The sequence below is a fragment of the Castor canadensis genome, chromosome 7, assembly GCF_047511655.1.
Source record: "Castor canadensis chromosome 7, mCasCan1.hap1v2, whole genome shotgun sequence".
Taxonomy (NCBI): domain Eukaryota; kingdom Metazoa; phylum Chordata; class Mammalia; order Rodentia; family Castoridae; genus Castor; species Castor canadensis.
This window is the reverse complement of record NC_133392.1, coordinates 130,657,517-130,916,349: the sequence shown is the minus strand read 5'-3', so window position 1 is coordinate 130,916,349 and position 258,833 is coordinate 130,657,517. Positions and strand designations below refer to the sequence as shown.

General features: G+C 40.9%; 6 protein-coding genes and 5 pseudogenes across 22 annotated transcripts; 10 read left to right on the top strand and 1 right to left on the bottom strand.

The window, feature by feature from the left end:
• Positions 1-10,518: 10,518 nt before the first annotated feature.
• Positions 10,519-11,686, top strand: LOC109703152 (adenylyl cyclase-associated protein 1 pseudogene; annotated as a pseudogene).
• Positions 11,687-21,979: 10,293 nt separating this feature from the next.
• Rimkla (ribosomal modification protein rimK like family member A) lies at positions 21,980-54,451 on the top strand. The gene is made up of 5 exons (XM_074080427.1): positions 21,980-22,248; positions 37,659-37,889; positions 41,739-41,825; positions 45,747-45,950; positions 48,366-54,451. The coding sequence occupies exons 1-5, from the start codon at positions 22,086-22,088 to the stop codon at positions 48,821-48,823; spliced, it is 1,143 nt and encodes a 380-aa protein (XP_073936528.1). The 5' UTR covers positions 21,980-22,085; the 3' UTR covers positions 48,824-54,451.
• Positions 54,452-54,767: 316 nt separating this feature from the next.
• On the bottom strand, positions 54,768-90,611 carry Zmynd12 (zinc finger MYND-type containing 12). 3 transcript variants are annotated; one of them, XM_074080426.1, is made up of 9 exons: positions 90,412-90,611; positions 79,674-79,815; positions 78,051-78,222; positions 69,936-70,105; positions 67,864-67,983; positions 67,479-67,601; positions 66,169-66,280; positions 64,404-64,546; positions 54,768-62,828 (listed from the first exon to the last, which is right to left on the bottom strand). In XM_074080426.1, the coding sequence occupies exons 2-9, from the start codon at positions 79,734-79,736 to the stop codon at positions 62,706-62,708; spliced, it is 1,026 nt and encodes a 341-aa protein (XP_073936527.1). In that variant the 5' UTR covers positions 79,737-79,815; positions 90,412-90,611; the 3' UTR covers positions 54,768-62,705. The 3 variants fall into 3 exon arrangements, with proteins under 3 accessions (XP_073936527.1, XP_073936526.1, XP_020026608.1); XM_074080425.1 differs by lacking the exon at positions 90,412-90,611 and adding an exon at positions 90,059-90,329 and having other exon boundaries at positions 54,769-62,828; XM_020171019.2 differs by lacking the exons at positions 67,864-67,983; positions 90,412-90,611 and adding an exon at positions 90,059-90,324 and having other exon boundaries at positions 54,770-62,828.
• Positions 88,035-93,756, top strand: Ppcs (phosphopantothenoylcysteine synthetase). Of its 5 annotated transcripts, none has more exons than XM_074080429.1 (3): positions 88,035-88,498; positions 91,375-91,478; positions 93,124-93,756. In XM_074080429.1, the coding sequence occupies exons 1-3, from the start codon at positions 88,432-88,434 to the stop codon at positions 93,445-93,447; spliced, it is 495 nt and encodes a 164-aa protein (XP_073936530.1). In that variant the 5' UTR covers positions 88,035-88,431; the 3' UTR covers positions 93,448-93,756. The 5 variants fall into 5 exon arrangements, with proteins under 5 accessions (XP_073936530.1, XP_073936531.1, XP_020026623.2 ...); XM_074080430.1 differs by lacking the exon at positions 88,035-88,498 and adding an exon at positions 89,445-89,640; XM_020171034.2 differs by lacking the exon at positions 88,035-88,498 and adding an exon at positions 90,655-90,763.
• A 710-nt stretch (positions 93,757-94,466) lies between these two features.
• Positions 94,467-215,223, top strand: Ccdc30 (coiled-coil domain containing 30). 2 transcript variants are annotated; one of them, XM_074080423.1, is made up of 17 exons: positions 94,467-97,090; positions 111,510-111,703; positions 115,349-115,438; positions 116,975-117,128; positions 125,600-125,671; positions 129,742-129,857; positions 131,709-131,807; positions 168,127-168,306; positions 175,894-176,103; positions 180,738-180,892; positions 182,629-182,752; positions 197,702-197,814; positions 201,836-201,977; positions 203,519-203,655; positions 204,577-204,691; positions 214,470-214,534; positions 214,877-215,223. In XM_074080423.1, exons 1-17 carry the CDS (start codon positions 97,045-97,047, stop codon positions 215,007-215,009), a joined length of 2,145 nt encoding a protein of 714 aa, XP_073936524.1. In that variant the 5' UTR covers positions 94,467-97,044; the 3' UTR covers positions 215,010-215,223. The 2 variants fall into 2 exon arrangements, with proteins under 2 accessions (XP_073936524.1, XP_073936525.1); XM_074080424.1 differs by lacking the exon at positions 214,470-214,534.
• On the top strand, positions 119,749-119,927 carry LOC141425072 (U1 spliceosomal RNA; annotated as a pseudogene).
• Positions 134,125-134,993, top strand: LOC109691203 (prohibitin 1 pseudogene; annotated as a pseudogene).
• Positions 165,258-167,042, top strand: LOC141424683 (large ribosomal subunit protein uL1-like; annotated as a pseudogene).
• Positions 209,930-213,459, top strand: LOC109691196 (large ribosomal subunit protein uL23-like; annotated as a pseudogene).
• A 2,763-nt stretch (positions 215,224-217,986) lies between the features above and the next one.
• On the top strand, positions 217,987-240,062 carry Ppih (peptidylprolyl isomerase H). 10 transcript variants are annotated; one of them, XM_074080417.1, is made up of 11 exons: positions 217,988-218,143; positions 218,438-218,502; positions 218,797-218,820; positions 219,082-219,126; positions 221,414-221,456; positions 224,978-225,070; positions 227,212-227,299; positions 227,530-227,667; positions 228,041-228,081; positions 229,240-229,329; positions 239,871-240,062. In XM_074080417.1, exons 1-10 carry the CDS (start codon positions 218,078-218,080, stop codon positions 229,306-229,308), a joined length of 672 nt encoding a protein of 223 aa, XP_073936518.1. In that variant the 5' UTR covers positions 217,988-218,077; the 3' UTR covers positions 229,309-229,329; positions 239,871-240,062. The 10 variants fall into 10 exon arrangements, 7 of the variants coding, with proteins under 7 accessions (XP_073936520.1, XP_073936518.1, XP_073936517.1 ...); XM_074080416.1 differs by lacking the exon at positions 239,871-240,062 and adding an exon at positions 235,809-235,969; XM_074080418.1 differs by lacking the exon at positions 239,871-240,062 and adding an exon at positions 235,281-235,587.
• A 692-nt stretch (positions 240,063-240,754) lies between these two features.
• Positions 240,755-258,213, top strand: Ybx1 (Y-box binding protein 1). The gene is made up of 8 exons (XM_020171026.2): positions 240,755-241,075; positions 241,714-241,777; positions 250,888-250,921; positions 253,357-253,446; positions 253,780-254,082; positions 254,473-254,555; positions 257,003-257,268; positions 257,830-258,213. Exons 1-7 carry the CDS (start codon positions 240,910-240,912, stop codon positions 257,235-257,237), a joined length of 975 nt encoding a protein of 324 aa, XP_020026615.1. The 5' UTR covers positions 240,755-240,909; the 3' UTR covers positions 257,238-257,268; positions 257,830-258,213.
• The last annotated feature ends 620 nt before the right edge of the window (positions 258,214-258,833 follow it).

Here is a 258,833-nt window from a genome sequence, read left to right as displayed (position 1 = left end):
AAATAATGGCAAACTGAATCCAACAATATATCAGAAAGATCATTCACCATGACCAAGTCACCTTCATCCCAGGGATACAGGGATGGTTCAACATACGAAAATCAATAAATGTAATACAGCACATTCATAGAAGTAAAGACAAAAACCACTTGATCATCTCAATAGAGGCAGAAAAAGCCTTTGATAAGATTCAACACCATTTCATGATAAATGCTCTAAGAAAATTAGGAATAAAAGGAATGTACCTCAACATTGTAAAGGATATATAGGACAAACCTATAATCAACATCACAATTAATGGGGAAAAACTGAAACCATTTCCCCTAAAGTCAGTAACAAGACAAGGATGCCCACTCTCCCCACTCCTATTCAACATAGTCCTGGAATTCCTAGCCAGAGCAATAAGGAAAGAAGAAGAAATAAAAGGAATACAAATAGGCAAAGAAATAGCTAAAATATCCCTATTTGCAGACAACATGATCCTATATCTCAAAGACCAAAAAAACTCCACCCCAAAACCCCTAGATATCATAAACACCATAAACAGCAAGATACAAAATCAACTTACAAAAATCAGCAGCTTTTCTATCCACCAACAATGAACAAATTGCAAAAGAACATAGGAAAACAATTCCATTCACAATAGCCTCAAAAAAATCAAATACCTAAGAATAAATTTAACAAAGTTTATTAAAAACTTGTAAATGAACTCTACAAGGAGAACTACAAACCACTGAAGAAAGAGATCTAAGAAGACTGAAGGTAGAAAGATCTCCCACACTCATGGATTGGCAAAATCAACATAGTAAAAATGGCTATCCTACCAAAAGCAATCTACATGTTCAACACAATTACCATCAAAATCCCAATGACATTCATCACAGAGATTAAAAAAATCTACCTAAAGTTCATATGGAAATACAAAAGACCGTGAATAGCCAAGGCAATACTGAACAAAAAAAGCAATGCTGGAGGTATCACAATACCCGACTTCAAAGTATACTGCAGAGCCATTGCAATAAAAACAGCATGGTACTGGCACAAAAACAGATATAAAAATCAGTGGAGCAGAACAGAGGACCCAGATATGAAGCCACACAGCTATGCCCACCTTATTTTTGACAAAGGCGCCAAAAACATCCAATGGAAAAAAGACAGCTTCTTCAACAAATGTTGCTGGGAAAAGTAGTTATCTGCCTGCAGAAAACTGAAACTAGATCCATGCCTGTCACCCTGTACTAGTATCAACTCAAAGTGGATTAAGAACCTTAATATCAGACCCTAATCCTTGCAGTTAGTACAGGAAAGAGCAGGAAATACTCTGGAAGCAGTAAGTATAGGCCAAGACTTCCTCAGTAGAACTCCAGCAGCCCAGCAACTAAGAGGAAGGATGGACAAATAGGCCTACATGAAATTAAAAAGTTTCTGCATTACAAAAGAAATGGCCTCTAAATTGAAGAGACCTCCCACAGAATAGAAGAAAATGTTTGCTAGCTATACCTATGACAGAGAACAAATAACCAGAATATACAGGGAGCTCAAAAAATTAAACTCCCCCAAAATTAATGAACCAATAAAGAAGTGAGCAACTGAACTAAACAAAACTTTTTCAAAGGAAAAATCCAAATGGCCAAAAAACACATGAAAAAATGCTCACCATCCCTGGCCATAAAGGAAATGCAAATCAAAACCACACTGAGATTCCACCTCACTCCTGTTAGAACAGTTATCATCAAGAACACCACCAACAAAAAATTAGGCAAGGATGTGGGCATAAAGGAACTCTCACACACTGCTGGTGGAAATGTAAACTAGTACAACCATTTTGGAAAACAATATGGAGGCTTCTTAAAAGAACCAAACATAGATCTGCCATATGATCCAGCAATACCACTCCTAGGGATACACCAGAAGGAATGCAACTCAAGTTATTACAAAGGCACCTGCACACCCATGTTTATTGCAGCACTATTCATGACAGCCAAGCTATGGAAATAGCCAAGATGCCCCACTACCAATGAATAGATTAAGAAAATGTGGCATTATAGACAATGGAATTTTATTCGGCCACAAAGAAGAATGAAATTTTGTCATTCTCAAGTAAATGGATGGAACTGGAGAACATGATCTTAAGCAAAGTTAGCAAGGCTCAGAAGGCCAAAAATTGCATGTTCTCCCTCCTATGCAGATTGTAGACCTAAAACATATTATTGGACATGGGTCACACACTAAGGGGAGAATGTGCACTGGAGGAATAGCAAAAGGGAAGGAAACTTAAAACTTCAATGTGGTTGAAGTGCTCACTGTAGAGGAGCAAATGTAGTAATCTTAAACTGGCAGAGGCCACTATGGGAAGGGGACTTGGAAGTAGTGAAGAGGTCTCATAGAGATGAACCAATGTGGGTTGTAATACACACATGCATGGAAACAACACTAGGAATCTCTTTTTATCTCAAGCTAGCAAAAACTCTATGTCTTTCTTATTATCTCTTATGTTTTCTCTTCACAAAATCAGAGAACAAGAAGGCAGAAGAGGTTCTGCCCAGAAGCGGGGAGGGGTAGGAACAATGTACACACATGTGAGTAAATGTAAAAATGATAAAATAAAATAAAAACCACAGTGAGGCCAGAGGACAGACTTCTTTTCTTCTGCTCCCTCTCTTCTCAGTTTCCTCAATGTCTCCAAAGCTTGAAGAATGGCCACCATTCTTTTGGTGTCTGCTTGTTTTTTCCTTGCTGCAGATAAGACACAAACAGAAGCATGTTTGCGTTCCTGTTCCCACTTCTCCTCCACCTCTCGCATGCACTAGACCCTCCAGTGGTCAATCTCTTATTTGCTTTCCCCCTTTTCCCTCCCACCTGAGTTCGGGGGAAGGGGACAGGTTGTTAAGGGCGATGGTGTCACCTCTCCCATTTGTCAGCAGGTAAGGTTACAATGGAAGTCTCCTGGGACCCTTGATCCTAACTGCACCTCCCTTATTTCAGCTAACTCCCTAGCCTGTTCTCTCAACATCCTCCTCATATACTTTGTCATCTCTAGCTTACTTGTAATACCTAATAAAATGTAAATTCTATATATAAATAGTTATTATACTGTACTGCTTAGGGATAACGACAAAAAGTCTATTCATGTTCAGTCCAGATGCAATTATTTTTTTCTGAATATTTTCCATGGAGTTTGTTTGGATCCATGGATGCAGAGGCATCAGATACAAAGTGCTAACTGTGTATCCCTGAGAATAAGGGAGTTGTGAAGTGTGCAAATGGTATTCGATTACCTCCTTTGAAACTCCTACAAGGCTGTCTGCTGACAACTTTGTTATCTAATAGCTAATTCCTTAGGGTTTCTGATTGAAACCCATCTGAAACCCTTTATATTTGCTAAACACTACTTGGATTTGAGAAACGTTCTTTTACTGTCCTAATAAATTAAATTTGACAAAATTTTATTTAAGATTTTGAAATATGTTGATACATAAAATTGACTTATACATGTCCTTTCTTAGAGAGACTTGTACACTATGACTCAGATATATAAAAGAGAATAACATTTGCTACTTTCTGCATCTACTCCTATCTTAGACTCAAGTCTTTATTCCTGCTGGTAGCAGGGAGGAATTATTTAATTGTGTTTACATTTCTATGAATTTAAATTGAATTTAGTCAGTGCAAAATTCACACTTTCTGCGGGCTATTTTCCCTCCTCATAAGAATAGGAACAGAATGCTGTTTAGTGGCCTTCTCTGAGAAGTCCCTTGTCCTACTGTTGATATACATCTTATCATTTGGGTAGAGGCCTAACTATGTTGCACAGGCTGACCTTGAACCCCCAGGCTTAAGCCATTCTCTGACTTCAGTCTCCTGAGTAGCTAGGACTACAGATGTCCAGCACTGCACCCAGCTTAGAGTATCATTCTGATGCTTATCCCTGAGATTCATCATTCTTGCTTTCTTTATTCTCTTCATGGAACCCAAGGCTTCCTCCAGCCAGGTGGTTCCTCTCAGTGTCTATCTGTTTGCTGAAGGATCAAAGGAACTCTTGACTGCTTTCTCCTCAACATTGTGTAGTGGTAGGATTCTGGGAGGCTGCATTTAGACCTCACCTCAGCATTGGTACCACACCCATACTGAACTTGGTATCAAACCAAATGCAGAATTGTTCCAAGGAATCTACAGCTCCCTGCCCCCAAACAGGAAGTGAACACCAGCCATGTTTTAGCATTTCCTGAAATCTGTTGATTTCCTACTCTTCCTACTCTTCCATCTCACATGCATCCTTCTCATCCCACATATCAGAAAAATATGCTAATTTTCCTCCATGTTTCTCAGGAACTTCCTCTACCAATGCCTTTTTTCCTAACTGGCATTTTCCCTTTTCTATTTTGAGTCAGTAATATTGCTGACAAGAGAATGTCAGGGATATAATCCAAATTATGGAGGTATTTTCTAAAAACACTTGAACTAGCTTACCTAATACTGGACCCAAGTCTGACTGTTCACTACACAGTAGGCCAATTAAGTTGAGAGACAAGTTGTTGAGTCAAGGAAGGTGACTTCATTTGAAAAGCAAGGTAGAGTGCTGGGCATGGTGGGACACACCTATAATCCTAGCTGCTTGGGAAGCAGAGGTAGGAGGATCACAGTTCAAAGCTGGCCCTAGGCAAAAAATGCAAGATCCTATCTGAAAAAATAGCTAACGTAAAAAGGGATTGAGAGCATGGCTCAAGTGATAGAGCACTTGCCTAGCAAGTGCAAAGCCCTGAGTTTTAAAAAAATAAAAAATCCAATGTATGAGAGAGGAGAGAGAGAGAGAGAGAGAGAAAGAGAGAGAACAGAAAGGAAGGAAGGAAGGAAAGAAAGAAAGGAAGAAAGAAAGACAAAAGATCAGAAGGCAGGGGACTTGGTCTATCTCATTGGGAAGCTGATTTAGGAGTAGTTAATGTGGCCAATTGGTGGATGTTCCCAGACTGGTGGGTGCTTTCTCACAGGGCAGGCCAGATGATGCACATCTGATCCTAATCATCTAGTCATGAGATGCTTTTCAGTTTTGCAAATCTCAAAAACAAGCATCATTACTTCCATTCTTGTCATTGATGACCTTGCGCATGTGCAGTCCCTGACATATTACACAATAGAAAGGCCAGAAGAGTTAGCTGCCCCGGCCACATTGCTGATTGCCAAACTCAGGGCAAAGGTAGAAAACATACTTCACCTGTCATCATGGAAGACAAGGGTCAGGTGAGATCAAACAGGGAGTCAGGATGAGATCTGATCTCAATGGTTGGTTTTACACTTACATTCAAATCTTTGTCTTTTACTAAGACAAGGACCAAATCACACATAATATTCTTCCATTATACTGATGAGAAAGTGCACTGCCTATAAATACTCCAAGTATTTTAATCAGCCTCCTGAAACCTAGGCCATTAACATTACACATAATAGTCATGGCCCAGATGCCTTGCGTATTTCTAATTCTTCCAACAACCAAGTGGAGTACAACACTCCATTGCCACTTTACAGAAAAATAAATTGATGCACAGAAATTGACTGTATTCAGATACAGGCTAAGTCACTGTAAAAAAGGAGTTACCAAAACACAGTGATTTACTGTGTCACAGTGACTGAACAGGTGCAGTCTTACTTCTCTCACACAAAAATACAATAGAGGCAGTTAGAAGATCCACCTTACAGTTTTCCAGAGTCACAGAACCTTTTGTCTGGTTACTCCACCATCAACCACTGTGTGGTCCTTGTGTATATGTAGCTGACTTTACCACCACAAATCTGTGCCCCAGCTTGTAGGAAGGGAGAAATGGGAGGATGAAGGATAGGCCGTTCTTTTTAGAGAAAATTGTACACAAATGTTTCAGATCACCTCCTATTGTCCAGAGGACCACAACTAACTGCAAGGAAGGCTAAAAAATGTAATCTCTATCTCCATGGCCAAGGTACGATAGTACTGAATAGGTGTAGTAGTGAGTCTATTACTAGAAGAAGAATATCTTGGAGACAGAGGTGTGGGGGGATCATTTAGGTATCTCTGACACCAAATCCAGTGTATGTCCTCCTCCCTAATTCTGAGCCGTGTCCTAGACAAAAACCTACAGTTGGCATTTCTTTAGTAGACAGAAGTGGTCAATTAGATGTAAGCAAAATTTACTGGGTAAGGCTTCCTATAGAGCTTTAGTTGCTCTTATCTCTTCATCTTTCTTGCTGCTTGGACAACAGATGAGGTGGCTAGGGCTTCAAAAGCTGTACCAAATCATCAACAACAGAGAGTATAAAGGCCATGTACTAAAGATGGAGGAGCACACAGAAAGGGAAAACCAGGAAGCTTAATGATCAAGGAGTCAACACACCCACTCTTGAAGTGCCTAATGCCACACTTCTTAATTTTGAGGGTTTCTAAGCCTCTTTCATATTTAAGTTGCTTTAGTTATCATCTTCTGCAACAAATGCAGTTCCTAACTAATTCAAATATTTCACTTCAGTGATTTATTCAGTCATACAACTAGTAAGAGGTTCATAATCAGATTTACGTAGCTCCGAACCCAAATTCTTTTATCTCCAGGAGTAAATTTGTCTTTCTAGTACAATAAAGAAAGAGCAGTTGGTTCTTCTATATTTGGCTTTTATGTCTAGAGTTAGACTGATGGAATATTTTGGCTAACAAAATATTTCTCTAAGAGCTATATGCAGCATAAAATTACAGAAACACACTGTGAACCATTGGCCTAAGCATGATTTATTTCCTGTCTCTGACTTTTTTATTAATATGAATTGGCTTCTTTATTTTGTTTGTTATCACCTAATGTGCTAGCAGATAGCAGTGGGAGGTACCAATATCAAGGACAATTAATGGGGAATGTTTTTGAAATTTAGAACCTCTGTTTATCAAGTTTAACTTTTTTTCAATCTGAAAAGAATCCACAATTATTTAACTTTAAGTCTAATACATTGGATCCACTTCATGGCACATCTAGCTTATGCATCTCTGCTCGGATCTATCTGTTTGACTGTCTGATGAGATCTTATTCTATCCAAATGATAAAGACTCAGAAGACAGGATTAGGCTTTGAGAGCCATATGAACCAGTAAGCCAGGATAAAGAATTTAACCTTTCAACTTGAGAGATCATTTGGTTAGAGTCAGAATTCAATCACATCAACTATGTAATCTACATGTTCTATATTGCTACTGAGGAAAATATCACTATGATAAGTGAGGAAATTTGTGATACTTTTTTTTTTTTTGCAAAATATTGAAAAGCAGCAAGTTTTATAGCAGGGTTTATTTTCTTGTTTGTTCTTTTGAAGACAGGGTCTTGCCTTGTAGCTCAGGTGGGCCCCAACCTCACTATGTCTCACTATGCAGCCCAGGCTGGCCTTTTTCCAAATGAGTGTGACTCACCTTCTGCTTGCTTTTCAACAAGGGTTTAGTTCAGTAGGTATAGTTCACTTGGCAGACCAGTTTGAAAGTCAGTTATTCAAAGTGGTCTTACTACCATTGTTTAAATTGTCTTTTCTTTACGATTTTCTGTCTCCTTTCATCTGAGCTGTCAGATCTAAACTCCTGTGGTTAGGGCCGCCTACCACAGTGTCCTCGCACCATCTCTAGATCAGGGGCTTCTAAACTTCTTTGATGTATTCACCACCTCAGGACACATCCCTTCCACACCTTCCTCTTGTCTGATTTTGACTAGAACCGTATCCCACCCAATTTTATTGAAGCTAACACAGAGGAGAACAAAAGAATGTCTCTGGCTGGCGGACTATGAAGCATGCTTACTTCTTCAATTTTGTGCCCCTCTGTGGAAAACAAAGCCAAAGGGAAGCAGAATGAGAGATATGAATTGAGAAAAGTGCACACAAATTTGACCTCACTGAGTCACCTTTCCAGAGCACACATCAGGTGACAACAGTGGCCATATAATCTTCTATTCCTGTAGGAAGAAATCCACCCTGGAATGAACTGGGACTTGGATATTATTGGAGAATTCCATCTTCCTATTGCGCCCCCTTTGTTCAGCTTGTTTGTTAAGGAGCCTTCTAGGAAAATAAATCATATCCACAATTCACGTATAAGTTTGTCCAAGGAGCTTGGGTAAGTAGGCAGAAGGAGAGCTGAGAAGAAAAATTACACAGCAGGATGCAAGATTCCTATAAGAACAGTCATCACAAAGGAAAGGGTGTGGTGTGACCAGCCAGACTCAGCATCACAGGCTGGAGGGATTGGTTAACCTGATGGTTCTGGGACTTAAACCTGTCTAGATCAGGCTTCTCTCCATGGATATCTCTCACATGTTCTGGGAAGGAGGGAGAGGGACAGGTGTAGGTTGCAGGTAATACTAAAAGACCTGCCTTTGGTACATCTGAGAGCCATCACAACCCAATGGTGTAATTAAAGGTGACCATGGGTTACACAGACATAGTAAGGGTTAGTACCACTATTAAATGGTCCTCATAGTTTTTCTTAGCTCTTGTATTCTACCTTGATGAAAAATGTGCCAATCTCAGAAAGATGCAACCTACTATGTTCTATAATTTATAGCTGTAAATTTGTGACAGTTGTATTACTTTTTTGCTCTTACATATTGGGAGGGCATATGAAACTCTTGTACTTGGATAATGGGATAGTGCAATGGTCTGAATGTTTGTGTCCCTCTAACTTCATATGCTGAAACTTAATACCAATGTGACAGTATTAGGAAGTGGGGCTTTGTGAGATGATTAGGCCACGGGGACAAGGCCCTCATAAATGGGATTAGTGCTCCTATTAAAAAAGGCCCCAGATTGCTGCCCTGCTGCTTCCATCTTATGAGGACATGCAAGAAAGCCCCATCTATGAACCAGGAAATAGGCTCTCGTTAGATACTGGTTATGCCAATACCTTGATCTTCAACTTTCCAGCCTTCAGAATGGTGAGAAATAAATTTGTATAGTCCACTCAGTTTGTGGGATTTGTTATGGCAGCCTGAACAAAGTAAGTAAGATAGGTGGGGCTGAGGGCGTAGCTCAGTAGGTTAGTGTTTACCTAGCATGCATGAGGCCCTGGGTGTTTAATTCTCAGTACTGGGTGGGGGGCAGGGAGCACAAACTAAAACAGGTGGAGTGGGCTTATACCACTGTAATCCCAGCACTCCAAAAGTTGAGGCAGGTGAATCTCAAGTTTGAGGCCAGCCTGGGCTACATAGCAAGACCCTGCCTTAAAAACTCAAAAGCTCAAAAAAAAAAAAAAAAAAAAAAAAAAAAAAAAGAGGGAGGGAGAGAGAGAGAGAGAGAGAGAGAGAGAGAAAGAATGGTGATGGGACCATCTTCCCTGCCATCTAGAGAAAGATTATTTCTACAGAAGAAAATGAGATCAATGAGGATTCAAAGGGGAGGGGAGGGAGGAAGGAGTGAGAAAGACCAATTTGGAAAATGCCTTTGTCCTAGACCTAGTGTGACTGAGTTCCCCTCCCAGCCTACCAACGACTTTGAGCTGGCACATTCTTTTTCTCTTGTATTAGTTTAAATTGGATTTCTGTCATTTGTAAATAAATGACTTCTAAGTAATACAGACAAGGAGGAGTTCTGGGCACTTGTACTACCCAGATGGACTTTTTTTTGGTACTGGGGGTTTGAACTCAGGGACTTGCGCTTCAGGCACTCTATCACTTTAGCCACCATCCACCTACCGCAACTCTTAATGCGAACTTCTGGAGTTGAGAATCTTCAATTCATTACAAACTGCCAATACATCTTCAGTTCACCAAGAATGCTAGAGCTACCTGCCTCTTAGTTCCTTGGATATTGCCAAGGTCTTTCAATGATTTTTTTTTTTTTTTTTGTGATCTGACTTTTTAAGGTCAAATCTTCTTTGGACCATAGTTTTGCTATGCAAAAGAACAGATTATGCAGCTTTCCAAATCATCCATCTGACCCAGGAATTCTGTCCCACTGAACTAAAGTTATACCAAAAGAGATAGCCCTTAGTCTCCCCGGTGAGGATGAACTCAAAGCAGGTAGAACATTATGACTGACATGCAAGATCTGGTAGAAAGGTTGGAGAGGGCAGCGGGCTGCCTGCAGGCAGAATCCCATACCTCTGAAATGCGGGTATGGAGGTAGTCCTTCGAAAGGAACAGCTCTTCACTCACTGCTTGCCAGTCCTGTGGCAGAGAACTAGATCCATAAAGAGATTAGAGGAGATGTGCAGAAATATGCAGAGATGTCTATACAGGTCTGGAGCTGGAGCGGACTCTCCTGGTTGCATGCTATCAGTGCTAGCAGTCAGTAAGCTTTCTGATTTGTTGGCAACCTTCTGGGAGCAGATCCAAGAAGTGACAAACTTTTGGGATCAATCACCTGTTAGTTATCAGTGAGAGCAACCAGCTCCTAGGCTGGGTGGCTTTGTTGAGCACCACAGCTTCGAGGGGAGGGAAGAGATGGACTGAAAGAGGGAAGGAGATATGGTTGGAGAGGCACTGAGTCACTGACTACTTCTTTCTCTTCAGCCTCCCAAACCTGTCCTGAAATGATTGATGCTACCCTGTTATACATAAACCAAGTCTTCAAGAAGTGCAAACACATGAACCATATCAAAGCTTACTTTAATATATGGACAAAGTTGTAGGCTTACCCCAAGGAGTTCGTATCATCAGTCAGGCCTGGAGCAAAATGGGGTATTTGGCAAAAGAACTGAGTGGGTTACCATCTGGACTTTTTATGGACTGGGTTCTCCCTAACTCCACCAGATTCACCTCTTCCCAAGTCCCTACCCATTCAGGCTATGATGACTTTGCTTCTCACTCAGCACTGTTTGCACAGATTAATGGGAGTCGGGGGGAGCATCACATAGTCCTGAAACATGTTATTTGATGACATGAAGATTCACAAGAACTCAGCCCTGAAGGCTCAGAGGGGTCCAGTTTGCTGTGGTTCCAAACCATTCTCTTCACCTAAACACCAAACCGGCCCATCCTCTAAGCCAGCCACAAAGAAGGAGCCAGCTCTACTTGAACTGGAGGGCAAGAAGTGAGAATAGGGCATTAGAAATACCTAGACTGGGGGAAGAGGGTGTGGGGACAAATGAGTGCAGGGTTCTGGCTCACGGTATGAGAACAAAGGTTTGGGATAACCTGTTATTTTTGCCAAGAATCCTGTGGTATCTCCCTCTCTTTCTCTTTATTTATTTTTTTTTAGCATAAATGTAGAAAGGTTTATTAAGTGAAAGAATGGAAGTTCCTGAGGGAAGGGAGGGGTCCCGAGTGGGTTACCTCTGTGGTATCTCTTTAAAAGAATAATCAGGAGAAAGTTGCCAACCTGGTGATTGACAACACAGAGCTGAAACAGGTGGCTTACATATACAAGTGTGTTGACATGACACTGAAAATCAAAGACAAAGTTAACTCCATTACAGTAGATAACTGTAAGAACTTCACCTGGTATTCAGTGCTATGGTAGGCACTTGGAAATAATCAATAATAGAGACGTAAAAATTCAGGTAATGGGTAAAAGGGACAACTATTTCCATTAACAAAACATAGCTGCCATGTTTGCCTGAGCCAAGAATTCCTTGGATTGTGAGATAGCGCCAAATCTTCTGAAGAAATGTCCTCATTCCTATAGAAGGTGATAACTTTGATGAGTTCCCAGTCCCTGGGAAGTTCAAGTTGATTACCACATTGATGGAAATTGCTTGATAAGCGAAGTGCTAGTGGGTTCTTTGCTTCTCCCTTCATACCATGGGATAAATCTCTATCAAGATGGTTCTTTTCTAGATTTCCTCTACCTTTCTGCTCTTTTCTTTTTTTTTTCAGATCATGTAAAGTTTATTGCAGGAATTAGAAAAATCTACTAGTGTGTTTCACAGCATTGACAGATTCGAGGAAAAAAACACAGACACTGTTTAGGGTTCAGGAAAACTATTTGATGAAATCCCACTCTCTTTTTGGTAACTCACAGTGAACAAAGATTAGAAGGGAGCCCTCCTTAGCCAAGGAAAACGTATCTGCCTTAAACCTAGACCAACATTGCCTTCTCCCTCTCAGGGAATAGCAACTCCAACCTCTCACTTGCTCAGACTAAAATTTGGGATCATCTTGGACTACCTTCTTCTTCACTTGCCTCACTTCTACCTTCAAAATATATCTGGAATCCAACACATTTCCCCAATGGCACAGGCATCCCTGGTGCAAGCCACTAGCACCTACTCTACTTTTCTGCTCTTAAACTGCTTCTGTGCTCTGAGAAGCCCAGCTCCTGCCTCAGGCTGAGATTTGGGGTGGGCCAGCAGGTCAGTTGATCTTCTGCAGGAAAGTGCAGCTTCTCCACGTCAGTGCAGCCACACCACCAGCCCATTCTTAAGGGACTGCAGACCTGGACTGGGGTGTTTCAGCTTTCAGCTTTTTTGGGAGGGGTAATTATTCCACTGACAAACAGTCCTTTGGGACAAATAACTGTCCCATGAGTTAATATCAGAATATGCGCACTGATTAATCTTTCTCTAACAATGAACATGGAAGTAGAAGCTGGTATGATTCCAGGTGGTTCTTCTAACCAGACTAATTTTTCACTACTGACAAGTGAGGTGAGGGTTGCATTGGACCAAACGCTGAGGCTTGGCCACCTAGTGTTCAAAGCAAACGTGTTTCCTAAAGCATTCCATCGCTCTGCATTCCATCCTTGGTCCCAGCGGCAGTAGCAGTGCCCTGGGTCTTGAGCCCTTTCTTTCTCTGGACTCCCTGCCCAGCACCTTCCTACAGAGGTGTCTTTATAAAAGAAAAAGGAAAAACAAAGATGCCACTCCAAGGCATTCCTCCTCTTCTGCCCGTCATCCATCGTCTCAGCAGCCCCCGCCGGTCACACCCAACAGCTTAGGGCCTTGGTCCAGGCATCCGAACAGAGGACTAAAACTGCCACTGCAGGCTGGTTTAGGTCTTGAGTTATGTGAGAATCCTGCACAGCATTGCTAATGTAAATTCAGTTCTCCCCTCTAGGATACACTTACCAAAATACGCAACTTGTTTTCTGGTGGGAAGAGAGACTGTCCTGTGACTTCTGCCCATTTCCTGAGGCCTGTGGAAATAAACCTTCATGGACTTAAAGTTACACAGAAAATAGAATAAAGTTAATAGAAGAAGAAGAAGAAATTAATTCCTAAGATCTTCCTAGTAAATGCTTTTGTAAAATAGAAAGTGTTAAGATGATTCTACAGGCTCTCTCATGCCCTGCTGGTATGACAGGGCATGTGGGAGTATAATCTTGAATAAAAGGATGAGGGAAATCCTAACATCTCCATTACATATAGCATCTTAAAGACTCGAGGAAGAGAAGTCAAAACAGTGCCAGGATTATGACTTCTCTTATAGAGTTTCTGATACCTTCTTTTATTTATTAACTGTATAACTTTGAAATTATGTATATAGCACTGATATAATCTAAAAAATTACCATTCACCCAGTAAAGAATTACTAGGTACCCATTACTGTAATAATAATTGCTTGCAGTTATTAACTACTTATAAGAATTCAGAAATAGAGCCCTTTCTTCTCCCTTAGAGTGGGGTGGATTTTAGCGAAGGCAACATGGAAGAAATTGTATTTGAGCTGAGTCTTGAAGAATGGGTAGGAATCAAATATTCAGAGGCTTTTCAGAGGAAGAAAACAGTCTGGATGATCTAAAGTCATGGATTTTTTTTTTTTTGCCAATAAATATGTTCAATAGTCATTGTATGCCAGGCCCTGTGTGTGTGGTCCCGGTAGTAGGAAGATTAATTTGATCTCCTAGGCTTCTGTTACGATAGCACCCTAAATTCCTACATATTCTGTCATTGGTTTGTAGCATCTGTCATCTTCTGTGGTCATATTTCTTTGTGGCCAGCTTTTCTTCTTTGAATCTATGTATGTGTGATACTTCTTTACTCCTCAAATACACTACTTTCCATTTGTGCTCACGCATTTTAACCTGTTGGTGACCACTTCTCTAATTTACTGAGGCCAACTGAATTTGGATCATCTATATAATTGGCAAATCTACCTACTTGGGGTCATTTGTAACACTTATGAGGACTTATCATTCCTCTGCACAGACCCACATCTCAATACTCTTCTGTGCCAATATATAATGAAGGTTGGAAGTGAAAGAAATACAGTCCTAGAGTCTCAAGTTTACAAAACCTAGTATAGTTGGCCTCCATATTGGTGGGTTCTAGATCCGTGAATTCAACCAATTTGACACTGACAATATTTGGGAAAATTTTTTTGTTTGTACTACATATGTGCAGACTTTCTTTTTTTTATATAATTATTCCTGAACAATATAGAATAACAACTATTTATATAACATTTACATTGTATTAGATATTATAAGTAATCTAGTGATGACTTAAAATTTACCAGAGGAACTGATCATGGTGGTACATGCTTATAATCCCAGCTACTCAGGAAGCAGAAATTGGTAGGATTGAGGTCCAAGACCAGCCCAGGCAGAAAATTAGCGAGACCCCTATCTCAACAAAACAAGCTAGTCATAGTGGTATATGCCTATAATCCAAGCTATGCAGGAGGTATAAGTAGGATTGAGGTCCAAGGCCACCCTGGAAAAAAAATGTGAGACCCCATCTGAAAAATAACTAAAGCAAAAAGGATTGGAGGTATGACTCAAATGGTAGAGAGCTTGCGTAGCATGCTCAAGACCCTGAGTTTAAACCCCAGTACCACAAAAATATACAAGAGAAGGTACATAGGCTATATTTACATATAACATAGTTTATATGTAAATACTACACCACTTTGTTTATTTGGTTTTGGCAGTACTGGGTTTGAACTCAGAACCTCACACTTGCTAGGCAGGCACATTACCACTTGAACTACTCCACCAGTCCTTTTGTGCATTGGTATTTTGGAGAGAGAGTCTCAAATTTTTTTGCACAGCCTGGCTTCAAATCATAACCCTCCTGATCTCTACCTCCCTAGTAGCTAGGATTATAGGCATGAGCCACTGGTGCCTGGCTACAACACTATTTTATACAATGTACTTGAGCATTTGTAGATCTTGGAGGATCTAGGAACCAATCTTCTATAGATACTGAGGGATGACTGTGTATCTGTATTGCCCACAGTTTGTTATCAACATATCTGAGTACCTACCACATGTAGAAGCAGTGTGCATGATGCACTGGCCCCATCCATGAGAGGGCTGGTCCAGGAGGGGAAGCAAATGACAATGCACATACATTTGGTAGGCAGAGGGCTTTTCCATTCATTTTCACAAGAGAGGACAAAAGCGAGAACGTGGTAGCATAAGGGCTCTTCTGCCCAACATGCACAGATGTCAGTACTATGGCACTGGGTTTTCACAAAAAGGAAAACTTTATTGTGAGACCAACCTGTACAAAGGCCAGGAGCTGAAAAATAAATAATTAAATAAATAAATATTCAAACCTACCTTCCAGTTTTGGGTAAGTTTACATATTGGAAAGGAGAGGTAAGAAACTGCATGTAGACTGGATGGCAAGAGCAGGAGACTAAGGATTCTTTTGCTAGGTTGCTTGCTTCCTTTGCAGGAGGTTATGTTCTGAACAGAGGATTTTGAACTCTGGATGAGCTCACTTCTTCCGCACATATCTATTCTTGAGACGTTGGTTTCAACCCTTGCTTGAGTTGATTTTGGAGGCTTCCCCCCCAAAAAAACAATGTAAGAACCTTGTTATTTAAGGAATTTATGTCTGGGTGTGTTCCAATAAGAAGGAATTCTCTCCTTCTCTGCCCTGTTCCCTTACTATATTCAGAAGGGAAAGAGAGGGTTTTTAAAATCTTGTGTGTGTGTGTGTGTGTGTGTGTGTGTAACAGAGGGGGTTGAACTGACCAAAGTAAAGCATATTCACAGCTGGATACATTGACTTTGGAATTAATAATGAAAGACAAGACTGTAAAACAGGTACAGTGTGTGGGGGGGACTTTTGAGAAGGGGGGTGAATGGAGGAGGTGAAGATGAAAGAATAAGGTTGATGGGCTTCAAATACATAAAGGAAATAGAACCATGAAACCTCTTGAAATTGCTTTAAGTGGGATGGGGAGGGGGTGGTGGGGTTGGAGGAGGTGGAAGGGGCGACCTAACCAATGTATAATGTAAGGCTATTCAGAATCCTTCCCTGTACAATGAATGTATGCTAATAAAAATGAAAAAATATTTTTATATGTGTGTGTGTACGTTTACAATGCTGGGGATCAAACTCTGGGCATTTTGCATGCTTGGCAACACTCTACTATTAAGCTACACCCCTGGAGAGGAAATTGTTAATCTGATTGGTCAGAGTCCAAGTTAAAAAACAAAACAAAACCACACAACTCTTTTTCTGTACTCACACAACACTTCTAACACCCGGCAGTTATCCAATTCACTGTGAAAGTTAACAGGGTATCCCACAATTCAATCCTGACACTATCAACTTGGAATTAGCAACAGACCCAGAAACAAAGGGCTCATCCCCAAGGCTGTCCCCACTTCAGATGCTAATCACAAGTCTGGGCCTCCTGTGCTTCTGACTCACTCACTGGCTATAAATTGAGGATTCCCACAACCCTGTTCTCAGGTTTGGTAATTTTCTAGTATTAATAGCAGAATTTAGGGAAACACTTTACTTAAGTTTCCTGTTTTATTTAAAGGATTCAATTCAAGAACAACCAAGAGAAATTGATGCATAGGCACAGGGTGAGGGGCATGGACCTTTCACACCCTATCCAGGTATACCACTCTCCCAGCACTCTGATGTATTTACCAACCAGAACTCTGGGAACAATATCCATGAGGGATGTTATGGAGGATTCATTAAGTAGGTATGATTAGCTACATCGTTGGCCAATGGTGATCGCTCAACCTTCTTCTTCTCCCTAGAGATGGGGGATAAGGCTGAAAGTTCTGATCCTCTAACTCCACATAAATTCATGTGTAGTTGAGCTTGAGTTATGAGTAACAAAAGATATTCCTTTCACCTCTGTCACTTCTCAGCTCTTTCACAGGCTGGGGACAGAGATCAAGCAATACTTAACTTCTTGATTTCCTATACTTTGAGAGGAGCCAAAGATGCTCCTATCACTTAGGAAATTACTAGGGGTTTGGGATATGTATCAAGGAACTGGGGACAAACACTAAAATACGTACTTCTTGTTTTATCACAGTATCATACCAGAACATGAACAAATCCACATTTTACTAGTGGTTGGGTCACTATGTTAAAAGGTCATTTCCTTGCAAATTAAAACCACGCTAAGATTCCACCTCACCCCTGTTAGAATAGCCATCATCAGCAACACCACCACCAACAGGTGTTGGCGAGGATGCGGGGAAAAAGGAACCCTCTTACACGTTGGTGGGAATGTAGACTAGTACAACCACTCTGGAAAAAAATTTGGAGGCTACTTAAAAAGCTAGACATTGATCTACCATTTGATCCAGTAATACCACTCTTGGGGATATACCCAAAAGACTGTTACTCCAGAGGCACCTGCACATCCATGTTTATTGCGGCACTATTCACAATAGCCAAGTTATGGAAACAGCCAAGATGCCCCAGCACTGACGAATGGATTAAGAAAATGTGGTATCTATACACAATGGAATTCTATGCAGCCATGAAGAAGAACGAAATGTTATCATTCACTGGTAAATGGATGGAATTGGAGAACATCATTCTGAGTGAGGTTAGCCTGGCCCAAAAGACCAAAAATCGTATGTTCTCCCTCATATGTGGACATTACATCAAGGGCAAACACAACAAGGGGATTGGACTATGAGCACATGATAAAAGCAAGAGCACACAAGGGAGGGGTGAGGATAGGTAAGACACCTAAAAAACTAGCTAGCATTTGTTGCCCTCAACGCAGAGAAACTAAAGCAGATACCTTAAAGCAACTGAGGCCAATAGGAAAAGGGGACCAGGAACTAGAGAAAAGGTTAGTTCAAGAAGAATTAACCTAGAAGGTAACACCCACGCACAGGAAATCAATGTGAGTCAATGCCCTGTATAGCTATCCTTATCTCAACCAGCAAAAACCCCTGTTCCTTCCTATTATTGCTTATACTCTCTCTACAACAAAATTAGAAATAAGGGCAAAATAGTTTCTGCTGGGTATTCGGGGGGAGAGGGAGGGGGCGGACTGGGTGGTAAGGGAGGGGGTGGGGGCAGGGGGGAGAAATGACCCAAGCCTTGTATGCACATATGAATAATAAAAGAAAAAGGAAAAAAAAAAAGGTCATTTCCTGCTGTGTAGGTTCAGCCCAGTCTCCATCCAACACTAACTTAGATGCGTAAAGCAGGACTGCTCAAGCCGGGTGTGTTGCTCGCTTGTAGTCTCAGCTACTCAGGAGATGAGGTGGGAGGGTCCCATTGAGCCATCGCAGCACAGCAAAGCCTGCATCTCAGAAACAAACAAACAAATAAAAAACCTGTCTGCTTTGCAAAGCTGATCATCTCCTCCCTTTCTGCAGGCATGTCTAAACATATTGGTCCTGAAATTTGCAGTGTGTGCTGGGTGGGGGGCAGCATTAGAAAGCTTCCCAGCAGTCTCAAATCTAACTCAGTCTTTGGCAGAACTCTGCTCTACAGGTTATTGGGTGCTAGCTCAGCTTTGAATAAAATGACCTTCTGTTTTCCATTCTAATTTCTTTCTTGTGTATAGTTCCCTTGGGAATCCTCAGAAGAGGAGCGGTGATTAGCAGAACAGGATTTGCCTAGTTTGAGTCTTGATTGTAGCAAACTGTATTGTTGGTCACAATTTCTCACCGATTTTTACTGCCGCCCTCAGCAAAGGATTATACCTCCCCACCCCACTGACAGTGGACTTGCCTGGACTAGGAAAGTGAGCAGATCTAACACGTGTAAGTTCCAGGCCAAAGGGCTGAGAGCCTGCATGTGGCCCATCACACTACTTTTCTTCTGCCATGATAGGTTAACATTGTTCCAGCCCAGATTGCTCTCTCAGCCTGGGTTCTTGTGGAAAGGCAACCTAGAGGACAGCCAAGCTGGACTGCTTTTGAGAATTAAGCTACCTTAAGGTCACTTGTTATACTAGCTGAACATAGCTTGTACTGATTGATACACTTACCATATTGCTATTGGTATTGAACACCACTGTTTGCCCTTCCATCGTCTATTCTCCCTTCATTCCTCCCAAGACAACCACAGTTTTGCCCAGGCATTTACTCACTTCTTCAAAGCCATGGACTTAGGGAGGAAAGTCTGAGACCCAGTCACAGGGGTGAGTCATAATTAATTTAAGCGATTTATGATAGTTCCTTATTTTTTGCTAGCATGAAGCTGACATCCTTTGAAGAAGCAACATCTATTTTAAAGATTCTGCAGGCTGTTTGATCTCAGCAGAGTAGAACATCATGATGATAGAGAGGTGGAATATTATAGGTTGAGAGCCAAAATTATCTTGGACTATCTTAGACCCTTTAGAAAAATAGCCATTTACCTTTAACCTCTGTATCTGACCTAAAATTCTTGTGACACTATTAGGTAAACCTGTAGGAAAGTATTTTTAAGTTTAGCAGCTTTCTAGCCTCCACTAACTCTAAAGCTAAATGGGCTATCACAGTTGAAACCTATAGATTTCTCTACCTACATGGTGCTCCACCAGAGTATTTGCTAAATGCATTGGTTTATGACCTTCTTTGTTATGTGGCTGTAAAGTTCACGTCATGTATGAATCTGTGTTCCTGGGCCATGGTCCCTCCTATTTGGCTCAAAATAAGCAACTTTTCTTTTTTTCCTTTAAAGTGGAATTGTTATTTTATGTTGACACTAGTGACAGGTTTAGATGTGGGAATAAAAAACTGTGGGAAGTCTGATCAAAGGCTTCTGGGAAAGATTTTCCTTGCTGATAAAAACAGACTCTGGGAAGAAAGTCTATTTGTGCTGAATATTGTGTGTGTATATGTGTCAACTGGCACTGTGGCAGCCATTTCGTATTATGAGGGGCACTATCCTACTCAGGATGTCAAAGCATTACATTGTTTTCTGAGCCCAATAAGGTCCTGTGGGTGATTCTGTAAAAGGCCTATAGGAACAGGGCTAAACAAAATGTATATCAGAGACCTTCAAGGAAATGGCCAACAAAGAAGAAAGTGTCTCTAGTGTCCAAATGGATCTGTGGACAGAAAGTAGTTTTGGAAGTTACAGTCATGCATAAGGCACTAGAACATTCAGTGGTGGCTCATGCCTATAATACTTGCTACTTGGGAGGTGGAGATCAGGAGGATCATGGTTCCAGGCCAGCATGGGTAAAAAGTTCAAGAGACTCCCTTCCCATCTCAACCAATAAAAGCTGAGTGTGGTGGCCACAACCTATCATCTCAGCTATGGGAAAAGCATAAATAATAGGATTGAGATCCAGTACAGCCTGGGCAAAAAGTGAGACCCCTTACCCAAAAATAACTAAAACAAAAAGGGTTGGGGATATGGCTTAAGTGGTAGCCTGTCTAGCCCTGAGTTCAACACCCAACACCAACACCACCAAAAAAAAAAAAAAAAAACCAAGTACTGGGGCAGATAGTTTGGATTTACTGACAATTGTTTGAAAAAGAATATTTGAAGGCTCAAGAAGGTGGTTCACACTTGTAATCCCAGCTATGTGGGAGGTGGAGACTGGAGGATTGCTGTTTGAGGCCAGCCTGGACAAAAAGTTAGCAAGACCCTACGAAAAATAACTAAGTCAAAAAGGGCCGGGGACATGGCTCAAGGGGTAGAACACCTGCCTAGCAAGTGTGAGACCCTGACTTCAAATCTCAGAACCACCAAAAAAATTTTTTTTTGAAATTCTATGTGTGCAGAACTTTCCCAAAGGACATTAGTGGGCAAATGCATGCACTTGCATTCTATTTTCAGTGAAGCCTGCCCCTTCCCTGAGATGTCCTAACCCATTTATAGTTCGCACTGCTGGGCCTACCTGAAACTACTTCTGCTTCCCTAAGCCAAAAAATACATGTTTTAATGAGCTGGAAGGGCGAATGCAATCTTCAGCCCCACAGTTATTTAAAAAGGAATAGCTGGCTTTAAATACTGTTGTTTGCAGGCAGAATTTGCAAATGGTTAGGACCAAGGGGATGTTCAAAGATGACTGTTGTATGGCCTAGGAGAAGTGAGACGGGGAGTGAGAGAGAGGGAGACAAGCTAGTGATCCTTTTAACTAGACAAGGGGGTCTCAGTCAGTGGGTTTTTAATGACATGGAGGTTACAAAGGCCAGAGCTGATGCAAACTAGGAGGGGGTGTCCAGTAAAGGGAAATCTGAGACCCTGAGAAATGCACCTTCAAATGATCTAAACGAGAGGTTGCTAAAACTCAGCTTCCCTTCACCCCCCTACCCCCCCTAGCTTGAGGGTAGGTAGAGTCCAATTGGGGGCCTAGCTGTGTGACCTTCGCTAGGCCCGGAGTCTCCTTTGGGAAATCCCTAAGGCCTTGCCTGGGTCTTTGCATCTGTGATCTGCGGCCCCAAGCCCCGTGCAGTAGGGACCGCTTTGGGGCGCTTCTTCTGCTCTTTGCGCACGGCTAGTCCATCAGCTCAGACGCCCTCTCCGCTCCATTGGGCCGCCGCCCCGGCCCCTCCCGCTCGGGCCGCCCCACCCGGGCCAGCAGCGCCCCGCCCACGGTGGGGGGGGAGGTCCAGCAGCGTCCCGCCCACGGTGTGGGGGGGAGGTCCGGCACGGGCCAGGGATGCCCTTCCTCCATCTCACCATCCCGGCCCGCCGCTCCCGGGGTCACCCGGCTGCGATTCCTGCCCCGATCCCCGCCCGGATCTTCTGTCCAGGTCGCCGCAGGCCCTCAGCCCCTCCCGGGCGCCGCCCGCCCGGGCAGCCTCTGCAGCTGGCCGCGCGGCCGGCCCGCGCCCACCGCCGCGCGCTGATTGGCTGGCCGGCCGGCGGCGGCGCTGAGTGGCGGCGCAGATCCGCTGGGTCAGGGCTGCAGAGACGCCTGGCGCACTGGCGGGAGCGGAGCCGCGGCGCGCTCGCCCGGGACGCCGGACGCCGGTCCTGCCCAGCGAGCCGCCCCGGGGTGCCGAAGGCTACGCGCTGCGCCGGGCGCCGCCGCCCTGGCCGCCATGTGCTCCCAGATCTGGTTCCTGACCGACCGACGCATCCGCGAGGACTACCCGCAGGTGCAGATCCTGCGCGCCCTCCGGCAGCGCTGCTCCGAGCAGGACGTGCGCTTCCGGGCGGTGTTCATGGACCAGATCGCCGTCACCGTCATCGGCGGTCACCTAGGTGAGCCAGGCCGGCCCTGGGAGGGCGGGGAGGCGCTCCGGGATGCCCCCAGGGCGGGTCGGGTGGGCGCACTGTCTCCGGCCTCCCCCAGATAAGTCTCCTTCACCCACCTCTCCGCCCAGCTTGGGTCCCAGCAGCCAGTCCCTCTTTCCCTGCGAAATCCCTTGGTGTTGGAGAAAGCCCCTCACCTGGATAACCTCTTTCAACCTCCACCATCAGCCCTGAGGCCGAGATTGGATAACGCGATTTAATTTACTTAGGGGACTTTGTTTGGTGAGGGACCCAAATTTACCTGAAGCCGCCCCGGGGGTGGGGGGGTGGGGGTCAGAGGAGAATTAAACTGCAAATCCCAAATTTGCAAATTCTACTTGCATGGATAACCTGTCAGTTTAGACTCTGAGATTTAAAAAACCAAAGCTAAATTTGAAAAATTGCTATTTATGACGGATGTTTTGGAAACTTTTCCAGCAGTATGTGTGTATGCATCGCTGATGCTCTGCATAGAATATCGTTCCCAAACTGGGAACCTATCTATAAACGGGGAGGGGGGGAATCTGAGAAAGACTGGTGTCATCTCTGGAGTGTAAAATGGAAGAGGAGACCTTTGCTGGATTTTCTTTAAAAGCGTTGATCTCTGATTCCAGAAAAGCCAAGATTTCAGGTACACACCATTCTGACCTTACTGATCACTCCACTGCTGTGTCCAAAAGACTTTTTTGGGTAAGACATGGTAAGACAGCTCTGACCCTGACCTCAAAAGTTTAAGTATGTTTTCAGATATTCTCAATTATCCTTAACACAAGCCCTCTCTGTTTTTTAGGAACCCATGACTTAGGAACCTCCCACTCACTGGCTTGCTGTTTGAGTGTCTCCAGCAGTCCATTGGAGGTATCCAGCCAGTTCAGGGAGTCCAGAACTGGAGGGGGTTTGGTCCCAGTTCAGGGTGCTTCTTGGGATATTATGGATGTTATTTCAGCTGTTTGTTACTTTGCGTCTATCTAAATCTTCCGTATTGTAAACATCAGATTGTATATCCTGTGGGAGAAATATATTGCAAACATTAGTTGCCTTACATGTAAAGTGGTGTCTTTCAAATGTAAGGGGTACACTCTGTCTATCCTTGATTTGCTAAAACTTTCACAATTAATCAATGTAGAGTTAGATTCCTGAACAGAGACTCTGTGGACCTGAGTTTTTATTGTAGCGTTTCTGTTAGCAAGTATTTTGGCTTCGCTTTGAGCAAGTCACTTCATCTTTGAATCTCAAGTTTCTCACTTATGAAACTTAAGAGTAGAGGTTCCCCCAGCTTGGAAATTCCGTGTTTCAGCACCATATTTACATAGGATAATCTGTTATATTTTGCTGATTTAGATTAAGTTATTAATATGTGGATTTTCCACCCCCAGGATGTTTGCTTATTTATTGATTTTATTTCATTTGATAGCTTGTAAAGATGTCTTCATTTTGAAACACAGTAACCAGAATTTCCATCATGTTTGTTTTACAGACCCATCATGAATTCTGAGTAGTATGAGGAGGAAAATACTCTGTATCTAAAACAGAATCAGTCCTAGAAAAAAAGAGAAAATTAAGTTCTAGTATTGCAGAAAACATTTAAACACTTTTGTTTCATGTCTTCAAATTGAATGGAATTCAAGTGTGACAATATTTCAATCTATTCACAAACAAGCAGTTACTTCTTTTAAACTATAAGAAAATCTATACAGCTATTTGCCTGACAGAGAAATTGAAGTTGTGTTTTTTTATGCAGTTTTAATTTTTTGTTAATTCAAAGGTAGCCAGTCACAAACCATAGCACATAAAACAAACCTGTTAGATCCTCATTTTTGCAGTCCAAAGCAGCCAGAGATTTATTTGTTATGGGGATAGATGAATTAAAGCACAAGAAAATGAGTTCCATGAGAAGCATGACTTTGTACAGTGTTGTAAGAGTGGTTAGAAAGAACAATGTTTTAGACATAGTAGGCACTCAGTAAAATTTCTTTTTGCTTATTTGTGTGTGTGTGTGTGTGTGTGTGTGTGTGTGTGGTGGAACTGGGGTTTGAACTGAGGACATCATGCTTTCTAGTCAAGTGCTCTACCACTTGAGCCACACCTCTAGCCCTTGTAAATATTTTTGAATGAATAATGATAAGAAGTCTATTTCCTAGTTTTTTCTATAGTCAAACTATTGAAAACTCTTAGCAATTTGCTCAGCCAAAATAGTCCTCTGAAAAAGTTTCCAAACTTCACTAGCTTTGAAATATAGAAATGTAGAATTACAATGATATGGATGCTGTTTTCCATTTGAGAATGGTGGATTATGGGCACTGGGAAGGACTTTGGGATCATCCATACTAGCTTGTTTATTTTATGAAGAAGAACCTGAGGCTGAAATTGGTGAACTGACTTCCTCAATGGCATCTAGCTAGTTAACTGCAAGAGCACAGTTCAAAAACCTGATGTCATAATTCCCAGCCCACTGGTATGGAATAAGTATGTTTTAGGACATATGCAGTCTACGGTATCTTTCTCAGTAAATGTGGAATTGAATTGCATCGACTTAACTTGAGTTTAGACAGTGACTTTGCAAGGTAATTTTTATAGTTTAGGAAATTAAGTTACCACCTTTACAAAGCCTTTGTGTCTTCCCTCCTTCCATTGCCTCTTTAGATCAGCGTAGGACTATGCTGAAGGAGCGGGTTTAGGTTAGGTGTGGGCAGCCAATGCCTCAGTCAGTTGCTTGAATTCGTTCCTGAGCCTTCCTCTTTGGAGGCTAGGGGGAACCCAAATCAAGGGAGTACAATTTCAGAGTATATCTGGATTTAGGGTTCAAATGAGACATTGAATCCATTTTTAATTTTAAAAATGAAATTACTTTAAACATGTCTACACATATAAACTGAAATGGCTTTGTGATTATTATTTTTTCATCCAGCAATCTACACTTATTCAACATGGATTTGGATGGGGAGGCTGTTGGCGAAAGCAAAATGATCTTCAGATGACAGAAACACTCCTAGAGAAAACATCCTCCCTTTATTTTGCTGGGTTTGACATGATGAAAATCATGTCTATCTCCATTTCCTTGTAGAAACTGCAAATTATTCATTCATTCATTCATTCAACAAATATTAACTATTCTCAACCCTAGGGACAAGTGGTGAATGTGACTCAAATGCACATCATAATAATATTAATAATAAGAGTCACAGTAACATATATATGGTGTTTTGTGCCAGTCATAGGGCAAGATTTTTTTTATATATCAACCATCATAAACACCAGTAAGGGTCGCTGGACACATAGAACTGGCTGGGAGTTAGAACCAGGACTCAGTAACTGTAGTCTATGCACTGCCCTGTCTTCTGCTCTGTCTCATTCGTCAGCCTACGCTGACTTCACCATGGTACTTTTTGATTCTTGGCTTTACATTAAAAATCGCTCTATCTGAGATTTCCTTCTGGTTCCTTCCAGTGGTGGATTTTTATTCATTCCTCAAAGCTAGCACAAGTCATTCATCTCTATAAAGTCTTTCTTGAGCTCCTTACCCTGTCCCCACATAGTCAGTCTCATCCATCTTCTGTCGTAGCACTAATTCTGTTTTATTGAAATTTACCTACTTCCAGGGCTTATACCCCTTCTCTCTCAAATAACTGGGGATTCCTTACCTGTGTAGGCTCCGAACTGTTACATAGTGGACCTTCAGTTAATGTTTGTTAAGTGACTGAGTGAAGTACCTTAAAGGCTAATTCAAAGTTTGGGAGACTTTCATTGTCATTAGCATCTGTGTTTGAGAGATCCTGGTAGGCTGTGTAAATGTTATGAGAAGCTGTTACATGAGGACAGGTTCACCAGTGAGAATTACCTTCTTTGACCACTCACAGGTCTGAATCATGTACAGTCACAAACTCAGAGGCAGATACCAAGACAGATAAAATGAGTCTGACCTGGGAGATGAGGTTGTGTTAGTTTTCTCTTAAGAGCAGAATGATTCAGCATTCCTACTCTTACTTTCAGAGCTAAAACAACCTTGGTGGCCATATGGCAATTCTTGTTTCTCTCTCTCTCTCTCTCTCTCTCTCTCTTTCTCTCTCTCTCTCTCTGTGTGTGTGTGTGTGTGTGTGTGTGTGTGTGTGTATTTGTAGAGCCCAGGGCTTTGGAGGATTGAACCCAGGGCCTTGTATATGCCAGGCAAGTGTTCTACCACTGAGCTATATCCCCAGTCCCATATGGCAATTTCTAGGTCAGGCTCTTTTTTTGCTGAGTATTAGAGATTGAACCCAGCTCCCCATACATGCTAAACAAACACCACCACTGAGCAACATCCATGGTCCTTAGTTTTTTTATTTTTAATTTTAAGTCAGGTTCTCATTAAATTGCCCAGGTGTGTGTTAAACTCAAGATCCTCCTGCCTAACCTCACCCCACTAGCTGGGATTATATGTGTGTACCACCATACCCAGTCTGAGAGTTTAACCTTTAGCCTCAATTTCTGCTAAAGACCTGTCTGTGCCTGATCCCTTGTAATCCCAATGACACTACTGTTCAGCACTGTGGAAAGGAAAGTCAGCGGGGTGGAAGCATCTATCATATCATATCCCCAAAGCAATGTGAGTTCTACATGGATGTGCATCTGTAGGCTGACCTCAAGGACTGAGGATGGGCTGAATGTTTAGGTTGTGTTTCTGTCAGTAGTTTTGAGAGATATTCTAGGACAATAACTTGGCGTCCTTTGTGGATCTGAAAGTCCTACTCATAGACTTCCGAACCACCTGTTGCTGCCACCCTATTATTAGGTTTGCCTGGTGAAAGGGAGTACAACCATCACTCAGCGATGTTGTGGTGGGTGTCATCTTCACCCATCCTTGGCACTCCTCTCACTAGCAGGGAGTCCATCAACATGCAGGTGCATCACTGCTGGCCTCTCCTCATTCCAGCTACTTCCTTTTCCCACTTCCCACTTCCCTGAGAGGATTTGCCAGTCATCTTTAAGAGTGTCTTTGAGACAAGCAGGTTTGTGTATTTTCTCCAGGTATGTTCCATTGCAAAGGAAAGCACATGAAGGAGCCAGGGGATTAGAGCATTCTGGCCAGTGTGGTGGTTTAGTCACCTGGTACACCTAAGCAATGGGTACAAGGACTTGAGGACTATGTAAGAAGTGCTTATGACCCTCGACTATGGATTTTAAATGGGACAAGAAAAGAAGGGAGTGAGGGACAGTGAGCACATGGGGGTAGGTTCCCAGTGGGGCCAAGGCATGGTTGAAGTTGCGAATTGTAATTTATGCACAAAGTCTAGAATGTAACGAAGTGGTGACTGAGGTGGGGGGTGACTGAGGTGGGGGTGACTGAGGTGGGGGGTGACTGAGGTGGGGGTGACTGAGGTGGGGGTGACTGAGGTGGAGGTGACTGAGGTGGGGGGTGACTGAGGTGGGGGTGACTGAGGTGGGGTGACTGAGGTGGGGGTGACTGAGGTGGGGTGACTGAGGTGGGGGTGACTGAGGTGAGGTGACTGAAGTAGGGGTGACTGAGGACTGAGGTGGGGTGACTGAGGTGGGGTGACTGAGGTGGGGGTGACTGAGGACTGAGGTGGGGTGACTGAGGTGGGGTGACTGAGATGGGGGTGACTGAGGTTGGGTGACTGAGGTGGGGTGACTGAGGTGGGGTGACTGAGGTGGGGGTGACTGAGGACTGAGGTGGGGGTAACTGAGGAGGGGTGACTGAGGTGGGGGTTACTGAGGTGGGGTGACTCAGGTGGGGTGACTCAGGTGGGGGTGACTGAGGACTGAGGTGGGGTGACTGAGGACTGAGGTGGGGTGACTGAGATGGGGGTGACTGAGGTTGGGTGACTGAGGTGGGGTGACTGAGGTGGGGGTGACTGAGGACTGAGGTGGGGTGACTGAGGTGGGGTGACTGAGGTGGGGGTGACTGAGGACTGAGGTGGGGGTGACTGAGGTGGGGATGACTGAGGTGGAGGTGACTGAGGTGGGGTGACTGAGGTGGAGGTGACTGAGGTGGGTGACAGGTGGGGTGACTGAGGTGGGTGACTGAGGTGGGGGTGACTGAGGACTGAGGTGGGGTGACTGAGGTGGGGTGACTGAGGTGGGGTGACTGAGGTGGGTGACTGAGGTGGGGGTGACTGAGGTGGGGGTGACTGAGGACTGAGGTGGGGTGACTGAGGTGGGGTGACTGAGGTGGGGGTGACTGAGGTGGGGTGACTGAGGACTGAGGTGGGGGTGACTGAGGTGGGGTGACTGAAGTGGGGTGACTGAGGACTGAGGTGGGGGTGTCTGAGGTGGGGGTGACTGAGGTGGGGTGACTGAGGTGGGGGTGACTGAGGACTGAGGTGGGGTGACTGAGGTGGGGGTGACTGAGGTGGGGTGACTGAGGTGGGGGTGACTGAGATGGGGGTGACTGAGGTGGGGTGACTGAGGTGGGGGTGACTGAGGACTGAGGTGGGGTGACTGAGGTGGGGGTGACTGAGGTGGGGTGACTGAGGAGGGGTGACTGAGGTGGGGTGACTGAGGTGGGGGTGACTGAGGTGGGGTGACTGAGGAGTGGTGACTGAGGTGGGGTGACTGAGGTGGGGTGACTGAGGTGGGGGTGACTGAGGACTGAGGTGGGGTGACTGAGGTGGGGGTGACTGAGGACTGAGGTGGGGTGACTGAGGTGGGGTGACTGAAGTGGGGTGACTGAGGTGGGGGTGACTGAGGAGGGGTGACTGAGGTGGGGGTGACTGAGGACTGAGGTGGGGTGACTGAGGACTGAGGTGGGGTGACTGAGGACTGAGGAGGGGTGACTGAGGTGGGGATGACTGAGGTGGGGGTGACTGAGGTGGGGTGACTGAGGTGGGGGTGACTGAGGACTGAGGTGGGGTGACTGAGGTGGGGGTGACTGAGGTGGGGTGACTGAGGTGGAGGTGACTGAGGTGGGGGTGACTGAGGTGGGGGTGACTGAGGACTGAGGTGGGGTGACTGAGGACTGAGGTGGGGGTGACTGAGGTGGGGTGACTGAGGTGGGGTGACTGAGGACTGAGGAGGGGTGACTGAGGTGGGGATGACTGAGGTGGGGGTGACTGAGGTGGGGTGACTGAGGTGGGGTGACTGAGGTGGGGGTGACTGAGGTGGGGTGACTGAGGTGGGGTGACTGAGGACTGACGTGGGGGTGACTGAGGTGGGGTGACTGAGGTGGAGGTGACTGAGGTGGGGTGACTGAGGTGGGGGTGACTGAGGTGGGGTGACTGAGGTGGGGTGACTGAGGACTGAGGTGGGGGTGACTGAGGTGGGGTGACTGAGGTGGGGGTGACTGAGGACTGAGGTGGGGTGACTGAGGACTGAGGTGGGGGTGACTGAGGTGGGGTGACTGAGGACTGAGGTGGGGGTGACTGAGGTGGGGGTGACTGAGGACTGAGGTGGGGGTGACTGAGGTGGGGTGACTGAGGTGGGGGTGACTGAGGTGGGGTGACTGAGGTGGGGTGACTGAGGACTGAGGTGGGGGTGACTGAGGTGGGGTGACTGAGGTGGGGGTGACTGAGGACTGAGGTGGGGTGACTGAGGTGGGCGTGACTGAGGTGGGGTGACTGAGGTGGGGTGACTGAGGTGGGGGTGACTGAGGAGGATCACTTCCTTGGAGGAAAGGAGCTGAGAAAAACTGAGAGGCCGGGACTGGGCATTGGAAAGGTCCTTCACAGAACAGCAAAATCTCTAATGTTAATTAGAGCTTCAGGGACAGTGGGAAATGATCCTGGGTCTCTTGATGACTTCTGTAAGGGGTGATATGTTGTATAGTCTGATGAGAGTCAACATGAGTGATTTAGACAGTGTCTGGAAGCCAAAATGAGGATCAAGGAGGACATCTCTCCTTTGTCTAGGTCTGGTAATCTGGAGTGAAAAGGAGAGGGCCCCCCACAACTTTGAAGGGCCATTTGGGAAGCAGTGGGACTCAAAAAAGAAGGGAAGACTCACTGAAAAGGTTCCTAAAGGAATTTACTACCCATTGATTCGCTTTGAGAGGGCACAGTGAAGATGAGGAGGGCGAGAGGCATGGCTCAAGGTATAGAGTGCTGGCCTAGCAAGCACAAGGACCTAAATACTGCAAAAAGAAGAAGGAGAAGAAGAGGAAGAGGAGGAGAAGGGAAGGGGATTAGAAAAGGCAGGTTGGGATAGGAAAGACTGGAGGAAGATGAATTTTCCACACATGACATTCCTTGATCCATTTGTCTGTGCAGGTGGAGATGTCCAGTAGTGAATATGGACCTTAGGAGACAGGTAGAAGAAGGAGAGCTTGGAATCACTGGAATATAGATAGTAATTAAAGCCTTGGACGTGGGTGAAGTCATCTAGCAGGAATACAGAACAAGAAAATAAAATCAAGTGATGGAAGAATCCTCGACAGTGAAGAAGTCAGAGGGGGAGGAGAAAAAGGGGAGGATGGAAATATAATAAAGGGGGCAAACTTATTCAAAGTGTACTGTGTGTATGCATGGAATCATCACAATAAAAATCCCTCATTAAAAAAAAAAGAGGCAATATCAGAACTGGGCATGGTGGTACATACCTGTAATCCCAGCTACTCAGGAGGCAGAGGAAAAAGGATTGAGAGTTGAAGGCTGGCCTTGGCAAAATTAGTGAGAGACATTATCTCAAAAACAAAATATGAACAAAAGGGCTAGGGTTGTGGCTTAAGAGGTAGAGTACTTGCCTAGCACGCAGGAGGCTCTGGACTTAATCCCCATACCACAGTGGGACGTGGGGAAACAATGTCAGAGCCATATAGGGTCTGAAGACCAGGAAAATGGCACGCCTTGGCATTGAATAGGGATAAAGGACTTGAAACTTCCTTCATGGTTGCTAGGAAGGTGGTGGGGTGGAGGTGGTGGGAGTTATGGGGGAAGTGAGGCAGGAAAGTTAGTATTCTGGGACCCTTCTATTTATAGAAGAGCAAATGCACCCAGAGGTACTTTTGTGTCTTGCCAAGCTAAGTGACAGAGTTCAGTCAGGGCTCTGGCTAGATGCCGGGACTTGATCTACTTTTCTGTAATTTATCTCTTTCGTTCTGCCCTGAGATTCCTGAACTCGGTGCTTGGCACACTCTTGCCATGGATTTGTTTTCTGAGGTAGACGGTCTACGTTTATCAGTTTTGCACTGTTCTTCAGAGCGCCTGAGCTCTGGGAGGCAACATCTGCATCTTTCCTTGATTCTCCCCCCAGGCAGAGACGATCATTGACTGCTCTCCTCTCCCTTGTCATCATGTACTCTGACATATCGGCCCCTTAGATCACCTGGCACATGGCGCTTGTTCAGTCGCCTCCTCTCCCTGCCCCCGGACAACAGGACTGATAACTCATCTTAATACTCAGATATTAAGAGCACAGGGCACTAATGGTACCAATAACAGTTGTGTGTTGTCTTCTTAAATTCCAGGGCTATCATTTGTTTCACTCACATCCTTTGGCCCTGTCCTTAATAAAGAGTCTGTTCCTTAGCTGTCAGTGGCCCTCCTTGTGTCTCTTTGGCCTTTACCATTTCAGTGCACTGGGCCCCACTTAGAAACCCCTGCACCTGCCCCTCTGGTGCATATCTTTGGTCTCCGGAGCCCTTTATGCCCACATATGCATAGCAACCAGGAGGGCTGGGAATGAAAGCCAGGCCTCTAGACAGCCCTCAATCAAAGCTGGAGTTGGTGTGTAAAAATTCTGCATCACCAGCTCCCTCCCCACTCAGGCGGATAAATGAGGGCTCCCCATCTGCTCTGATCCTCAGCAGGACTCGGCTCCAGAGGTGGTAACTTATTTGATAACACATTCCCTTCCCTGCTCCCTACCAATGTTTCCTGAAATTGTCACCCAAATAGGTAATGTGCACTTAAATGGATTGCTTCCGGGGAAACCCATACTAACACTGGGATTGGCCCAAAGTAGGTACAGAGTAAATATCTGCATGTATACATGAAGCAATAGATGTGTTGAGTGAATTAATGAATGGGTATTTAAGTCATTTCTCTGTCCCTGTGCATCGGGAGACCTATGCTTCTGATGGGCAGAGACCTCCTGGTTCATCTCTTATCTTCCTGCTCGTAGTGTGTCTTATTCACACTCATTCCATACAGGTAAATATCAGTTGTTGGCAAAAGAAAAGTGGCCACATGAATAACTGGGGGTTTTAGTGAAGTGGAGGTGAGATTTCTTCAGGCATAGTCACAAAAACTTTAAAAGAGAAGGAACAGGGCTGGTGGTGGGACTCAAGCCGGTAAGTGCCTATCTAGCAAGCAGGAAACCCTGAATTCAAGCCCCAGTACGGCCTCCCAGCCCCCAAAAAAGAGGAAAGAACAGAGGCAACAGCCTCTCCTCGGGAATAAAAATAACTCCCTCATGAGAAATGCTGGGGATAGAGCAGAAAGAAATGGGAAAGTGAGAGAGTGACACAGGCCAGGTCATGTTTGGATGACACAGCTTCCTCACAACACAAGTGTTGCATGGGTCACCCACCTTATTTATATTGTTGATTCCTTTCTGGCACCTCCCAGAGCTTCACTGCCAGCCATGATTCTGCTAAAATATAATGGTCCTAAAAGACACTGTGAGTGAGGTCCTTGTTTGTTGCATTGGCCTTCTGCTTCCCTCTTTTTGGTGCTTACTTCATTCATAAAGGTTTTCTCTAGCATCCTAGAAACCAGTTTAGTGCTGCAGCTTTCTTTCGTGAACCAAGGATGTGTGTGCACACGCAAATGCGTGATATGCGTGCACAGGTTGGAAGGGTGGTGACCCATTATGCATTTGTTTTATGTAAATGCAAAGACATTTACAGTCAAATGTATTCCAAGGGCCTGTATCATAAGATGCCTCTGAATGAGATAATATATGTGAAAGTTCTTAGCAACATAACAGATGCTCCATAAAAATGCTGGCCGGGTTCAAATTTGAATTACAGTACCTTTTATTATCCATTCTATCGTTATGAATGGCAGGGAATGGTTTTTAAATTCTGCAGCTCTACTTTGGAAAAATGATTTGCTTGTTTCACACTGAAATTATTTCTCCTTATTATAAAGTATATTTCTCTGCATACATGCAAAGGCTGATTTTGTAGAATTTAGTTTATCCCAATATATGGGTTATAAAACACAGACTCAGTTCTTTGGGAAAGGTTTTCTTAGTTTTCTCTCTTGGCTTTTCTCTTCTCTTTTGTTTTGAGACAGGGCTTCACTGTGTAGTTTAAGCTGGACTTGAATTCGTGATCCACCTGTCTTAGTCTCCTGAGTGCTGGGATTCATAGGTGTGTGTCACCATACCTGGCATTTCTATCTTGTTTTAAATACACTAACATATTTCCACTGTAAGTAGAAAGTTTAGAAAGAACTCAAAACACAATTACTCATGAAAGTAGATTGTTGGTTTTAGAAGTAAGGTGCAAAAGATATTGTTTTGATTTGAAGAGTTGATTTGGACTAGGTTGGTCATTGTACTAACTAGCTTGGGGATCTGATCTTTCTGTCTTTACCATCTTACTGAGCTGTTTGTGGACAGAGTAATCATCTTAGGTTTCTTGTTTATTTATTTATTTGTGGCACTTGGGTTTGAACTCAGGGCTTTGCATTTGCTAGGCAGGTACTCTACCACTTGAGCCACCCTTCCAGAGTAGTTTTGCTCTGGTTCTTTTGGAGATAGGGTCTTGCTTTTTGCCCGGATCCTCCCTATCTCAGCGTCCCAAGTAGCTAGGATTACAGGCGTGAACCACCAGTGCCCTGCTTATTTGTTTTTAAAGTAGTTTGTAGCTAACCTTAGAAAATCTCATGCCCAATCTAGGAGTCTAAGGGACCACAGATACCCCAGAAGCAGCTCAGCTCCTCCCACCCTTGTAAGTTAAAGCAAAAGCTCTTGCTATTTGAGGTCAAAACCTGCTTACTGCTGAGGCTCTACTTTGATTCACTGCAGCCAAGCAAAGCCCTGTTCCCCCCCCCCCCCATCCTGCAACCAGCTTCTCGTTCTCTTGCCTCACAGGCTGCAGGTAACTGTGGGGGAGTGTTAAAGGTCCTGGGAAAGGTGGCATGGTAAGTGAGCTCCATCCTGCATTAAGCGGTCCGTTTCCGGGAGGAGATACTGATGACAGAGGGAGCAGAGATTGCTCAAGTGGTTCAAGGTCTCAGACTTCAGGCAGGTTTACCCAGAGCCAATCATAAATCCAAGTTGTCCTTGATCACATGTAGCTGCTGCTTCCAGTGAAGCCACCATGAGGGGCAGTCTCTTGTCTACAAGAAGTCACATTGCAGAAATGTGATGGTGAAGGCCAAGGGGAGTGAGCAGGGGACAAGTAGAGCTGCCCAGAGCAAGAATGTCAGAACTATGTCAAAGGACAAAGATGATATAATTTCTTAGTGTCCATGGGGAATCGCTCAGGACCCTCCTCCCTATGCCAAAACCCAAGGATGCTCAAATCTCTTAAATGAAACAATGCAGTATTTGAATGTAACCTTTGTACATCCCCTTGTATATTTCAAGTCATCTCCAGATTTTTTACAGTTCCCAGTACAATGTCAGTGCTATGTAAATAGGTGGGTTTTGGGGCTTGGTGGTCATGCTGAGATTTGAGCCTAGGGCCTTATATGCTTGGCAAATGCTCTGTCACTGAGCTGTCCCCTCTTAATGCCATAAATAGTTGTTAAACTGCATTGTTTAGGGAATAATGCCAAAAAAATGTTTGTTCATGTTCAGTACAGATGCAAATTAATTCTTTCCAAATACTTTCTATCTCTAGTTGGTTGGTCCGTGGATGTGGAAGCCGTGGATATGGAGGGCTGGTATAATTAACCCTAAACTGTCAGGTCCCTCAGAAGAGGACTGGGTAGCAGCACAGACTCAGAGCCAGCCCTATCTTATTGCTTGGCAGAGCCTTTTTGGCTCCACTTTAACCCATTCCATTCTTCATTTATTAAAGCCTTCAGTTGGAATGAGCCAGGCACAAAGATTTACCTTTGGAGAAGAGAGATGAAGTCCTGGTAAGACTTCCTAGGTGTATGTGAATCTGCTTGTTGAGGCTGAGCTGTCTCTGTGCACTTGTGGTTGGTATTTTCAGAAAGGGACTGAATTCTTTTCTTCCCATGTAGCAGTGTGCTTGTCTGTGGTCTCATGTTGGGATTTGAAAGCTAGATGTTACTGCTGCTTCTTGCTTCTCTAGGTCACTTTTCTGTTGCAAAGCTGTTTTTCTCATCAGGTGGTAAAAATTTCCATGAATTGTCCAACCTTGCTTAATAGAATGTCTGTGTAATGATAACGCCAGTGCCTTGCCTATCTAGAGCATTTTATGGTTTCAAAGCATTTTTTGCATATATTATCTCACTGTGTAGTGCTGTCCTGGGTGTTCTGTATTTACCTACCATTTTCATCAACTTGGCTACTTTTCTTTATTTTCTTCTATCAATTTTGAGGCTACTACAACCCCCTTCTGCTTTCATATTATTCTCCTGGAGGGCTGTAAGTGGCAAAGGAATTTTTAGAGACCAGGAAAAGTGTGTATAAGTGATACTGTTTCCTGAAGGTAGAGTTAGGATACCTGGATGCTTATAAATTACATTCCACTTCCTTGGGTTTACACTACCAGCAGGTGTGCTGAAAACAATTTATCTTAATAATGGCACCTATGCACCTCTACCTTTTTTTCTTGTTGTTGTTGAAACATCTCTCAGAATGGGGGAAGTGTGTAAGTTAGATCCATATAGTCGTTTTGTTTTGTTTTGTTTTTATTTTTGTGCTTAGAGCTTTTTTCATTTTCTTCTTTCTCAGCTTAGAGTTTTGGTGTTGATATTACGCATCCTGATGGAGAAATTGTAACTTCCTTAGCACCTTTTGTTTTCTCAGAATTACATGGCTGTGCAAAATATCCTTCATGAAATACAAAATGTATTAAGTTAGAGCCTATAACGGGGCTCTGTAAATTTAAGGTTTAATTTAAATTTAAAGGTTTTCTTTAGAGAATTTTGGAAACTTCTTTAAGGTTTGTTGAGACAGACTAAAGAATTCCTTGAACTCACTTCCCATTGTCCTATGTATCCCATGTCCTGTCTCCCATCATTCCATCCCACAGATGCCTACGTGACTACTTAGAGTCAGACAAACCATAGGCTGGCAGGGCTGAGAGGCTCCCTAGGCCTTGCATTCCCTGTGTACCATCTTTTAGTGACCAGTGAGCTTTGGCCTATCCCATGCTAAGGGAGTGAAAGGATATCCCTTTTATGGAGCCCACATCTATTTCCCTGCAGCTTCTGTTCAATTCAACAGACATTGAGTGCCTACCATGCACTGGGCACTATTCCAGGGGGGCTGGATTTAGCAGATCTTGCACAGACAAAAGAATGCTGTTATGGCTAGCCCTACCTCTTGGAGTCATTGAAGGCAAGCCAAATAATTCTGTACAGAAGTCTTTCAGTAACTAGAGTCTTCATGACAAGATAATATTCCCAATTAACCCAGTGTAAGACAGCTGCAGGTTTTTTTGCTGTATGAGTCACTATGTCTTTTGATTAATACTACTTAATATCAGATATTAAGTTCAACATTTGAACTTAATATTGAATTGATTTTTGTAGACTGTGTTTTAAGTTTGTTTTTGTAATAAGGTAATATGTACTTGGAGAAATTCTGGAAAATACAGATAAATATAAAAAAGTAAAGAAGAACTTACTTATAATCTCATTACCCATTGGTAAAATGATGTGTGTTTCCTTGCAGCCTTTTCCAGCTTGCATCTGTTACATAGCTGAGATCATAATGCATTATTTGTAATTTGGAATCCTGGTTTTTTCCACTTAACATTGACATCGGTACACTTGATATATAACAGTATTCATAAAGATCACTTACTGGGTGTAATGGTGCATGCCTGCAATCCAAGCACTTGGAATTCTAAGGTAGGAGGACCATAGTGGTCCTACATAGCGAGAGCCTGTTTTAAAAAAAAAAAAAAAAATCATTTCAATGGGTGCAGTTCCAGTCAGTAGACTTTCTCAATTTTAAGTCATGAAGAGTGGTAGGGGTTTCCCCAGTGGGCTGCACTGTGGCCTTTTCATGAAGTCTTCAGACCCCTAAGCCACTGCACTTGGAGTAGTACTAGCTCCATATGGATGGAAGGTGCTGGACTTCTGTCTCCTGTGATTCTTCTCTCATGATTCTGGATATGCTGCCTTCTTTTTTCTTTCTGCTCATTCCTTTGTGCTTCCTCATAATCCCGCTCTGCCCATTTGTTTCGAGAGCAGGCTGACCATAGAGCTTTCTTGTGACACACACCAGGATGTCCCAGTGGCTGTTTCTAAGGCTCTGTTCCTGCCAGGTGCAGTCTTGAGGAATCTCTTGAGAGCAGTTCTTCAGGGGGACTGAATGCTGGCAAGCACAGAACTCACTTGGGTCTTTGATTGCAGGCCTGCAGCTGAACCAGAAGGCCCTCACCACCTTCCCAGATGTGGTGGTTGTGCGAGTGTCTACACCCTCTGTGCAGTCAGACAGCGACATCACCGTCCTGAGGCACCTGGAGAAGCTTGGCTGCCGCTTAGTCAACCGCCCACAGAGCATCTTAAACTGCATCAACAAATTCTGGACATTTCAAGAGCTGGCTGGACATGGGGTCCCCATGCCAGATACCTTCTCCTATGGTGAGTCTCCTGGAAATACAGTTGGACCTTCTTCATCAAAGCCACCTGTATCTCTGTGTTTTCTCTCCCCAGAAACTTTCTAGAATCTCTTACTGCTTTTCAGTGTGAATCTGTTCATCTTAGGTGACTGTGACTGAACAGCTTGAATCTTTATCCTGGCCGTTTCTCTGCCATTTGCTTCTTTCTGTAAGTCATTCCCTAAACATGTATCTTTATGCACTCTGTGAATCCACCACACCTTCCCTGGGCTATGGTAGGAACCAAGGCATTCCCAGTTCATTAGAGGCAGAAAACAACAGGCAACTTCAGTGCTGTGTAGTCAGAGTTGGTGGCCCTGGGTGGTACAGAATACATAGGAGAGCTCCTAATGCAATGTGGAAGACGTGGAGGAATGCTTCCTGAAGAGATAACATCAGCTAAGCTGAAATGATCCTGCTATAAGCAGACAGCAGAATATAGACAGAATATAAGAGAGGGCATGATCTAGTGGTGGTATAACTGGTAGTTTGTACATTAGGAGAGAAAGTTGAGATGTAAGATTGGAAAGATAACAAGGTACCATACACAGCATGTGAAGGAGCTAAAGTTAACCCAAGACTAACAGGAAGTTATCAAAGGGCTATAATCAGGGAGGTGGCTGACCCAAGTCATGGTGCAAATCACTTTGGCTACCAGTAGAGAGGGAATTGGGTGGGACAAGGCAGAGACAAGATAGACAGTGGCAGGCTTTTAAAATGATGATCTAAACTAATAGCAAGAATGAAGACAAGTGGGCAGATTCGGGAATTCTGAAGGAAATAGAAATGAAAATATGATTATCAACTGGAGTGGGGAAGACGGAGACACCCAGATGTTAATGAAGCATTCACTAAGACTATAAACAAGGGAGGGAGAAACAGACTGGTGGTTAGGAGTGAGGGGTTATGAAGGGGAAATGATTTCAGTTTGAGACTTGTTCCATTAGAGATGCCTATGGTATATGCAAGTGAGAACACTCGGTCACTGGTAGATAAATGGATCTGGAGCTCCTGAAGGAAGTGCAGGCTAGGGAGTAGAATTTGGAACTCTTTATTATATCAAGTAAAGTCACAGGAATGGATGAGATTACTTGTGAGAATATGTAGAGAGCTAAATGGTATATTTAAAGGGGAGGACGTGGTACATTTTATGTTTTACATATTTTGCCACAATAGAAAGTAAAATTATAAAAAAGGGAATCTTTTAAGCAATAGGCAAAGAAAGAGGAACATACAAAGAAAGTTAAGTAGGAACAACTTGAGAGGTGAGAGGAGAAAAAAGAAAGGTCACAGAAACCAATGGAAAGAGTATTCCAAGATGGAAAGTGTTGGAGGATTCCTAGAAGCCAACCAATGTAAGCACTGAGCCAGATATGTGGATTTAGCAACAGGGAGCTCAATGAAGACAGCTTCAGTCTAGTGATGGGGAGAAAAGCCAAATTGTCAGGAGTGAGGAATGGAAGGGGAGATGAAGAAATGGAAATGGACTTCTGTAGTTCTTTGAAGTAGCCTGATAGGGGTGTGGAGAGTTACAGCTAAGGGATGATGCAAGGCCCAGGAACAGCCACTACATTTTTTAAGATGGGAGAGAACTAAGCATGTGTCAAATGTTGGTGAAATTAGAACAGGGCGGTTGAAGATGCAGGAGAAAAGGAATACTTCAATGGTATAAGATCCCTGAGGAAGTGACAGGGAAGGAGTCCAAGGCACAGGGAAGGGATGGCTTTGGATTGGAGGATTCCTGTCTCACTCACTGCACTACTAGCAATGGAAAACAAAGGAAGAAGTAGTATGTCAGTGGGGTTTTAGGAAGTCAGAAGGGAACTCTCTTCTTACAAAACTCCCCTTTCCTGAAGATGCCCCCGGTCCCCTCCATTGCCTCCTCATTTTCTAGTAAATCATTAGTATTTTTGTGACTAAAGCAGGTCTTGATAGTACTCTAATTTTTTTTTTGCAAAAATTGATGAATGGTGATATCACCTGTGATAGGCAGAACAATAACTTCCCAAAGATGCCCCTTCTCTAATCACCGAAACCTGTAAGTATGTTAGGTTGCATAGCAAAAGAGAATTAAAATTGCAGATGGGACCAGGCTCAGTGGTTCATACCTATAATCCCTAACTCAGGAGGCTGAGGCAGAAAGATCATGTGTTCAAGGACTATATAATAAGACCCTGCCTCAAACAACAAAAAGAAACAAATGAAAAAAGGTTGCAGGTAGAGTTAAATTTGCTAATCAGATGACCTTAAAATAGGGAGATTATTCTAGATTAATCAGGTGGACCCAAGGAAATAAACATTATTAAAAGTAGACAAGGAAGGCAGAAAATAGCATCCGAGCGAAATGTACTTATGGAAGAAGTAGGGAGCAATGAAATCGATTGTTGTTGTTGGCTTTGGAGATGGAATAGGGCCACAAGCCAAGGAATGTGTGCAGCCTCTCGATACTGGAGCAGGAAACAGATTCTCCTCCATGACTGCAGCCTGCTAGCACCTTGACTGCAGCCTGCTAGCACCTTGACTTTAGCCTAGGGAAACCCATTTTGGACTTGTAACTGTAGAACTGTAAAACAATAGATTTGTGTTGTTTAAACTGCCCTGTTGTTGGTAACTTGTTACAGCAACAACTAATGTACCTATAAAACACATCTATCCGGCACAGTTTTGAGAGGTAAGAAATAAACCAAAAAGGACCTCTCATCAACCCTAATATTTGTCACAAATCCCAGTAAACATGAAGCCTTCACTTCATGGATGGGAAAACCCTTCATCTAGAGTGAGTTTTCCCTGTGCAGGAAAAAAATCATCTCCGAAGTCATTTTGTTCTGTAGGAGCCCTTAGGGAGAAGTAGGAAGAGAGGATCCTGCCTATGCTGACAGCAGTGAGAAGTATTGACATCCAAATAGCAAGGAAGGTCACAACCATTAAAAACCAGGTCTAAGAACCAGTAAGTGTGCCAGTTGGAATCAACTAAGTGAAGACAAATGTCTTATGGTCAGTTGTTAATGTTCACGACATTCACCCTAAGTTATCGAGAAAAGGTTATACTCAATATAGTACGTATACAAGGAAGCCTGTGAGACAATCTAAAAAGATTTTCATGCACATTATTATTCATGTTTTAAACATTAAGGCTTACAGGGTATAGTGGGGCCAGATCAGGCTCTAGAGTCACGCCTTCACTTTGGAGGAACTTCTTGCCATTATAGGTTCAAGGTCCCCATTTCCTTGCTGGCTATCAACAGGGGCCAATGTCAGGTCCTACAAGCCCTCCTCTGTTGTCTGCCACTTGACTTTCTCCACAGCATGCCAGCTCACACCCTTAAAACCAGCAGAAGAGTCTACGATGCTTCATCATCTTTTAAGGGCTCACCTCATGAGGTCAGGCCCACCAAGGATCATCTCCCTTTTGATGAAGTCAGTGGATTATTAACATAATCACAGGAATGATATTACATCATTTTCACTGGTCTTTCCCACACTCAAAGAGGGGGGTCTACAAGGAGTGTTCACTGGGAGGTGGGTGGGAATCTTGGGGCTGTCTTAGAATTCTGCCTCCCACAGTCACTGTGAAGAGAGAGCTGCCTATACTATGATGGTTGTGAGGATTACATAATCCTTGATGCTTGATAATTGGTGGTTTCCTTACCTCTGCTCCCACCTTGTCCATTACAGGTACATGGTGCATGTCTGCTGGATCAAATGGGTTTGAATTAACTGAGTCAGAGACACATGAGGCCTTTTGGAAATTCTAGAGGGGGTAGTGCTGGGCTGACCACTGCCCCACCATCAGCCTTACTCACCTTCATTGACTCTCACCTTTTCTTGGCAGGTGGGCATGAAGACTTTTCAAAAATGATTGATGAAGCTGAGCCCCTGGGCTACCCAGTCGTGGTGAAGAGCACACGAGGCCACCGGGGTCAGTGCTACTCCAGGGCTTCCTGGGTAATTTGTTACCAAGGGCTGCAGCTGTGCAACACCAGGCACTCACCAAACACATGGGAGCACTGCTTGAGAACCTTGCAGTGTGTTTCCTCTGTCCCCTCTGCTTGAGCCCCTCTGTCCTTGCCTTTGTCAGGCCCTGTCATCTCTCCCTGGACTGCTGCAATAGACTGCTGCCTTGACTGATTAGTTTCTTATGTCCACTGCCAGCGCATGTTCTGTTCAGTAACTTCTCTGAAACATAGATCTGTGCTCGCATCTCCCTTGCTGAACAGCCCTCCCCAGTCCCCTGTGAGACAAAGCCCCTATTCCTCATCACGGCACTACGGCCCTGTGCAGACAGCCTCAACCTTCCTTTGCAGCCTCCTCTGGCCGTGCGAACCTCCAAGACCCATTCCATCTGCCTGTCATCCATCAAATAGACCATGCATTTTCCTCTCCATAATTGTCCACTCTTTTCACTTTCCTGGGAGAGCCATCTCCCTGTGTCTCCTACCCCCGGTGAACTTTTGCTTATCTTTTAAGATCAGCTCCATGGATTGTCATTTCTTTTCTATCCACACCCCTGGTCTCCCTCTCTCCCAGACAAAATCCACTGCTCCTCCCTTTTTTGTTTCCATAGCAGTTGCACATGCTTTCAGCATAGTGCTAAGCTTTCTGGTAGTTTTAGGTTTAAGTGCCTCCATTATCCTGGGAGCTGCTCGGGGTGGAGACCAGGTGTTGAGCCTTTGTCTCTGTAAGGCCTACTCAGGTGCTCTGTGCATGGAAGACTCAGGGGGGGACACAGCAGGAGAAAGCAGTCCCCCACAGGATGTAAGCAGGCACCTCATTAGGAAACCAGATGGCATAGCATAGCTCAGGGAATATGGAGCCGGGGACACAGCCTAACCAGATACGTGGTGATGGTTACTGTGCGGCAGGGACTGTGGCATAAACATGAAGTAGACACAACCCCTGCTCTCAAGGAGCTCCCATGCATAGATGTAGAGAAAGTCGCAATGTGGGGTGATGACTGACATAGCAGACATGCCCAGGGGCCCTTCTGAACCTAAAGGAGGAAGGGACCCACTCAGTCCTCTCCTTTCTTTAAGTCTGGGCTCTCATTTCTATTCAAATCATTGATACTTACGTCTGTCTTTGTGCCAGATCACATTGTCTTGATTACTGTTATCTTTGTAATAAGTTTTGAAAGTGAGAAGTACGAGTTTCCTAATTTTGCCTTTCTTTTTCAAGATTGTTTTGACTATTTGGGATCCTTTATATTTCTATGTGAATGTCAGGATTAATTTGTCAATTTCTGCCAAAAAGGAAGGTGGGATTTTGATAGAGATTGCATTAAGTCTATAGATTGATTTGTGTTTATGTGTGTTACTAGGGTTTGAACTCAGGCCTTGCACTTCCAGTCTTTTTTGCTTTAGATTATTTTTCATATAGGGTCTTGAGTTTTTGCCCATGGCTGACCTCAGACCATGATCCTCTTACCTATGTTCCTGTGTAGCTGGGATTGCAGTCATGAGGCACCTTGCCCAGCTATAGATCAATTTTGATGAACATGGGATATCCTCCATTAATTTAGATCTTTAACTTCTTTCAACAATGTTAGTTAAATTTATTCCTGAATAGCTTAATCCTTTTGATACAATGGATATAAGTGAAACTGTATTCTTAATTTTATTTTCAAATTATTTGTTAGTGTAACACACAGCAGGGAAAATGGATAGAGAGTAAACATAGTTGTAACAGTTAAGTTAGACTCTAGTGTACTTTGATATCTACAGAGGATTGATTCTGGAATTTCCCCCAGGAGACCAAAGTCCACAGATGCTCAAGTTCCTTATATAAAATAGCATAGTATTTGCAAATAACCCATGCACATTCTCTGTAGACTTTAAATCATCTCTAGATTACATATAAAATCATATAATGTAACTGTTGTGTAAATAACTGTTGCACTTTATTGCTTCGGGAATAATGATAAGCAATAATGTACATATTCAGGACAGATGCAATTACTTTTTGCAAATATTTTTGATCTGCAATTGGTTGAATCCTCAGAGGGGGAACCCTCAGCTAGAGAGGGCCAACTGTTGATGGAAATAAATCTACAGAAGGCAGTGAGCTCACAGGCTGTGCCCAGGAAGAATTTGCTGATCTTGTGGGCGCTTTTTTTCCCTTACCAATAATACAGGAATAACAATCCTTGTCATAATGGCTTTCTAGGGCAGCATGAAGGGAAAATGAAATAATAAAAGAAAACGTGCTTGGCACATGATAGATAAGCTACACCTTATATAAAAGGGCATAGTATTTGCAAATAACCTGTATCCACCCTCTGTATACTTTAACTCATCTCTAGGTTACTTATATATAGTGTAACTGTTAGTACCTTTCCTTTTTTATTTTTCTTTTTCCTCCTGGCCTTAAAACTAGTTCCTTTTATTAACTACAGAGTAAGTCCCAAATGAAGGTCTCTGTGACAGGAACCCATCCCTAGCCCTCATCTCTGCTGAAAATCCTACCTGCTGTCCAGAGAACCCCAGTGCCTGTAACTGAATCCCAGCCAGCTGTTGTCAGCTGCCAGAACTAACTGCTTACACCTCTACTTGCTGATGGAGACTTGGAGCCATTTTGACACTGCATTGTGTCCCCTGGCTGAGGCCTCTCCTATTTCCTCTTGTGCCCACCTGCTGCAGCAGCTCCAACGGACAACTGACTGCCCACTTAACTGCATCCCCTCCCATCACCCACCATTTGCACATCTTCTTTTGCCCCTGCTTCTCCGGTTCTGTTGGGCTCCAGTCGTTTCATGAACAACTGAACAGTATTTCTGACGTGTTTTGGAAATTATTTTTCAGTCTTCTGTGCTCTTTTTGTGAAGATTCCAGAGGACTTCCTCTTCCTTCATGATGGTTCCATGAAACTTGGGAAAACCATTTCTTTGTTCTGTTGCTGCTGAAAAGAATGCTTATAGCAGATTTGCAGTGCAGACTTACTAGGAACCCCTGCTCAGTTCTGCTAACTCATATGCAAATGAAAAGCAGATGCTGAATAATTACAAAAGCAGAGGTGATTAAAGCAGAAAATAAAGAATTTAGAATCAAGAAGGAATGCTTTCCCAGAGAGCAACAGAAATAGGGGCCATTCCCTTTAGAATTAGACAAGTTTAGACAAAGAATAAATTTCTTCTGCTTGGAAGGAAGAGGACTGCCTGTCAGCAGCTCCCTCTTTTGAGCTCCCAGTGTTTCACGGAGCTCTTTTCATGCATATTATGCTGTGCTGTGGTTGCTTTTGTGGATTACTCCCCACCCACACTTGGGATTGCTCTAAACTTATGTTCAATTAGTTATGTTCTGTAAACATTGACGGACATCTGCCCTGTGTATCCATCCCAGTGTGAGGTTTGAAGGGTTAAAAATAACAAGCTAGATGTGGACCCTGCCTAATGGGTGTCCTTGGTGTGACAGGAGGTGCTAATTAACTGCTTTTGAAGGGAATCCATTAGATCTTGAGGGTTTTGTTTTGGCCCCTTTTCTGTTTCTGGGATACATTACTATTTTGTTTTGGAAAAAGAACCAGGAGTGGTGGTATACATTGTAATCCCAGCACCGGGGAGGCTAAGCCAGCCTGGGCTCCATAGCCAGACCCTCAAAAAAAATGAACAGAAAGGAAAGGGGAAGAGAAGGAAAAGAGTGGTGGTAGGAAGAGGGTCAATAGTATTAAAACTTGAGGAAAGTCAAGAGAAAATAAGGTCCAATGGCCATTTGACAAAAAGGAAGGGTCTCATCAGAGAAGTAGGAGGGGCCAAAGCGAGGCAAGAGAAGGGGAGGCTGGATGGCAGGCACAGGGGCCTAATAGGCTTCTCTAACTCCTCCCTCGCTCTTCACCTTTCTTCTTAAAGGAAAAGCTGTTTTTCTGGCAAGAGATAAGCATCACCTGTCAGACATCTGCCATCTGGTCCGCCATGACGTGCCCTACCTGTTTCAGAAGTACGTAAAGGAGTCACATGGAAAAGACATCCGAGTGGTGGTGGTAGGGGGCCAGGTGATAGGCTCCATGCTTCGCTGCTCCACAGATGGACGGATGCAGAGCAACTGCTCTCTTGGTAAGACGTGAGACAGCAGGGTGTGGCTGTTGTTCATGCAAAGCCACCAGGATGCTTCACTGGGCTGTTCAAACCTACCGATCCCTGCTACCTTCTCAAGACTCTGCTAGGCTCCAGGATCTCCCAGAGAATGAGCAATGAGCCCCTTCTTCTGGCAGCAAGTGGTGTAGAAGGGGGGCATTAGTTTAAGTGCTGGGTCAGAGGGCAGGCCAGGGGGGCTCAAGACACTGAGGTTTGAACCCTTTCCTGTAGGTGTTTGGACTCAGCAGTCAGGGTTGAGCAATGGAGTGACATGACCAGCACTGGAGAAAAATGCCCAGGTGGGGAGAAATGAATTTGGGCTGTCATAGCAGGTCAGGCTGGGGAACACTGAGGGTCCAAACCAGAGCCCCATAGCAGGAGAAACATCAAATTCACTTTTACGTCTTCATTGAAATTTTTGTTTTCCATTCACATATGCTGTTAGAAAGCTGCAGGCTGTATTTTGGTTGAATGCATAACCCACCCCCTTTAACCTATTGATAAACTTGTTTTCTGTGGCAGAGATATTCCAGGAGGGATGTAAATTCTTGTTTCCATCACAGAAAGCTATTGTCAACCTCTTTGAATGGATTTGTACATTGATAATTTGAAAAGAAAAATACCTACAGTGATCAATTTCTAACTCACTAGGTGTGAATGCCAAGGCCAGTGACTGATAAAGAGGCTCAGACACTGGTTCTGTCCTGCTTGTTAGTCCCTCGAGTCCTGTGGGCTCGAAACTGCAGTGGACTGGAGAGTACAGTGGTGATGAAGGAGCCCTCACCCTGAGGTCGTGCAGCCCACACCCAGGAAAGATGACGCAGATCAGTGAAGGTGCTGCGGCCATGTGGTGTGGTAGGCAGTGCTACATTTGGCTTGACACCATACTCGGTACCTTAGTGTACACTTTCCTGGTTGCCACATGCAGTGCCATGATTGAATCTTGGGACTTGTCATTTTTTCCTTTTTAGCTACCCTACAGTCATTCTTTAGCTAGCAAACACATGGTTTTATAATGTATCCATGTTGCTTTTTTTTTTTTCTTGCTGTGCTGGGGTTTGAACTCAAGGATCTTTTTTTTTCTTTTTCTTTTTTTGTGGTACTGTGGCTTGAACTCAAGGCCTACACCTCCAGCCACTCCACTTGCCCTTTTTTGTGATGGGTTTTTGCAAGATAGGATCTCACGAACTATTTGCCGGGGCTGGCTTCAAACTACGATCCTCCTGATCTCTGCCTCCTGAGTAGCTCGGATTACCGGCGTGAGCCACTGGCGCTTGGCTCAAAGCTCATTCTTGCTAGGCAAGAGCACTTTACCAACTTGAGCCACATTGCTAGCTCTTCCCCACCCCCTTATTTTGCTTTAGTTATTTCTCAGGTAAGGTTTCACATTTTTGTCAGGAGCCAGCATCAGCCTAAGAACCTCCTACTTACGCCTCCCTGTAGCTGAGATTACAAGCACATGCCATCATTGCCTGGCTTATTGATTGAGATGGAGTCTCATTAACTTTTTACCTGGAATGGTCTCAAATCATGATCCTCCTGATCCTGAGTAGCTGGGACACAGGTATGAGCCACTGCACCCAGCAATGTTGCTTGTCTTTCAAGCTGTTTAAGACTGCTTTATAGCTTTTTCTTTATGCAGCGTCATAGGTACAGAAAGGACAGTGTTATGGTAAAGACAGTAGTTACTGAATCTAAGAATACAAGTCTCAACTCTTTTTCAGGGAGACTAAATGAAGACAATGAAATCCGAGGTCCTGGCTTTTTAACAAATGAGAACAATTAGGTTCTTTCTGTCCTTGGTACTGGATTTTGCCTCACAGTTCTCTCCATCTTTCTCTTCTTAAAAATCAATGTTAATTTTATTTTTTCTAACCATAAAGGGAATACAACTCTTAATGTAGAAAACTTAGGAAATACAGCCGAGTCAATGAAAAAAAGATATTTATCCTTGTCATCACCATTTAGTGACAACCACTATTAACATTTCAGTGTCATTCTTTCCAGTCTTTTTTTCTGATAAACACCTTTTTGCATAGTTATGGTCATAATGCACCATCTTTAATCCTTCAGTGTTTTCCTTTGGGATCATAAAATTATAAGCATTATTAGTCATGGTTGTAAAATATGCTGCTTTCTAATGTGAGATATTTCAATTTTTAATTTCTTTTATTCAAGTATTTATTGAATGTCTACTATGTACTAGGGATTATAAGAGTCTAGGTAAGACTAGTTTCCCAAAAGGTTTACTAGTTTCCATCCAGACCTATTTTGAGTAATGACAACTTCTGTTTTGCCACCCTTTATCAGCAGTCCCATCTCTTCCTTGAAGGATCATTTGACTTTTCCATGAGTGTCTGTTGTCACCTTGACATCACTGTGCTTTCTCCCCAGGTGGTGTGGGTGTCAAGTGCCCATTGACAGAACAAGGCAAGCAGCTGGCCATTCAGGTGTCGAACATCCTGGGCATGGACTTCTGCGGCATTGATCTTCTCATTATGGATGATGGCTCCTTTGTGGTGTGTGAGGCAAATGCCAATGTCGGCTTCCTGGCCTTCGACCAGGCGTGCAACTTAGATGTGGGGGCGATCATTGCAGACTATACCATGTCCTTACTGCCAAATAGGCAGACTGGGAAGATGGCCGTCCTCCCAGGACTGTCGAGTCCCAGGGAGAAGAATGAGCCAGATGGCTGTGCATCAGCTCAGGGAGTTGCAGAGAGTGTCTACACCATCAACAACGGGTCTACCTCTAGTGAGAGTGAACCTGAACTGGGAGAGGTCCGGGATTCCTCAGCAAACACAATGGGGGTTCCATCCCCCCATGCTACCCGAGCCTGGCTACAACATTAACAACAGGATTGCTTCAGAATTAAAACTTAAGTGAATTCCTGCTTTTTGGCAGCATTTAAACCAAATCCTACTGCTTCCCTAGTAGTTTCAAGTGAATAAAATCTGGACTAATGTGATTTCATTTGCACAGAAACTAGAAATCCCATCTGGACACTCAGCATTCTTTCTAACGATGATTTAAGCAAATGGCCTAGCTTTGTGGTTTTTACAAAGACTAATATAAAAACACTCACTGAGAACAACATCCCGACTGATCGATTTGAGACCTATGTCTGCTGCAAGCACTTGGATATAATGGTAGACTTTAAGGCACTGACTCTGTGGGGGCTGCTTCAGGCTCTTAGCAGTAGTAAACATGAACTTGGAATGACTCCTGGAAATATTGCACTCAAAACTAACCACAAGATGGAAGCATGTGCAGATGGAAGAATGTGACTACAGTGGTGTGTTCTTCACTCAGCATGTGTGTGATGCTCAGAAAACACCCAGTTTAAACACTTCTAAAGGATCAGTCTCTGCACCCCTTTACCATCATCATGACCCTTTTCTCCGACACTCAGGATACAGTGTTCTAGGGAGCTTCCTCATTAGTATTCAGTGGAAGTGAACATTCTTTGACCTCACTGGTTGGCCTATGTCCTGATTTGTAACTTGAGCTTTCTACAAGTTGCTTTGCCACTCCAAATTTATACACCCTGCTTCACCTAATGCCAGTTCTAGCAGCTTCTTGCACCTTTGCTGCCTTTGGCCTCAGCTAGAAATGCACTTCAATAGCTATTGGCCATACTTTGTTTCTTAAGTGTGCACTAGAATCTTAACACCACAGGTGTGCTTTTCAATGGACTCTGTTCACCTGTCGTCCCAAAGCCAGTGGGTTTGTACCATAAAAAGTTACTGGAAGCTAATCATTCTTCCCCTCCACCGCTAAAACTTCATGTCCTGCTGAGCTGGAGGAGGTTTTCTCAAATGAATTGGCATTGGGCCTGTTGGGTAAGATAGAGCTGTTGGAAACACACTCTAGTCTCCTGGACATTCTGCTCTTATCCAGGCTCCAGAAACCTGTCTTTACCCATTTTTCCAAACTGGGGGACTCAGGTATCAGGAATTACTCATTGCACATTTTGGGGACGTCTAATGTAGACATGACACCAAGTGCTTTTCATTTTAACTCTTGGGCAGTAGATAAGATCCTCCCCTTGGGAGAAATCATGGAGATGGAGTTCCCTGTGTCTGCTTATATGAAGTGTAATTGAGAATGAGCAATGACCAAATGTACTAGAACATACGCCCTCAAGAGTCACCATGCTTGGGAGAGCTCACTCTTGAGCTATGTTGCATGTGCCAAGAACACTTTCCTCTTTGGGGTTATCATTGAAGCCATGAAAGAGGCCTCACAACTGTATAGTCAGACCATTTTTTGGTTTTTTGTTTGTTTGTTTGTTTTGTCTCCCCTAACCCCTGCCACCTGCCAGGTGTCAAGTTCCACCACCCATTTTATTTATCAAACTTATTTCCTCCTCATCTTCCTCTTCTTCCTTTCTTCCTCCCTCCCTTCCCCCTCCTCCTCCTCCTGCCCCTTCTTTTCTGTCTCTCTGTCTCTCTCTCTCTCTTCCTCTCTCTCCCTGTCTCTCAACATGGTCTCACTATGTAGCCCAAGCTGGCCTCAAACTCACAATCCTCCTGCCTCAGCCTCCCTGGAATTACAGGCATGTATCACCACACCTGGCTTATCAGATTTATTTTTCTGATGCTCTTTAGCAGTTAAAACACACACACACACACACACACACACACACCACCACCCCCCCGCCCCCGGAAAAATAGATCTTCCCTTAACAGACAAATATTTACCAACTCAGAGGAAACTTACAAGTTGATAGTTTCCCAAGAAGGTTCTAGAAATGTTCTGAGTAAAGTCAGCTTCACTAGAATAAACATGCATTTTCTACAGGTAACTACTTTGAAGGCAACACCATGTACTTGGGTGCATAATTCCTGTACTTATTCTGCTGTAAATGTAAAATTTGTATAAAGTCTAACTATTACCTATTTTCACAACACATCTAATTAGAAATTGGCTCTTAAAATATTGTAGTTAAAACAGATCTCACCAAGTAGCAGTTGTACAATTGAAAGATATTTGGTGCCATGTACTGGAGGTGTCACACTACACAGTTGTAGTTTAAATGCAGTCCCACCTAGGGTGCATGCTGCTGAACTGTAACCCAGGTGATATATCTTGTACAGTTGAAAAATGATAATACTTCAACCCTTATATAAGACATACCTTATCTTCACTACTCAGGGTGACTTTAGGAGGAGGAGAATTTGGGGGTTTTCTTACTGGAATTGATATAATGCTTTCTGTGTAAATATCTGAACCCTGTGTTGACCTCCTGGAAGCTGCATTCACTCATTCCCACTGTTCAGCATAAGCCTCATCTTCCAACTTGATCTTAAAGATGCTATCAGGGCCCTGTCCCTAGCAGAGCTGCTATAGTGGCTCCAAATTCTTTTGCCAAAGGAGGTCCATTTTCCAGCTGGTAGTGACATCTGTGGTTATTGGTATCACTGCCAGGAACTAACCCTGTCTGGAAGCAGAGAAAACTGGATCCTAGCCTCCCTCCAGGATCCCCCATATCATGGCTATCCATGGGCTTTGAGCCTCAGCTAGGTGGCCGAGCCATACTTGCCACAGCTGCCCACACCTGCAGGAAAGAACATGGGGTATGGAGCCAGAGATTAACAGTTGGCAATGTGAACTCTGTGCCTCCATTTTTCCATTCTTCAGAGAGGAGATAGATCTATTCCGTTTACCTCTTGGGGGCATTTTTGAGTAAAGCAAGTTAATAATGGGGTTGTGCGTTATGTGGAAGGTGAGAACAGACACCTTCCACTTCTGATTTTATAAGTTTCTCATCTTTATAAGTTAAGAGAGGAAGAGACCATGGATTCTTAGCCATGAATTCGTGACAGCAAACTAAACAATGATAGGGCCCTGAAAAAGGAATTCAGCTTCCCAGAGGCCTTCATTCTAGCCAGGGAAACTCACAACCTGAAAGGAGTAAGAGCCTTCTGCATGTATTATATATAACCTGAAACCCCTGACTCTTGTATACCAACTAACAAAGTCTTCCTTATGTAACATAGATTCAGTGTCTGTATATGGTCTTCCTGTTATCTGGTAGTAGCATCTTGAAACTGGTCAAAACTTGAATGCTAATAGCTCAGTCACTCTGAATATATACAATTCTGCACTTGGGAAAAATGTCTTCATGCTATCTTGTCTGATTGGGCATGGGGTGGACAGAATGGGGATTGGGGCTTTAGGGCTTTAGGGCTTTAGGATCTGAGAAACAATGTAAGTGGGTCATAAGCCATTGCTGTCACAACTGCAGGCTCATTGCTCTCAGCTAAGGAGAGCAGAGCAAGGAAGAAAGAGAAGGGGAAAGGTCTGGAATAGTTTTGTGGAATATAAAATTAGGGTCACTTGGAACTCCAGTGGGAAGGAGGGAAAAAAATGACTCATCTGTAGGTTATTTTAATGAAAGAATCATAAACATATTGGTTAGTTAGATGCCTTTGGAGCTCTTCTATGTAAAGATACTAAGATGTTTAGACTCCTGTCTACCCTGGAGAAGAAGGGAGATGTACTGCATCACTTCTTTAAGACCTGAGGATGGTGGCAAGAACGCTCTGAATGTAAATCCTGGGAAGGTGGAAGCTGCTAATTTGGGAGGGAGGGAGAGAAGGGGTCCAGGACTATCCAGGTAACAGCTGACTCTCTTAAGAGTCAGAGCCCAGGGTCATAGCTTACAGAGGAGAGTGGATCCAACACCAGTCAATCAAGTCACTTAAGCTGCATATTGCCCTTTGCACCTGGAGATGAGGCCTCTGTTTTTTGGTGTCTGTGCAGATGTTCTGGGAGGGGCCCTGACAACAGCTGTTTGTCACTGTCCCTGAGGATAATGGCCTTAAATCTGGGGCTGTGGCCTAATAGAAAACCTGGTGCTGCTTTTGGCTGCCTCTGAGACTCAAGATCAGTACAAACCATTGCTTTAAAATCTTTTTTTACCTGGAAGACCATCCTCAGGAATGTATTGTTTTCATCATTTCCTAAAACTAGATTATGTCTCGATTCCAAATTTATGGCTTGACTCTGCAGCCCTCCCTCCTACACTTTCTACAGCTGAGTATGAAATTTCTTCCTTTACGTCTTCTAATTTCCTCCTTCAGATGCAGTTCCTGTGGCAACATGGAGCACTACCCCAAGCACTGGGCTGGTATCCTACCGCTGTTGGGTAACCTCACTCTGTGAATTTCATATTCTCTGGGGCTCCAAGGCAACAGTAGGAAAGGCACCCTAGAAGGGTCAGATTGGACACCAAGGAATAGCAACACTTGGGGACCAGTCAAGTCTCATTTTGTAAATGAGGGAGAAATCTGAGTTCCAGAGGCCACAGTCACTTAGTGAGGCTGGACCCAGCAAACTGTAGTGGCTTTGTTCCTCCATGTATCTAGCACTTGCTGTTACCCAGGGACTCCCCTGTGCCTTTTTGATGAGTTTCTGTTCTCATCAACATGGTGTTGGTGTGCCAGCTGTCAAGGATCTAGGTTGAGAGCCCCAAAGACATACAAGATTTCCAGAGTGCAAGCTGTCTCCTGGCCTACACTCTTTTTAGACTAGCCAGGACCTTTAAGCTCTACCCCATACTCAATGAGGGCCTTGATGGCCAAGAGTTTGAAGGTCCTGAACTTCTGACATCAGGTACCTATCAGACACTCACCACTTACAGTCAGCAATGAGAGCCAAATTTTCTCCCACTTTCTGTTCCATAGCGTGTCTCCCTGGCAATTAGACACTAGGCACAGATTCTAACTGGCACAAATGACAGCTGAGGATCCCCATTCCCTTGAGATCCAGTCAGATCTGATAACTGTTGGCTTCCTCTCTGAGCCCCTAATTTTGTGATTTCTGAGATGTGTTTTTGCAGCTGTTGCTGACTTCCACATTTCAAGCAACAGTATTTGATACCTGCACGGTGTGAGCTAAAACAAAAAGCTCAGTTCTCTCCTCCATTTCCACACCCGGCAAAACTCAAATGGGCCTGAGTGTGTAAGCACACATATTTCAGTGGTCTGGGACTGAATGGCAGACACCAAAGCAATACAGACTTGGCACCACACTCACAGAAGGTTCTTTCATACACTACAGAGGAATTGCCCCCACTTTCCTGCCACGTGTCCTGTCTCCCCTCTTGGGACAAGCCAAATCCACTTATGATTTATATCCTCATGTATAGTCATTCTTTTTCTTTCTTCATCTTTTTTGTTTTGTTTTGGCAGTCTTGCTATGTAGCTCAGGCTGGCTGTGAACTGGCCATACTTTTAACTCCACCTTCCAAATGCTGAGATTACAGTTAGCACCACTATGCTGGATTTAGCCATTCTTCTTCCTACTATGAGTCCTGCTAACACTGGTGCCTTCATGGTTCTACCTTTTACCATGAGTGGCTTACAAAAGGATTTTCGGAAGCAAAGACCACTCCCTCCTCAAGGGAAACTCAAATGCCACCTCTGAAGGTGATCCATTTTCATTCCATTCACATCACACAACTGTGTGCACCATTAGCTGTGTGGGCGGGGTGGGGGGGAGCTGTCAGGGACAGAGGAGGGGGACGCCTGCGGAAGACGTGGACTAATGTAAATGACACCAGTTTGAGTCAGATCCAGTTCAAATCCTGACTCAGATAACCTAAAGCTATGTACTCTAGGGACAGTCCATGTCATCTCACTAAATCCTAGTTTTGTTACCTATAAATGTGATCAATAAACACAATCTTGAGTGTGAAGCCCTTAACCACATGCCTAGCTTTAATCAAATTCCTTTGCTCTTGCTCTTGGCCCCCCCCACCACCACACACACACTGCCCTGCACCCCGTGTCCTCTCCCTTCCCTCAAGGTGAGCAATCAGAAGCAGCACCTTCCTGTGATTGTGGCTGGGAGCCAAGGGATAAAGCTAGCAGACAGCCAGTTTATGGATAGGAAAAAGATGCTGGGGGTGGGGCTGGCAGCTGCCCAAGCAAGCTGTGACTCAGGCTTAATGACTGGAAGGTTCCATCCATCCTTGAGATTCGGTGATGCTGTAGTGCAAGATACAGGAGATGTATCTAGCTTAGAAAAATCCTGCAGGAAAGGCTGCTTGGGTCAACTGTAAGACTGGAAAGCTGATGAGCAGCCTGACCTTGGATGATTTAGCACCTGGGTTTTTTTGGGTTTTTTGTTGTTGTTTTGGGTTTTTTTTTTTTTTTTTTTTTTTTTTTGCTTTTCCTATATTGGGTTTGCTGGCTTTGCATCAAATGGAAGGAGGAGGTGCCAAAGACTGGAATTAAACCTGTCAAGTGGAGGGGCGGGGGAAGTGCAAAAGGCCTGTACTGGGAACTCTGATAGTCCAACAGCACCATCTGGACTTGGCAAGGATGGCAGCCATGAGATCAGATGGAACCAGCCAGTGCAGCTACAATTCTGCTGTCCTTGGCCTGTTCTGAGTGGGACTCCCAGAATCTCCTATTTGGAAGACACACTGATGTCCTATAATGGGAGAGCTGGAGACCCATAATCCCTCTGCAGAGCTAATAAGATTTTTGTGAAGGCAGGATTAAGATAGGTGCCTGGTTTGTTCAGTCTCATCTGGAGGTTTCCAGAGCTCCAATGATGGGCTGGAGCTATATCAGCCCAAAAGAGTAGATTGTTTGATTTTCAGGAATGCTGGAAAATTAAACACAGCTTTTGACTGTCTCTGAGACTCAAGATCAATATGGATTAATGCTTTAAAATGTTTTGACCTAGAAGACCTGAGCTAGTCATTAAATACAGCCACTATTAAAGATTAAATTTTATACACTTACAACTAAAGTGTATTTAAAACATAGGTACTAAATGCTTCCAAAGACATCCTTTCCTCATTCTTTTACTAGTATTAATATTCTTGAGGTTATTGGCCTCTCTTGCATTTGTATGATGGGAATACTGCGTAAGCTGTACCACTGTGTATCTCTTCACAACTCTACCTGCAATGACATCACACTGGTAGCTTGGAATCGGCCACCATGGAAGTACTTACACCACAGAGATGGGCAAACACCACAGCTTAACTTTGTTCCATCTTAGAGTTGGTTGCTAAACATTTATCAACACACCAGTACCACTGGGTGACTGAGAAAAGAAATTGATACAAACACTGAAACATCTTAGTCCAGGAAGGCAGGATATGTGATTTTTCTCAGAAGCTAGTGTCCTGGTAGAATGTGAACAACTGATTTGAAGTCAAAGAAATGCACTTGAAAACCCTGTTTCTCTGCTTGCATTGTCTGACTTCTGGGTTGATCACATGTGAAAAATGTGTGTCCTGTACTCAGAAACTTATGGAGTGATTGGTGAGGTTGGATCTCACCTGGGGGAGAAACTTCAGCTAAGTTTCCTCCAGGAATGTCCCCTGCAGAGTTTCCTGCCTAATTGGCAAAATGAAAATGAACTCTAAAGAATAGATCTTAACTAGGCACCAAAATCGCTCATTTCCAATGTTAACGCTTCCAACAGAGAAATCATTCATAAATGATTGTTTTGCTATTTTTGCTTTTTATTAAAATTATTACTGTGGAACAATGCTTTGTTTGCCTTTGTTCCCAAAACTGTGCCTTTTGGTTGTTCTTTTTAAAGACTCACATGCTGAATCTCTATTTTATTATTTTCATATCATAAAATGAGGGAAACGCTTCATGGAAACTTCATCCTATTCACTTGCACACCAGCTGCATTCTGGAAAACCATAATTTTCCTTTCAAATACAGAGTGCTGTCTGAAGTGTAATATTGCCAGCTCTCAACTGTCAAGATGATGGAGGGAAATTCTACTGCAGATGGTATGAGCTTGTCAGGGGCCTGCTCAGTTTACGCTCCCAGCTGACACTTGAATTAAGATGCAAATGGCAAGTGAGAGCTGAAAGTGGTTGAAAATGGCTGTGCGGTGCACTTGGGGTCTCAGGGGACTGAGAGACTCTACGCCAACCCAAAGAACTGACAGGTCGGCAGGGGCCATGAGGCCTATACTTGCCTGACATTTCAAGAAGCTTCTTCGGAGAAGCAGTGCTAAGAACTTTGGGATAAGACCCTTAAATTAGGACTGTCCCCTAGCTTGTGAGAGTCAGGAAGCTCAACCTGAGGCAAGAGAGTCAGGCGACAATAGCTGCAGCTGAGGAGGATTTAGGGTCTGGTACCAAATCACACCATCCATCCCAAACACTGGGATGTGACCTCCATTTCTTTTTTTCTTCTCTCGTGAAAATATTCAAACTACACAAAAGTAGAGAAAATGGTCTAGTAAATGCCCTAAATTCTAAAATTACCAAAGTTTTTTTTTCTATTTTTACTTCATCTGCCCATTGTTTTTCCTTAAGAATTTGATAGTAAATCACACACATCATCTTTTCTCCCTTCTATACTTCAGCATGCCTTTTTTTTTTTCAAAAGAAAAAAAAAAAGACAATTCTTTATGCCAATACAGAGACTGGCACACAGACCAGTGAATGTTTGGCGGGGCAGGAGGTACTAGGAAAGAACATGATTGCTACCTCACCACCTTGACCATGGCTCTGGCAGAAACCATGCAGAGGGGCACCAGTAGAGAGACCTTTAGGCTGGTTACAGACATCTCCCCAAGTTGGTGGATCTTGGGATTTCCTCTCCTCAGGACCAAATCTATGAAACCTCCTTCTGTTCCCAGGGTACTGTGGCCTTTCTCCAGGGCTCACCTAGCTTCCTGCTGCTGGCTCCCACCTGTCTGTACTCACTGCTTTTCCACTGGCTTCTGCTTTCACTGCAGAGGTTTCCCAAGCCAGGGACAAGGCGTCTCCCGATTGCCACTCCTCCACCAGCCTTAGGTCTGTGTGCCCTCAGTGACTCACAGCTTTTAGACCTCCAAGGGCCTTCACATTTTCATTAGAAAATTTTGGCTGAGGGCTGGAAGTGTGGCTCAAGTGGTGGAGAATCTGCCTAGCAAGCATGAGGCCCTGAGTTCAAACTCCAGTACCACACATAAAAAGAAAAAAAGAGAAAATTTTGACAAATTCTACTGAAACAAGTAAGAGAACAATTGAGTAGCAGCATTTGTGTCCCATCTAAAGCCACTCCTCTGACCAGAGACACGGCAAGTAGCTGCACTGCCTGCTTAGGGATTGATTTCCTCTTGCTATAAAGAACATTATTATTAAGATGACAGAACTGGTGAAATCTGAATGTGCTCTGTATTGTATCACCTGATAGTATCATTTCAATGTTAATTTCCTGATGTGGGATGATTATACTGATGAGACAAGATAGGTCCTTGTTTTTGGTTTTTTTTTTTAATATACATTAAACATTAAGAGCTAAAAAGACATCATATTGGCAACTTATTTTCAAATGCTCATAAAAAAATGGATATTTATAAAGAGAAAGGCAAAAAGCAGATGTGGTAAAATGTTTTATGGTCTTTGAGCAGTCTGTATAAGCCTGAAATTACGCTGGCCTCCTCAACTGTGTTGGCCTCTGCTCCATGATATGCTCAGTTTCCTTGGGCATTCTGTTCAGCTCTCTTTTCTTATCTATATTTCATTCCTATATGGTCTCCTATACCATGGTATTAATGACCACCCACACGATACTCTCAGATATCTCTCTGGAACATTGGATTTCTTTTCTTAACTGGATTGTATATCCAATTGCCTACCTTTCATCTCTCAAATGCTTCCTAAGTATCTCAAACTCACTAGCCCCAGAAGAACTGATGTTCTTATCTCTTCCACACACATCTACCCTCTTCCAAGGCTTTCTTTCTCACTTGAGTGCACAATGTTAATCACTTGCTCAAACCAGAAAAACAAAACAATAAAACTCTAGCAGCCACTTTTGTCTGTTATCTTCCTCAACCCTTATATCCAATTTTGTTTCTTGTGATAAAACTTAACCTTCAAACTAAAAACTGTCTTTTTTCCTTGAAAACTGTTTCTTTATTAGCTGTGTTCATTAAGATCTTCTGGGATCTACAATCCTGACAAAAGTTTACAAGCAAAGGACAGTTTACTCTATGTGATTCCAGCTTCCTTCTCTGCCTTGTTCTTATGGCTTTAAAACTTGGTACTGCTTATTTATTTATTAGCTATAGAAGCTGTGTCTTTGTATATGCATATGTATGAAATAAAATACCTATCTTCATCAGGTTGCCATTGACCTTGATGGATATTTAGAGACATACTTTTCCTGTCTAGTGAAATGTTTGCACAGTTCTGTAACTCAAATAATACTTTACCATCTTTTTTGAAAAATTTACTTTGTCAAATGTTGTTTTGTGTGACCTTCTGTGCTTGAGAGAGTCATTGTGAATGCAGAGATGCTTCATGTGTTGGCAGTGTAAATGATTTGATCAGGCTGTTTGGGGACACCCTGTCAGCTCTACCCTTGCAAATTTTGCTGAAGATACTTAAGAAAGATGTGCTTTTCTGGTGGAAAGATGAGGTACTTAATGAGGGAGCTTCAGTCACTAGAACTCTGGGTTCTCTTCAACCCACTTACACTCTTTGGGGTAGCAAAACACACTTCACAAAGCTCTTAGGAATTGAGGCTATTTCCTGCATCAATATATCATCTATGAAAATCAAATATATTTTCATTGATGAGTCAAAAATAAGGAAAAGAAAAACATTTTTATAAAAGAAAGAAAATTTAAGAATGTCCCATCAGCAGGCCTCATTATAGGAAATACTGGAAGATTTATCAGTAATGTAAATCTAGATGAAAAGTATAAGAAACAAAAAGAAATATGAAGACTTTATAAAATAATTATTATGACTTATGAATTTAAGGTATATTTAAAATAAATAACAGTAATAATATGTAAGTTGAGAGGAGGTCAACAGAATTAAGATGTTCTAAGACTGTATTTTGCAAGATGGATGTTTCCTGAATAATTTTAGGCAAGTCAGAAATGAGTGCCCATATTTCTGGGGTAATCACTAAAAGAACAGAAACAGGATATAACCAATGAACTAACAGAGGGTGAAGGGAAATGCAATGAGCCATTCAAGCAGCAAATGCGCAGCACCCTGATGGCTCCATGTTGTTCTGCAGCTTCTTCAGGGCCAGGCTTTTCAGAACCACTCTGTGCCAGTTGTCATGTGTGCACCCAGGACGGCTATGAGCTGTTCTCCAGCCACTTAAAGTACACATATCCATTCCCATGGCCAACATTAGTGAGGCCTTCTATACTAACAGTGTAGCTGGAGGACTGTGAAGCCCTGAACGTGTCCTGTAAGTGTGGCAACAGACTGGCTCACAAGCTCCTTAACGATGGCCCCAAGTGGGAGTGGTTCTGATTCTGATCACTTAGAAACTTATTGAAGTTCATCCCTAAAGGTAAAAGAGCTTCTACCTCTCAGGGGCACTTCGTGAGCAGCCCACTCTCTTCCCAGATGTGCACCATGGCCATGGTCTGACCACCCCACCCTGGTTTTGGAACCACAGACATTCAGACAGGGTGGGGGTAGCTGAAACATCAGGAAGGCTCCCAAGGTCTGGCTTCTACACAGAAGCACTTATTTGTGATAGATCACACTCTTCTGCCAGGACAGCCCAGGGGTAGGAGTACACCCACCAGGTGAGCCTCCTTTGGCTCACATGAGTCTCCAAGAGGCTCTGGGCTTCACTTGTCTTTGAATGATGTTGCACCCCCATCTTCTCTTCTCTTTGTCCCTCAGCCCCCTCCCTGGCTATCTGGACCCACTCCATGGGGCCCAATTCCAAGGATGTGATAGGAGACAGAATGCAAACTGGGGCTGCCATGCCAAAAAGAAAAAAAAACTTAACAAAAAAGCTGGGCATGGTGGCATAGACCTGTCATCCCAGCTATGCAGTAGGTATAATAAGTAGGAGGATCATGAATCAGACCCACCCAGGCAAAAACACGAGACCCAACCTGAAAAATAACTAAAGAAAAAAGGGCTGGGGGCATGGCTCAAGTTGTGGAGCACCTGCCTAGCAAGCACAATACCTTGAGTTCAAACCCTAGTACTGCTAACCAAAAAATGTGGGATCAACTAACAGTGTTTTGAGGGAAAATTTATAACCTTAAAATGCATGTGTTAGAAAAGAAGAAAAACTGAAAGGTAAAATTATTAGACATGTGAAAAAGCAGACAATTATGGCCTATAACCAAGAAGAAAAATCAGTCAATAGAAACAACATGTTTAAAAAACTTAATTTAAACAGTAACTCCGTAATATACTCAAGCAGAAGAATCAATGAATAAGAATTCAGGGTTTGAGAGAACAGAGAACAGAAAAGGGAAGGAGTAAAAAGGACCAATGGATATGGTAAAAGAGAAAAAGAGCTATACTTTAATTACATAGATTTTTAACGATGTTTTCAGAATGGAGAAGTTCTAAATAACAGTAATAAAAATAGTCGATTCTCCTCTTACCCCTCCAATTTTCATTAAGAGTTACTTTGAAAGAGGTGGCTTATACTTGAGGTTAGGGAGTGAGAATCAAGATGAGGGAGCTGTGTCTCTAAAAAGAAGGAACAGCTACATATGCAGACTGGAGAGTGAGGATTAGATTGAAGCTGAAAATTGGATCAAGAGATGAATGGAAAACAATTTTCCTCCGGGATTTCATAGCCATCTTGGAGAAGTGTAAGAATGCTTTAAGGTATGAAATGGAAGTTCCAACTGATTTTACCTGAAAGGGTAGGGTGACCCATCTGACATTATTAAATGTTTCTGAGTGAATTAATTTACAATGAGGAACATAAATTCTTTGACAGGCTCTTGACCTGCATGTCTTCTCCCTGGATGTAGATCTACCCAGAAAGAAAAGCACTGCCTTGGCAAGTCTAGAGAGGAGATGAGGGAGAAAAAAATGATGAGCTAAATGTCCAAAGTCATCAAGATGGCACAAGTTGGTACAGGTGTGGCCACATCTGGGCCATTTTACAACAATAATCAATGAGACTTTTGGGGGTAGGAGGTGAGGGGCTAAGGTCACAAGCTACTAAGTGAGAGAGCTGGGATTTAAACTCAGGCACGGCTGAGTGCAGGGCCTGGACTCTGCACTCTGCATCTAAGGGGGCCTTTCAGAGTGCCTGTCCACTAGACAATATAGATGGCTCATGTCTGCTTCAAATTATCCAGACACCACCCTTAAATGGAGTCTCAGCCAATGCATATAGGGGCTTCCTTGACATATACAGACCTTGTGTCTGATTCTTGTCTGAATTTTGCTATTTGCTTTCTGTATGTTTAGTGTCTTTTTTATTCCTCTAGCCCTCCTTTACTGCCTTCTTTTGCTTTAAGTAGATATTTTCTAGCATACCATTTTAATCCCTTTGTTATTTTCTTAGTGATTGCTCTAGGAATTATAATGCACATTTTATTGCAGTCTACTTCAAATTAATGCTAACTTAATTCCAGTAGACTAGAGAAACTTTACTCCATTTATACTCCATTCCTTATTTGCTCACCTGACAAAGTCCTATGAAACATGAACAACTGGCAGACTTCTGGGAAATACAACAAGCTACAGTTTAATAACAAATTCCATATTACTGATATGACTACATGTTACTCAAAGCCATACAAAATCATGATAAACCATGTGAAAGGTCATGATAAAAGTTTTACTGATTTCTATGCCTAAAGCTCTATACACTATTCCCTCACATACACTAATAAAAATCACAGCTATATTCACAGTCCTAGGGGCAAAGAGTGGAAATGTCACCAACCCAGAGTACCTCAGAGCAGCTGTAAGAGGTATGATGTATTAGGCCCTGACACAGAGCTCATAGGTCACTAGGTAACAGGAAGATCTTCTTCAGTTGAGATGAGAGATAGTAACTCTTCAATACCAGTTTGCTCTTGGACATCTAGCTGTTCTCTGGCTAGATTGAGGGCTCTTGTGGCATATTCCTTTGCCTGAAATAGAATTGCAGTGACAAATGGGAGTTATTACAGGAAAACACAATATTGGGAAGTTCCATTTGTGCTTAACTCCAGAAACATGGGAGAGAACTCATCATCACACATCAGCCACTGAGCTCCTATTACTAAACCAGGATTAGGAGCACTAACTCCTGTCTGGGATGGGAACAGGAAAATATTTCCACTGAATTTTCAAATTTACATTGGACAATATCTCTTGTCTACAGACAAGTAGAAAAGTAAAAAGGGCCCAGTGTACACACACTGGCCCCTTACTGCTAGCCTCTAGCCTCACGTGTGCTGGGTGGAGCAGGGGCACCAGAAAAACCCACCTGACTCCAGGTAAAAAGAGGTACACCTTCTTAGCAAAGTGAGATCTCTGTAGGGTCTTAAACATGGCCCTATAGATCAAGGTACAGAGTCATAAAAGTGATAAGTGCTATGAGTAAATTAGCATCCTGGGATAGTCCTGGGGGGCATATGGCCCAGAGTTTTGATTTGGCCAAAGGTTCCACAGGACATCTTGGGACAGTCTCTGACTTTCTATTCCTTCCTCTCTTTCTTCCTTCCTTCCTTCAGAAAAATATATATTGAACTAGGCGCCGGTGACTCGTGCCTGTAATCTTAACTGTTTGGGAGGCTGATATTGGGAGGATCACAGTTAGAGGCCAGCATAGGAAAATAGTTTGTGAGATGCCATCTCCAAAATAACCAGAGGAAAATGGACTGGAGGTGTGGCTCAAGCAATAGAGCACCTGCTTTGTAAGCGCAAAACCCTGAGTTCAAACCCCAGTCCCATCAAAAAACAAAAACATATATGTGTGTGTATACATATGTGTGCAGATGCACACACACAAACATATATGCATACATATTAAATGGCTACTATATTCCAGGTACTGTGACTACAGGTAGAAAATCCTCTCCTCGTGGAACTTCCAATATAGTAGAGTAAAAAACAACAAACAAGTAAAATATGATAATATCTTCAACAGTGATACATGCTAAGGAACAAAATAAAGCAAGAAACAGAGATTGGAAGCATCAGAAGTGGGAGTGGGGCTTTGCAATTTTAGACCTTCTCTCTGCCTATTTCCTTATCTATAAGGCTGTGAGAATTAAATATGACAGTTATGTAAAGTGCATAAGCCAGTGACTGACAAAAAATAAATACTGAGAAACTGTTACATTTTTAACCATTTCATGGCAGCTTATTACTGCTCGAATCCCTGCAGCAATGGGAATTCTGCTCAGTTACATAGGGAACTATGCTCTTTACTACATATGTAAAGACCAGCTGGAGACATCCTGCCATGTGGACTTCCCAAAACTGCCCTGGATGCAGTTCCCCTCTGTAACCCTAGGAAGTCTCCCTTGAGGAAAGACAATCCAGGTTTCCAGGATTGTACAGGTATATAGGCTGGACTTAACGAATGAGAAATGTCATGACATATGAACTATTTTAGAGTGAGGGCTTACTCTGAGGGCAACAGCTAGTGGGATTGGGTAAAACACAGCTGAATAAAAAACCAGATCACTTCTACGCCCATTTCGGATGGGAAAACTTGCCTTTGAAGAATTCATCAGGTGGTAGAGCATGACCAAGGTTTTCAGAACAAAGATAGTTTTTTGGGGAGCTCTGGCAGAAGTAGATTCTCTAATGTTCAAGACCGAAGTCAGGATCCGAATGGCTTCTGCTTCCTGAGCTTCATCTGCATTGGAAGGGGAGGAAAGAAACAATCCCTGGGCAGTTGCACCTGCCCTTATCACTGCCGTCAGCTGGTAGGGCACCTGCTGGGTTGCAGCATTCTCACAGGATCTCTGATGGGAACAACACACATCTCAGCAAGTTCTTCACAGCAGGAGATGGGACAGCTGCAGGCAGCTCTCCAGCTCTGCTTTAAAAATTACTCTTCCACAAGTTGCAAAGTCGCTAAGGATTCTCTCTTTCAGACCCTGAACTCGAGAACTCTTGGGCTCCTAAATACAGAGAGTTTGTCACCGCTAGATGCTGGATCAATTCATTTTCCACTTGGCTGCAGCAGCTTACTTCCTCTCCCCAAGTGCAAAGGTGCTTAAACAGCAGTCTTTTGGCTTCCTCACATGAATCTGTTTACTATTTTCTCAGTGGCTTTCATTCCTACACTATTTTACCATTTGAGCAGTTACTGAGGGGCAGGTACTTAAAAGCACAGTTAGGCTAGGTGTGGTGACTCATGACTATGATCCTAGCTACTTGGGAGGCAGAAATCTCGGCCAGCCCAGGCAAAATATTTGCAAGACCCCATGTCAACCAATGCCTGGATGCAGTGGTTCATACCTGTCACCCCAGCTACATGGGGAAGCACAAATAAGAGGATAATGGAACAGGCCAACCCAGGCATAAAACTAGACCCTATTTCAAAAATAACCAGTGCAAAAAAGGCCTAGTGGAGTGGCTCAAATGGTAGAGCGCCTGCCTAGCAAGTGCTGAGTTCAATCCCCAATATAACAAAAAAAAAGCACATATTTAAGTAATAAGCTTTAAAAAAAAACACATATACCATAATGTTAAGGTTGGCTATTTTTGAATATCTATGATTTCCAAGGTTTCTGCTATAACATGAATTACTTTTTAAAAATTTTTTTCTGAATCACTTTTATAATGACAGAAAACTCAATAAAGTTACTAATTTTTAAAAATTCTTTCCTCCAAAAAATTACCCTTCTTCAACACCACCCACCTGTCTCCACTTCTTCATTCTGGGACTCATCTTGTAATATAATCTGTGCTTGTAGAAATGTGCTTTTGTTATTGCACGCAGGTTCTGTATCACCATCTGTACTGGAAGTCTCTTTAGAGCAGAAACTAGATCCCATCTCTATGATCTCAGAGGCATGACCCTGTATAGAATGCTACTCCACACTCAGCCCTTTGCTGAGCCTAGGGATGGAGATGAATAGAATTTGGCTCTGTCATTGAAGAGCTCACTGTTCCGTAAAGGAGGAAAATAAGGCATCAGAACTAGTGGCAACTTCTATGCAAGAATCTTTTTTGTCTTACATGCCCTAGAGGGATAACACACAAGAAATGCATGCTCTGCAGAAACCACAGGGATTCTGACAGGGTCTTTTTTCCTCCAAATCTGCTCCTTATTAGCCCACTGGGGCTATCTGTGATGATAGGGAATTGAATTCTTCCTATCACTGGTAAAATCTCTCCCAATCTGCAAAATGGGGAAGGAGGCACTGATATTCCCATGATGAAAACAGCTGCTCTCCCTGTTAAAGGCAAGGCTAGTAGATTGGGTAGATGAAGTTACTGCTATGCTTTCAAGGGAGAACTGCCACTTACCCAAGCCAGTGTCATTTACAAAGTGTCTGCCCAGTAAATCTATTTGTTGGATGCGATCCTTTGAGAGGACTTGATAGTGATTGTCCAAATATTTATGCCAGATCTCTGAGACCTGTTTGGAAAGGAGACGGCAATCAGACGTGCAGGCCAGACCTCAGCTGTTGGACAGGCCAGGTGGGAGTGCGGCACATGTGGCCAGGAGTCCTGAGTCTGGAGGTCCCTCTCTTACTGCATCTGGGGATAGAGAGGTAGCCCTAAAAGCCCAAACAGGCCTGGCCAAAATGCATATACCAAGGGATGGGCTGCAAAGGGAATGTGGCAAGCTCATTGGGGGCAGCCCTGGAAGGTCTAATATCAATGGCTACCATTCATGGGGTATGCTCTTACTATTCCCATTTTACGTGTAAATAAACTGAGGCTCAGAGAAGTTGTGATCACACTTGGCTTTTAGGAAGAGCTGTTAAATAGCATAGCCAAGATTTAAACCCAGGTCTGACTCCAAAACTCATTGCTTTTCAGCTCCACCAAAATGCCCCTTTCTAAGTCTAAAATATGAAGCAACAATCATGCCATGAGGGCTTACACACGCACAGAGATGGATGCTGGCTAAACGAGGTGTCACTAAATGAATGTAACTGACACTTTAAGCCTTGGAAACAGTTTAAAAATATATACACATAGAGACAGAATCTTTAAGTTCTGTTTTAAATGTACTTGATCCCTTCACAGGGCATTGATAAGTATTCCTCGAAAAGCCCTCCTTCATAGTTGCATACCACAATGCGCCACATTAGCTAGCTCCCCTGGGTGTGACATAGCCTGTCACAAGCTCTGGCTTTTACTGATTTGTCAGTAATTGTTAATCACCCTGTGGATGCTAAGGATTAGTCTATTTTGGTAGTAAAGACATAGAAAGAAAAGCCAGGCACAAATGGCTCACACCTGTAATCCTAGCAACTCAGGAAGCAGAGATCAGGAGGATCAAGGTCTGAAGCCAGCCCGGGAAAATAGTTTGTGATACCCTTTCTTGAAACTACCCAACATAAAAAAGGGCTGGTGGAGTGATTCAAGTGGCAGAACACCTGCCTAGCAAGTGTGAGGCCCTGAGTTCAAACCCCAGTACTACAAAAAACAAAAGAAATAAGAAAGAAAAGTGGAGCAATACCATGAATCAGGCTATGTAAGCTTGGCCAAGTCACTTCACCTGTCTGAGCATCTCCCTATGTTATGTTTCTCATGAATAACCTGGCTCCAAATATAGGATACCAGGTTTATGTGTCAAGGCTCAGTTACCATGTTACCTAGCTTACCTTAGTGTATAGTGTGTCTGCTAAGTCCAACTTGTTAAGGTCATAGAAGATATTAGCCAGGTGGAAGTATCCTCCTGAAGTCCTGATGTCCTCTGTTCCAAATGCACAACTGGCAAAATAAATCTATTGCAGGAGGAAGAAGGAGAGTGAATGCTTGAGTTCCCTTTGCAAACCATATATCTATAAAGGACTGTATTCAGAATAACGGAAAGAATAGCCCAATGTAAGCACACTGAACTAAGGATCTCAATAGACATTTCTCCATTAGAAAATGCAAAATGAAATCATAATGGTTTCATTTCACTTCATACCCCATAAGGTGGCTATCATCAAAAAGACAGAAAATTGCAAGTGTTGGCAAGAATAAGGAGAAACTGAAACTCACACATATTGCTGGAGGGAAGGTAAAATGAGGCAGCCTCCATTGGAACAGCTTGGAATAGCAGTTCCTCAAAAAGGTAATTAAAGAGGAACTATATGACCCAGCAAGTCCTCTTCTAGGTACCTACCCAAGAGAAATGTGAACAAGTGTACACACAAAGACTTAAATACAATTGTTTGTTGCAGCATTATTCACAATAGCCAAATAGCTAATAAGTGAAAGGCCGATCAGCGATGAACAGATAAACAAGCTATGGTTTATGGAATACTACTCAGAAATGAAAGAACTGTTGATGTATGCAACAACATGGATGGATCCCAAACCAGGTATGCAAGGTGAAAGAAGTCAGATGCAATTTCTACATGTGACTCTGTTTATATAAAATGTCCAGAAAGATAAATCTACAGAGACAGAAAGTAGTTGCCTGGAGCTGAGAATAGGAAATGACTGAAAATGGCTATAAGGAATCTTTGGGGTGAAGAAAATATTCCAAAACTTGATTATTCTAATGTTTATAAAACTCTACTGTAAATGTACTAAAAGTCATTGAATTATATGCTTAAAATGGGTGATTTGATGGTTTATATGAGTAAGGTTATAACTTAAAGAAAAAAAGGCCAGGCATGTAGCATACACCTGTAATCCCAACACTGGGTCATGAGGACTGCAAGTTCAAGGACAGCCTGGGCTACAGAGACCTTGTCTCAAAAAAAAAAAAAAAGAAAGAAAGAAAAGAAAGCTAGGTTTAGGCATATGCACTTGATCTAATTTCAAACTGTGTCGTTCAACTCAAGGCAGAATGTGCCCTTCTTAATTTGTTGGAGGACATAAAGACAGAGAAGAAACACGAATAAGGAATTGTACCAGTCAGGGTCCAGGCGGAAACAGATGGCAGCTTCAAGAGATTACCCGAATACAGCTTAATGAAATGAGATGGGGAATGGTTAAGGAACCAACAAGGCTACTGAAGCAGCAGGGACAGCCACCAACAAGAAACCATTACTGTCCCTATACCTTGAAAAGCAAGGGGGAGAACCAGGGAAAGAGGGTCGAGCCAGAACTAGCACTTCAGAAGACAGCCACTTGACAGGAGTGTGACCAGAGAGGAACGAACACTGACTGTCCCTGACAGAGGTGGGGTGGGGTAAAAAGGCAATAGACAGAATAAATACCCCAACCTCTCTCTCCTCCAACATTTGATTCCCTTGCCACGCCTCCCCTTCAAACCCAACCAAAGCCAGACAGCAATAGTCCAGATTGTGTAGTTCATGGAGGTCAGCCTCCCAGGGCAGAGAGTAGGGCAGAGAATGGATTGGGGCATGGGAACACGGGGAATAACCAGCATAAGAATGAATTTATGGGCACTGTGCAGTGGCAGGCAACTAGAGGGAGTGTTGCATGGAAAGGCTAAAAAAGGAGCCAACATATATGGAGACTGAAGTATGACCCAACTAAACCCAGATTTCAGGCTCAGGAACTCTTCTATCTTAAAATATTTTCCAATACAGAAATTCTAATAGAAACCTCAGTTTTGGAAGAACAGCTCAGTTATCATACTCATGATCCTATCTAACATTTGTACAGACCTTTATAGTTTATAAGTGCTTTCTTATAGATCTAGCTCATTTAAATTTAATAACCACACTCTGAAGTAGAAATGTCAATGTTATTTTTAAAAATAGCCAAAGTACTGTACGGACATATATTATTCTATTATTAATCTTTGCAATGATCCAACATGGCAGAGACTATTTTATGATTTCTGTCTTACAGTGATGAATGAGGTTAAATAATTTGTCCCAGACTATGTGGCTAGAAGCTGGGGCTAGAAGCAAAGCCCTTCTCTTAACCAGTCTGCTTTTCTATCTCCCTTATTATCCTCAGAGCAACTGGGGTCTGTGGAAGATGTGACCTGGCCAAGGTTGCATAGCTAGGAAGTGGAAGGCTTGAACTCAGGTAGTAAGATGTGTTCCTGCTAATACCATGTAACAGAAAGTTTTACAGAAATGCTCAGTTAGTAGAAAATAAAAAAGTAAACAGAGCTGTTCTCAGGAATGATAATTCAGCTTGTTTACATCATTGGCTAGGTGATAACGGGCTTCCTCATAGTTCTTCTTGGCTATATAAAGAAGTCCCAGGTTCCGATGCAGTAAAGAATGAGTGGCGTTACTACACTCAGTTGACTTGAGGACTGTGCACTGGGCTTGCGATAGGTATTCTTCAGCCTGAATGATCCGGCCCAGACCTGCCCAAAAGCAGTGAAGAAGGTTTTAATTTATATTCTAGCCAAATAACACCTGATGAAATATGAGTTAATCACACATTCATTCATTTACTCATTGACCCAATTATTAATTAATTAATTTTGCAGTACTAGAATTTGAACTCAGGGCCTCAGAGCCTTGTGCTTTCTAGGCAGGTGTTCTACTACTTAAGTCATACCTCTGGCCCTTTTTGCTTTAGCTATTTTTCAGATAAGGTCTCAAGTTTTTGTTCAGGGCTGGACTTGGGCCACAATCTTCCAATCTTCCTACCTATGTCTTCAGAGTAGCTGGCAACACAGGCATGCACCTGGTTTATTTATTGAAATGGTGGGTCTCACTAACATTTTGTCCTGGCTGGCTCCTCAGTCTCTGCTCCCTGAGGAGCTGGTATTATAGACATGAGCCACTGTACCTGATCTTTAATGACTCAAATATTTATTGATACACAAAAACCTGTACATGAATGTTCATAGCAGCCTATTTGTAATAGCCTAAAGCAGAAACAACCTAAATGCCCATTAACTGATGAATGGACAAGCAAAATGTTGTATGTCCATTCCATGAGTCATAAAAAGAATGCTACAACATGGATAAGCCTTGAAAATATTATACCAAGTGAAAGAAGCTAAGATACCAAAGGTCACATATTGTGATTTCACTCACGAAATGTCCAGGATAGGCAAATCCACAGACACAGAAAGTAGAATAGTGGTGGCAAGAGACCTGAGAAGGGTGGGTAGGAATGCATTAATAGGGAGCAACTGTTCACATTTATAGAGTTTCTTTTACAAGTGATGAAAGTATTCTGGAATTAGAGAGTGATAATGGTCACAAAATCTTGTGACTATACTAAAACCACTTTAAAAGGGTGAATTTCATGGCATATGAATTTTACCTCAATTTTTAAAATCTATATACAAATGTAATACATTTTATGTAACAGGCCTTGCATTGAGTGATAAGGATTCAAAGGTGAGTGAAAATCATCACCTTGAAAAACTCATGGACGAGGTTGCGTGTGCAACATGAAAACATGTATTTGTAATCTGGTGTGAGTGTGGAGAAGAGGAAGTGTGCAATTCTATGAATGAGGTGAAGAGGGACACTGGAGGGGCAAGAAGCATGTCAGCTGGGTCTGAGCTGGCTTTTGAGGAGGCATGGAGTTTTCTGTCTGGAAAGGCATCCCAGGAAGAGCATGTGCAACCTCATGGAGACATGAGGTGGTGTGCTATGTGTGGAAAACTAAAAGTCTGTGAGGCTGGAACACAGTGTGAGAGACAAGAGTGGCGGGAAATGAGGCTACGTGATGGAGGTGCAGATCACTGAGGGTGTAGGAAGTCATACTAAAGAATTGGCTGTGTGTGGGCAAAAATGAGAGGATTTTCAGAAAGAGAGAATTAGATTTAAATTTAGAAAGATCCTCTGGAAAGAATGTAGGGGAGGGACAAGAAAGAGAGAAAGAAAAGTAGAAGACTTACTACACTTCTGAAATAGGCAAGGACTGAAAAGAGCCTGAACCAAATCAGTAAATGGAGATGGAATAGATACGAGAGACATCAAGGGAGTGGAATGAACAACACACCATTGCTAAGTGATGTAGGAGGTAAGAAAAAACAAATTTGCTTTTATTTCTAATATTCAGATACTCCTGACACTTAAAATTTGTTTAGCTGTAAAGATGTGTAGTGGCTTCCTGGCTACCTGCTTGTCTCCTAGGGAAGTTGTCAGAGCTGAATGAAAGACCTAGCATACTCTAGGAGTGCATGATTTTGTGTGTTGGATGCTGCAGCAGAGATGGCACTGACATATAGTCAGGAGGTCAGGACACACACCCCTCATAGATCAACTTTCTACTCTTCTTTGTCCTGCCTCTCAGGCTCCTATTTAAATATTCTTTTATGCTAGTTGTAAACCTACATCACTGAATTAAAGGAGAAGATATGAAGAGGAAGCAATCTACAAGCCAAAAAGTAACTTTGTCCTGATGACAACAGTGGTGGAAAATGAGTAGGGTGGCTTCTCCTTGCTGTGTTACAGAAGATGCCAGTTCTAGCTGATTAAAATTTCAAAGTTTTACTTAAAAAGAGAAAGAAAAAAGAAAGACAGAAAAAGAAAAAAAGGAAAGTAAAGGCAAAATATCTTGGTTTTCCACCCCAATCTGAAGGAACAGCCAAGAACAGAAAGAAGCATGTGCACAAGGAATGTGATTTATTTAGGCTTTCAGAAAGGTTAGCAAGAGTATAAATCAATGACTTGGCATTGTGGTAAAACCTTCCACATAACAGCACTTTCCAGCTTTCAAAGCACTTTCATTTCATTCAGCATGAACTCATTTAATCCCCATACAATCCTGTGAAGAGCACTCAGATTCAAGTGCTCATGCTCACACAGCACAGTCTATGTGTCACACTGTGAGAGTATATTTTGAGCACCTTCTCCGCACTGAGTACTGTGCCAGGTGTGAAGACCTGGTGATGAGTATGAATGGGCACAGAACCACTTCTCCCTAAGCTTACTGTCTAGTGAAGGAGAAACAGATGTTAAATAATCATATCAATGAATATATGACAGCTCAGAAAAAAGGAGGAGGTGTCTAAGTAAGTTATTAAAAAGATAGCCTACCCAGTCTGGGGGATTGGGGAAGGCTTCCAGACAAAAGGGTAGAAACCCTTGAGCTAGACCCAAGGGACAACTGGAAGCTAAGTAGGTGAAGGGGAAGGAAGGAGAAATGGAGGAAGTGAGTACAAAAGAGCCTTCCAGAACCAGGAAACATTCCCATGCCTCTGAGGAATTGAGAGAAGGCCAATGTAAATGGAAGAGAGAGAGAGGGAGACAGAGGGAGGGAGGGAAAGGGGAAGGGAAGGAGAGAGAGGAAGAGAATGTTAAAGAGACAGAATATGAGAGAGAATGAGAGACCTGAAGTGAAGAATTCATGGAAGGCTAAAAAAAAGCAGGACTTCTAGATTACTTTAAGAATTTATTGAATCACATTTTTGTGTGGAGACCAGATTGATAAGAGGTCACAGAAGGCATGGGGAGACCAGTTATTGAGCAGCAGATCAAATGAAAGATGAGATTTGGGCCAGGTTGACGTTTCCAAAATCTCACAGCTGGTCCCTGTAAGAGGTATTCAGAGCTCGGGCTGTATTTCCTTGTCTAATACTCTTCCTACCAGTATGGAGGAAGGACAATCCAAAATGGAGTGTCAGACCCGAGTGGTGTGAGGAGAGCATTCCTGCAGGTAAACAGCCTGATGTGGGGAGTGAAAGTCCAGGCAAGTGAGGAGGGGATCCACGCAAAAGAGGCAGCCCAGAATGAGGAGTCACAGCCCACAGGGGAAAGAATAAGGTCTGAGAAGGAGAGTTATTTCATACAGGGAATTGATAAAATATACAAATATATTAATGAAAATGGAAGCCAGCATTCTCACTGTCAGAGAAGGGAACTACATATGTAGAATGGGATAAAATTAGATTGAAACCTGTGGTGTTGTACTGGATTTGGATGCACTGGCATAGACTCCCGTCAGATACACATTAATATATATATATAGAGAGAGAGAGACACACACACAGAAATAAATATAGAAGTAATGTATATGTATACCCACATTCATTATTATATTTATACATGTTCCTTAACTCTGCCTGCCTGAGAAGGCTGGGAGCAGTAATACCTCAATACCAATGAGTAAGTCTAGTATGCAGTGCTTAGCTTCCAAATTTACTTTTCCATGGGAGGAAATCAGAGCCCCTTGGAGATATGTTTCAGAAAACAGGAAAATGATCAAAGAAAAGAACAAGGAGATGCAGCTTCAGTGGGAGCTATCATTGGCCAAATCAGGGGCCATTTGAGCATTCAATTAATAATAAGAATGGATTAAAACCCACTGAATAAAACAGGAAACCAAGAGTCTGTACTGATATAAATAAATGAATGAATACATTGAAAATTTGACAAGGAATGGGAGATTTCTATGGTTTCAAAGTACTATCTCATAAAATTAAAACTAAAATTATAATTATTAACTGCAAAGCAAGAAAGATACATGACAGAGAAGACTGGCAAACACCACCTTAATAAAGTAATTAAGATGAGCATTGGGGACACTTGTTCTTCTTTACAGACTGAAGTGCTGCCTGATTCTAGAACTGCAAATAAAGACAATTAAGATCTTTAAACTAAGCTGGGTGCTGGTGGCTTACAGCTGTAATCCTAGTTACTCAGAAGTCAGAGATCAGGAGGATCGAGGTTCAAAGCCAGTCCCGGGCAAATAGTTCACGATATCCTATCTCGAAAAAAACCATCACAAGGTCCAATCCCCTTGTTGTGTTTGCCCTTGATCTAATGTCCACATATGAGGGAGAACATACGATTTTTGGTCTTTTAGGCCAGGCTAACCTCACTCAGAATGATGTTCTCCAATTCCATCCATTTACCAGCGAATGATAACATTTCATTCTTTTTCATGGCTGCATAAAACTCCATTGTGTATAGATACCACATTTCCTTAATCCATTCGTCAGTGGTGGGGCATCTTGGCTGTTTCCATAACTTGGCTATTGTGAATAGTGCCGCAATAAACATGGGTGTGCAGATGCCTCTGGAGTAACTTGTGTCACAGTCTTTTGGGTACATCCCCAAGAGTGGTATTGCTGAATCAAACGGTAGATCAATATTTAGCTTTTTAAGTAGCCTCCAAATTTTTTTCCAGAGTGGTTGTACTAGTTTACATTCCCACCAACAGTGTAAGAGGGTTCCTTACCCCCCCCCATCCTCGCCAACACCTGTTGTTAGTGGTGTTGCTAATGATGGCTATTCTAACAGGGGTGAGGTGGAATCTTAGTGTGGTTTTAATTTGCATTTCCTTTATTGCTAGAGATGGTGAGCATTTTTTCATGTGTTTTTTGGCCATCAGAATTTCTTCTTTTGAGAAAGTTCTGTTTAGTTCACTTGCCCATTTCTTTATTGGTTCATTAGTTTTGGGAGAATTTAGTTTTTTAAGTTCCCTATATATTTTAGTTATCAGTCCTTTGTCTGATGTGTAGCTGTAAGACACCTAAAAAATTAGCTAGCATTTGTTGCCCTTAACACAGAGAAACTAAAGCAGATACTTTAAAAGCAACTGAGACCAATAGGAAAAGGGGACCAGGAACTAGAGAAAAGGTTAGATCAAAAAGAATTAACCTAGAAGGTAACACACATGCACAGGAAATTAATGTGAGTCAACTCCCTGTATAGCTATCCTTATCTCAACCAGCAAAAACCCTTGTTCCTTCCTATTATTGCTTATACTCTCTCTTCAACAAAATTAGAGATAAGGGCAAAATAGTTTCTGCCGGGTATTGAGGGGATGGGGAGGAGAGGGAGGGGGCGGAGTGGGTGGTAAGGGAGGGGGTGGGGGCAGGGGGGAGAAATGACCCAAGCCTTGTATGCACATATGAATAATAAAACAATAAAAAAATCACAAAAAAGGGTTGGCTGAGTGGCTTAAGTGGTAAGAACACCTGCCTAGCAAGAGGGAGGCCTTGAGTTCAAAACCCAGTGCCACAAAAAAAAAAAAAAAGATATTTAAATTGCTGTGACTGTGTCATTTGACAAGTGATCAGGCCTGGAGGGGTGGTACATGCTTATAATCCTAATGTAGGAGGAAGCAGCAGAACTTAAAAGCCAAGGCCAGCCTGGGCTATATAGTTGAGACCCAGTCTAAAAAAGGAAAGGGAAGGAAGGAAGGCAATTAAATGGTTTAAGAGGTGTGGGATGACCACAGAATAATCTAATGTAAATTAGTCTTAAATTTTGCAGGTCTAGTATTAAGTTATCTATTGCTGTTCAAAATTTTAATGACTTAAAACAACCACCATTTTATTATAGTAGTACCCTCTTATCTTCAGGGGACACAATTCCAAGATCCCCAATGGATGTCTGAAACTGTGAACACTACTAAATCCTATATATGCTATATCTTGCCTATACATACATGCCTATGATAGTTTATAAATCAGGCACAGCAAGAGATTAACAATAATAACTAATAATAAAGTGGACAATTATAACAATATACTGTAATAATAGTTATTTCAAACTTATAAATTACTTATTTCTGGGATTCTCTTTTGGAATTTCTGATTGCTGTTGACTGTGGATAAAAACAAAATAAAATGAACATCAGTAATGGAAACAATTGAAAACATGTGCCAACTTATAGGATGGGGTGAGAAGAACACACTGCTTCTGTGATATTCTTGTCCCAAGTTCACAACCTGAGTCCAGTCATGAGGAAACAGCAGACAAACTTAAATTGAGAAATGCTTTATAATATTTGATCCATAATCTCTAAAAGCTAAAGAAAGCTGGAAAAACTACTCTAGAAAGAAGAGGAAAAGCATATGGCAACAAAGTAAAAAGTGTGATTCTGAACTGTAACTTTTTCTGATTATGTAACTTTTTTTGGTTATAAAGATATTATCCAGACAAGGGTAGCTCATGCCTGTAATCCTAGCTTTTCAGGAGGCAGAGATCAGAAAGATCCCCATTTGAAGCCAGCCTACGCAAATAGTTCATGAGACCCTATCTTGAAAACAAAAAAAAATCATTAAAAAAGGGCTGGTGAAGTGGTTCAAGGTGTAGGCCTTGAATTCAAACCCCAGTACTGCAAAAAAAAAGAAAAAAAAAAAAAGATATTATCAGGAAAACTGGAGAAACTTGAATGGAATCTTCTTAGTAGATGGGGTTGTACTGTGGTAATGGAGGAGAATTCTTTGATAGGAAATATACACTGAATTCCAGAGACAGGGCATCAAGTGAGCAACTGACAGTCAGATGGCTGGCAGAAAGTGGAGGTGTTTATGCTATACTTCCAACAGTTTTACTTCACTTTTTTTTCAGTGATGGGAATTGAACCCAGGGCCTTGCACAGCTAGGCAAGTGCTCTACCACTGAGCTACAGCCCTAGCTTTAAAACATATGTTTTAAATAATGGTTATTAAAGGCATAAAGTAGTGGTTCAGTGCCTAAAACTCAATGCTCAAGAATTATAATTCCCCTCAAAATGTTAATTCTTCTCTTGCAGTAGGCAGCTTATGGATGTCTGCTAAGCCTGTGCTCCACACTCTCAGAATTGCCTTCCCTATCTATAGCAGCGACTTCCCAAATTTCTGATCCTGGCCTCAGGGAACAAAGGTAGATTTCACATTCAAGCTGGGCCAACAAAATTCTATCTTCTAGGAATTTGTAGTTGCAAATCAGATGCTAATTAATTGCTATTATCCAACTTGCTCCTAGAGGACATGTAAATGATCAAGAACTACATCTAACATTTGGGGATAGCTGTCTTCTGCAGTGAGAATAATGTATTAAAATCTGGTCTGCTGACAGGGGAGATGAAGCAGTTGCCCAGAGAGAAAAGATGGCAAACAAGGCCCAAGAGAGACTGATAGCACAGCCATGCTTTCTGACAGCATTTCAATCCCAGTGCCTCATAAAGCCTCAGCTCCCTTTGGACCCTTCAGCATCCTGAGAAATTTCCTCCTTTTGCACAGGCCAGCTTGAATAGATTCTGTCAGTTGTAGCCAAAAGTGTGGTATCTCCTTTTACCTTGTGCCTAACTTCACAGCCACCTTTCTCTTCCACAAAAGGTATCTTGGTGTTTCTGACAAGGCTAGACTCTTTGGTCATTGGTAAGACTCAACATATCACTTCTTGTTTTTTGTTTTTGTTTTTTTTTTCTTTTATTATTCATATGTGCCTACAAAGCTAGGTTCATTTCTCCCCCCTGCCCCCACCCCCTCCCTTACCACCCACTCCGCCCCCTCCCTCTCTCCCCCAACCCCTCAATACCCAGCAGAAACTATTTTGCCCTTATTTCTAATTTTTCAACATATCACTTCTTAGGGGTTCCTGGGAGTCTTAAGTCAATCCACTCACCAAGGCTGGCCTCAGCTAACAGCAAGTAAGCAGGCACAAGCTCTACTGAACTCAGGCCATGCACATTCCTGCGGAAGCGAAGGGAGTGCAAAGCAGCTGGGACAGCATCTTCGTGTTTTCCTTCAAAAAGATATTTCTGGGCAACAGTGTAGCAGAATTCAATCAAGTGCTTCTGTGGAAGACAGAAATAGACCATGTAAGAAAGTCTAAAGGTAAAAGGCAAAAGTGGACATAGATATAACTGGAGATAAGGCCAACATCTAATGATCTAGTTGAAAGCATATAGTGAGCCTATCTACACTATACCCAAAACCAGTGACATAGAAAGGCAAACTCTGGACTGTGAGCTCCTCAAGGTCCAGGAACATGTGTGGTTTTATCTTAGTTCAGTGCTCGGCAGATATGAGTGTGCACTGTACAGCTGTCAGGTGCGTAAATGTGTGTTGCTTTTACAGTTCTTATAAGACTACCAAAGCCAGAGATGTCTTGGGACAATCTAAAACTATCTGCCTTTCTAGTTGCCTTAATTTTGAGAGAAACATCTACTGTATCCTTCTAAAATTACTCTGCTTAGCTAGTATCAGAAACAACTTTTTTTTCTTCTTTTTTTGGTGGAACTGGATTTGAATTCAGGGCTTTATGCTTGCAAAGCAGGCACTCTACTGCTTGAGCCACACCTCCAGTCCATTTTGCTCTGCTGATTTTGGAGATAGGTCTTGTGAACTGTTTGCCAGGGCTGGCCTCCCAAGTAGCTAGGATTACAGACATGGGCCACCAGCGCCCAGCAGAAACAACTTTAACTCTGCATTTTTCTCAGGCTACTATCAAGGTGTCATAATAATAAGATTAATAAACTTGGAGCTCAGAGATTTTTGACTTATAAAGGGCTAATTTTTAAACTAATATTTGAGATGCTATCAATGCTATAATAGGTGCTAGTTTTGCTAATTCCCCTTATTTTGCTTTTTGTTTGTTTTTGTTGTTTGAGACAGGGTCTTGCTGTGCAGCCCAGGCTGGCCTATATCTCACAATTCTCCTACCTCAGCTTCCTGAGTGCTGGGATTACAGGCATGAACCACTGAGCTAGGTTCCAATCTCCTTTATTTATTCACTAGTTTATTCTTTACATCATTTTAAGCTTCTTATTACTTGGCATATGTGGATGCTATGACTGGACTATGTCCCCCCAAAGTCATGTGTTAAAGCCATAACCCCTACTCTCTCAGGATGTTGTAGTATTTGGAGATAGGGCCTTTAAAATGAGCCCATTAGGTGGACTTTAACTTACTCCAATCAGTGTCTTTATAAGAGGAGGAAACTGGATACCCAGTGAGAGAATGTGTGAACACAGAGGACCATACACGGACACAGCAAGAAGGTAGTCATAATAAACCAGGATCACCCAATCTGTGACATCTTGCCATGGCCACTCTCCTAAACTAATACAGTAACTATTCAGTCAGCATGTAAAAAATATCTGACTGAATAGGATTGAACACATAGAGACAAAGCCTCTGCCTTCACTGAGGTTACAATTTAGTGATCTAACCAGTTCTGCCTTGTCCTGGGTAGTTTTGCTGTACCCGTGAGCTAACCCTATAACTGAAGTCCTACAGTACCTACCTGTCGTTTCAGCAGCTGCTGCAGGCCGTGCTGCCTTTCTTCTTCTGAATTGTAGAAGGGCATGGAAGTGCGCAGTGGAATCAGGAGCTGACATATCTTCTGATGGATGCTGCTCCAGTCAGCTTTTTGATGTGCCACACCACTAGTGATAAAAACATGGACTTCTTTACAGTTGGCCCTCCAAAAAGTGAGACCACCAGAAAAAGAGTTGGCCACCAGAAAAGTTAGCCCCACACAAAGCCATGGGGAGTCTCACGCCATTTCTAAGACAGAAATCTCTTTTCTTTTGTGTGGTTATTTGATGTTGTAAAAACTGGGTTGGGGAGGGGTACTGGAAGGAGATCTTTTCTGCTGCCATTCTTTCACATTCCAAAGTCACACAGGGATGTTGTGGCTATTCTATTGAATTGATAACAACAAAGAAAACTTTAGCTCTGCATTGTTCTAAGGTCATTTTCAAGATGTCTAAACACTGAAGTTGATGAATTTGAGGGTGCTTTTCTTGAAGAAGTGAAAGGCATTTACCATTGTTGAGGGTGTAGGAAAAGCTTTCCAAACATGTTTTCCTATAACCAGTGTCACCAGGAGTACCATTAACATTGTCCTCAGTGTTCCAGGGGACATTCACATAGAATACACAGGGAATGCCCCCAACCCCAGTGTACAGCAGGTGGTCGTGAATGTCACTATTTATTTTACTTTTTGAGGACAAAACAAAGTCTGTTACAATCATGTTAAAGGGAAAAGGCATAAATATGGAGAGATTAAGGAGTTACTCTAAGCCTGCACTCCCAAATCCAGAAAGAAGCATGGTTAACAATTTGGTTTACAGCTTTCCTGACTGTTACACATGCTACTTAGTATTTTTACATATTTGTTGTACAGCATAGCTCCAGAACATTTGTGTCATTACAGGAAACTTCTATTGAACAGCACTCCTATAGAGTATTCACTCCCATACCTTAAATAATGACCTCTACCAATGACTCCCCAATCTATTACCCCATTCTGACCTTCCTCCAACCATGATTTTAAAACATTTTAAATTGTAGTAAAATTCATGTATCATAAGACTCACAATTTTTAAGTCTAAATTTTAGTCTTTAGTGTATTTACCAGGTTGTGTAACTGAAGCAGGATAGATCAGGGAAAATGAGGTATGGGAAACAGCAACCAGGAATTCACAGATAAGCTCAAAACTAACAAACAGCTTGATTTAAAAACAGATACTGCTTTCTTTGCTTTAAACATCAAAAGCTGCAACATTTAGTAAAAAGGAAAAAGAGTAGTTCTCTGCCTCTGGCCTTGACTGCTTGTCCAAATCATTAGTATGCTCTGGGAACTGAGCAAGAATAATAAAGAAAGACACTTATCCTGGGGGAAAAACTCCTGAAAGAATGACTCCTCTGGGCACAAAAAGTGCCTACAAAGGAAAACACTTATTTCAAGGATGGATACCTGTTTTGAAGGGAGCATCTGGCAGGACCCATCCTTTGTTTGAAGGACTGCTCAAACACCTATGACATAGTGACTCAAATTTAATGAGCAGGCCAACCTTAAATTCTTTGAGCCCAATTGATAAGATAGTGTAACAGCAAGAATGGTTAAACATACCAGGTGTAAGAACAAAGAGGAGCACTTACCTAAGATGAATCTGAGCCAAACCCCAACATACTTTCATCATAAATAACCCTGATGTTAGAGCACTCATCACACCATTGTATCAGATGGATATGCCTGAACCGGTGTCCGGGCTGTGTTCTATCTTCCTATCATTTGTTTGCTTTGCTTTACTAATAACCTTGCTTGATCTCTATCTTGATGTGTCTAAAATTCTTTTTGTGACAATATCACAAACTTAGTACCCAAGGACCAGGTAAGGCCTCCTCCCTTTTGTAGACCTCCTCCTTTGGCATCTGGTAAAATAGCCATCACCCTATCTAATTCCAGGACATTTTCATCATCCAAGAAATAAAGTCTGTATTTGTTAACAGTCATTCTAATTCTTCTTTTCTGAGATTGATGCTACTTTCCGTCTCTGAATTTGCCTATTCTGGACATTGCATATAAATAGAAACAGAGTATATATGGTCTTTAGTATCTAGACTTCTTTCACTTGGAACAATGCTTTCAAGGTTCATCTATATTTTAGTGTGTATAAACATTTTACTTGCTTTTATGACCAAATACTATTCCACTGTATGGGTATACCACGTTTTCATTTTTGCTAGTATACAGCTAAGAATGGAATTTCTGGGTTATATGATACTCTTATGTTTAACTTTTTGAGGAATTAGCAAACTATTTTCCACAGTGCTATACTATTTTATATTCCCATCAGCAATGTGAGGCTCTAATTCTCCATATATCCTCAATGACACTTTGACTTTTCAATTATTGCCATCCCTAGTGGGTGTGATGTGGTATCTCATGGTTCTGATTGGCATTTCCCTAATGACTGATGATGTTGAGCATCTTTTCATGGGCTAATCAGCCATTTTATCTCTTCTTTGGAAGAATATTTTTTCAAATCCTTTCCCCCTTTTTTTTTAATGTCTTTTTATTTAGGAGTTCTTTGCATATTATGGATACTAGATCTTTATCAGATTCAAATATTTTCTCCCATTCTATGGGCTGTGTTTTTACTTTCTTGATAACGTTTCTGATGCACAAAAGCTTTTAATTTTATGGCGTCCAATCAATCTATTTTTTAAAATTTGGTTCCTTGTGCTTTTGATATCATATCTAAGAAACTGTTGCCTAATCCAAGATGACACAGATTTGCAAAAAGTTTCCTTCCAAAAAGTTTATACTTTTAGCACTGATATTTAGATTTTTTGCATATGGTTAAGGCAAGGGTCTGAATTCATTCCTTTACATGTAGGTATCTGGTATCTCAGCACCATTTGCTGAATGATCTTGGCATTCCTATTTAAAAATCAATTGACCATAGATATATGGGCTTATTTCTGGACTCTCAGTTCTATTCCATTGGCCTATATGCCTATCCTTATGCCAGTACTATATTGTCTTCATTACAGTAGTTTGTAGTAAGTTTTTAAATTGAAAAGTGAGTCCTCTATCTTTGCTCCTTTTCAAGACTGTTTTTGGCTTTTGTAGGTCCTTTGCATTTCCATTTGAATTTTAGGATCAGCATCTCTATTTCTGCAGAAAATGGCAACTGGAATTTTAACAAGGATTACATTGAATCTGTAGATTAAGGGACTGTTGCTACCTTAATAATAAGTCTTTCAACTGATGAGTGTTTTACTTAGGTCTTTAATTTCTTTCCTCAATATTTTTAAGTTTTTAGTGTGTAAGTCATGTACGTCTTTGTTTAAATTTCTCCCTAAGATTTATTATGCTACTGTGAATGAAGTAACTTTCTTAATGTCATTTTCAGATTGTTCATTGCTAGTGTATAGCAACACAACTGATTTTGCAAACAGATCTTGTATCCTACAACCTTGCTGTGTTCATTTATGACTTCTAATAGTATTTTGTGGGTTCTTTTTAGAACTTTATTTTTTTAATTTTTTTTTTTTTTTTTAGTGTATGTGCTGCCGAAGGGAGCACTTTATAGAGCTTTTGATATCACAAGTGTGTTAGGGTTGTCGAGAGAAATAGGACCAGTATTTATTTATTGTAGGAATTGGTTCATGTGGTATGGAGGATAAGGACTCCCACAATCTGCTATCTGCTGGCTAGAGAACCACAAAAGCCAATGTCATAATTCTATGAGTTTGAAAGCCTACAACTGTGGGAAAGAACAGGGAAAGCATGCCTGCTGGTATACGACCAGAGCCAGAAGCTCTTATACCCAAAGGCAGGAGAAGATGTATAACCCAACACAGGAAGACAGCAAATTCATCCTTCTGCCTTTTTGTTCTATTTAGGCCCTCAATGGACTGCGTGATGTCCACTAACATTGGAGAGCGTGATCTTCTCTACTTAGTCTACTAATTCAAGTGCTAGCTGCTCATAAACACCCTCACTGACACATACAGAAATACTGTTTTGTTTTGTTTTTTACCAATAACCTAGTTATCCCTCAGCTAAGTCAGGTGACACAATAAATTACTCATCACCACAACGAGGTAGTTTTGCTTCTTCATTTCCAGGCTAGAGCCTTTTATTTTACTGTCTTATTTTCTCTGACTAGAGCCACTGGCACAGTGTTGAATAGAGTGCTAAAAGCAATGCCCTTGTCTTACTTCTGTTCTTAGGGGGGAAAGTTCTCAGTCTTTGAGGGTTAAGTGTGATATTAGCTCTATGTTTCTCTACAGATTTTTTCATAGTTGCCCTGTACCAAGTAACAGAAATTCCCTTCTTTTCTAGTTTAAATGTTTTTACTATAAAGGGTATTAAATGTTATCAAATAATTTTTCTGTATCTATTGAGATGATCATGTGGTTTTTGTCTTTTATTCTGTTACTATGGTGTACTGTATTGATTGATATTTGTATGTTGAACCAATTTTGAATTCTTAGAATAAATTCCACTTGGTCATGATGTTTTGTCCTTCTTTTATCTTCTGGGATTTAGTTTGTTGGTCTTGTTAAGGACTTTTGCATCTATATTCCTAAGGGATATTGTAGTTTTCTTGTGATACCTTATCTAGATTTGGTGTCAGAAGAATATGCACCAAGTCAGGAAATATTTCCTATTCTTTTATGAGTTTGTGAAAGTTGGTGTTAATTCTTCTTTAAACATTGGGAAGAATTAGCCAATGAAGTCATTTGGTCTGGGACTCTTTCTTTTCTTTTTAAAAACATTTTTATTAGTATATGATAGTTATGTATATAGTTATATTGTGACATTTCCATAAGTACATATATTATACCCCAGTTTGCTTAAATCTTGGGCTTTTTCTGTGTGGGGGAAATTTTTGATTACTAGCTAAATATCCTTATAGATCTATTCAGACATTCTATTTCTTCTTAAGTCACTTTTGGTTTCTGTCCTTTTAAAATATCTGTTTCATCTAGATTATCTAATTTGTTGGCATACAAGTGTTCATAGAGTTCTCTTATAATCTTATTTCTGCAAGATTGGTAGTAATATCCCCAATTTCACTTCTCATTTTAGAATTTCCTGAATTTTCAAGGAACTACCTTTTGGTTTTGTTTATTCTCTTAGTAGTCTTTCTGTTCTCTATCTTTGCTCTCATCATTAATATTTCCTTCCTTCTGCTAGCATGTGTCTACACCCAAGACAGAGCCGTGCATAAAAGACTTGAATGTTTTTAGTTTGTTCTTTTAATTTCTTAAAATAGAAGGCTGTTATAGAAACCTTTCTTAATGTATACATTAACAGCTATAAATTCATGAGTAGTAAACTATATAGTACCTTCTGAGTACTGCTTTGCTCAGATCTTATGAGTTTTACATGTGTTTTTGTTTTCAATCATCTCAAAACATTTTTAAATTTCTCTTGTGATTTCTTCTTTGACCCTGTTTTTTAATGAGTAATTTCTACATATTTGTAAATTTGCCAAATTTCCTTCTGTTCTTGATTACTAATTTCATTCCACTGCAGTTGGAAAATATACTTTGTATGCTTTTAATCCTTGTTTTATGACCTAACATATGGTCTATCCTGAAAATGTTCTCTATGGAGAAGAATGTGCATCCTGCTCTCACTGAAGGTATTCTATAGATGTCTGTTAGGTCATGACGTTGCTCAAGCCTAACACTTCATTGCTGATCTGTGTCTAAATGTTCTGTTCAGTACTAAAAGTGGAACACTGAAGTTTCCAACTATTATTAGTCTATTTCTCCCTTCAATTCTGTCAGTTTTGGCCTCATGTGCTTTGAGGCTCTGTTGTTAGATGCATACTCATGGGTTTTCACATTTCTAGGGCCTATTACACATTTTCACTTAAATGTGAGACAGTTAACTGTTTGATTCTATTCTACATTACACATATTTCAGAAACAGGTAATAACCTAGGAAGTTTTCTAAAAGAAAAAATATTTTTTTTCTGTGAAGTGCTGGTAGTAAGTATTCTGGGCTTTGAGAGTGCTAGGGTTGAGCAGGTACTCAACCCTGCTGTTGTAACACAAAAGCAGCCACAGAAAATTATGGCTGTGTGCAAGCATCCTCTCTCCTTCCTTCCTCCAGGGACAATAGAAATACAATCAAGTGTTTTCTTTGTAAATTGTGACTGCTACCACAGAAATGACAGAAAGCATTTTAAAAGTTTCTGGGGTAGAGAATTATTGCAAACAGATCAATAAAAACACTTAATAGCCAGGATTTAGAAATAGCTAAGTTCCACAGGGTATTTTTTATTAAGTATGGACTTGGTGAGCAATGGAAACGCTAACTTATTTAACTGCCTGAACTTGTGTTCCTTTGAGAGCAGCTGACACATCTTGCCTTTCTAAGTACAGTGAGCTTTGTGTATATATTTGTGAGCATCCTCTTTATTCAGCTGTCTCACCACCAATACTCAACACAGGAAGGAGTCGGTAAGTATCTTTTCAATCAGGGCTCACAATTAAGCAGTTTGTAAGCCAGACATGTTTTGTTTAGGCATTACCATGCTTTTAAAACTGACTTTGAATGTTGTTAGGCAAATTATTCATTTTACAGCTTGCTACAGACCTATTGCTTCCTGTTACTGAATACTACCTCACTGTTTCTCCTCCTGGCCAGCAAAGACATATAATCTGTACCCCATATGTTAAATTAAAGCAAAAGTGATAAAAAGTTACTGTTATATATATGCTATGATTTCTTAACTTACAGTATTGAAGCCTCTTATCTACCACTAATGTTTTAGGGTGTACTTTCATAGAATTATCTTTTATTTAAATGATTCTAGGGCTGAGGTTGTGGCTCAAGTGCTACAGTACTTGCCTTAGCAAAAGCAAGGCCCTGAGTTCAAACCCAGAACCACAAAAACAAAAGTTCTACTCCTTGGGAAGATATTAGCAATCCAAGGTGGAAAATATGTATAAGACTACAAATAGTATGTGAAATAAATATATTTAGAAGAACAAGAATAGAAGGTAATTCACCAAAATGTCAGGTTATTACTCTCAAGGTGGTAGGATTAAGGATTATTCTCTTTTTTTTTTTTTGTATTTCTAAGTTTTCTGCAAAGAGTATGAGTTGTTTTATAATTAGGAAAAAACTACTTTCAGAAAAAAACTTTTAAAAATTCAAACTGTCATTTTTTTGCTTCTTAAATTAGGATGATAAAAAAAGTATTTATTGTCTGCCAGTTTGGTCCCAAGCATACTACTAGATGCTTTACAAATTCAACTATCAAAACTTATAGAACAATTACCTCAATTTTGTTTTAAGAAAATTTGAAAACTCCAGGACAAAATAACATAAGAAAAGAAGGTGGGGGAAGAAGACCTTATAGGGAATTAAAGGAAGTCAAAGGGGCTGGGGACATAACTCAGTAGTAGAGCACTTGCCTAGCATGTGTGAGGCCCCTGGGTTCTACTCCCAGCTCTGAAAAAAAGGGGGAAAATGGGAATAAGGGCACAGGAAATGAAAATTTATTCATGTCTTCATAAAATATTAGTACAAACTATTTCAAAGCTCTGCTGGAGACCAGGAGCATACACTCATCAAAAGATGGCAAACATCTGACAGTTCTATACATATGCAAAGTAATAGCCTATGTTAATGGAGGACAATAAAACTGCAACATGCTTGCCAGCAGCTGAAATAAAAATGAGAAGTAAGCATCATCCGAGATGCAGGGTGACCGTGAAGTGAGCTGAGAGGAAGGAGGAATGACTCTAGCTAGAGGGATGAAGGGGGCAGGATGGTGTAGGGACCAAGTGGGCACTCACACCAGGGAGAGGTACTGAATCTCTACCAAGTGCCAGACCTGGATATGCAGCCATTCATTGACTATTTCTCCCAAGCTGACACAAAAAGCCCGTCAAACTTTGTGTCTGTAACCCAATCTGTCATTTTCTACCTCCTCCCTTATTCCAACTTAGATTTATTATCCATTCAGGAGTTCATTTATTCAACAAATATTCATTCAGCATTTGGTATAGGTGATACAAGGTCTAGGAAAAGAGAGACATTGGACAAGTACACAAAAATATATAAAAGTAGAGGAAAATTAAGAAAAATGGTACCTGTTAGAGAGAAAAATTCAAGAGGGGTGTTTAGGCTAGGTTCAGACCTATCTGAAAAAAGCCCAGGCAAAAAAGTTAGTGAGACCTCATCTCAGAAAACTAGCTCAGCATTCTGTAATTCCAGCTATGTGTCTGATACAGGATCGTAGTCCAATGCCTGCCCTGGACAAAAACATGAGACCTTATTTGGAAAATAACTAAAGTAAAAATAACTAAATCTGAGTGTGTGGCTTCAGTGGTAGAGTACTTATCTAGCAAGCACAAGGCCCTGAGTTTAGGCTCCAGTACCACCAAGAAAAAAAAAAAAAGGGAAATTTAAGCTGAGAACTGAAGGAAATGGAGCCAGGAAGATTTGTGGTAGAAGGTACTCGGCAAACAGAAGAGCCTGGGCAAAGGAACTGAAGGAAGAATTAGAATTTCAGGTCTCTGTAACTACAGCAAAGAAAACAGAAGGAGCATGGAGGGTATTGCAGGTAGAGAGGTGCCTGGACTCTACAGTTCCTGTTTCCAGGTCTGAATTGGGCAATCAAAGAGTGGGGCATACTGCCTAGTGAAGGATACAGACAGACTTCCATCCATGTCCCACATGTAAAGGTAGGGATGACAGACGTACTGTGTGCTGTGAGATCACTAGGGAGGGATACATGGTCCAGTCTGGGAAAGTTATGTTTATTCATTCTCCAGTTGACCACTGCAGCAGCCTTTGGACAGGTGAGTGCCCTCCAACCTACCTTCCACACAGCTGCCTGTCATCTTATTACACCTGACTGCATGTTAGCTCAAACCTCCATGGCTTGCCAAACTCCGTGATCCCCTGTCACTGTCTGGACATAACCTTTATCTTTTCAACTCCTCTTACTACCAATCACAATGATTTTCAAACTTTTTAAGAAACTCAACCCATAGTAAGAAATACATTTTACAAGTATAAATATACACATCCTTACAAAACACTGAAACAAAAGATTTTTTGTTTTCTTGTTTTTGTTTTGCTTTTTGGCAGTATTGGGGTTTGAGCTCAGGGCCTTGCACTTGCTAGGCAGGTGTTCTACCACTTGAGCCACATCCCCAGTCCTTTTAGCTTTTGGTATTTTGGGCATAGGGTCTTCTGTTAGCTCCAGCAGTAGCTGGGATGTCAGAAACATGCCACTATGCCAGCTTGTTGGTTGAGATGGGATCTTCCTAACATTTTCCCTGGGCTAGCCTCAATCTGCTATTTTCCTGATCTCCACCTCTATAGTTGCTGGGATTACAGGCCTGAACCATCATGCCTGGCCTTTTTATTTTTTCTTTAAATGCTGGTTGCAACTTACTCACCTGTTGAGTCCTGGCCTGCAGTTTGAAAACCAATGAATGCTTTCTCCACTGCTGTCTTCCCCACTTAGCTCTCAGCAAACTACTCTTTCACCCTTTGCCCAAGCCGACCTAGATGCCCGGAATGTCTCCCCTGCTTTCCTGTTCCTTTACATAGCAAATTCTACTGGCCTCTCAAGACTCGGCTCAAATGTTACTTCCTCCGAGAAACCATTCTAAAGGTCCCAGAGCTTAGCACACTGAGTGACAGCATTTGTTATGAGGAACTGTTATGACTTTTTTTTTTTAAAGTGTGCTTTGAACTAGGTTTCTCGAAGTCAGCAATGTAGTTGTTTTATGTCAGGTCCAAAATACGGTCTAATCTGAAGCAAAGGCCAGAGGATGTTACACTGAATACATAAAGGAATGACCTCATCTTGAACTGCCCTCCCTACACCCTCAACATCTTAGCTGCTACACCAACTGGCCCTCTCTTCCTGAGACAGGAGAGCCGCTGTCTCAGAGTCTACCTGTGCCACTCTTCCCTTGCCCATTTCCAGGTGGGTTGCTCTTACTTTACCTTTAGATCTAAAGGCTACTCTCAGAGAAACTATCTGCCCAATTTCTTATCACACTACCTTTACTCTTACATCATTTCTCTCTGAAATTATCTTTTCGGTGTGTTTACTGATCTGTCTCCCGCGTCACCACGTTAAAATGTTAGCTCTTTGAGGGACCTGATCTACAGAACCGGCCCATTATCTTCAGACCCTAGAACAGCGCATAAAACATCGTAGGACTCGACACATCTGGTGGCGAATCAGTTATGTGGGAACGGAAGCAAGCGGGGCCACAGGTGTCTCAGAGCCGGGTCTTGAGGTCGCCCTGAGGGGATCCCTGGCAGGACCCAGGGAGCCCGGACCCGCGGCTGGGAGGCAGGGAGAGAGCCGGGCGCCGGAGCCACGTTCCAGGGCCTACCAGTAATAGGTGACAGTGCAGGCCGTGCACACCCGCTCGGCCGGGGCTTCGCACACCTCGCAGCAGAGCCGGCGCCTCTTGGGCACCGCCAGAGGGTAGATTACGTCCATGTCGGAGCCTGCGAGCAGCGTCAGTCTCTAGGACGGTTGCCCAGCCAGGTCGCGCCGGACGCCCGCGTCACGTGACAACCGCGGGACCGCCTTGTTCCCGGCATTTCAAGGGCAAGGGGGAGGGGCGTGGCCTGACTGACATCAGTGTATTTTTGAGAGGGTGGTGAAAAAAAAAAAAAAGCGCAAATTCATTCGTCCCAAAGGTTAAATGGCCAAAGAATTTAGCTTCAATAGTATCCAAACCTATATTGTAGCCGGTAAGGGTCAAACGTAGCCAGTGCGTTACCCACGCTAGGTAATTAACGGGAAGGAATGGTCACTCGACGGAGACGTCCCCTCACCGCAGTATCACTCACGCTGGGTTCTGGGGCAGAACAACCAGGGATTTCCAGATTTGGCAAGATGTAACCCTAGTAGAGGATTTAGAGCCCGGAACGGCCCAGTCGCTACTGCGGCTGCGCGCGGGCCCGAGTAGGGGAGGGCGTGGCGTCGGCAGCCTGGGCGTGCGCGTGCGCAATGCGCTCCGGCACTTATGGCGGAAATGGACTTGGTCGCGGAGTTCCCCCGGCCCGCGGGTGCTGCGCGCTGGGCCGAGGTTATGGCTCGTTTCGCTGCCAGGCTGGGCTCGCAGGGCCGGCGGGTGGTGTTGGTCACGTCAGGCGGCACCAAGGTCCCTCTGGAAGCGCGGCCAGTGCGCTTTCTGGACAACTTCAGCAGCGGGCGGCGCGGGGCCACCTCGGCCGAGGCCTTCCTGGCTGCGGGATATGGTGTTCTGTTCTTGTACCGCGCTCGCTCTGCCTTTCCCTTTGCCCACCGCTTCCCGCCCCAGACCTGGCTGTCTGCCCTGCGCCCCTCTGGCCCAGCCCAGTCTGGCTTGCTGAGCCTGGAGGCCGAGGAGAAGGCACTCCCGGGCTTCGCTGCGGCTTTGCGGAGCTACCAGGAGGCAGCGGCTGCCGGCACCTTCCTGGCCGTAGAGTTCACCACTTTGGCGGACTATCTGCATCTGTTGCAGGCTGCGGCCCAGGCGCTCAATCCACTAGGTGCGTGCCCTAGGAGCCCATCGGTTTCCTGGAGGCAGAGCATTTCTCTCTGCCCTGCCACTTCCCCCTTCCACGTACCCATGAGTCTTACAGCCAGGGAACCCCAGTTGAGAAGTAGCTGATCCCGCTAAACCCCTCTCCGATTCGTTTTTGCTTCTCTTTCCAGGCTCTTCTGCGATGTTTTACCTGGCTGCGGCCGTGTCAGATTTCTATGTTCCTGTCTCTGAAATGCCTGAACACAAGATCCAGTCATCTGGGGGCCCACTGCAGGTGATGGGCGCTTCTCTTCCAGAGATCTGATCCCCTATAACCAATCTTGGGTTAATTTCCTCTTGATCTGGAGAAGGCCTTTCTGCATTCTGTATGCGCTAGGCACTTGGGGATACAGAGATGAATAAGACACCGCCCTCCCTCAAGGACCTCACAATCTAGTGAGGGAGCTGGACACAGACATAATTACAATACAGAGTGATAAATGCTCTAGTGGAGGTATGTACAAAGTGCAGTCAGACCGTGGGGTAGTGAACTGGGGAGTCAAAACAGGCTTCCTGGAGTAGATGACTTGAACTGGGTTTTTAAAACATGCGCAGAGGGAATTAAAGTGGGGAAGGTCATTTTAATTACACAGTTGGCGTTTGGAGATGTGCTATGTTCTGTGAACCAAAGTGCACTGGTAAGGGTGGAGAGCTGACTGAAGAAGCAGCTTGCTTCATAGAAGACTATTCTTTTTAAGGAGCTTGAACTTTGTCTTGGGGAGGCAAGGGACACATAAGAAGGAGAAGAGGATAAAGTTCTTGTTTGAAAAGAATATTGTTTTGAAAGGTGAAGTTGGGAGAGAGACGACAGGATAGAGTAGTTGGGGGTTATTGTTTAGGAAGAGGTATGGAAAAGTCAGCGTTGAGGTTGAGATGTCAAGACGACCTGCTGTCCTAGCTCCTAAAGAAGTTCTTAAGTCTTTTGCTGGGCAATATCAGTAGAATTTACATAGGGGAAACTACCTGGGGCACTTGTCAGGTGGTTCGTTTGTTCATTTCTTCAACAAGTATTTATTGAGTACCTTCTTTAGGCCCTACACTATTTTCTGACCTGGAGATAAAAGCAGTGAAAAGAAATATACCCTAGCACTTGTATTGCTTGTTCTCTGCAGGGAGTGGTCAAATGCATACTACCTTCAGCAGTGAAAAATGCTAAGGGGAAAAACAAAGTGGGGAACTGGTATAGGACTCCTGTCACAGTTGCCAACGAATTTTTTAGGGGGAAATCCTGATGATTAGCTTAGTGATTTCACACTTAAAAAACTGGGATCTTTAGTTTATCCCATATTTTTTAGTTCTATCTTGACAGAACGTGAAACGACTCAACGTTCTCCTTTGAAGGTATTAGGAAACAGATGGTAGGAGTTTTGATCAAGTGAAAATAAAATCAGTTCCCTCAGTGCTAAGTTGTGCAGAGTTCCATTTACAATTCTAGTTACAAGTGAATGGAATTGTAAATAGAATCCAGTAGCCATTTTAACTATGTAAGATTTTTTAGACCAAGAGGTTTAAAAACCCAATATTACTGGGTTTCTGCCAAAGTAATATTTGAATGAGCAGATTATTTGTATTCGTGTATTTGTGGGTTTGCTTAAAAAAATAAAGGGAATGTTTGAGAAAATGTAATGACTATGGCAGAGCAGGCTGATTCAGAAAACTATGGTTTGCCCTAGAAAATGTGTGAAGCCTCAAATTTAGGCATTGTTATGAACATCATAGAATCAAGGCCTTTAAACTAATCATGTAATATACTTCGAAAATTTTAACAATGGAAATCCCACTTAAATTTATATATAGGCAAAATAAGATTCCTGATTCCTTAGTGTCCTGGTAAGTAATGACCATTGTTTGCTTATTAAACTTTTCTTTTTCCAATACAGATAACAATGAAGATGGTGCCAAAAATGCTTTCTCCTTTGGTTAAAGATTGGGCTCCCAAAGCATTTATAATTTCTTTTAAGTTGGAGACTGATCCCTCCATCATAATTAATCGTGCTCGGAACGCTTTGGAAGTTTATCGACATCAAGTGGTGGTGGCTAATATCCTTGAGTCACTACAGTCCTTTGTGGTTATTGTAACCAAAGACTCAGAAACTAAGTTATTGCTAACAGAGGAAGAAGTAGCAAAAGGCATAGCAATAGAAGAGAAGATAGTGGACCATCTGCAGTGTCGACACACAACTTTTATATGTGACAGGAACTGAACTAAAAAGCTCTTATAGGATCAAAAATTGTCCAGTGGACCAGGGCTCTTACAGATGGCAAGACTTAGACTATCCTTTGCTTTCATAAGAACAAGGAAAATAAAGGGAACGGTAAAAGTGTGTGCAGGCAAATAATAGGTTGGTATTTGTCTTTAATGACTAGACCACCTGACACACATGAATGTCATCTTGATTTGGAAATTGAACACTTGACTATATGTCAACTTAAAAAAAAAAGCCTTTTGGGATTATATATTCCACAAATTATACATGGGGAGCTGAATATCAGCCTAATTTATACTGTAGAAAGAGGATTATGGATGCATGAGTAGTCATGCTTTGAAGATCAAGTATTTGTTGAGTGCCTGCTATGTGCCAGGCCCATGTTGAGCTATGAAGATTAAAAAGATGAATGAACATGTCATGTTCAGGAAATGGATGTGTAAAAAATTAAGTGCAATAAAGTGCCCACAAAACCAATACATGAAAAGGATGGTTTTTGTTTGTTTAAGTTTACCAAAAGGGAGAAGAGAAAGAGATCTCCCTGAAGATATATTGCCTGTAGATTGGAAAGCTTCCCACTATGTTTACTTTTTTGCTTCTTTCCTAGATTTCCTCCATATTTGAGTAACAATTTATCTTTCAAATATTTTAGAACTGCTCTTGAGGTAAATTTACCACAGCCTTCCACCTAGAACCAGGCAGAGGCCAGTTGGTAGCTCTGTCTGGAGGGAGACACTTCAGTGTGGTAATATATATGGGGTCTGGAGTCAATCAGGTGTGCTACTTACCAGCTTTGTAAACTTAGACACATAACTTAATCTCAGTTTCTTTATATATAACCAGCAAAGTAACACTAAATAAAAGTGAAAATGAAGCATCAGTCTGCTGCCTAGTACTTACGCTCAATAAATGGTTGCAGTTTCTCATTTACCATGGCAGTGTTACGCCAGGGCCTTCCTTGATTCTTGAATCTCAGAAACTCTAAGTTCTTTGCACTGTCCTACATTTTGGGTTAGGAGTGTGTAAGAAGTGTAGTGCAGAAAAGTCCCCTAAATGATCTGATGATGGTGCAGAATACAACTTGAAAAAAATATTATTAACTACATAGAAGTAGGTAGTCTTGCTGGGCGCCAGTGACTCACTCCTGTAATCCTACTTAGGAGGCAGAGATCAGGAGGATCATGGTTCTAAGCCAGTCTGGGCAAATAGATTCTTACAAAAAAAAAAAAAAACCCACAAAAAAAGGACTGGTGGAGTGGCTCAAGGTGTAGGCCCTGAGTGCAAGCCCCAGTACTGGGAAAAAGAAAAAAAAAAGTTGGCAGTATTTCACATAAATACTTGATTTAGGGGCTGAGGATGCAGCTCAGAAACACAGCACTTACCTGGCATGTGCAAGGCCCTGGACTTGATCCCCTGCAACTGCAAAAAATTTAAAGCATAATTTGTGATATTTCATCCTTGGAAAGGGTAACCCAATGGGTCCTAATGACAGTAGAGGTACAATAAATTTTAATTGAGAAGACTGGAACAGACATGCCAAGATAAATACTTCATCAAATCAAGAAGTGTGACCTTGAGCAGAGGAAAAGTAACTGCAGCAGCCAAGACTGTTCTCAAAGCAGCAGTCCCTTTGAACAAACATTTTAAATGAACTTTGGGTTCAGTTGGTAAAGCCTCAAAAGCAACAGACTCAGCTGTAATACTGAAGGAACAAGAAGTAAAAGATTGGTTTTCCTCCCTACATCCATGGATGGTGACATCTTTGTACAGCGGGGAGAAGTGGAGTTAAAACTGCAAGTGATTTTTTTTTTCACCATATTATTCTCTTGGGAACCACTTCATATCTTATTTTGTGAATGCTCAACCATTATTCTACATGGAGTTATTTAAAGTGTTTTCCACTTCAGTTTAGTATCTACTTGGAGAACTTAAAATGGTATTTATACAAGTAAAAATTCCAGTTTGTGTGCCTGTGTGTTGACAGCAAGTTGAAGTATTTAAAGAAAAAAAGGAACATGAGTCATTGAAAGCAAATAAGAAACTTGATCTAGATTGGAGGACCAAGGAAAGTTTCCCTGAGAAGGTGATGCTGAACTCATAAATAGGAGTTACGAGGACTGCAGGTGGTAGTGGTGAGCATTTTAGAGTGAGAGGAAAAAACACTTACAATGGCTAAGTTGTCAGAGGTTGAAGTACTTTTACAAAGTAAGGGATAAAATCCATCCAGACGATGAGTAGAAACAGCAAAGCTTCAAAAGATTTGCAACTCCAATAAAACCAAGAAATGCAGTGTTTGGGGTACCAGCAAAGCTAAGGCCCCACCACGAGTAAAACTGAGCTTTGATAAGCACCTGGAATCTTGCAAAAAGCGCATTTGGGCTTTGTTAAATTTTGGTTTAGTTAAAACTTTATTTTGCATTTCATAGGTAAGAAATATTGCTCACCCAAAACGAATTTTCAGTGCTTAGGTCTTAAGGGTTTCAGTCTTAGTGGTAGTTGGGTCAAACCCGGTTTCTTCTTTTTTACACTAATAAGCTGGGTCCAAAAGGGTTGTGACTTATCTTAGGCGCCCCATATGTAGACCCCCAAATACAGAACTCCTGACCTATCACCCTGTGTTTTTAAGAATGAAGTGACTTCTTATGGGCTGGGGGGTGTGGCTCTAGTGGTAGAGCACCTACCTAGAAGCGCGAGGCCCAAATTCAGTTCCCCATTTCCGCAAACAAAAAAAAATTACAGAAAAATAAATCTAAGGTAAGTAAGCCAGGGCTCTTGATAAGACCTCTTAGAGAAGTAGAACAAAGTGTATCCTATATGTTGTGACATACATGTATCCTATATGTTGCATACCCTTGCCATAATGTTACTATGGTTACTGCCGCCTCCAGAGCCAATGGAACGAGCCGTACTAAGGATCCCGGCGGAAGAACTCCGCCCCACTACCCGAAGGCCAATGGTGCGCGCCGTAACAATAGCCCTCAAAGGAAGAACACTCCCAGGCGCCAATGGCGTGCGTCGTATGTATGGTTCCCGCCGGAAACACGCTCTGCGTCCCTGTGGCAAGCACGGTTGCTATGACGCCGGGTCTCGGTGGGTGTCTGCAGCAGGCAGCTGAGCACAAGGAGCCGAGAGACACTAGACCCTCGCGGCACCCTCCAAAAGAAAATTTCCCGCGCTTCCCGAGATTCCCCAGCCTCAGCGCCTAGGAGGAAAGCATCCGTTCTTCCCTGCTTTTTCCACAGTCCAAGTCCTTCCCGCTTCTCTCCCAAGTATGGTCCGAAACTACAGGAGAGCCCTTCTGGCTGGGCCTTTCTAGACCCGGGCTGGAGCGATTCGGCCTGAAGAAGGATTCGCCTTTTTCTCGGAACTCAGTTGCCGCAGGCGACAAGTACTGAGCCGCCGCGCTGTCTAGAACCGACTTAGAACACGCTCCGTGAGTTAGGTCAGGCGTCCTTAACTCACTTCAGCGACAAACTGATGGCTGCAGCCGCAGGTCCAGGCCACCATAAGGTTCACCGAGGCATGGCTTTCCCTGGCTTGTAGATCTGCGAACCAAGAACTGTGGATGTTCGTCATGCAGGACCTCGAACCCCGATGACGCTCTGCAGCCTTGGGAACCCTCAATCTCAGAGGTCACCAAGTCAGTTATCGCCTTTCAAGCTACTGCCTCTCCCCCTCCTCTCATCACCTGGTCCTGCGCATCCCACGGTCCCTTCCCCCTTCCCTCCCCTCGCCGTGAGGGCTCATCTGTCCTCTACCTTCCTGCGGCAGGGCTTTGCGTATTTCACACTCTCCAGCCCTGCAGTCAGGACGAAGATTTTCTGTTTCTCTGTACTGAGCAATCTTTCTGTCTTGGGGAAAACTAGAGACTAGAATGGAGACGCAAACACTGGTGATTACATACATTAAATTAACGCAAACCTAGTGTTTTGAAAGCGGAGGAAAAAATTTTAAATGGCAGTGTTGGGCTCATGCCAGGCTTATTTATAAAGAAAGAAGGTTGTTCCTTGTTTAGTTAAGTATTATGATAGGCATAAATTTTGGTGATGTATTCATACTTGTGAAAATGGCATTCAAAAATGATCACAAAGCTGAGCGCCTGTGATCCTAGCTACTCAGGAGGTAGCAATCAGGAGGATCGCGGTTCAAAACCAACCCGGGCAAATAGTTGGCAAGACCCTATTTCAAAAAAACCCATCACAAAAAAGGGTTGGCAGAGTGACTCAAGGTGTAGGCCCTGAGTTCAAGCCCCAGTACTGAAAAAAAAAATCACACAACAGTATTTCAACTTTAACCCGTATAAACCCAATACCTGTGGATGATAGAATTTGCTAGAGAGGAAACGCTTGAAATGATTCTTGTGCCTACTCAGTTTCTGAATTAAAAAGAAACATTCTTCCTGATGTGAACCAATAAAGATTTTGGCAAGGGGTAGTCTCAGTAGTCTTAAAAAAAGACTGTTACAGAAGGCCTAAAGTATAGAATAAGATTAAGATCCAGTAAAATTTTATTTTACTAGGATGTGTTATTTAATTTGTCTTGTTCCTTGTTGACTCTTACTATTTCTTCTTCAGTATTTAGGTTTAAATGTAAACCTATTTTGAGGTTATATAAAGTACACAGGTATCTGGGGAGCTATAATGATTTTGGATATTTTGGTTTCTCAGGACAATGGAAGCCATATGTGTGATGTCTTGTGCTTAGAATCTGGTTAGACTTCCAACTACTGAAAAACTCAGCTTTCTCTTCTATAATAGGTTACAAAAGAAAAACAAGTTATGTAGCTTTTCCAGTTTTTCACATGAAATGGAACTAAATAAATTCTAACTCTTGGGGGAAAAAGAGGATAGTAGGTGTTGTTTTATAGACACCTTTCCAATAAGTATTTATTGAGCAGACATCATTGACAAGGATAATATGAATGTAAAAAATACTTCTCTTATCCTAGCACGCTTATAGCCAGATTGGGGGCAAGGTTGATGATTTTGTTACCAAGAGATGTTTGATAATGTATGGAAGCATTTTCAGTTGTCACAACTGGAGATGTGCTCTTGGCATCTACTTGGTAAGGCCAAGGCAGCTGCTATGTCTTTCTGTGCACAAAAAACAATTACCTAGCCCCAAGTGTCAACAGTGCCAAGGTTGAGAAACTCAAACAAATCAACAGTTAATTTTGCTGTTCTGTGGCAGTCCTTGGTCATGTGTGCATTTTTATAATTATAGTGTACATTTTGTCTTTTTCACTTAATTTCATATTTTAAACATTTCCCACATTGCTACATTGTTTTCAACTTTTTAAAAAAGTGTATTGCTCACTTGGGAATTGAAAAGGAAAAAAACCTCATGTGTAATATTATTATATTTAATATGTTTGTAATTTTGAATTAGATTTGTATAGAAGGAAGAAAGAAGGGTTGGGGTGGAAAGTCACCTGAACAAATATTTCCATTTTTGTGGCCATGCTATTTACTTTATTCCTTAGAGTGAAAAAAAAGGGCTTCAAAGCCAATCCTTGGGTCAGAGCCAGAAAATGTGCTATAGTGTGAGGTATGGTTCTGGCCTCTATATTGTAGTAGGGGGGTACTTGTTAGGAGAAAAAAAAAACTAAGTAGAAATAACTACATCATTCTCTTTGCCCCCTTTCCATTTAAAATTCTTTGCCTCTGATCAGTTTGTTTTAGATCTCTATTTACTACTTTATTCTTTACATCTAAAAGATTTTAGAGGTCTAAAAACATTGTAGGATACACTTCCCTAAGGCACTAAATGAGCATTTATTCCATTTCTACTTTGGAAAGAACACTATTTTGTGTACTTTGTTGGGTGGGCAATTTTAGGTTCAGTTTAGATGTCAGAGTATTTATAATTCAAGGAACAGATTTATATCACAAGATCTGTATAAGAATTTTCAAGTTTCTCAACCATCAGATCTCAATCCACTAGAAAAGCATTTGTTCAGGGATGTCCTAACACCATTCTGGGCAAAGGGACCTGAATGTCCAAAGTTAAGGAAATATAAGAGAAGAGCATGATGAGACCAATAATTACATGGTATGAAAGGCTAAGGTAAAGGAGGAACAACGATAAGGCTAGAGAGACTGGCAGAAACCAGATTGTGGAGAGTCTCCGATGCCAAATGAAGGGGTTTGAACTCTGCCTGAAAGCAATGAGAATGTTAAGCAGCAAGTGATTTGCATTTGGAATGATCTGTCTGCAAGCTTTGCAGAGTGGGGACTGGCTGGGCGCCAGCCTGGCAGCAGGAGCGGATACTACACTACAGTGAGCAAATAGTGAGGGGAGCCTAAACTAAGCATCAGACATGGAGAGGAAAAATTAGAAAATGATGAAAGAGATAGAATACAAATTCAGTGCCTGGGTGTATGTAACAGTGGGACAAATAAGGAGGGGTCCAGGATGACTCTCAGATTTTGTCACAACATTGGTGGTGATTTTACCTAAGGAATACAGATGGAAGAGGGAAAATGAATGCGTTGTTTAAGCTGAGTTGTTCACTAGACAATTGGACACGTGTTGGTCTAAGTAAACTCACCTTGCATTGCCCTCCTACCCTATGTCTTATTCTCTGGAACTTGTATCTGTCTACCTTTCTCTTTTAAAGATTAAGTTTATCATATTTATACCCCTTCTTCCAACCCATTGTAACTACAAATGACTGAATGAGAAGTATACATGTAGACAAAGGCACAATTCATTGGGTAAGTAACAAAAGATTGCTTTTCAAAATTTGAACAAGAAAGAATAGGGGAATAAGGGAGAATGATGGTGGGAACGAACCTAACCAAGGTACATTTCAAGCATATATGGAAATGTCACAGTGTCATCCCCCATACAACTGAGTACATTAATAAAAATTTTAAATTTTTTGAGTCAAGAAAAGCAAAGATAAAGATGACTTGCACTAAAATATCGCATACACTCACAACTTGAATGACTGTTTTCAGCCTTGTTGATGAGGAAGTAGAGAGAGCCCATCCATGTCAAGGAGCAAGAAGAACAAACTCACAGGGAAACCCAGAGACAAAAGACCTCATGGGTCAAGAGAGACTTGTTGTTAGTTTTTTGAGACAGGATCTCTCTATTGTAGCCCAGGCTGGCCTCAAACTCCTGATACTCCTATCTCAGCCTCCCAAGTTCTGGAATTACAAGTATGAACCACCATGCCCAGACTTTAGAAGAAACTATTAATGCTGTCAGTTCTCTATCTAATTCCAGCATATGTCATTGTATCTTACATTTTTAATAATCCTGCATTAGTCAGGATTGGTGGTCTGTGAGACAGAAAGCTCAAAGTAATATTGGCTTGAGTATTGGCTAGGGATATAACTCAGTGGTAGAGCACTTGCTCAGGATGTGCCATGCCCTGCATTCAGTCCCCATTACCACAGAGAAAGAAATCTATGTTTTGTTACATAAAAATCAGAATTAAGTAGTCCATAACTGGTAGGGCAGCATCTTGGAATGCAGTCTTTTTTACTTGTAACGTATCTATCATTCAGAACAGCCAGTTTCTACTTGGCATCAGGATGGCTGCTTAGGCTTCCACTACCTGAATTTCAGCCAGTAGAAAGGAGGAAGGGACATCATGGCCGTTTAAGACCACATCTGGAAGCAGCACAGAATTCCATTACATCCCATTGCTCATATGGCTGTATCCAGCAATAAGGAAGACAGTCTTGTGATCAGCCAAAAAACAAAATGCTGGGCAGGAGGCATTGTTCAAGTGATAGAGTGCCTGCCTCGCAAGCACGAAGCCCTGAGATAAAACTGTTGCCGCCCTCCCCCCGCCCCAGAAAATTAATCAAAATGTCTTATTTCTGTGGAGGAAGAGAGCAATAACTGTTAAAGGACAACTGGTAGCAGTCTCAACTACACTCATCTATATATGTTCCAACTTCAATATGTTTCTCTTTGTTGTTTTAGTTTTATTCTTTTTTTTTTTTTTTGAGACAGGGTCTTGTTAGCCCAGGCTGGCCTTGAACTCATGACCTTCCTGTCTCAGCTTCCCAAGTGCTGGAATTACAGGTATGGGCTACCATGAACAGCTCTTGCTGACTTTTTCTAGATAAATCTGGAGCATAGCAGAGATGGAGTATTATTTAATCCTTTTAACAATGCAGTGAGGTAGGTATCACTAGTATATCCATTTTGTAGATGAGGAACTAAAAGTGTAAAAATGTTACATGGCTTATCAAAGTCACACAGCAACAAAGTGATAGAGTTAGGGTTTAAATGAAAATGGGTCAGCCTCCTGCACCCACACTGTTACTCAGTATGATAGAAAAGGCAGAGAATCAAGCACAGATTCCGGGGAATGGCAGAATTTGGAGGAGCTCAGGAAGAACACAGAGAGAAAAGCAAGAGAAACAAGAGTCAAGACAGAAGAATGTAATGGCACAGAACAGAAAGGAGAAAACTTTTAGAAAAAGAATGAACAGGTGTCAGAAAGATCATATATAAAAAGAAAAATGCTCAGTTGAATGTAGTGTTTTGAGTTCCTTATTAACTGATCGTTTGAGTACAATAGTAAAAGAAGAAACCAAAATACAGTAAGCACAGGAGACTCATTTCCAAAAGAGGACAATAGCTAGAGAGAGATATGGTGGGGTCAAAGGAAGGTTAGTATTGGACCTTTATTTTGTTAATTTTTGATGTTAGGGATTGAACTGAGCAGCCTCATACTTGCTAAGCACACAGTTTATCACTGAGCTATACCCCCAGCCCTTACCTTTAAGATCAGAGACATCTTAAGCTGAGCACAAACAATATGGAAAAGAAAATGAAGCAATGTGGGATGAGACCTAGACCACAGGTAACAGGATTAACCTTGCTCAGGAGGTTGGAAAATTTTTCTATTGAAAAGGAAAAGAGGTCAAGATGTCTAAAGATGAAGATTAGTATGCTGGTGGTAGGGGAAGAAGCTGATAAGACTTTTATGGTGACCTTGATTTTACCAATTCTGGGGGAGACAAGGTCATCTGCAAGAGTGAGAAGAGAGTGAGAGTTCCAGCAGATGCTATCAGCACAGAGAATGCCCTAGCAGTTGGGAAGCATGCTCAGGTTGAAGGCCAAGTATCTGTAATAGTTCCAGTCTGCATGCTTGTTTGATTTTTCTCCACCAGCACTAAGCAACCCAGAATAGGTAGAGAACAGTCAAAAGGTTGAAGTTTTCCACGACTGGAATTTTCAGGAAAAGTGAGAAGAGGGGCAAGATAATTGGGGCTATTGTTGAAATGGTGAACATTTGGGTCCAGACTTGAAGGGGGAACAAGTAAAGCTAAAGAATATCTGGTGGTTTGAAAGAGGATGTGATGGACCAGAGACTGGAGGTCTCACTGTCATTATAGAATAAGTACAGTTTAAGAGAACAACCATCCCACACCTGTCACAATGGCTATTTATGTCTTATATATATGTACATATATATTTATGCAACAGAAAACAATAAGGGCTGGCAGGAAAATAAAATGGCACAGCTGTAGTATATTGACAGTTCTTCAAAAATTAAACATATTATTATCCATCTAGCAATTCTGTTCCTACGTAATATACCCCAAACAATTGAAAGCAGGATGTCAGACACTTGTACATCAGTGCTCATGTCAGCATCATTCATAATAGGCAAAAGGTAGAAACAACGCAATGTCTGTCAATAGATGAATGGATAAAAACAATATGACATATACATACAGCCTTATAATGAAATTAAATTTTGACATATACCACAACATGAATGACCCTTATAAACATGCTGAGTGAAATAAACCAACATAGAAGGACAAACAGTATATGATTCTACTTATATGAGGGATGTTGAGTAGTCAAAATCAGACGCAGAAAGAATGGTGGTTACCATGGGCTGGGGGAGGGGCGACATTATTGTTTAGTGAGTATAGAGCTTCTCTTTGGGGTAATAAAGTTCTGAAAACGTGTAGTGGTGATGGTTGCACAACGTTGTGAATGCACTTGGTGTCACTGAATTGTACACTTAAAATGGTTAAAATGATAAATCTTAGATTGTGTATATTTTACCACAATTTAGAAAAAAAAAGAGCAAGGGCACAAGGAGTGTAGAAGATGGTGTTCAGAATAGGTCTTTTGGAGTTTAGAATTACAGGATTTCAACAGTAGTTCAGGGTAGTAGGGTTTGGGTGTGAGGAAGGGGCTGGGTGGATAAAGAGAATGCAGATTAGAGAATGCAGATCACTGGCTTTGGGAGCAGGTCAAGTGGAAGAGCTCAAATGAGTCATGCACTTGGATATTGACCTAAAGCCTACACTGTCCTCCTGACCAACAAAGCCCCCCTTTCTTATATTCCAGCTTATCCTCCACTACCCTATCTCCCAGAAGCCAAGCATCCAAGGGCATTCTCAATATTCCCCACCTCTTTTTCCCTTCCATTTCCTTCAACTTAAGATTCTTCCACTTACGCCTGACAAAATGTGGACTATGGGATGTGGGGCTATCTGGCTGTGACATGTCACCCCATTGTTAGCCAGGTTGATCTGGCTGGCTAGGTGGGTGTCCCCTTCCTCCTTCACCACTCCATATGCATCCCACCCAATGCTGTGTACCCAGTCCAAGAAAACAGTGATTTTCTCTGATAGAGAAGGACCATTCTTTGGTCAAGGGTAAATGAGTAGCTGTGTTCCCTTGCTAGAACCTCCAAACAAGCTGTTAAAATGCAGACTATGCTGTTCTGTGGCAAGCAACCCTCAACTTATTTTCTAATCATTTACAACTTCATCACTTCATTACAAATGCCTTTTAACACATGTATTTGCTTCCAGTCTTTTCTTTGTGTTTATGATTTTCACATAGTTATAATAATACTTTGCATTTTGTTTTTTATCTTATCATTCTAAGCATTTTCTCATATTGCCAAATAGGAAAATGGATACTATATGTTCCTAGTGTCTTGGGCTCTCTGATACGTAAGACTAAAACCACAAGTAACTGTATGATACCCAGAGACCTTGTTGAGAAGATAGTATGAATGAGGACCAGATGACTTGGGGGAGGGGTAGAGACACAAGATTTTTAGCTCTAAGTCATGGGAAGACATGGGAGTGCAAGGATTCAACTTGAGTCCTTTTTCTTTCAGTATGAGTATGAGATAATAATTACAATTCTAAATATTGTCCACAAAAACTGTTGATGTGAAAAATGGTAAGACTCTGGGAAACTTAGCAATCCAGAGATAAAAAATAAAAATGTGATTTTGTTTTAAAAAAGCAAAACTTAAGATAGTTATGTATACTATAGTATGATAATTATGTATGTCACTACAATTTGGGTCAGATTAACTTGAAAGTTGTATTTGATTATAATATCAACTCCAATTTAGTGGTTCCAGTAACACAGATAACCAACACTTCATCCACCAGCAAGCAGTTCCTTTAGCCTGCTCTCACAGTGCAAACAGTTATGAAGCATGATTACTTTCAACCTAAAAGAATTAAAGACAATTTTTTTTTTGTGGTACTAGGGTTTGAACTCAGGGCCTACACCGTGAGCCATTCTACCAGCCCTTTTTTTGTGAAGGGTTTTTTTTGAAATAGGGTCTCAAGAACTCTGTGCCTGGGATGGCTTCAAACCATGATCCTCTTGATCTCTGCCTCCTGAGTAGCTAGGATTACAGGTGTGAGCCACTGGCACCTGGCTAAAGACAATATTGAAGGCTTAGATCGAGATGTTTAGTGGCTGGAGTGCAGTTCCGTGCTACATTATGGTACATACTTAGTCTGTGCAGGGTCCTGTGTTCATTCCCCAGCACTCCTTTCCCCCCCAAAAAAGTTTTAGAACAGAGTCAAATGATGTAGAAGTCAGTGTAAATTATATATTCTGTGAATAAAATAATTGCTTGACAATACAAAAATAAGGATCTCTCTAGCTTCCAAAGAATTCCTTTTATTTCTCAACATTCAGTAGGAGGAACAAAGGCTTATTTGGATTGTCACAGCCATTTGGGAATTTTCAAATTATTAAATTCCAAATTCAGAAACTTCAAACTATTAAAATTCAAACTTTAGACAGAAAAGCATGTATTTTTTTCAAACAGTCCACAGTGTGCAATTTGCACTGTATATGTCATGTCATGTCATCATTTGTTACTTTAGAAGAAATCACATAGCAGTTTAAATATTAAAGCTTTAATTTTTTTTTATATTGCCGGCTATTTCATTTAAGAGCTTATATTAGGGCTTTTTTTTAGGTGAAAGAATATACAAACTATGTTTGTGACTTAACAGAGGGAAGAGAAGCATTTTCTCATGGGTATGAAAAGCAAAATGAACAGCTTAGATGTAAATTAAGGAGCTCCAACTCAGACAGGGTAATTTTGCCTTTATGAAAATGTAAATTTTATTTTTTTCCTAATTTTAAACATTAATATGTGACAACTATAGAAAATTTGGGAGATGTATAAAAGTCAAAGGAAGGGAAAATTATACACCTTCCACCCCAAGAAAAGTACTCCTAATGTTTTAAATAATTTTTAGCCTGTAATTTTAAAAGTATATATTCTGAAATAGACTAAAATGTATGTGAGAGAGATTGCAGAGCAGCAATTTGTTTCAGTGACTTTAGTAGCACATACCACACCGTACCGTAATTACCTCGTAATCGCTGCTGAGGCAGAGGTCATGTCCCAGTCATCCTTGTTTCTATGTTGTCATAGCACCTACCTTTGTAAAGTACTTAGTATATGGGAAGCCAAATTTGACTTTTCTCTTCCAGTTATTATTTTGTTGTTGTTGTTTTGCTGGGCCTGAGAATTAAAATGATCTAAGATTGATAGGAGAAAGCATACAAATATAGTTAATATAACTTTTTTTTTAAATGGTGCTGGGGTTTGAACTCTGGGCCTCACACTTGCTAGGCAGGCACTCTACCACTGAGCCATTCCACCAGCTCTTAACATAATTTTTAAGTGACACAGGACCCTCATAAGGAAACAAAGACTCAAAGAAACACTAAATTGGACAAAGAATAGTAAGTTGTGAAAAGGCAGCTAAATGTACTGAGAAGCTTTAAAGCTAAGAGTTGGTTCAGCATGGTCTGTATGGAATTCTCTCAGTCTCATTGTTGAGAGTCTCAGCATTGCTTTCTTTCTCGTGTAGGGAAGGCATCTTCCACATGGGAATTTTGTCTCCTATTTTTAAGGAAAAGGTCAGAGTGATCTTGTGCCTGATGTTTTCCAAGTGCTTTTAACTCAAAGTAGTCAATAGTATCAGAGTGGTACATTTTTCACTTCTTCTCTAGCATATTAAGGATTTATAAAATATTAAGTGCTACAAAGCTACAGGGAAAAAAGATAGAATCCCTTGAGAATTGTCTGTCTTTGTTTTAACTCTACAGATTACATATTATTAGTAGTAATAGTTTATATGTAGTCAGTGATTATATTCACGAAATATTTATTATTTTTGCTTGGCATTTTTCTGTGCATCTCAGATATTCCATTTGGGATCATGTTCCTTTTAGACATCCCTTTTACAAGAGTATGTTGATGGAGAAGCTTTTTTTTCCCCCTTTATTTTGAACCTCCAGTGCAGAGATAGTTGAGTTACTCATTGGCTATATTTCACTTGTTCTACACTCTGTTTTTTTCCTTGCTTGCTTTCCATGAGTATATTGAGTTTCTTCCACTTATTTAAAAGTTCACATTTATTTTTATTCATACAATGGTTGTATTTTTAGAGTTTCTTTTTTCATTTTGGTGGTATTAGGGGTTTGAACTCAGGGCCTAATGCTTGCTAGGCAGGCACTCTACCACTTGAGCCATTCCGCCAGCCCTTTTGTGTGTTAGGTATTTTTGGGATAGGGTCTCCCCAAACTATTTGTCTGGTCTGGCCTTGAATCTCAATCCTCCTAATCTCTGCCTCCCAAATAGCTAAGGTTATAGGCATGAGCCACCAGCACCCAGCTTTCAGATTTTTCTTTAAGCACTTTTATTCTTCGTAGGAAGGTTTTTTCAGAGCTTTACTTGGCCATATTGCAAGAAACAAAAGGTGCTGTCTATCCTACTCCCAACGTGTTTCTGCAAACATAAATTAGCTCATGAGGGATCAGTAAATAGAAAAATTATGTTATTGTAACTTGGAAGCTCACATACGATTTTTCTCAGCATGTTAATAATTTGGGCTACCAACAAGCCTTGGAGTTTATACAGTCATGTGTTGGTTAACAGTTCTGGGAAATGCATTGTTAGAAGATTTTGCCAATTGTATGAATATCATAGATTGTATTTACACAAACAGACAGCTGCACTGTCACTAGAAAATAAAATTTTATAAGCCACTGTCATATATATCATTGATATCATTATGTGCCACATGAATCCTGTTCATCCACTTTCTTCCCTTGAGCCCAGTTTGGTCACACATTTTCGCCTCAAAAATGTTTATTGTACAGATATCCCAACCTTCGAGCATTTCACCTTTATTTCCGTAACTCTGCCATCTCCACTCCTTTGTTAACTCAAATTTATATCAAGTCTAACTAGAAAAAACCTCGAAGGCCTGTCTTTACTATAATATTCCTTTATCTTTTGACATTCGTCTTTAAGCATACTAGTATAATTATTTGGATTGTTGATTTTTTTTTCCAGCACCAGTTATTCAATGACAGAAGTTTTGAGTAGTATATCCCAATCTGGTTTTTTACAATAAGCTGTTATTTTTAGTGAACAGTTTTGAAAAATGTAAGTTTGTTTTCCTTCAGGAACACATATGCCTCTTACAGCAGAGATGCATAATCAAAGGATATATTTTGAAGGTAGAGCTAACACAGCTTGTTAGTGGATTTAACATTGAGTAGAAGAAAAAGAGAGAAGTTACTGTTGACCCAAAGCTTTTTGGTCAATTAAAATATCGGAGTTTCTGACTGCACAGGTGGAAGGAATACCTGAGGGAGGCCCAGCTTAGGAAAGGAAAGAATTTGCTTTTAAACATGTAAATTTTAAGGTATATATTAGACATTCAGGTGAAAAATGTCAAGTAGGCAGTTGTGTATATGTCTAGAATGCAGTGCAAACTAGAGGTAGAAATTTGGGAGTCACCAACACTTAAAGCTTTGGGATCACTCACAGAAGATGAGCCCAAGAGTGGGTATAGATAGAGAAAAGAAGAGGGTTGGGTTTGAGGGTAGTCCAGTGGTAAGAGATTGGCAAGGTGAGAAGTCAGCAAAGGAGTCTAGGAAGGAGGGGTATGCAAGATAAAAGGAAACCCAGCAAAAGGTAGGATCCCAGAAGAGAAATGATGAAGGACAAACTTTAAGAGAAGAATGTGAACAGCTGGGTCAAATGCTATGAGGGGTATGTGGAATGAGGATTGATGAGGGCCCATTGGATTTGGTCAGTAGAGGTCACTGTGAACTTGACAAGAGATATTTCTGTGGATTGATAGATATGAAAGCCTAAATGGAGAAAATTCAGAAAAGAATGGTAGGAGAGGAAGGGGAGACTCAGGCATCGTTTATCCTTTCTTAAAGTTTTATTATAACAGAGAATGAAGAAAAAGGGCAGAAGCTGAAGGGGAGAAATGAGATTGAAAGAGGGTGTTTTGGTTTTTTTTTGAGGGGGGGACAGTAGGGGTTGGCCATACTGAGTTTGAGCTTAGGGCCTCATGCTTGCTAGGCTGGCACTCTACCACTTGAGCCACTCCACCATCCCTATTTAGTGTTGGGTATTTTCAAGATAGGGTCTCACAAATTATTTACCTGGAACTGGCTTAAAACAGCAATTCTCTTGATCTCTACCTCCCGAGTAGTTAAGATTATAGATGTGTGCCACTGGTGCTGGCTGGGGTTTGTGTTTTCGATGAGAGCTAGAACAGCATGTCTCTAAAATTATAACAATGTACCATCAGGAAGAAAGCTTGATGAGGAAATAGAAGGAAAAGTCAGCTTCGGGAGTTTTCATCTTTTTTTTTTTTCTTTTTTGCAGTGCTGGGGGATTGAACCCAGAGCATTGTGCATGCTAAGCAAGTGCTCTACCACTGAACTACACCCACAGCCCAAGAGTGTTGTCTTGAAGATAAGAAGGAATGGGATGCAATGGCTGACTCAGCCTTTGGAGTAAGGACAGTTCATTAATTTTCCCAAGAGGGAAGCATATATAGGAAGTTGGCAGATTTGGTAAGGTGAACTTGTGGAGGTTCTTTCTAGAGACCTTCTCTTTTCTCAGTGAAGAATCAGGGTGATCAGGTGAGAGTGAGGATGGGGAAGGAGGTGATAGAGATTTGCAGAAAGAGAGGGAATGAGATGATGGTGTAGGTTTATAGAGAAGAGAGGTGACTAAGGACATCCAGGACACTTCTGGGCTGCAGTAAGGATTCACTTGGGGTCACTGGACAAGAATTTAAAGTGCTGGAGTGAAGAAGGGGTGGAGAGTTCCATTTAGACAGACTGGTGCTTTGCTGAGCAAGTGTCATGACAGGAAAGACAGGTAAGGGAGGTCTGAATGCTTCTAACAGAAGTATTATACTTATGGATCATCAAATCTAAGCTGGGTACAAAAGTAAATTATGTTGTCTAGCAAGCATGAAATCCTAAGTTCAAACCCCAGTAACCTCAACATGTGTGTATACATAATAGATACATAATAGATAGATAGATAGATAGATAGATAGATAGATAGATAGATAGATGGATAAAATGAGAGCCAGACATAGTGGTGCACTCCTGTAATCCTAGCATTTGGGAGGCAAGGGGATCATGAGTTTAATTGCAGTCTGGGTTGAGCTCCTATCTCAAAACAAAAGCAAACAAAAACCCACAAATGAGAACAGGAGCAGGGTAAGGAACTTTGAAAAGGATGTTAAGACTAGCTAGGCACAAGTGACTCACATCTGTATTTCTGGCTACTTGGGAGGCTGAGATCAGGAGGATCACAGTTCCAAGCTAGCCTGGGCAAAAAGTTCACAAGATCCCATCTCTGCGGAAAATAGCTGGGCATGGTGGTATGTTCCTGTCATCCCAGCTACAATGGGAAGCAATAAAGAGAATCACAATCCAGGAAAGCCTGGGCAAAGAATGAAACCCTATGTCCAAAATAACTGGAGCAAAAAGGGCTGGAGGCATGGCTCAAGTGGTAGAGTGTCTGCTTTGCAAGTGGGAAGCCCTAAGTTCAAACCCCAGGATCAATATGTAAGACCAATGAATTGTAGTTCCCAGTATGGTTGAAAACTTGTGGGAACTGAGCTGCAGAAGAACGTAGAAAGGGATTATAGAGGAAGATCCTCATCTTGATTGAGATGAGGGAGAGGCTACAGTTACTGGCAATGGCAAGGTCTAGGGAATTACTGTGGAATGGGTGACTGAGGTGGGGTAGTGATGGAGGTTAGCTGGCAAAAGGACCAAGAAGCCACAATACTGGATCCATCATCTCCCTGAACATCAAAATCACCAAGAATTTGTCAGGGTTAGTTGGCTTCTTGATGCCTCAATCTTCATATCTTAAACAGGAATAATAATGGCTCCTACCTCATTGTATTGCAAGAAGGATTGAGATAAATGTGTCTTGAGACCTTGCCAGGAATGCCTTTCCCAGCATCTTCACCTAACTAACACCTAATCAGCTTCTAACAGTCCTCACCATCAGCCCCTCTGGAAACGTTTTCTGGTCCCATGCCTAACCTCTGTGACTCAGCCCCTCTCCTAAGTTTGCACTTAGTACAATATGTGCCACATAATACATGTTCAATAAGACAACAATAAAGATATGAACTAAACTCAAATTTGGGTCCCTAATAAAACTATGTGAGGACCTAATACAATTTCCCTTTCCTTTAATTAAATGAAAATTTAAAACCTGTGCAGCAGGGAGAGTATCTACTGCATTGGGGAACCTTTTCCCACTATTTTTTGTTTCTGCAAACTTGCAAGCATCTTGGAGAGAGAGGGAGTAGAGTGGTAGCATCAGTATCACTCATTTTTTAAATTAATTCTTAAAACTGAATTAGGAACTTTCTCAGTATCTCATAACAACAGTTATTTGTGTACATTTCTTTTAACACTTTGCTGTTATTTCTTCCTAACAGAAGCCCAAATAAATGAAGCTGAAGAAATGTTGTGTCAAGAAGGCTTGTCCAAAATAGCTGTGGGCAGCCCCAGGGAACAGACTGCATACTTACTGGTAGAGAGAAATACACTGCTGGAGAAATTGGAGCTGTTGGACTCCAAGCCAGAGTCTCAAGCACAGATGAGCAGTAATCTATGGGAAGAATTTCCCCAGGTATTCCAAAATTAACTAGATAATTGAATACAAGACAGGTCAGTTTTAAATTCATCTACTTACTGAATTATTCATTCATTAAAATATCAGGAATCCAGTTGAATCATGCTTAAGAATACAGGCTTGGAACCAGGCTTTAGTGACTCACACCTGTAATCCTAGCTACTCAGGAGGCAGAGATTAGGAGGATCATGGTTTGAAACGAGCCCAGGGAAATAGTTTGCGAGACCCTATCTCAAAAAATACCCAACATGTAAAAGGGCTGTAAGAATGGCTCAAGTGGTAGAGTGCTTGCCTAGCAAGCATGAAGCCCTGAGTTCAAACCTCAGTACTACCAAATAAAATAAAAAAGAATACAGTCTTTGGGCCAGGAGTGGTTGTTCATGTCTGTAATCCCAGCTACCTGGGTGGTGGAGGTAGTAAGATTAAGGTCTGGGGCCTACCTGGGAACAAAGCTAGAGCCTCTATCTGAAAAGTAACCTAAAGCAAAAAATTCACCCACGTTCACCCTTGAGTGTATAGTTGTGCTATGTTTAAAAAAAAAAAAAGTTCCTTCAAAATAATCACAAGCTACTCAGGAGGCAGATATTGGGAGGATCACAGTTAGAGGCCAGTCCAGGCAAAAAGTTAGAGAGACTATATCTCAACAAATAAGGCAGGCAGGGTGGTTCATGTCTCTACTCCCAATTACGAGGGAGACAGGTAAGAGCCCTGCAATCCAAGCCTGCTCCCTAGGTGAAAACTCAAAGCAGAAAGGCTAGAGGTGTGACTCAAGAGGTAGATGGCCTGCCTAGCAAGTGCAAGGCCCTGAGTTCAAACCCCAAGGCTGAAAAGAAAATGCAGCCTTTGCATTTAGATAGACCTCCTCTGCCACTTGTGAGCAGTATGACCTTAAACAAGTTAATTAACTTCTGTGAGCCTCAATTTCCTCGTCTGTAAAATCTGAGATCAAGTCAACTACTCCACAGAATGATCATGAGAATAAAATCATGTATTTGCGGTATAGATTACTTCAGGCTTATTTCTCTGCATTATTATTATTTATTGAGAACTTTTCATGTGCCAGGCTTTACGCTAGTAGATACAGAAACACTAGACATGATCAGGACTTGCAAGGAATTTACACACTGATAGAGGAAGAGATAAACCAATGGTTAGAGTTTGGGGGTGGACAGTTCTTTGCTGAATAAGGCACAGAGGCTAGGAAACTCCAAGGAAGGGCTAAGTCAGGATGGGCAGGGGACCAGAAAAGGCTTCCAGAGGCAGTGATGTTGAGTGTTTTGAAAGCTGATTGGTGTTAAAGCAGGCAGAGATGCTGGGAAAGGCATTTCTGGCAAAGTGGCTACTACAAGGTTCATGTGAGTGAGTGCTGACAGACATAACTGGAGATATTTTCAGGAATCACGTCATGGTGAAACCCTATGCTAAGCTGAAGAGTCTGACTTGGTATCTATAAGTGTTCCTGGACCTCACAACAGGCATAAATATATTTTTGAATGAGCAAAGGATTGACTTTGTGTAGATGATCTGAAGAGTCTAAATGATTTTACAAGGAGAATTAATGTGATCTGGTTCATGTTTTTAAAAAGTCACTCTAAACTTTAAAAGACTAACCATATCAAGTTGGTGAGCATGTCAATCAACCGAAATTCTCATGCTCTACACATTGGAATATAAAATGATACAACTACTTTGAAAGGTAGTTTGACATTCTCTTAAGAAGTTAAACAGACTTCTGTCATACATCTCTGCCATTCCATACCTGGGTGTTAACCAAAGAGAAGTGAAATTACATGCCCACATGAAGACTTTTACATGTGAGAGAAGCTTTCATTGTAATAGCTGGAAACCAGAAACAGCCCAAATGCTCATGAACAGATGAATGTATAGCCCCATGCAATGGAATATTGCTTAGTAATAAAAAGAATAAGCACACAACAAAGTGGATTTTTTAAAATCCCAAAATAACTATCTGAAGAAACCAGACAAAATGAGTATATAGTCCTTAATTCCATTTATGTAAATTAGTAGAAAAATACAAATGCTTTTGCCTATTTTTCAACATTATATAAAAGGAATCAATTTTAGAAAATGCTTGTCCAAAACATGACATGTCCTTAACTGCTTGTCATTGGTAAATGTCGTTCCATTGTGTGACTATATGGCACTATCAAGTCTACATTGGTTTGGGTTGTTTCAGCTTGTATCTTTTTATGAACATGCTGTAGCCTGTTTTGCAGTTATGAATATTCTTACCTACACGTCCCAGTGCATGCAGTTGGGCAGGGCGCATGCCTAGGTGGTACACCCTCCAAGGTTTAGGGAACTGTGGAGTATGTAAGCCTTCACCTTGACCATATAATGTCAAACCGTCTGTTAAGGTAGTGGCACCTACTTACACTGGCACCAGCAGTGTATGGAGAGGACCTTTGCTCCTCCTCAACTCTTGATATCTTCAGACTTAGGGTTTTTTGGTAGTACTGACAAGCCTCCCGCTTGCTAGACAGTCACTCGACCACTTGAGTCATTCTGCCAGTCCATGAAGCCTTTTTAAAATGATACTCTTTAAGTTCTCTTTAGAGAACTTTATTAAGAAAGTTGTCTTTTAATATATTGTATATTTACACATATGTAAATATCAGTGTGTCCCTTTGTGCTATTATATGCTAATAAAATTAGAAAATTGATTTTAAAATATATCAATTCACAAAAAAGAAAATTGTCTTTTATTCCTACTTTGTTCAAATTCCTAAAAATATTTTAGCAGTACCACCAAAAGCAAGAATCAATGCTGAATTTTATAAAAAACTTTCTATAGTCATTGATTAAAATGATGAAATGATTTAATCTGTTAATGTCATAATTTCATTCATCTATTCTTCCATAACTACCTTGCATACATGGAATAAATCCATCTTGTTCATGATATGCTATTTCCAAAAATTATTAGATTTGATAGAATTTTAAGATTTTTGTGTCTGTGTTTATAAGTGCTTTTTGCCTTGTGATTTTTTAGTTAAATTTGCTATAGCATATGTATGTCTTTATGTGGGCATATGCTTTCATTTCTCTTTGATATATTTGTCTAAGAGTAGAGTGGCAGAGTTGTATGACAGGGCTGTGTTTTAATTTTTATCTTTGTCAGGTTTTACTATCAAGCCCTGTGGTTTTTTTCTTCACTATTGCCTCTATAAGAAAACAATTTAGGTAATTTTTTTCTTAATCACTCTCAAGTGAAACTTTAATGCTACAGATTTACTATGCATCTGTTTTTGTTCTGTAGGCATTTCTTAAAAGAATATGGATTTTTTTTATCCTTTAAGAACCAATATTGCAGCAGGGTACCCTCCTGTCATCCTAGCTACTTGGGAGGCTGAGATCAAGAGGATTATGTTTTGAGGCCAAGGCTCCATCTCCAAAATAACCAGAGCAAAATGGACTGGCAGTGTGGCTCAAGCGATAGAATGTCTGCTTTGCAAGTGCAAAGCCATGAGTTCACCTCCCGTCCAAAAAAGAATCAATATTGCCTCATTGAAAATGCATAGTCTAGCCTCATAAAATGGTTATTGAATTTTTGGGGGGTGTAAATGACATTTTCATTCTTGAAGACTGATATGTCATTTATTTCTTAATTTTTTTGTTAAGGAGAAATATGAACAAATCCACCAGCCTCTACACAGAGAACATCAGAAACATCAAGAACCTGGACAGCTGTCTGAAAACAATCTGAGTGAGGTAAAAAAAAAAAAAATACAATCCTCTACTTAGTAATAGTAGCTAATTACAAATCAGCTTTTATCTGAATTTGTCTGAATACATTAAAATGTATAGGTTCATATGATAAGAATGATCAAATTTTGCATAAAAGTGTTACAAATATATCACAAAAATTGAGGAAAAAAGCCAATCACCCATTTAACACAGTAACTTCTTTTTATTGAATATGTCAAAATGTGAAGAATCCATGTTCATTATAACCTTTAAGAAATTACAGTGGAGCCGGGCACCAGTGGCTCATGTCTATAATCCTAGCTTCTCAGGATGCTGAGGTCCAGAGAGTCGCTGTTTGAACTCAGGGCCTCATGCTTGCTAGAAGGCACTCCACCACTTGAGCCACTCTGCCAGCCCTAGAGTTTATTATTTTTGCCAGAGGAAATGATATGAAGAGTTAAATCAGGTAAATAAAGTGTATACTGAGAATTTAACCATGGGGAGTAACCCCAGGTAAATAAATAATATGTGTGGATGAAATTGCATCACAGTATTATTTTCAATAGCAAAAATTAGAAGCTACTCAAATGTTAAAGTAATTATATGAATGATGTTATACCTGCTCTGGAATGTTAATAGCTTTAAAAATGATTGCAAAATCTGTATAGCAATATAGAAGTATTTTACTGCTATCATGTTAAATTAAAAAGTCAGAGAGGGCCAGGCATGGTGGCCTCTATAATCCTAAATACTTAGTAGGCAAGACCGGAGAACTGCAGTCCAATACCAGCCAGGAAAAGTTAGCAAGACCCTATCTTAAAAACAGAATAGTAGCCAAAGGGTGGGGTATAGTTCAAGTGGTAGAGTGCTTGCACATGCAGGGTTCTTAGTTTAATCCCTGGGACCCCACGCCCCCACGAAAGGCCAGGCAGGAACTTCACATAGATTGGCATACAGACTATGTAAAAAATGTAATTGAATAAAAAATACTGCAAAGAAATATATTAATATGCTCAAAGTGGTTTTGATATGTAAGTGGTATTTTGGTTTTTTTTATCTCAGAAAAAATTGTGTAATTATTATATTTATATAATATTCATCCCCTTGAGGATCAAAAGCAAAATATAATTGAGACTGAATTTCTCAGCTTTTAAAATCTTTAAGAATAATTACAGAAGAGGAGCTCTAAATATGATTTGAGCCTTAAGTGTGTGCGTACTTTGAAATTAAATGAAATACTTAATATGAAAGCATTTTATACACTGTATTTAATTGCTGTATAAAAGGGGAGTATTGTCTCTCCTTTCTTCCAGATAATACTTGTTTTTATGCTTAAATTAGTTTTGTATAAACACTCTCTTAAGTACGTTAGGTTGAACCATATCAAATTACCTGTTTACAAGTCAAAAGCAATCAACAACCTAATAAAAGAAATGCATGCAAATGAAACATTGTTTGCTACTTTTCTTTACTGGCTTTTAAGCATTACTGTAAATAGCAGGATGTCATAAGAATACATTTGCTAGCTTTGTAAAATTACAAACAGTAGTATTATTTTAGCCTCATCATGAAGATCCGGATAAAGATCAAACATCACAAAACTGCCTAGAGAGAGGTGTGGAACATGTAGTGAAGAGGTTGGGGATGGCCCAAGAGGAAATCCGGAGGCTCAGCCATGAACTGCAAGTGAAGGAGAAAGAACAGAGCAGATTAGGTGAGCTGAGCTTCCAGAGGACATTTCTGGCTGTGTTTTAAATTTAATGATCTTTTCCCAAGGTGGAATGTGAGTAACCTGAGAGATAACTCTTTTAGAAGTCTGATAAATTGCCTCATCTTCTACAATGTCTAGAATTTTTTTGTTTTGGTGGTACTGGAGTTTGAACTCAGGGCCTCACGTTTGCTAGGCAAGCGCTCTACCACTTGAGCCATGCCCCAACCCTACGTCCAGAAATTTTTACTGATGCATAAGCATAACCTACCTGTCCAGAAGTACACAACTCAGAAGTGTGACATGGAATTCCCAGCATCCCAGAGTCCCTTTATTCCTTCTCCCTAGCTCTACCTCTTCCCTCCTCACCCAATACAACCACTGTCCTGACTTTGAACATTATTTCTGAGCTTTGACCACATGCACAGTGTATTCGTTGGTTTGCTTCTCTTGCTCAATTTTACGTTTGTGAGATTCTTTCACATTGTGGCACATAGTAGTTTGTTACTCTTGCTTTTGCAATATTCATTAATAAACATATTACAATTTATTTATCCATTCTACTATAGCTAGATATTCATGTTGTTTCCAGTTTGGGTCTATCATGAATTTTCCTGCTGTGAATATTTTCACACATATCTTTTAATGTTCTTATTTACACATTCCTAATTGGGATAAGAAGAGAAATCCTGGGCCAAAGGGTGATGGGCATGTCCTGCTTTGTTTTTCCAAAGTGCAGTCATATGGAATGACATGGACTTGTTCTAAGAACTATGCTGTGAGGCAATTTCCTTGCTATGTGCATATCATGAAGTATATTTATATAAACTAAGTTGGCTACAATGTCACTAGGCATTATAATCTTATGAGACCACCATAATATGAAGTCTGTGTTGACCAAGATGTCATTTTGCAATACAAGACTGTAGTTGCACTAATTCAAGCTCTTCTCAGTTGTACATGAGATTTTTGTGGCTACACCTTCATTGTCAATACTTGATATTGTCATTCTCTCTAACTTTATGTCTCGGGTGAGTGTGCAGTAGTGTGGAGTAGTGGCATGCCTTTGTGTTTCTTTGATGACTAATGAAGTTGAAAACTTTCATGTTTGCTATTGTTGCTGCTCGTTGTGACATACCATTTTGTGAAGTTCCTGTTCAATTCTCTTGTATATTTTTTATTGCATTGTATTGTTGTTTAATTAGTTTGTAGGAATTCTGTATATATTCTAAATATGAGTCTTTGTGGGTTATGAATGTTATTTTGTTATTGTTATTTGGCTATACAGGAATGCTAATATTCATCAAGTCAGGTTTAACTGAGTTGTTCTTTATCTCTCTGGGTTTTCATGTGGAAATGCTTTTTTTTTTCAGTATAAGATTACTGAAAACGGGGGAGGGACAACACAGAGTTAGCAGTGGGAAAAAATATTGAAAATGTTTACCCAGTTTGTTTGGGTTTTGGTATTTTTATGGTTTCATTGTTTATATTTAAATTTTTGCCTAAACTATATTGATTTTAGTATAAAATTTAAATTTTTTTGTTATCTCCTTTCCATGTTTATAATTTGTGATTAAAGAAATTAGACTCTTTCTTTTAGCAGTATTGGGTTTGAACTCAGGGCCCCATGCATGCTAAGCAGGAGCTCTATCACTTGAGCCACTCCTCCAGCCCTTCTTTGTGTTGGGTATTTTTGAGACAGGGTCTCACTTTTTGCCCAGGCTGGCCTAGAACTGGGACCCTCCTGATCTCTGCCTCCAGAGTAGGTAGGTTTACAGGCGTAAGCTACAGGCACCCGGCCCAACTCTTTTTCAAATACAATATGTAGTTTACTTTAAAATCATGAACATCTAAAAAATGTTACATGTATAGAATAGTAATGAGTATACCAAATTAATTATGTGATTAAAAACAAATATCAGAAGGGTTTAGAATTTGTTAAGGATGTATTTTAAACAGTGAACACAAATTTTTATCAGGATGATGAAAATATATTCTGATTGGATTAGTAGGTATGAAATTGTATATCTTTGTTAAAATTCATCAAACTATATACTCACATACACACACCCTCTTTTTGTGGTACAGGGACTTGAACTCAGGGCCTTATGCTTGCTAGGCAAGTGCTCTACCACTTGAGCCTTATCCCCAGTCCTTTTGCTTTTTTAATTTGTTTTTCAGATAGGGTTTCACACTAACTTTCCCTGGTCTGGCCTCAAATGAGAGCCCCCTGTCTCTACCTCCTGGATAGTTGGGATTATAGGTACATACCACCAAATCTAACCTCAAATTGTATACTTAAAAGGTGAGTTTTACTGTATATAAATTTAATGATTCCATAAACCCAATTTTTTAAAAAAAGAAAATGGATCATGTGAGTCTGATGAGAGTCAGCCTGTGCTACTTGCAGTAGTGAAGGTGAGAGGAAGACCAGGGCACCCAGCAGCAGGGCACCCAGCACTCTTAGTCACATTTGCACATGACCCCCAATCATATGGCAGCTGGTTTCATCAGCAGGTGCTTGATATGTTAGATCCTCAACTGTCAATAGGAAGCAGTCTCCACAATGAGACTGGGGCTGCTGGGAAGCTGAGTGAGCAAGTCCTTTCAGAATGTCCTATGTAGCATACTTACCTGGCAGGGGAGATACCATGATCATGAAGGTGGTTTTCCCAGGGCGAGGCTTATCAATTGCACTCCGGTTGTGCTGACCCCTGCGATTTCCCCAAATGTGGGAAACTCGACTGCATAATTTGTGGTAGTGGGGGACTGCTTCGTGGAAAAAAAAAAAAAAGAATGTCCTATGTAGCATCTATGTTTGCCCTCAGTGCAACTTTCTGAGTCATCTACTTATAGACAGAATTAGTTTCCATGAATGTGTTATGGGATACTGTTTCCAAATATTAGCTTACTTGTTTCTGTAAACTTTTTAAACAAAAGGCTTAATTTTAGCTTATTATCTAGCTCTCTCTTTATCACATCAAAATTTTGGATAGAAATGAAAATTTTTAATTATTAATAAATATAGTTTTCAAGAATAAAAAGAAGCCAGGTGCTGGTGGCTTATCTCTGTAATCTTAGCTACTTGGGAGGCTAAGAGCAGGAGGATTGAGGTTTGAAGCCAGCCTGGGCAAATAGTTCACAAGACCTCCATCTCCAAAATAACCAGAGCAAAATGGACTGGAGGTGTGGTTCAAGCAGTAGAGCACTTGCTTTGCAAGTGTGAAGGCCTGAGTTCAAACCCATGTCCCACCAAAAAAATAAAAAGAATTCATATGCAAGGTGTAGAGTAGCCGAGTGTGGTGGTTCCTAACCGTAATCCCAGTTCTTGGGAAGCCAAGGCAGGAGGATCTCGAGTTCCAGGCCAGCCTGGGCTATATCAGAAGACTATATCTCAAGAAAATATTTAAAGTATTCTGCAATAAATTAGTATCAAGAAAAAAGATGAATTTAAAAAGATTTAATAAATATTAACCAATTATTACATGTGGCCTTTATTGGGTCCTATTTTTTTTATTTTTTGGTAGAACAGGGGTTTGAACTCAGGGCCTTCACCTTGAGCTACTCCACAGCACTTTTTTATGTTGGGGTTTTGAAATAGGGTCTCACGAACTGTTTGCCCAGGCTGGCTTCAAACCACAATCCCCCTGATCTCTGCCTCCTGAGCAGCTAGGATTACAGGCATGAGCCATCAGCTCTGGGATCTGATTCATACAAATTTTTAATGTTCATCAATGAGTAGAAATTTTAATACTTGCTGGATATATGAACTAAGGAACTGTTAAATTTCGTAATCTCATATAATGGCATGAGTTTATGTTTAAAACGAGTTCCTATTTAACTATGAATAATGTGGTAAGTGGGATTTGCTTCAAAATAATTCAGGCCCCTACTTCACACCTATAAGGAAATTAACTCAAAATAGACTAGAGCTAAATATGAGAATTAAAATTATAAGATTCAGAAGAAAACATAGTAATAAATCTTCATTATATTGGGTTATATGTTCATATGTTGGATTCAACACCAAAAGTAAAAGTGATGAGAAGAACTAAAAATTTATACTTGATAAAAATTTAAAGTCATGTGTGGTAATGCATGTCTGTAATACCAGAAGTCAGGAGGCTGAGGCAGGAGGATCTTGAATTCTAGGCTAGCCTGGACTACACAGTGAAATCTTGTCTAAGAAAAAAAAAGTCACAACTTTTGCACCTCAAAAGATACCATAAGAAAATGACTAGGAGAAAATATTTGCAAATCATGATTTTGACAGGGAACATATCTGGAATTCTTTTTTGGTGGAAATGGGGTTTGAGCTCAGGCCTTCACACTTGCAAAACAGGCACTCTACTGCTTGAGCCACACCTCTAGTCCATTTTTTACTCTGGTTATTTTGGAGATGGAATCTCACAAATTATTTGCCTGGGCTGGCCTTGAACCGCGATCTCCTGATCTCAGCCTCCCAAGTAGCTAGGGTTACAGGCGTGAGCCACCAATACCCAGCCAGAATTCTTATAGTTTAATAACAAATAATGAACTATGAAAAAATGGGCAAAAGATTTGAGTAGACATATTTCCAGAGAAGATATGTGAATGACCAACAGTCACAGGAAGAGATGCTCAGTGACTCTCATCACAAAAATGATACATTTGTGAAGTGATGGGTAGATTACTTAGCTGCATACGATCATTGCACAAGGTAAACATACATCAAAATATCACATTCACACCATAAATGTGTATAATTAATATTCATACATTTTTAAGAAGATTGTGAACAGAGTAGTCATTAGGGAAAGGCTAAACAAACCCACAATGACATACCACTTCACACCCTCTAGGATGGTGATAATAAGAAAGACACACAAAGATATGCATTGGCAAGGATAGGGAGAAATGGGAACCTTGTATATTGTTGGCAGGACTATAAAAATGGTGTCAATACTTTGGAAAGCAATTTGGCAATTTCTCAAAATATTAAATGTAGAATTGTTCATAGTACTAGTATTAAAAAAAAAAAAAAAAGCCTGGTGCTAAGGTTAGCCCTTGACTGACATCTGGGGTCTTAGATTTGGGGAGGGTTCCCACTTTTCCCTAACTGAAAACAATGGCTCGCTATGCCCAAGCTGTTTGTACAAATAATGTGGTTTATGCTGAATACCTGCATTTCTTTTGAGAGTTTAGCGTTTTGGTAGCTTCTAGGCCAAAAGTGCATGTTACCAGACCTCAATACACACCCTGGGTGGGATGTGGTGGGGCGTGGCTGAATCCCAGCTAAGGCAGGAGAACTGGGAGTTTGAGGTCAGCCAGGGCTATATAGTGAGTTATACAATGAGTGTCTGTGTCAAAAGAAAAAAAAAAAAACAGGCTGGGTACAGTGGCTCACACCTGTAATTTTAGCTATTTGGGAGGTAAAGATCAGGAGGACTGTGGTTCCAATCCAGCCTGGACAAAAAGTCCATGAGACTCCATCCACCTGTCATCCCAGCTACACAGGAAGCACAAATAGGAGGATCACAGTCCAGGCTGGCTGGGCATAAAGTGAGACCTATCTCCAAATAACCAAAGCAAAAAGGACCAGTGGCATGGCCCAAGTGGTAGAGCAGCTGCCTAGAAAGTTGAACCTGAGTTCAACCCCAGTGCTACAAAAAAAAGTTTAAAAATATGTAGGATAGCTCTTCTGCCTGGAAATTCTGGACCCTGCAGAAATGTCATTGGCAGGACCTGACATGCAGATCAGGTAGAGTTTTGAATCTAAGACTGAGCCACACCACTTTTTTCATGGCTCCACTCCACTCCTCTCTCAGCTATGCTTCCCAAGACTATGTTTTTCTAGGAGCAACAAAAAAAGAACAAATCTCTAGAATCTCTCTCCCATCTTCCATACTGGTCCTACTATTTTACATTCCTACTAGAATTATATTAAGGCTCCAGTTTTCAATATCCTTGCCAACCCTTGTTATTTTCTCTTGCTTGTTATTTTTTTTTTTGTAATAGCCATCGTAATGGGTGTGAAGTAGTATTCACTGTGGTTTTGAATTTCCCCAATGACTAGTGATCACTAGTCATTTGTGTGTCTATCAGCTGTTTGTATATCTTCTTTAAAGAAATGTCTATTCAATCCTTCTCCCATTTCTTAACCAGCTTTTGTTATTTTTTATTGTTTTTGAGTTGTAGGCTTTTAAAAACATATATTCTGCATCTTAATCTCATCTGCTAGATGATTTGCAAATCCTTCCTCCAATTCCATGCATTTTCATACTGTGGATTGTGTCCTTCAATGTGCAAAAGGTTTTTATTTCATGCAGTTCCACTTCTCTTTTAGTCTTTCATTGCTAGTCTTTTTTGGTGTCACATTAAAAAAATTAGGGCCAACCAAAAAATATCTACTTTAAAAACTAGACTTAGGATAGGCACCAGTGGCTCACGCCTGTAATCCTAGCTACTCAAGAGGCAGAGACATGGAGAATTGAGGTTTGAGGCCAGCTTGGGCAAATAGTTCATGAGACCCTATCTCAAAAAAAAAAACCCTTCACAAAAAAGGACTGGTAGAGTGTCTCAGGGTGCAGGCCCTGAGTTCAAGTCCAAGTACTGAAAAAAAAAAGAACTAGACTTAGAAAATAAAATTGTGAATCCAATAAAAACTCTAAAAATGACAACCAATACAGTTTTAGGAACATACTAGTTTCAGAGGACTAATGGAAAGCAACAGTTTTCAAATTTCAGCACAGACATGGCAAGAGAAGCTAATCTGGCAGAAGAGGCTTAAGTAATTTGGTGGTTTCTATTACTATTTAAGTTCGTCAGATAATATATTTGGCTGTGTATCATTCTAAAAGTAGGTTTAAAAACAATGGATATCAAATAAAATGTTTTCTGACCATCTGAAGTACCTCCTCAGAACTTAAAGATTCATAAAAAACAGTTTGGAAAATCTTGGCTTACATAGATTTTGATCTCTTGTGGAGCAAATAAGGCTTTTCTAGTTTGTCTTCTGCCTGTCTATCTGGTTTGTACCCACGATTCCCCTAATCCTTTGCACCACTGACATAAGCAGCATTAGACCATGGGTAATTCCCAGAACACTCATTGCTTTCTCCTACCACCTGTCTCCTCCTTGTTCCATTCTACCTCCTTCTCCTTTACTCATGCTATTCTTCCTGGAACATTCTTTTCACCTGCAGTCATTCTACTCTCCTTCTTCCACAGAGGAATACATTGAAAAGCTACTTTTTCAGCAAAACAGAAGCTAATCTCACATCTCTGCCACAATGAAAACAGAGCTAGGTTCACATCCTAGCCACACTGCCATCAAGCAAATTGCTTAGTTTTCCTGAGCCTTTCTTATCTCACCTAGAATGTGAAAATACTAGTGTCCACTTTGCAGGTTTATCATACTGGTTAATATATCTGACTCTAGCAGCAGTAATAGCATTGCTATAGTTTGGAATGTAGTTTTAGATGAACCTGGTAGATTACAGTGGAACTTACTCCAAGAACCTTAGTGTCATGGGTATTGTAAAATATGCCACTTGTGCCAATGTACTCACTCTGTGATTAGGAATGACCTCTTATAAAATTCATGTTTCTCTCTTGCTTGTAGAAGATCCTTCATTCTGACACGGTAGATCCACCAATCTATCACTGGTGATGAGGCGACCACAGAAGGCAAAGGAGAGAATCCAAATCCAATCCACTCCAATACCCATGTCTTCCTAAATATCATTCAGCTATTCTCATACAATTCTTGAATAGTTCCAAAAGTTGTTTCCTGAAATTCTGTTATTTTGTCATTTCTAGTAGCTATTGGCAAAATTCTCAATATAGTCATATACCACATAGTCACATTTTAGTCAATGACAGAACTTATGCACAATGGAAGTCCCATAAGAATACATCACCTAATTACATTGTATACATTTTACTTTGCGTAAGTGTACTCTATGATGTTTGTACAACAAAATCACCTACCGAACAATGGTTTCTCAGAACATAGCTCAATTGTTAAGTGATGCATGATTGTTTTATTGATGGAAGTTTAAATTAGTTCTTACTAAATAGATGGTACCATGCTTTAGAAACTTTCAGCTATTCCTGTTACTTACAGTGGTCCAAACTCTTCAGCATGTAATCTTGAGACAGAAACAGAAATGCAATTATGGGCCAATGTTCAGTGATAGGGGAATACACCAGGTGCAGTTCTAAGATGGAAATACAACAAAGCTTCCTTGAGGAGGTGATATTTATGCTGAAATTCAAAGCACAGTTAGTTACATGACAGCATTCAAAGAGAGAAAAGTTAGTTTGAAATGTGCTTATTATACTAATCATTTCCTTCTTACACAAATGTTCGCTTTCTTTTTTTATGGAGTTTTTTTTGGCAGTTCAGGGGTTTGAACTCAGGGCTTCACGCTTGCTGAGCAGGAGCTCTACCACTTGAGCCACCCTGCCAACCCTTCTTCCTTTTTTTGTTTTAGATTCTGCACTTGAGAAGGCTCGACTAGAAATTGAGAAACTGAAAGAAAATCTGATAAAACTGAAAGAAAATGGTGAGTCATTCTAGCAGATAAAATAATATTAACACTTGAAAGTAATAGGTTAGACAATAGTGTAATGCATATTAAGTAATGTTTTAAGAAATATTACCTAATACTTAAAATAATAAGTATTACTATTGCTGTTGCTACTACTTCTATTTCTACTGCCACCAACATTACTTACTAAGTGACAGGTACCCTGCCAGCAACCTTTCATGTATTATCTCTAATCCTCACAACAATTCCAAGTAGTGAGTACAATTATCTCCATTTTATACACAAGGAAACTGAGTCATGACAAGGTTAAATGAGTTATCCAATAGCTACATTAAATGGTAGAACTGGTATTTGAATCCTTAGATGCTTAACTCCAAAACCTGTGATCAGCACAAATATATATTTTCAGATCTTTGAGACCAAGGGACCATATAATACACTTAATAATACTTCACACATACTTGTTTGCTGGAAGCCTATAGACTTGGAATTGACATTATTCATTTGGTGAAATATATAAAAATTCTATCAACTATTAATAATATAACAAAATTTAAGTGTTTAATAACTACAAAAATAATTAAAATATAGCTATCAGTTTAAAATAATTCCCAAATTAGTTATTCCTTCCTTTCCAAAAATGTATTCATACTATAAAGTGAATACTGCTTTTTAAATAATTTATAGAGCAAGTAATCAGACAAAAATCCATAAGGATATCAAAGACTTAAAAATACTATCAACCAACACAACTCAATTGATATTTTTACTCCACCAGAACTCACATTCTTTTCATGTACCCATGGAACATGAAACACCAAGAGAGACCATCCTGGGCCATAAAACAGATCTCTGCAGAAGAACTGAAATCACAGAGATTCTGTCTGTGACATAATGGAATTAAACTAAAAATCAATAACAGAAGGATTTAGAAAGTCCCCAAATATTTAGAAATTGAACAAGATACTTCCAAATAGCCTGCGTCCTCACAGGGAGAATTGCAAAAGACATCACAAGATATTTTGAATTGAAGAAAATGAAAACATGACACTGTCAACATTTGTGGAAGGCAGCTACTGGAGAGAATCTTATAGTATTTACTGTTTGCTAAAAACCAAGAAAGGACAAAAAATAATCTCAGCTTACACCTAAAAACCCAGAATAAGAAGAGCATATTAAATCCAAAGCAAGAAGAAAGAGATATTTTTAAAAGAGCTAAAATGAATAAAACTAAAAACACAACCATAGTGGAGTAAATCAGTAGAACCCAGAGCTGGTTCTTCAGACTGATTAAATAAGTGACTGCAAAATGAATACCTTGCAGCTATTACTAAGAATGACAGAGAGGGCTGGAATGTAGCTCAGTGGTAGAGGACTTTGCTAGTACACAGAAGGCCCTGTATTTAATCCCCAGCACACTCCCACCCAAAAAGAGAATGACCTAGAGCTTTGTGTAGTGACATGAATAGATGTCTGTGATACACTACCAAGTCAGCAAAACAAGTTGTAGACTAGTATATGTGGTATAATGTCATTTGTGTGTGTGTGGGTGTGTGTGTGTGTGTGTGCCCAGCACTACTATGAGCTTGTACACATGATCATGAAAGCAGACACACAATGATGCATGAACAATTTTGTGCAAGTTGTAAGTAGCTGGAGACTTGAGTCTTGCAAGTTCTTCCATCTGCCCCAGCTGTCCCAGCTCCTTCTAGCCCTTATCTTCCCAGCCACTAAAGACACTTGGCACAACAAGATGCTCTGTGGTACACTGCAGCAGAGCTACAATCTTACAGGCTTGATTTATTAAAACAAAACCCCCATAATTCGTTTATGATCAACAAAACTATTGATTTTAGTGATACATTTAAAATAGGCCTTATTCAACTGTATTATTTTTTGGGGGGACTTGAACTCAGGGCCTCATTCTTGCTAAGCATGTGCTCTACCACTTCAGCCATTTGGCCAGCCCTGCTTTTTTGTGTTGGATGTTTTTGAGATAAGGTCCTACAAACTATTTGCCTGGGGCTGGCTATGAACCACAATCCTGATCTCTGCCTCCTAAGTAGCTAGGATTGCAAGAGTGAGGCACCAGTACCCAGCTCAACTGTATTTTTAAGATTGTGAAAAATTAAAAATACTGGTGATATCCTGTGTGGAGAAATAGGTCATCATACTCAGTTGTGAGGATGCGACTTTGTACAGTTTTTTGAAGAACAATTTGGCAGTATCTATTATACAATTTTTAAATGTACACGTCTTCTGAACTAGCTATCCTATTTCTGGGATTTAATTTTTTTGTTGCTGAGGATTGTGGAATTATTTTTTATACATAATGTTATAAGTACTTAAATATTGACAAACAATGATTTTAGCATTATTTGCAACACATTGGCAACAGCCTAAATCAAAATAAGTAGGGCAAAAGTAATAGGAAATATGGCACATGTGGACAATGGAACAGTGGAATGAATACAGGGAAAATGGGAGAATGGGTAAACAAATTGTGGAATAGTCATAAGATGGAATAACACTCAGCAGTAAAGGGGAACCAATTATTGATATAAGAATACGGGAGAATTTCAAAGAGTATGCTAGGCAAAAGAAGTTAGTCAAAAAATATATATAATATGTAATATACATGGTTCCATTTATATGAAAACCAAGAACAAGTAAAATTATGGTGACAGAAGTCAGAAAGTGTGAAGATGGATGGGAGTAGGGAAATGTCTGGAAAAATGAAGATGTTCCACTTGTTTTGGGGGGGCATATAAAATTGTCAAAGTTAATTGAACAGAACACTTAAGATATATACATCATGCTTTGTATAAAATATACCACAATTAAAAAATAGTTCCAAATAAGTGGAAAATGGATTTATAAGGATCAGTCTGTGCAGATAGCCACCTATCCACAAGTGGTTAAGTTACACGTAGTATTGTATAGCATTGTTTAATTTCTTTAAAAACTGTGCAGGCAAAGATAGAATCTTATGTTTGTGTGTATTTTAAAGAAGTGAAATTATGGATAGATTTTGGTGTGTGTTCAGTATTCTCAATTTAAAAAAATATCAAGGATATAAAAAGAGGGTAGAGTAAGGGAGAAAAAAGGAAAAAAAGCATGTATGCAATAGCAATAATACAAATTATGGGTGGGGGATGGTTTAGTGGTAGAGTACAAGGCCCTAGGTTTGATCACCAGCAGTGAAAAAAAAAAAACTTTTAAATGAGCAAAAGAAAAATGAGAGAAATGTAAGTGAAAAATGGCTAAGAATAAACAGGAAAATTACAGACCAGCAAGTTTGTATTATTGAAACTTTGATGACTGTTGACATGAATAGGTCTTAACATGAGAAACTCAGCAGAGAGTAGACTACTTCATGGATGGTTTTAAAGAATCAACTTTATAAAGTGTGTGTGTCACACACATGTGTAATCCTAGTACTTGGGACATGGAGGTAGGAGAACCTGAGTTTAAGGCCAGTTGAGGCTTAAACAAAGCAAGACTTTGTCTCAAAACACCAAAAAGAGAGAGGAAAAAAGAATCAACTGTATTTTACATGGAAAAATCTGTCCATTCTCTGCTCTTGACTCACCACTTCAGTCATTGTGGTACCCTATTGTTGAGTAGAAGACAAGACTGTAGGAATATCGAAAGTGTGAATAGACAGGTCTAAGAGGAACCTAGGAAGACCATTTTCTTTTTAGAAGGTAGGTTCGACTGTTTTAACACTACAGTTCCTAGAAGAGCTTCTATTGCTGGAAACCACACTCAAAAAGCCCAATTGATTGGGCTACTGTGAGAAATACAACACTTTCTGTTCTTTTGCAATAGGTTGGTAGAATATTCTAGAACTGGAACTTGAGAATCTAGTGGCTCTTCTGTGCAGACAGCCACATGTGCAGAACATGGTTGGACTGATTTGCTTTATTTATTTATTTATTTATTTTTATTGTTTTTACATTTACTTATATGTGTACACATTGTTTGGGCCACCTCTCCCAACCTGATTTGCTTTTTAGAGTTAGTACCTCCTTAACTAAAACTTCAATCCAGATGAATAGGCGGTGTTCCTCTCTTGGTTTTAGATGCAGTTGACCTACAGAAAGCAAAAGAACATAATCAGAGACTGGATGAGGAAATTCTGGCTCTAAGAAATAGGGTTCGATTGCTTGACTCAGAAAAAAAGGTGCTTGAAGAAATGGTAAGTTTAATCTAGTTCTTGGAATCTATTTAACAATACTCAATACAACATCCATCAGCAGCTTGCACACATCACCCACTCAGTGCTGAGTGAGGAGTGGTACTGATGGCTATTCCATCTCAGGTAGACGCTACAATTTGACCAAGGTATATCCAGTGCTTCTATTTTATCTTACCTATGCTAAGCAGTGACATCATTGCTATTGTATAAGTCTAGGATCTTTGCATCTTAGTAAGGATTTACATAATTTTTTATAGCTAATACATCTACAAGTAGAAAACATTATTCTATTATTTTAGACAAGTTTGGTAGTATTAATACTAACCCTTAGCTATGTTCTTTGCAAACTAGTTCTTTTTATCAATGTATTGATTTTTAATAAGCGTTTACAAATTCTGGATATATGTCCCTTCAATTTTAGTTTCTACTTATTTCACAACCATATCTCTAGTGTCAAATATAATGCCTGGCATAATGCTAGGTGCTAAAGAAATTTTGTTTTAAAAATGAATAAATAGCCCTTAGAATGACTATTATTAAGGCAAGAGAAAGTAGCAAATTTTGATGAGGATGTAGAAAAATTGGAACCCTTGTGCATTGCTGTTGTTGGCATGTACATAGAATACTATAGTCTGTTGAAAACAGTATCAGTGGGGGGCAGGGGGGATAAAAGAGAATGATGGAGGAGGTGAATTCAACTATGATATATTGTAAGAACTTTGTAAATATCACAATGTACCCCCAGCACAACAATAATAAAAAAAGAGAAAATAAACGTATCAAAGTTTCTCAAAACATTAAACATAGAATTACCATGTAATCTGATAATTCCACTTCTTTTCTTTTCCATTCTGCAACACTGGGGATTGAATTGGGGGCTTCATGCTTGTTAGGCAGGCACCCTACCACTTGAGCCATACCTAATCTGTGATTCCACTTCTGGGTATATATACCAAATTAATTGAAAGCAGGAACTCAGAAATATATTGGAACACTCATTTTCACAGCAGAACTATTCACAATAGCCAAGAGATGGAAGCAACTCAAATGTCCATTGGCAGATAAATAAAAAAGAAAAATGTGGTGTACACATACAATGGAATATTATTCAATCTTAAAGGAATTCTGACTTATGCAACAACATGAGTAAACCTTGAAGACATGGTTCTAAATTAAATGTTATATTTTTTTTTTTCACTACTGGGGATTGAATTCAGGGGCTTGCACTTGTTAGGCCATTGCTCTACCACTTGAGCCATACCATCATCCCTATGATTCCACTTACGTGAGGTACTTTGAGTAATCAAAATCACAGAGACAGAAAGCAAAATGGTGGTTGTAGGAGACTAGGGAGAGGGAGTAATTGAGAGTTATTGTTTAATAAGTATAGAGTTCCGATTCAAAATGGTGGTGATAGTTGTAAATCTGGGTGTACTTACTGCCACTGAACTGTGTATACTTAAAAATAATTAACATGGTACATTTGGTGTTAGGTATATTTTGTGATAGTAAAAAATGCAATCTTAGAAAGGAATGAATAAACAAATGAAGATTTTCCAAGTTCCCTTAGTAGTTGTAAGTTTACATATCAGACACTTATATTTGTATGTTTAATATGAGTATGTGTGTATGCATGAAAAAATTCCACAAGGACATATCTCAGGCAGTTTTGCCTCTGAAAAAGGAAGGATTGTAACTGAAGAAAAATATTTTTTATTCTATATGCCTATGTGTTGTTAAAGTTTTATAAGGAGAATGTATTTGCATATCGCTTGTATATTAAAAAAAAAACAGTACTGTAACCAAACAAAAATTGAGAAGTCTAAAAAGATGTTTGGTTTTGTATTTCAGGCTGAAAAACTTAAAGGAGAGATTTGTGAGTCTCCAAAATATAAACAACTTAGAAGCCACTCCCCTGGCAAAACCGTGGGTGATGAGCAGAGAGTTCAGGTATTAAAGTTCTTGTTTTTCTGATTCTAATTTTTAGGCAAGTTGTAATTTTACAGAGCATATCAGAGCAATTGGTTTAATCGTTTGCTGCCAGCTTCCTCTGGGATGTCCTTTTCTGTTACTTAGCCAATTAGAGGAAGAGCAAATTGGAATGCAGAGGATGTATTTTCTGTCCACTTCTTCCCCAAAGACAATCATTTGAAGAATGTGGTGGGCTGTTTCTTTAAAGAAATAAAGGACCTTATAAAGATACAATTAATCTGAGCTTTTCTTGTGGTACTGGGATTTGAGCTCAGGGCCTACACCATGAGCCACTCCGCCAGCCCTTTTTCTGTGTTGAGTTTTGAAGTAGGGTCTCTTGAACTATTTGCTCGAACCATGATCCTCCTGATCTCTACCTTGATCTTGATCTCTACCTCCTGAGTAGCTAGGATTATAGGTGTTAGCCACTGGCACCTGGCCAGTCTGAACATTTTTAATCATCAAGTAGTTGGTTTACAGAATCAAGTAATGTTGAGGGTATGTGTAGTTCAAACCACACTGAATATAATAAAATATTGTAGGGAAGTAATAAGGTATAAGATCCAATATGCACAGTATCTAGTTCTCTTCATTTTGAACAGCCTCTGCTGTGGGGGAAGGGGAAGTATCAAGAGCAAGGCAGACTGAAGCAAATGCCAGTGTGTCTGGTGGATGTGATGATATCATCTACATTGTGATTCTAATTCCTTTCGAGGGTGTCTAATGATAATGGATTGTTTTGGTGGGCTCATTGGTGATTTGCATATGTTCTTTTGTGGATCATTTGTTCAAATTTCCCCTCATTTTTAATAAGATTCTATGTATTCTTTATATTAATATGTAGGAGTTCTTCATGTATTTTTAATTTTTTGTGGTACTGGGATTTGAACTCAGTGCCTCACACTTGCTAGGCAGTTGCTCTACCACTTGAGCAACTCCACCAGCCTGTTCTTCATGCATTTTGAATGTAAGACCTTTGTGAGATACATATATTGCAAATGTTTTCTCTCAGTCTATACCATATATTTTTATTTTAACAGGGTTTTATGAAGGGTAGAAAATTTGAAAATTTGATGCAGGAATTCATCGATGTTTTATGTTATAGTTTTGTGAAGAGACACAAAATGCCTACCTACATAACCTTTGTCTACCCTAAAGTCACAAAATAATTTCTTATCCTTTCTTCTAAAGATTTTATTGTTTTAACATATACATTTAGGTTTATCAAGATAATTGAAGATATATTATATATGCTATGAGATAAAGACTGAGTCCCATTCATTTCCTAATATGCCTCTACTTATCTCAGAACCATTTGTTAAAAAGAAGTTATTTCTTATTGAATTATATTGACACTTCTATCAAAAAAACAATTGTATGGGTCCACTTCTGGATTCTATTCTGTTCTATTAATGAGCATGTTTGTTCTTAGGACAATTAAATGCTATAGCTTTGTTGAAATTCTACTTATTACTCAATTCCAAAGCCACTTCCACATTTTTAGATATTTAATTTGAAATAAATATTTCTTAAAATCAGAAAGTATAAAACTCTAACTTTGTAGGGCCATCACCGAGGTTGTTTTGGCTATTCCAGGTCCTTTGCATTCCCATATACATTTTAGAATCAGCTTATCATTTTGACATGAATTCATGCTTGGACATTGATGATATGGTATATACTCTCAGAATAACTTAGGGAGAAGTTATATTTTAACAGTATTGAGTCCTGAAATCGATGAACATGATATATCTTTTGATTCACTTAAGTAGTATATTTCATCAATGTTTTTTATTAAATTTGTCATTTTTTGTGGTGCTGGGAATCAAACCCAGAGCTTTGCAAATGATAGGCAAGCATTGTATTGCTGGGCTACCACACCAGCTCTCTAAAAACTGAGATATACTGAGCCGGGGCCACAGCTCAGTTGTAGAGCACTTGCCTAGCACGTACAAGGCCCTGTGTTCAATACCTATCACTGAAAAAAACTGAAATATAGTTTATACACCCTAAAATTTACATAGCTTTTTAAAGTGTACAATTTAGTGGGGTTTGGTATATTCACAGTTATACAACTGTTACTACTATCTAATTCAAGAATATTCTCATCAACCCAGGAAGAAGCTCTATACCCACTAGTAGTCATTCCACACCTCCTTCTCCCTTCAGATCCTGGCAACCACTAAGCTATTTTCTGTCTCTATGAATTTGCTTATCCTATACATTTTATATAAATAGGAATCAGATGGAGTATGCACAACTGGGGAATTCATACGGAGCTCAAAATGGAAGCAGGTGTAAGTGGGTCCAACAGAAGAAAACATGGCTGCCAAAGTGTTTGAGTCCATTGGCAAGTTTGGCCTGGCCTTAGCCATCACAGGATGTGTGTTGAACTCTGCCTTATATAATGTGGATGTTGGGCCCAGAGCTGTCATCTTTGACCAATTCTGTGGAGTACAGGACCTTGTGGTAGGGAAAGGGACTCACTTTCTCATCCCTTGGATACAGAAACCAGTTATCTTTGACTGCTGCTCTGGACCACATAACATGCCAGTTATTACTGGTAGCAAAGATTTGCAGTGTCAACATCACACTGTGCATTCTCTTCTGGAATGTTGCTAGCCAGCTTCCTCTTATCTTTACCAGCATCAGAGAGGACTATGATGAGTGTGTGCTGCATCCATCACCACAGAGATCCTCAACTTAGTTGGTGGTGGCTCACTTTGATGCTGGAGAACTGATCACCCAGAGAGAGTTGGTCTCCAGATAGGCGAGCGATGACCTATGGAGTGATAAGCAACCTTTGGAGTCATCTTGGATGACTCCTGACACATATGACCTTCAGGAAGGAGATCACGAAGTGGTGGAAGCCACATAGGTGGCTCAGCAGGAAGCAGAGGGCCAGATTTGTGGTGGAAAAGGCTGAACAGCAGAAGAAGGCAGACATCTCTGCCAAGGGTGACTCCAAGGCAGCTTAACTGATTGTCAATTCATTGGCCACCACATGTGATGGCCTGATTGAGCTGTGTCAGCTGGAAGCCACCGAGGACACTGTGTACCATCTCTTGGAGCAATACATGCTCCTCCAGCTGCCTCTGTGAGCCCTGCCTTGCCTGCACCTCCCCAAGCCAATTGGACCACTGTCCTCATGATTCTGAATGCCTCTTTCCTTCTGACCTCCCCCCAGAAATCACTGTGAAACTTCATGATTGGCTTAACATGAAGGAAATAAAAGTAAAATCACTTCAGATTAAAAATAATAAAATAAAGAGGAGTCATATGAAATGCACTATTTTGGGGTTTGAGAGTACAGTTCAGGGGTAAAGCACTTGCCTTCATGTGCAAGGCCTAGGGTTCAGTCCTCAGAGCCATACACAAAAAATGCAGCCTTTGTGTCACGCTTCTTTCATTTAGCATGATATTTTCAAGGTTCATCCACATCGTAGCATCATCCCTTTCTACAGCTGAAAAATATTTCACTGTGTGGATCTGTATCATCACATTCTGTTTACCCATTCATCAGTTGAACAATTGGTAGTTTCTATTTGCAACTCTTATGGATAATGCTGCTGTGGATAGTTATTTACAGGTTTTTCTGTGAACATGTGTTTTCTTTTCTCTGGTGAATATACTTAGGAGAGGAACTACTGGGTCACATGGTGATTCTACATTTGATCTTTTTTGGTTTTCACTATGTAACCTAAGCTGACCTTGAACTCTCAATCCTCCTCCCTCAGCCTCCCAAGTGCTGGAATGATAGGGGTGTCCCACCATGCCCAGCTTCTACATTTAACCTTTTGGGAAACTGCCACGCTACTTTCCAATGAAGCTGATGTTACGTTCCCATCAGCAGTGTGTGACAGTTCCAATTTCTCTATATCTTCACCAAAACTTGTTATTATCTGTCTCCTTTATTACAGCCATCCTAGTGAGTATGCAGTAGTATCTTGATGTGGTTTTGATTTGCATTTACTCAGTGACTAATGATACTGAACATTTTCTATATGCTTATTAACCATTTGTATTTCTTTTTATGGGGGCTGGGGGAGGATGTCCATTCAAATTCTTTGCCAATTTTAAATGAAGTTTTTTGTCTTTTATTGTTGCGTTGAAGGAGCTCTTTATATATTCTATATGTTAGTCTCTATCACAAGTTGAATTATGTCTCTCCCAAATACATTGAAGTCCTAATTCCTAGGGCCTGTGAATGTGACATTATTTGAAAATAGGGTCTTTGCAGATGTAATCAAGTTAACGCGAGGCCATTAGAGTGGGCCCTAATGCACTATGACTGGTGTCATTGTAGTAGGAAGAAATGCTATGTGGCAAAAGACGTACATGGAAGGAATGTCATGTGGTGGCAGAGATTGAGAGATGTAATTGCAAGCCAGGGAACAGCCACTATCAGAAGCTTAGATGAGGCAAGAAAAGATTCTACCCAGAGTCTCAGACCTTGATTTCAGATTTCTAGCCTTCAAAACTGTGAGAGAATAAATTTCCGTTGTTTTAAAACACCAAGTTTGTGGGACTTTGCTAAGATAATCCTTAGAAAACCAATACATATTTTGGTACCAGAAAGTGGAGACCTCTAATTTCATCTTTATTATTTCCTTCTGTGTATATTCTTTGACTATTTTCTTTGTGGGCAACATGGAAACTATGGTTTCACATTCTATAGCACTCTAAGTTAATTTCAATCTTTGTACAGTGTATTGGCAAAAAATGTAAACTAATTTTTAAATACATTAATCTCTTAAATTATATGAAAACTAAAATGTGGAATTCACAAAACAGTTACAGTAATATTAGCTTTTACACTAATAGTTTTTTTCAATGCCGTACATTTTTTTTTTTTGAGGTACTGGAACTTGAGCTCAGGGGCTTCACCTTGAATCACTCCACCAGCTCTTTTTTTTTGTGTGTGTATGATGGGTTTTTTTCAAGATAGGGTCTTGAGAACTATTTTCCCAGGCTGGCTTTGAACTGCGATCCTCCTGATCTCTGGCTTTTGAGTAGCTAGGATTACAGGCGTGAGCCACTGGTGCCCAGCTGCAGTACATTTTTAAATCATGTAGACAACAAAAAGTGGAGTTACAAAGGACTATTGTTACTTTTATAATTACCAATATATTCGCTTTGACAAAGATCTTATTCCTGTCCTATGGCTTCAAGTTACTGTGTACTGTCCTTTCATTTCAACCTGAACGGCTCCCTTTAGCATTTCTTGCATGGCAGGTATAGTGGTAACAGATCTCTCAGCTTTCACTTATTAGGAATATCTTGGGCTGGCAGAGTAGCTCAAGTGGGAGAGTGCCTGCCTAGCAATCATGAGGCCCTGAGTTCAAACCCCAGTACCACCAAGAAAAAAAGGAATGTCTTGATTTCTCCCTTGTTTTTTTTTTTGTTGTTGTTGTTTTTGCAGTACTGGGGTTTGAACTCAGGCCCTTCACGTTGAGCCACTCCACTGGCCCTTTATTATGAAGGGTTTTTCGAGATAGGGTCTCATGGAACTATTTGTCTATGCTGGCTTCCAACCTTGATCCTCCTGATCTCTGTCTCCTGAGTTCTAGGATTACAGGCATGAGCCACCAGCACCCAGCTTTCCCTCATTTTTGAAGGACAAGTTTTATTTTTCCCCCTTTTAAAATTTTGACTATTTCAGCCCATTGCCCACTGACCTCCCAAGTTTTTGATGAGAATTCTGTTTTTCATTGTATTTGGGATTCCTTAAATGTGAAAGTCACTTCTCTCTTGCTGCCTTCAAGGATTGTCCTTTATCTTTATCTTCTAACAGGTTGGTTATAATGTGTCTTGTTATGGTTCCCTTTGAATTCATCTTATTTGGAATTGATTGAGCTTCCTAGATATTTATATTCATGCCTTTCATCAAAATTAGAAAGTTTTCAGCTGTTTGATCATTCTTTAAATATCTCTGTCCCTTTCTCTCTTCTTCTGGGACTTTCCCGATGTTTATGTTGGTATGCTTGATGGTGTTTATTAGATTCTGTTCACTTTCATTCATTTTTTTTTCTTTTTGTTCTGCAAACCCAATAATTTTTAATTGTTCCAGCTTCAAGTTTACTAATTCTTTCTTTGCCTGCTCAAATTTGCCTTCAATGCCTAAGGTGAATTTTCAATTTCAGTTACTGTATTTTCTACTCTAGAATTTCCTTTTGGTTTCTTTTTGGGTTTTCTCTCTCTGTGTTGATATTTCTCTTTTGCTCAGCATTGCCTTGACTTTCTCCTTATCTCTTTCAGCCCTTTGAGAATCTTTAGTACAGTTTTTTAAAGTCCTTGTGGAGAAGGTTTGCCACCTGGTCTTTCTCTGGGACAGTTTCTGGTTTCTTTCTTTCTTTCTTTCTTTCAAGTGAGCTGTGCTTCCCTGTTTCTTTCTATACTTTGTGTTTTTTGGGGTTTTTTGCTGTTGAAATTGGGCATTTAAATCTAATAATATGGTAACTCTAAAGACAGATTTTTCCCTCCCTAGGATTTGCTAGGAGGTTTTTGGCAGTACTGGGCTTGAACTCAGGGCCTTCACCTTGAGCCACTCCATCAGCCCTATTTTTGTGAAGGGTTTTTTTCGAGATAGGGTCTCATGAACTTTTTGCCCAGGCTGGCTTTGAACTGTGATCCACCTGATCTCTGCCTCTTGAGTAGCTAGGATTACAGGTGTGAGCCACTGGTGCCTGGCAGATTTGCTATTTTTTATTGTTGTTGTTGTTTGTTTAGTTTTTCCTTATTGAAGTAAGACTTTCCTGAAGTGTAAACTTAAGATCTTCTCAGATCTTTTCTGAGTATGTGTCTTCAGATGAGCATGTGCAATGATTTTCCAATTTCCCCATATTTATAGTAGCCTTTCAATGTCCTATTCTTTAGTACTTAGCTTTGAGAGAGGAAAAAATAGACAAAGTAAGGAGAGGAGAAAAAGGACACCAATGTTATAAGTCCTCTTCATGTTGCTGGAGCTCAAGTGAGAGCAACTTGCAACAGTGAGGGGTGCAGAACCAATGGCTGCCCAGCTCTGCAACATAACTAGATGCAGCAGCCATTGGCTGTCAGCACACAGATCCCCAGTACTTGAAGGACAGGATCCCTGTTGTTCACCCTGGCTTTACAAGTCACATGGGATCTCCAGGATCTCATGCATATGGCTGCCACAGGGTTTGGGTCTAGGGGTGGGGAGCTGCTGCTGAACCAACAGCTAAGTTGATTGTAGTTAATAGCAATTTACCATTGAAAACTTCCTCTGGAAGTTACAACCCTTCAATAGACTCCAGAGTTCCAAAATGTCTCAGTCAGAGCCATTCCAGAGGGATTATTGTCTACATGAGGAACAGATTTCTGGTACTTCCTGCACTGCCATCTTTGCAGTACTGGGGATTGAACTCAGGCCCTTGCACTTGCTCTGCAAGAACTCTACCACTTGAGCCATGCCCCCAGCCCTTTTTGCATTAGTTATTTTTGAAAAAGGGTCCTGAATTTGTGCCTAGGTGGGCCTGAACAGCAATCCTCCTATTTACACTTCTTATGTAGCTAGGATGACAGGCCCACACTTTTTTTTTTGCCCTGTCTGGCTTCAAACCATGATCTTCCTGATCTCTACCTCCTTAGTAACTAGGACTATAGTTGTAAATCATGGTACCTGGCTTCATTTTCAAAAGATACTTCTACCAGATAAAGAATAAATAAATGAATGTTTTTTCCTTCAGTATATCATAAATGTCCTTCCTTTGTCTTCTTGTTCTTATAGTTTCTTTTTATTTATTTTTTGTTTTCTTGTGGTGCTGGAAATCAAACCCATGGTTTTGCTCATACTCTGCAAGCACTATGCCACTGAACTATATCCCCAGCCCTCTGATAGTTTCTGAAAAGCCTATGGTCATTCTTATCCTTATTTTTCTGAACATGTTGTTCCTTTTTTCTCTGGCATTTACAACATTTTTTTCAGAAGTTTCCTTAAAATTGCCTTGGTTTTCTTTATGCTTGGGTATATTTGTGCTTTATGGTTTTGTAGTTGTATAGTTTTCAAGTGTGGAAAACTTTTAGCCATTATTTGTTTTGTTTTGTAAGCACAAAGCTCTGAGTTCAAACCCCCAGTCCCCCCCCAACACACACACACACACACACACACACACACACACACACACACACACACACACACCCTCCAAGATTTCGTGCTTGGCACAAACTGTTTTATACTAGTTAACTTCCAAATTCATCTCTGAATACATGATAACTATTCCACAAAAAATTAAGCTCACTCCAAAAGATGATTACTTATCAGCCTTTTTATTTTTATTTTTTGGCATGTGTTCATCATTTCAGAAGGTGAGTTCTAAACATGGATTTCTAACATGTCTTCTGTGCATCCCTTTTCAAAACAACTGCTCTAAAAAGAAGAAGGTTTTGAAGTCCTAACATACAGAATGTCCTCCAACTGCCTCTGCTCTTGGTGTGCAGCGCTATATGGCCTACTGCAGAGCTGACCACTGTTCAGTGTGCTTTGTCTTCCTGAATATCTGTGCTCTTCCACTGTGACATTCTGTTAAGTTGGAACCATAGAGCTATTAATAATACAGGAAGGTATAATAAAGGCAGTTAATTTAAATGCTAGGAGCATACTCGGTTGTCCTGAGTTCAAATCCTAGCTCTTATCACTTATATTGTGACTTTGAACAAATTACTTTACTCTCTGTTCCTTAATTTCCTTCTGTGTAAACTGGGAATAATGATAGCACCTTCTAGTGTATCTCCATGGCCCAGCAAACTACCAATCCATATTTTACATTCAAGAATGTTTTTGGACCTCATAAAACTAAAAAGCTTCTGTTCATCAAAAGAAATGGTCTCTAAACTGAAGAGAACACCCACAGAGTGGGAGAAAATATTTGCCAATTATACATCAGACAAAGGACTGATAACCAGAATATACAGGGAACTTAAAAAACTAAATTCTCCCAAAACTAATGAACCAATAAAGAAATGGGCATGTGAACTAAACAGAACTTTCTCAAAAGAAGAAATTCAAATGGCCAGAAAACACATGAAAAAATGCTCACCATCTCTAGCAATAAAGGAAATGCAAATTAAAACCACACTAAGATTCCACCTCACCCCTGTTACAATAGCCATCATCAGCAACACCACCAACAACAGGTGTTGGCGAGGATGCGGGGAAAAAGGAACCCTCTTACACTGTTGGTGGGAATGTAGACTAGTACAACCACTCTGGAAAAAAATTTGGAGGCTACTTAAAAAGCTGGACATCGATCTACCATTTGATCCAGCAATACCACTCTTGGGGATATACCCAAAAGACTGTTACTCCAGAGGCACCTGCACATCCATGTTTATTGCAGCACTATTCACAATAGCCAAGTTATGGAAACAGCCAAGATGCCCCAGCACTGACGAATGGATTAAGAAAATGTGGTATCTATACACAATGGAATTTTATGCAGCCATGAAGAAGAACGAAATGTTATCATTCGCTGGTAAATGGATGCAATTGGAGAACATCATTCTGAGTGAGGTTAGCCTGGCTCAAAAGACCAAAAATCGTATGTTCTCCCTCATATGTGGACATTAGATCAAGGGCAAACACAACAAGGGGATTGGACTTTGAGCACATGATAAAAGCGAGAGCACACAAGGGAGGGGTGAGGATAGGTAAGACACCTAAAAAACTAGCTAGCATTTGTTGCCCTTAATGCAGAGAAACTAAAGCAGATACCTTAAAGCAACTGAGGCCAATAGGAAAAGGGGACCAGGAACTAGAGAAAAGGTTAGATCAAAAAGAATTAACCTAGAAGGTAACACCCACGCACAGGAAATCAATGTGAGTCAATGCCCTGTATAGCTATCCTTATCTCAACCAGCAAAACCCCTTGTTCCTTCCTATTATTGCTTATACTCTCTCTACAACAAAATTAGAAATAAGGGCAAAATAGTTTCTGCTGGGTATTGAGGGGGGGAGCAGGAGGGAGTGGAGTGGGTGGTAAGGGAGGGGGTGGGGGCAGGGGGAGAAATGAACCAAGCCTTGTATGCACATATGAATAATAAAAGAAAAAAAAAAAAGAATGTTTTTGTTGAAAGAGTGAACACACAAACAAATCAATAAAGAGGAAAGTGATTATAAATAATTAACAGGACAATATTTTGTTTAAAATAGTTGAAGGAAAATATTATGCATGTGAAACACTATAGTTTTGGGGGTATTTGTTTGGTGGGACTGGGGCTTGAATTCAGGGCTTCATTCTTGCAAAATAGGCTCTCTACTGCTTGAGCCACACCTCCTGTCCATTTTGCTCTGATTATTTTGGAGATGGGGTCTTGTGATCTATTTCCCCAGGCTAGCCTTGAACCTCAGTCCTCCTGTCTCAGCCTCCCAAGTAGCTAGGATTACAGCTGTGAGTCACCACACTTCACCTGTGTGTGAATGGTTTAAAATTCTTCCACTTCTTATATAGTCATTTTATTTTATCTGTTATGGTGACCATGACTGTGACTCCTCCTTATTCTGTCCTTCATCTAGTCACATGAAGTAGGCTGATTTAGGAAGCAGGCCCCAGATGAACTTAAAATTACAAGAGAGTTATCAGGTGGTACCTGTTTGTGATAAATGAAAAGCAGGCATGGGTAGGCAAAGCCTTCAGATCTCAAGGCAGGTCTGACATCTGTGAAAGAGGAGGGAGAAGAAAGCAAGATTGGGCAGGAAGAGCCTTAGACTATGGTGTGTCCCTGAGAAAGTCTGAGCTAGCCCAACAGAAAGTTTTGGCACAATAACAACCTGTAGAGGGAATTCCCCATTGGGAAGAAAGGGCCAAGTCTTATTGTACCCACCTTGCACAGGCTGGCAGGGGGCTGCCTAGAACAGTATGGCAAGTACTTCCTTGAAGATCATTGTCAGTGATTCACTCTGTAGAAATTTTTGATATTGCAGAAGACACTTGGGGACTATCTGGTTAGTCTACTTCTCTCTGTGATCAATGTTATCTATGGCATTCTGCAGAAATGAGCATCTATCTTATTTGAAAAGATGTCCAGAAAAGATCCCATAGTTTTCCCCTAATGTCCTACACTAAGTATCAGAATTTCTTTTCCTATGTCTAATCTCAATCATCTAGACTGTAGTATAACCCAGTTTTCTTTTCCTTGTCATCAAGACTTGAGATATGTGTGGATTTCTAAAATGAAAAGGTCCTTTCACTTGACCTCATCCCACATACAGCTAGCTGGCATGGGATAACAAGTACAACAAGTAGAAATCTTTACAACTAGAAAAGCTTACCAGTGAATAGTAATCAGTATAAGTTAAATGAACTTTTAAAGTCATTTCCTGAAGAAAAAGGAGATAACTAAGAATAATGTTTGCTCGAGCTTTCTTGACTGTGTTTGGCAGGCAGACGATGGAGTTATCAATAACTATTAACTAGAAGATCATTCTCAGCAGAGTTAAGGGGACTTGTTACCTGATGGATGGTGTAAGGAGACCTGGTCCAGGGATCTCAGGTCCCTTACTCTCCTAAACAGAGAACTGGACAGAAACACAGATTGCAAAGCCATAGCAGAGTTTCATCAAAAGGAAAAAGAAAGAATAGGCACCACGGAAGAGAGTACTGGGCCCTCGTCAGGTGGGACAGAAGCGCTGATTTTTGTTCAAGGTGCAGTTTATAAGTTGTAAGGTCAAATGGCAAGAAAAACCTGGGCAGTCTTTTATAGGAGGGGCTAGGGTGATTGGGAGGTTTGATTGATAAGGCCTTTAATTGTATGAGATGCGACCATACAATAAGGTCCTAAGTAGAGGGCTTTACGTGAGAAGTCAAATTAAAGACAGATTTCCCTCTCCTGGGCATGTGCCATTTTCTGGTCTAAATGCGCAAGAGACTTCCTGATCTTTTGGAGAACTTACATCTGTGAAAGGATTTATAATTAAAAAGGAATTTACAACTGAGAAGGTGGTCAAGGGTGGTACTGGGTGCAGAGGGGGAATCAGCATGGAGTGACCTTTTGCTGAGAGGGTGGAGTCCATGACAGGTTACTTTCCCTGTCATTAGTGCTGCACTCAGTAGGTAAGGAGCTGAAGGAAACTTGACCAAGGTAAGTCAGAGCCAGGAGTTGACGCAGGCGTATCTGGCTCTCAAGCCCATTTTCACACAATAGCAACTCTTGTGGAGGTTTTGTAGAGGATTTATTATAACTCCCGGGGGCTGCACACTACACACCATGCACACAAACGGCCTCCACCCAGAGGTGTTGGGCAAGCAATGTTTGACTCTCTACAGTGCCTGCCTTTGCTATCTCATGTGACTGTGTTTGAGAGGTGACAACAGTGAAACTTATCAAGTGACCCCCACCTTTCAGAGAATAGATCACTGAAACCGGTGCATTCTGAGCTGTTAAACGGTTTCTGCAGAGCCGTGGGCAGCTTGCCCCATGCTAATGACGCAACTTGCTAGCAAATTAGTTTCCTCTTTGTCTCCTGCTGGCTGACAGGTAAGGAAGGCACCCTTGTACCCAAAGATCTCTGGATCCCACGGCCCATTCTCACATTATGTGCTGCCTCTGTCCTGTGTTTTTCTGCCTTAAACTGTGGTCGTTTGTCTTATGAAGTATATAAATTGCCTAAATGCCTGTATATTCAATGTGCCATAAATTAAGCTAAATTTCAGATATATTATATATTTAAATACTTTCAAATATTTTTTCAAATATAAATGTAAATTACAATATATTAATAACTACACAGATTTGCATTAAGTATAAAATATAATTTTTAATTTTAAATATATTATTTGGAAAAGTTATCTTTTAAAAATTATAATATTAAAATACACTCTTTTTTTTTGCAGTACTAAGGATTGAACCCAGGGTCTTTTGCTACCACTTGAACCATGTTCCCAGATTTTTTGTTGTTTCTTTGTTTGGTAGGACTGAGGTTTGAACTCAGAGCTCCATGCTTACAAAGCAAGCACTCTACCACTTGAACCACACTTTCAGTTCATTTTGCTCTGGTTATTTTGGAGATGGGAGGTCTTGCAAACCACTTTCCTAGACTGGCCTCGAACCTCAATCCTTCCAATTATAGCCTCCCAGGTAGCTAGGATTACGGGTATGAGCCAACAGCACCTGACTTTTATTTTGCTTTTTAGTGTCTCACTGATTTTTGCCTGGGCTGGCCTCAAATCATGATCCTCCTGCCTCTACCTCCTGAATAGCTGGGATTACAAGAGTATACCACCACACCCAGCTTAAATACATGTCATTCTTAGACTAAGAAAACACAAAGAAAAGATGTCTTCATTTTTAAGACTTGAGGTATTTACCCTACATTGTACAGAGGCAGCAGGTGGTGTTAGGGTGTCACAAGGAAACTCTTGCCTGGAGAGTTGAACACATCAGCATGTCATGTGTAGATGTACAAAAATGTTCAGAACCAGTGCAAATGTGAGCTGATGAAGAAGGACATATATATCCTTCCTCAGATCCTTGTGCAATGCTGTAAGTTGACGTAATTATTTTTGTTGTTTGCTTATTTTGATGGTACTAGGGTTTGAACCCAGGTCTTTGTGAGTGCTAGGCAAGCACTCTACCACTTGAGCCAAGCCCCCAGCCCATCAACATAATTCTTGGGTAGGCTTTTTGTCCATATTACTGAACAGGAGGAATTGTAATATTACACTTCGGTTTTGGACCCTTATTTTTTTTTTGTAGTATTCACCATTCTTTCTAACTCATAAGACTGCTATTCCTGTCTTATTGTCATCTAACATGAGAATAGCAAATGGTAAATTCATGGTTCTATTAATTCAGAATGATCAAGATCCTGTCATGTATTTTTCTAATGCTATTCCCTTTGGCTCACTGCCTAATAATGGCAAAAGCTTAAATCCACAATAAAGCAGTTCAGAAGAAAAGCAGCAGGTCTAACACCAGATAGAAGGTAAAACTTACTCGTAGGAAGAGATTTTTTTTTTTTAGGGGTATAGCCTCAGGAATAGACACTTAAGAAATGTAGCTTATTTTTTAAAATATTTTTTATAATAGTACATGTATATAAATAACTAGTGATTTATTTGGATTAAGATTTCCATCTTAGAGCCTGATTTATCAGTAATATAGGAAGACAGAAGAGAAACCACTATGAAAGGTCAAGAGACAATTGAAGTACAAGATTTGAATGAGGTAAGAAATAAAATGATAACTTTTCAATTACATTTTCTAACATAGGCTAGGCAAACCTCAGAAGGATTCTCAAGAATTCCTGAAAATAGGAGGAGTGGCTCAAGCGGTGGAGCACCTGCTTTGCAAGCATGAAGCCAAGTTCAAACCACAGTCTCACCAAAAAAAAAAGGGGGGGAGGGGAAGCACACTAGCACAAATGGAGACTCTCCATCCTGTGACTGTGATCAGTGGTCACGGAAAACCTTCCTGGGGGAAGTTGGCCAGGAAGGAGCCCATTAGAAATGGGCTTAGGATAAACTCGTGTGTTGAGATTGTAGGGATGATTTAAAGATTTGGCCTCATTGAGAATATATGTGAGAATTCAGAACAATCAAATAGTGATATAAACTGCCACTTACCGAGCAAACAACCCATATATGTCCAAACATCCTTATCCCTATTTCTTGTAAGGGAAGCTGAAGCTAAGAAAAGTGAAGAAAACAGCCCAGTGTCCCCTGAGTAGTAAAGAGCAGGACAGGAATGGTGGGGTGCAGGGGCTCTTCATCTCCCAGACTGCAGAGTATATAAGTGTCCATCTCAGGCTGCCTCCTCCCCTGCCCTGCCCTATGTGCAGCAAGTTCATGCACCATGTGTGTACTTTAGGCAGAGAGCAGGAGCATCAAGGAACTGGCTGTATTCTCACTCTGTGCTCACTAAGATGCATTTTGATTTTGACTGGATTTCCTAATGGGTTTCTGTACACAAGAGAATGTGCACTTTGACAAGGCTCAATAGAGTAGGTATTTAAAGTAAGTGAGTGCTTTTAAGTTAAATGTGGATTTGAATGTCAGTGCTGATTGTTTAACCTTGGGCAAATTATCTAACATATCTGAGTCTCTCCATCTCCTGTGAAAAAGAATGGGCACTCTCATAGGGCCCTGGGGAAACAAAATGAGATAGATCATATAAAGTACTTACCATCATGCCTGGCATATGATAAGCCTCAATAAATAGTGGCCACAACCCTTATTACTGCAGTTATTAGCCTCAGTTAATTTGGGAAGATTTCATCAATGCTCTGTATTTGGTAGTTGCTTGAAATTTACACAATACTTTCAAAATCACATTTGATTCCTACTGTGATGGCTTGAATGTAAGTCAGACAAGTATTACTACATATAACAGTTGTAAAAAGAGGCTCGAAGAGAAAAAATGTGTCTTATGAGCTATGCTACCATGAACAAGTTTTCCTGTATTTATATATTCCTTACATGACTACAATTGAGTTAGGCTAAAAATTGTTATCATCAAAATGTATGGGAAACACTGCTATTGTATCTAAAGTGAATTGTGTAAAATGCTTTTCACAGATACTGAAAACGAGCCAAGAAAAAGTTGAAATATTTGAAAGCGATTTGTCAGAAGAGAGAGAGAAGAGAAAGCAATTGGTAACCAGTTTCATTACTACCCAGAAGGCCTTGGAAATTGATAGTGAGGTATTGCCTACCAGAGTGTTGTATTCTTCTTGTTTTCCTCTCTTAGGAATTTCAGGTTATCACTTGTTTGATTTAAAAAATAATTTTAACTGTAAGACGTACGGTTATGACAGTTGGGCTGTCATAAGCAAATAGCACAGAGTGGATGGCTTAAACAATAGAAATCTATTTCCTTGCCATTCTGGAGGCTGAGACGGCCCAGAATAAGCTGCTGGCCCACTGGGTTCCTAGCGATGGCTTCTTCCTGGCTTGCTTGTTCATCTGACACCAGTTTACTGTGTTCTCACATGCTGGGACAGTGAGCTTTTGGTCCCTTCTCTTCTTATAAAGCACCAGGCCTATCAGATTAGGGCCACCCTCAGGTCCTCACTTGACCTTTATCACCTCCTTCTTGACCCTGTCTCCAAATACAGTTTTATTAGAGACTGTGGCTTTGCTGTAGGAATTTTGAGTCCACAGCACTGTTGAATGTGTGTTCTAGCAGGAATAATGGGACGGCTCTGGTGTGTCCCCATGCTGAGCCCCAGCACTGGCCAATGTTCGATTGTTATGGTGTGTTAAAGTTGTGAACTTGTCTCTCCTTTTAACCTCCCATCCTTCCATCTTGGGAAGATGTGTCAGGAGACACCATCAGCCTCTGTTTTGAAGAAAGACCTGGAAGTGAGCTCCTGGACATCTCAGTTACCAGCTTAGAAGAGGGTGGCAGTTTTACTCAATTTGTAGATGGGTGACAGGAGTGCCATGCCCCATATCCCACCCTAATGACCTTCAGAAACTTCAGTGACAGTAGACAGGAAGCTGACAACACGAGTCCTCTTCCTGTTTGGGAGGCCACCCCGACCTTCTTGCCTTCTTGCCCAGTGCCATCAGTTTTCTCCTCTCCCTTTGATTTCAAAGCTTTGGGGAAATCCCAAGCAGCTCCTCTCCTGAAGTAAATTTTATTTAACCCATTGGCTATTGGGCACCACAGAAAGACTCAGCCCGTAGTCATCCACCAAGCTCTGCATATTCCATATAATTAATGTAAAATTTCAAGGAAAGTCCACATCTCACTGATGTGTTTTCTATCATAGATATGAAGAGAAAATCAAAGGATCTGAGGAAATCCTAGTTGGTTGAAGTCACTGAATATACATTGTTAAGTAAGGCAGCATAAGCTGTAGTTAAGAACACAGAGCAGGCAGGTGTGGTAGTTCACAACTGTAATCACCCTGGCCACTCAGGAGGTAGAGATCAGAAGGATCACTGTCCAAGGCCAGCTTGGGCAAAAAATTACCAAGACTCCATCTCTTTTATTTATGTATCAATGTATGTATGCCTTTATTTATTTATTGTTGGCAGTACTTGGGGCCTTGCACTTGCTAGGCAAGCACTCTACCACTTGAACCACACCTCCTAGCCCAGAAAACCCTATCTCAACCTATGATCCCAGCTACACTGGAGGAATTGGTAGGAAGACTATGGTCTGAGGCCAGCTCCAGGCAAGAACATAAGCCCCTTTCCAAAAAACAGAAAAGGTTTGGGGCCATGGCTCAAGTGGTAGAGCACCTGCCTAGCAAGTGCAAGGCCCTGAGTTCAAACCCAAATACTACTGGGAAAAAAAAAAAGAATAAAAGAACCCAGAGTCTAAGTCAGATCCTCTGATCTCTACCTCCTGAGTAGCTAGGATTATAGATGTGAGCCACCATGCCAGGCCTAAGATACAATGTGTTTATTTATTTTGAATAGGTTTTTTGGTTTTATTAAAATCTTACATGAACAAGAAATTAGAAATATTATCACCTCAAAGGACAAATCGTCACAGCTTTGACATTTAAGCCAAACAAATTTCATAGCAGTTGGAAAACATGGTGAACCTCCATCTAGGAATGCAAAACATAAATAACCATGGGTTATTTTCAGTATAAGAAAATTTTGTTTTAATTTCTGTAGACTAATAAGACACAGCAATAGCTTGTATTTTATTTACAGCATTCTAAGATTCATTTTTAATATTAAAAATATGACTGTTTAATATTGAGCTGCTGAAGATTTTACCCCTGCCCAAACCTTGCTGAAAGTAGGAAAGACTCTAGACACCCAATCTTTCTACCTAGGAATGGTAGAAACTAGGAAAGCTCAGTTTAATTAATATTTAAAACAGGGATGGGAGAGTGGCTCAAGTGTAGAGTTCCTGCCTAGCAAGCATGAGGCCCTAAGTTCAAACCCCAGTACCACCAATAAAATACATATATATTTAATATGTTATTAAATATATAAATATATTAAATATATAATTAAATATACTCATTTAATTTAAAACATATATTTAAAATGAGAACATTGTTAGAATATTTCAAGATTTTTTTTGAAAAATGTTATACCTTTTAGGGGAAATCATCTTGTTTTATCCTATAAAATGTCTTCATTTCTTAATCAGGAATTCCAAAAATCAAAGTCAGAACTCATACGCCTTTATAAGGACATTCAGAGTCTCCCAGGAGCAGCAGAGGGCAGGGACCAGTTTTTAATGGCGTATGACCTGCTGCAAAGAGAGAATTGTGAATTAGAAACGAAGGTGAGGCTGAATTAAGTATTTAAATGTTCAGTGTTTAACACATCATTTATGTGACTTGGGGATTGGAGTTTGTTATTATGTAATAAAATGCCACATGTGGCGGGTCTTACATTAAGCCATATTTCAGTATAAATATCCAAATTTCAGCCGATACTTGGTATTTAGGATTAACTTTTAAATGTTTTTACTTTTATGTGTATGTGGTACTGGGGCTTGAACTCAGAGCCTTAACCTTGAGCCACTAACTCTGCCAGCCCTATTTTTGTGAAGGGTTTTTTCGAGATAGGGTCTCATGAACTATTTGCCTGGGCTGGCTTTGAACTGTGATCCTTCTGATCTCTGCCTCCTGATTAGCTAGGATTACAGGTGTGAGCCACCAGCACCCGACAAAATGTTCTTATTTTAAATGAATTTCCTACCAACTTAATTTTTGGAGCACACTTTACGATATGCAGTGTGAGGGGAAAGAACACAGGGTTTGAGTTGCTGCCTGTGAGGGTCGATATGGAGGGTACAGACTACAACTTGGCTCCATTTGGGGCCTTGTCAGCAAGGTGTGCTACTGTCACATTGTGCAGTTAAAGGACCATGTCTTCCAAGATATCATTGGAAAAGTTAACACAAAAGATGGGGGTGGGGTGGGTGCAGTGGCTCATTCTTATAGTTCCAGCTACTTGGAAGATGGAGATAGGAGAATTATGGTTTGAGGCCAACCTAGGCAAAAAGTTAGCAAGAGCCTATTTCAAAGAAGAAGCCAGGTGTGGTGGTTCACATCTGTAATGCCAGTTACCAGGAGACAGAGGTAGGAGGATCACAGTCCAAGGCATGCCCCAGGCAAATCTGAGACCCTATCTTAAAAAGGGCTGAGGACATGGCTCAAGTGGTGGAGCACCTGTCTAGCAAGAGGAAGGTCCTGAGTTCAAACTCTAGTACCTCAAAAGAAAAAAAAAAAAGAAACTGTCTTTGAAATCCCTTCATAACTGAGACTTTTACTTAGTCGTGCATAATTCCCTCAGCTCCTCATTTCGTAGTCTCTACTCCAGCATGACCATCCTCCTTACTCATCCTCAGATTATTCTTTATTCAGTTTATGTCAGTGTCTTTGACCACACTGTTCCCCATGCTTAAAATGTGCTGTTGTCCCTCCTTCACCTATCCATATCTTCCCATCCACTGAGGCCAGGTCAGGTCGCATCCCTGCACTGGAAAGTTATGTGGTCGTATGAGATTCTAGTCTGTACCACACCCTCTTCAGAGAACTGAAGAGTTAGGAAACCAAAGGGGCCTCTTCAAGTAAACTTAAATTGTCCTTTAGACTTAATTCAATTTTGTTCTTATACTCCAACATAGTTACTATAGAAACTTCACAGGCCATTGTCTGCCTTAGCACCATACTGGGATGGGGAGTCCACCTTCCCTTCTTAGCACTATTCTTTCCAGGAGTAAAAAGGAGGATTTCTTTCATTTTTGTGAAGATATAAAGAGTAACCTTTGAGGGGAAGAAATCTTCAGAATCTCCAAAAGCAAAGCAAAACAAATAAAAACACCCAATAAATGTTTTGCCTCATCATACCACAGGGCACTGTCTCTCAAAGCACCTATTCACACTAGATTTATCTAGGAAGCTTTTTTAAAAGGCAGATTTCCATTCCCTAGCCCAGGACCCTAAGTCTGAATCTCCAAGGTAAGATAGCGTTTGACATCACCTTCTGGGGTGAGGCTTTGATGTGCTGAAAGCTGGAGAGACATTATGACAGTCAGGGAACCTTTACAAGGTCAAACAAGGGTTTGCGGATAAATGGGTCAGACTAGAAGAAAAGTGTTCTCTGAAATATGCATCAAGCATTCTCTCTCAGGTTTTCTCACAGTAATAAATCATTGCTTTTATAAATCCATGAGGTATGTTCAAAACTAGAAGAAAAACGTGCTGCAACAGGATAAAACTATTGACCACATCTCTTTGCTTGATAGAAGGTAGACTGAAACTCTAAACAGCAATCTGAGACATCAACACCAGAGACCAAAAATTCCTGGTTTGTTTTGTTCTGTTTGTTCAAATCTTATGCGTATGGATTAAGTTATATTACAACTGCAGAGTATTAGATTGGAATAAGACATCAATTTAGGGTGCCAATTTATATTAAGTCAATAATGAAGCATTTAATGGAATCAGTAGACTTTTTCATGGTTGTGCAAAAGAGGATACAAAATAGAATTTTTACCTTTTCACTTAACTTTGCAGGTATTGAAGTTTTCACAAGAATTGGGACAATTAAATCATATTACTGTAGGGGGGGAAACTACAACTGCTAATTTAATTACAAGTGAGGATACCGATGAAGATCTGGTGCCTAATGTGCCAGCTTGGAAAATAGAGACTCCAAGCCCACAGGAAGAGAGAAAGAAACTCTGGTAAATTGGGAAAATCCCACATCACATTAATTTGGGAGGGGTACATTTTATTTGGCCTGGTCTTTATAAGAATTTGTTTTCAAGTGATATAATTGGGAAAAAAATTAGTTTTAACCACTCTACAGAGTTTGTCTTTTGATATAGTATTATATTTTGAAAACTTTTCCCCTTTTAAAAATAAGTATATAAACCAGGCATAGTTGTGCACATCTGTAATTCTAGCACTCGGGAGGCTGAGGCAGGAGAATCATGAGTTTAAGGCCAGCCTGGGCTACTTAGTGAGACTTTGTCTCAAACAAACAAAAAAAAGTACATGCTTTTCAGTTTGTTTTCTTTTTGCGATATTGGGGTTTGAACTCAGTGCCTCACACTTGCTAGGCAGGCGCTATACCACTTCAACCATTCCGCAAGTCCAAGTATGTGCTTTTTACTGAAAATTTAGAAAGCATGGAAAAGTATAATTATGATGATCCACAATTCCCACCAGGGAGAGGTCTTCATTTTTCTTTTCTGTACACACACATTTATTCCTTAAGATTATAGGTGGCACAGAGGGTCTCCCCACATGCAGTTCTTATTTAACATTGTTTTGGTAATTAAGTCTTGAGAACCTTTCTCTTGTATTTATTTATTTATCTATTCTCTTGTATTTCTTTTTTTTTTTTTTTTCAGTTCTGAGGTTTGAACTCAGGGCCTACACCTTGAGCCACTCCACCAGCTCTTTAGTGTGATAGGTTTTTTTGAGACAGGGTCTCAGCAACTATTTGCCCAGGCTGGCTTCAAACTGTGATTTCTGCCTCCTGAGTGGCTAGGATAACAAGCATGAGTCACCGGTGCCCAGCACTCCCCTAACTCTTATATTTCTACTTTTTCACCAAAATATATGTTTCACAGAAATTTTTGAGGCTTTGGCAATTGAACTACTCTGCTTTGGCACAAAAACTAACCAATACAAACAACTGATTTCAAGAGAGATTATTCTAGTATCTCTCAATGGAAGGCAGGCCAATAACCCACACATGAACCACAGATGAGGAAATAGTGGCCTGGACTAAGTGGCAATGGGAATGATAGGGTCTAGCTGAAAGCTCTTCACAGAAAGTGTTGACATTAACGATCAAAGATGATGAAACCCCACCCTGCTGACTAGAGTTGGTTGGCAAAGATTCTTGTAGCAGTGGGCAAGGCTGTGGTCGCAAGTCAGCTGCCAGGACATGGACATGGGGCTTCTTTCTAAAAAAGCTCCTTTGACACTTACTTCCATGGCTTGGTCCAAACTTCTTCCCATCGCTGAGACTGCGTGCCAGTCTGCATCACCATGTGCCTCCTTCTCTCCTCTGTTGGTATTGTTTCCTGCTTACCTCCTGTGCTCTTCTGTCAAGTCCATACCACAGTCACATTTAACAGCAAACTGTGTCCACCATGCTCCAGGCACTTTAGGTAGACATGAGGATACAAAATAAGGCACCATTCTGATCCTTGTGGCCCACATGTCCTGATTGGGGGAGATAGTTAAAACAAGGCAGTACTAGATAGTACGACTAATCAAGGACTGAGCAAAAAAAAAAAAAAAAGTTGGAGGGGAGGGGAGTAATAATTTACAGGGGACGTGTGACATGTGCAAGAGAAAGCATGATTTGTGTGAGGTCCTAAAAATGACCTATTAGATACAGTGCAAAGAGAAGATGATGAAAGCAGAGGCACGATCGCATAGATACATAAAAGGTCTGTGTTAGGGAGGTGTTTTGTCTGTTTGTTCATCTGTTTGTTGTTTTGCAGTGCTGGGGGGTGGAACCCAGGGTCTCACATGTGCTAGTCAAGCACTCTGCCACTGAGCTATACCCACAGCTCTATTAGGGAGTTCAGACAATAGGAAACCATGCAGAGTTTTGTGGTGTGGATGAGACAAAAACAGATTTGCGCTTTAGAAAAATCACTCTGCCTACTGTGTATAAGATTATTTGTACAAAAATGAACATAGAAAGATCAGTTAGACAGCTGTTATTCACTCTAGGTGAGTGATGGTGACATTTGTGGGGGTGACTTCAGATTGAAATGTGAACATTCTGGGTATTATAAGACTCTAGGAGCTGGGCGTGGTGGCTCACACCTGTAATCCCAGGTACTTGGGAGGCTGAGATCTGGAGGATTTCTCTGTTCAAGGCCAGTCTGGGCAAATAGTTCGAGAGACCCCCCCATCTCCAAAACAGCCTGAGTAAAATGAACTGTATGTGAGACTTAAGTGGTAAAGCACCTGCTTTGCAAGCATGAATCCCTGAGTTCAAACCCCACTCCCACCAAAAAAAAAAAAAAACAGGTTTATTTAGCTCAAAGTTCTGGAGGTTCAAGAGCATGACACTGTCTTCTGCTTGGCTCTAGTGAAGGCCTTCGGGCAGATGGCACCACAATGATAGAAGCACATACAAGAGAGAGAGATTACATGGCAAGAAGAGAAGCCAGAGAGCAAGGGGGTGGGCAGTCTTGCTTTTTTATAACAACCCCCTCACAAAAACTAACCAAGTCCTATGAGAACTATATTAATTCCTTCTAATTGCAGTACCCACAGTGGCCTAACCTCTTTGTGGTAGGCTTCCATTACCAACCAGGATCACCACACTGGGAACTAAGCTCCTAATACATGAATCCTTGGGAAACACACTAAAACTATATCTAAACCATAACACTGTGTCTCCATTTAGTCATATTTTAAGCAACATTGTTATGACCACTAATATATATTCCCTTTTTTATTATCAATCATTATAGTACATCAATGTATACAATTATTCAGAGTCTGAACATTTTCACAGCTCTTGATCTGTATTTCTAAATTGCCTTCTTGAAGAATTTGAGTTGCAACCATAATTTGTGAAGCCCAAATTTTAAGGTGCCCAAAACAAACTTAGGACTGAGGGAATAAAACTAAAATTAGGGCTGTGGTGTCTCTCTGTGATAGAGTGCTTGTCCAATGTGCTTGCAGAAAGCCCTGGGTTCAATCTAAACACTGATGATAGGAGACAAATAGAAAGATAGGTAGATAGATAGAAAATCAACATGTTTGTGTTCCCTCAAAATAGACAGAAAGAAAGAAAGCTAGAAAACCAACAGTTTGTGTTCCCTCTACTTTTCTTTACATTCTTGTATGACCAGAGGCACATCCCTCCTCATGTTTCTATGACACAGTCTCCTGGTTTTCCTCTTCCCTCTCTGGCTTGTTCTTTATACATCTTTTGGCTTCTGCCTAGCAAATTCTCCTCATTTCCTTTTACACCTTCTCCCTGCTCATCTTACCCAATTCCAAGATTTCTGCATCTGAATCTTCACTTCTATTCTGTCATCTTGGTTCTCTGTTCACTTGCAAAAATTTGCCCCATCCAGAAATCCAGGTGCCATCTGTGATTTCTTGTTCTCCCTCACATACCACATCCAATAACTGGCAGATCTTTTGTAAATCTCTCCAGAATCCCTCCTGATTCTAGCCTTGGTATTTATTATGCAGATTACTGCAGCAGTCTCTCATCTGATTCCCTAACACATACCATCCAGTGATCTAAAGCACATTTGCTTTTGCTTCCAGGAGTTCACACAACTTATCAATTAAATCATCCTAGGACATGTTTGGTTTTCTATGTTCTTATCTACTCCAACACTCCCCCAGCATCCATAAATATATGCAAATATGTATGCACACAATTAACTGTACAATTAGCTTGTACCTACTCATTCATCAGGCCACATATTACTTATACTCAATCCATTCACTTGTTTATTTATCTTTATTTCTCAGTTATAGTCTCCTTAAGTCAGAGATTGTCTTAGTGTAGCCAAAGTGCCTAATGCTTATTGAGTGATTTTTTAAAAAGTTCTTTTTCTGGGACTGGGCTTTGAACTCAGGGCTTTGAACTTGCAAAGCAAGTGCTCTACTCCTTGAGCCACACCTCCAGTCCATTTTGCTCTGGTTATTTTGGAGATGGGCCTCATAAACTATTTGCCCTTGCTGGCCTGGAACCACCATTCTCCTGATCCCAGCCTCCCAAGCAGCTAAGATTACAGGCATGAGTCACTGGTGCCTGGCATGACTTTAAAAAAATTTTCAGAACCTGTGTCTGCCCAATGCAATACTGAAAGTTGAAAAGACATAAAATTCATTTAAGCTAGTTGTTTGGTTGTGAACAAAAATCCAAGCTGGGTCATCTCCCTGAATGTAAGTAAAAAATATGACTTGTTTGTTTTTAAAGTTTGTACGAGTAAGATAATTGTTCTGTTATAGACTCTAAGTCACAAAATCTTGTTTTGCAGTACTTTCTTGACTTGTAGGTATTTCTCTTCTGCTATGATAATGAGCATTTTGATAGTTTTTTTTATTGTTATGTTTGTATCAAGTCCTGAATTTGGAGAAAGTAAGCAAAAGGACAGTCCAGAAGAGTCAGTAAACAAGGGCATTTTTCCAAGAGAGGGGAGGAAGGAGGCAGATATACAACAGAGTGGAGATGTAAAAGCTGAAGAACAAGTGTTGACTATGAAGCCTGAGAACATTGTGAGGCTTGAGGAAGCACCAAGCCTTCAGTCTCAGAGCTGTGGGGACAGTTCAGATGACAGCAGCACCCAGGTAGGTGCTACACAGTGCCCTGTTTCCATTCCTCTGATTAGCTGTAGATAGAAGCATCATTTGAAACATCATCATTAATGTGTATTTGTTAAGTAATGTCATAACTGAGGCCTGAAAGTAATAACATAGCAACAAAAGTGAACTAAGCCCATCAGCTGATTCACTTTATTATTAAAGGAATCTTAATCTCTGCCTCGGCACCACAGGGAAAAGAGTGCTGATGGATTGCTCACATCTGCCCTGGACAGGTGGGATAGGAGATGGCAGGATATACACTGCATTTCCTATTCCTAGCATGCAGCTTAGTGTACAAAGGACTTCATTTTCTGTGGTATCTATACACAATGGAAATTTATGCAGCCATGAAGAACGAAATGTTATCATTCTCTGGTAAACGGATAGAATTGGAGAACATCATTCTGAGTGAGGTTAGCCTGGCCCAAAAGACCAAAAATCATATGTTCTCCCTCATATGTGGACATTAGATCAAGGGCAAACACAACAAGGGGATTGGACTTTGAGCACATGATAAAAGCGAGAGCACTCAAGGGAGGGGTGAGGATAGGTAAGACACCTAAAAAACTAGCTAGCATTTGTTGCCCTTAATGCAGAGAAACTAAAGCAGATACCTTAAAAGCAACTGAGGCCAATAGGAAAAGGGGAACAGGTACTAGAGAAAAGGTTAGTTCAAGAAGAATTAACCTAGAAGGTAACACACATGCACAGGAAATCAATGTGAGTCAATGCCCTGTATAGCTATCCTTATCTCAACCAGCAAAACTCCTTGTTCCTTCCTATTATTGCTTATACTCTCTCTACAACAAAATTAGAAATAAGGGCAAAATAGTTTCTGCTAGGTATTGGGGGGTGGGGGGGAAGGGAGGGGGCGGGAGTGGGTGGTAAGGGAGGGGGTGGGGGCAGGGGGGAGAAATGACCCAAGCCTTGTATGAATAATAAAAGGAAAAAAAAAAAAGACTTCATTTTCATGGGGAAAAGACCTCAGAATTACTTTAAATATAGATTTTGTTGTTTCCTACAGATTTGCCTGCAGGAGACAAAAAGGGACTGACTACCTCCCACACTTTAGTTCGGAATTTTTTAATGATTTTGTCAGCATCTAATAGTTGTACAGGGGAATGCATTATGATACTTGCATATGTGCTTACAATACGTCTTAGTTAGATTTACCCCTCCATTGTTCTCCCTCTCCCCCCTTCCTTCTTAGAACAATTTGAACAGGTTTCAGCCTTCTGTTTTCTTATATGGATACAAAATACATCCACCATATACACCCTTATTCCCCCTTTCCTTGTGCCCACCCCTCTCCCACTGGCACACCCCCACCCCCAGAAAGGATTTATTTTTCCCTCCTGCCCTTCATTTCTTTTTATTAAATGTATTCCAAGGGGGTTTTGCCTTGGTACTTTGGGCCTATATAAAGCATGATATATGTGCTCTAATCAATTTAACCCCTCCCCCATTACTTACTCATTCTCTATCACCATGCTCTCCTAATATTCTACTGCACAGTACATTATATTATATTCACATAGAGATGGGTCATTTCGATCTCTCCCACCTCCCATAGCTCCCTCAGATGGACTCACTAATATAATTTTGTTTTCTCTTACTATATAAAAGTAATATATATATGTATATTTTTGACATAAGTCTAGCTTCAACATATGAAAGAAAACATGCAAGCTTTTGAGGGTGGCTTTGCTTAACACGAAGTTCTCCAGTTCCATCCATTTACCTGCAAACATAATTTCATTCTTCTTTTAGTTCTGAATTTTATAGGTCTCTATTGTACAAATTAAGATTTCCCAACATTTGAGATCCACAGTGGAAGATTTTTGTCCTCATAAGTAAACCACCTTCAAAAGTCTGATATTATATACACTTGAAAAGTAAATCGACTATATACTTTAAAAAATGGAGAAAAATATATCTGAAAAGAGATTGGGATATAATACGGCTTGAAAGCTAGGCAAATCACAGTGAATAAGGAAAATAAATACCTGAAAGGAGATTCAGATCCATATTTGAAAGAAAGGGAGTCACCAAATTTGTTCAGAAGATCAACAAGAAGGAAGATGATATCAGATGTCCAAGAAGAGATTAATTTTTGCACCTCCAAGAGCGTCCTTTTCTGTAACATTGGGCCAATGTGGGAGACTTGAGCAGAAGCTGAACTACAACAAAGATTAGAAAATCTTTGCTTGAGAGTTTAGAATGTGCGTCTTTAAATTATGCAGTTTAAAGTCTGAAAGTGACACCTGCTTAATTTATACTCATTCCCATTATTTGAAATACCCATTTCTCAACACCTAGTAAGGAGGTGAAAAATTTTGTAAAATATAAAAATTCCTGACAAAACTTGGAAGAATCATCTACTTGGTAGAAGGGCAAATAGTTCTATTTACCACCTAGTCTTTTAGGATTTCACTGCATTCTAGTATAATTCAACAAGTTTTTTCTGTAACAATGGCCATGAATGATTGAAAGATGTTTTAGTTGCTTTTATTAATTTATTCAACCAGTATTAATCCTCTGTGATGTGTCAGACAATAGGGTAAGGCACAAATAGCAATAAACAGGTAGATGTGGCGGCTAGGCACCGGTGGTTCACACCTATAATCCAAGCTACTCAGGTATGGTTCAAAGCCAGCCCAGGCAAATAGTTCATGAGACCCTATTGCAAAAAAACCCATTACAAAAAAAGGGCTGGCAGAACAGCTCAAGCAGTAAGAGTGCTTGTCTAGCAAGCGTGAGGCCTGAATTCAAACCCCAGTTCCAGCCTTTGGGTCCAGCTGGGTGATTTGCAGAGCAGTAGGGCCTGCTGTTTCTACCTGAGTAGAAACACTGAGATTTATCTTAACCAGTTGAAAAGTTCTTTGCCAGGATGTAAGTGTGAAAAACCTGCTTTCACTTCCCAAGAGAAATGATGGGAACACTATGTAGCTATCATTGCCCTGTACCTGTCCATTGTCACAGAGTTCTGCATGTCTGGATGTCAGTTGAGCCCAACATGTTTAAAGATGAGATGGAGAGCTACATTATCTCTGTGAACAAGAGGGCGACCCTGGCCCTTGTCACAGTACAGCTTTAAAACAACTGCTATCTCACCAATGAGGATCTTCAATCTGTGCATGCCTCGCCTTTGCTTGGGAAGATGAAGATTTTAATTAAAGGTTGTGCTGGTGTCTGTACTCCTGGCTGGGGCAATCTTGCACTCACGCTTCATGCCCAACATTCTTCCTTGTCTTCCAAGACTGCTCTCATATTTCCTTCATGGTATATGTCAAATATGGAGTGAGCCCATGGCATTGGGGTTAGTTGGGGTTTAGGAATATAGCAATTACTTGGTCTTAGTATCCTGGGTCAAAGACCCATCTGAAGAGTTGAAAGAAAAGAAAATTAGCTTCCTTTTGTTTTTAAGTAGAATTACTGACATGTAACTTGCATGCCATGCAATATCAACATTGTTTGTATTGAATTTGCAGGGTTGTGCCACCATCTCCACAATTTTAGAACATTTTCATCATTCTCTCACCTCAGAAAGATAATCTGTATCTACTAACAGTCACTTCCTGTTTCAACTTTCCCTCCAGCCCTAGACAACCACTCATCTACTTCAGGCTCCATGGATTTGCCTATTCTGGATCTTCCATACGTATTTGGAATCATGCAATACATGACCCTTCCTGGCCTACATCTTCACATTGCATGGCTTTAAATTTTATGAGTGATGGTACAATGTATCAGTGATTCCTTATTCCTTTTCAGGACTGAATACTTTGTTTCACAATTGTATCACATTTTGTTTGTACAGTCATCAGTTGTTGCCGATTTGGGTATGATGAGTAAGGACACTATGAAGATGAGTAAGGACACTATGAAGGTTCGTGCACATGTGGCTTCTTGTGCATTTTAATTCTATTGCAGTAATATGTAGGAATAAAATTGCTGGATCATATGGCAATTCTATCCTTAACTTTTGACAAAAGGCTAGACTTGACCCTACTAGTAATACATGATGGCTTCATTTTCTGCACATCCTTCCAGACTTATTATTGTCTTTTCTTTTATCTTCTTCTTTTTTTTTTTTTTTTGCAGTACTGGAGTTTGAACTCAGGCCTTTGTGCTTGCTAGGCAGGTGCTCTGCCGCTTGAGCCATACCCCTTGCCCTTATCTTTCTTTTTAATTTAGACATTCTGGTATGTATGAAATAGAATCTCACTATGGTTTTATTTTATTTTAGTGGTACTGGGGTTTGAACTCAGGGCCTCATGCTTGCTAGGCAGGCACTCTTACCACTTAAGCTACTCCACCAGCCCCTCACTGTGGTTTTGATTTTTATTTCTCTACTAGATAACAATGTTGAATATTTTATGTGTTTGTCAGTGGTTTGCATATTGTGCTTGGAGAAATATCTAGTCAGATCCTTTTCCTATTTTAATTGGATTATATTTGCCTTGTATCATTGAATTATATGTACATGTCCTTTATCAGATATATGCTACTCCAATATTATAGTCCTGTTAGTGGATTGTCTTTTCACTTTCTTGGTACTGCTCGTTGATGTACAATGTTTTTTATTACATGAACTTTCATTTATCTTTTTTTTTCTTATACTTGTCATGTCTTGGTCATGTCTAAATAACCACTAGAAAGGCTTTATTCATGTATTTCTTCTAAGATTGTTTTTATAATTTCAGTTCTTACAATTATATCCTTGACCCATTTTCAGTTACTTTAAATAAGTGCTATAAGGAAGGGGTCCAACTTACTCTTCCTGTGTGAAAACCCAGTTGTATTAGCAACATTTGTTGAAAAATGTGATTCTTTCTCCATTGTAAGGAGAAAAAAAAAAAAAAAGATATGGGCCTCCTTGAAAAAAATAACATGTTTGTACTTTGAATTTACATTTCTCAAAGCAACTGTTGAATGCACTACTTCATTTATTTCTTTAAGAAGGCAAGAAAGAAAATACAGTTTTTACAGACTTTTTTCTGCAGTTATGATTTTAGAACCTTGTTCTCTGTGTAGGGTTCTTTGATTAACTGATGACAATAGGTTATTCTTGGGTTTTTTGATGGGGTGGGGGATTTGCATGTGCGTGTGTGTTTGTGTGTGTGTAGGTTTTTTGTTCTCTCCTGTTGTCAGATTATAGTATCTAGTACCATGAAGTATCTTCTAAATCCTCATAATGTACAAATTTAAGAAACAGTAGACTGAGCCAGATACCAGACTTTTAAGAATGCTTGTAAGTAGTAAATACAGAGAAGAACCATGAGAGCCTTTTTTATGAGCAAGTATGTGAGCTGTGTTTACAAGATTTTGGGACATCATTTGTGACTACTGAAGGTCTTTGGGAGTGCAATTTCTGCTCATTAGCACTATTCCAGGTGAAATTGCCAGACAGCTTAATTCTAGATTTTACTTTCCCAATATTCTTCAAACAAGTTGGAAGCTACATTAGTTTTCTTATTTTTATTGTCTTAAAACTTAGTTTAGTGTTTTTTCCTAACTTTTTGAGTATTTTACTCTGTCCTAGGTGCTATGAATATTCTGTGTAAGTGATACTCTGTATATTAAACAATACAATGAGACAAGAATATTATCTTGCCACCATATAGATAAGGAAACAGGCTTCAGAGAAGTTAAGCAACATCCCCAAATGGTCACATTGATTGCCCACATTTAGAAAGTAGTGGAACCCAGTCTGTCTTCTATTTTAACTGCTACATCATTTGCTCCCACTTGCTGAAAAATTCAAATAATGTACAGTTCTTTCTGGAGGGAGGGGAGCAACTGGGATAAACATAGTTCTAGCAAGCTGGCTCCCAAAAGCCCTCCCAGGGTGTCATGGATTATCTTGGTGAATTTACCCAGGGTTTGACCAAAAATTTGATGTTTTAGCCCACCTACAATAAGATCTTTGTCTTTTTTTAAATTGTTTTATTATTCATATGTGTATACAATGCTTGGGTCATTTCTCCCCCCTGCTCCCACCCCCTCCCTTACCACCCACTAAGATCTTTGTCTTAGAGATGAACTCAAATTAACCAAAGTTTCAAGGCTAATGGGTAAAATCAGAATACCAATTAATTATTTTTCTGAAGTAATTAATTTGAAATAGCACATGAACATTTTTAGATGAATACTATGTTTTCTTCCTGTGAAGAGCTAAGAAAGACAATTGAGAATCTGAAGGACTCTTGGTGTGCATGAAGTCAGAACAAGTGGACTTAGTTTGATGATTCATGTATGTGATGGCATCAGAGTTTGACAGTCCATCCCATTCATGTTCCCTGGATGAGAATCTTTAAAGAGTAGGAGTGCTTTTGCAATTGGGACCAGTATTTGAGCTTGGTTTATATTTAATTTTTCTTGTATTAAAATAACATTTTAAGTGTTATTTAACAAATAACACTTAAAAAGCATATAAAATTAAATTATATAAAAAGCATATAAAATTAAATTAATTAATCCTAGTTCCAGCATGCTCTAATTCTTAAGGAATTTAGACTTTTGAAACGCAGAGAGGATAATTGGTTGATCCAAAATAGACCCCTGTGTACTTACTTTGTAGTCTTACATGGTAGCATTACAGACCACTGGTAGTAACTTAAATGAGTTTATATGTCTCTGCAATAGCTTTCTGCCTGCAAAGTGATTTATATGGTGAGAAAAAAATGGAGTCTTTACATCAGCTGCTTGACTGGCTACCTGAGTAGCTGCTTCAAAATGGACTTTCTTAAAAAATAATTTTTCATTTCAACTCTGGCAAAGTGTTTGGACTGGAAAATATCTACAGGAGGGCTACTGGCCTTTGGCTTTTCCAGTCTTCAAAGCATGCTAAAACTCCTGTGCCTTTGCGTCACTGGTATAAAAAGGGTGCTTTTCCTGTCTGTCTCTGTTTTGGTATATTAAATGGTTCTAACCACTTAAATGCTGATTACTAATTAATTGTTAAAAGCTGCTATGTAGTGGTTAAACAAGAAGCTAGAGTAGTGATTAAGGCAATCCATATTGTTTGCAGGTGGAAGATGAGGCAGTAAAGGGAAACTAAGTAGCATCAGTAGTCATGGGTAATGCTACTGAGTGCTTATTAAGTGTCAGGTGTCCCGCCAAGGGCTTGCCTTCAGGTGTCACCTCACCCTTCCCTTCATTGAGCAGTTATCATTATTATCCTCATTTTAAGACAAGGAAATGGAAATGCAGAGAAAATAAGTCCCCTTGCTGAGACTATCCAGTTAATAAATGGGAGATACAGAATTGAACCCAGATATATCCAATTCCAAAGCTAAGGTTCCTAATAATTTGATAATATAATCCATTAAAGAATTTTCTCTTGGAATTTAGAGACTTGCAGCTCTAGGACAAGTAAATTGGATTTAGATTGCTTCTCTGACTAAACCAAAATAGGAACTGAAGGGCAAATAGGACTTGGCGAGTTCTGTGTTGCTTCAGGGATATAACATAAGCAAGATAAAACTAAAATAATGACATAGGCTTTTCAGAAAGTCAAGGACTGGAAATCTACTGGAGCAGAACTAAGGAAGCTCTTAAGTATATCTTATCTCTTGAATTGTAAAAGATGGAATTCTTTTCCTACTTGCCACACCTATGTTTACCTACCTTTCTAGAAAATCCAAATGACTTCTCCTTTGGTTAAAGTAGTTTTTATTACATGGAGAGTTCTGATAGGAGAATATGATGTTGTTGTTTTATACATGTGTATTTTTCAGCTTTATTAAGTTATAATTGTCCATAAAAGTTGCATATATTGCCAGGCACTGTGGCACATGATTGTAACCCCAGTGCTCTGGGAGGCTGAGGCAGGAGAATTATGGGTATAAGATCAACCTGGCCTACATCAAGACCCTATCTCTTTAATTTGTTTTTTTGTTTGTTTGTTTGTTTGTTTTTTTTTGGTGGTTCTGGGGTTTGAACTCAGGGCCTTATGCCACTCCACCAGCCTGGGAGACCCTATCTCATAAAGCAAACAAACAAAAAAACACTCAACAACAAAAAGTTGTATGTATCAAACCAATGTGATGGTTTGATATATGTATATATCGTAAAATGAATAATCAGGCTAATTAACCTATCACCTATATACTTATTATCTGGGTATATGGTAAGAACATTTAAGATCTACTCTTTTAGCAATTTTCAGGTAGACAGTTCATTATTAACTGTAGTCATCTGCTGTACGATAGAGCTCCCTTAACTTTATCAACACAACTGAGACTTTGTACCCTTTGACTAACATCTTTTCATTCTACCATCTACAGTCCCAGCCTCTGACCACCACTATTCTACCCTCCATCCCTCTGCTTCTATGAGTTTGACATTTTAAATTCCACATATAAGTAGATCATGCAGTATTTGTCTTCCTGTGCCTGGCTTCTTTTCACTTAGCACAATGTCCTCCAAGTTCATTCATGTTGTAGCAGATGCCCTCTTTTATGATGGGTTTTTTTGAGATAGGGTCTTGTGAACTATTTGTCTGGGCTGGCTTTGAACCTCAATCCTCCTGGTCTTTGCCTCCTGAGTAACTAGGATTATGGTGTGAGCCACTGGCATCTGGACAGATGTCCTTCTTAAGAGCTGAATAGCATCCCATTGTACATGTTTGTATATACCACATTTTCCTTATCCATTCATCAGTTGATGCACACTTGAGGAAAAAATTTGGCATGGGTTTTGGAAAAAAACTTTTTGACTATGACCCCAAAAGCACAGATAACAACAACAAAAAAAACCTAGCAAATGGGATTACATCAAACTAAAAAACTTCTGCACAGCAAAGGAAACAACGGAGTACAGAGACAACTTAGGGAATGGGAGAAAATATTTTCAAACCATACACTAGGGTTGGGGATTTAGCTCAGTGGAAGAGCGCTTGCCTGGCAAGTGCAAGGCCCTGAGTTCGGTCCCCAGCACCAAAAAAAAAAACAAACAAACAAAATCAAACCATACACTAGGTAAGAGGCTAACATCCAAAATTAGAAACTCAAGTCAATAAAGACAAAACAAAAATAATCTAATTAGCTCTTTTCCTGTTACCACCATGAGCAGCAAAGTCTCCTGTGACTCCCTGTAGGAAGTGGTGCAGGGAGTCCTGTATGGGAACTAGCACAAATGCCACTAGTTCCTGGAGACTGTGGAGCTGCAGATCAGCCTGAAGAACTATGACCCCCCAGGAGGATAAACGCTTCTCTGGCACCATCAGGCTTAAGTCCACTCCCTCCCAACCCCGCCCCAAGATCTCCATGTGCATCCTGGGGGAGGCCAGCCACATGGTGATGAGGCCAAGACTATAGATATCCCACACACACGGACATCAAGGCTCTGAAGAAGCTAAACAAAAATAAACTGGCCAAAAAGTACAGGTGCTTTTTTAGCTTCAGAGTCTCTAATCAAGCAGATCCCATGAATCCTGAGCCCTGGCCTAAATAAGGTTGGCAAGTTCCCTTCCCTGTTAACACACAATGAAAATAAGGTAGCCAAAGTCGATGAGATAAAGTCCACAGTCAAGTTCCAGATGAAGAAGGTGCTGTGTCTGATTGTTGCTGTTGGTCATGTGAAAATGACAATGAGTTTGTGTACAAGGTCATTCACTTGGCTGTCAACTTCCTAGTGTTAGTGCTCAAGAAGAATTGGCAAAACATCCAGGCTTTATACATCAAGAGTACCATGAGGCCAGGTGCAGGTGGCTCACACCTGTAATCCTAGCTAGTCAGGAGGCAGAGATCAGGGAATCACAGCTTAAGGCCAGCCTCAGGCCAATAGTTTGTGAGATCCTCTCTCAGAAATAGCCAGCACAAAACAGGGCTGGCAGAGTGACTCAAGTGGTATGGCACCTGCCTAGCAAGTATGAGACCCTGAGTTCAAACCCAGTACCATCAAAAAAAAAAAAAAAAAAAAAAACCACCATGGGCAAGCCCCAGCACTTGTATTAAGGTATATGCTAATATACCTTAATACCTAGTACCACCAAAAAATAAAAAACTAATTAAAAATGGGCAAAGGACCTAAATAGACACTTGTCAAAAGAAGGTTTACAACAAGTCAACAGGTATATCAGAGAAATGCAAAGGAAAACCACAATGAGTTATCACTTCACTAAGAATGGCTACTTTCAAAAAGAGGATTTGCTGATAAGCACATTGAGAAAAGGGAACCCTTTGTACACTTTTGTTGGATGTAAATTAGTATGGCCATAGTGTAGTATGTATGTTAGAATATCCATATGTTTATGGAAAACATGGATATTCCTCAAAAAATTAAAAACTTGGGCTAGTGGAGTGGCTCAAGTGGTAGAGCGCCTGCCTAACAAGTGTGAGGCCCTGAGTTCAAACCCCAGTACCATCAATAAAAAAACAAACTTAAATTTAGCAAATGATCCAGCAGTTCCACTTCTGAAGATATATTCCAGGGGCTGAAAGTAGAATTTTGAAAAGGTAGCTGTGCTGCCATTAACTGAAACATTATTCATGATACCCAAGTAAGGGAATCAACCCAAGTACCCATAGACACTAAATGGACAAGTAGATAATGAAAATAAGGTGTTTATTCTATCTGCAATGGAATAGTATTCAGGGTTAAGAGTGTGTTTCTGTTGAGTAGTAACTGGAGAAGAATCATCAGGTAGGAAAAGGAAAGTAATGAAAAAGGCTAGAAACTGAGTCTCTTGCTAAATTTTCTTTGTTAGCAGGCACACACATAGACACACACACACACACACACACACACACACACACACTGTACTACTTCACATATAAAGGTATGTTTTACTCTAAAATCATCCATGCTTCTGTTGCCTTTCAGGGATATGGAAAATAAGATTAATTGTCTATGCCTGTCTAGTTTTGTTTCTATTATTCCCCAGGTATTTTCCCTCGAATCTAATCTAGACATAAATGCAAAAGAGAAATTTGTTGTAAGATAACTCCAAGAACATTGACATGTGAGTGATCACATTCTGGTTCTGAGAGCTTGAACCCATGTTTTACCAATGTTTCACTTTTACAATGTTTGCTTTAGTATCTATCATCTGGAGAAAAACTAAAATACCAGCAACAAGAGGAAGTACAACAACTTCGCCAGCATTTGCACAGGCTCCAAACCCTTTGCAGCTCAGCTGAAAAAGAGCTTCGATATGAGCGAGGGAAGAACTTTGACTTAAAGCAACATAATAGCTTACTTCAGGAAGAAAGCATTAAGGTAAGTCTAGTGAGGACATCCTTCATTGAAGGACTTCAGCTGGCCCTAGGAATAAGCAAATCAAAATTCCTCACCATTGTAATTCATGGTGGGACTCAGGGATGGGTGGACAATGTGAGCTCTTTGGTAACTTCTTCCTTTAACTTTTCCCTACTAAATAAGAACAGAGCTGGGTTGGAAGCATGGCTCAAGCAGTAGAGCACCTGCCTGGCATGTGCAAAGCCCTGAGTTCAAATCCAAGTTCCACAAAAAAAAAAATGAAAAGAGTTCAGTCACTTCTTTGCTACTAAAGGGGTGTATATGCCATCAATCTGTAAACAAAAAAAGGCTTCAAGTTATACAACCTGTTGAAATCACCATTTAAACATTTTAAAACTTACTAAATTTCAATGACCTGAACTAAAAACCCAGTTGTCTCATCCTAGTTGTGACTCACTAGATTTATTTATCCTCGATAGATTTATTCATTATTACTGGTTCATTTAATGCCATCAGTTACTCCAAGGTACAAAGTTGTTTTTTCCTGATAGAAGAGCAGCACCAAGAAGCATCAAACATGTTCAGGGGACATCCTCCAAACATGCTTGTTCTAAAATAATCTAGGTAGAACTGCCATACACAGATTCACCTAAATTTTGTAAACCACATGAATGTTCAAAATGAACCACCAGGTAACAGTGCTTCCTTTTAATTATGCTTCAGATCTGTAAAAATTTGTATTAGGGACTTAGTTCTTATAATTCCTATAAGCCCCTATCTAAGGTTCTGGGATTCAACATTCAATAAGTAGTAAACGATTAAAGGTTACCAGGTGACATGAACACTTAACTAGGAAAAGTTTAAACTGGATTCACCATCTTCATCTAGAAGGCATAAATACACCTAGGATGAGGACTGCCATTTTGAGCTTCTGCTCCCATCTGCAAGGTTTCAGCCAGGAAGTGTTCCTCTTTCCCTTTTCTGTTTCTCCCTACTTTACCCTGCTGTACTACATAAATCTTTGCCTATCTTCCAAAAATTAAATAAATAAAAATCAAGTATCATTCATATGCCAGACAGTCTCTCTTAGAGATACTGAAGGTTTAATGGCAGGCATAGTCTTTATCTCCACCGTGCAAAAGTCAGAAAAGTTTGGTCTGGGGGTCAAATTCTGCTGGGCTCCTGTTTTTGTAAATAACATTTTATTGGCAAACAGTCATACACATTTGTTTCCATGTTACCTATGACTGCTTTTATGCTATAATTGCATATGTGAGCAGTTTTGACAAAGGCCATATGACCCACAAGTCTAAAATATTTACTAACCGGCCCTTCACGAGGGAAATTTGCTTACCATAGTCTATTGGGGAAAAAGGATCTTATTTGAAAAATGACATGAGAATGGACAGGCAGGTTCTTGCCTTTGAAGAACTCACAGTCTGAAAAAGGAAATATAAAGGACAACAAATACTCATTTATCTCAAGCTTCAAAGAAAGCTTTCTAGGAAGTTCTAGTATTTCAGGATCATTTGAATAAGCTTCTTCCTATCCTCACCATTCATTAGGTTTTTTTGTGTATGTGGGGAAGGGAGGGAGTTAGGTGTTTGTTTAGAGTGCTGGGGATCAAACCCAGGCCCCTAAGCATGCTTGTAGCATACTCTATCACTGAGCTACACTCCAGCTCCTTCACAAGTTTTTAAATATTGGTCATATTCCCCCAAACTTTTGTAGCTATGTGGCATTTAAATTCTACACATTATATTCCTGCAGATGACAACCTTTCACCCTTCAAACATATTTCTTAGATCATTTTAACTATTTGACTCTGCAAAGAGTCAAACAATACTACATTTTCAGGTACAATAATCAGAACTACACAGATCATTACTCATGAAGCAGAGAATGGAAAGATCATAGGTCAAGGCCAGCCCAGGCAAAGACTCATCTCAACCAACAAACCAGGTATAATGGTGCACATCTGTAACCACAGCTATGTAGGAGGCCTAGGTAGGAGGATCACAGTCCAAGGCCAGCAATGGGAAAAGCAAAAATGCAAAACCCTAAAAATAACTAAAGCGAAAAAAAAGAATGGAGGGGATAGCTCAAATGGTAGAGAGCCTGCCTAGCAAGCATGAGGCACTGAGTTCAAACTCCAATACTGCTGTGGAATATAACACTTGAAAGGTGGTAGGTGGTCTAGTTTCAGTCTTCTAAACGTGGACATCCAGTTTTCTTAGCACCATTTGTTGAAGGGTCTGCCTTTTCTTTAATGTATGTTTTTGGCACCTTTGTCAGATGGCTGTAGCTACGTGGGTTCATTGCTATAAGTGGTAGCTTTTAAATTTTCATTTATTAACTATTGACAATATACAAAAATATTTTTCTTATAAAAACTTTGTCATGCTTTTTAATTTTTATAATTTATGTTTATTTTATTTTGGATTTTCTGTGCAAGCAATCATATCACCTGAGAATAAAGATTATTTTCTTCTGTTCCTTCCACATATTTTCCCTTTAGTGATTTTTTTCTTGTTTTATGTATTAGCTAATCTAATTCTGCATAGAAGTGATAAATACTGGGTGTCTTGTTCTCATTCCAAATTTCAAAGGAAAAGCTCTTCAATTTTACCATTTAGTAAGATTTTGGAGGCTTTAAAAAAATGATACTTTCTTTGCAAGCACGAAGCCCTGAGTTCAAATCCCCTCACCCCCAAAAAAGATATTCTTAGCCAGGCATGGTGGTGCATACCTGCAATCCCAGCACTTGTGAGGATGACATGGGAAGATCATGAGTTAGAGGCCAGCGTAGGCTACATAGTGAGATCCTATTTCAACCTAGATAGGTAGCCAGGTGCCAGTGGCTCACGCCTGTAATCCTAGCTACTCAGGAGGCAAAGATCAGGATTGCAGTTCGACGCCAGCCCAGGCAAACAGTCCACAAGACCCTATCTCAAAAAACCCTTCACAAAAATAGGGCTTGGTGGAGTGGCTCAAGGTGAAGGCCCTAAGTTCAAGCCCCAGTACTGCAAAAAAAAGAAAAGATAGACAAAGTAGATATTCTTCATCACATTAAGGAAATTGCTTTCCTAGTGTTAGTTTACCCATTATTTCATGTTGAACTTCATCAAATTCTTTTGTCTAACTACTTTGAAAATAAGAGATTTAAATTTTTTTTAATTATTATGCTGGGTGGGAGTACATTGTAGCATTTACAAAGGTTCTTACAATGTATAAAACATATCATACTTGAATTCACCCCCTCCACTGCTCTCTTTCATCCCTCCTCCCCTGATTCCTGGAATGTTGAAATTTAAATCTTTTATCTTTTTTTTTCTGTCAATACTGGGGTTTGAACTCAGGGCCTCATGCTAACTACACAGGCACTCGACCACTTGAGCCACCCCTCCAGCCCTGTTTTATTTGGGTATTTTCAAGATAGGGTCTTGCAAACTGTTTACCTGGGTTGGCTTTGAACTGAGATCCTCCTGATCTCTGCCTCCCAAGTAGCTAGTATTATAGGCGTGAGCCACCGACATTATCTAGTGATGTGTTGAATTACACTGACAGATTTTTCTCCAGTCAACCCAACTTTACCTTCCTGGGGTAAACCCAACTTCATCATAAATTATCATACTATTCCTGCACTGCTGGATTTGGTTTGCTAATATTTATTTAGAATTTTGGCGTCTTTGTTTATGAATGAGACTGGCCTGTCATTTTCCTTTTTTTATAGTGTCATCATCAGATTTTGGCATCAAGGGTATCCTAGCCTCCTGCCAAAAATAAATTAAAAGATAAAAATAAAAGCCAAATTTAGGGCTGGGATGTGGCTCATGTGGTAGAGCACCTGTCTAGCAAATGTGAGACCTTGAATTCAAACTCCAGTACTGCCAAATAAATTTAAAAATAAAAACCAGGTGCATGCCTGTACTCTCAGCTACACAGAAGACATAGGTAGGAGTCTCCTGGTCTGAGGCCTACCCTGGGCAAAAATTTGAGACCCTATCTGAAAAATAGCTAAAGCAAAAAAAGACTAGGATGTGACCCATGTGGTAGAGAGGGCCTGACTAGCAAATGCGAGACTCTGAGCTCAAACTCCAATACTACCAAAAAATAAAAAATAAAGCTGTCTTTTTTTTTGGTGGTGGTACTTAGGGCCTTCACCTTGAGGCACTCCACCAGCCCTATTTTTGTGAAGTTTTTTTCAAGATAGGGTCTCGTGAACTATTAGCCGGGTCTGACTTCAAACCGCTTATCCTACTGGTCTCTGCCTCCTGAGCAGCTGGGATTACAGGCGGGAACCACCGGTGCTTAGCTATCTTAGCCTCTTAAAATGAGTGATAAGCCTTCTTTTTCTGTTCTCTGGAGGAGTTCATGAAGAATAACAATGATTTCTTCTTGTGTTACATTTTTGTTTTTGTTTTTTCTTTGGATTTCTTGAGTAATTATAAGAACTCATTCCTAAAGCCTTATTCTAGAGTTTTATTTTAGGAAAATTTCCAATTTGTGGTACTGTTTCTTTAATTCCTATGACAAGTCAAAAAAATTTTTTTAATTTCTTGTTATGTCATGGTATATTTTATTTTTCTGCTATTTCATTGAAATCTCTAAACCTTTTATAGAAGCCAAGTGTGGTGGCATGCATCTACAGTCCCAGCTACTTGGGAAGCAAAGGTAGGAGGACTGCTTTAGCCTAGGAGTTCAAGGACATTTTGAGTAACAAAGTGAGACTCCATGTCAAAAAAATAATTTTTTTATCGGGAGTACTGCCACCAGACCTTTTTCATGATGGGTTTTTTCAAGATAGGGTCTTGTGAACTATTTGCCCAGGGCTAGCTTCAACTTATTCACATATCTTCTTTTTAAAAAATAATATAGTGATTGTCCTTTTCACTTCCATGATAATTTGTTGCCTATGCTTTGTTGCTTTTTCTATGATCAGTCTTACTAGAAGTTTATTAGTTTTTACTAGACTTTTCAAAGAACCAACTTTTAGCTTTGTTGATCCACTTATTGTATTTTTTGAGAGATAATAGATCCATGTGTTTCACAGCTTCCAGTCAATATGCTGTGGTCTAAATCTGTATTCAGATCTCAGCTCTCTCATTTGCCAGCTCTATTTGCGATCTAGTGTTTTCATGTGTAAAATGAGATAAAATGCCAACCCCAGTCACTTTATAAATGGGAAAGCCTAACAAATGTAAAATAGTAACATTAGCATCTGCTGGGTTCTCTATTCCCAGTACACATTTCTATACACTTCCAGAACACATTCTGTGAACAATTCTTGAATAGCAGGAGTTTAAGTTTGTCTAGGTGTTTCCTGTATGTCTGGCTCTGCTCTTGATGCTGTAACTGCCTTGTCTTATTGAATGCAGCTTCACAACCATGCTGTGAGGTGAGCAGTGAGCATCCCTGAATTACACATGAAGAAAACGATGTTTAACCCGTGCTCAAAGAATACTGTCAACTTTTAGAGTCACTCTATATATCTGATTGGTTAACAGACCAAAGACATTTTTGGACATTTACAGTCCTCATTCATTCATCCAACAAGCTTTAGGATCACAGGATTCTGTTTTCCATGAGGGCAGAGACCACTCTGTCTCAGCACTGTTCTGTGTGAGCCTTCCCTGTGTAGCGTACACATTCATCAGGTTCTGAGAGTCCTGCAAGCACCATGCGTTGGTTGCTCAGTGGGTATTGATTAATCACCTACTTCCTGGCACTTTGGTAGGCCTAAGGCATTGAGAAATGAATAAGAGCATGGTCCCTACTCTGTTGAAATTTACAATGAGAAAGAAGGATTATCAATCGGTAGAGAGATGCATGCTCAATTACAGATTGTGATGTGTTCAACAGAGGAAATAAATGTGGTTTACAAGTAAGGAGACTTCTTCAGATTAAGTGGTCATGAAAATTTTCTCCTGCAAAGTGACATTTAAGGGAAAACCTAAAGCACAGGCAGGCAATGTCACCATAATAAGAAGGGGAGAAGGGAAAGCATTCCAGGCAGAGGGAAGTGTGGAAAGAATTCAGAGTGCCGGAAACTCTAAATAGAAACCAGTGTGACTGGAGTTCAGTGGGGAATAGGGAATAACATGCTGGTTTTAAAGGGGTGGTAAGGGTCAGCTCACACAAGGCCAGGCAACCTGCTGGGATTTGTTCCTGGGGTGATGGGAAGCCACTGAGAGATTTTAAGCAGAAGAGTCATATTCAAATTGTGTTTTAAAAGAACAGTTTGGGTACAGCACAGAGACCACATTACATGGGAGCAAAATTGGACGTGGCAGGACGTGTGGGCGGGGTCTTACTACAGCCCAGTCTAGAGATGATCTAGACTAGGGTGTTGGCAAAAATGACACTATCGATTGATGTAAAGTAGTTGTGGAGGTTGAGTGGCAGCAGGGACCAAGTGATAGGGATTGGATCATGAGGGGAGAGGAAGACTTTCTGATGATTGGCCTGCCCAGAAGGTTGGGTGGTGGCATCATTTACTGAAATCAGAAAGACTGAAAGAGAAATAATTTTGGAGATAATGGGAAAAATCAAGGAGTTTAATTTTGGCAGTTCTGGGTATAAAATGGCATATCAAATTGTAGAAACAAACCTAGAATCATCCACTCTCCGGGCCTGGGGTAGTCTGATAATATAAGAGTTTACAAAGGAGACCAAGAAGGACTAGCACAGAAATGGAAACCAGGAGGGGAGAACTCTTTGAGATAGAGGAAGTGGATGCTACTAGAGGCTACCTGCACAATGGGCTCACTGTGACAATGGGATGGTTCATCAGCGCCCTTGACCAAATCAGTTCCATGAAGGGGAGGGGATGAAAGCCAGATTGGATTAGACTGAAGAAAGGATGGGAAATGTAAGGAAATATAGGCCCCAAAAGTGACCACGTGGAGAGGAGTGATCTGGCCAAGAGATTCTTTATTGCCGGGTGGGAGAGAGAGAGAGAGAGAGAGAGAGAGAGAGAGAGAGAGAGAGAGAGAAAGAGAAAGAGAAAGAAAAGGGCAGGTGCTTAAATACCCCTCAGTGAGACTCAGCATGTTCTGATTGGTTAGGATCTTATGGTTCATGCTGATTGGAGGTTGGGGCAGAAGGAGGGTTCAAGCTAGACTTGAGGCAGGACTGTGCCCCTGGGAGGCAGGACCGTGACCCTGGAAAACAGAAGCTTAAGGGTGCAGTAAGAACTGAAATCTATCGGTGCCATTATTGCCAACAGGAAATATTTAGGCTGTGCAGACGTAGACACTTTTGGGGAAATTTCTTTGCCCAGTGACCCACTGGCTTGAGACTTGCCAAACCTTACCAAAGCTTAGGACAGGTAATCAGTCATGTGGCATTGTTATTTGTCAGCTTTTTTGTGTGTGTTGGGGGGGAGGAAGTTGGTTTTTACAGAGTCTCTCTGTGTAGCCCAAGCTGGCCTTAAACTCATGATCTTGTTGCTCCTGAATAGCTGGGATTACAGATGTGCACCACCACACCCGATCTTGTATGTCAGCTTTGAAGGGATGGGACTCCTTTGAAAGCTGATTAGCCTGGCTCACATTCACATTCATTCCATGTTTATTTTTATCATTCTTATTTATTCTCCATTTCTAGATCAAAATTGAACTGAAGCAGGCCCAGGAGAAATTACTAGACAGTGCAAAGATGTACTCTTCGCTCACAGCAGAATGGAAGCATTGTCAGCAGAAAATCAAAGAGCTGGAGCTGGAAGGACTGAAGCAGGCTCAGAGCATGAAATCACGGAGTAACCTGCAGGAAAAGCTGGCTCAGGAGAAAGCAAAATTGGCTGATGCACAGGAACAGGTAATTATCTCACACCTAATCCAGTGCACACTCAGTACCACTATCCACACCTCCTGGCTCCCTAAGGATTCTGAGAGACAGCTAGGGTGCAAACCTGGTAGATCTTGGTGTGTGTATGTGTATGTGTGTGTGTTTTAAACTGCATGAACCTTAAAAATGTTTCATTAAAAATAGAACTTGAACTTAAAGAATTGACTGAGCCCATAGGACTCAGTCATATTGTTGCTTCATATTTTCAAATTTTAAAAGATTTATTTTCCTCTCATTTGTATTGGTTGTTTGTGATATTTATTTTGGTTTTTTTGGAGGGATTTTTGTTGTGAAACCATTTTCCAATATTGCCCCTGTATTTTAAATTGTCTAACACCAGGTGGCAGTAGCATATAACAATTACAAATTCTGATATACAACTTTGAGAGTCAAATCTTAGATAAAAATCATTTCAACTGGGTACCAGTGGCTCACACTTCTAATCCTAGCTACTCGGGAGGCAGAGATCAGGAGGACTGAGGTTAGAAGTCAGCCCCAGGCAAATAGTTTGTGAAATCCTATCTCGGAAAAACCCCAACACACATCAAAAAAAGTGTGGAGGAGTGGCTCAAGTGGTAGAACACCTGCCTGGCAAGCGTGAGGCCCTGAGTTCAAACCTCAGTACCGCCAAAAAAAAATTTTTTTATTAAGAATGATAGTAATCTGAAGTAAACTGGATGCTTTAAAATTGAGTTAAAGAATCCAGCACACAAAAAAATGTAAATACCATATGATTCTATTTATATGACATTAAAGAATAGAAGGCAGACTAGTGGCTGTCTTTATGAGCTATATTAATTAAGTAGGAGGAGGTCTGAGGGAGTCTCTGTGGTGCTGGAAGTTTTCTATAAGTTGTCTGGGAAGTAAGTCATACAAGGGAAGCTTCACTGAGTGTGCTTAAGATACATAACGTTATTTACCATTTACCATATGTATGTCATTACTTAATAAAAAGTAACTGGTAAAATTGGTGAAGATTGGTAAATTTTTTAAATTAGAAAGTATAAATCATGGTGAAGGTTTGGTACAAAATATTCAGGTGGGAGAGAAAATTACTATCCACGTTTTAGAAAGCAATTTGGCATTATTTAGTTAAGCTAAAATTGTATATATAGCTTGCATATACACATCAACCAGTGGGCATAAACAGTAGGAAAATTATTGTACTGCACATATATGTCAGGAGTCAGGATATAATAATGTTCACAGTAGCACTGTTCCAAATGGCAGAAAGACAGGAACAACCCAAATGTCCACTGCCACAAGATGGAATAAATAAATTGTTGAATATTTACAGAATAGCATACAACAATGAAAATGAATGAACTGTAGGTACATGCTGTAGTCAAACATAAGACTGAATTTTTAAAAGCCACTAAAACCACAGTCCGATTCCATGGATAAAAAAGGTCAAAATAATGCAAAATACGAACTACCATATAGACATACATTAAAGAGGAAAAGCAAGGAAAATATCAACACAAAATTCAGAGGATCTGTTTTCTCTGGTGGAGAAGTCACAGAATGGACTTCAAAAGTACTGGAAACATTCTCCATAAATTGGGTAGCAGTTTCCAAAGTTTGGCATGTGCCCTTGACAGTAAATGAGTGATGATGATTTTGTCTGTGGAATCAAGACTGAATGTCTTTATTTAAGAATTCTTTTTTGTCATTGTTTGTTTTGGTGGGACTGAGGTTTGAACTCAAGGCTTCTCACTTGCAAAGCAGGTGCTACTAGTTGAGGTACACCTACAGTTCTTTTTAAAGAATTCTTGGGCTGAGTCAGACCCCTGTAATCCTAGCTACTTAGGAGATAGAGATCAGGAAGATGGTGGTTCAAAGCCAGCCCAGGCAAATAGTTCTCTAGACCCTATCTCGAAAAAACTCATCACATAAAAAAGGCTGGTGGAGTGGCTCAAGGTGTAGACCCCAACCAGAACAGATAGCTGTTCAGCAAATATTTACTGAAACTACTATAGACCAGTTATAATTTTAGTTGACACAAAGGTTTATTAAAAAAAAAGTAAACAAATTTAAAAAGAGACTTGTATAGCAAACACATGTTTTAAAATAACTTTTATCTAAACATGTAAATTCTAACATACAATTATCTATAGCTCTTTCAAATTCATCAATCAGATTTTCAGTTCTCCCAGGGCATTAAAGAACCTATTATTGCCCAGTGCCGGTGGCTGATGCCTGTAATCTCAGGAGGCAGAGATCAGAAGGATCACAGAAGTCAGCCCAGGCAAATAGTTTGTGAGACCCTATCTTGAAAATACCTACAATAAAAAGAGCTGGTGGAGTGCCTCAAGGTGTAGGCCCTGAGTTCAAGCCCAGTACCGCAAAAAAAAAACCCAAAAAACCATTATTGGTGCTAGGCAGTATGCTAATAAACTCTTGGTTTATAGAGACTTCTATTTGTTTTGAAGAGTTATTCAGGAATTTAGCCATGCTGTTGAGAAACTGGGTGCTCCCATCCATACTTTCCTGTTGAAAATATAAATTAGTCTAATACCTAGGGAAGTGTTACTGGGCTGGACACTAGTCCAGAAGATCCCAAGTTCTTGTGTCACCTGAACAAAGAATTAGACCTAGACACAAATTGCAAAACAGTAGCAAAACTTTATTGAAAGAAAAGGAAAGAAAGACTAAGAGGAAGCACTGCAAGAGAGAGAGCAGTGGGCTCCTGTGTGTTGGCGCTGAAGCATTGATCTCTTTGTTTAAAGACCAGTTTAGAAGTTGTAAGACTTCTAAATCGGGACTGTCCTTAGGGAAAGGCTAGGGTGGCTGGCAGGTTTAATTAACACAGCCTTATCAGATAGCATGGGGTATTCTGCACAGGTGCTTATGATAATTTTCAGGTGTTTAATTGTACATATGAGCTGCTACCAATAGTCAGAAGGCCTAGAGAACTTTGCCTGAGAGCTCAAACTGGGGGTAGACCTTTTTTTTTTTGCCAGGCAAGCCCTTTGAACTCAGGGCCTCAGGCTTGCTAGGCAGGTGTTCTACCTCTTGAGCCACTCCTCCAGCCCCCAAGTCACTTTCTTATGTGAGGAATTTCTTTTTTTGGACTGAGGTTTGAACTCAGGGCTTCAAGCTTGCATTGCAGGCACTCTAACACTTGAGCCACACCTCCAGCACCTCCAGTTCTCTTGTAAAGATACTTACGGCTGCCAGGTATTTACAACGTGGAGAGGATGGATTGCCCTGTAGATGGCTCAGGGTGGTGCTGGAGGAGTATTAAAAAAAAAAGGTCTAGTATGAGGATATCTGGTTAAGAGAAGGGAGTTCCATGGCAAGATTTTTTTGGTTGCTAGGAGTCTGGCATTATCTGTCTACCAAATACTAATAACCTTTACCATAGCAAGTCGCATTTCATTATTTATTCTATAGGCACTGTTTGTAATAGCATTAAATTGGCACCAACCTAAATTTCCATCAGTAGGGGCCTGGTCAAATAAGTTTGTTATATCCTAACAGTAGAACAATTTGCAACTGTAAAACAGAAGACAACTCTGCATGTCTACTTTACATGAAAAAAATCACCAGGCATGTTGTTATTTTAACAAATCAAGGTGCAGGCCTGTGAGGTGGCTCAAACCTGTAATTCTAGCCACTTGGACAGTGGAGATTAGGAGAATGGTGGTTTGAGGCCAACCTGGGCAACCATCTTCAACCAATGGCTAGGCACGATGATGCACACCTGTCACCCCAGCTATGTGAAGAAGCATAAATACGAAGATTGCAGTTCAGGCTGGCTGGGCCAAAAAGCAAGACTCTATCCTAAAAATAACCAAAGCAAAAAAAGGTGAAGGCATAGCTCAAGTGGTAGAGTGCCCACCTGGCAAACACAAGGCCGTGAGTTCAACCCCAGTGCTGCTAAAAAAAAAAAGGGAAACAAAATCAAGGTGCAGAATCAAATACAGTAGGGCATTATTTGGATAACTTTTTTTGTGTATGAAGGATAACTGTAATATTTGTGTATAAATACCTGGAAAGACACACAAGAAACTAATAACAGTGGTTACCTATTTGGTGGAGGAAAACTAGGAGGAAGTGGGATAGCGACAGGGTTTCTTTTCACTACATAGCTTCTTTTAAACCAACACACTGAACTGGACGAATGCATTACACATGGCATACATTAAATAGCTTATTTTAAAAGTTAAAATAAATCAAGCTCATGGCTAGCTAAAATCTGTTATGGCTCATTCCTGTAATCCTAGCTACTCTGGAGGCCAAGATCAGGAGGATCACAGTTCAAAGCCAGCACAGGCAAATAGTTTGTGAGACTCTATCTTGAAAATACCCAGCACAGAAAAGGACTGGCTGAGTGGTTCAAGAGGTAGAGCACCTGCTTAGCAAGCATGAGGTCCTGAGTTCAAATCCCAGTACTAACAAAAAAATAAGTCTGGGGGTAGGGGAGAGAGATGGCCCAAACAATGTATACACATATAAATAAATGAATAAACAATTAAAAAATCTGGCTGTGTTCTTTACTTAGATCAGATTAATACACTAGCACTGCCATAATTGGTATCTACTTGCTGTTACCCTAAGTTGAAAAAAAGGTGGCACTCTTCCTTACATTTGCCTTCAAGATTTTGGACTTGCATCAGAAATTAGAACATGCCCAGCAAGCGTATCTCTCAGACACTTGTATTTTGAAGAAGAAGCAACTAGAGGAAAAGGTCAAAGAAGCAACGGAAAATGAAGCCAAGCTGCAGCAGCAGTGTGAGGAAGAGCAACAGAAGAGGTAAGAGGGACAGGACACTGAGTCTCACATGCTTGGTTCATCACAGTGTCACTGTAACAATGTAGCACTTTGTCCTGGTCCCCCTGATGCAAACTAGGTCCCTTACCACATGGGATTTCAATTGCTTACTTTTTGTTGTTTGCCTCTGGCACCACCTGGCCCACTGCTAAACTTTCTTAAATGACTGGACTGCTTATTAGATCTGATACTTTGGGATTTGCTTTTTTTTGGTGGTACTTAGGTTGAACTCAGGGCTTCACACTTGCTAGGCAAGTGATCTACCACTTGAGCCACTCCACCAGCCCTTTTTGCTTTTAGTTTGTTTTTAGATAGGGTCTCACACTTTTGCCCAGGTCTGCTTGGACCAACCATCCTCCTACCTCTACTTCCACATAGTTGGAATCACAGGCACACACCCACACCCAGATTGTTATTAAGATAGGGTCTTGGTAACTTTTTTGCCTGGGCTGGCCTCAAACTACAATCTGTCTCTGCTTCCCAAATAGCTGGTATTATAGGTGTGTACCACCACACCCAGACCTGGGATTTGCTTTTCAAATTCTCTTGTGTGATTGCACAAATTCTCCTGTATGATTAGACTATGGTGAAGTTGGTGTTTTGTATTAATCAGTTCATGTTCTTCCAAGTGGTTCTGGATAATTTATAGACATCTTGATGATCAACAAACTTCTACCATATAGGAACTGTCATCACTTTTTTTAAAAAAAGTTTTTATTATTATTATGATTCGTTCTTAAAGCATCCGTGTAGATGCTGCAAATGTTTCTTACTCGTGTGACACTCAGAGCAATTCACAGGCATTTTGAAAACAAAGTGGTTTTAGTCACTAGAAACATGCACAGCCATCAATATATACGTACATCACTAGCACCATCATATTTTTCAAGATGAATCTCCTAAATGCAGAGAATCTGGGTCTAAAACCCTCAGAAACTGTTTCAAGAAAGCAAAGTCTGATGAGATGCTCTCTGAAGGAGCAAGTGTAGTGGTACTCTTTTAGAAAAGGGTGGATTTCCTTACCAAACTCGGGTTCATTCATGAACCACCTGTAGCTCATTTACAATCTCAGAAGTATCCTGAGGATTAAGTTTATCTGGGCTTCTGTCGAGAAAGCAGAATCTGATGGGGCACAGTGGCTCACAACTGTAATCCCAGCCCAGGAATCTGAGATCGGGAGGATTGTAGGTTGACGCCAACCCAGGAGAAAAATTAGCATGACCTCATAGCAAGACTGATGCAGCGCTAACATGCATGCATCAGTATAAGTTGTGTTTGTGACTAACAAACCTACATTGAACCCAGAAGGTCAAGGACTCAATTTGAAAAGCACAGAGAAAGAAAGAGCATGTCCTGGCTGCTCTCTGTGCTGCACCTATATCTTCCTCATGGATGAAACATGGACAATTATTTGTTCCTCAGAGGGTTGTTTTGATGGTGAGAAAGAGAGAATTAAGAAAAGCTTCTTGGGCTGGCAGAGTGCTTCAAATGGTAGAGCACCTGACTAGCTGCAGTTCAAACCCCAGTACCCCAGTATAGCAACAACAACAACAAAAAAGCTATCCCAATGGTACTTCCCTGTGTTAGTTCCTTTATCTTATGGACACACACCCTACTTGACTGAACAACAACAAAATCCTCTGTGACAGCATAAAAATGTTAGGTAGGAGTTTAATTTGCACAGTGCAGGTAATACTATGTGTGTTAATTGTCCTCAGGGTACTTCTAGCTGAGACTGTAAATGAGCTACAAAGGCAAGTGAAAGCCTTGCAGGACAAAGAGAGCCAATTGGAAATGAGCAGTTCTCAGCAGCAAGAAAATGCAAGGAGAGAATATGAACAGGTAAGCGAGTAAATAGAGATGCTTCTTGGTTTTCTTGGTTCCATAGACCTGAGTAATAGCTAATTATTACTGAGTGCCTAGTGCTTCACCCATTAAGTTTATTTGGGATTCTGTTGAGAAAGCAGAATCTGGTGGGGCACAAGAGCTCACAACTGTAATCCCAGCTCAGGAGGCAGAGATAGGAAGGATTGTAGGTTGAAGCCAACCCAGGGAAAAAATTAGCAAGACCTCATTGCAACTAATAAGCTGGGTGTGTCGGTACACATCTATAATGCAAGCTATGTGGGAAGCATAAATAGGAAGATCATAGTCTTGGCTAGCCCAGGCATAAACTAGAGACTTTATTCAAAAAAAGGGAGATCCTAAAAGCAAAAAAGGACTGGGGGCCTAGCTCAAGGGGTAGAATGCCTGCTTAGCAAACACAAGGCCCTGAGTTCAAACAAACAAACAAAAAAAGCAGTCTACACGGTATATCAAATAGGGGAGGGGAAAAAATGGCTTCTCTGTACCCTTCTAGGTTCTTTGTCTAGGTTATAAATGAAACTGACAGATAAATGGGTGGAAGACCATTTTAATTACATGCATACACCTGGGCATCCCACAAAGCCTGACACTGGAAGGGTCAGATGACTAAAGTTTGTAGAGTGTCCTGAGCTTCAGAAAGGAATGGGATTGGTACCTCTGGGGCATGATGGGGAGGAGTTGCATGGCAAGTCAAGATTGTCCTGTGTGCAGGTAAAAGTCACAGGTAATAAAAGTTGTCTGAAGGTGCCCTCTTCCTCACCCACTTTTACTAACCTAGATTTCCTATTCAAATGTAAATTTCTTTTACAAAAGGATGGCGTTTTAGAGCTACTTCTGTATCTGAATCTTGTAACAGTGTCTCAGAATAACTAGGTTGGAATATGCCAAAGAAGTATAGGTCTCCAGTCATGCTTTGGGGGTGGAGTGTCCTGAGGCCCAACACAAGCAAGAGAGTTATAATACATGGGAAAAGATGCTTACAACACTGTTGGGTGCTGGTGGCTCACGCCTGTAATCCTAGCTACTCAGGAAACAGACATCAGGAGGATCTCAGTTGGAAGCCAGCCCAGGCAAATAGGTTGCAAGACCCTATCTCGAAAAACCCTTCACACAAAAAAAAAGGACTGGTGGAGTGGTTCAAGGTGTAGGCCCTCAGTTCAAACCCCAGTACCAGGGAAAAAAAAAAAAAACCCCAAAACTGTTGGGTGAGCCAGAGTCACGGTAGCTACTCCAGGCTTTCAGTAAATCCAGAAGCTCAGAAATTACAGGGAAGCCACCTCCTATAACATCAGAGTAGGGTATTTGAGGGCGCTTTCCTTGAAGCCCCTACAAATGTGGACCCTAATAGGATGTTAAAGCGCGTAACTCCATCTGACACTATCTACTTGGAGAAAGCATCAGAACCCACAGGTTAAGGGCTCCATCCCACCAGAAGATCAGCACTGCTCTCTACCTCCATCCTTGAGTCCAGAGGGAGAAGTCAGGCAAGACCTGCAAATAAGTAAGGTAAGGGAGGGGGTGGGGGGAAGGGAGGAGAAATGACCCAAACATTGTATGCACATATGAATAAAAGAAAAAAAAAAAGACCTGCAAATATAGCGAAAACAATAGCAAAGTCAGTGGAAGCCTGGATACACCTGACCCCTAGGGTGTGGTCTATAGGCCTGGATCTTTGCCTTGTTAAAGATTTTTTTTTTTTTTTTTGAGGATCTGTTTAATCACAACCCACCTTAGGGTGGGTGGGAGACTCGTCTGTGACTTCCCATGACCTTGATGGGCTATTTTGATCTTAACAGAGGCTATTGAGTGTTTTTCTCTCAGAGACTTTGAAGAATCCTCCATGCTAGGTTTTCTTTTGCATATTCCTGTCATTCCTGGCTGTAAGAAAAACCATCTTTTCTATCAAAGTATATGTCACCCTCTTAGATTACTTAAAATTCCTCAGATCACCATTTCAGGTGACTTGTACTGTTTAAAGGGTTCCTGTTTCTTCTTCCAGATTCTTGTACAGCCCCATTGCCCTTGAAAATGGCCTGCCAAATTGTGTGCCTTGCCCCATTCCCCAAGCCTTTTAGCCAATCGGGAAAGACTGTGAACCTTTGACCTGGACAAATCCCAGGTGAGGGGCAGGTACAACTTACGTCAGTGACATGAGGAGGAGCCACTGTCGACCATTTTGTGCTCACGTGTCTGCTCACCTGGAGTGAGCACATGCTTGCACCTTTTGATCAAAAGAAATTGTCTTGTCAAGATTTTCTCTGTCTCTTGTGTGCCTGTTTTCAGCACCTGAAGGTTTTTAATTCCAACATGGCTAACTGCTATCTAACAAATTCTCATGGCCATTGCCAGTCTCCAGGTTTCCCCCTGTGTTTCTGATCATCAGCTGTAAGTCTGGGATGCCTACAACCACCCTCAGGTTTGATCATTTGTTAGAATGTTATTGATCCCAGGCTCAAACTCCTGGGCTTCTACTTGTCAGATCCGGCCACTCACCCCTAAAAGCCAAATAAAAAGACAAGGTGAAGGGCAGAGGAAGGAGATTTACTACAAGGACACTCTGTGGGAAGAGGCATGTAAGCACTCAGCCACATTCAGCCATCAGAGTACAGATGTGAGCTTTAGCTTTAACTAGGCAAAGAATTAGGGCAGGAGTGAAAGGTATGCATAGTGAAATAGTCCTAGTCACAGGTGTGGCCTGGCTGGTCATTATCTTCGTCCTTATTTTTCACGGGTTCTGGAGAATTTATTCAGAGTCATTGTCGCCTTGGAAAGTGGTCTATCCTGTGGAGGTTCTACTGTTAGGGGTAGTTTCTGCCCCTTGTTATAAAAATGATGTCAGTTCTGTCCTTCCTGGAATCCAAGGTGATTGCAAAGTGAATGGCTTAGACAAAGACAGATACAAAACCGCAGTAGGAATGCCAAGCATTTCTCCTGCTTTTAGTTAATTGTGGGCCCAAGTAAAGAGTCAGTGCTTTTCTTTTTGCTGCACTGGGATTTGAACTCAGGGCCTACACCTTGAGCCACTCTACCAGCCTGTTTTTGTTGTGGGTTTTTTTTGATAGGGTCTCATAGACTATTTGCCCAGACTACCAGGGTGGCTTTGAACCTCTATAGTTTTGATCGCTGCCTTTTGAGTAGCTAGGATCAGAGGTGTGAGCCACCAGCACCCAGGGAGGCAATGGTTTTCAACAAAAGGGATTTAAGTACCTCTTATACCACCATGCCCTCTGTGAGCACATCACCCTCCCTGTACCTGTGAGTGTGCAGCAACCCTATCTCTATCTTTTGTGCCTGTGTATGGTACTGGGGTTTTGAACTCAGGGCCTACTCTTTGAGCCATTCCACCAGACCTTTTTTGTGGAAGTTTTTTTTGAGACAGGGTCTCTTGAACTATTTGCCTGGGCTGCTTCAAGCCTCCTGAGTAGCTAGGATTACAGGCGTGGCCACCAGCACCCAGCAGTATCCCTATCCTTTTCGGAAGCTTCTGGATCAGGGTTCTGTATGAAAGGAGCTTGGAAATCAGCCCCACTTCATCCCAGTGACAAGTATAAAGCTGAACAAACTGAGAAAGTCAACAGTTCTTGGTCCATCGGAGAAGAGTGGTCCTAGGGTCGCTGCTGCTCCTAAAATTACAGAGAACCCTAACACTAGAGTGGAACGTCCATGAGAGCCAGTATCCAAGTGAGGAAATCAGAACTGGAATTAACAAATTGTTGGAGGCTCAGGGTGAACAAGTCTGAGAGAGAAAAACTCCAGGGGCCTAGTCATTATGGGGCCCTCACACTTTTGTGAATTTTACCTCCAGGTTCTTAAAGTGAATAGCTGAGGAAAAATCCCCTTGTGTTCCTGGTGAAGGAATATGAACAGGTAGAAAAGTTAGATAGCCAACAGCAGGCAAAATAGTTAAGGGGTTCCCTGGAAAACTCCACTGTGACCTGAACCACCAACAATATGTGGAAACAGACCCAGTCACTGCCTATTCCTGGTGACCTCTCCCTGACCTGAGGAGTGGGGGAGGGAATAAGAAAGCAGGAAAGGCCCTAAATGGGAACTGCTGTTGCCCTTGATGCTTACAAGGAGAGCATAGCTCTCCAATCTGTGTTGGAAAGCTCACCATGTTAGCTCTAAGCCAATGAACATAGCACCCTTCCTAATACCCAATTAGCATGAAAAGGGTGGCGAGTGGCTCAAGCAGCAGAGCACATGCCTAGCAAGCATGAGACCCTGAGTTCAAACCCCAGTGCCGCCAAAACCAAAAAACAACAACAGTAACAAAACCCTAATTAGCATGAAGGTTGGGCAACACCCAGAACTAGATCCATAAAACCCTTAGACCTTACCGCTGGCAACCCTCTATTGGACCCTCTCTTCTGCCCAGTGAGAGCTGTGCTGCTTCTCTTCAGTTCCATGCTCTCCTTTGAATTTGGAACACAAAAGACCTGAGAGAAGCTGGAAGAGCCCTAACACTTGCCTGCGGCTCGGCTCGGAGAAACCAGTGTCACTGGTGGGAGAAGGTGTTATATGAAAGTCAGCACAACTATCTGTCTTAGTCCTTGTGTCAAGCAGGACATTAAAATGTAGTAAAAAATGTAGTAAAAGTGGCCCGGGTGCTGGTGGCTCACACCTGTAATCCTAGCTACTAGGAGGCAGAGATCTGGAGGATCGAGGTTCAAAGCCAGCCAGGGCAGATAGTTACTCAAGACCCTATCTTGAAAAACCCTTCACAAAAATAGGGCTGTGGGTCTATTTTTGGAGTGGGTCAAGGTGAAGTCCCTGAGTTCAAGCCGAAGTATCGCAAAAAAAAAAAAAAAAAAAATAGTAAAAGTGATACTAAAGTAGTAAAGTTTATTAGGAATTTAGCATAGCAGGACAAAAGTGGAAAGAAATTAGGCGAAATATTTCCTGCTCCCCATGCAGGAAATGGGAGTAAAGACTCAAAATGGTGGTCCTTATCTGTAGTCTTATACTTTCCTAGCTGGGGAAATACATATCAAATAACCTTTAGTCATTAAGATAATGGATCTAGGTGGCTAAGATGGGTTCTAAAACATGGAGAAGTCACCTAGGCCCACCCAAATCACAGGAACAGTGGGTGAGTTTTAGGACTTCCTTTGCCAGACATATGCCTTTCTTCATTCTTTCTGTCCTTCTGCCTATCCAAGGAGACACACAGCACCTTATTAACATCTCAAAGAGGAAGACATGAAGATAGGCCCTTTATATCTCCTCTACTCTGGACTGGAGGTATGGCTCAACTGGTAGAGCACTTGCTTTGCAAACACAAAGCCCTAAGTTCAAACTCCAGGCCTGGGGGGGTGCGGGGGGGGGGGGAGGAAGGCTTAATATTTCCCCTACTCTAGTAACTTAACATCTAAAAGGAGATAAGAAAGATCTAGGTGGGAGGTTCTTTTTTTTTTTTCTTTTTAGGTGGGAGGTTCTTGATCACCAATAATCATTGAGTGCAGAGGGATTTGGGTGGTCTCTGGGTTAGGATTTGAACTATCCTCTAGCTAATATGAAAAATCTACACACATTTGCAACTGAAAAGGAAGGAGGGAAGGAAAGAGAGGAGACTCATATGTTTTAAGAGTCCTGATCTTTTCTATGTCCTGGACTGCTTCACAGCTATGTACCTTGGTCCATATGTCAACTAGAGAAAATGCAGGCAAGATGCAGAAATGTAGTGAAAGTGGTTAGTAAAGTCTATTCAGAAAAGAATACATTTTCAATAGACTGGAGGCTGGTTGTTTCTAGAGCTAGAATGAGAAACACCAGTTTTACCAACTATTATTGGTTCCATCTGATCCCTAGGGTATGACTAATAGGCCTGGGTCTTTGTTTTGTTGAATAAAGATCTCTTGTTTTTATGAATTGTTTGATGTGACCCACCTTAGCAGGGTGGGAGACTCAAACACATCTTGTGACATTCCATGGCCTTCTGGGCTATTTTTATCTTAACAGAGGATTTTAAGAGTAGGAAAGTTTAGCCAAGAGCTGGTGATTCATGGAGGATCACAATTCAAAGCCAGCAAATAGTTCACCAAAAAACCCTTCACAGAAAGGGCTGGTGGAGTGGCTTAAATGGTAGAATGCATGCCTAGCAAATGTGAGGCCCTGAGTTCAAACCCCATGGACCGCAAAAGACAGAGTTGGAAAGTTTAATTACAGTGTTTTTCTCTGAGACCTTGAGGAATCATGCATTTTAGCTTCTCTTTGCATAGCCCCATCACTCATGGCCGTTAGCCTGAAAGAGGCACAGAATGGATAAGCGGGAAGACAGCTCAATGCCAACCCTGGGTTTATTGTGGAGAAGTGGTCTTGTGCAGGGGGTCCCCAGCACGAGAGCCGCTTACAGACTGGAAGTCCCAGGAGGGTCACTGGGGTGGGAAAACCCTCTCCAGATAATGGCTTAAGTGCGGGTCACTCTTTCTGGGCTAGGTGGGGATTTCTAGTGAATGGCTGGCTAAAGGTGGATGTTTATTTTTCTTTAGGGCTGGGTGGAGAGTTTCCAGTAAGTCACTTTCAAGGGGGAGGGGGCCAGTTCTAATATGGCTCCCTTTTGTCCTTTTGTTCACCCTAACATTCCTGCCTTTTGATATATATATAAATGGGGTGCTGATGTTTCTCTATTTATTTCCTGCTGAACTGGGGTGGAGGGTGGGAGGTCTCTTAAGGGAAGAGAGAGGGGATATCAGCAGGATCTTCTTATTTGAATAGAACTGAGTTGATCTGCTTATGGGTTGTGGACGAATTTTTGGAGCCTTTGGGAAACAAGGCAAGAAAGGGTTTGAAAAAGACAAGGTCACAATGAGGAAAAATAAGTGGTCCCAATAGAGGGGTTACCCATGGCATCCATTTAGCCCAGGATGGCCACTGCTCCCAGCTGTCTGTTTGTTGTTGGAGATTGGCAGTGCATTTAGAAGATAAAGTGAGACATGCAGTTAAATACACATGGGCCAATGGTTATCAGCATAAGAAGGAAAACCAAGGGCTCTTGGGGTACAGACATTGGCTATAGGTTTAGGTAGACAAAAGAACTGCATACAGGGGATAAAAGTATGTATAGTAAACAGTCTCAACCACAGTTGTGGCCTGGCTGGTCATTACCTCAGTTTTTTTTTTGGGAGAGGTTCCAGAGTTTTTATCTGAAGGGTGCTCCATCCTTCAGCAAAAGCAGTTTGTCTAAGTCAAAAGTATTTGCTATTTAAGTCTAAAACTAGAAACACTTCATAAAGTAGAATAGAAAGTAAAAGTCAGAATACTCCCAGTTAAATAGACTGTCGTAAGGGAAAATAACTCCATGAGCATGGACTACTAAAGAGATAAGTAGGAGTCAGCAAAAATAATTTGCCTTTACTTAAATAGAAAATTTTGGTCAAAAATAGAAGTTTGCCTTCTGTCAGAGGTGTCATGCTTAAGATCACTTCTTTAAAACCTCTCAGCTTTAGTAACTTTTGTGAGGTCTGGCACAGGTGACTCCATCTGGATTGTGACAGCTTTCCCCTCTTGCCTCCAAACTGTTTGTCTCCTCTGAAGATTTTGTCAGTTTACAACTTCAAAGGATGGCTTTGGATTAGGACAGGAGTTTAGCATGAAATACACTGAGGAGCGTTCCAGGGCTGTTTCTCCTTTCCCGGTTACCAGTCTGCCTCAGCACTACCTGTGAAGTAGTTTAGTTGTTATTTCAAAGTGAACTTGGGTTAGCTGTAAATGTGCATTATCTTCTATGGCAATTCTAGAGCAACCACTATAAAAAGTAAAAAAGAAGTACAACTGATAATACTAAGGAAATAAAGAAAATGAAATCATATAAGATATGCAAAGCCACAAGTGGTAGGAAAAGTGTGGAAGACAAAAATAGGAACAAAGTGGAAGCAAAGAGCAACAAATATAGCAAATGTTAATCTCTAAGGGATTAGAGATTATCTAACATAAACCTCTATATCAAGAGGACCTTTAGATGCCAGTGTGTACATGAACCAACTGAAAGAAAATGCCAGAGTTATTAAAGAATAAGACCCGACATGGGGATGTAGCACTATGGTAGAGCAACTGCCTAGCATGCATAAGGCTGTGGTTTGATCCACAGCACTGTATTAAAAAAAAAAAAAAAAGCAAAAGAATTCCACTTAAATATAAAGACATATATGGATGAAAATTAAAGGGATGGAGAAAAAATACAACATGCTACAGCTAATCAAAGGAAAGTGCAAGGAGTTTGTTTAATTTCAGATAGTCAACTTCTAAATAAGGAAAGTTATCAAGGATAGAAGAATATTATTTAGTGATAGAAGGGCCAATTGCACAAGAAGACATAACAATCTTTAATATGTATATGTGTGTGCAAACAGAACATCAAAATATGTGAGACAAGAACTTATATAAGTGGGTGTGGTGGCACATGCTGTCATTCCAGCTACTTTAGAAGGCAGAGATTGAGAGGATGGTGGTTTGAGGCCAGCCCAGGTACAAAGTTTTCGAGACCTCATCTCAACAAACAGGCTGGGTGTGGTGGTATATGCCTGTCATTCCAGCTACTGGGAGGTATAGGTAGGAATATATGGTCTGAGAGCAGGGAAAAAGTGCAAGACCCTATCTGAAAATAACATAAAGCAAAAATGGCTGAGGCATGGCTCAAGTGGTAGCCTAGAAACACAAAGCCCTGAGTTCAAACCCCAGTACCACAAAAAAGAAAAGAAAAATCTAAAAATCAGTGATCTAACTTTCAACTTGAGAAAGCTAGAAAAAGAAGAGTAAATTAAATCCAAAATAAGCAGAAAAGAAGTAAAAAATTAGAATGGAAATCATTGAAACAGGAAATCAATAGAGAAAATCAGTGAAACCAAACGCTAGTTCTTTGAAAAGATCATTGTGAAGCCCTTAGCCAGGCTAAAAAAAGAAAGAAAAAGAATACAAATCACAACTATCAGAAGTGAAAGAGGGGATGCCGCTATAGATCCCATGAGCTTAAGAGTATAATCAAGAAATACCAAAGCCACTCTGTGCTCACACCGTGGTAACCTAGTTGAAATGGACCAAGTCCTTGAAAGACACAGTCTGCTGAAATTGATGTACAGGCAGACAGACAATCCAAACAGAGCCACATCTATTGTTTCTATGGGACTGGGGTTTGAATTCAGGGCTTCACTCTTGCAAAGCAGGTACTCTATCACTGCCTCGATTCTCTCTATCTCAGCCTCCCAAATAGGATTACAGGTATGAACAGCCATGCCCAGAAAGAGATATATCTATTAAAGAAATTAAATCTGCTGGGCACAGTGGTGCATGCCTGTGGTCCCAACTATTCTGGAGGCAGCTGATCAGTTGAGGCCAGTAAAGTACTGGGGCATGGCTAAGTGGTAGAGTGCTTGGCCTTGAGTTCAATCCCTAAAACCACCTGCACACTCACACACAAAGTCACCCACACACTCTCACACAGTCACATGCTCACGCACTCAGACACACGCATGCACGTACGCTCACACGCACACTCACCCTCTCACACGCACACACGCACACTCACACATCCACGCACGCACGCACGCACATTCTCACGCTGACACACTCACACGCACTAACGCTCTCTCACACGCACTCTCACGTGCACTCACACACTCTCATGCACTCACTCACACTGACACGCACACTGACACACTCACCCTCGCACACTCACACGCACTTGCTCACTCTCACAGACACACGCATGCACGTACGCTCACACGCACACTCACCCTCTCTCACACGCACACATGCACACTCACACATCCACGCACACACGCACGCACATTCACACGCACGCATTCTCATGCTGACACACTCACATGCACTAACACGCTCTCTCACACTCACTCGCGCGTGCACTCACGCACTCTCATGCACTCACTCACAACTGACACACTGACACACGCACTCTCGCACGCTCACACGCACTCGCTCACACTCTCACAGACACGCGCACATTCACACGCTCACATTCACACTGACGCACTAGCACACTCACACGCACACTCACACACTCCCTCACACACACACACCAGGCTCGCTTCAGTCTTTCAGACATCTTTCAGATGATAAAAGCAGACGCTGTACTTCCTAACTTATTCTATAAGGTAAAATTCCTTAGTACCAAAACCAAATAAAGTCAGTACAAGAAAACTACCTCTATTCATGAGAAAATTATCTATATTCATGAGAGACCAGTATTTCTCATAAATACGGATATAAAAATCCTCAACAAAACATTATTGAGCTAGGCGCTGGTGGCTCATGCTGTAATCCTAACTACTCAGGAGGCAGAAATCTGGAGGATAGTGGTTTGAAGCCAGCTCGGGCAAATAGTTTGAGAGACCCTATCTCGAAAACACCTAACACGAAAAGGGCTGGGGGGGGTGGTTCAAGGTAGAGGCCCTGCGTTCAAGCCCTAGTACTGCAAAACAAAAAAGTATTGAATCCAGCAATGTATGAAAAGGGTTATGCAAGCAGGGTGCTGCAGCATGTACCTATAAGCCTTGCTATTTGGGAGGCTGAGGTAGGGGCATCCCAAGTTTGATGCCAGCCTGAGCAACATAGTAAGATCCTGTCATAGGACATAAAGCAACTCCTAACAAATACAAGAAAATTGAAATAATTTCCTGTACAATATACACTAATAAAAAAGGGAGAAAGCATTAACAGAAAGAAAGAATTATATACCATGATTAAGTAGAGTTTATCCTGGGTGTGCAAAACTGACTCAGCCCTTGAAAATCATATCAACAGGATAAAGAATTAAAATCACATGGTTCCATCAATAGAGGCTGACTGTGCTGATATAACAAAATACCTGAGAATGGGTAATTTTTTAAAAAATTTTTCCCTCTTCTTTTTTTATTAGCATACATTAATAGTATAAGGAGGTTTCATTGTGAGAATTGCATAGATGCACACAGTGTACTTTGAAGGTCACCCCACTATTATATTCCCTTAACCTCTCGAAGGTCTTTGTCTTTTTTGTTTGTTTGTTTGTTTGTTTGGTGGGACTGGGGTTTGAATTTAGGGAAGCAGGCACTCTATCACTTGAGCCATATCCCCAGTCTCTCTTGCTGTGGTCATTTTGGAGATGGGGGGGGGTCTAATGAACTATTTGCCCAGGCTGCCCTTGAACCATGATCCTCCTGATCTCAGCCTCCTAAGTAGCTAGGGTTCCACCTGTGTCATATAAATAGGGCTTCTGTTCACCTAAACCAAGGATATTTGTCTGTTCATTCATGCATTTAAAAATGCAAGTAAAGCCAGGAATAATGGTACATACCTGTAATCCCAGCACTCAGGAGGCTGAGGCAGGAGGATCATGAGTTTGAGTCCAGCCTAGGCTACATAGTGAGGCCCTGTCTCAAAAAACAAAACAAAAATAAAAATTTAAATTGGCTGTCAATCAATGATTATGATCAATTAACTAAACCAGATTGCTAATATCAAACTACTTGATTATATCCCTGGCCCTGTTGCCTATTCATAGTAAAAATAATGTCCTCCTTGCATCTAAGACTTAAGTATTGCCACTTGACCTCTGACACTCTGAAGTAGTACCACAGACCCCATTAAAACCAGGAAGCCATGTCAATGTTGACACCTCTACTCTCCTCAGCAGGTTAGCACTCTAGAGCATTTTAAGGAACCCCTCTGCAGTATACTTGAAGGGACCACTGTAGTTTTCTGTTCGTCCATGGTTCTAAGGTGGGTGAGCAGATTACCCATGATAAATCCTCCCCAAATTTCCTGTTTGCTTAAGCCTTTAATTTCCTTCTTCTCCCTTATGCCAAAGAAGTATGATGTCTTAACTGCCATTTAACAAACTACAGAAATGATCCCTGGAATAAGTTTTCTCAATGCTGTTTAATAAGGGTGGCTGTTGAGTCTAGGTTTCAGTCAGCCAACCAAGAAAACTATTAAAGTCGCTTTAGAGGGTCAGGTTAACAACATATCACATTCTGTCTTTTGTGATAGGTACATTCATATCAATAAATTTGGCCTGGCCAGGGCATGGTGACTCGAGCCAGTAATCCTAGTCACCTGGGAAGTGGAGATTGGGAGGACTGAGGTTCAAGGCCAGCCTAGGCAAAAGTTCTTGAGATTCCATCTCAACCAGTAAAAAAGCTGGGCATGGTGTCATGTGCCCATCATCCCAACTTCAAGAAGCATAAATAGGAGAATTGTGGTCCAGGCCAGGCTGGGCAAAACCATGAGATCTTATTTGAAAAATAACTAAAGCTAAAAGGTCTTGAGAATGTGCTTCAAGAGGCAGAGCACATACCTAGTAGTGCACAGCCCTGAGTTCAAATCCTAGTACTGTCAAAAATAATAATAAAAATAAATAAAATAAAAATAATAAAGTTGGCCTATTCAATATTGCTTCCCCCCTCGTATAACTTCCTATAAATACATCCCTACACATATTCCTTGTCTTTCTGCCAATTTAAGTTGGGAAAATCCTGCTGTTCTTTCAGTGTGTCAGCCTCTAGGTCAGGCCCAAGATGTGCTGGTGTCTGATTCTAGTAATAGGATTAGAAGCTGATATAGAGGTGGCTCTTAAGGACAAGTAGGCATCTTCTTGCAAGGTACCTGCTTCAGGTGAAATCCATGCAGATCCTCAAAGCAAGGGTTTTTTACCTCCTGAGACAGCAGGGGAAGGACTGCTTTTGGCTGGCAGGAGAAGCTTGTTGAAATTGGAGGTCCTGTCTGATGTCTTCATTCCCAATTCTGGTGTTTTGTTTGTTTGTTTGGTTTAGTTTTGCCTCGCTTTTTGACAGTACTGGGGTTTGAACTCAGGACCTTCCACTTGCCAGGCAAGTACTCTACCACTTGAGCCATTCCTCCAGTCTCAACTCTTTATTTTCCATGCATTCTCAAAGCCCTGTTTTTCATGTAAGAGGCTGTGAAATCAATTTGTGCTGTAAGGTTGCCAACCATTTAACAAAATTTGAGATTTGGTTTTTGGTTTCATTGCCTTTCTGGCTATAAGAAAGGTTATTTTAAGGCACTCATAGACGCTCTCTGGCTCTCTTGACTATGCCTTGTTCCAGTAATTAAATCTCTTATGTGGACATTTTCAACTTCTAAACTCATTAACATTTGATCAGAGATGGCTAGTTCACCCTAGTCCCTGTAGTTCTCAATTCTATTATAACATTCTTAGTTTTGTTAGTTTTCATCACTTTGACAGAATACCTGAGAAAACAACTTAAGAAAGAAGGATTTATTTTGGGTCACAGTTTCAGTCTATAGTCAGCTGGCTCCATTCTCAAATTGAGACAGCACATCCTGGCATGCCCCCCAGTGACCTACTTCCTACAACTAGGCCCATCTCCCAGTAATGCCATCATATTAAAAACTCATCCATTGGTGATCTCCGAGTCCTCAGGATCCAACCCAGTGACTTCCCAAAAGCCCATCAATTGGCAATCAAGCCTTTTTAATGCATGAGCCTTTTGGGGGACATTTCATATGCAGACCATAACATTAGTGTTAGTTATATGAGCTCCCAAAGTACTTCACTACAGGCAAGTAAAAGCTGATAATTTAATAAATTCCTTGCACATGGATTACTGGTAGTAGTGACAAGATCACACTACAGGATGAGCATCCCTAGTCCAAAGTTCTGAAATCTGAAATGCTCCCAAATCTAAAAATTTTGGAGCTGGGCATGATGGTACATGCCTGTAGTTCTAGCGTCTCAGGAGCGGAGACAGGAGAGCTGCTTGAGCCTAGTTCAAGGCCAACCCGGGTTACACAGCTAGACACTGTCTCAAAAAAAAAAAAAAAAAAAAACCCTGACACTTTTTTGAGTGCTGACATGACACCACAGGTGGAAAATTCCACACCTGACCTCATGTGATGGGTCACAGTGAAATCACAGGTGCACTAAAAATACTGTATAAAATTACCTTCAGAGTTTGTGAATAAGGTGGGTATGAAACGTAAGTGAGTTCTGCGGATGTGGCTCAGGTGGTAGAGTGCCTGCCTTGCAAGTATGAGGCTCTTAGTTCAAACCCCACTACCACCAAAAAGAAAATGAATTTTTTGTTTGGACTTGGGTCTTATCCTCTAGATATTTCTATAAATGTAAATACTACAAAATTGGAAAAATTAAAATCTGAAATACTTCTGGTCTTAAGCATTTTGAATGAGGGCTACTCAACCTGAACCTTCAAATCCAATTATCAGGTCAGATTCCCAACTTTGAGTTTCTAGTCATTGCAGCCATTTCTATAATCAAATGCTTTGTTGGTCAGGGTTAGGTCAAGAGCATAGCTTTTATGTACTTGTGGGGAAACTGCCTCTACTCTTGACACCACACCAATCATTACAGAAGATTTCTATGACCTCAAAGGTGTGAGGATTTCTCCCTGCCAGCAGGCAAGTGATGTTGATCATCGGACAACACCTGGGCAGCCTCTAATTTAACTCAATTCTGACAGTCTACCTGGAAATATCAGACTGTATAGGTTGAAGGATGAGTCCCCAACATTGTCCCCACTTCAGACCCAGTGGCAAGTCTGGGCCTGTAGAACTTCTGACCAACCACAGACAAGTTGGTATTCCCATGACCCCCTCCTCAGGTTCAATTAATTTGCAGGAGATCGTCCTCTGGAGTAGCTAGGATTACAGGTGTGAGCCACGGCGCCCGGCTGCTTCAAGATTTTTAATATAGATAATTAGATAACTTACAAAATTATTGAGAAGGTTCAGGGAACAAAAGCCAGGGAAAGCATTTGCTGGCTTCTAGAAATTTGGAATGCAGGAATCACATGAAGCTACTTGAATCTCAAGTAGCTGGCATGACTTGTGGGCTTCTTTCAGCAGAGAGGCTCTACCAATTTCCATTCCCTCAACATCATACCACTCACCAGCATAGGGTATTCTTATTTTTTTTTTAATGTTTTTCAGATTATCAAGAGCAACCTGGTGCTGGCGGAGAGGGTGTCTGAGTTACAGCGAGAGAAGGGAGCTCTGTGGGAAGCGCATGGGCGATTTTTGGAGCAGATTGGTGACCACATGAGGTAAAGCAACCCAAGCTCCCGAAAAGTCTGCAGAGCAGCTGTTTCCTGACTAAGCCAGCCCCAGGGCAAAGCAGTGGGATGCTCACAGAAGCAACCTTTCAAGGGTACCAATGAGGCTTTCCAGAAGTTCCATCCTCAGCGCCTCAGCGCTTTTCCTAGGGAGATGTGGGACCCAGTTTCTTCCCAAGAGAGGGAGGGAGAAGGACGTACCATCTACCGCTATGCGATGTGGTTTTCCCTAAGTCGCCCTTCTCGCATGACTTTCCCCCCTTTACATACTTTCCTCAGCCTGGACCACACTCCTCACTTCAGTTCCTAAGTCCGAGATTAGGAGTCCCCTCCTTAAAGAGCCTTTCTTAACACCCCAGCCTGGGCCCGGTGAGGTGCTCATTCTTTGTGTCTCTGCAGCCCTTTGGACATGCCTTTCTCTGCTTATTTCAGCCACACTTCACATAACACCACACGCCAGCTCTCCACGTTCCTCACCAGACTGTCAGCGCTCCCATGCCGTACGCTATTCTCTTACTCGCATTTTTATTCACAGTCCCCAGTGTATAGCGTGTACTCAACTAAAATTTATGTTCCTAGCCCAGTGGTGCATGCCTTTATGCCCAGCTACTTGGGAGGCTGAGGCAGGAGGATTTCTTGAGTTTAGGAGTTTGGGGGTCACTTGGACAACATAGCAAGACCTGTCTCTTAAAAAAAAAAAAAAAAAGGAAGCAGGGCTGGGGGTGTAGCTCAGTGACAGACTGTTTGCCTTTCAAGGGCCCTGTCCCCAACATCACAAATGCACACACGCACAAAAACTGAACTTTGTACTGTTTCCATTTCCTGCTCATCATCCTAGCAGATTTCTTCCACTCCCCTCCTCTCTGAAGTGCATGAAGCAGAGCAGTTGAGAGAAAGGACTCTGGAACCATACCACCTGGCTACAACTCCTGGTTCTACTAGATACTCGCTTCGTAAGCTCAGATGAGTTATGAACCCTCCTAGACCTGAGGCCTCTCAGTGTTTCAATGTCCAGAATAACAGTACTTAGCTCATAACACTGCTGTGAGAGTTAAATGGGTGACGATGTGTGGAGCGCTAACGTGGCACAGGACCTGGCACAGGGGACGCGCCATCGTTAAGTTCACTTTTGTGCTTTCTCCATGATCCATCATCTGGTCTGAGCTCGGTAGTCACATCTGTTTCTTCTATAGGTTGAAGTTTCGTTCTTTTTTTGGGGGAGGGGCACTGGGATTTGAACTCAGGGCCTCACACTTGCTAGGCAGGTGCTTTTACCCCTTGAGCCACTCCACCAGCCTTTTTTTGTGATGGGTTTTTCAAGATAAGGTCTTGAAAACTATTTGTGTAGGGCTGTTTTTGAACCACCATCCTCCTGAGCCACCGGTGCCCCACTATAGGTTGAAGTTTCTTATTCCCTTATGTTTTTACCTGCTGTATTAATAATATTGATTTAAAAGCCATTGTTGGCTGGGTACCAGTGGCTCACACCTGTAATCTGAACTTCTCAGGAGGCAGAGATCAGGAGGATCATGGTTCGAAGCAAGCCTGGGCAAATATTTGCACAACCCTTTCTCAACAATACCCAACACAAAAAAGAGCTGGTGGAGTGGCTCAAGTGGTAGAGTATCTGCCTAGCAAGCACAAGGCCCTAGTTCAAAACCCCAGTACTTCACAGCACCCCCCCCAAAAAAAAAGAGAGAGAGAGAGAACTTAATCAATTTTATTTTCAATTCTAGAATCAGGAGGTACTTCATTCTATAATACAGAGCAAGGGTTCCAATGAGCTAAGCAAAGGAGGTTGATTTTATAGATAGAAAAGGGCCATAGAGAGCAGAAATGCATAGAAGAACAGAACTGGGAATGTAGCTCAGTTGTAGAGTGCATGTATAGCATGTGCAAGGCCCTTGGTTCAGTCCCTAGTACTGCAAAGAAGAACAACAAACCTAGCCAGGCGTGGTGATGCATGCCTGTAATCCCAGCACTCAGGAGGCTAAGACAGAAGGATCACAAACTCAAAGCCAGCCTGGGCCACAACAACAAGACCTTATCTCATTATAAACAAAAAATAAAAAGAAATAAGCCAGGTGCTCTGGCTCACGCCTGTAATTCTAACTACTCAGGAGGCAGAGATCAGGAGGATCATGGTTCGAAGCCAGTCTGGGCAAACAGTTCATGAGACTCTATCTAGAAAAAAATCCATCTCAAAAAAGGCTGGTGGAGTGGCTCAAAGTATAGGCCCTGAGTTCAAACCCCAGTACTGCAAAAAGAAAGAAAGAAAGAAAGAAACTGCAATTCTATGACTTTTAGCTAAAAGTTCATCCATCACCACAACCTATTTTAAAGTATTTTATCACCTCAAAAAGAAACACCACACTCTCTCTCTGATTTTCCTCCCCAGCCCCAGCCTAGGAAATCTACTTTGTTCCACTCCTATTTGCCTATTATGTGCAGTGTACTTTGAACAAGTGCATATAAACAGAATCACACGATATGGCCTTTTGTGTCTGGCTTCTTTCAGTCTGCATAATGCTTTCAAAGTTCATCTGTGTTTTGGCATGCAACAGCACTTCACTTCTTTTTGTGGCTGAGTGGTGACCCATTGTATGGATGTATCATTATTCATTTTGGGAAGTTTAGGTTGTTCTGCCTTTTGGCTGTTGTGAATGATGCTGCTTTAAGTATCTGTGTATCGGTTTTTGTGTAGATGATTTTTTAAATTTCTCTTACCTGGTATACACCTAGTATACAGGGGTGGAATTTCTGGGTCAAACAGAAGCTCTATATTTAACCATTTGAAGAACTGTTATGCTGTTTTCTAAGTAAGCTGTACAATTTTATCTTCCCACCTGCAGTAGGTGAGGGTTCCAATTTCTCCACATTGTTAGAATTGTTGGGGCACTGCTGCAATCACAAATCAGACACATGCTCAAAAGCTGATAGGCAAGGCAAAATTTACTTCTGTAGAAGGGTGTACCTCCAACTAAGACAGGCAGGTGAGCACAATGAGTAGGAAGTCTGCTCAGTGTTTATCTCTCATGCAAGTCTGCCCCTTTCCCTGATGGACAGGTTTGGGTTCACAATCTTTGAGATTGGCTACTTAGAAAAGGGGTTGCATGGGGTAAGGAGGACGTTGAAGCAGGAAGAACAAGAAAATTCTTTTGGGCAATATTCATTGTTAAGCAAGCAGTTTGAGATAGGACAACTGGTGATAAACAGCTTTTTGACCACAAGAACCTTGCAGAGTCAAGCAACATTTCACAAAGCATGCAGGCAGCAATTGGGGAGGTTAGCTGGCATCCACACAGTGATAGTTAGACATTAACTCTTTTGACAGAGAAGACCTAACTTTAGTTGATTCTCACAACATCCTTGCCAACAGTTGTCATTATCACCATTTTTTTAAATTCTAGCCATTCTAGTGGGTATGCAGTGCTATTTCACTGTGATTTTGAGTTGTATTTCCTTAATGGCTACCAATGTTGAGCATCTTTTCATGTGCTTATTGGCAGGTACACATATTTGTGTCAGAATCAGAGTAAGAATCCTGAGCAAGGACCTATGTAGAATTAGCATTTAGCAGTCCAACCTAAATTCAAAGCCCAGTTATCTGGAAATTAGACAAAATTGAAATGGTTATGTCACTGTTCAAGAGTATGTATAGTCAGGAACTGGGAAATTTTAGATTCATGATATAATCAGTGAAACAGGATTCAGAATTTAGATGTCAGATATGAGAAGTAAAGGAGTTTCCTAAATTAAACTCAGCTGCTGTACTGCCATCAGTTCTAACCAAAGTAAGCCCATGACTTGAATCTACGGTGATGACTAGAGCTGTTGTTAGGCAGCTGGTGAGCCTTGGTTCACCGTACCTACAGGACCTAGAAGATGGGTAAGTATTTCCATCTGGTGCTGGACCCCTGACATAATTAAGAGAGTCAGCCTAAGAAAAGTGCATTTTATGGAAGGAAAATAGATTTTAACTGTGTTTAGGCATGCAAATTTACTTTTACAGAAACAACAACGAGAAACATTACCTCCACAAAGCCAGGCTTCAGAAGGTCAAGGATCATTTCACTAATGAAATAGAAATACGAAACAGGAGAATTAAACAACTTGAAGATGAAACTGGACATCTACAGCAAAAAATCAAAATGGTGAGACAAAAATAAATAAATAAAAGGGAACTGATAATGTTGGTGGTTGGTTATTTAGAGGAGAAATTTCACTCATCTTTTTATTACCTGTAGCCTCTTCATAGTTCTCATTTTCATTGCTTTTTTGGTAGCTTCTTTCTATTTAAGACTCATAATGGCTGGGTGCTTGTGCCTCACACTTGTAATACTAGCAACTCAGGAAGCCAGAGATCAGGAGGACTGTGGTTTGAAGCCAGCTCAGGCAAATAGTTTGTAGGGCCCTATCTCGAAAATATCCATTACTAAAAAAAGACTGGTGGAGTTGCTCAAAGTGTAGGTCCTGAGTTCAAATCCTAGTACTTAAAAAAAAAAAGACTCATAATGATGGTATCCCAAATTGGACACTGAAAATATCCTGCACTGCCAATTTAAGATCATCTTGCTTTCAAACAAAAATGTCTTAAACACTCAACAGAGGCTTCCATACCACCCTCATTTCTGTTTTATATAAGTAGCCCTCATTTTGCCTCAAACTTGAGTATCTGTTTTATTTATGTATTTGTTTTTGGTTTTTTAAGACAGTGTCTCACTATGTAGCTCAGGCTGGAAGGATTTTATTTTTCAATACTATCCCCCAAGATTCATATCTACCCAGGACATCAGAGTGTGACCTTATTTGGAAATAGGGTTTTTGTAGATGTAATTACTTAAAAATGTAATCATTCTAGATTAGCATGAATCCTAAATTCAATATGACTGGTATCTTTATAAGAAGAGGGGAAGACATACAGGTAGACAAACAGATAGGAAGAAGCCTTGTGAAGAGGCAGGCAGAGACTGAAACGATGGAGGAGGTAATGAGCATGGCTGGCAACCACTGAAAGCTAGGAGACAGGTGTGGGACAGAATATTCCTTAGAGGGAATAGTCAGCAGTACAGCACGTGCCTAGGTTCAATTCCCCAATACTGGGGTAGGGGGGTGGGAAATCTCATCCTGAGCCCCCAGAAAGAACTAACCCTGCTGACATCTTGATTTCAGACTTCTAGTTCCTAGAACTGTGAGACAATAGGTTTCTGAGGGCTTGGGTTTTTGTTGTTGTTGTTGTTGTTTTCAGCACTGGGGTTTGAACTCAGGGTCTCACGTTTGCTAGGCAGGTGCTTTTTCCACTTGAGCCACTCTACCAGCTCCTTTTTTTGTGATGAGTTTTTTCAATATAGTGTTTTGTGAACAATTTGCTGGGTTGGCTTCCAACTGTGATCCTCCCAATCTCTGCTTCCTGAGTAGCTAGGATTAAAGATGTGAGCCACCGGTGCCCAGTTTGCTCAGAAATTTTTGAATGCTAGTGCAAAAGAATGACTAAATGTTCAAACAACATGCATTACACAAAATAACCAAAATAAAGAGAAGAATTTCTAGCTACAATCAATGACAGGTCAGCAAATAGGTGGAAACAGGTAAGCGGACAGGAAAGAAAAAGTAAAGAAGAAAAGTTTGCTGTTAATTTAGAAACAGACTGAAGCTCTTAAATGTAATTCTTTCTCTTGCTGTGGTAAATCCTTAGGAGAAGGAATTTCAGGGCCAGATCATGGCCCAGAACGACATCCTGCTTCTAGAAAAAAGGAAGCTTCTGGAGCAAGTTACAAATCAAGAAGAAGTGATCTTCAGCAACAAATCCATTATCTCTTCAACCCAGATCAAGTAGGTACAGTCTGGCCTGGGAGTCCTGAACTCTACAGAGATGTTTCTCCCTCACAGACAGATAGTTCCAGAGACTGGCCTATCCTATAACTCTTGCTCACTGTCTGATATTTAATGCATATCATACAAGTGTAAAATCTGGCTGGACATACCAGTTCTGCAGATTTCTATTTTTGTGTTCTTTTTTCTTTTTTAAGGCGGGAAGGATTATTTGGGCTCACAGTTTCTGATATTTTAGTCCATTACTAAGGGGAAGGCATGGTGGCTAGGAAGCAGAGACCTATTTTTATGTTCTTAAACATGTTACTTTCTCTTTGCTAAGTCTCTGTTTCCTCAACTATAAAAAGACTTCATAATAGTATTTGTTTCATGAGGTTGTTGTGAGGATTAAATTAACTGCTACATGAAAAGTTTTCAGAGTTTACTGAGTGGGTAGTATCCAGTGCCTATGTACACGGCAAGTAGTTGGCGAATGGCAACATAGTACTGATGCAACTATTTGTACTTCTGCATGAGGATTCAGAACCAGATCCACGTTGTGTCACCAGGATCATATCCTCCCTTAAATTTCTCAAGGTCTGGAATTGTGCCTTTCATACGCTAGCACATGTATTTAATGTACAGACCAGATTTTTACTTGGTTGTGGAATATGGTAAAAATTATTCTGCCAAACTTGGTTCTGAAATTTGCACAGGTGTCTAAGACCCAGAACTAGTGAGATCTGGGGCAGGGTTTTGGATTTTTGGTAATGATACAGGTATTTCTAGTTATTGAGGCTGGGGCTGCAGCTCAGTAGTAAGAGTGTGTGCTTACTGACCATGTGTGATGTTTGATGTTTGGGTTTGATCTCCAGCACTGAAAAAAAAAAAAGAAGAAAGAAAGAAATTTCTAGCTATGCTTTTGATTTATTCCACTCTCAGAGTATTTTTCCTGGATAAAGAAAATAAGCAATTGCAGGAAAACTGTCTCCGACTCATGCAGCAAATTGGCCTCTTAGAGCGCATCATAAGGAACATCCAGATTCGCACAGGAGAGGTAAGGGGTGCACTTTACATTGGGTCCTTAATCGTGGGGCTGCTGTGCCCACTCTTCATCTTTATTTAGCTGGATCCCTGCTCTTGGCCTCATGGTAGGCTGTGGCAAAGAGGCTCCTTGGCTGCCCACCAGAACTGCAGACCCTGTGACTATCTTGACCAGCTTTGCTCTTCACTGGGGCAGCTTTTATTAAACTCTCTCTCCCTGTGGGATCCTAAAGCAATTTGTGTATGCCTCTGTGCTTCTGAACATTCCACATTGTCATTGCCTTTATTCATCTCTAGCTCAGTAACTCAGCAGTGAGATCTTAAAGGGAAGAACCGTGGCTCAGCTGGTGAAGTGGCTCAAGTGGTAGAGTGACTGCCTAGCAAGTATGAGGCCCTGAGTTCAAACCCTAGTGCTGCCAAAAAAAAAAAAGGAAGAAATGAACAGTAGCTCACACATCATTTATGTACATATATGCATATGTACATATGCATACATATATATATATACCTCATTCTCTACAACCCTGTTTGCAATGTGTTATTGTAGCCCCCTGTAGAAAGAAAAATGAGCAGATCTGAGGTTCAGAGAAGTAAGCGAAGCTAGTCTAGTCTGCTAAAGAGTCAAGACTAAGGAGGAAAGCAATTATGCTCCAAACATTCAAAGAGACAGGTAACCACATCCAGACAGATGCAGAAAACAGTACAGGTCTAGACAAAGTCCCGAGTCTGGCTGGTGAGCAAGTCAGAAAGAGGGACTTCAGTAAGCAGAATCATATTCTGAATCCAGGGTAGAGGCTGATTTTTTCCTTCCCTGGCTTGTGTCACCTGCTAGCCATTCCTTCCAATGATACTTTACATAGATCTTGCTCATTGGGCTATAAGACCCCTGTATATTGTTTGTTCTCAGAAAGGTAATTATTTCTAAGCCACGTAAGTTGTTCTGCAGATATCATCAAAAGTAGAATTGCCAGATTATATCACCTAATTTCCAACAGTTATGTCTTTGCTTGCATTACAAATGTTCTCATTCACTCATTCACGGAATCATTCACTTGGCAGACATTGATTCCAAGAATGGGGGTAGGTCCTAGGAATACAAAGGATAGTCCCTGTTTTCACGGGCCTTCACTCCAGTGGAGAAAGACAGACAGATACTTAAGTATTATGGCATTACAAGTCTAGGTTAGAAGACTTGATGAGTATATGTTAGGACCAATAGCTTTGCAATTCACAATACTGTCTTCAAATCAAGGTAAGATATGTCACACAAATCAGAACTGTAGCACATCAAGCTCAATATATTCCATATGTGTCAAATGTTCCATATGGGCTGGTGGAGTGGCTCAAGTGGCTCAAGTGGCTCAAGTGGTAGAGTATCTACCTAGCAAGCATGAGGTCCTGAGTTCAACCCCTAGTACTACCAAAAAAAAAAAAAAGTCAACTTACCTGTTGGAATAAAATTATTTTAAAACTTAGAACCTTAAGGGTCCTCCAATTCAGTCTCATACTCTACAGTCAGAGGGGTCTTTAGAAAAATGCAGTCTGAGCACATGACTCAAAACCATACAGTTGCTTTCCAGTTTTCAAGGTAAAACTTCAGTTCTCTGACAGACGTCATAGTCTCCGTGACCTGCCTCAGCTAGTCTTCCCCCTCTCATCTCATGTTGCTTCCCCCCACTCTATTTCTACACCATGCAGGTCCCTGAACCTGCACATGACCTCAGCTCCAGGCTCTTCTATGAAAGCCCTCTCCCTCACTGCTTTCGCCCAAGACTTTGTTCCCTTAGAGTTTCTCCTGGCTGGTTCCTACTATCCCTTAGAACTCAACCTAAATATCTTCTCTTCTACAAAGCTGTTTTTGAATTCCATTTGAAAACTTGGCTTTGTGTCCTTGATAAAGTTTCTCATTTTATTCTGTGTTAAGGGTTGGGGGGGTGTGGCTTGAGTGGTAGAGCACTTATTAGCAAGCTCAAGGTCCTGAGTTCAATCCCCAGTACTACAAAAATAACGAAAACCTGTGTCAATTCCAAAGTCAGCATTTTACTAGTTGTGTGACGAAGATCAAACTGATTCATTTCCAGTTCTTTTACCTAAGAAAATGAATTAATGGCACTCAAAAGATTGTTGTTCCACACAAAAACATACAAATGTTCATAGCAGCATTATTAATAGTAGCCAAAAGGAATAAACAACCCAAATGTCGCCCAACTAATGAGTGGATAAATAAAACATATATCCACATACATGACTACACATATACCACTAAGATTTGGTCACAAGAAGGAATGAACTATTGATCTATGCGAAAAATATTATGCTAAGGAAAAGAAGCCAGTCACAAAAGAGCACACGTGATTCTATTCATATAAACTGCCCACAGTAGGCAACCCTGTAGGTGCAAAAGGAGATTACTGGTTTCCTAGGGCTATGGGATTGAGGGTGAAGGGCGTAGTTAAAAAGCATGGGATTTATATTGGGTGTGTGAAAATGTTCTAAAATTGACTGTGGTGATGTTGTACAACTCTGCAAATACACTAAAACCATGAATAATGTGCTTTTAATGGGTGGACTATTTGCTATATGAATTATATATCCATAAAGTCATGTCAAAAGCAAATAGTTTTTAAAAGATGGTAGTTGGAGATGAAATGGAATAATGCACATAAATTATCTAGTATATTCCTTGTCAAATTGTTGGCATTCAGTAATGATAGCTTCTTGCTCTTCACGAACATACATTTACTTATTTTTTGTTTTTTTAAGTCATAGGCTCAAAATAGGTCCCATTTTTATAATTTAAAGGGACAGAAAATGTTTGCCATAGTATTGAATAAAAACACAGCTAAGTAAATAGAATGATTATGTCAGGTAATATGAGGTAATTCATGTAGAAAAGAAGGTGTAAATGCAGGTTAGCAGTGAAAGCACTGATATAAAAAGTATGACATTTACAAGGCTGGGAGGCGGCTCCAGAGGTAGAGCACCTGCCAAGCACAAGGCTTTGGGTTCAGACTCCAGTACTGCAAACAAAAAAAAATGTATGGCATTTACATTCACCAAATATTTTATAGGCATTAGGAATTATGATTTTAACAAAAAAAATTAATAGAGATGGAAGAAGATATTTCATATCACATACCATGTGCTCCCTTGTTTCTCACCATGTGATACCTCAGACCACCTTGAGACTTGGCCAGCAAAGAAGACCACCACCAGATGTGACTCTTTGACCTTGGACCAGAGCTCATTTAATGAAACCATCAATACATTGGAATTCATGACAGAAAGTTATTAGTCTGATAAAGACAAATGCTCAGACATACTTGAAAATACTGGTAAAGAACAGACACTAGTGGTCTACATCTGTAACCCTAGCTACTCAGGAGGTAGAGAAGCAGGAGGATCACAGTTTGAGGTCATCCCAGGCAATTAGTATATGAGTACCTATCTCAAAAATACCCAACACAAAAAAGGGCTGGTAGAATGGCTCAAGAGGTAGAGTACCTACCTAGCAAGCATGAGGCCCTGAGTTCAACCCCCAGTAGTACTGAGAAAAAAGAAAATACTGATAGATTTTTATTTTATTGACAATACTCTTTAAGAAAAAAATGACTCCATTGTTGAGGATTTTAGAAAAGAGGCTTTGTCTTGGAATATGGAATTACCCAAGGTAAATGAGATTAAGTAAATGAAATTGAAGAAGTTGCTTACATTTCTGATGATAATGGTAAGATTGGGAGCTATTAAATGTTGGGACATCAGTGATAATATGGAGGTGGATTTATAAGATTTGTTAAAGGAAATGAGAGTCCATATTTTAAAAAGGCTACCCAGCCTTTATTGCCCACATTCTCCAAAATGATCTAATTGATGTCTCTGATCTCACAATATTATTAGTGAAAAATGGCCTTCATAACAACTAATGCCATGCTTTTTTTTTTTTTTTTTTGCAGTAGTAGAATTTAAACTCAAGGCCTGCTAGGCAGATGCTCTATCGCTTGAGTCATGCCTCCAGCCCCTTTGTGCTTGCTTGTTTATTTATTTATTTATTTATTTATATATTTTTGGTGATACTAAGGTTTGAGCCCAGGGCCTTGAACTTGCTAGGCAGGTGCTCTACCATTTGAACCACAGCCCTAGCACTTTTTTGCTTTAGTTATTTTTCAGGTTCTTTTTTTTTTTTTTTGTCTGGGGCCAGCCTTGTTGTATGATCCTTGTACCTATGTCTGGTATTACAAGTGTGTACCACCATGCCTAGAGTTAATGCCATACTTACTGAAGTGTTAAGAAATGTACCTGAACATGATCTAAATCCTGCACATGAGAGAAAACATGAAATTTGTCCTTCTGAGTCTAGTTTATTTCATTTAACATGATGATCTCCAGTTTCTGACAAATGGCACAATTTCATTCTTTGTGGCTGAGTAAAACTCCGTTGTGCATATATACCATATTTACTTTGACCAGTCACCTGCTGATGGGCACCTATGCTTATTCCATGATTTGACTATGTGAATGGTGCTGCAATAAACATGGGTGTACAGGTAAAAGAAAAGATATTCCCTACAAATAGAAACCCAAAGAAAGCAGGGGTGATAGAAACATGTATCACACAAAATAGACTTTAAGTCAAAGACTGTGAAAAAGACAAAGAAGGTCATCATATAATAATAAAGGGGTTAATTTATCAAGATGATATAACAATTATTAGACATAACCCAACACTGGATCACCTAAATAGATAAAGGAAATAATAGAGGATGTGAATGGAAAATTATACAATAGAAGTAGCAGGCTACAATACTCTACTCTTAACAATGAACATATCATACAGACAGAAAATTAATAAAGACATTACCACATTATTATGCATTAATAAGCATCATAATCATAATTGCATTACTTATGTGATTATTGTGCATTATCACAATGAAACCACCTGTACTATTAATATATGTTAATATAGTTTATTATATATAGTTTATTATTAATATATGTTAATAAAATATAGCAAAAAGAAGCTGGGCACTGGTGGCTCAGGCCTATAATCCTAGCTACTCAGGTGGCAGAGATCAGGAAGATCATGGTTCAAAGCTAGCCTGGGCAAATAGTTCACAAGACGCTAGCTCGAAAAAATTCATCACAAAAAAGGGCTGGTGGAGTGGCTCAAGGTGCAGGCCCTGAGTTCAAGCCCCCAGTAATGCAAAAATAAATAAATAAATAAAAAAGAATAGACAAACTTTTCACCAAGATGGCACCAAAAGTGAAGAAGGAAGCTCTTGCTCCTCCCAAGCTGAAGCCAGAGCAAAGGCTTTGAAAGCCAAGAAAGCAGTGCTGAAAGGCATCCACAGCCACAAAAAGAAGAAGATAACCACGTCACCTACCTTCAGGCGGCCCAAGACACTGCAGCTCCAGAGGCAGCCCAAATACCCTAGGAAGAGTGCCCTCAGGAGAAACAAGCTTGACGCCTATGCCATCATCAAGTTGCCCCTGACCACTGAGTCAGCCATGAAGAAGATAGAAGACAACAACACGCTTGTGTTTACTGTGGATGTCAAGGCCAATAAGCACCATACAAACAGGCTGTGAAGAAGCTCTATGACATTGATGTGGCTAAGGTCAATACACTGATCAGGTCTGATGGAGAGAAGAAGGCATATGTTTGGCTCCTGATTATGATGCTTTGGATATTGCCAACAAAATTGGAATATCTAAACTGGGTCCAGCTGGCAAATTCTAAATATACATTTTTTTCACTGTAAAAAAATAGACAAAAAAACTAATAAGGAAACATTGAACTTAAATGTACTTTGGAACAAAGGGACCTAACAGAAATAATAGAGAACATTCCATCCAAAGCAACAGAATATACATTCTTCTCAAGTGCACATGGAACACACTCCAGGATAGATCATGTGTTAAGCCCTGAAACAAGTCTGAACAAATTTAAGAGGATTGAAATCACATAAACAATCCTTTCTGACCACAATAGTCTAAAACTATTGTGAAGAAATCTTGGAAAATATTTGAAAATTAAATAGCATGCTCTGAGTGACCAATGATCATGGAAAAAAATCAAAAGGGAAAATTTAAAATCTCTTATGGAAACACAAAACGTTAAATTGAAGTGTTCCTGATCTTAGAGTAAAAGCTTTTGGGACTTATGGGACAGCCAGGTGCTGGTGGCTCACGTCTGTAATCCTAGCTACTCAGGAGGCAGCGATCAGGAGGATCGTGGTTGGAAGCCAGCCCAGGGAAATAGTTCGTGAGACCCTATCTTGAAAAAACCCATCACAAAAAAAGGGCTGGTGGAGTGGCTGAAGGTGTAGGCCCTGAGTTTAAATCCCAGTGCCGCCAAAAAAAACCCAAAAAACAAACAAAAAAATTTATAGGACATAGCAAAAGCATCTAAGAAGGAAATTAATAGCTATAAACATATATCTCAAAAGAAGAGATATCGTAAATAAACTTTTAGGCTTCAAATAAGAACTAGACAAAGAAGAACAGACTAAGTCCTACATGACAGAAGGAAAGAAATAAACCAGGTGCCAGTGGCTCATACCTATATAGCTACTCAAGAGAAGGATAATGATTTGAAGCCAGCCTGGGCAAGTAGTTCACAAGACCCTATCTCAAAAAACCCTTCAAAAAAAAAAAAAAAGGAATGTCCTCAACACAAAGGTCATATATGACAAGCACACAGCTAACACACTCAATGGTGAAAAGCTGAAAGCTTTTAGTCTAAGATCAGGAACACTTCAATTTAGCGTAGTACTGGAAGTCCTTATAAGAGAAACTGGACAAGAGAAAGAAATGAAAAGCATCCAAATAAGAAAAGAAGTGAAATTGTCACTATTTACCAATGATATGATCTTACATGTCAACAACCTATATACTCCACCAAAAACCTGTTAGAACTAATAAAAGAATATAGTCAAGTTGCAGGATACAAAATCAATTCACAAAAATCAATAGTGTTGAACCAAGGGTATGGCTCCAGTGGCAAAGAGCCTTCCTAGCAAGGGCAAGACCCTCAGTTCAAACTCCAGTACTGAAAAGCAACAACAAAAAAAAACCCAAGGTGTTTTTATACACCAACAATTAATTATCTGAAAAAGAAATCAAGAAAATAATCCCACTAATAGAGCTACCAGAAAATAATTAGTAAAAAATCTGTACACTGAAAACTAAAAAACTTTGTTAAAAGAAATTGAAGATAGCAAATGAAACAGTATTAGTGCTTGTAGACTGCTAAAATGTCCATACTACCCAAAGCAATATTCAGATTTAGTGAAATCTTTATCAAAATTCCAGCCTTTTTTTATCCAAAAAGAAAAAAAAATCCTAAAATTCATGTGGAACCACAAAAAAAATCCTGAAAAGTCAAAGCAATTTTCAGTAAAATAACAAAGCTGGATATATCACAGTACCTGACTTCAAACAAATACAGAGCTATAGTAACTAAAATACGTGGTACCAGCATAAAAATAGATGTATCGACCAACTGAACAGAATATAAAGCCAAAAAACAAACCACATTTATAATCGATTGATTTTTGACAAAAGTGAGAGGAATACATCACAATGGGACAATCTCTTCAATACAAAGTGTGGAGAAAAGTAGATATCTACATACAGAAGAATGAAATTAGACCCTTACCTAACATCACATACAAAAATCAACTTAAAGTAGGTTAAAGACTGAACCATAAGATCTGTAACTGAAAATTACTACAAGAAAATATAAGGGGAAAATGCATTAAATTGGACTGGGCAATTTTTTTGGCAACAAAACAAATGCTCAGGCAACAAAACCAAAAATGGACAAATGGGATTACATTAAACTAAAGGAGATAATTAACAGAATAAAAAGCAACCTATGGATCAAGAAAAAATATTTGCAAGCTATACATTTGATAAATGGCTACAAATATCCAAAACATATAAGGAACTGAAACAATCCAACAGTGAGAAAAACAACCCAATTTAAAAATGGGTAAAGGACCTGAGTAGACATTCCTCAAGAGAAGACAGATATAAAAAGAAAGAAGAATGTGAAGAAAAGGAGGGAACCCTTGAATACTGTTGATGGAAATGTAGATTAATACAGCTGTTATGGGAAACTGTATGGAAGTTCCTCCAAAAATAAAAATAGAATTACCCTATGATCTAGCAATTCCACGTCTAGGCATATAGCCAAAGGATTTCAACTAAGTAAAAGAGATGTTTGTACTCTCAAGTTTATTGCAGCATTATTCAAGCAACCATCACCACTATCTAATTCCCAGAATATTTTCATCACCCCCCACCCAAAGACCCCATACCCATGAGCAGTCACTCCCCATTTGTGTGTCCATTAATGGATGAATAAAGAAAATGTGGTGCATATACACAATGGACTACTGTTTAGCCTTAAAAGGAGGGGGACATTCTGTCATTTGCAACAACATGGATGAACCTAGAGGGCTGCATGCTGAGAGAAATCAGTCAGGCACAGAAAGGTAAGTACCACATGTTCTCACTTATGCTGGAACCTAAAACAAGCAGGGATCAGACTGTTGGCTATCAGAGGCTAGAGGGTGGGGGCAATGGAGAGATGTTGTTAAAATGTATAATGTCTTAGACAAGAGGAATCAGTAAGTATTTGAGGTGATGGATATGTTAATTAGATTAATTCAACCATTCCATATTGTGCACATATATCATCCATCACTTTGTAACCCATAAATATGTACAATTATAATTTGTCAACATTCAATAACAATAAAATTTAAAAATCATTCAGACTATTACAATATCCAAGTATGTATGTCCTTATACATAAATATTCAGAGCAGTATTGTTCCTAACAACCAAAAATGGAAACAACCCAATATCCACCAGCTCATAAATTGATAAAGAAAATGTGTTATATACATGCAATGGAATATTACTCAGACATAAAAAGAAATGAAGTACTGATATATGAATCTTGAATACATGCTAACATTTTAAAGAAACCAGATATAAAAGTACACATATTGTATGATCCCATTTATATGAAATATCCAAAATAAGAAAATACATAAAGACAGAAAGTATTTTAGCAATTGCCAGGGACTGGGAGGATAAAGGAATGGGAAGTGACTGCTCATGGGTGTGGGGACTTTTGGAGGGCTCATGAAAATGTTCTGGAATTAAATAGTGGTGATGATCAGCCAGGCACTGGTAGCTCATGCCCGTAATCCTAGCTACTCAGGAGGCTGAGATCAGGAGGATTGTGGTTTGAAGCCACCCCAGGCAAATAGTTCTTGAGACCCTATCTCAAAAAAATCCATCACAATAAAAGGGCTGGTGGAGTGGCTCAAGGTATAAGTCCTGAGTTCAGATCCCAGTACCACCCCCCACCAAAAAAAAGTGGTGATGGTTGCACAGCTCTATAAATATATGGAAAACCACTGAGTCAAACATGTTAAAAATGTGAGCTTTATGTTATGTGAGTTACTTGCCAACAAAGCTGTTATGTAAAAAAAAAGATTAAGACTCTTCTACATAATCTTCAAAATATATATGACAGGCAAGATAGAATTATAGAACCATGTGTGTAAAAGCTAGATATTGTAAAATAGATTATATAGATTTTATATATGAAGACAGAGAACAGACTTGGAGACTTTCCGATACCCTTTTATGCTTTTCATTGTTTGTAGTAGATATTGTATCAGTTTTATGAATCTATATATCTGTATCTACATACCATAAGTTCTAGAATCACATTGCTAATGGAACATTCATCTTTTCTTTCCTTTTAGGAAACAATTAGTGAAGTCCCTACACTCAAAGTAGTCAATAAAATGCTGTCTTTACGAAATTCCAGGTTAGTAAAGTCAAGACAGTCATCTGAATGCCCGAAAGTCATGGCTACTAAATAGTTCTGAGCTGCTGACTTGAGAAAACACAGCATTTAGGGTACTTTTTTACATTAGTATCTTGATTCTGCTCCCAATCCCTTCTCCCCTCACCACTCCTTTACTCCCACACTGTACAGAATCCTGATTTAAAGAGAAGATAATCCATTAGCATAGGTTTAAGGCTATTTTAATTTTCGCTTTCTTTGAGCTTGACAGTTGTAAAAAGCTGAAATTCTATCAATGTTGTAACCCTAAGCTTCTTCCCAGCAGTCTATCTATATGATATCCTTATACATGGCCTTTCTCAGTTTTTCAAGAACAGGTTTGGTAGAGTCAGCTGAAAGTCTTCAAGAGCCTGAAAGACAAAAGTCAGAAGGAGCAACGGCAATCCCAAAGTCCCCTGAGGCTCTTTCATGTTCACAGAATTCTGTAACTGGATAAATAGATGTGGCTTCTCTGAAAGAGACTCACAGCATAGAAGAATAAGACCAAAAGCCCTAAGCGTAAAACCATTGGTGTCCAAACTATACTGAGCAAGCCCGCTAACAAAGTTTGAACATAAAGATGGACTCTGGCATGGAGAAGTTTCTGCAGATCTCTACTGGACATCAACTAGGAGTCTTCATAATTGCTGATAAATTCATTAAAGTTTCTAAAGGTGTATTTCTCAAGTTTGTTTGATATACTCAAATGCCTTTTGTATTTGATCAATATAGTGACTTAAGTTCAATGACTATAATAGGTTACTCTTTAGAGCATATGTATGGTGTTCATTCTGCATTCTTTTCTATTAATTTTTAATACATAATTATTTAAAAAGTAAAAGTAGTGTAATCATATTAAAGCAAATTTATTTTATTTTGAGACAGAGGGGTCTTGCTATATAGCTCAGACTGGCCTCAAACTCCAGATTTTCCTCTTATGCCTCTTGAGTGTGGGGATTATGAGCCTGTATCACTGTGCTCAGCTTAAAGCAAATATTGAAAAAAAAGAAAAAGCATCCTATAATTGCATAGTTTTCTTGCTACGGAGCCCACGATTGTCTTGAACTTGCCATCTTCCTGCCACATCTCCCCAGTGCTGTGATTGCAGAGATGGGTCACCATGCCCAGCTAATCCCACATCCATACAACTAAGTTCATTTTGGAGTCATTTCCTTCTTATCCTTATCCAAATTCACATATTTTAAGTGGTTATTGTATATTCATTTTCAGAGTCTGATTTTTAGCTTAATATACCATATTAGTAGCAACATGATATTCTATAAATTACTTACCCTTTCACTTGTTATCTGACATTTCAATTGTTTTTACTTTTCACTATTTAAGATTATGCTGTGGTGAAGTTCTGTGTGCATGTAGCTCTTCTCTCGAATTACTCTAGAAAACAAATTTGCAAGATGAGCATAATTGGGTCAGTGTATATAAACTTACCATTCTGGCACATCACTCGTCACACATTGCTTAAAAACATCCTCTGCCCATAGGCAAGCTGCTTGGCTTCCTTAAGCCTCACTTTTTCTGTAAACAATAGCAAGCAATCATTGTTCCCTCAAACAATAATAGTATCTATCCCATAGGAATATGAGGGCCAACTGAAATTGAAGCACTTAGTGAATGCTATTAAATAATGCTCATCATCACTTATTTTCACTAGTTTATGAATATACCAGTTTTTCCACGACCTCATCAACATTAGATAGTATCAGTGAAAAACATTTTGTTTTTGGAAGGTGGCTGCTGATGCTCCTTATTCCCCTTCTCCTCTTTCTTCTTCAGTTGGATAGGGAGACCAAGAGAGAGGAAGTATCTAGAAAAAAGATGGTTCCTTAAATGAGATGCACTGAACAATTTTTATGTACACATAAGGAAGAATGATCTAAGGATATAGAAAATCATATCAAATTGTATCAAATGCATTCAAAAGACTGATCAAATGTATCAAAAGATTCTGAGCCTTACCTAAGGTCACCTCTTTCAGTCACTACTCATTGAATACCTACTATGTGCTATACAACAGTAGGTACTACAGCTACCACGGTGAACAAGACAAGATTATGAAGTTTATGTCCTATTAGGGAGGAGGGTATCTGTGTGGCACGGAATGAACTGTGGACACAGAGCATGTAATTTTGGATGGTGACCTGAGGAAAACCCGTAACCTCAGTGACAATGGGCTACTTTTTGCTTGGGTGTAATGTTGCCTTTCAAGAAGTGGTATTTGGGCTGAGTTCTGAACTATAAGGAACAAACCCCCTTTTCCCAGTAAGATCTGTAAGAAGCTGGGTGTGGTGACACACACCTGTGACCGTGGAACTTGGGAGGCTGAGGCTGGAGGATCACAAGTTGGAGGCCATCCTGGGTTAGTGAGATCCTGTCTCAAAACCAACCAACCAACAACACCCACCCCCCCCTCGCCACCGTGAGATTATTTCAGCAGACATAACTCATACTAAGGCCCTATAGAGAGTAGTGATTTCAATACCTCAGTGAACAGAGAGGCAAGGCATATTAAATAGCCGAGGGTGAGTGGTACAAGATGAGGGTTTGCATGTAAGAAGTGCATTTCATTCTAAATTTGGGAAACAGGAGTGATTTACCAGCACAAAGGTTATTTTTGAAGCTCTAGCTGCTCTGTGTGGAAATAAGCTGGAAGCTTGTGGCAGAACTGAAAGTTCTAAGTGTTCTGTCAGCTCGGTGGCTCAGGCTTGTAATCCTAGGTATTTGAAAGGGCCAGCGCAAGACCCCATCTCAACAAATAAAACTGGGCATGGTGGTCCGTGCCTGTCATCCCAGCTACTCGCGCAAAGAATGAAGCAAAAAGGGACTGGGAGAGTGGCTCAAGTGGTGGAGCACCTGCCTAGCCAGCGTAAGGCTCTGAGTTCAAACTCCAATACCGACTAAAAAGAGGAGAAAAAAAAAAAAGAAAAATTAGCGTCCCGATTCCCAGGAACAGATGAGCAAGGTTCCCGTGCCATGCTGTTTTAAAACGCCAAGGAAGGGGCTGGTAGGGTGGCTCAAATGGTAGAGTGCCTGCCTAGCAAGCTTGAGAGCCTGAGTTCAAGTCCCAGCAACACCAAAAAAAAAAAAAAAAGAAAAAACGCCGAGGATGAATAAAAATGGAGGCCCCTACTAGCCTCATGGGTTCTCTCCATTGGGCTTCGGTGAGGGCGAGAATGTATGATGATTAAGTCCTGCCTGATAAGTACCCTGAACTGCCTAGCCCAAACGCTCTAGCCGGAGAAACATTAATTTCTACTGCACTCGTACAGCCTCGCAAGTGGGCCGCCCCTCGACCTTGAGCAAACATGCGCAGGTTTCCTGCTTCTGTTTCCTCCCCTCCTTCTTCCCGATATTCCCCGCCCCACGTCGCCCGGAGCTCCGGTATTTCCGGGGGGCGGGGCCCGGCCTCGAACGGATCCCACTGCGCCTGCGCGGCCGGCAAGCACCTCCCGCCCAGAGCGCGATTTAGCTTACCGGAAGCCGGGCTTCTGTTTCCGGGTCGGAGCCATGGCGGTGGCAAATTCAAGCCCTGTCAACCCCGTGGTTTTCTTTGACGTTAGCATTGGCGGTCAGGTGAGATACGGGTGGCCCCCCAGACCAGCGCCGAAGGGAAACTGCACGCGGGTAGCCAGAAAGAGCTCACCAACACGGGAAGAGAGGACTCGAGAGTCCAGAAAGTGAAATCGCATCAGAGCCCCCCTACTTGATGGGCGTGAGGAAGGAAGACCTAGGTTCTTGCCCACCCTCCTGGGGGCACTGGACATAGCGAAAGTTAGGCTAGGGAGCCGGAGGTGGAGGTGGGGATTGCGAGTAAATGGGGGAGTGGGCATTTCTTCTGACTGGGTCGTCTGTCCCTGTCGCTTGCAGGAAGTTGGACGCATGAAGATCGAACTGTTTGCAGACGTCGTGCCTAAAACCGCCGAGAACTTTAGGTAAGGAACTTCCAGTGCGTGATTAGCCGAGGCACAAGCCGAGCTCCAGTCAGTTTACGGAATGACCATCGGCTTCTGTCGTCCACTCATGCCCTTGAGGTCTGATTCCTTGGTATTGCTGTGTACAATGGTTTCCGTTTTTTACTGTTCCCATGTCGTTTCATGTTGTTATGTAGTCTGGCTGACTCCTGTGTGTTTGCTGGCCCCTATGTCTCTACCCTCCCTACCTGAGATTAGAGGTGCTCACAGCAGTGATGCCATGGTAACTGAATCGTCCACTCTTTTCCTTTTTAGGCAGTTCTGCACTGGAGAATTCAGGTTAGTCTTTCAGACGTGTTTGACTTCGTTGTCTCCTGCTGAGGGGTGTCCTTGGGCTTCGGTGAGGGTATTGGGAAAACACTGGCAGACCTTGAGTGATACAAAATATTACGCCAGGGTTCTGTTCTCAGTTCATTTACCTTCTTTATCTATTTTCTCCTGATCATCTTTAGGAGAGTCCCTTTGGCTCCGGTATGTTGTAAACTGAAAAGACCTATGATTATCTGACATCATTTCAAGTCTCTTTCTTTTTGGTTACAGAAAAGATGGGGTCCCAATAGGATACAAAGGGAGCACTTTCCACAGGTAAGGGTTTGGCAAGCCATTCTTGAAGCTTTCAGAAATGCAGTCATCCTTTGGTATCTGTAGAGAATTGCTTCTAGGGTTCCAGACAGGTAACACTTGCCTAGCATGTGTGAGGGCCTGGGTTTGATCCCCAGCACTGCAAACAAACAAACAAAACAAAACAACAAAACTTTCATGTAACTATGCACATCTCTTTTATATTTCAAACATCTCTAGATAACTCATAATACATAATACAATGTAAAACGCTATACAAGTAGTTATAGTACTGTATTGTGAGAATAATGAGAAGAGTGTAGAAAGTTTGTACCTGTTCAGTATAAATGTGTTTTGTTTTTTTTCTTTTTTGGCAGTCCTGGGGTTTGGATTTGAAGTGGAGGGTTTACACTTGCTAGGCAGACTCTCTGCCACTTGAGCCATACCTCCAGCCCCTGAATAGTTTTGTTTTATAGTTGGTTCCAATGATGTGGAACCTGTGGATACAGAGGACTACTTGTGTTTCCTTGGAGGGTTAGGCTTTTTAGAAGAACATAAAACCAGAGGCTAATTCTTAGGTCTTGGTCAGAAATGTTTTTATGGACTCAATAACTGATGGAAGATTTATTAAATATTCTAACTCTATTTATACTCCTCTACTAGTTCATTTTATGTAGTTAAAGCAGAAAGGACCCATCATCCTAATGTCCTGTCTTTTTTTTTTTTTTTTAATTAAGTGCATAACTATATCCTGCTGGTTGATGTATATTTGTGAAATGGCCAAATCTGATTATTCTAGATAACCAGCTTCATTTCACTACAGAATCTGCCCCATGACCTCACTGTAGTTAGTAAGGTGTTAGCATGTAACTATGAACCTAAATAACAATCAGAGATTCTTCAAGAAATAATGATACTTATGTAGGAATAACAGAGTGTTGCAATGTGAATACACGTGCTATAATAAACTATATTCAAGGACGTTGAGGAAAAAGGAAGTTTTTTTTTTGTTTTGGTGGTACTGGGTGTTTAAACTCAGGGCCTACAGCTTGAGTCACTCCACCAGCCCTTTTTTATGATGGGTTTTTTCGAGATAGGGTCTCACAAACTATTTGCCAAGAGGATCGAACCCTGATCTTGTTGATCTCTGTCTCCTGAGTAGCTAGGAACCACTGGCGCTGAGGGAAGTTTTTAAAGGCAAAAATGAGGATTGCATAAGATATTTTGAAACAATAATCCTTAGCTACAAGGATCAATAACAAGGGAACACCAGTCTGAATTTGAACAGATGTTTTCTCGGCAGATATCCTTACAGAAGTATATTTTGTGGTAGCCTTTGTGCAGGTAATGGTTTTGGCAGAGTCTTTTGTGATAGTTACTGTTATCAGGCAATCGTCTGTGAGGACCTGTCCTTCTAACCTCACTTTATTTTTATTGGGGTTGACGTAATGACTCCATTTTGATTCTGATCACTTTCATGTAACTCTGTCAAGAGCTTTAGAGCTATAGTCTCTAATCCTTAGCAGCATTCCTGTGAGGTAGTATGTGTTATCTACATTATACAGAGGAGGAAACTGAGGCTTAGAATGGTTAAGGACCATGCCTAGCGATAATAGCTAACAGTTATTGAGCCCTTATGTGTATAGTAGTATAAATTTACATTAAAGCCTTGACTTGCCTTTTGCTTGGTAAATATTTTAGTAGTTTTTCATGCAAGGATTCAGCCCTTTCCCCTCGTTATTGTTCAGGTACTACATCATGTACTTAGGTCAACTTTAAGATGCCCCGACTTATAATTAAAACCTGTTTTTGCCAGGCCTTGGTGGCTTGTGCTTATAATCCTAACTACTTTGGAGGCTGAGATTGAGATGATCACAGTTAGAGGCTAGCCCAAGCAAATAGTTCAAGAGACCCCATCTTGGACTGGCAGAGTGACTCAAGAGGTAAAAGTACCTACCTACCAAGCGTGAACCCCTGAGTTCAAATCCCAGTGCCTCAAAAAAAAAAAAAAAGAGACCCAGCACCAAAATAGCCAGAGCAAAATGGACTTTAGGAGTGCCTCATGCGATAGTGTGGCTGCACTGCAAGCCCAAAGCCCTCAGTTGAAACCCCAATCCCACCAAAAATATAAAAGATACAAAAAATACAACACTTTTTTTGGTTAGTAGTCCTCTCAGCTCACTTGCTCCAGGAAAGAATAATCATTTTGTAAGGTATATTTCGAAATTAATGTTAATCTAATAGTTCAGCGACTAAGTCATTATTTTTTTAAATCATAGAATTTCTCAGGATCCTTTCCTCTCTGTTTCAGGGTCATAAAGGATTTCATGATTCAGGGTGGAGATTTTGTTAATGTAAGTATTGTGCTATTCCTTTCTTATCAAAGAAATATAGATTTAATTTTTGTTGTTATTGCTGTTGTTGCCACTGCTGTTTCTACTGCAGGGACCCAGTCCTGAGACTTGAAAGCAGTAGCTAAGTTTGATGGGGAGAAGATGTGATATCTGTGTTCTGTACAGTTACTGGCTACTACTGACTGTAACATTAGTTTAACAGACATCCATACTTAAATTGAACCATTAACTTCCATGGTCCAAACCTCAGCCATCTGGGGCCAAAAACTGGATTGTTCCTAGCATTACCTATAGATATCCATGACGGACCCATATTAGTTGTTCGAAAGAAACTTAGAAATCAGCTGCAACTTGTTCTTTCAAAATGGAGGTAAGGCTCTTTCCAGTGTCCCATTTTGCCTTCTACTTTTAGTGTAGTGTCTGGAAAATTGAGTGCACTTTTTTTTTTTTTTCCTTCGCAGTACTAGGGTATGAACTGAGGGCCTCACACTTGGCTAGGCAGATGCTCTACCACTAGAGCCACTCCACGAGCCCTGTTTTTGTGTTGGGTTTTTTTCTAGTTTGTGTCTCTTGCCTGGGCTGGCTTCAAACCTCGGTCCTCCTGATCTCTGTCTCCTATGTAGCTAGGATTACAGGAGTAAACCACCAGTGCTGAGCTCTGAGTGTATTTCTATTTTGTGTTTTTGCTTTTTTTTTTTTTTTTTCCCTTTTGAAAGCTGTGATTTTGTGTGACCTTTTTTATTTTTATTTTTTGGTGGTATGGCTTGAACTCAGGGCCTCACAATTGCGAGGCAGGCACTCTACCATTTGAACCACTCAGGCAACCTGAAAGCTGAGATTATAATCAGAAGTTGACTAGTAGGCAAGAAATCGGAGTAAGGAGGTAGAAATTCTGGAGGTATGTTTGCTTTATTTTGCTGGGAGAGCCTAGGGCATTAGTGTTAACCAGGACTTTTGTGACCACATTGTTTATGTCCACCATATCAAGCTTTCCTCCATACCTGAACCTTGGCGGGTGCCCAGTAAACAAGTTTTTCTTTCTTAGACCTGCTTTTATCCTTACCCACCCACTTCCTGTTGTGCATGGTGTTTCTTTACTCGTATTAATATGCTTTGGTTAGTCATGTTCCTGTTTTCTTGGATCTGGGAGATATTCTTTCTCCTTCATATGTTTATTTAGATTGACATGAATTTTTAAAAACCTCTCCCCTGTGTAGGGTGGCAAAATGGCAGAATTTAGGCTGAATTATGCTTTCAAATATGTTTTGTTTTAACAGCATTGTATTGTAAAGTTGGGAAATTTCAAAAAAATTCTGAGTTTTGTTTTCTCTGTAAAAAATGGGAAACAAGGGTATACTAGGCCTACGACAATTGGTTGGAATCAAGTAAGTAACTGGTCCTTTTAATATAGGTTATGTCCTTGCCATTTCGCCACAGTCTCCACTTGGCACTTGCTTCCCTTATTTATGTCACCTGCTCCATATGTATTTAATTTTTGTAACCATTGGCCGTAGTGAAGCTTCTTATCTAAGAAGGGCTGAGAATCTATCTGCTGCCTTTCCTTTCTTCCCTAGGTTCTTGCATTGTGGGATGGTTTTACAAGGACAGCACCAACTTCTTGCAAGCCTTTGCCCTAGGCATATCTCATCACTTGTTGATAGTCCCAGGATTAGACAATAGTTGCTTAGTCTCAAGGCTGAGTAGTAGAAGCAATTGCTTAAGAGCTTCCCTTAGGGAAAACAAACTAGAATGAGCAAGAGCCACAAGATAAAAGATCTGACATGTTCTCAAGTTGAAACAAGAATATTTGTTTCCTTTAATAGTATTTATTGTTTTGCTTTGTTCTGGTTGCAAAAGAAAGTACAAAGAAGTCAGGTGCCAATGGCTCACACCTGTAATCCTGACTACTTGGGAGGCTGAGATCAGGAGGATGGAGGTTAGAGGCCAGCTTGAGGAAATAATTCATGAGTCCCCTATCTCCAGAATAACCAGGGCAAAATGGACTGGAGGTCTGGCTTAAGTGGTAGGGTGCCTGCTTTGCAAGTGCAAACCGAGTTCAGAAAAAAAAAAGGAGAAAAAGAAAGAAATGAAAAGAAAATGCAAAGAAGAAAATTAGTTGCCTCCAGTCTCATCTGGCATGGATTATCCTATTGGCATTTTGGTTTGTAACTGCCATTCTCATATTAGTACATACACACACACACACACACACACACACACACACACACACACGTATGGTATGTATGAATGAGTGTATTTATTAGATCAAGTCACACATTCACAGAACTGAAAAATTCCATGATGACCATCTGCAAGCTGGAGAGCCAGAAAATTCCTTAATCTAGTCAAACTGACATCCAAATTAAGCACCATAAATAGGTTTTATTTATTTATTTTTGGAACACAGGTTTGAATTCAGGATTTCAAACTGCCAAAGCTGGTACTCTGCTGCTTCAGCCAACCTCCAGTCCACTTTGCTCTGTTTATTTTGGAGATGGGGGGGGGTCTCAGGAACTATTTGCCCAACCTGGCCTTAAACTGCGATCCTTCTTATCTGTAGCTAGGATTACAGGCATGAGCCACAGGCTCCCGGCTCTCTTGAAGTTTTTTTTTTTTTTTTTTTTTTAGATGCTTTCTTTCTTTCTTTTTTTTAAATTTATGTTCATTTATTTACATGTGCATACATTGTTTGGGTCATTGCTTCCCCCCTACCCCATAACCCCCCACCCCCACTTCCAGGCAGAATCTGTTCTGCCCTTACCTTTAATTTTGTTGGAGAGAAAACAAAAGCAATAATAAGAGAGACAAAGCATTTTTGCTAGTTGAGGTAAGGATAGGTATATATAGAGATTCCTAGCATTGCTTCCATGTACCAGTGTGTTACATCCCAGGTTGATTCATCTCTTACTGACCTTTTCAGTAGTTTCTGATCCCCTTCTCATGTTGAGCTCTGTCACTTCAAGTTTTCTGTATTAGTTCCTTTATAGTAGGGACATCAAATACTTTCATGTTTTGGGTTTCTTACCTATAGAAAATGCTTTCTAATCACTACCTAATATTCTGTTAGGAATATAAACTTATATATTCAGTGCATGTAATTGAAGAAATAAATTGCTTTCTGTTGTTTGCCCTGAATAATTTTTATTTTCCCTAATTTGGCTTCTGGAGGACAGTAGCATTGTTATGGGGATGGCATAGAAGCTAATCTGACACTTGGTTCATTGGGAAATTGGAAGAGAACTTGCTTTTTCTTTTCCTTCTATATTTATATATGTGGAGTTAGTAATATAGTAGCTTATTTGATTATTTATGTGGTATACTTTGAGTACCTTTGTCTGAAATGCTTGGAACAAGAAGTTCTCAGAGTTTTTTGGGGGGACTTGGAATATTTACATAGACTTTACCAGTTGAGCCATTCCTAATCTGAAATTGAAATGTTTCTCAGTCCATAACTTTTTGAATCCATGTTTCCAAGGTGTCCAGCACTCCAAACCAGTAACACCATCTTTCTCTTTGCTCAGGGAGATGGTACTGGAGTTGCCAGTATTTATCGGGGGCCATTTGCAGATGAAAATTTTAAACTTAGACATTCAGCGCCAGGCCTGCTTTCCATGGTAAGTGAAGTCCAGTTAAGAGTTGGGGTTATATTGATAGCTAGCTGGCTTCTGGTCCATTATTGAGGCCCAATCCTATCTCTCTCTGAATATGAGCAAATGCTTTCCTTCTCTTGCTTCACCTAGACCTCACTTCTACCACCCCCTCCTCCTTCCTTATCCTGGTCTGATTTTGTTGGACAGGGTCTACTAGTAGGCTTAAGAACTAAAATTGAGCTCTGATGTGTTTATTACATTTATGTGCACTAGGAAATGTGGCTGGGTGTTTAGCCTTTCCTGCTCAGAATGCAGTGTGTTGTGCTTTCAAGACCCAGTGTTCATCTTTTTATTGCCCTAGACACCTTGACTCATTTACTGCAGTCATTCACCCATACTGCCTGCTGACCCCTCAGCTGTTTTTGCTTACTCACATGTTTTTGCTCACCACTACTGCTCCCATGTCCTGGCACTCCTGCTGCCATTTATAATCCCCACTCAGACCTCTCAGTTCCCTGCCCTCCTCATTTACACTGCTGTATCTAACCTACCTCTGCTCACTGTCCTTCATACATGATCCCTTTTACTTGCTCTTGCTCAAAGTCATTCCTCCTTTCCCTGCTCCTCCCGCTTGCTTCTCTCTTACTTCCCACCCCTAGAAAGAATAAATAAGTGTCCCAGAGCTTCAAAAATGTGCTGTATGACTGTTTTTGTACCTGTTTACTGAAAAATGAGTATACATGAGCAGTAAAGACAAATAGAATTAGGATCCCTGGGAATTGTATCCCTCATTCCAAAGTATGGGCATACTTGTCCAGCTCTGGTAGTCCCTTACTTCATAATATGGTATATCCTTGAATACATGTATGAACACCAAAAGTAACCTAATCTTGCATAGAATTCTGAAATACAATAAAAAGTTCCTAATTAGAAGTTACCCCAGACCTTGACTTTAATGTACTGCTAATATTTTATACACACTTGTTTTCCTTCACAGTTTAACCAGAATCACTAAACCCATTAAGTATCTGATTAAGGCTATTGACCTACCTAATATAAGTTCCAGAACTGGCAGAGTAGCTCAAGTGGTAGAGTGCCTACTTAGCAAGCATGAGAGCTTGAGTTCAAAATTTCATTTTGGGCTGGTGGAGTGGCTTAAGTGGTAGATCACCAGCCTAGCAAGTATGAGACCCTGAGTTCAAACCCCAGTACCACCAAAAAAAAAAAAAAAAAGTTCCAGTTTTATCTCAGTAGTAGTAATCTTATGAGACCTGTGTTTCTTTTAGTAGTTAGTAACATTTTCAGGTTTTTACTTCCTACTCTTTCCCCCCCCAAAAAATAAGGGAAATATGCAATAAAATCTTGACATAGTTACACAGATACTGTTGTAAGTCAGTGCTGCTAAACCTTAACATGGGCTTGTTAGTCTATGAAAGTCTGAATTTAGCATATAATAAAGATAGTTTAATGGTGATCAGTATAATATGTACAAAAGTACACTTCAGATGAAAGTCAAATGTTCTCTACAGTGTATCACTCTGTGTTGTGATTATAGCCTGTTCTTTTAAAATACATTATTAAATACAACATGTAAAAAAATTTCAAGTGAAAAAGAAAGAGATGTAGCTAAAGAGTCTCATTCTCATTTTAAAAATAACTTTGACTGTAAAATTCAGCAATAAGATGTGGGGCATAGCTGTAAGTACGAATAATCACAAAACAAACATAAATTACATATAGTCTCTTTTCAAGCATAGCTCTAGTACAGCAGCTTCTTACTCCTTAAAAATATTGATACTATTTTTATAATACTGTGTAAACTCATTCAGACAAAACATCTTATTGCATAGGTAACAGGTATTTTCCCAGCTGGTAGCTAATTTGTAACTATAATCCAGTTATAACTACTTTAGAACTAAATATACCATGTCATGTCATATTATGTAAACAATTGATTCTATTATAAAAACTCACACTGTAGGGCAAATGCACATTTAGTCAAGGGTCTAGCTCTTACTCATTTTTGTCCTTTTGTCCTAGTGTAGGCCCTGGCTTATAATAGTTTTGCTAAAAGAAAGCATGAAGGGGACAGGACTAAGCTCCACAGACTGTGGAGCTAAACATGGCCAGGGTAACTTACTGCAAGTATATTTGGTTTCTATCAGGCAAACAGTGGTCCTAGTACAAATGGCTGTCAGTTCTTTATCACCTGCTCCAAGTGTGATTGGCTGGATGGGAAACATGTAGTGTTTGGTAAGTCCTCCTCCTTTCCCATTGTCTAGACCCTATTCATCTAAGTTGGGACTTCCAGAGGATCCAGTCCTTACACTCTCACTAGGAGTGCTGAGCTGGTGTAACTGCTCTAGGTAGTCATAGGGAAGATAGAAGTGGTGGGGATGTGGGGGAAATGTGTGGTTAAGAGAACTAGAAAGGGGATGTGAGGGCGATCTGGCTGTGACATCTGTCACCCCATTGATTGCCAGGGTTGATTTGGCTGATTTGGCTGGCTAGGCGGGTGTCCCCTTCCTCCCTCACTGCTCCATGTGCGTCCCTCCCGAAGCTGCACGCTCGGTCAAAGAGGATGACCATCCCCGATAGAGGAGGACTGTTCTTCGGTCAAGGTATACAAGTAGCTGCGCTCCCTGCTAGAACCTCCAAACAAGCTCTCAAGAGAACTAGAAGGAAGGACAGGAGACCATCTGCTGTAGTATGTAACCTCTGGGTTAATACGTATTCTAGAGGAAAACCCAGATGCTAGCACTAAAGAAAAGCTAGAGACAGAGACAACAATGGCTCAGGAGGACTTTAGAATCACTCAAACCTAAGCCCTAACTCCACTACTTATCACCTGTGACCTTACTCAAGTCATTTCTCCTCACTGAATCTCTAATGTAATCTCATTGTTAAAGAGGATCTAATGTGATAATAACTAAAAGTGGGAAGATGCTGTGTGTGAGAGAGAAGGATACAGTCTAGCTCATACTCTTCTTATAGGAAAAATCATTGATGGACTTCTAGTGATGAGAAAGATTGAGGTAAGTCCTGCCTGGATGTCCTCTTTTTCAACCTTTGTGGTCCAATACCATCTGCCCTCCAGCGATGAGCTGAAGAAGGTCAATGGGCTCCAGTATGTTAGGTCTAGTTGTCATTGTTTTGGTGGGACTGGGGTTTGAACTCAGGGCCTTGATCTTGTTCTACCACTTGAGCCACACCCACTAGCCCTTTTTGCTTTAATCATTTTTCAGATAGGGTCTCACATTGTTGGCCTGGGCGGGTCCCAGCCTAGACTATGATATACTTAAACCTCCCACACAGCTGGGATGACGGGTACATGGCACCACACCCAGCTTGTTTGTTGAGTTGGAATCTCACTAACTTTTTACCCAAGTTGACCTCAAGCTGTGATCCTTCAAATCTCTCTGCCTCCTAAGTAGCTGGGATTAGTGGTGTGAGCCACCACACTGGCCTTTTAAGTTTTCTTGGCTCCTTAAATTAAGCTCTCCAGCCCACGCTGAAGTTTGGCCTCCAATGACCCTGTCACCTACTTGACAAAATTTTACCCCTTGGCATTTCATTCAAAATTCTTCATGACCTGTCCTTGCCAAATCTCTGGGGCGCCCTCTCCTACCAGTGCCTCCTCTTTTCCAGTCATATCAGCCTACTAGCTCTTCTTTAAATATGCCATACATGCCCCTACTTCCTGCCCCAAGCCTTTGCTCAGGTTGTTTTTTCTCCTGGGAATGCTCTTTCTTTTCCTTCTAGGCCTGGCTCAAATGTCCCCTCTCTGAATCCTCCCTCTGACCTCTTTAAGCATCACTTTATTTACTCTATCTGCCCCTTGACAACTCTCTCTCTTATAACTTACTACATAGTTATGTATCACAGGTTTGACATTTTCTCAGCATTTTACATTTTCTTCTTAATTTGTATTGTGCTTTACCTGTCTGCTAGGACATGCACTGTTTTGGAGTCCTGGGTCCTTAGCATAGGGGCTGGCAGGCCTCAGTAAAGACTCATGAGAGAGTAAGTGCCTGAGTACATGTGTTTGCTTTCTCTCTCTCTCTCTCTCTCTCTCTCTCTCTCTCTCTTGGTTTCTGTGGTGCTAGGGATTGAACCCAGGGACTTGCACATGCTAGGCAAGTGCTCTACCACTAAGCTACATCCCCAGCTCTCCATTGTGCTTTCTTTTCTAGAATGTCCCCACGGGCCCCAACAATAAGCCTAAGCTGCCTGTGGTGATCTCACAGTGTGGGGAGATGTAGTCCAGATGCAGACTGAATCAGGTAAGTATACCTTTCTCCTACCTGGGTAGGAGAAAGCAGCATGGTGTAGTAGAAAGAACTTTAGACTTGAAGACATTGGATTAAACCCATTTCCTTCTATATGACTTTAGAGAAGTCATTCCCTTCTCTGAGCTCGTTTTCTCATCTATCAAAAAGAGAATACTGTTGGTGGTGCAGTTCAAGTAGTAGAGCACTTGAGGACCAGAGTTCAAACCATAGTACTGCTAAGCCAAAAAATAAAAGAGAAAAAGAGAGTAGTACACTTAACTCTTTAGAGTCATCATGAAGATCAAAATAGGAAGGATTCTGGAAGTACTTTACTTTTCTACTACTTTGTAGTATACAAAGTATAAACCTGAAAACCACTCAAGCGGTTTCTAACAACACCATAAAACTATAGTTCTATTTAGTACTCCCAATAGAAGGACCTGGCTCCAGTCCTGGGTGACTCTGCTGGGACCAGCCTAGCCAGCCAGGAGACACATCTGTCATGCCTGTCATCAGAACTGACACTGCATTCAGGTCCTGACTTTGTATTTGCTGACCTTGTAGATACATGCAACACATTGCTCAGCATGGACACACTCCCTTTGTATCTGCTTGCCACTGCCTGCTCCATGTTAGGCAGCATGTTAGCAAAGAATTGAATGACAGTCTTTACCTTTCAGGAGTGCATGGGAAATGAGGCATACATACTAGTGATATGACATTGCTCAGTGATATGAGTACAAAATAGGGCCGAGGGGTGGGGGTGAGGGGTGGTGGAATGGCTGAAGTGGTAGAGTGCTTGCCTAGTAAGTGCAAGGACCTGAGTTCAAACTCCAGTACTGTAAAAAAAAAAAAAATGATAAAAGAATACAAAAGAGAATTGATCACTTGGACCTAGGTGGAGGAGAGGGGTGGTGGTGTTTACCACTTTAGCCATACCTCCAGCCCTTCTTTTTAAAATTTTTATTATTTTTTTTATTATTGTTGTACTGGGGGTACACTGTGACATTTACAAAAGTTCTTATAATATATCATAGTTGAATTTACCCTCTCCATCATTCTCCTTTATCACCCTCCCCCCAATTCCTGGAATAGTTTCAACAGGTCTCATTTTTCCATTTACATACATGCGTACATAATATTTTCACCATATTCATCCTACTTCTATTATTAAAATTTTTTTTTAAATTAGTCGTACTGGGGTTTGAACTTAAGGCCTTGCACTTGTTATGTCTTTTTAAAGATTTTAGACCTGCAGAAAAGTTGGGAAAATAGTACATTAAACACCCATATATCTTTCACCTAGATTCACCAATGATTAACATTTTATCACTTTGTCTTGACATTTGGTTTCACGCCATCCATTTTTATTCCCTCTCCTTTCTCTTGCCCTTCTTTCCTTTCCTGTGCTGTCCTATCCTGTCCTGTCCTTCCCTTCCCTTCCCTAAATTTGATCTTAGGGCTTCATGCTTGCAAAGCAGGTGCTCTACTGCTTGAGCCACAACTCTAGTCTATTGTGCTTTGGTTATTTTGGAGATGAGGTCTTGAGTCACAATCCTCCCAATCTCAGCCTCCCAAGTAGGTAGGAGTACAGGGTGTGTTTTTTGTTTGTTTGTTTGTTTTGTTTTGGTACTGGGGTTTGAACTTAGGGCCTTACGCTTGCTAGGCAGGTGCCCTACCACTTGAACTACTCCCCCAGCCCTAGGATTACAGGTTTGAGGAAGTTAATTTTTTTTTTTTTTGGCTGCACCTGAAAGTGAACTCAGAGCCTTGTGCTTTCTAGGCAGGTGCTCTACCACTTGAGCCACACACCCAGCCCTTTTTGCTTTAGTTATTTTTCAGGTAGGGTTGACTCTTTTTTTCTTTGCCTGAGGCTGGCCTCAGACTGAGATGTTCCTAGGGCCTCCCATGTAATTGGGATGAGAGTTGTTTGCCACCTACCATACCGGGATTATTGGTCTCAGTAATTTTTTGCCCTGGCTGGCCTGAAACCTGTATCTTCCTGATTGATTTCTACCTCCCAAGTAGCTGGGATTTCAGGTTTGAGTTATCATGCCTGGCTTTTTCAAAGTAACTTTTCTAGCTTGGGGGAAAAAAGCTCTTGACCAGACATGTCATATTCCTTCCCAGGTATTTGGAGAAGCTGAGGTAGAAGGTCAGGGATTTAAACCAGCCTGGCAACAAAGCAAGATCCCTTCTTAAAAATAGATAGATAGATAGATAGATAGATAGATAGATAGATAGATAGATATAAATTTCCAATATTTCATTTGGTTGTTTATTTTTAATTATACAAGTAGCATAATCTCATTGTAAAACTTTCACATCACAGACATAAAGTGGAAGTCTCTCCTGACAGAACCTTATCTCCAAACTCCCTTCCCTCCCCAGAGGTCGTTTCCTTATCACTTTAGTATATTTTCATCAAGACTTTTTCTTTGCTCACCAACCCCTGTTGGTGGTGGTGTTGCTGATGATGGCTATTCTAACAGGGGTGAGGTGGAATCTTAGCGTGGTTTTAATTTGCATTTCCTTTATTGCTAGAGATGGTGAGCATTTTTTCATGTGTTTTCTGGCCATTTGAATTTCTTCTTTTGAGAAAGTTCTGTTTAGTTCACGTGCCCATTTCTTTATTGGTTCATTAGTTTTGGGAGAATTTAGTTTTTTAAGTTCCCTATATATTCTGGTTATCAGTCCTTTGTCTGATGTATAGTTGGCAAATATTTTCTCCCACTCTGTGGGTGTTCTCTTCAATTTAGAGACCATTTCTTTTGATGAACAGAAGCTTTTTAGCTTTATGAGGTCCCATTTATCTATGCTATCTCTTAGTTGCTATGCTGCTGGGGTTTCATTGAGAAAGTTCTTACCTATAACTACTAACTCCAGAGTATTTCCTACTCTTTCCTGTATCAACTTAAGAGTTTGGGGTCTGATATTAAGATCCTTGAACCATTTTGAGTTAATGTTGGTATAGGGTGATATACATGGATCTAGTTTCAGTTTTTTGCAGACTGCTAACCAGTTTTCCCAGCAGTTTTTGTTGAAGAGGCTGCTATTTCTCCATTGTATATTTTTAGCTCCTTTGTCAAAGATAAGTTGCTTATAGTTGTGTGGCTTCCTATCTGGGTCCTCTATTCTGTTCCACTGGTCTTCATGTCTGTTTTTGTGCCAGTACCATGCTGTTTTTATTGTTATTGCTTTTTTTTTTTTTGTTAAAGATTTAAAATCTTTTTTTTTTCATTTTTCTTTTATTATTCATATGTGCATACAAGGCTTGGGTCATTTCTCCCCCCTGCCCCCACCCCCTCCCTTACCACCCACTCCGCCCCCTCCCTCTCCCCCCCCACAATATCCGGCAGAAACTATTTTGCCCTTATTTCTAATTTTGTTGTAGAGAGAGTATAAGCAATAATAGGAAGGAACAAGGGTTTTTGCTGGTTGAGATAAGGATAGCTATACAGGGCATTGACTCACATTGATTTTCCTGTGCGTGGGTGTTACCTTCTAGGTTAATTCTTCTTGAACTAACCTTTTCTCTAGTACCTGTTCCCCTTTTCCTATTGGCCTCAGTTGCTTTAAGGTATCTGCTTTAGTTGTTGATTCTACCAATCCATAGATCCATAGAAATGGGAGATCTCTCCACTTTCTATAGTCTTCCTCAATCTCTTTCTTCAGAAGTGTATAGTTTTCCTTATAGAGGTCTTTCACATCTTTTGTTAGGTTTACACCTAGGTATTTGATTTTGTTTGAGGCTATTGTAAATGGAATTGTTTTCATACATTCTTTTTCAGTTTGCTCATTGTTAGTGTATAGAAATGCTAATGATTTTTCTATGTTGATTTTATATCCTGCTACGGCAGAGAACTTTGCTCAGTTCATTGTTGCCCAAACTCTCCTGTAGTTGAGAAGCTTTTGTGGGCACTTGTTAAGCCTAATTCCCAGGTCCCTCCCTTGCTTATCAAAGATGTAGGAAACACTTTATTTTTTTAATATTTGTATTTTAGAGGAAATTAACTTTACAGTTGTTATAACTTAAAGTGAGACAATATTAAAATTCAAATAGTGATTATGTTAAATTAGTTGTACCTGTGGATGGTAGATATTTTAACAGCTATGAAGGTGCTATTTGAACGAAAGTCTAGGAGACACTATCCCACATTCTGGAATTACCTGGAGACATGATACATTCCTATAAGGGAAGATTGTGAAAGTGCATTGGTGGCAGTTGAGCTGTACAAGTAAGCACTAATTGAAATGTGTCCCATGCTATGTATGAGTCTACAAATCTGAGAAGCCCAGTTCCTTCCTTCAAAGAGCTCAGTTTCTTGGGAAAACTGACAACTACAGTACAGTAAAGGGCTGGATTAGAAGTTTAAGAACAAGGTAAGGAAAGTGTGGAAGCCTGGGTCTATCTGGAGTGGTTTGGAGAGACAGCTGAAACTGTACAAGAAAGAATAGAAATTGTCAAGACTTAGTCTAAGGAGGACAGTCCAAGCAGAGGGTACAGTATGTACAAAGGCATAAAAGCCAGAAACAGCAGGAAGTATAGGGGAAGCTACAAGTAATTCAATATGGGAAAATAAGAAAAAGATGTAGCTGGAGGAAGGCCAGGACCAGTTTTGAGAATAGTACCAGGCTGAGCAGTTTATTGGGCTATTTCCTGAAAGTCACCTCCCACCTGGGAAGAGTCCATTTTGCTCCTGAGAGCCTGACCTTCCATTAAGAACCAGGCCAGTGGGAGTCACTAAAAGATTTTTAGCAGGACAATGTTACAACTGAATTTTCTTCTTCAGAAGATGATTCTGACATTGAAGTAAAGGATGGACTGGAGCCTAGGAGTCATTGCAGTAGTCCAAAAAAAAAAAAAAAAAAAAAGAGAATAGGTTCTGTGTGAAAATAGGTGCTCAGTGGTATCCTAGAGATTTGACAGCTCATACTTGCTTGTCTACTAGGTGACATTGTTTCCAGCTCTGAAAGTTAGAAGCTCTGCCAGCTAAAAGAACAGGGGAGGGGAGAATGTCTGATTCCATTCCAGAGAAGCAAAGCTGCTACATTGTAACCAGGTTTTACACACCAGTCTCTTCCATGGAATACTATTCAGCCTTACCAAAAAGAAAGAGATAGTTCTGTATGTGTTGGCAAGATTTCTAAGGTAAATTGAGTCAAGATGTAGTACACTGTTTAAACATTGCACTACTTATATTGTGTAACTATTTCAGAAATCTCTTCAGTGATAAGTAACAGAGACTTTTTCAGTTTATATTCTTACTTATACTTGAATTTCCTACATTGAGCATGCACCTTACAAAGGAAGTATATATATATGTGTTTTGCTCATTTGTTTTTTGAAACAGATCTCTATGTAGTCTAGGCTGGCCTCGAACTTGAAATCATCCTGCCTCAGCCTCCCAAGTGGTGAAGATTACAGTGTGCACCCCAACTCCCAGCTTATATATGTAGTTTTAACTATATAGCTTATATATGTTATATATAACTGTACTTTTAATTAATTCCAGTTCTCCCAGCCCTCTCAGAAGTATGTGTATAGCAGTGCCTAATATCACTTTATAAGTCCTATCCTATTCTCTCCACCTGTTCCTCCCAGGTCCTGTTCCTAGCTAGGGGTTCCAGCCTGGGTACTCTCTCAACACTTTGTTCCTCCTTACATTATAGCCTTTAGCACAGTGTATCACAAATGTGTTGGTCTGTTTTTCTCTGGACTGAGACCTATTTGAAGCAAGGATCATGTTGACTAACACAACCTAATAGAGCTTGAATGCTGGTGCACCCTAAAATGTTCAAATTGTACTTACTCGTTTTTATACACTCTGGTTGAGGGCCCAGGGTTTCCTGCAGTATGACGCCAGATCTCACTATCCCCCCAGAGGAGGGTGTGGCCACATTTAGGGAGTGGTGAGAGAAGGGGATGGTTGTATACTGAGTGTACTACTCTCTTCTTTTAGTATAGTGAACTCCCTGGCAATAAACAGTGTGTGGACTTTTATTTTTCTGTACTCCTGGGACTAAAACCTGCAAAACAGAAGGATTGGTCTTTGTTCTGAAGATCCACAAAGAGCTGTGACTAAAAAAGACATAGACCTTGGAGCCAGTTAAGCAGACCAAGAAGCCCTACCACTATCTTAACTTGGTGATCTTAGTCAAGCCTCTAAACCTTTTGGGATTCTAGTTTGCTTCTTTGCATAGAGATAATACATACTGTACAGAATTGTGAAGGGTGATTAATAAATGAGACAATATACTTGGTCACAAGTGTTGCTTCATGGTTCTTGTGTAACGTCTCCACTTGGCTCTGGGGAATCAAAGGTCTGACCTCTGGTGAGAGTGAGACCAGTTCTACTCTGGGGAAAAGAGGATTGGGAGTGTAGTAGAGAGGTGAGAACACTGTCTCTCATGAAATGTCTCCTTGTGGTTCCCTTGATCTGCTTATCTCTTTGTCCCCCACATTGACCTCCCTGTCTCTGCCATTGTAGGCCTTCCCTCACTCTGGGTGATGTTCTTGAGTCAGACAAACTGGACTGGCCCCTGTGTTTGCTTGCCTGCTTGCTACTGCTCCATTTGATTAAGAGACCCTGGAAGTATACAGATTCAGAACTAAGACTTTTAACTGTAAATAAAGGATTCTTTTTTTTAATGTGCTTTGGTTTTTTATTTGTGTGTGTGTGTGTGTGTGTGTGTACATGTGTGGTTTTTAAATGGTTATAATGATAGCCTTGTCTCCTCACTGCCTCAGCTTCAACTAGGAGGACTGGCTCTCCTTGGAGGCCATATGGACCAGGCCAAGAGCCTGCTATGTATAGTTGGTGCCTCTGACTTGCAAGTTGTTTTAGCATTCCCCTCTTAGGTTCAAGCTGATTGGAAAGGAAGACAAAGCCACAAGGCCTTATAGCACTATTTATTCCAAAGATGTTCCCAGTAGGTCCTATTTGGTTACCTCTGGAGTCTGTGAGAGAAGAAATACTGACTTGGGGTGTTTTGGGATAGGAGACCATCTGGTAGACTGTGTCTTGAACATGATAAAGTGGAAATCACTTAGAAAAATTTTTTAACCTGGAGTTATTTTTAAATAGTGAAGGTTTTAAGAAGTTACCTTTTCAGAGCTCCAGTTATTTCATCTGTAAAATGGGGATGTTAAACCTATGTAGTTTGTAGTGTTGTTGAAGGTATCTTGTGAGTAGTAACATGCCTTGGAACATGTTAGTTTTGAAAGTAAATGGCAAAACGTAACAAAGATCCCACTGAGTATGTTAAAGAGGGAGGAAAGTGTTCCTTTCATGAGGACTTTTCTGTGTTCTCTCAATTCCTACTTTGTTTCTCCTGACTCATGGTCAGAGATGCCTCATAGCTACAGCAGTCGAGGTAATAACTGAATTCTGTGACAGAACAGAATCTTGTTATAAGTGCCTTTTCAGTGTACTGGGGCCTAAGGAGATAGATACACAAAGGCTCTAAGTGCAGATCTTTGCCACTTTTTCTAGCTATGTAAACAGGCTTCTGAGGACCCAATGTAGTAAAAGACTCCTGGAGATCTTTAAGTTAACTAGATAGGGTGGAATTGTAAAGAGATGGGAAGGTGAATGGACAGCTGTGATATTGAGCTGATATTCTTATAATGGGCTATTCATTTACGCCTGGCTCGTCCTACATTCCATGCCCGTCTCTGTGCTTTGCATTAAAGCTTCAAGAATGAGTAAGATAAGGTCCACGCTTGTGACAGGAGACAGGCACAGTTTCAGCTCAAGAAGGTATTAGAGTGTGTGCCTTTATGAATGCAGCAGATGTAGTCTGTTTTTGTTTTGTTTTGTTTTAAACTGCTTTATTCCCAACACCTGGAAGAGCTAAGCACCTAATATCTAGTAGGTGCTCAATAAATAGTGTCATATGAATGATGGTGGGTACAAGATGTTGCAGGAGTAGAGTAGAGAGACAAGGTGAGAGGCAAAGGTCAAAAAAGGATTGTTGGAACAGTTGATGTCTGAAGTAAGATTGATTGGAATTAGCCAGAGCAGAGTAAGGAACAGTTAACTATGTTCCTAGATCACTCAGAGATGGGGGACAAGGTGAAAGTTATTCTGCCATGGAGGTTCTTTGGATGAGTCCTCTTGCCCCTTATATTACTTAAAGGCAGCAACTGGAATTGTGTGTAGTATGGTCACTATGGATATTTGGGTGGTGTTAGCTCCTGGGTGACAGACTAGCAGAACTCAGTGGAGATCTTCCACTTGGGACAGGCGATGAATTTCAACATGAGCTGTTGGTTCTATGGGGCACCAGTACCATCTCTATAGTGGTAAAAGAGGTGGCTACAGCCAGGCGCCAGTGGCTCATGCCTATAATTCTAACTAGCTACTGAGGAGGCAGGGATTAGAAGGATAGCAGTTTACAGCCAGACCTGGGCAAATAGTTCAAAAGACCCTATCTTGAAAAAAACCGTCACACACACAAAACAGGGCTGGTGGAGTGACTCAAGCAGTAAGAGCACCTGCCAGTAAGCATGAGGCTCTGAGTTCAAACCCCATGCCACCAAGAAAAAAAAAAGGCTATAAGAAAACTACTTTCATTCTTCACATTTCATGTCATGCTCATTGAGCATGAAGAGAACTGAATAAAGTAACTGAGTGAGTTATGCTTTTCTAAGTAACATTTTAAAGACAAATGTTACAGAATTTTTATTTCTGCTTCAGAAGGCATCCCTACAAAGCAGTTACATGGGAGGGTGTTTATTCTTAGGGGTGCTACTGCCATCTTCTAAGTGTCTTTGTAACTCAGCTTTGGGAAAAGGCCTCAAGCCTGTAGGGCATTTTTTTTTTTTTTTGTAGTACTGGGGCTTGAACTTAGGGCCTTCACCTTGAGCCACTCTGCCAGCCCTTTTTGTGATGGGTATTTTTGAGAGAGGGTCTCCAGAACTATTTGCCTGGGTTGGCTTTGAACTGTGATCCTCCTAATCTCTGCCTCCTGAGTAGCTAGGATTACAGGCTTGAGCCTGTGGGGCGTACTTTTAAAGTCCTCACTGATGGGCTAGCAAATGTGAAGTCCTAAGTTCAAGTCCCAGTGCCACCAAAAAATTGAGGTACTCAGAGTTGGCAGAACAGCCTTTTCAGGAAAGATAACCTTTTTTACATTCAAAAGTCATATGGAACTGGGACAAATGAATAGCAGTTGTGGAATCCACCTACTTTTCACACACATTGTTGCCACTAGCTTTCCACATGCATTACTGGTACAGCTTCCCAGATAATCTTTCTGCATCCGAACCTTTTTGATTCATTTCTGTAGTATGTTATTTAACATATGTATTTAAGTATTATGTTAGGCACTAGGCTAGATGCTCGGGAATTTACAGTATGATGGGGAGCAGAAGAGTGTATGAGGTTAGGAGGGAGGGACTCCTATTAATATCTGAACCTAAAAGATGAAGCAAGCAAACAAAGGAGAAGGGGAAAGGAAGTGTTACAGAGAATAAATTGTGATAGTCTGAAGGAAGCAATGGCTTAAAAAAGCCCCTGGAAGGGTGGATAAGGAATGTGAAAGAATGGGGAGATAAGTTAGAGAAGTCATAGAGGAATTAAGGACTTTGTACTGTCCTAAAAGTAATGGTGTTAAGATCAGATATTTTCAAAAGAACACTATTGTGGTGGGGAATATTACATTGAAAAAGAAGGAGAGACTGGTTAGGAGGTCATAACAGTGCTCTAAGCCAGGGGTCAGGATCTGGCAGGCCAGATCTCCTGTTTTTCTGTGGCTTATAAGCCTGAGGATAAGAATGGCTTTTAGATGTTTAAAGAGTTGAAAATTCTCTTGCAGCATGTGAAGATTACAAGAAATTCAAAACTCAGTGTCCATATTTTTTTTTTCCAGAGTACTTATGGCTGCTTTCAGGATCTAAAGTTGAGTAGTTAGAACTCAATAACCCACAAAGCTTTAAATACTATTTGGCCAGCCCTTGCAGAAAAGTTTTGCCAGTAAAGCAACAGTTGTTGATGGTCTAGTGTAGTGGCAGAAGAATGAAGAGACTGGATCCACATTCAGACTTTTCAGGGCTGGTTCCAGGAGGCTTTTTAGGTGGTGGAATGACAGGCCTAGATTAAACTGATAGGGAGTAAGGACTATTACACCAGCCATTTAATTGGTTTCCCTCCTTTAAACCATTCTCCATTCAGGGCCATTTATTTATTAATTTATTAGCTAATTTATTTTTTAAAGATACCATTCCTTAGAAATCTAAAATTGCCCTTCTCACTAGTGACCCTCAGGGTAAATTTCAAGTTAAATGCACCTAGTTGATCCTGCCCACCTCTACAACTCTAGTCTAATTGAACTACTTTATTTGCATTTCCCTTGAGGGCCCACCTCTTCATGGCTTTAGGTTTTTATGTAAACCTTTCTTTGCCTGAAAAGTCAGCACTCTCCTCTCCTTCCATTTCCAAAACACAAGGCGTCTTGCTTTGTGCTTTTGTAGCTATGGAGTGTTGAGTGCTTAAATTTTTGCCTCCATCAGAAGGCAGAAACTGACTCACAAACTATTCCATCCCCAGGCATTAGTGGACGCTGAATAAAGAATGAATGAAGGTAAATGAAGAACATCAGGCGGCAGCCTCAATTTTACCGTTTGTAAAACATGGATTGCAGTCCTCGCTGATTAAGGGATAAAGAAGTCTATCTAGCTTGTCTAAAAACGTGAGCTGAAATTAAATCTGATTTGTGGCTAATACAAAACGACTTGAATTCTTAAGAGACATTACTTATATATGCCTTATATCCCTAGTAAAATAGATCGGAAGGCAGGTCCCACGGAGAACACTCCCGCCCTAAACATACTGAGCCTAGGGGACCTGAGCGCCTGCTTGGTCCCTCCAAGGTGATACCGCCCAAAGCGTAAGCTCTTCAAGCACAGACATTTGTCAGTTCTAGAAACCCTTGTAGTGCGGAGAGTACACGGCCATTAAAGAAAAGCCAGCTCTCTCCCCGAGGTAAAGGCCTTGGAGCACGGAGGGAGGGAGACCGCCTCTCCTTGAGGAGCCAAGATGTCAGATCCCTTTCCAAGCTCACTGGATCAAGCCAGGTAATCTCGGTCCAGGTGTTTGGTAATGCCCTTTACTTGGCCCGGGCACAATCCTGAACGATGGGCCCGCGCGCCCCAGCTGCAGCCTCGTGAAAGTCACGTTCTCTCTGCCCGTCCTCTCGGGTACTCTATGGTTCTCGTGGTGACTACTCTAATTCTAGTTCCGGTCTCTATGGCGGCGGAGGCAGGAACGGTTGTAGGTCGGCTAATTAGCCGCCTAAAGGCCAATAAGAGTGGAGGAGTGATGAAGGATTACCCAATAGGAGTTAGGAATTGAGGTCAGGTGGTGAGATTGACAACAATCTTGGCCAATTAACGACACCTAGGGCGGGTCGATCGCAGGGCTTATCCCGCCTGTCCCGCCATTCTCGCTAGTTCGATCGGTAGCGGGAGCGGAGAGCGGACCCCAGAGAGCCCTGAGCAGCCCCACCGCCGCCGCCGGCCTAGTTACCATCACACCCCGGGAGGAGCCGCAGCTGCCGCAGCCGGCCCCAGTCACCATCACCGCAACCATGAGCAGCGAGGCCGAGACCCAGCAGCCGCCCGCCGCCCCCCCCGCCGCCCCCGCCCTCAGCGCTGCCGACACCAAGCCCGGCACCACGGGCAGCGGCGCAGGGAGCGGCGGCCCGGGCGGCCTCACATCGGCGGCGCCTGCCGGCGGGGACAAGAAGGTCATCGGTGAGGACTGGACGGAGGGACGGGGGTGGGGCCAGGGGGAAGTCTGGCCACGGAACCGTTAGCCGACTCGGGGCGAGCCGGGGCGCGCGGCCGGCGGGACCGACTCTGCGGCGCGCGGCCGCCCCTCCCCCAGGCCCCACTCGCCCTCGCTGGCCCGGCAGGCGCATGCACGCTGTCTCCGCGCCCCTTAAGGACCCCGCGGCGGCCGCGCGCCCCTCCCCCTACGGCCGCGCGGCGCCGACCGCGTGTGCGGCGGGTCCCTCCCGCGCTCCTGTCCGCCGCTGGCCTCGTGCGCTCGTCCCGCACACCGTTGTTCGTCCCCCACCCTGCTCTCTTCCGCGAGTGCCCGGAGGGCGCGGCACGCCGCCTACGCAGTCCAGAGTGGGCCGGGCGGCCTCCCCTTCCTTCACGTGCTCCCCGCCCGGGCCCTGCGCTCACACCCAGCTTGGGCCCGCGCCCCGGGCCTGCCCAGGGGCGCCCGGCAGCTCGGAGCGCACCCACGTGTACCGCGAGGGCGGTGCCGCGGCCCTGCCTGCTGCTGGGCTCGGGAGAGAAAGGACTGTCAGGTGGCCTGGCGCGGCGAGGGGCTGTTGTAAAGGATGGCTGGTAATCGAGGGTTGTTTTGCTTTGTTTTCCAGCAACGAAGGTTTTGGGAACAGTAAAATGGTTCAATGTAAGAAACGGATATGGTTTCATCAACAGGTGAGATGCCGCGGTCCCGCCTCCTGCCTGTGTGCGCCGGGTCCGGGCTCTGCGGGTCGGTGGGCAGAAGCGGGCAGGTAGCCGCGGGTCTCGGGGTGGTTACCGCCCCTCGCGTGCTGGTGAAGGGATTAGTGGGTCTGCAGATTCTTTGTTTTGCCGCTAAATACCAACCTAAAGCGTACCTCCAAGGCTGCATTATGGGCAGTTCAAGCAGCGTTAAGGCTAACGCTGGGAAACTACCAGCCAGCACGTCTTTATCCTTGTCATTCTTTTGTACTTTATTGAAATTGATATTTGGGAGCGACCTGATAATTAGCATACAGGTTACTTTTCACCTTGCTAACCTTTCAGAGTATCCCGGTGTGACATATCTAGTACATGAGGTTTTGTGGTGTTTGCCATAAGGTTCTATTGCCTTTGTTTAACGCTTTAAATATGTTGTCTTTTTAATACTTAAGATACACTTTCCATTAGGACTTATGTGGCCACAGACAGCTGCTTTTATTTGCCGATAGAGTAAATATGTTTGAAAGAAAATGGTCCTTTTCCTTCCTCAATTTTTATTTCTCCTACTTCCTTGTCAGGATTGTGCTGATTAAATCAATTTTTATTGAAACCCTGACTGTAGCTTGCTAGAGTGGCCTTAAGTCCCTGGGAACTTAACCACGTTGGTATTTGAAGACACCTCCCAAGCACATTTAGGTTGGCCGTTGGAATTGTCTGCGGCGATGGTGGAGGTAATGCAGGCACGGCTGCTCTCCCAGGGCTCCCTTGTGAACCGGGCATCCTTTCCAAGATGGCTGCCAAGGCTAGTGCAGTGCATGGGTGTAGAGCACCGCGAGTGCCAGCAGCAATCTTGGCCGTACAGCTGTGATACTTGGCGCCATTTCAGCATTTTCTTTCTTACATCCTTGCTTTAGAAGGCGTTAAACAACTAGATGCTTAAAAGAACACTTAAGAGTAACACAGAAGGCTTGTGAAATGGACACCATCAGATGGACAGCCAGGCTTTTTAGACAGACATAATTGATGAAAAAATGTTCCTCACTCTACCACACAATATTGTGGAAACACTCCAAAGGAGGGGATAGCAAGCATTTAATAGTCCGTTCTCCACTTTTGCACTTTGGGGGAAATATTTTTTTTCCTCCAAACTCTGGGATTTTTCTAACTGTATTGTACTGTTTGCTTTTCTGACAAAATCTGCGTTTAAAAAAAATTTAATGATAGGTGGTTAGTGAAGAAGGAAGGGAATGCTTCAGTGCTTATGACTGATTTACTGACTACCTTTTCTTTTTGGTAGGGGTGGTGCTGGAGTTTGAACTCAGGGCCTCACACTTGCTAGGCAGGTGCTCTACCACTTGAGCCACACCTCCAGTCCTACCGGTTAATTGATTTCTTCAGTTGATACACCTTACCTCAGATTCTCATTACTGGTCTCATTACTATTGGTTAAGAAACCAATAGTTTTTTAATCTAAGGGTGTTGACTGTGAAAATTCCTGAGCGTTTTTTCTGTGCTCTGAATTCATTAGATCTGGGTATATTTTCTAACAATTCCAGGCAGGAGTGAAAATGGTCTGTGCACCATACCTTAGAGGAGATTAATTGGAAGCTCTTTTAATGTGGATAGATTGCATTTTTTTGTATGTGTTTAAAAACTGAATATTTATCTTGACTTTCTGCTTTTTGTTAGATAAGATGGGTTATCACATTTGAAATGAATAATCAAAAGTAAAGTACTGTGGTTACTTTTCTAAGTATCCAGTAGATATCATTCATTAAATAACTCTGTTTTGATTTTTGAACCAAGTCAATTCATCATCCTTCAGGGCAAGCTAAATGAAAATTAGCTTTTGATGATATTTTGTTTGGGCTGTCTTGCTTTATGTTTCTAAGCATGCCATTTTAATAATTCCGAGACTTTAGTAAGATACTGTAAAATCTGATTCCAACTAAAGATAGTAGAGGTTTGTCCTAATTAAGAAAAATAACAGTTGGTTCTATATGTCCATGTAGTAGAACAAATATCTGTGGACTGAGCTAAAGACAACTGATTTGTGGATGGGACAGATACACACTGGATGCAGTATTTGGGATGACTGCTGTGACTTCTTGGAGTTCTCTGGGTTATATATTCTAGCTTCTTAGCTGTTTGCATGAATTTTCTGCCTCTTTTATTTCTTTTTTGTGGTACTGGGTGGGGGGGTTGAATCCCAGGTAACCAAAGTTGCCACCAGGTAACCCAGCATGGTAAGCTAGTTGTCTACCACCTGAGCTAGCCCTCAGCCCTTTTGCTTTTATAATTTATTTTTGTTTTCAGACAGGGTCTACCCTTTGCCCAGCCTAGCCTAGAACTCCCTCCTGACTTTGCCTTCTGAGTAGTTGGGTTGGAGGCATGATCACCACACCTGACTCTGCCCTTAAAGACATAGGTTTTCATTGTAAATGTGTATTCCAGCATAAATTAGTACAAGGAGTGGATTGTTAACAGCTTTGTTGATTTTGGGATTTTTGAACTCGGGTCTCGTGCTTGTTAGGCAAGGTGCTACCACTTGAGTAACACCTCAGCCCTGAGATTACTTCTTTAAAGGGATCTCCCATGTTGGCTTGGTTGTATATATAAATATATACATATATAAGTAAAATGAGAACTGTAGAACTTAAAATAGCAAGGTCTTTTCTTTTGTTAAGGCAGTGTAATCCAGGAATTCTAAGAAAGAGATTCATTAAATCTTTCCTTTGTATGCTGTGTTGGCAAAAAAGTAATTGGCCTCCCTGTGCCTGGAGTTTATTGGCTCCCCTCTCCACATTATTCATTTCATTAGTTGTCAAGAATTGATCCATACTTTTAAAAAGTCATAAAAGATCACTGTGAATCAGTAACTTACTTTTCAGTGGAACATAACATCATTTTTTGAGGGTCTGACAAATAGCTCAGGCTAGTTTCAAACTTGTATCATCTGCTTCAGCCTCCCAAGTTGGGATTATATGGGCTTATGCCATCGCACTTGGCTTGGGTGGGACATGCTCTTCTATAGTGACAGGACCTAGAAGGGTGTGAGGGTTCGGCTCAGTGGTACTTACTGTGCTTGCCTAACATTCATGAGCACTTAAAATGCCTGGAGTAATCATTCTAAAGTTTTAAGGTGAGCAAAGAATTTGGAGCAGAGGGCATCAAATAGAGCTGAAGTCTGAATCTACCTGCCCCCAGATATTTTGTTTGTACAGTAGTGTCTTTAAAAAATTAACTACTAGCCTTTAAAATTAAGGAGGTAACACCAAAAATAACCAGATTATCGTATTCAAGATCTGAAATTCAGCTACTTCTAGGGGCCTGCATTCCCACATAAATAAGACCATCTTTAGATAAAATGAAAGCTTATTCTTTTTTTTTTTTTTTTCCAAAGTTTGTCACATTTAGTTGGCATGCTCCTGACTGCCTTTCCTGCCTGCCTCTGCATATGTATTTTATTACCCATAGTCTAGGAAGGTCTAGCTTTACCACTTTGTAATCAAACTTAATCAAGACTGTTAGTTTTTGTCCCCCTTGAGAGGTACTTACGCCTTTTGAGTATTCCATGTGTGTATAACTAATAAGCGATTTCCTTCACAACGGTGTTAATAAATGTAGCTAGCAAGTACTTACCCAGGTTCTGTTGTAAAGTAGTTCATTTAATCCTAAAAACTTTTACAGTTTAGGTACTGTTACTCTGAAGCACAAAGGTGTTCAGTGACTTAACCCCATATACATAGCTAGTATGTGGCAGAAACAGGATTTAAACTCATTTTGTCTATTCTGGATGGAGTCTGTGTTCACTAACTGCTATTATATTGTGTCTGAAAATAGACCCTAGTCATCTTCAACTTGGTAATTGTCCACAGAGTTAAAAGATTATTTCTTAGGATGGATGGCTGGTTGGCTATTCTTAGCCATTGAAAGACTTAAATGATCTCTAGTGTGTCACTGGAGCTATTGGGTGCTAACTGCTGGTTCCACATGGGTTTGAGGTTGCTAAAAGTTTTAGTTTAGCATGCAAGTTAGCCTTACAAAATAAAGGACTTGCTTTACTACATTGCATCAAGAGGTAATTAAGGAATTAAAGGAGAGAACACATTGAATCTTCTTTCTTCTGGATCTTTTTAGTATAGTTTAGAGGTAAGAATGGGTATAACTTTTGTAAGGGTTGCTTTTCCAAAAAAAAAAAAAAGGCAAGAAGTATCTCAGTGATCCTGCAAATCCTAAAATACTATGTAGTTCTTGTTTTGGGGGGGGGGGTGTTTGTAGATCTGTGGAAAGAGGATTGAACACACTCTTGGGCTTTTAAAGTCATACTGATCTTCATGTCATCTCAGTAGAAGTCATGAATAAGTAATTGGCTAAAAGCTATGATACTAAAGAAGGCTTTTTAAAGACTTCTTAGGAGTGTGCTGCTAAGGAAGAGACATACAGGAGATCAGTTTCCTCAGAACTGGGGCTCTTATGTGTGCAGGAGACTTTAGGACTGATTTGTGTGTTGCTTAGGTATGTTAAACTAGCCAGAAGTTCTCACTGACTTGTGACTTGGAACAGGAAGGAATAGTCTCATGTAGTAGTTCTTCCTGTCTTCTCCCAAAGTAAAATCATTTGTTAAAATCTCCTAGAGTAGGCAATTATTGTATTAACTTTCTGTTTTTCCTAGTATTGGGGCTATAATTCCAGGATTTTCTACCCTCCAGTCTCAACTCTTGGAAACATCTACTGTTCAGCCTAACTCAGAATGATAGACCATGTCTGAGAAATAGTGACTGCTGGGTGTGAGAAATTTCATGTGGCGCAAGTAAGGAGATAATTGGGAATTTGTGATCTTAGGATCATCTGTGGGGCTTAGAAATTTGTGTTTGGATTTAGGTTGTGAAGCATATAGGTGTTAAATCCAAAACTGAACTTTGTTTTTATTACTGCAGAATTACAAGTTAATTTACACAGGAGAACTGAGTATTTGAACAGCTTTGGTGTGCAGTCAACTGCAACATAATTAGGGCATTTCATTGTGATAAGCTCATGGTCGGTCTCATTTAAGCCAATATTGTGGACTGGTGAAACTTATTTTAATAAGTTGGGTTTTTTTTTTTTTTTAACGTATAGACAGCTAGAATAAAGTTGTGTTTCAAGAGTGAGAAGGTAATCAAATATGGCAAACATGCCAGAGTAGTGCTTGAGTTTGGATGGATTGTGCAAATGAAAAGCAAAAAGAATTTATAGAAAGTTCCCAAAGGTGAACAGGTTTAGAAGAGCTATAATTGTCTTTTGCATTGTTAGAAACTTTCTTGGAGGAGGGCTGGGGTGTATCTGTTGTAAGAGTGCTTTCTTGTGACTTTTTTCCTGTTTGGAGTTTTAAGATCCTTTTCTAGATGATTACAGTAGTAGAGTAGTAGCAATAGTGTTTAATCCAAAGAGCTGGCTAGGGATAGCTAGGATATAGTGAATAGTAGGTATCCAATAAGTATTTAAGTATATGAATACCTACCATGTTACTACAGCATATGGGTGTTGGTAATAAAGAGACACGGTCCAGCCTCAGAGAATTGGTTGCAGTCCATTGGGATGGCACTTAAATTAGTGTTTTCTTTCTACAACCTCCACTGAGTAAAGTATGGTAATGACAGAACTATGCTCTCAGGACCTTCCAGAGAAGGCTGTTCTTGGAATACCCCTCCCTGATTGCATCAATGAAAATGAAAGGTTAAAACTTGGCTTTTCTCCTTTGAGGCAAGATCTTGCTATGTAGTCTTGGCTAACCTTGAACTTGGACACCTGGGCCCACCTGAGCACTGAGTGGTGGTATTACGGGCATGCGCCACCATGCCCCACTGCTAATTTTGTGTACTGTTTAGGGAGTATGTAAGGATTCTTGTTGATACTACTTACCGTCCTAAAATTGGAGAACTTGATGCTATAGTCTACCTCTAAAGCTAGAGAGTAAGGATTTCAGAATTGTTCCTTTTTGAAATACAGCATAGACCAGGGTCCTTGGAGTCAAAATCAATCACTGAGCAAACAGCCACACTGTATTTCAGTTCCCTGCTTTGTAAACTGGTGTGGGGGCGTTAATAATGATACTTAACCTCAGGATTGTGAGGAGTGAATGATATACTTAAAGAACTTAATAGTGTGGAATTTGTTGGGGATGGGGAACTGGGGCTTGAACTCAGGGCTTCACACTTGTGAAGCAGGCACTCTTACTTGCTTGAGGCACACCTAGTCCATTTTGCTCTTGTTATTTGGAGTTGGGTTATTATGAACTTTGGGTTTTTGTCTGGGCTAGCCTTGAACTGAGATTCTCCCATTCTCAGCCTCCCAAGTAACTAGAATTACAGGAGTGACCACCAGCACCCGGCCTAATAGTGTAGAGAGAATACTTGATGCTGGTTTTTCTAGCGAATCCTCCAGTGACAGTGGTATTTCGTAATTGTGATTTCTGGCAAAGGGAGCCTATATAGGGTTCCTCTGCTGAGTGAATCTTCTCATGAGGCTGCAGGTTGGTTTTGTGGCTGAAGGAGTTTTCATTTGTGATGAATGTGAAAAGCTTCTCTGCTGTGAATTATCTGATGTACTCGTGGGTCTAATACCTGAGATAGAGGACTTTGTGACACTTTGCATAAACAATGTCCTCATTACTCTGTCTTCTGTGGTGAGTTAAAAAGCTTCAGATACCTTTGGGACATTGCTCACATTTGTATGGTTTCGGGGTTCAGTGAAATCTCTCACATGGAGTTATCCCTTAGTGCTCTGATGAATAGGTAAAGACTCGGAGAAGAACTGGTCTGGCATAGAGAGAAACTCTATATATTCCCATAAGGCCATCTTGATTTGATAAGAAGGGCCCTTCATGGACTCTTCCTGGGACCTGGAGGTGCCCAGCCTTGCTGTTTTGTGGGTTCTTGAAAGAAACACCTCCCTTTTCTAGGCCTAGAATTGTTCTCTTTCTTAATAATGAAAAGGCAAGATAACTGATTTCCTTGACTAGCAGTATATTAGCATTTACTTGAGTGGTTAGCCAGTAATTGTTCCAGGCATCTTCATCTACTGTGTCCAAGAGCGTATCTTGGAGAGTCTGGAAAGGTGTCCCTGTGTTCTCTCCTTTTGGGGTTTCTGATGATGATTTATTTGGGGGGAGGCAGCACTGGGGTTTGAACTCAGGGCCTCACACTTGCTAGCCAGGTGCTCTACCACTTGAGCCACTCCACCAGCCCTCTTTATGATGGTTTTTTTTGTTTTGTTTTGTTTTTTGAGATAGGGCCTCTCAAAACTATTTGCCATCTAACAGTAATCCTCCTGATCTCTGCCTCCTAAATAGCTAGGATTATGGCGTGAGTGAGACACCAACACCTGGCAGCAGCTGTTTTTGTTTTGTTTTGTTTTTTAGATAAATGATGACTTCTCTTAAGGGAATATTCTCTGAAAAGAGGTCTTGTCCCTGCCTGAGGACATGGACTAAGACAGGTGGCTTCATGCAGATGTTGGTCAGGTCTTTCAAAGTCTCCATGTAGTGTACACTAATAACAAACAGCTCCCGGACTAAATGAGAAATAGTTTCATCCTTGCTATGCTGAAACATACTGAAAACATGAGTAGAAAATTTCAGTCTGTGTAGTCTTTGAATATGAGTTACTGCTATGTTGGAATGGAGCTGAGTGCTTGAGAACTCTTTGGACAGCAGATTTCTGATGCAAGATTATTTAGGGCTGGTTCACATTGAAAGGAATTTCTGAGGTTTAAAGCCATTCTTAACCAGAGTTCTCAGAAGGAATCAGCTTTGGATAGTATATATAGCTGTCTTGTCGCTCAGATCTGTTTCAACAACTGGTGGATGCTTAAAGGCTGTAAACTTCTCAGTTGAACTTGAAACAGGGTAATCATGGGCTGGACAGTGAACTTTCTGCCATATGTTATTCGGTCCATCTCACTAACAACCATTTTGCATCAGAAAGATCCTAAATATCTCCCATGCCACCTTAGTCCAGGACTTAACTGGGCTTTTATTATTGATTGGCCAGGCTCTACTTATTTATATTCAGGTGTTTCTTAATATCAGCCACTAGATTTTTCTTAAATTAGCTCATCTTTTCTTTCCCATGGTACTGAAGTTTGAGCTCAGGGCTTCACACTGGAGCTCTAACACTTGAGTCACACCTCCAGCCCCAGTTGACCTCTGTTCTTCCCTCCCACATAGCCAGTTTTGTTATCTTCTGGGTTTACCAATACCTGTGGCGTCTTAAAGCAAATATTTCAGCCACACATTTGTTTGGCACATTTGACTTGACTAATGATTGTAAAGTGGTGTTTAATACAAAAGAGAAAAAGGGATATTTGTGCTCTTGAAAATGGTCTCAGTCTTCATTGCCTAATGCTTGGCATGAATAGTATGGATAATGATGGTGGGGTGTCCATGTTCATACTGTGAGTTTTACTTTTTTGGGGGGGCAGTTTTAGGGTCACAACAAAATTAAGGTGAAAGTGCAAACATCCCACATACCCCTTTATCCTCTCCTCCATTATCAATATCCAAACTAGAGTGGTGCATTTATTACCACCTAAAGTCCAAAGTTTATATTAATGTTCATTCTCTGGTGAGCATTCTTAGACGACTTTGTGGTCATTTTTATGACCTTAAGGAAATTTGGGAATTGGAAATAGTGAAGAGGAAATGATTGAGAGTGAATTGAGAAAGTAACTCCTACTTCTGTTAGTAATTACCTTCTAGAGGTGTAAGGGTGGGGTGTCCTGGAACATCGTTAATGTTTTATAGAGTAAGGAGTGGCAGGGTATACGTTGTCACTTCTGTCCTCTTTTTCATTATGGTTCATTTGGTCTCACTTCAGTTTCTTAGACTTTTGCTTATCCTTTTACAGGTAATGAGATTGCCACTGTTTGCAACTGCTTCGTTTTTAAAGCAGAGATCATAGTGTCTTACTTGTTTGCTTTTTTGTTTTGTTTTTCAAATTTACTGGTAGGTAAGTTTGGCAACCCGAAAGTTTTCTGGGAAAAGTAAAAGGAGAAATGCATGAATGACCTAGAAAATGCATTCCATTTTCTTCTGACTTGTTCACCTTGCTTCTGTCTTGCAGGAATGACACCAAGGAAGATGTATTTGTACACCAGGTGAGTGCTTATGTAGGTATTTGGCCTTCTGGCTCAAGGCTTATGAGAAGAAAAGGGTGGATGTGTCTCAGCTATCATTCCTTGGCAAAGGTTAAGTCCAACCACCCATTTGTTGAGCTCTTAACCTGAGGAGTAATAAATTTAAATGTATACATTGAAACATTGTATTGTCCACTCAGTGAAAAGTGTTTTGAATTGGAATTCCTTAAAAATGTTAATGTGTTCAACTGATTGCACTAAATTTTCATACCTAATTTCAGATGAATAAATAACCTCAATGAATCTAAACTTGAACTAATTATGTAATAAATACACAGAAACGTTGGTAAGAAATTTTCAGGTGCTGTTAGGTCTCTTTTGTGCTAAGGACAAATCATAACTGGACAGAGCTGCCAAACATAATCTGAAGAAGCTAGAAAACTAGCAAAGTATAGGATAGTTCCTGCTTTCCTAAAACACTTTTAGTGGTGGGGTGGGGCTTATTTTTTTACCCCCGGAGAGCTGGCTAACTTTGGAAAAACTTTAAATCTTCACTACTAATGGTTTAAGTGAAAAGCATTGTGGCGAGTTTGTCATTCCTCAGTAAATAAAGATCTAATACAAGTGTTTTGGGAGGAGAAAACATACGATATATCTTACATTCTGAATTTTCTCCTCAAGTATCATTTAAGGAAAGTGTTTTGAAAAATACTTGGACATTGAGCAATTAAGATTATTACTAAAGTAAGTTGCCAAGTGATTGCTTGCACCTCAAAGTTAAGTATATTTAAAGGCTCCATTGGACTTACTCATCCTTAGAGCTATGAAATGGTTAGGAAAAACATTTGTGTATATACTTCTTTGGGATAATTTTTTCACTAAGACAATTGAAATGTCAGCTTGTATTGAAATATATTAAGAGCCACTTTTATAGTAAATTAGAAATCAAAAGGCCTAAAATTACAGTTTCCGTACTCCCTCCCATCTTTATTCAAACAGATAATAGGTTGGATAGCAGCATGCTTCTTAGGAAGAACTGTCATAGGTTGATGCCTTGTAGCTCTCCATGTCTGTACAGCATTCATTGACAATTGCAGGGAAAGCCAGATAAATTTCTAGTATATCCAAACCCTATCAGATAATCCAAGCGTTAAATGTAAGTATGGAAACATCCTAAACATAAATTTAAGATTACTCCTACAAAATGTTATTTAAGTAAATATTTGTTTTACAAATTTGGTGTTCTTGTGTGGGTAACGATAACTCTTACCTGTTCCTTCTGTATATTCAAAAGAATATGCAGACTTAGCAAAAAATCTTCTGCTTGTTGGCAACTGGGAAATATTGGGTGAGGGAGTAATGTTAAAGAATTGGGATTTTAATCATCCATATTTCTGCTATCCCCTATGACTGCAGGTAATTGAGAATTTATTTATGAAAGGTATGAAAACTGACAGTTTAAATGACAGATGAGATCAATTATATGACTCAACTCACCCAGTTGGTATTGACCCACAGGTGTCACCAATATGCTTTCCTCTTTATTTTGGAAGTGGTTTCAACATGTAGTTGTTTCTAGAGACTTTGGCTGCTGCTCAGGTCTTAGTGGTGTATCCAGGAGACTACAGTTCTGGGCAACGGAGCTTAATTGGCCTCAGATTTGTTGGTTGTCCTGCCTCCTCTGGAATGGAAATGCATGAGTGATCCTGTAATGGATACTGCTGTGATGTGGAATGAATACGGGATTTGGCGTCCCAAGACCTGGATTTAGAAAAGTTCCCTCTGTCATTCCCTCTGTCACTTAAATGTGTGTGACCTTGGACAAGTCACCTAACTTCAAAGCCTGTTACAATGTAAGATTGTATTCTTGGGCGGTAATAACCAACCGTGCAGTCAGATAATTTTAAACAGTGGCATAGTTAATACATGTGAAATGCATTTCCATGGAAGTATTACACAGGTTGGAAGGAATTTTGGTTGACATTTGTAATTGAGTTTGATATGGTAACACAGGGACAAAGTTGGTTTGGTCAACTTTGAAGCATGTAAAACTAAACTCGCCTGTCATCTAAACTGGCCATGTGTTGGGGCTAGCTTCTACTATTAAGTGCAGTCTTTGGGGGATAGTCTCATTTTGTTCTGAGCTACATGTCATGCTTTCGCAAAAAGCATTATAAAAATATATATTGTTGTGTCTGTCTTGAGTGTTAAATTACTTTAGTTTTGTAAATAGTGGTAAAATGCTGGGGACCTTGTAAGATTGGAGTCTTTTCGTTGAGGTTGGGGGTAGCATTGGTCTTTGCTTTCCTAAACTTATTGATGGCTCCATCTTATGTAAAGCAAACATTAAGATAAGTGTATATCCAAGCTAAAATATTATTGACTCTGGTACATTTTAAATGAAAAAGCACGTTGTTCTCCCCTGTTAATCTATTTTTGGAATGTGATATTACTAGACTGCCATAAAGAAGAATAACCCCAGGAAGTACCTTCGCAGTGTAGGAGATGGAGAGACTGTGGAGTTTGATGTTGTTGAAGGAGAAAAGGTGAGGATGCTTTTTGTGTAAAGGTTTGACTTCAGTATGGAAATAATTTGGAGATCTCATCCGTTAGGATGTTGGTTCTAATGTGGATGGATGATGTGTTCAGGTGATCACATGAACACAGGTACATCAAGCCTAATGTGCTGGCTGCAGCTAGAGGGCAGTCTCTTCAGAACAGTGAGGAGCTGATATTAGTCATTTCTATGCACCCCTGCCCATGCAGACAACTCCCTGCCCCTCTTGTTTTTGTTCTTTGTTTTTCCCTGGTTTTGTATGAAATTTATTGAAAGTATTCCAATTTCCTTTGTTACTATCAACATGTAATGGCTTTTGTAGGGTGCGGAGGCAGCAAACGTTACAGGCCCTGGTGGAGTTCCAGTTCAAGGCAGTAAATATGCAGCAGACCGTAACCATTACAGACGCTATCCACGTCGTAGGGGTCCTCCACGCAATTACCAGCAGAATTACCAGAATAGTGAGAGTGGGGAAAAGAATGAGGGATCGGAGAGCGCTCCCGAAGGCCAGGCCCAACAACGCCGGCCCTACCGCAGGCGAAGGTTCCCACCTTACTATATGCGGAGACCCTATGGGCGTCGACCACAGTATTCCAACCCTCCTGTGCAAGGAGAAGTGATGGAGGTAAGTTTTACCAAAAAGGTAAAAAGAGCCTAATCCTAGCTACTGAGGAGGCAGAGATGAGGAGGACCATGGGTTGAAGCCATCCTGGGAAATAGTTCATGAGACCCTATCGAAAAAACCCATCACAAAAATAGGGCTGGTGGAGTAGCTCAAGGTGTAGGCCCTGAGTTCAAATCCCAGTATCACACACACAAAAAAAAGGTAAAAGGAACCATAGCATGTCAAAGTTGTTTAACCATTTCTTGTGCATTGGAGCTACTAATCCTGGAAAGAACCTATGATTCCTGAGAACAAATATGACTGATAATTAATATGATTATAATTATCAGCTGATCTATTTTTTTACTCTTGTTACTGACTCAATATGCTTTAATATCTGTTGCTTTCCAGGGTGCTGACAACCAGGGTGCAGGAGAACAAGGTAGACCGGTGAGACAGAATATGTATCGGGGTTATAGACCACGATTCCGCAGGTATGACCTATATTAGCCTGTTTCTGTTAAATTCTTCAAATGTTAGGCCTTAGCAGCACCATGCTTCTACAGTCATTGAATCATTTCTCTGTTAACACTTCACATTTTCTTTCATCAGATGCCTAAGAGGTGAACCTGAAGTCAGTTATCTTTGAGAGTGTATTCTTTGCATCTTCTTTGCTGGCACTGGTTAAAAACAGCTTGTGTAGATGAGGTCTACTTTGTACTTTTTTTTTTTAAATGAGGGTATGGAAATCCAAATATTCTGTCCTTGAAACAGGTAAGAGTAGTTTAAGCCACATTATATTTAAGTGTTGGGAATGTCTGAGCTATACTATAACATATATGAAGAAACAACGAAGACTCTCAGTAAGTTTTGCTCTGAGATGGCATAATATTCCATTAATCACTTCTTAGTTAAAGGAAGGTCTTGTTTTGTCATTGGAAAGCTGCAGAAATGAGCTCATTGCAAAACGAATACATTTTGGGGAAAAAAGAAACCCAGTTTCAGTCTAATATTAATTTTGTAGGCTATTGTAGCAGTCACTCTTATCAGTCCACTGTGCCAACAACAAAATGTTTAGCTTGCCTTTTAGTTATGCTAATTTTTCAATATACAGAAGCATTGACAATGCCTCGTAATTATTACAGTAACACATTTTGCTTTAAAGGAGTGTACAGCTTTTCAACTTAGCCATAGATTGCTGCTCAGGTCACTTACGTGTCAGTTTAGATAGTAACTGAAACATGCTGTCCCTTGTGCATGTTGTGAGCTCATGCAAATTGAGAGGAATCTTAACATAGGGAAAGTAGTGACAGTTGCTGGAAAGGAGACAAATGGGTAGTTGTAAGAGGAACTTACGGGGACAAACAGGATTGTAAAAGAGTAGCAGTTGCAAATTTAAAGTTAGTTCACCCAGCATGGTTATACTTTTTCCAGCCATTTGAGCTTGGGTTGAGCAGACTTGGATTTCTCTGGCATTGAAGGATTATCCAAATGAAACTGATAGAAATTGGTCCTGTGAAATTTGTGATGGACTTTACATGGATAAAGAGGTTAAAAAAAACCCTGAATGGAGGCGAGATTATAGGTTCTTAGTGAAAACCAGGAGAGAACAAAAAAAGATAGGAGGGGGGTTAATTGGTCATTTGCTTACAGAAGCCCCAGTTAGTAACAAGAATAAGACAGAAGTCTAGAAAGGTTATTACAAACTGTATCTGCAACTTCAGTCGGAAAAGGATATTACGTGGAAGGGTCTAACATGAGGTTGAAAGCCTATAATCAGAAAAGAGTTGACCAAGACACCACAGTGTGGTCGACCACCAGTTATGGGCTGCAGGGGAAGACTTCGAGCAGTTTTGCCCAAAAGTTGGTTGTTGACCAACCATGAGGGAGTTATAAAACATGGTGGGGAAGTGGTGTCAGGAGAAGGGAACAGTTGGCAATGAGTACGTGAGCATTTTGGACGATGGAAAGTGCAGAGGTTAGTGTCTATTAAGAGCCATGATCTTGGTCCTGGAGCTTTCATTTTTTTTAAAATAAGAAAATGCAACTCAGTGGTTTCTATGTCATATGTCTAGATTTACTTTGTATTTTCCATAAAGTGTGAAAATACAACAAATACGTGGCTTTCTGTTTCTGGCTTTCCTTAACCTGTGATGTTTCCAAGGTTTTTCATGTTGTAGCAGCATATATGTTGATTGGTACCAAATCACCTTCCATTGTGTGTGTCTATATTGTTGATGGTCTTTGTTTCTGCTGTTTGGCTGTTGTGAATATTAACAGTATTTCATATCATGTATACAAGTTTTATGGATAATCTTTAGGGTACAAGTGATTGCAGTGGTGTACGATTGTATGAAAGGAAGGAACATCTTTGATTTTGCTTTCATACCTTCTATGTTTCGCAAGTGTTTTATTGAGGTTAAGAGTACCTGCTTTCAAGTATAGTCCCAATAAACCTTATTTAGGAATCTTCAGATGGTAATTAAAGTGATGATCTGTTAGGCAAAAGTTTGCATATCCATAACTTTTTGGGTGTAGTGGGGAAACTCAGAGCCTTGTATTTGGGAAGCAAGTGCTCTACCCCTTGAACCATGCCCCTAGCCTTAAAGCCATTTTTAAGTCACACATACAAATATATTACACCTGAGCAAATTCAGATAATTAGCGTTTATACTATATATTGGGAACCTTTGGACTCCTTGTTTTGAAATAAATCATAAGTTGTAGGGCCAGTTTTAAATACTTTTAACTTATATTTCAATTCCTTAAGGAAAACCATTATACTCATGGTTTTCCATGAACCACGTTTGCTCTTAAGTGTTCAAACTTCCTGCAGACCATGTTGAGAATGGCCAGATAAACGGAGTAAACCAAGCATTAACACTGTTGGGTGGATTGGAGAAGGCTTTATCATTTTTGAGTTGTATAATGTTCATTTCAGGGGCCCTCCTCGCCAAAGACAGCCTAGAGAGGATGGCAACGAAGAGGATAAGGAAAACCAAGGAGATGATACCCAAGGTCAGCAGCCACCTCAACGTCGGTACCGCCGCAACTTCAATTACCGACGCAGACGCCCAGAAAACCCTAAACCACAAGATGGCAAAGAGACAAAAGCAGCCGATCCACCAGCTGAGAATTCGTCCGCTCCCGAGGCTGAGCAGGGCGGGGCTGAGTAAATGCCGGCTTACCATCTCTACCATCATCCGGGTAAGTAAGCCACCCACCCTTTGGCCACAATGGAACAATCATGGGTAGTATTCCATCTCATTCAAGCAAGGAAAAAATCCAGCCCATCAAGTTGGTACCTCATTTTAGGAATATTGAGAATCAGCCATATTTGTCCCCTGGCTAACTCTTAATGCCGTCACTTGAAAACATCCTCACTATATATTTTGTCAACTCTTCTGAATGAACTTTACTCTTGAAGTGTATTAATTTTGTTTATGCTTCATTTTTAAGAAATAGCTGCTAGAATTAATAACCTAGATATTAAAAGACTGTCTCTTTGGCTCTGAAATTACCTTTTTTTTTGGCCAGTTATTTTCAGGTTTTCCCCCTCTATTTTCTGGATAGCAAAAGATCATTCAGTACCCACATGTAAGCATTCTTTATCACCTAGTAATGTAAGTCACTTTAGATTAAACCAAAAATGGGATTGGTTAATGTCTTCATTACACATAGCTGATGCCATCCTAGAGCATTTCAACACTAAATGAGCACTGCAATGAATTATACATGGTAATCTTTAATTTCCTTTTTTCTCTGCAGTTTAGTCATCCAACAAGAAGAAATGAATATGAAATTCCAGCAATAAGAAATGAACAAAAGATTGGAGCTGAAGACCTTAAGTGCTTGCTTTTTGCCCGTTGACCAGATAACTAGAACTATCTGCATTATCTATGCAGCATGGGGTTTTTATTATTTTTACCTAAAGACGTCTCTTTTTGGTAATGACAAACGTGTTTTTTAAAAAAAAAAAAAGCCTGGTTTTTCTCAATACACCTTTAAAGGTTTTTAAATTGTTTCATATCTGGTCAAGTTGAGATTTTTAAGAACTTCATTTTTAATTTGTAATAAAAGTTTACAACTTGATTTTTTCAAAAAAGTCAACAAACTGCAAGCACCTGTTAATAAAGGTCTTAAATAATTGTCTTAGTGTCTGTCTCTGTCTTGATTAGTAGGTCCTTCACTGTTCATAGGGACTTAGTTAAACAAGTCTGCAAACAGGTAACACTGGTAATTCCTTTGGAAATTTTCCTTAACATCTGTATAATTTTTTTTTTTTCAAGGGTTCATGGTTTTTGATGTGTGTTGGTACCACCGCAAGCAAGGTTAACTTTTGGGTATGTTGCTTTGGAGATGGTGAGATTGTCCTTTTGTGGTTTTCAGTAACTTGTAGCATAAGACTATTCAGGTTATTATTTTTTTTTAAGATTATGCGTACCTTTTAATATTTTTGCTTATTTATATTCTGTAACTTTTCATTTATTCATGTGTGCATACGTTGTTTGGGTCATTTCTCACCCTCCCCCCTTCCCCACCCAGTTTTTAAATTTTTGATTAGCAGTTCTTTGCTTACTCTGAAATAATGAGGCACTTGGTTGAAAGTGAGTGCTGGCAAGAAACCCTTTGTTGATCAGCTTGGACCACTTTCAGGGCTCAGGGGATACATGGTGGGGTATGGAATGGGGGGGGGAATAGATCGGATTGCATTTAGAGGGGTGGGAAGTAAAATGAATTGCCTACTCTTAGCAACTCTTGATAGTCTTCTA

Excerpts from the sequence above, each read along its gene's own strand:
- Ppcs (XM_020171033.2), top strand. The coding sequence starts at position 90,701 with ATGGCGGAAATGGACTTGGTCGCGGAGTTCCCCCGGCCCGCGGGTGCT. Across the intron at positions 91,209-91,374 it reads CCAGGCGCTCAATCCACTAG|GCTCTTCTGCGATGTTTTAC; the intron begins GTGCGTGCCCTA and ends TTCTCTTTCCAG. Across the intron at positions 91,479-93,123 it reads CATCTGGGGGCCCACTGCAG|ATAACAATGAAGATGGTGCC; the intron begins GTGATGGGCGCT and ends TTTCCAATACAG.
- Ppih (XM_074080417.1), top strand. The coding sequence starts at position 218,078 with ATGGCGGTGGCAAATTCAAGCCCTGTCAACCCCGTGGTTTTCTTTGAC. Across the intron at positions 218,144-218,437 it reads ACGTTAGCATTGGCGGTCAG|GAAGTTGGACGCATGAAGAT; the intron begins GTGAGATACGGG and ends TGTCGCTTGCAG. Across the intron at positions 227,668-228,040 it reads AGGACTGTTCTTCGGTCAAG|GAAAAATCATTGATGGACTT; the intron begins GTATACAAGTAG and ends CTCTTCTTATAG.
- Ccdc30 (XM_074080423.1), top strand. The coding sequence starts at position 97,045 with ATGACGCTCTGCAGCCTTGGGAACCCTCAATCTCAGAGGTCACCAA. Across the intron at positions 131,808-168,126 it reads GTGATGAGCAGAGAGTTCAG|TATCTATCATCTGGAGAAAA; the intron begins GTATTAAAGTTC and ends TGTTTGCTTTAG. Across the intron at positions 203,656-204,576 it reads ATCTCTTCAACCCAGATCAA|AGTATTTTTCCTGGATAAAG; the intron begins GTAGGTACAGTC and ends TTCCACTCTCAG.
- Zmynd12 (XM_074080425.1), bottom strand. The coding sequence starts at position 90,168 with ATGGACGTAATCTACCCTCTGGCGGTGCCCAAGAGGCGCCGGCTCTGC. Across the intron at positions 67,984-69,935 it reads GTTATCACCTAGCCAATGAT|GTACCTAGAAGAGGACTTGC; the intron begins GTAAACAAGCTG and ends TCTCTTGGGTAG. Across the intron at positions 66,281-67,478 it reads CAGACACACTATACACTAAG|GTCTCAGAGATCTGGCATAA; the intron begins GTAAGCTAGGTA and ends CTTTCCAAACAG.
- Ybx1 (XM_020171026.2), top strand. The coding sequence starts at position 240,910 with ATGAGCAGCGAGGCCGAGACCCAGCAGCCGCCCGCCGCCCCCCCCGCC. Across the intron at positions 250,922-253,356 it reads AAGATGTATTTGTACACCAG|ACTGCCATAAAGAAGAATAA; the intron begins GTGAGTGCTTAT and ends TGATATTACTAG. Across the intron at positions 254,556-257,002 it reads TATAGACCACGATTCCGCAG|GGGCCCTCCTCGCCAAAGAC; the intron begins GTATGACCTATA and ends TGTTCATTTCAG.
- Rimkla (XM_074080427.1), top strand. The coding sequence starts at position 22,086 with ATGTGCTCCCAGATCTGGTTCCTGACCGACCGACGCATCCGCGAGGAC. Across the intron at positions 41,826-45,746 it reads GAGCACACGAGGCCACCGGG|GAAAAGCTGTTTTTCTGGCA; the intron begins GTCAGTGCTACT and ends TTCTTCTTAAAG. Across the intron at positions 45,951-48,365 it reads GCAGAGCAACTGCTCTCTTG|GTGGTGTGGGTGTCAAGTGC; the intron begins GTAAGACGTGAG and ends CTTTCTCCCCAG.